This window comes from Vanellus vanellus, assembly GCF_965231255.1.
Source record: "Vanellus vanellus genome assembly, chromosome: 15".
In the NCBI taxonomy this organism is placed as follows: domain Eukaryota; kingdom Metazoa; phylum Chordata; class Aves; order Charadriiformes; family Charadriidae; genus Vanellus; species Vanellus vanellus.
Window position 1 is genome coordinate 17,669,345 of NC_138920.1, and position 288,358 is coordinate 17,957,702.

The 288,358-nt window shown below is 41.5% G+C and overlaps 5 protein-coding genes across 7 annotated transcripts; 2 read left to right on the forward strand and 3 right to left on the reverse strand.

Annotated features, from left to right (window-relative positions):
• Nucleotides 1-19,719: 19,719 nt before the first annotated feature.
• Nucleotides 19,720-34,886, reverse strand: CDH26 (cadherin 26; the record flags this gene model as incomplete). The annotated part of the gene is made up of 15 exons (XM_082490923.1): nt 19,720-21,369; nt 22,087-22,190; nt 23,155-23,275; nt 23,685-23,809; nt 25,009-25,236; nt 25,770-26,003; nt 26,258-26,400; nt 27,006-27,274; nt 27,463-27,648; nt 29,787-29,915; nt 30,084-30,250; nt 30,916-31,063; nt 32,254-32,415; nt 32,853-32,975; nt 34,854-34,886. 15 exons carry the CDS (start codon nt 34,884-34,886, stop codon nt 21,160-21,162), a joined length of 2,382 nt encoding a protein of 793 aa, XP_082347049.1. The 3' UTR covers nt 19,720-21,159.
• Nucleotides 34,887-37,627: 2,741 nt separating this feature from the next.
• Nucleotides 37,628-45,309, reverse strand: FAM217B (family with sequence similarity 217 member B). 3 transcript variants are annotated; one of them, XM_082491116.1, is made up of 5 exons: nt 45,211-45,309; nt 44,025-44,230; nt 42,725-42,836; nt 42,547-42,650; nt 37,628-42,148 (listed from the first exon to the last, which is right to left on the reverse strand). In XM_082491116.1, exons 2-5 carry the CDS (start codon nt 44,117-44,119, stop codon nt 40,957-40,959), a joined length of 1,503 nt encoding a protein of 500 aa, XP_082347242.1. In that variant the 5' UTR covers nt 44,120-44,230; nt 45,211-45,309; the 3' UTR covers nt 37,628-40,956. The 3 variants fall into 3 exon arrangements, with proteins under 3 accessions (XP_082347242.1, XP_082347243.1, XP_082347241.1); XM_082491117.1 differs by lacking the exon at nt 45,211-45,309 and adding an exon at nt 44,385-45,113 and having other exon boundaries at nt 42,547-42,632; XM_082491115.1 differs by lacking the exon at nt 45,211-45,309 and adding an exon at nt 44,385-45,113.
• Nucleotides 45,310-46,263: 954 nt separating this feature from the next.
• PPP1R3D (protein phosphatase 1 regulatory subunit 3D) lies at nt 46,264-48,312 on the forward strand. The gene has a single exon (XM_082491169.1). It carries the CDS (start codon nt 46,287-46,289, stop codon nt 47,208-47,210), a length of 924 nt encoding a protein of 307 aa, XP_082347295.1. The 5' UTR covers nt 46,264-46,286; the 3' UTR covers nt 47,211-48,312.
• A 6,678-nt stretch (nt 48,313-54,990) lies between these two features.
• On the forward strand, nt 54,991-84,403 carry SYCP2 (synaptonemal complex protein 2; the record flags this gene model as incomplete). The annotated part of the gene is made up of 44 exons (XM_082490928.1): nt 54,991-55,014; nt 55,690-55,830; nt 56,071-56,203; nt 56,775-56,875; nt 57,430-57,454; nt 58,356-58,441; nt 59,281-59,369; nt 59,929-59,963; nt 60,591-60,733; nt 60,812-60,864; nt 61,870-61,915; nt 62,580-62,675; nt 63,171-63,231; nt 63,789-63,937; nt 64,551-64,625; nt 65,096-65,251; nt 66,352-66,451; nt 67,671-67,789; nt 68,560-68,655; nt 68,786-68,858; nt 68,963-69,020; nt 69,770-69,906; nt 70,214-70,311; nt 70,828-70,946; nt 71,630-71,660; nt 72,261-72,325; nt 72,431-72,488; nt 73,181-73,236; nt 73,760-73,808; nt 73,935-74,109; nt 74,496-74,563; nt 76,192-76,371; nt 77,166-77,352; nt 77,785-78,035; nt 78,158-78,328; nt 79,054-79,144; nt 79,731-79,892; nt 80,194-80,321; nt 81,003-81,097; nt 81,179-81,278; nt 82,037-82,095; nt 82,408-82,486; nt 82,952-83,008; nt 84,329-84,403. The coding sequence occupies 44 exons, from the start codon at nt 54,991-54,993 to the stop codon at nt 84,401-84,403; spliced, it is 4,350 nt and encodes a 1,449-aa protein (XP_082347054.1).
• A 7,265-nt stretch (nt 84,404-91,668) lies between these two features.
• PHACTR3 (phosphatase and actin regulator 3) lies at nt 91,669-206,972 on the reverse strand (the record flags this gene model as incomplete). The annotated part of the gene is made up of 12 exons (XM_082490929.1): nt 91,669-91,782; nt 93,573-93,713; nt 94,596-94,657; nt 98,893-98,948; nt 119,097-119,250; nt 126,117-126,364; nt 127,353-127,617; nt 131,519-131,722; nt 140,015-140,194; nt 144,401-144,478; nt 145,363-145,524; nt 206,864-206,972. 12 exons carry the CDS (start codon nt 206,970-206,972, stop codon nt 91,669-91,671), a joined length of 1,773 nt encoding a protein of 590 aa, XP_082347055.1.
• Nucleotides 206,973-288,358: the final 81,386 nt, after the last annotated feature.

Here is a 288,358-nt window from a genome sequence, read left to right on the forward strand (position 1 = left end):
CTAGCAGCAAGCATCATTTCAAAGAATGTCATGTGATATTAACCCTGAACAAATGAATCAGTGGACAAAACTTGAGTGATTCTAAATATTTGCTAAGAATCAGCGACTCTCCCTGCGCACAGCAACGCTGCGGGAGCTCAGCACTTCGTTATGTTTAAGATCAACTGCCTTTAATCCAGACCTATTTCTGTTTTCAGTTTTAATAGAATCAGTTACTCTCACAGATGAATGCATTGCATTCTTTTTTCTTTACTATTGTTTCCTATTTTTTCTTCAAAGAAACTTTTTTTTTTAGATTTACAAGAGAGAAACTGAAGTCCTTTGATCTCTACAATGTATGTACTATTTATACCAGAGATGGTGAAATTGCTTTTGTCTAATTATTTTTGACATCTTGCAAATATTTGCAAAATTCTTCATGGGAATTAAAAAGTTCTGCAGAGCTCAATCTCTCTGTGACAAAGAAACAGTGTTCTCAAAAGGCAAAACAGTTGTTTGTTTGTTTTCTCTTAGAAAGATCCTAGACATTTATCTTCCTACATGGCACATTTTAGCTGAGATAGTGAATGAATGCATCCTATTTCTAGAAGAACACTAAGTTTCCATAAACAGAACTGTTCCTTACAAGATCAAAATAAGATAGTGCTAAAAATGGAGTGCATTTGGAAAGCATCGATTCCACCTTTTCAGAATACTTGACTCCAGCTTTGTAGAAACTGTTCGTTGCAGAGGCTTCTGGTTCAGGGCACAATATCTTTGAGCTTCTGTTCAGTTACTTACTAGAACAAAGTTTGTGAGGTCTTCAGTGAAGCGTTCACCTTCATTGGCTTACAGAACATCTATTAATTTACATGTATTTCTTCATTGATGCAAAATTAGTTCCATGTGATTAATTACACTTCCACTTCAAAAGAATAGCCAGGGTTGCCAGCTCTCTCTCTGACTGAGACTCATCGTTTTGTTTCTGACTTTTTTTAATCCCCAGTCCCACGAGTCAGGTGAATGGAGGGGTTTATCAGCTTTCACCAAAAAAAAAATTCCTAGTCTTCACAGTTTCAGAGTGCTGAGAATATGGTCCATTTGGCCAAAAAATTAGAAGTTGAAGTTCATTTTTTAAAGCTCATTATTTTTTGCTTCCTCATGGAATTTGTAACCCTTGGGACAGGCAATAGTAATGAAGTCCACGGAAACCCCCTAAGCCCAGGCGGGAGGCTTGGAAAGCACAGGGGAGCTCTCCGGTGTGTGCTCTCAGCCGGCACACCCTACCAAAGCCGGCACAATCACCAGCGGGTGCTGTCCTGGCTAAGAGTAATTCAACAGATTTGGAGACTTCTGGATACTTTCCCCAGTGAAAACGGGTAATTTCTTCTTTCAGCTGGGCTCTTTTCTCCACTGAATTTTCTGAGAGTTTTTGTCCACTTATACAAGTGTGGGCTGACAGATCATAATAAAATAATAATATAAAGGTGCCCATTATTTGCCAAAATTGTACTTTTTAAACTACTGTACAAAGTGTGGAAAAATTGAGCCATAAGTGGTTTTGCACTGCAGAGTAGGTATTTTGCTACCTTCTTTAAAATGTCCGTATTTTGTACATAGAATTGAGAGAAGCACTATAAAATTAAGATATGTAAGCTCTTTAATAATACAGACATATAGACTTGATTTCCTTAGTAAATCTTTCCAGTTTCTTAGAAAAGTTGTATTTCTTGGACACAACATGAGTCATACAGTATGAGCGCTGCGGTAAATTCTAGGCACTCTGTTAAGAATGTCACACCGTGTTCTTCATTTCATGTCCCTTCCAAGGTGAACAGAAGTGTCATCAGCAAGTGGTTTGTGAAGGTGTCTGTGAGTGTTGGCAGGTAAATAATTTTTTTAAACCAAAGTTAACAGTCCATGTAATCATGTGCATCAATCTGGTTTCTGTGGAGGCAGCTGTTCTGCTTAGTCTGCCCTGGTAAGAAGTCCAAAATGTGGGAGACAAACGGGAACACACGGCTGGCAAAGGAGCAGAGTGAGAGCTCGCAGGGAAGCAGGAAGGGGGTGTTTATAAACCCCAAAAGTCTAAGAGAGAGAGGGGCTACGCTGGATCCGTGCCAAAGGAATGAAAGATGTTAGGGGCCTCACAGATTTGTAGGTGGCTGTTCAGGTAATTCTCCTGTGATTGTTGGAAGAACTATAATGCTCCTTTCAGAGAGCAAAAAATAGCAAAATATGTAAGATGCCAAAACCACATACAAGAAATCTATGTACGATGCAAACACCTTTCAACCTTCTGATGTCTGCATCAGCCCGTTAATCTGAATCTGGATAGGTGTCTGCTCAGTGACAGTTGTGCAGCCAGAGCCGAATCCTGCAGAAGAACCACCTCATCTATTTTGAAGGGTTCCTGTAGGCCCTGACTAACTCCTGTTCGTGTAGGTCATGAAAGGGGAATCTTCCTCAGCAGTATGGGTCTGTTCTGCTGCTTTGAAGGGGCGGGCGTACGCTACACGTGGGACCCTGCGATTCCCGTGACGGTGAGATACTTGGGTACTGTACGTCCGGGCAAACCCTGCCCTTGAAGAGATGAATAAACAAATCCTGTGTCACATCCTTCTAACAAAGACCAGCTTGAAGAAACTTCCCTCACTGCTGTTAGAGGTTCCTTCAGCAAAAAGCCGAGTGCTGAGTGTTACACTCTGTGATCAGAAGGGTCCTAATGGCAGCCTATGGCCGTGGATAAGTTCATTGGATCTTCCAGTGTGTTTTTACAATCAATTGTACTTAAAAAAATACAATTTCATGTCTCCTCCTAAACCCTAATAAATTGTGCTAAAGACCATTCATCTTTAATTGAGGTCCTTTTTTCCCACTTTGAATGCCACCTTTCAGTAGCGTAGTCCTCCTGTCATGAGGCGTACTGGCCAAGAGACCGCTGGCATCTCACGTGCCTTGGCTGGATTTAGGCATCGCCCACACCTTCTAGTGGCAGTCTACATGAAGACTCGAGAATCTGTTCCTTCAAGTGACGTTTTGCTGCGTTGCCTTCAGCAGAACTGCGGTGCTTCAATCTCCTCTTGGGGCCAATGGGAGCTACCGCTCGTGCGGCGTTCGCACGTGAGTGACGGCCCAGTGCTGTCGCTCCGAGGATGTATTACTCGCTCAGGGTATTTACATCTTCAGCTGGACTGACAAGAAGATGAACAGGGGGCTTGGTTGCTTGGCCAGCTTTTGTTTTATAATTTAAAAGAGCCTTTGTATTTATGCATTGCACCCCCGTTGCAGAGTGTCTCTATTTCATCCAGGAGCTGAGAAAATTTATAGCTCCCAGATCTCACGTTGTCTTTAAAATACTGTGTAATAATCACAATCGAGACACTGATAAAGAACAATTTAAAAGATATGTCTTATTAACCATTTGTCCTTTAAAATTATGTATTTCAATAGTAGGATAAACTAAGGGTAGGGAAAATATAAGACAAATTATTTTTGCCACGTTGATTGCAAGCCATCCAGGTCAAATATTCCACATTATGTCGGAACTTAGTAAAATTTTCCACAGATGCTTCCGTTTTCTGCTTGGAAGACAGATACCTAAAACCAGTCTGGATTCCTGCTCTGTGAGATCCCAGAGGACCTACTCTTTGTACCACCTCCCACTTGTAAACCACAAAAAGCCTGGAGATGGTTGAGGCCGCTCTGAATGGCATTAGTTTCATTTTCAGGACAAGCGAAGAAGAGCCCGTACTCAGTCACTGCTCGTGCTGCAGCGGCGCGCCGCGGTTCCGCTGCTGCTCAGCCTCCAGTACGCGGGCTGTGCCGTCAGCGCATGGGAGAACGTGACCCACGCAAAGAAAAGGTTGAAGTAAATAAAATAACAGAACTTTTCCCTTTGTGGTATGTTATATCAGCAGCTCGCACATTTTTGTAAATGTTCCGCCGAAGTCTCCTCGGCACAGGCCGTGCAAACGCAGAGAGCAGCGGACGGCCCCAGCGGGTGTCTGCATGAAATGCTGCTCCTGAGGAGATTTCCAAAAGCAATTGCGCTGCCTTTACCTTTGATAGTTTCCACAACCAAAAGCATGTTGTGTTTTTGTTTTGTTTCATTCCCTCTCTTACTATCTCAGCCTCAGACACAAATGCATTTTCCAGAGTTTCTGCCCCTCATGTTTTTCAGCTACCATGAGGTATTTGAAACCAGACTGGCAAGGCTAAATATCTTATTACATTGTCTATACAACAATTACTTACAGGAATCTTTCATTCTTCAAGTCGTATCGTATCGTTAAATATTAACACAAGACCCCAAACACCTCGTCAACCTCCTGTTACTGAGTAGCAGAGCTAATTTTCATTTAAACCTTAAAAAATTAGGTAGCCATTTGGAATTTAGAAATTTTGTCTCATGAATTGTTATAGATGCTGTCCCGATCATCAGCCGACCAATATCCACATAAAATTATGACTAACGAAAATAAATATCCATTCCTACGTACTGAAAATCTTCAAGTACTTAAATAAAATCGTATGTTACATGGTACGCTTTAGGTGTGCCGTCTGTCCTGCTACCTTGTTACCAAATACAAAGATGCAATATTCTGAAGTGAATAAAGAAATTATGGCGGTAATGTGGAAGGAAAGCGTGTCCACACAGAAGGAAAATTGGTTGTGAGTACTGGAGAATGACAACATTTCTCCTGTGTCACAGAATCCCAGGTCAGAAGGGACCTCAAGGATCATCTGGTCCAACCTTCCCTGGCAAAAGCACGCTGCAGACACGAAGGCCCAGCACCCTGTCCCGCTGAATCTTCAAAGCATCCAATGAAGGGGAATCCACCACTTCCCTGGGGAGATTATTCCAATGGCTGATTGTTCTCATTGTGAAAAATTTTCCTCTTGTGTCCAGTGAAGAGTCCATCTTTTTATTGAAAAAACTGCATTAAGAGGTACCATCTTGGCTGCTTTTAAGCAGCTGCTGTAGTTGCCAGAGGGATCTGAATAGTACCTTCCGAAGAGAAAGTGAAAATATAGTCCATGCAGGGATAAAGAAAGAAATAAGTGGTCCATCAGAAGGTTTTCTAGTAAGAACTGAGCTATGGTATGAAAGATGTGACAGCACCAAGGGTGGAAAAAGGGTGTTCCAGATGACAGGGCATGCAAATAAGTCTCTCATGCTTTTAGGCACCATGGTAATTCTCATTTTTTAATCCAAAAAGAATAGTCACATAATTTCTTTCCATGGCAGAGAGCTGACTTGCTAGCACGAGCTTGTGCTACTGCTCAGGGTTAGAAATTCACGTAGACATTCCCTTCCTCCCTTGGCCGGCCCACGCCTTGCCCTCTCCCCAGCAGCAGGCACTCTGGGTTGCTTTACCAGTCCCTTCACCTTTCCCGAAGGCTGCCCGGCGAGCCGTGGTCTGCTGCCCCCCTTCCACCCAATTAGTGCCTCTCCGCACTGCTCTCCTGTCAGTCATTGTCATGCCAGTGGTGCTGCTCCCAGCAACGCCAGTTCAACAAAGAAGAGACAAACAGTCTAACGGTTGCCAGCAGCTGAAGTGAGGCTGAGGCAGAATAACCGTTTCAAGTATTTTAGGCATTTCTGAAATATTCACATGCACAAGAACAAATCACTATACATGTATGCGAACGGCAAAGTGACACCTGAGTTTCACTCTTTGGTACCAGCTGCAGCTCATTGCTGTTGCCAGCGGCAGGGATGTTCACTAATTGAATGGAAAGCTCCAGGGTTTGCCTATGCATCCTCTCCTCCTTGGAAGCCGGAGTCAGTCAAACACGCTTCCATCACTCTGACTTTCACGGCTCCTCAGGTTCAGCAGGAAGAGGGCTACGTACCAGGAGGTACTGCCAGTCTGGCCCAGAGGCTGCAGGCCCTCATGTCATGGAATCATAGAATCGTAGAATCATAGAATGGTTTGGGTTGGAAGGGACCTCGAAGACCATCCAGTGCCACCCCCTGCCCTGGGCAGGGCCACCCCCCCCAGCCCAGGTTGCCCCCAGCCCCGTCCAACCCGGCCTTGAACACCTCCAGGGATGGGGCAGCCACAGCTTCTCGGGGCACCCTGCGCCAGGGGCTCACCGCCCGCACGGGGACACATTTCTTCCCAATATCTCATCTAAATCTCCCCTCTTCCAGTTTGAAGCCATTCCCCCTCGTCCCATCACTACGTGCCCTTGTAAAAAGTCCCTCCCCGGCTCTCCTGTAGGCACCCTTCAGGTACTGAAAGGGGCTCTAAGGTGTCCCTGGAGCCTTCTCTTCTCCAGACTGAAGAACCCCAACTCTCTCAGCCTGCCACCGTGTCATTAAAAAAGAGGAGCAACAGCTGTTTTCCATTGAAGAGACAGAAATAAATCATTCTTGGAAGGAAAGAAAAAGAAATGAGTCTGAGCAAACCCACCTGCAAACACTACTGAGTGCTTCACACAGGTTCTTGTTCCAAGCAGCCTCTGGGCGTGCGAGATGCCATGAAAGAGACGTTACCTCTCCATTCCCGCATTTCTGCAGCTCTACTGCACTATTAACCTGTCAATTTACAGCTGCAGCACAAACTTTTCATTTAATTTTCTTAGAAGCGTCCAATGAGAAAAAAGCGTCTCCTACCTTATGAAGACTGACTTTGACTCACTAACCTGATATTTAAGGGCTGACACATTCATTTCTTCCTGAATTGTTTAGAATGTCCTGATCATAGACTCCCTAACTAGAACATAAATTCTGAAGATAGGGTGGTGGTGCCATACGTTACGTGCTGTTTAACACGTGCAGTGGCAGATTACAGACAACTGAGTGTGGGAACCTGCCAGCTGGTCCGTTCTCCTCTTCTGATGGTCTGGTATATTTTGACCATTCTTACCAGATGTGTTTTGAATTATTCGAAGAGGACGATTGCCCTGTATCCTTAAGCAACCTGTTCCCATTAGAAAACTGACTCTTTTCATTTTCTCTTAACGAAAGTGAAATACTATACGTCTTGTCTGAGTCTCCATAGACAGGGAGAACAATTCAGTGGCAACGTAGCTGAAAAGTGTTGCCGTCTTCGTCTCTCCTTCGGTCTTCTCTTTCCTTCAGCAAACCAGCCCAGGCGCTTTGTTCACATCTACTGCGGTTTTTGTCCCTTTCCTCTGGCTTCTCTTCATTCTTTCACCAGCATTCCCAAAGCATGAATTTTAGATCCAGAGATAATATACATCAGCTGAAGCATTAGTGCTGTCTGAAAATAAATTATTACTACCTGTTTTTAACAAAATTGTGTTTATTTTATATTTTTCTGTAATAGCATGGTCTTATTGACTGCCACAAAGCTCAGTGTCCACTGTAACTTCCACAAATCTTCTGCATTATGATGCCTGTTATATACTTTTCTGACTGCAATACTCAGCAATTATTTGATTGGATTTCATCTTGTATTTGGGTTGTATCTGACTGGCCAATCGTACATGGAAAATCTCAGCCTCAAGATGAAAAGCTGTATGGCAGGTAATACCTCACATCATCAAGTCAGCTAAGGGGAGGAAATGGGTGCCGCAATGCTGCACCTGACATCAAAGACGTTTAATAATTTCCTATTAGAATAATACTTAGAACAAAGAAAAACTTAAATATTAAACGCTAATAGAAAGTGTTACAACTTATTTGGTGGAATACGGCTCATTGACCTGGTGAGTTTTATATCAGTGTCAATATATGTGGGATTTTTAAGCATCTTTATATACTGTATTCCTGTTGATGCTTCTCTACTTACTGCTGTGGTAATACATTTGGCACAAGGGACATATATAATGCTAATAATTCTACGATACACATACCAAATAAAAGCTTTTTCAATTTCATTATTTTGACAGGCAGATCCCATTAATACATCCACAACAATCACGTTCCTTCAGAATCTAAGAGAAGAGGATTATTAAAAATTACAGACAATACCCCTATACACTTAATCTCTCCAAATTCACCTTACAATTGCTGTCAGCATCAATAATGCCAGACAGTATAATCAGGTTTGTATGAAACATCAGAACTTGGGTATTCTCCAGAGGGGATTTCCTTCCCCACCTAGCAATGGAGGTGGGGGCGGGGGTCAGTCAGAAAAAGCTGCTCCCGAGTTCCCGTGGCGAAGAGGTGCGGTACGATGGCCGGGTTGCAGCTCCTCCCTCTCAGCCCATTCTCCACACTCTACCTTTGGTCCACCTTTCCATTTCAAAAAATACGTCAAAAATAATGAGAGGAATAGGTCTTCCAATACGGCAGAAGCTTTTCTTTAGGAAAGGAGAGAGCTTAGACAATCCATGATCCTTCTTCAGCTGCCATGGGCTGCAGGTAGCCAGAAGCACAAGGCCACTAGCCAGGGGGGAAATCATTTAAGAGTTTGCTGAGGACTCATTTGCTTGCACCACTGGTTTACTCCTCAGTATAAGATGGAAGTTAAAATCATTTCTGTGGTCAAATAATATGGCGAGCAATTTTTTCCTGCTTTTAGTAGGGGTTTTAAAGAATGCTCGCAGCACTGTTATTAGGCTCTGTATTTATGGTGCATGAAAAACATTCCCCTGGCCAACAAGTATGCTGCACGTCCAGCTGCTCGAGTGGCATTCCTCAACACAGTTAAAGCGGGTAGAATTCAGCTCGTACTAATTTTGATACACAGAGCAATTGAATCCCTTTAAAAATCCACATTTTCATTAAGACATTCTGAGGAAAAAAAAAATGTGTTCCCTTCACGTACATTGCTCTTAAATCAACCTATGCCTGTTGATTTAATCTTTATTTTTATTGATACTAGCTTTTCGATATCAGTATCAACTCCCATTCTGACCAACCCTGTGTGCAACACTTATAAAATCGGGTTCTGTCGTGACTTTGCGCAAAACAACTGTGTGCACCCACTTTCATACCAGGCTTATCAGCTAATCTATCAAACAAAATACAATCCAGTTTTGCCATTAGGTTCCTGGAAAGTCAGGCTAAGTGTGAGTTTGTTACTGCTCTCTGATACGTTTTTCCAGCAATACTATGAGTTGTCAGGCGAAGATGGCTAAGGCACGGAGGTATTTGTATCTTAAATCAAAAGTGGTTCAAACTGGGAAGTGGCTGATACACCACCAAATGTTGTCTGTAGAGGTTTCCAACAGCGCGTGGTTAAGTAATGATTGTTTAAGGGCACTCACTTTATATTGAACAAAGGGCTTTTATCCTTTTGTATTCTGGTGTTGCCTAAATTTATTGTGAGAATCTCTGACCGGGAGACATATAACAGGGAATGACTCTATTGTTTGAGCAATAATACATCACGGATAGCATATATATTTGATAAGTTTAACATGAATGACGACCCCTAAATCACAGCAGTCAGAGCTTCAGGCAGATCATCTGATTCCTCTTCTGTTGCCCAGTTTGTAAACGGTGAGATAGATACGTCATATGCATACGGGCATAGATCAGAAGGGTGACTGCACACGTTGACAGGACACTAATTAAATTGATCCACAGTTAGTGATTACCTATTCTGAGCTGTTAATTTTGCAAGTGATAAGATAGGCGGCCGTCTTTTTTCTAATTAGAGAGACACTGATACTGTCTGTCTCCTCAAGACAGCGAGTGCCACCTATTGAACACTCCCTGCTGGGAAGGGCCGGGAGCTCAGAGCTGAACACGGGTACGCCTGAACAAAGAGAATGCGCCGCAGTAATGAGCCCAGGTCTGAGTTCTCACCTACCATACATAAATCATCTCACAGAATAGGTAGAAACCAGACTGAAGTTTCTATGCAAGTCTATGGAGGTTTGGTAAGTAGTGGTTCTTCCATCAGCGGTCCCACGTGGTCATGCCGGTGTGTTAATGGGCGGGGGTGAAGGGCTTCGGGGAACCCAAAGGCAGTGACCACCACACCTCCCAGTGCCAAGGCACCGGGTTTTTTGCTAAAGGCTCCGTAGATATGCTGTGGTCAAACCTCGATTAAGATCAGAAAGTAAAAGTACTGAAGGAGTTGACAGTGATGATATTTAGAATGACAAAACATGGTTATGTTTCTGATAATCATCCCAGGGAGCCAGAGCAAGAAAAAGAGATTATAAGGCACCTGTCAAAAGTTCCTTACCAACAGAGACTTCGTGGGTAGTTCTCAGCAAATGTGCTTTGTGAGGGTTCAGCACGCCCGTAAGTGACTGCGAGGACACATACTAGCAGAATACGGTTAGGAGAAGCTGGATTTAATAATGTATTTAAGATTCTGTAATATGCCAGACAGAGCTATCATTCTGCATCCTTAGAAATAGCGCTGTTGTCTCAGGAATTAATAGAGAGGGTTTCTCGACAAACTGTTACCAAAGAGGTTATGCAAACGCACAGTGCTTTGCACGCGGTGCATTTTTCACAGCAAAGTGGCATCTCTCTGCCAAAAGGAGATAGGCGTGACTTCGCTGATGGATGGGACAGGACAGCGATTCAAATCAAAAGGCAGAAATGCTGAAGTTTGACTAAAATAAAAACAAATTCAAGAAAGGAATTCCAGTCAGTCTGTTGTCCTTTGAATTTCACTCCAGCGGGAGATTAGAAGCTGAAAATGGACTTGAAATGACTACACGGAAAACTCTGGAACTGTTCTACAAGGGATTTGCCTCTAAGCAAAAAGACACAGGTTTACGTACCTTGCTCAGAGTCGGAGCCAATGACCGTAGCATTAACGATGTTATTTTTCTTATTTCAGAGAGCTTTGATTCAGATAGTTGGCAATGAAAAATGAAAAAAGTGAAATTTAGAAGTAAAAACAGTTCAAGGTCAAAAGATTTTACAAGTGATGAGCTAACACAACAGAGCTATGTGTATTTAATACATGTTGACCAGAACCTCATGAACAAAGGATCGAGGATGGATCCATATTTATTGTAAATCTTTCTTTCAATCTAATAGGTTTTTGTGTTCATAGGCCAGATTTGTAATTTAAGGGAAGGATTTACAAGAGGAGCCCAAGGGATGTCCGCACTCAGCTGTTTCTGAAGTCCAATGGCATTTGAGTGTCTGACTCCCTCAGGCTATGAATTCTAACCGTCACTTATTGACAATAGTCTTGCAGATCAGAAAGCACAAAATGGTTACCCTTTACAATTACAGAATATTTGTTTTGTAGCCATAACAATAATCTAGTCTGCCTTCCAGGCACTATTTTGTGGTCAAAATGAGGACAATTGCCACAATTTACCTCGGTGGAAAACTCAGCTTTGAGTACGTGGGAGCGCTGACTTTACTATAAACTTACAATCACAAGTTTCTGCCTGAAAGACGTTGTCGCCAGCTCCAGCTTCTCCATCCGGAAAGCTTTTCCCTCTTGCCTGCTCCCTGACCACATCTCTTCAGCAGAGCTTCCCCCCAGCCCAGAAATGCCTCCTCAGCATCCCCGAGCTGGCCTGATCCAATCCCTCGCAGACTTTATTCCCAGCTCCCTTCCCCCAGGAATCAGTCTGACTCTGGGGAACCCCCCACTCCACCATCTCACTGCTGCCGGCCGGCTCTAGTCATCTAAGTTACGTGTTTGCACATAAAACCAGGAGTTGGGCGTGATGGAGATGGATCTGGGAGCCTTCGGTAAAGATCCAGTTTGTCTTCTGGTCTTTGTAGGGAGATGTTGCAGGAGCAAATTCTAATAAATATCTGCACGTGCACCAAAGGGACTCTCTCTGCAGCTGCGCTGCGCTTGGTGCGAGGTCTGGGCAAAGGAGCAAAGGGGGCTCGGAGGCACATTCTGCGGTCCCGGGAGCGGGGCTGGCCAAAAGCAGGCACGAATGCCTGGGTGAAAATTCTGCGTGTTAGATAAAGGATATTAAACTTTCTAGTCGCCACTGCGCAACGTTCCTTCACTACAGTCTGCTAAAAAGTGCAAAGAGACAGAGGAAATGGAACACCTTCGCAATGGGGCCAAAACAAGGGTGGCGGTAGCTGTTATGGGAACACTTAATACGGTCTCTGAGCCGCTCCAGCAGCTCGACGTGTCCTTTCGACACAATGCCTATAAACGGTGATTACCGCTTGACTGAGGGTGTGCAGAGGGAAATTCTAAGACAAAGTTAATTTACATCTTGAAAGAGTTTCCTCTTAAAAAACCCACCATGGTAACAAAATTTCAGTATTGTAATGATTAATGTCACCACACTGTACTGACTCTACTGCCTCATAATTAAAGAGAAGATATTCAGTTGTGTAGCACTTGAATATGATAATGGTTTATGTATTAACTCATTCACCTTGCAGTTTCTTGACCTATTTTTCATTTTTAGAGGCACATAATGATGGAATGTACACAGTAGTACAGACTCTGAGAGCAGTCTCTGAGCAGCCATGTTAAAACCACCTACATTGAAAGGTTTGGGGATTTTAAATTAGTAGATGTGTGTGTTTGGGGTTTTTGCCTGTTTCTGTCAACGTCTCACTCTGCAATGTTTGCCAAGTGTCTTACACGAACTATTTGAATGCTTAAAGTTAACCATCAAAGTTCAACAAGACACTGAAATAAATCTCCGTTTTTCAGAAGCGCTGAGCTCCCACACTCTCCCCTCGAGTCAAGCACACGGTTGTTTCACCCTCGTTACGGTTTTGTTAGCAAATATCCAGCAACTTCTTAGCAGGGTGTCAGTTTTCCTCCTCCTTTCTGATATAACCAGGTTCTCTACATGAAAGCACGGACTATAAATAATATTGGATCTTTAGCTTAAAAAATAGATATCCTGATGAATATTTTTATTCAGCACATTAAAAATATCGCCCATGCCTTGCTTTCAGTTGGCTCATAAACCTGGATATTGCGAAAAACCTGAAGACAGCACATGGGTATAGCATCAGTTAAAGAAAACTTGTATTTCTGTTTAGGATACTTACACGCTTCCTATTACTGTCCTGTCAAAACCCTTCATAACCTTTAGAAGTATTTCTTTGAGACGGGAAGGACTGTTCCCATTTCACAGCTGGAGAGATGCGGTAGACAGATTTCTGACATTTAATTTCCCCTAATTCCAATGGAGGTAGATTCTGAATACTTTGTTAAAATCTGTCTGCAGATAGCTGTCCCAGGGTGACAGAGGAGTCACAAAGCATGATTTTCAGTGTTGCAGGTCAGCGATCAACCTTTTGGGACACCAGTCTGCCTGATTGTCCCCTCACGCTGAGCGTACGTTATTCGGAGTGCCAGCACGAGGTGTGCACAGCAGGATTAGTTTAGGTTTTCAGCTCAAACTTGAGCCAAAACTTCCCCATTGTCCATCCATAGTGGTAGCTCACTCCCTGGCTCTGGTTTGGACTAAGCCACCCGGATCTTCAAGCAAGAAAACTTAGATTGTGTCTTAATTACGGGCCTTGGCAGAGCTTCCCAGCTCCAGTGCTGGATGCACGCTCCGGTTACCTTTTCTGTTCTGTCCGATCAAGACGCAAACACGAACTGTCTCCTCCACTGGAGGTCCTGATTTGCCTGGGAAGAGACACTGCTGTGACTGGAGAGGGGTTTTGCAGTTTGAGTCCTGTGCCATGTATGGAGTTGCTCTGGAGACACAGCGCCTCTCTGGTGCCGTTGTGCCGAGGTTCGCCCCACAGCCTTCCCGCACAGAGCTCTGCCCCCCAGAGTTTGCCCCACAGCCTTCCCGCACAGAGCTCTGCCCCCCAGAGTTTGCCCCACAGCCTTCCCGCACAGCGCTCTGCCCACCGGCGGCGTTAAGCCTTTTCCTCTTTAGTGTTGAGTCACTCCAGAATTCTTTATTCTTGTTCATTCCAGTTTGGATTTGAGGAGATGATACCATTTTTACTGGGATTTCCAGGACTGTCTGAATAAGAAGTTGCCCAGATTCTGCAGTCTGAGCTTTCTCAACTCCTGACATCATTGGGAAAGTTTAGCTTGTTTTTCCAAATTCCATAAGTTTATCTCCTTTTGAATGTATACTTTCCCAAATATCCTCTCTTCGACCAGACGTATGGTTCCTCCTGTGTGATGCGGGTGTGTGTAAGTAGAATATCCCGATGCTCTGACCGAGAAACATGCGGGACCCCGTCCGCTCTGTTTGCTTCAGGAGATCGCGCTGTCTTTACTCCAGTCCTTCCTGATTTACCCGCGCGTAACAGAAAAGAAGGATCGGGCACTGAAGTGAGAAATTCTTTCCACAATAGGTGGAAATAGGAACTCACTTGTCACTACTGCTTTCAAATTAATTTCTAAATGAAAATACCTGTTACACTGCCAGTAACACACCAGGGAGATGACAGGTTCTGTGGTTTTCCATCGGTTACAGCCTATGTCAGCAGCTTTTCAGGATCTGGAATACACTCCGGTTTCTACACTGAAAGCCATTTCTTTATGTTGACTTTTGCTAGGAACAACTGTGAGTGCTAGGGCCTTGTGATGCATTCGTTATTCTTTTTTTTTTTTCATAGAAAAATCTGTAGTATGTTCTTTGGAAGATTTGTTGTTACAGTTTCCACAATCACTTTTTATTCTTTCCTATATCTATTCTAAATGCAATTCAATTAAATAGTGTGATGGTGTTTGTATTAATCTAAGCAGCATTCTTGGCAACATAACAAGCTGAACAGGACTGAGTTTTTGTGTTTTTATGATAGTCCTGGCCATAGCTAATGTTTCTTAAAATAAATGTTTGAAAACAAAAACATGGGGTTTTTTAAATGTGAGATTCTTATCTCTGGTTACGTAGAAACTATTCTGAGCAGGAGTGAAATATTGCAGGAAAAGAAATACCCCTTCACAGATATCCTGCAAAATACGTTGGGAAAAAATTCAAAAGCACAAATAGTAGTTCTGTGTCTGACTGTGAATACTTTTATTGTGGAAGCATCTAGGAGCCCTAATTAGGGACTAAAATCTCTGTTTCAGGTTCTACCAGGGAACAAAAGGCGACACCGTCCCTGTAGACTAAGGCTCATTGACGTTTGGTGGAGATCAGGGAGGATGGTGAAGTGATGGTCTACAGCGCTGAAAGAAATAGGTAAGTTTAATATTTTTTCTTCTCTTTAATATTAATATGCTCATCTCTTCTAATCCTGGACATTTTGCCTTTATCACTTCCTTGGATTAAATTCAGAACTTGGAAATGTGACACTTGTCTTGCCCGCTGTTTGCAAATCTCCGTACATAACTGAACTATTGCATCTCAGAGCTGATTTGCAGCAGCTCTGCTAACCCAGCTCTTGGCCTTTCAGCAGGGGAGGCTTCAACTGTGACATCCTCTGGCACTTTGCAAATGCTTAGAAAAAAAGATGTGAATGCAGAGTCTACGAGATCACTTTCAGCATCTGTGTAATCAGGATTTGACCCAAGGTCCAAGAAAGGTTACGCTTATTTAATTGCATTTCTCCGTGGCCTCACTTCTGGACAATAACCTTAGTGTGACAGACAGCAGATTTCAAGTTAGCGTATTTCATACTAATCCCAAGTATATTTATATTGTCAAGAACTACAGTCTGACACTGTCAGATGTCTCCCTGAGCCATGATTTAGGCATGTAAAAACACTGAATGGAGGGAAACTGATCTCCCCTAATTTCTGTTTCTTCTTTGAAGTATCAATTACCGCAGTGTCCAGAGCATCGTGTCTGTTCATGGGATTTATAGGTTTAAATACTGAAGAGGTGTGCTGGAACATGTAAATTGCGCGCATGGGAAGTTACATATTGAAGGCCCGTTGCAAGCATAAATCGCCCTTTTGTGCTCGGCAGCGCTCATTTGCTGGTGTACAGGGATTTTCCCATACGCCCTATACTTTTGGAAACTATTTGAATAAAACTGTTTGGAAAAACAAACAGAATGAAACAAGCTACACAGAGTACAATATAGATGCAAAAATACAGAGGTATCTTTCTTATCAGTCACTATTGCTGTCTCTTCATCCAAAGAAGCAGTGGACAAATGGAAAGATTTCTATATAATGTACATAGCCTAATGCAAAAAAAAAAAAAAAAAAAAATCATAAATATCTGCTTAATATTGCCACATTAGCCTCCTCGCATTGCTTTTTCTCAGTACTGGTAGAACTATTAAGCGGTACGTTCCTTGACCCTGATGAGGAAAGGGCTTTGTCTTAAGAAAGAAAACCGCCCTCCGCTGAGCGCGGCGCAGGACCCGCTCTCCTCAGCGGCGCGTTCCGCCCGGGCCGTTGCTGCGCCGCCTTCGCTGCGCTCCCGCGCACCGGCGGGGCCCTCGCTGGGCTGCCTGCGCCATCTCCCGGGCGGTTGCAGAACTGTCTTTACGCAGCAAAAGCCTCTCTCGAGAAGCATTGGTAATTGTCAGTGCCTTGAAATAATTTGCTAATTTAATCCCTGAAGTAATTTTCTTTCTTATTTTGTAGAATTTAGAACAAAGGCAAAACTACTGAATTATTAATAGCATCATATTCAGCTGTTATGAACAATCAGTAGGTTGTACAAAAAAATTGTTTGTAAGCGTGGTCCCAACAACATCGATATAGCTGGTGAAGTTGTGTTTTAAGAAAAAATTCTTTTTTATCCTGATATTTTACTAATGAGAGCCCCGCTTTCTCAAAAGGCTGGGCTTTCATCTCGTGGGCACAAGTAGAAAGAAGGAATAGCCGTTAGTCCTGTTGCACGGTGCGTTACCGGAGGTGACGGTGCTACAGCTGCCCTTTGCCACCGCCACGAGTGCCACAAGGTCTGTTCCCTGCCTGCTCACAGGAAACCTTGAGAAAAGTCCCCACCTTGGCCGATGGGGTTTTTTAAAACACTAATCCAACACTCTGTTACTAAGTGTTTAATTATGAGGACGGTGAAATACACCACCGCCTAAGGCATTAATAGAGGGAACTAATTATAGCCCACTCAGCACATGGTTTACCCTTCACTTATCAAATCTCTTGTCATTCATCTGCCCTTTAAATGACTTCTTGTAATACCTTAATCAGGACAAATGGATCCTTCAGAAGGGAGAAAATGACCCCGAACTGGCACAGAAAGATTTGATTAAAACTTACTCTCCTTCTGTGGCAGCCTAAGGGTCCCGGAGGATCTGCCATCGTTCTCTGAGGGAGGAAAGAGCAGACGGGGAAAACACTTTCTGTCTGAGGCAAAAATATTATATTGCTAACGTTCTGACACCCACTCTCTGCGGGGCCATCCTGTGATCACAGTCTCGTTTCCTTTAAAACTCAGCGTCAGAAGTTTGGTTCCAGTGTGATTAATTTCCCCTTTACTGGTTGTGTGTCATTTACTTTTAAGTAAGATTTTTGTAAATGAGGCAAAACAAAGACAGAGATGAAGATTGTGCGGAGATAAACATTTGTGCTGCTGGGACTCCCACTGACTCGGGCACAGCAGGGGCCAGAAGTAATGGGGATTCGGAGGAACCATGATTAGACCTCTCGCTGAGACCAGGTAATTGAAACACTATAGCCCATCACCAGCATTTACAAAACAGCCGTGAAGGTACTTAGTTTAAAGCAGACCCTGAGCAAACCAGAGCCTTCACACACTCCCTCTGCCATTCTGTACAAGGAACGCGTAAGCTGAGGCCATCGATGCAATACACTCGTGCCTGCATAGACGGCGCTCCTCGGGCGCCAGCCTGGCGCGGGCCCCGAGCGATGGCTGTTTCTGGGCCGTTCTGGGGCGATGCACGAGCTGCCGGCCTAGCGTGGGGGGACCAGGCAGAAGCAGAGGGGCCTTGGGAGCAATATGGCAAGTCGCCTTGGCTGACGGTCCCGTCCCTCAGCCTAGGTTTGCTGCGAAGCACTGGCGGAGAAGGGGTATGTGTCAGGCAGCGGCCTCGCACCGACCTTCGGGTGAACGTTGAAGCTCCCTCGGTGAGTGGGAGGCTGAGGGCTCGCTGTCACCTGCAGCAGAGACAGCGTCACAGCAGTTTTGAGGCCCAAAGCCTGACTGGGATACATCGCAATACTCGGTGTGTTGTGTGGCGTGAGGAAACGCGCTGCCTCCAGACGCTTACCTCCTTGTCCGTCCCCTGACGCGGACGTCAGCCTCCCGTGGGTTAAGAGCCGTTTCCTGACCAGCCTTCTGCAGCAGTGTCTTTAAAAGTGTGAATGATGCAAATGTGTGATGGAGGTGAGAAACGCTCTGATTTATGCCTCATCTTCATTGCTCAGTAATCATCGCGTCTCATGAAAGCCTCTAAATAAACCTTTTTGATTGTAGTAAATTATAGAGGTGGTATACCCCACCAACCTGGGCCTCCTTCCGCCAAACGCCACTGAAAAGTTACTGGTGTCTCAAGGAGGTGTTTCTAGTTTTTAAGACAATGGGAGATGAATAAACTGATTTAAGTTTCCTTCTCTCCCATTTGAGAAGAAATGTCAACTCAGACCTTATGCACAGATGGAAAAAGAGGTAATTGTCCCATGGAGCTGAGACAGGGGCCCAGAACGGCAGCCCGGGGGTCCTCTGTTGAGTTTTGCTGGTGTCCAGACACCCCCAATTGACGCGTGACGGAGTACCCGGCTGTCTGTTGGCAGCAGGGATCACAAGAGCTTTCAGCAGTTTGAGTGGTTATTTAGGTGTTTGCAGCATGCTCCGTCATTCCTACGTAAAAGTACTCGTTCCTATTGGAAGGCACACAGTGATGTTTAAAATATTAGAACAATCATTCAAGTGAACTGAACACCTCGTTACGCACTTACACGGTATATACAGCTCCCATAGTTAGAGAAAAAGATCAACAAACAATGTGATTATTAACAGGAGTTCAAGCGTCACATCACCAGATTTGTGATTGCAAATACTTAGTGAGAAAAAGGAGGAATATTTTTGTCCAGGTGATTGCATAAATGACAGGGCTTGACAGGAATTACAAATACGGTACTTCAACGATTTTTGTGCAAAAAGAGGGTTCTGAGAATCTAACTCCATCCTTTAAGTCTCTTTTTTACTATGGGAACTGATTTATGAATTCTGTGCGGCGGTCCCTTATCTATAAAATGAAGGTTTTATTATTTGTTACTTCCATCACCGTTTGCTCCAAGACCGTCTATACTAAAGGTTTTGTGCTGTTTTGGTATGACCACAGCAGCGTGCGTATTCTTCAGGTCTGGTCAAGAGGAATGGCACACGGAGCTGCTGCGAAGGTCAACATTACTGGTGGCAGAGCAGACCCTCAGAGCACACAGGCCAAGCGCCATTCCTTGGGCTGCTGCAAGTCAACCAAGGAGCACCTTCAGCCTTAATTTCTGCCCTTTAAGAGTAAATACTACATATTTACCTCACAATGATGCTGGGAAGCTGTATTAGCTCACTGTGTATGAGTCTTCTACGTCCTTGAAGACAATGAAATCATAGAATCATAGAATGGTTTGGGTTGGAAGGGACCTTGAAGATCATCGAGTTCCAACCCCCTGCCATAGGCAAGGAATAATGAATATTATATGATATATAAATAATATATATATTTTTATATAAAAATATAAATAATGAATATATATAAATAATATATATATAAGTATATATATAAATAATGAATGTTACTACCTGTAGGGGCAACTGTGTATGCGTGAACATTCTCAGCTGCTATACGATAGCTCTTCACAAAAACAGTTCTGTTTTTTCCATGTAAGAGAGAGAGAACTTTTTCTGGCAGTAGCAGCTGCGAGTCTGATCACATCTGATGGTTCGGTGTTTGTAGCATGGTCTGCTACAGACCCAACGCAAGTTTACAGGAACAATAATCACACAGACTACTTCATTATTATTTTTAATCTTGTGTAATTTTCAGAAGAAATAGCAAAGCAAAGCCCAATTCTAATCTTACCGATATGGTCGTAGTTTGCAATAAGAAAGTCCTCGTGGTTATTGGCAGTGCTGTTGGGTCACTGGCCTGATTTGGAGCCTTCCGTCTGGCATCATAAAGCAAAGACACTTTGTCAGAGTGGGGATTTATTGTGTAAACAGATCCTGCTGCTGGCAGTTCGGAAAACCCAGCTGCCTGCCCCTCAGCCACATTCTTTTATCATACTTGACTGGAGTTTCCAACCTTGAATTATTAGTTAATAACATCCGAGCAAAAGCATAATTTATCGCTTAAGTAAACTTTGAAACAGAAGGGCAGTGCCTAAGCTACCAGACTGAGTGCTCGCCTTAGGCAAAGAGTTTTTCTTTTAGCACAGAATTGTAATAGAACAGAAGTAAAATTGGGGATTAATTCCATCTCTTATTGGCCGCATAACTTACCCAACAGCAGAACGCTCACTCCTGAGCTATTCTTCCCCCATTCATGTACGGCAACACCGAGAGCCATCGCACTATACTGAGCGTGGGTCAACCGCACACATCCAGACACCCACAAACCACAAGATTTAAAAGTAACACATCTGTGGTTTCCGTACAGGGAAACGTGCTGCCACCCCTTCTCTATCGTGTCATCTGTTTTATCAATGGTGCTTGAGGAAATTTCTTCATCACCGTCACTTGTAGCTAATTAGGAGAAGGAAGTTATTTGAATGAAAGGAATAACCATATCTTGTCCTCTGTCGACAACTTCTGAGCATTTACAGTACTTCCAATAGTGCAGTAATACTAACAGCCACCAGATGCCAGCATGAGCAAACAGGCGCTAAATAAGTGCCTCTTCTGCTAAAAAGCAAGTCCGGTGCAGACCTCCCAGGCCATGGTGCGGTCACACTCACCCTACCAGTACCTGCGCACTTCCTCTTACATGTTTCAGAGTCATATGGGAATAAAAGATCATCAAATCAGATCCGCATGGCACTAAAGTGAATCTTGGATTTAAAGAGACCGCTTACTGGAGACAGGACCACCGTGTCGCTGGCCCTGCTGGGAACTGCCTTCTCCGCTCAAAACTGGCTTATTTCCATACGGAACTTTGACTGGAATGTCAAGCCTAGTAGATCTCTTTTTTCCCTTTGCATATTATATTGAGGATCCTTAATCTCAGATCTTCTGTTTGTGTAAATCTGCACAGAATATGCTAAAATCACTCCAGCGTCTCTTCAGAGCAGAGCGGACCTTCCAGGCACGTCATGTCCTTGGCTGCAGGCACGCGACCAGGGTAGGCAGGAGGAATGAAAGGGCAGGTACTCATGGTGCAACCGTACTGCAACGCCTTCTAGCGCAGATGGTTCGTTCTTTCCGAATTCTTCAGTGCTTCTGCCAGAAGCCTTTGCAACACCATAAAGTAGGCACAGCCTTCTGAAATTAATGGAATGACTGAAATCGCTTCTCACAGATTTCTTCCAGAGCAGAGAACTTTGGTCCCAGAGTGTTCAAAAAATCAGCAGGCAAGTCCTCGCTGCCAACGGAGACAGAGCAGAAGGAGCTACTTCGCTCTAGTTCTCCTTCCTCAGCGTATCTGTGAGGTTCATAGAGGGCCCCATAATCTTCCACTGTGTTTTCGTGATACAGTTTCTAAAGAAGGGAAGAAACAACGCAAATCATCGTGGAAGCTCCTATTGCCCTCTCGGAAATTAAAGTCATTTGTGGTATGCAAATTAGGCAGGTAAGCTAGGAGGTTACAGTGAAGCGTATGAGTCGTTCGCTCACAAGGAAAAGTTTCACTGAAACTATCAGCTGCATAAGCAGCAGAGCCCGAACCTCTCCTGGAGTACCAATGAGGCAGAAAGGAGCCGTCGCTGTGCCCTGGAGCAGCCAGCTCGCCCGGGAACCCCACTGCCCGGAGGCACACGCTCTGGCCCGAGGAGGCACGGGGTGGGGGGGGGCAGGCTGGTGCACATGCGGTGGCCAGAGAGGACATGGCAAGAGGACTTCCCTGCTGGCACAGCAGTGAAAGAGCAGGCAACCAAACCTTCACCCCGCACAGAAACAGAAGCACTGCAGCTCCACTCCCCGCCTCGAGGAATGTGCCGGAGGTGACGGAGCCCAGCCCGGCGCTATCTGCTGGGTGACCCCCCAGAGGCAGCGAGGCGTCCAGGAGACACGGCATTTTCAACAAGGAGGAGTCTCCAATGTTTCCCCATCAAATACGTCCCTTGCTTTTGATCGGAGTGCTTCTTAGGTATGGGCTGAGAGCAGCTGAAGCCCTAGCAGCTTTCCAGCTTTGCAAGCCCTGTTTCCCACTCTTACAAGCCAATCTGACAAAGGAGGGGATCAACATTCGCTTCTTACCTGACCCAGTATTTTGTCCACTGTCTGTATGAGGGACTCGAGGTGCCTTACTTGGGAAGTCTGGTAACGAGCGTACAGGCCGTCCTGCAAGACAGACGTAGTATCTCAGGTCTGACCAGCATTAAGCCACTTGCTAATGTTTCTTCCAGATACAAACAAATCCAACTATCGTTCTCTCTGTTACACCCATTTCTCTTGGGCTGTCTTACCAGTTACACTGCAGCTTTTTCTGTTCAAGGACTGTTTCTTCTTAAGAGTACACACTCCACGTGTACCTGGAGTCACCAACCGTAGGCATTCTTCATCATCTCCAGTAATTAAATATGTTTCTTCCTCTAAATTTATTGGATTCCTTTTCATTAACGGCACCAAACATGACCTCAGAACTTTATAAAGTCCACTCACATAGGTAATCCTACCTCCTATGGTCTTCAGGACCGTGGAATTGGGTTCTCACATACATAAAAAAGACTATTTTACATTTTCTTTGCCTGCTGCAAGAGACTGTTCTTAGAGTGTCTTGGTGATCACTATGTACTTATGAACAGAACACATGGCTGTCACCTACTCATGTAGACCAGACTTTCCTTCAGGCATTCTTTACAATAAAAATAGACATCTGTTAGAGAATATAGTACAAAAATCCACAAAACAAACTCAAGAGCCTTCAAACTCCCAGAATTACATGTCACAGTCATAAAAATACTTATAAATCCTGTCCACGCTCTTACACTATGTTAAGTAGAAGATGTTTCCCAGCAGGTTTTTGGTAGAGATCTGAAGAATGATGGTTACATTTCACTTATACCAAGAACTGAAAAAAATCTTGTGCGTATCAATTCAGGTACTGTGATAAGAATTTTGGAAGAAATTACACTTCCAAATATTTAGAACAATAACGAATGAAAAGAAGCGTCAGTCTCAAACTGAAAGCTGTTAGAAAAAAAAAAGTTGGCAACAGTATTTTAAATAGGGGAACCTCCAACAAGTGATACTTATTTTTTAATTGAAATACATTGCATTATTCTTCCCACTATTATCAATACCAAACCTCATTCTTGGGATTACCAATTTCTGTGGTATAAAAAAGGCATGTACATGAGGAAACAGTTACCTCAGCAATCGCTGCTCCTCCAGCCCCCGCAGACACTGGTGGCAGAGCAGCAGGACCTGTGACATGCAGCTTGGCCTGCGTAGAGGGAGAGGGACGGCGTTAGCAAAGCTGAACTAGGCTGGCAAGGATCGCGCTTTTTTGCAGTCTGTTCCCCTTTTCACTTCCATTTATTTCCCTGTTGAAAGCACAGGTACGCACAGTGGGACGAGAGCCCATGTGCCTCCTCTCTGCTGGGTTCACCAGTAGGATGAGGCGCCTGGGAAGGTCCTGCTGATACTGAAAAATGGTGGGAGTGATAATAGGCCGTCACCAGAGCGGCGTTATCCAGTCCGTGCAGAACACCGCTCACCGGATATGCTTAGTGGCAAAAAAGCTTTATTTTGCTCAATTCTAAAACCAGAGGAAACAATAAAAGAGACGACTGACAGCAGATTCAGCCACACAGCACTGGTGGGGTAAGGTGAATATAGGCTTTTGCACTTACTTGAGACAAACACATTCTGCTCTCTTCATTATAGTTGATTAAAGTCTGTTCACCCTCTCCAGGTGCAACAACGGCTCTGCTTTTAGATCGTGGCACGTAAAACTGGCAAAGCAGAATACTGGAAACTGTTGGAACAAGAAAGGGAACGGTGAGACGGGCATTGCAAACAGATCTGGGTGGCTCAATACAGGGGGTTGGTCGGGTCCCCAGCTCCTTCCAGTCCCGCTCACGCGGAAACCCCCAGCACTGTAGCTGGGCAGACGCGACGCTTGCCCGGCAGCGGTTAGCCTGCTGTCGAGAGGAGAGCGGTTATCTCCACTGAGCTCCGCGCTGAGCAGGCACGCTGCATCGCTCACGGGCCGACAGAGGAACCGGGGTCAGATAAGCTATTCCTTTCGCTTCAGATAAAGAATCAGTAGGGTTTTTTTACCTTTCAGCACCTTTCTTAACACTTAACCTTTCAGTTACCTTTCAGCAGTAACCGACAGGAGCTGTTGGAGAGGAAGCAGCTCTCTAACAAGCAGTTACTGAGTAGTGTAACCCCATGGGGCAAATTCATTACTTCCAGTTAGCCCGTATATGGTTAATGTCAAAAAAGTCAAGTGTTCCATTTTATTCAATGTAAATAAGAATGTTTACTTTGTTGTACTAGAGTTCAGCTTCACAACACTTTTACATTTGCCAGTCACCTTCTAGCCACAATATAATCATGATTTTCACAAGTAACAAGCTGAAAAATGCCACCTGTTAACATTGCATTTCTGGGTTTTTTTTAGTATAGGTATTTCCTTTCTTCCTAGGTTATATACCCGTATTTATTGCTGTTCACACAATAGTATTCCATGCATGGATGTTATCTTCCCTTTTTCACTTCTCTATAGTACACAGCCCTCACCTTTTCACACCCCAACCACGAGTGCAGGTTGTTTCACTGATCTTTCCAGCGCCTTTTGCCCTGTGTTGTCAGCCGTGGACACCACCTGCCTCCGCACTACATTGTCTCACAGTGCCAAGTCATTTGAAAGTTTTCTTGGCTATCAAAAAAGATCTTTTTGGTGACTAGATGGAAATGGCAATGTCTTGTGTTGGGCAACTAAGGTCTTCCTGGAATTTGAAGAGAGAACAGGTCATGGACCAGGACACATGGATGAAAGCACCATGAAGAGTGCAGGTATTAATTGCTTGCACCTCGGCTACACTCCAACGCATTCGGGCAAATGGTCTTTCCTGTTAAGGCTAGTAGATTTTAGCACATGTTCATGGGTCACAGGTGCAATGGGCAGATGACAGATAACTTGCACGCCTAAGCTAGGAGGTCACTTACCCAGTAGCAATAAGAAAGCCATCAGTACTATCGCAATGGCGCCACCTCCAAGTCTCACTGCTTCTTGTGGAAGTGGTGAATCTTTACATGTATGTCCATCTGGGCAAAAGCAGAGCCTCACGTGCTGATTCTGCCTCGTAGAAAATCCTTGCCTGTCCTGAATAATGATGGGGACCAAGTAGCTACCTTGTGGGAGGCTTCTTAACATTAGAAGTTCAACTGACTCCCCTAAAAAGAAGACAAACGAATTATTTCAAGACTCACAGAAAGAAGTCTGACATTCTACAGTCCTGTTGATAATCACAGGGAAACTCATTTGCACCCCAATTTCAAAGACTTTTTCCGGCCTTCATGCAGCATAGTAAATAGGGCAAAATGACGTCCCACTCTATCGCCCTGCCGAGCCTTCTGGGCAAACGGACCTCTCCCCGTCTCGCTGCATTCTGCCCCAGCTGCACTGATAACCTCTAGAATTCATTAGGAAGTTAATCAAAAGCAGAAGTGGTCCCTCAGCTGTCTTATTCCCCTTTCTGCAATTTGAGCACATCACTTCTGGTCCTCTTCTCAGCAGAGATGAAGAACAATGTAACTTTTTGTCAAATTGCAGCAACTTTATATTTTGAAAGCTGCTCTTCCATGTCCTTTTCAGTCTCATTGAGACTAATCAGTAACAAACCACAAAGGTAACAGACAGTGAAACAGCCAGAGGGCACGTAAGCGACAATGAACTTCTGATGAAGGATATAAAAGGAAGAACTCACCGAAGTTCCTTCCTAATTTCCAGTTATGCTTCACATCTTCAGAGTCCTCAGCCAGCTCAAATGTAAATGGCCCAGACTGTGAACGGTCGGTAGCAGACTCAGCTTTTATCATGAGAGGTGTCCCTTCTTTTTTGTCACACACATCTAAAGAAGGAGCCACTAATGTTGGCATACGATCATTAATGTCCGACAAGTAAAGCAGGATGGTGCCAGTACCAGTCTGTGGTGGAATACCTAGACAGGAGTAAAAGAAACAGAAAAACACTTGTGATTGGGTATGGACCAAAGCCAGCCCATTGGCAGGATCTCTGCCTGGTTTATCCCACTAGTCACACCTAACACAAGTTTTAAACGTTAGGGTGTTTGTTCTGCATTACCATGCTCCAATGATATCAAGATCCTCAGTCTTGCTATCATTCTATATCTAACACGCACCTCATCTCAAACAGTCCAAATACTGCTTGAATGTGTTCTGACCGGCTACTTACCACGGTCAGTAGCCTGAACGATGATGGTGTACACGCTGTTGTTCACATAAGGAGATTCTTGATCAAATTCTTTTGCCACAGTGAGAACTCCAGAATTCTCATCCACACTCAGCCAACCAGCTGGGTCATGGGCTAGTTCATATCTTAAAAAGAAAAGGTTACAAGTGTCTTATTTTCTTAAATGAATCTTGAAGAATATAAAATTTCCACTGCATCTTTCTTTGTCCTTTTGAGCAATGTAGGTATTTTCACTTGTTAGTGATGTTTACTTTTGTTAACTCTATGACAAGCTGTGTGTTTCAACACAGCCAACAAACAGTTCCCCATACGAGTCCCCATACCTTGCACAGGCCCATCAAAACTGTTCCGAGGGGCTAAGAAAGTATCTAATTCCACGTGATATTACCATTCGTACAGCCAAGCATACCTTAGTCCTTTCTACGGCATCAAAATTTTGTCATCAAAAGTAAAATATATAAATAATGCAACCTGGTTTTAGGCAAAACTATTTTGAAGACAACAGAAACACTGAGGACTGACTGCACCTTTAAATTCCATCTTACAGAACCAGCTACCTCCATCTGCAGTATCAACACTAAATCTGCACCTCTAACGTTTATGTTCGTGTAACGGTAAATATAGATGTGTGTGGATATTCACATACATACATACACCAAATTAAACTCGAAAACCTCTTTATATTCCTAAGCTGTTTCTTATTCTGAGAGTTAGAAGCATCTCCACTTACTTTATCTCATTAGGCACATCATCTGGATACGTGGCCAGATACCTTCTAAATACTCTCCCAGGCTTCATTGAATCTTCTTTTTGGACAATAAGTATAGGAGGCTGAAACCTAGGGGCACGTTGTGACTGTAAGACCTTGATGTTGACAGTTGTATTGGTGGAGTCTAGGCTTGAGATCATCACAATGCCGTTGTTACACAAGAAGAAAGGTTCTTCATTTGCTACAGAAATTACAAGTCTCATCTCAGAGTCGTCTTCATAGCTGAGAGGCTGAAAACCCCAGACAGAAGTTTAATTAGCAGCTATGACCTTTGGTTTGGCCATCATCTCTACATACCTGCAACTCAGAGGTGAGCTGAGCTCACCAAACTCGGCTAAGCCGCTAAGCCATTGGTCTTGCATCAGACTGGCCACGCTACACGCTGCCGTGCTGTAGGCCACCTCTTACTGCTCCTTACCTTGATAATACTCAAAATGCCTTCATTTGTGTCTGGATCTGTCTCAATGGTGAACTGTTCCTTCTCATTGCCTGCCGTTATTCCGTATTTTGCTCTCCAAGCTGGAGTGTTGGGAGAGTCTTCATCTTGCACTTGGAGCCGTAATACAGCCGGGTGTTCCTGACCTGCTGAAACCTGCAGCTGGTACTGGGAGGGGAAAGGAAAGCAATAAGGACTATTTCTGTTCCTCAAGAGGAAGAAGCTTGTTAGCCAGTTCTGAGCCAGGCTTCCACCCCCAGACCGTGTGGAGCCACTTTCTACGCACACTGTTGTTGTCTGCAGGGGCTCATGCGTCCCCACGCAGTGACACAGAACCCTTACGGGAGCGACAGAACTAACCTTCCTCCAGCACATTCCCACTGACTTCATAAAGAACTTATCGCTAAACCTGATCTCCATCCAAAACCAGGACACTACTCATCTCTCCTAATACTGACAATAGCAATAGGCCCACAAATGCCACTGGGGCTTTTCATCCAGGACGGTCTTCTGCCATGTAGAAGGGATCAGTGCGTACGGGCTTAGGCCAGAACTAGTCTGCAGATGTTACATACCTGACCTTGCAGAAAGCAAGAGTGTGTGAGATTTTAGGTCATTTCTTCACAGCGGTTTAAGTTTTTGCCACCAGCTTGCCTAATTAGCAGGCCAAAGGCAGGCTAAGAAATGCCAAGGAAATCACCTGAGGCAGAAACATGCCTTAGAAGATGAGATGGTAATAAACGATGAAGAAAATCAGCACAAATTACGTAAGTCGGTCACTGGCTGCGATCTGAAAATTCAGACTCTTGCCTTCTAATACGTAAACAAGACTGTCCTTGCATCGCAACTTTTACAAATGCTGTAAAGAATAATACAGGTACTCAGACAGAGGGGAGCAACCCCTCCCGTGGGAAGGCTGGGGGTTTCACCAGACGGGAGTTAATCACGATGAAGCACAGATCTCCTGCATAAACCAATTTTGGCAGATTATCTAACCTGATTCCCTCCGTCTCCCAAAGACCCCTCTGCAGGCAGGAGACCTACCAGGGTAACGCACTGGTGTGTTTGCTTTCGTAGCTGACTTCGTACTCACTGTTGCAACCCAGCATCTATTCTTACTGCTCACAACTTCAAACGCGTACACACGCCGGCGCTCGGCATGGCTCCGCGCTCCGCACGCGTGTACTGGTTTGGGCTGGGATAGTTAGTTTTCTTCATGGTAGCTTGTATGGTGCTACGGTTTGGACTTGTGACAAAGGCGGTGCTGATCACAGAGGGATGTCGGAGCCTTTCCCGCTCCCCACCCCGGGCAGGGCAGCCGGCGGGGGGTGCACGGGGGCTGGAGGGGCACAGGCGGGAGAGCTGAGCCCTGCTGACCAGCGGCACGTCCCACACTGTGTGGCGTTGTGCTCCGCAATGAAAGCCGCAGGGGAGGAGGAGGAAGGGGGGGACGTTCGGAGTTAGGGCACTTGTCTCGCCAAGTAACCGTGCTGCGTGATGGGCGCTGCCGTCCTGGGGAGGGCTGAACACCCGCCTGCCCGTGGGAAGTGGGGAAAGAATTCCTTATCTTGCTTCGCTTGCACGCGCAGCTTTTGCTTTACCTATTAAACTGTCTTCATCTCAGCCCACAAGTTTTTGCGCTTTTACCTTTCCGATTGTCCCCCCCACGCACCCCGCTGCAGGGGAGCGAGCGAGGGGCGGGGGGGGCTCAGCTGCATGAAACCCCAGCAGTGCGTCACCACGCAAATCACACACACAGTCTTTATGGCCCCTGAGCTACTAACGGGGCCAGAGCAGAAAGCGGATGGCGCTTATCTGAATTGAAACGCAGCTCTCTACCTGCCCACCGCTCCTAACGCCCCCGAGCCCTCTCCCTGCCCGCCAGCCCGGTCGCTCCCTTCGCCAGCCACGGCCGCCCGCGGAGCCGCCGCCACCCAGCCAGGGCCTTGATGTCTTCCTGGATCGAAACCAGGAGCTTTCGGGAGCAGACTGCAGGGAGCACCTTAGCCGCCCAGGGCTAGACCAGCCTGCTCCGCCAGCACGCGCAGGGCTACGGGAGACAGAAGCCCTCTGGTGCTGAACGCAGAGCGCTAATGCAGTCCACCACTCTCCACAGCCCAGCACTCGCCTCCTGTCTGCACCTCCAACTGATATTTCTTCTAAGGCATAAAGCTCATCTGCATGTGGTTTGGCCTCATTCTGCAGGCGTCTGAGGGTTCCTATGGGCACCGCTGAGCGCATTCAGCAGTTTGGAGGACTGAACTGTATTTAGGAAGTGTCAGTAAAGTAATAATGTTCTTCCTTACGTTATCACTAGTAAATACAGGGCGGTGGTTGTTTGCATCTTCAACGGCCACATTCACCGTGGCAGTAGACGACAGCTGGGGAGTCCCGTGGTCACTGGCTTTAATCAGAAGTTTGAAAGAGTTGGCAGTCTGAAAAACGGAAGAAAGGAACTTTCGAGGTCAGTTCCAAAGCAGTTCCCACATTTTGCCCGTGACAGCTACGAGGCTGGCTGCGGGACCCCCTCCCCTTAACCCGGTTAACATGTAGTGAACAGGGATCATGCATTAAATGACAAGAAGCTGCCATATGTACGTCACCTTACAATCCAGACATCCCGACAGAAGTATAGATCCTGTGGTAGGATCAATATTGAACGTGAATCCATCCAGAGGGGGCATTTGCATAGTTAGAGAATAGGACACCTGAGAATTCACAGTGCCATCTTCATCTTTATCCAAGGCAGTAACTTGGAAAACTGGCTCATCTAGGATGCAGAATTGAGACATTAATAGAAGTGTTTGTTCTTGGCACGGAATTTCTCAGGCCTGGCTGCGGGGTCCAGGACACGCAAGTCCTAAGAACAGCGATATCTTCTCCCGTGGCTGTGGTTATCCCTGCAAAGCCTCCACCTCACCTGGGCAGCAAATCTGCCTAAAGTACCGATAGCCAACAGAAAGAGTCATCCAACTCCTGAATTTACTTTATCGGAAACATTCACTAGTTAGTCATGCCAGCGCTCCGCCAGCTCCCGGGGAGTTGGCAGCGTGGCCACGCGCCTACACATCCCCATCGAGACTTTGCACGTGTAAAACAGTGCGTCCGACCGTCTCCTGTGCAGCAGTGCGCCTGCGCAGGCTCCACACCCGCAGCTCAGCTTAGTCTGCTAAAGTCTCGGCCTGCAGATAAGAAGAAATATCGCAGGCGCTTTTCCAGCATGTCTCCAGCAGTACGGTCATGCACAGCCAGGTCCAGCAGACAAGAAGCCAAGGGGCGGGAAAGAGTCCTTCACAGGATATAGTCCCTAAAGGCGCGAGTGTTTAAGGAAAACCTGGGCAGAACAGATTTAGTAAGAAAAGAAGAAGACAAAGAAATTAAAAAGAGAGCAGTCCTACACAAGCCAGTAGTGCCCCTTGTTTGGGTGGCGCTTACCTTTACTGTGGTTCTCTCTTATTGTAACACTATATTCCTCCTTGGGAAATTCGGGTGCGTTGTCATTAATATCTTTAACCTTTATCTTGAAAAATAAGGGACGGTCCAATGGTTCACCAGTTTTTCTGTACACAATATCGAAACGTATCTAGATGAGCAGCGACACAAATATCAGAATAGAGTGAATGGCATCATTTAGACATCAGAATGGAACAAAAAACTTTCCATTTTGACGCTGCTTCAGCCCTGTTTGGCTAGTGTTTGGCTTTGGGTTGCATCACTAAGTCACTATTTCACCTTCAAAGTTATTAGATTCATAATCGTCATCCTGCACTTTAAGCGATATTTTAAAAAAAGCTGGATCTGGGTTATTTTAAATGACTGCCTAATATAAAATACATAAATATCCTTGGGGCCAGGCGAAAGAATGCTTTCACATGTGCTTCCCAATTCTGAAGCATTTATTTGAGTAGCCCATTCCATTTCCTATGATGTTTTGGCTCCAAATCCATGGATGTGCAGGGGATTCAATTCTGAATACTGAACTCTCTTTTGCTGCACTTATTTCTGCTGTAAAGCCAAGCCCAGAGCCTGCGCCCTGGAACAGCCCTGTGCCCAGGGAGGGGGAATAGAAAGCTCTCCAAAACTTAGCTGTTCATTGTGGAAGGGAAGACCTTGCACAGAAAGCCAGGTGGGTACAGTTAATCCAGAGAGACACAAATAGAAATCATCACCGAATAAACATAAGGAGACCACAACTGCAGATTTTTTGCAAGAGGAAAGCAAACCCACACTCACATATTACATTCATACACTTGTTACCACATTTCTTTCATTACGCTCACTGCTTAGGAACGCTTTTCTGCTTCTTAAGGAGGAACATATGCTTACTCTTCTATAAAGTACAGTAATACAGCTTTGCAGCTCCTCCAGTATTATCTATTTTTGGTAACATGTAACTATTTGCTTCCGGTCTCTTGACCGGGAGTTTTGGGTTTACAGCGCAGCGTTCTGGCCACTGCGGCTGAAACACACTTCGACTTTCAGGATAAACTCTTCTTTTTTCAGATTATGATCACAGGTAATAAAAAAAAAAAAAAAAGATAGAAAAGAAGTGCACAGATATTTGTGGAAGTCCAAACACGCGACAAAGGTTTATAATTGTGAGCGATGTGGAAGTCGGTCTCTGCTGAGACAATCACCTTAGCGTTTATTTAGAGGGTCAAAATAAGAAAAGGAGGTCATAAAAATATGTATCTCATTCTTGTGAAGCATCTAGCCATGAGAAAGCAATTAATCTTTGCAAACAGTTTTAAGTATTTTTTTAAAGTGTGTTACCTGAAAAATTGAGGTCTTTTCTCTGTCGATGGTACGATGCACATACACATGTCCATTTTCATCATCTTCTATAGAAAACAATCCAATCTCTGGAGATTCATCTACCCCGGGTCCACTGATTAAGTATTTTACTGATGTGTTAAATGATTTGTTATTGAACAGCTTTTGAAAAAAGAAGCAGCACAAAGCCGTGTGAGTAGGGAAGACGGGACAGAAATAAAAAGACTTCACACTGATCCTCGTCCTGCCCCCTTCTCCGCAGGCTCTGCTGACTCAGCAGCTCCGCGGCTCTGCACCGCGTGCGCGTACGCAGCTCGGCGCAGCGACCCTCCTACCCCTCCCGCTCCAGAGCCGTCTTCCCCCGCGGCTGCCTGCAGCTCCCCACAGAGAGCAGCAATATACCCCCCACCACACAATTCCACCCAACTCCGGGTAAATAAGACAACTTTGAACAAATAATTTTTTTTTTTAAAAATGGTGCTGTTTGGTGCACAATTCTTGCCCTCTCTGCCTGTGGCATTTTAACATACAGTCTGTGGCGATGAACACCTTACTGAGGTTCAAGAAGAACTCTTACTAACGGGTTGGGTGGGTTGTACCTGTCCAGCATATTTGGGGAATGGTCCTTTGTCCTCCTCTTGAATATCAATGGTGGTGATAACCCAGGTCCTCTTTGTGCGCTGCAGAGGTCGTAGACTGTCTAATTGATAAGAATCTATCCACTGCTGGATAAAGAAGTGTATTTAGTGTCACAGTTTCATATTAACAGTTGGGTATCTGTTGTTAGTATACAATATTGACTACAGACCTGAATATTCTTCTTTTGGATGGCTTGTCTTAAACTGAAATTTTCAGTTTCATGAGAAAAACTGTTGGCAGCAGTAACCTTGTGGGGAAAAAAGGGATTGTGAGAAGCGTGGTTAACTGGAAACCATTGATATGTTGTCTAGGAGGACTTTGGCTCCACAGAAACATATTGATTCAGCTTTGACAGCATTACATTAAATTGTATCTAACCCCGGGAACTCCGCAAGCATCATCCGTCTCATTCCAAGCGAATCAGCGTGAAAGCCCGGATACTAATTTTGCTGCTCAGGTGGTGCCAGTGCCAGAAACACACGACCACTGCGTCTGACAGTCCGCGGTATTATCTCTATGGCTTTTCTCAAACCAACTATCTCCACTTTCTGAAGTACTCAGCTCTGCCTCTCGCTGCCTGGTGCTCCTTTAGAAGTTGTCTGGTTTTGACAGGACATAAACCCACTACTGGAAAAAGGTTCAGTCTGGGCACTATTTCAGGTTGTCAGAGACTCTGTCAGGTGACGCTGTGTCCCAAACACTGCTCATTTACCAGAAGATGAACACTGGACCAGAGTCTCTAATCCACGTGAGTAAAATAAATTGTTGAGAATGGTGACTGCACCCTAATTAGCAGGATTTGCCCTTTCAGAAGCACAAGCTTCCTACGCCGGCGTCACACACTGCTTTTGACTTGAAATCTTTCACCCCACAGGAGTGTGGCAGTGTTCAAATTACACTATTGCCATCAGTCACAGGTAACCTTACACCTTCCCGAGTCCTCACTGCTTTCCCTGGAACGCCTGGCCTTTATGACTCAGTCCATCCAATCTAAAAAGCGAGAGCTCTTCCTGCCCAGGCGAAGGCGAAGGCGAAGGTCAGGCCTTTACCCCGTGACGTTTTTCTGAAGAAACAAAATCGAATTGCCGTGGTTATGTTTGCCGAGCACCGGGGGTTCATCGTTCAGTAACGCCTCGGGGCTGCGCTGGAAAGCTGCTGTGTGACCCGGGGAAACCTCCGCGATGTGCAAACAGCAGCGCTCGCACCGGCTCCGGCACCTGGTATTTACCAGCTCTGTTCCAGGTTCAGCTCTGCGGGAGCCCCTGACCAAGCTGCTTCCCCTTGGTGTACGCGTAGCCACTTTTAATTACATTGGAAGCTTTAATTGTGTATTTTATGGCTTCCCCACTCCTCCCTGTGCACCAGTTGCACAGCAGCGGCTGAGGCTGTTGCGGTACCCGTTCCAGCCACGGGCACTGCTGGAAAGGAACAACCCAGTTCAGGCCCACAAACCCCATCGAAACACTCATGGAAATGCCACTGAGTTACTGCGGCCTTCCAGTGCCTAAGGGGGCTTCGGGAGAGCCGGGGAGGGACTCTTCATCAGGGCGGGGAGCGATGGGACGAGGGGGAATGGTTTGACACTGGAAGAAGGGAGATTTAGGTGAGATATCAGGAAGAAATTCTTGGCTGTGCGGGCGGTGAGCCCCCGGCGCAGGGTGCCCCGAGCAGCTGTGGCTGCCCCATCCCTGGGGGCGTTCAAGGCCGGGTTGGACGGGGCTGGGAGCGACCTGGGCTGGGGGGAGGTGGCCCTGCCCAGGGCAGGGGGTGGACTGGGTGGTCTCAAGGTCCCTTCCCACCCAAACCTCCCAGGGGCTCTCTGCTCCCCACTCCAGCAGAGCCAACACTGTCCCGGGCGGGTCCTGGAAGCCCGCGGGCGGGACCCCGAGCCCGGGACGGGGGACCCCCCACACCCCCTCCGCGGGGGCGGCCGATGGGGGCAGCGCCGCGCCCGCACTGACCTGCAGGAGGAGCAGCGCGGCGAGTCGCTCCATGGCGGCGCGGCGGCGGCGCGCGGTGTTCCGCGGAGCGCGGAGGGCGGCGGCGCGCGGGCGGAGCGGCGTTCCGCGGCGGACAGCGCTCCTCGGCCGCCGCTGCGGAGCGGCGGGTGGTGCCGCCTCCTCGGGCACAGCTCCGGACACACAAACACACCCACACCCCGCGCTGGTTCCGCGCACGCGGGAGCACTCGGAGCGCTGCCGGGGCCGCCCCCGCCGCTCCCGGGCGGTTCGGAGCCGCCGCCGCCGCGCGGGACAAAGGGGCCGCTCCCGCGGGTTCGCGACCTTTGCGCCGCGGGGGGGTGACACGCGGGGGGGTGACTCACGGGGGGGTGACACACGTGGCGGCCGCCGGCGGTGCCTCGGCGGTTCCCGGGAAACGCCGTTTCCCCGTAACATCACCGCTGTTGCGAACCCGCGAAGGCGCCGCTCTCCCTCCGGCGGGCGGCGGCCGAGCGCCGCTCCTGCAGCGGCTCAGACTTTGAACCACCACCACCACCACCACCACCACCACCACCACCACCACCACCACCACCACCACCACCACCGGCCATAAAAGCCTCCCCGAGCCCTCACCCCGCCACCACCCGGGGGCCGCGGCCACCCTGAAGCCGGCAACGAGGAACTGCCGCAGCCGCAGCGGAGCCGCCCGCCCAGCTTGGGAAAAATAAATACAACTACCTAAAGAAGGAGGAAATGAAAAATTGTCTTATAAAACCACATAAAAAGACGACTGAGGGGCGGAGGGTATGGGGAAGGCTTCTATGAAAACAACTTTTAGGGCATTTTCCATTCCCTGTATTGCTTTTACTGGGCACAAGGAGGTTTGTTCCTTTTTAGAACTGGAAAATAATTAATTTAGTGTTTTGGACGTTATGAAAGGAAGACTTAGGGAAGAACTGATCTTCTGTTCATGGGAGAAGAAAAGCAACGGAACATGTCAAATAGGCCACGACGTTTTAAAGACGAGTGAGTGTGGGGAGGGAGGCGGGCGGCTGATCCACCGAGACTCACTGTTAACAGGACAGAAAGTAACAGGCTCCAATACCAGCACAGGACGGGGAGCTTTAGACATCAGGAACACCTCAAATAGCAAGAATGTTCCGATTGTGAAATTCCTGATATCTCACAGCTTTGTAGCACTTAATATGAAGACTACAGGCAATAGGCAATGCCATTTCCCTCCTTTGAATCTCTTTGCCCGTATTTTCCTCTTGATCAGTCTCAGGCGAACACATGAAGACGCAGTATGTGAAATTCGGTTCAACACAGGATCCACGTGCGCTAGCAACGCGGGACCGTGGGGCCCTGCAAGCACCTGCCCACGGCTTTGCTGCTCTTTGGATCATCTTCCCCGTGCCCCGGACACCGCCACGGAGAGTGTGAAACTCAACAATCAGCGCATTAAAAAAAAAAAAAAAAAAAAGTATGACTATGCTGAAGTAGGTTTTCCTGTTATCTGCACCTATGGCGATGCCCGAACGGAGCCGCTCCAGACGCGATGCCCCGCGGAGCTGCGCTAACGCCACCGCGCTCTCTACCCGCGGCCCACGCGGGGACACCGCTCCGCACCGCGCGGAGGAGAGATCCCACAGGAAACACTGAGAGGTGACACCTTGTGGGGGATGGAAAAAATGCAGCTCAGTACCAGTCAGTATCTCACTTTTAATAGAGTAAATGTACAGTAACTTTGAATTACAGGATCACTTTCCCATGAAATCAGTAGCAAAAATATCCACAGAAAGTTCAAATAAATAAGAACCCGTGATGACCAACACCAAAGCTGGGCTGCAAATCCTCAGCTGAGTTCCAGTCTTTCCAAACAGAGTCGTTTCGTTCTTTTTCAGAAGAAAACCCACTAATGCCAATAGGAGCAACAAAGGCCTTTAAAATAAGGTAAAAAATAGTACATTACAGTCAATTTCATACTGTAGAAATTTGAACCATAATATCAGCTCCAAAAAACGTATCACATACTGATTGAAAAAAACTGTCAAAATATTCTCAAACTTCTAACAGGATCCTTTAAACAGCAAATACAAGATAATAGTTACCTCAAACAACAGTAAATGAAACCCAGAAAGCAATAATGGGCTTACGGCATCATGGAGTGGTCTGGGGGCAAACGCAGCAGTTTAGGCTGATGAAATAAGCACAACCATCCCATGCAGCATCGCACCCCTCCGCCGCCCCCCCGGGGCAGGGGCCGCAGGCGGGCGGCAGCATCCTGGGGACAGTGGGGGGGACGAGAGCTCCCTGCTTCAGGTGACCCGTTGGCTCTAAACGCAGCTTTCTCAGAACGAACACTGCTGAGCAATTTTGCCTCTGCGAGAAGCGCTATCACCCCCCCCCCGAATTCGTACCACCAAGTGTAATCTCTCATTTGGAAAGAACAGTGCAGTTTATCAGCCTTAACGAGCGGCCGCCCCGTGGTGCAGGACAGGGAACCAGCAGCAGGGATTGATCTGAGTGTTCCTTGCGCGGCTCTTCCACCTGAGGAGGACACACATCGCATCGCTCACACAACCGTAACCCCTCCGGAGCAGGAGCTCCCAGGGAGTACCTGCAGGAGGCCGAGACCCGCACCGCTGCCAGGACAGGGACCTGCAGCATCGTGCAGAAGTTTCAGAACTGCTGTTGGGAACTGAAAGCGGCCACGCGGTGTAGGGGGCGCGGGGCATGTAAAGCTCTACCTGACCACAGGATTTCACCACAGAGATGCAAGGAGAAAAAAGAAATGCATCAAGAGAAAAACATTGTTTTAAAATTCTTCATGTGATACATTAAAAATACAGTATAGCATTACTAAGGAAAGCAGTTTATACATACTGGAGTAAAATTCTGTTTCTTCACATCTTTTTAACAGGGTAACGTCATTGAAAACAACAGAGTTGTTCCAAGTTCCTACCAGTATAACTGAAGTAGGATCTGGCTATTTATTTAAAATGCAACCTGAGTGTATTTATTTTGCAGGTAGTACTGCAGAACATCAAGCCTTTAAATTATCTAGAAAAAAAAATTAATCACTGTTTAAATCCTTCACATCATAGTAAACATGTTCTTCAAGACGCATCCTCAATGCTAGGCTTAGACACACCAGAACATATGATCATATTGCTAAACATAGTGGAAAAAACATAAATAGCCACACAAACACTGTGCTGTGGAAGTATTTTAATTCCAGACAGAATGTATTTGATGGGATAAACTTTTCTGCTGTATTCAGAAGTGCTTCTGAAGACAATATCCATCAATACAAAATGAACGAAACATAAACCATAGACCTCTTCATCAAAGGAGCTCTTTTTATCTATAGGCCCAGAACACGGTCAAGTTAAAACAGACACCGAAGGGCTGCAGGGTAAAATCCAACCCTTGCGGGTCTGCTCACACCAAGATCTGTTTGTTGAGGGACACAAAGAATTTCTATTTCTCTGTCTAAACAAAGACGACCGTGTAAGGAGTATCAAATCAATGAACAAAAATTAGACTTGTGGGATTATCCTGCCAGACAAACTTACTTGGCCAGACCACAGCCAGAGCTCAATGATGAACAAGTACTCACAGTTATTTTAAGTGGCATCACCATCTCTACCCGCCTAATGTTTTAGTCTCCAACATCAGATTCACGTCCATCAGATCACTAGCACTACATTAAAACGACGCTTTCCTAGGTCCGCGAGAAAAACCTTTTCTCGGTGCCAATCACCTTTGCTCTGGTCAAAGCTGACTGAAACACTATTTATTTATTAAGAAGTGATCGTGCAAAAGGTACCTGTACCTGCATGCCCGCCCTCCTCGTAACCTAGGAAAGCTGCAGCAGAGAGTAACGTTTCAGAGGAAAATTCAGCATACACGAACACTCAGTGCTATATAACATGCTAAATTAATTACTGCATCTAACAGAATTTGTTTAAGAAAACTGCTATTCTGATTATTGACTTGATCCTGCTCACTGTGCTTTTGGTGCTTATAACCGTGCACTACAGCAGCGTGCTAAAATCCTGCACTAAAGTAGCGCTTAGTGGCAAGAGCAGTCCTATTAACTTTCACTACTGTTAATGCAAATCAGGAAAACTGGACTAACGAAGGCTTGTAGAAATTGGCCACAGCTTGAAATTCTAGCACAAGAATCTTTCGTCTGAAAAAAGCTGAAATACATGACGAGTGTGGAACAAAACCAAAGCACGAAATAGCAACAATGGAACGTGCGGGTCTTCTGCAGCTGCTGGTGTTGAATATCGTCCTCTTAAGTTTCACCACACCTCTGACACAGCCAATCTATTTGATCTTTGAGCACGTCAGATTAAGTTTCACTGTAATTGCATAGAGCAGAATGTACATGCAACTACAATTCATTTTAACCGTAACCTCACAAATACTGAATATGGAAATATAATACTGTAGATTACATTTGTTTCCTTAATCACTTTAAAATTTCACATTTGGTCTCCAGTCAACTAGGAAAAAAACACTAGAAATATTTCTTAGACTATTCCTGAGCAATGTTTTAATGTACTGGAAAATACTCTAGTTTATTACTACATTTAATAATATTCTCATGTTTTAAACTACATATAAATCCATGCTTTGAAATGTTACAAAGCTGAAGATGTGGTAGGCACAATGAAAGAACAGAAACAGCTAAGCAGCTTAAAACCAAGATGAGATCAACAAGAGAAGTGCAATTTAACTATATACATAATGTATTCTTTAGTATTTGCTACTTTTTTATTTTCTATCCCAATGTGAAGGATCCACTTGTAAAATCTGGTCCGTCAGCCCTCAGCTCCCCTCTCGCAGACAGGTCACTGGGACTGGTGGCTGCAGATGAAGTTAATGCTGCTCAGTATCTCATTTCGAACTGAAGGTACAAAATACCCTCTCCAATCTCATCTTTAACAAGATCGTGTCCCCGGCTGCTGTGATTGATTTGAAATTGGAACAGATGAACTGACACCAGAATAGGCACTGAACCACCCTTCATGTTCTCTCGTACCTCACAGGCACGAGCGAAAGCAGAGGGTCCCGATTGCTCTCTGTAGGGTATTTCCCCACATCGCTTCACTAAACCTTGAAAGAAGCAGCCAAGCTCACTGAAGTAGACTGGACCATGGGATAAATAATAGTCATCTTGGGTGACTGAAAATAGGTATCTTTTGTATCAAAATAATCTTTACTTCAACTTACATCAGTCTTTCAATTCATCCCCTGAGCCTATTTTTTTATGCTTTGAGCGGCTACCAGCTCTGCACATTAGGCCAGAGTCTCTAGCAATACCCTCGTTTTGCACGAGGCACAAATATCCATGTGCAATTTGAGATTTGGTAATTTCCTCTAAACGACAAAAAGCATCGAGGCTTACAAAATGAACTTCAAGGAAAGATGGGTATAAAAATACGCATTCCATTTTCTTAATCTGTCGTTACTGAAGCTGCCTGCTCCCTAATAAATTTTTGTCTTAAAAAGTCTTTTCTGCATTAAAATATTCCAAAACATTATCTCCATTCTTATTAAAAAAATCTCATTCATCAAAACAATCCAATTACTCATCTTCTGTGAAGAATTAGTTTGACTTTGCATAGATAAGCACACTCCATTATTTTATAAAAACGGTTAAGCTCTTTTCCATCACAAACCACCACCATCAAAGCCGTCTCACAAAACAGCACTTCTGTTCAAGAAAGAGAGCGTGTGTCCCATTCTCCCAAATACACCGAGGTAAGAAACTCCACACACTTCAACGGGCTTCAACTGGTGCAAACAGGAGGACTTGTTATGATTATATATTTCTCTAAACGTTCATACTCTGCTAGTGTTACCTTCATTGAGCAATCGTAAATATTTGAGGAAAGACCAATGGAAGACACTTTGCCTTCAGGGAGAGAAATCTCCTGTGGGCCTGGCTGGCTGAAGATCAAACGTACTGAAATGAACAGTGCTGACTTACAACCATGCATCAAGAACATATTTTCTCAGGATCGTCCTAAGAAGAAAACATGACCCTTCTGCATTGGCCAAAAGCTCTCTAGCAAAGAGGCAACAACATTTACTAACTAATTTTTCTTCATTTAAATTTGCGTGATGTTTGCTTTGTGCCATTTGTTTTTATTTTCCTGTCCCCTGTTGGTTTTTTAGAAGGAACATAATTGTTGGCATTGCCATTTTTCTTTGGATTTGTACACGCGTATGTTTTTAAGCCTTTGATGGGAGGAGCTGAACCATGAAATACTGGGGTCTGCTTAGCGGGTCTGATATTACCAACGCTTTGAATTTTAGAACTGTTCTCGGATGGCGGCACATTGAGAAGCTGCTGCTTTGCAGTTGGGGTTTTTTTCAGTTCATTCCTTACTTCACCAGATTGTCTCTGAGAAGACAGTACACATCCCATTCTCTCAGAAAGTTTCAGGTGACCTCGATGAGAATATAACTGGCGACTTTCTTCACAGTATGAGTCTCCCCTGTGACCTGAATAGCTTCTGGGCAGCTTTGTAACACTTTCTTGGGGAACCGCTTGCTTGTTAGGCAAAGGGCTGAGCAATGCTTTGCCTTTGCCAGGGCTTTTTAGGGTACGCATGGAGCCGGGAGCAGTCTGCGGCCTGGCTTTGGCTGCCTTTCCTTTCTCATTCTGTACAGTCTGCATCTGCAGCCATTCCAGCTGCAAAAGGCGATCAATGTATTTCTCGAGAAATCCAGTTGGCTTTGGTCGAAATTCAGTTTTACCCTCCACGTTAACAAAGACGGCCAGTTGCTTCAAGTCCCATGAGTTGAAAGGGGGTGGGAGGAAATCTGGGTAGTAATATTCCAATTCTTTAAAACCCGTATCCGGAACATGTTCCAAGCAAACTGGATCAATTTCTTCAGCTCTGAGAATGAGTTCTGGTGGTGTGCAGGGAGATGGGGGAATGGGAATCCTTTCTGAATCAGAAAGATCACTGGCACTATCATCTTCAGCATCTTCTTTAATAATTTGTACTGATTCAAAATCAAGAAACATTTCATCTACAGATGCTTCTTGCCATTTAGAAGAGCATGGACCAGCTTCAGCAACATGTTCTTCGTGACTCTTTTCCAACTGTTCTTTTTTACTGCAATAAAAGTGTTGCATTGGGACATCTTTAACCCTACAGAAGCTACCTTGTGCGCTGCCCTTTGTGCTAGGAGGGATCCTGTGCAGAAAATTTTCATTTTGTCTTCTTTCTGGGAGGCTCCTCTTTGGTCCTTGCACTCTGTGCAGTGATGTGCAAACACTCGTGATCCTAAATAAAAGGAAAGATCATATCCCATCAGAATGATTAATGTCTTTGGAACAACAGTTTACAAAGGTCTTGTTACCTCCTTCAAGGACATGGATCTACATGAATGAAGCTAAAATTGGATGGAAACTTAGTATTGAGGTAAAATTAGTATTTGCTGGCAGAGATAACACCACCTACAACTGATTTTTTTTTTTGTTTTATTTTACTCTGGTTTTGCCTGAGAACTCACTAAGTAAGTTTGTATAATGGTAACTTAAATTTGTTATCCTCATAAATGCTGAATTCTGGGACCAGTCAAGTCAAAAGCAAAACAGAGAAACCATGATCTCATCACAAGCATTTCATATACCAGTTTGAAACATCTACGAATTAAACAGACAATCTTAACATAAAATTACCTTTTTGACTGAGTATTGCCATCCAGCTGGTTTCTTCCCTTCTTAAAAATACTTGGTTGGTTACCATATTGCGTGTCATGGGAAGTCTGAAAAGATATGCAAGTCTGTGATGTTATTAGGAAGCTGGCATAAATTAAGTACCCTTTTTCTATAGAGAAAAAAAAAAGGAATGATTTACCTTTTCAGTGGCGCTTGGTACATTTTTGCCTAAACTCCCAGAAGAAGATTTCACGTGAGAAATTGGTTTATTTAGTCCTTTGGTGCTTGGATGGCTTTTTCCATTACTATAACTAACAAGGATTAAACAAAATATCACATATAAATAAGTACATGTATGATCATCAGAATAGAAATACAATAAAAGTTTAGAGTGCAATTCAGTTTAAAGAGTCTTAATTGCAACTATTCTTAGACTTAAAGTTCATGAGAACTATGCCATGGTCACCTTTTATTTTTTATACTACTAGTGCACTACTATATTTTTAATACTACTAATGCAGAAGCAAATAATTCAAATCAGATGACATAGTAATATAACCTAGCCCTTACATAGAATCCTCTATCAGAGGATCCCAAAGTTACTTTGGGGATAATACATAGTAAATAGTAGAGACTACATATTTAACTACTAATTTCTATAGTACGTGGTACATGGTCCTACTGCAATTTAGCAAAATTAATTATGAAGTACAACATGAAGGCTACTGCCAGACAAATCTTGCTTGCCTTTCACATTTGCATACCGTCAACAAAATTTGAAGGATTATTCCTCTGAAGTTAAGGAGTGAAAGTGAGAAGGGAGCGTACAGTCTATTTTGATATTAATACCAACTATTTCACAACAAAGGCACAAACAAAATTCACCATTTCACAATACACTGGGGTTATGGAAATATTAGTAGGAAAAAACCTCACATGCAAGCAAAAGGAATGGCATTACTGATCTGGACAGCTTAAAACTAAAATACACGTTTCCTCAATTAAATCAGATACATTCCTGTGTAAGCACACAGAATCATTACATCAGTGTATTCTGTTAGAATCAGAATGCAATGTTTGTTCTACAAACAAGAAATATTACTGATTTTAAAAAGCAAAGCTTTATAATGTCATTTTAGAACAGGAATAAGCAAATTGTGCCCTCCTGGTCTAACCTAGTTTGACTGCAGTTCAGTTAATTGTGAAGCTGTATGTCTTATTCACAGTTTTTATGTCAGAATAGTCAGATTTTGGTTTAAAAAACACGATTTCACCAATTCAGGAGCTCATAAAAGAATGAAAATAAGTCCTGTGCCTCCAGCATTGACGTAGTCACCTCTGTCACTTTGTGACCTGTGCGATCATACTGCACAATCATTTCTGTTGCTGTGGATCAGTGGAGAGGAGGAGAATCGGAACAGCATAGCCATGCACTTATTAGCTAATCTACAGTATTTAGAGATTTCTGTAACTAGAAAGAGAGAAAACAATTTCCTTACTTTACCATTCCTTTGTGGTTTTCATTGATTTGGCTTTCCTTTTTCTGTGCCTCTCTGTGCAGTAATAAGGGATATTCTTGAATGCCTGGTCCCATTATTACACTTTTTAAAGGGCATCTGCACCTTTATTTTTATATAATCTTCAAACGACTCCAGTCTTTTGGGTCCGTAAGACACAGCGTATCAAATGCAAACATCACCACGTCCTAGAGATGCAGTAAACAAACACCATGCCATTCCTCCCAACGTGATTTATTTTTAAAGCAGCAAGATAAACGTAATCAGCTACTAAACGGCACTAGAAAACACCGTCCCCTCCCCCAGCACTCGCTTAATGGGAACCAGCACCATTCTGCTTACCATTGCCGGTCCATGCCGAGCCGCCATCGCCCGGTACCAAGAGGAGAGCTGGGCAGCGAGGACAGCCCTGCTCCCAGTCCCGGCGGGCCAAGGCCAGTGCCGGGGCGCAGGGGCACAGCCCGGTACCGGGGGAGGCCACCCCACAAACCACCGAGCTCTCGCCGTGAGCTCTACGAGCCCGTCCCTGAAGAAGCGTTGGTGAAATACAGGAAAATATCTGGAGATGCAGCAGCGTTAGAAGAGCTACTTTTCATTGTATAACGCGCTCCTCACCATCCTGTTCCTCCTGCGCAGCGCGGCACGCACCGCCTGGAGCCCAGTACCACAGTCGAACGGTGGTGGGTGTTTCTGCTCTTAATTTAACCAGAACAGATGCTCCGCCACCCGCGTCCTCTGCACGTTGAGTTGTCCTTTTTGTGTCAGAAAAAGCGCTCTTCCTAGATTCATATATGCAAATTTTGTATCAAATACTTTTTTTTTTTCCTTTTTCCAAACCCCATCTCTCAATACTCGTAAGTTCCTACTAAAAACACTGGGGAGCAGAATTTGTAGCATCCTCTTATTTTCCAGGACCCGCGTTCCCGTACCAGGGGCACACGGATACCATTTGCAAAGGGTGACAGAAGACAAGCGCCGAAACACCTCTCCTCGCCCGCCTTTGGTTTTGTTGCAGTGCTATTTACATATTCATATTCACATTCACAGCTGTATCTATTTGCATCTGATCCACTCCTACTCCTTAACCGCCCTCCCTCCCACACCCCCCGAGCCGGCGGAGGTTGCCCGCCCCAGCGCCCCTCGGACCCCACTCCCTCCCGGCACGCACCGGCCGTTCCCGCCTGAGGAGAGGACCGGAGAGCAGCTCGTTCGCTAACAGACCGCCTTCCACACATTTTCGGCCCCGCCAGCGCCCCCCGCCTCAGCCGCCACCGGCAACTACGGGCAGGCCGCGGGCGGTGAGGCCGGGCGGGCACTGCGCAGGCGCGGGGCGGCGGCGCGCACGAGCCGCTCGGCCGGAAGGCGGGAGGAGCTCTGCGCATGTGCCAGCGGTGGGGGGGGGGGGGGGGAGAAGGAGGAAGAGGAGGGGGGGGGCGGGCAGGGGGCGCGCAGCGCGGCCGTGCCGTGCCGGCGGCAGGCGGAGCGCGCGGCCCATGTGGGCCGCGGAGTGCCCAGAGGCGGGTCCCGCCCCCTCCGCGCGCAGGGCCGACCCCGCCCCCGCCCCGTCAGACAGCCTCCGCCGGGACGGGCCCTGCGCCCCCTCCAGCCTCTGCAGCAGCCCCGGCCTCGGCTCCGGCTCCTTCGCGCCCGACAGCCTCGGCGGCCCCGGCGAGTCGCCCAGCGTCCAGTGTGACAGCCTGGAGTGCGCCTGCTGCTGCCCCAGCGTGGGGTCGGCGGCCGCCTTCGAGGACAGCCTGCAGGGCCCCCGCGCCGCCCGGAGCGGCCGAGCGTGCTCCGGGGCGCAGCGCCGCAACCCCCGGGCATCCAGTGACCTCTCCGACAGCCTGGACTCCCCCGGCGCCCCGCACGACAGCCTCCAGTCGGTCTCCAGCCTGCGGGAGAGCTTCGGGTCCTCCAGCGTCAGGGGGGACAGCCTCGAGTCCCTTTCCAGCCTGAGTAGCGGGTCCACCAGCCACCACAGCGGCCTCGAGTCTACCCGCCAGTGAGGCTGCCTTCGTCTCCCACACAGTGCACGCGCCTCTGCTTCGCTTCCAGCTCCTGCCACAGCTCCCAGGTTTCTGCCCTTCGCTCAGCGGGCAACGTCGTTTCAGTTGATTCATGCTGCGTCCAGTGCAATAACCTGAGACACTGCCCGAGGCTGCCATTCCCAAGTTACATCCTTCAGAGCGGCAGCACTCGTTATTGCCTGCAGTGTGAACGCTGATTATTTGTCATCGATCAAGAATGGAGGTACGTGGTCCTCGGAGGAATCCCAGCTACCTCTCTGATCTCTATCAGAACATGTTACGGGCTGGAGAAGCGCTGGGACGAGGGCAGCAGCAGCCCCCGGCAGTCCATACAAGTGGCAGCATGACCCTCTGGAGCAGTACCCCAGCCAAGGGGAGCCCCCAGCCAAAAAAGCCTCAGAGCAGCACTTCCTCCAGCTGTGATCCAGCTTTACGGCCTATCATACGCCGCCGAGCAAGATCTTTGCCTACATCGCCCGAAAGAAGGAAGCGGGCAGCAGTGCAGTGTCAGGTTCCTGGATGCCAGGGTCGCATGAACCGGGTAAGATTTGCTGATGCTTTGGGCTTGGAGCTCACTGAAGTAAAAGTCTTCCAGACTGGGGAGGATCCATCGATCCCCTTGCACGTGCTTTCCAGGCTCTCCATCAACTCAGACCTCTGGCACAGCAGCTCGGACTTGGAGTTTACCATGCAGTGGTTGGTGCCTGACTTCCAGCAGCCCGCAGACTGCATGGATTTCTCCTCCCGACTTCAGGAGCAGCAGGTGTGTCTGGAACGAGTGACCAGCTCAGATCTGGGGCTGAGTGGCACCATCCAGGTTCGCAATGTTGCTTTTGAGAAGCAGGTATCTGTCCGATACACCTTCAACCAGTGGAGAAGCCTCCATGAAGTGTGTGCTCGTTGGCACAGTAGCATCCCTGAGAAAAGCGGGCAGGGTCAGGTTGATGTTTTCACTTTCTTTCTCCCTGTGCCTCCTTTCCTCCTGCAGCTGTGCTCTGTCGTCCAGTTTGCAGCGAGGTACCGAGTCAACGGCTGGGAGTATTGGGATAACAACAGAGGCAAAAACTACACTCTTACCTGCCGGACTCACCCCCTTAAGATGCCCAGAGAGTGCGAGGAGAGCTGGATCCACTTCATCTGACTGAACAAAGTGGGTGCAGAGCATTTGTCAGTAGTCGCGGTAGCATGCTCGTCCTTGGCCAGGCTCTCTGCTCCTATGGCAACAGTCTCCTTTTTGAAACCTGCCAAACCTGGCAAAGTGTTGCAGGGCAGGGGAGTAGCCAATGACCTGTACAAACTGTTCTAAACCTCTCAGAAAGTAAAAAGGGCCAAAATGTGTATTGAGTTACATCCGTTGAAAGGCCGTGTGATTTCTTGTAGTGTGTGAATCAGTGCAGAATGGTTCCAAGGGATGCTGTCAGGCCACCGGAGGGCAAAACAGCACACTTCATGTTGCTATTAATATTCTAGGTTGCACAGAATATTTCTAACTAACTGATGTATTTTATTTTACTATTTTGTACTGTTTTCTAAACGGGCAGTGTGGCTTTACTGGTTTGTTTCTAATTATCTCACCAAGTCTGGGCACTATTCCATCTATGCATAATTTGGATGGCAGACACTGTAGGGAAGTACTTGTATTAATATATTATTAAGACTGTAACCACATTAAATATTTACATTAATATTTAGGTTGGAAATTAAATGTTATTAGGAGCAAAACATACATGAAAATGTCCCATCAGCCCCTATATTTCCCTTAAAAAAAAAAAAAAAAAAAGTTGGCTTTTCTTCTCTCCAGTGTTTGCTGTAGGCAGCAGGGATGATTGTTACCAAAGTTTGTGTGAGGCAGAGCTTGGGACGTTCTCATCTTTTTCAGGGGGTGCACAAGTAGGCTGTTTCTCTAGGTGGTGGTACAGGAATTGTCCCTTCCTTGGCACCTGTTTTTACTAAGGGAAATGAGCACGTGGCAATTACAGTTGAAGATCTCAAAGCACTATATGAACGCTAATGATCTTACACTGTTACCTGAAACGGGTAAATTTATAGATCAAGAGCTGGCTAGAGAAACATATATATATATATATATGTATATATATAAAGACAATACAGGGAGCTGGTTACAGAGCCATGGAGTAGTACACTAGAACCCTACATCCTGGCTCCCCATTCCACAGCATCCCAGTACTACTGCAGTAGTATCTTTGCAACACAAAGTGGGAACTTTGAAGCAAAATTATGATTTTACTGGTAAATCAATACTTACATGGACGCATAAACAGAAATCCTTGTGTAGCAGGGCGAGCACAGTAACACTGTTAGATGCAGTCTTCCCATGCCTCTTGCTCTGCCACTTTCATTCTGTGGTTTCAGCATGGGTTAAGATTGGCGGCAGGCTTAAATCTAGTAACTAAAAGATTGCCCATGATTTTTTTTCATACATATTTATCACTGCATGCAAAGTTTAGCTTTATACATGTAGCATATTCAAAACTGGCTGGCTTGATGTATTAGAAGAGCTGCCTTTTAGAAGGATTATACTATGAAAATCAGATCACTTATTCAGGCATCTTATTCTGGATTGCTGATAATTCATCAAAATCACAAGCTGTTTTTAAAATCACAGTTAGTTGTAAGCAACCCACAGCCAGGTATATATTAGTCCAAAAAGTCTACTGAGCGATTGTGGAAGTGCAGAAACCTGAAGAAAATTCATGTGTCTGGCAACTTCATGTTACTACTTAGTTGTGAGACCCATTTAGGATTTCAAAGGAAGAAGCTGCCCGTTAGTCTTTGGCTTTTCAAAGTCATGAATGACGATTCCATGAGCTGCTGAGCACTTCTTGCAGAGTACTGAGAAAACTGTTGAGAATTGACTGTGTTGTCTGCTTTAACTTTTTATTGGAGCACTGTGAGGTTGAACATTAAGTTGAAATTGTTTTGAAGGAGGAGGTGAGGCTGAGGTGCAATTGCCAACTACAGAGAGGAAAGAGCGCTGCCTGCTTTCGATCCTCCTGTGTTATTTTCTGTACCTGGGTTAGAGAGTGACCACTACCAATCTGGCAGCAACTCCCGTCTCCTAGAAAAATCAATGCAGTGAACTGGAAGTCTAGTCTTCCTCACACGGCACAAAGGTGAGAGCTCTGTAAGAAGGGGCACGATCTAATTGTAAGTTTTTTTGCCTCCTATGGTGGGCTTCATATGACTAAATGACATGATGATATAGGACATAACATCTGAACCAGTCAACCTATGCTCTTCATTGTCAATGGAGATGTTTTCGCTATAGTTAGCAAATTACCTGTGGTGTGACAAACTGCGCCATCTCTGCTGAGTGCAGGAGAATGCTGCAGGCTAGTTCTGCCATACTGCAGTTCTCAGCATTAGTGCAAGGTTGTGCCAAATTGTGCTAGAGTCTGTAGATGTCAAGTTAGATGAGCAGAAATACACCTTCAGCAACTGCAGAAGTCTGTCTTGGCATGAATTGAAATTGCATACCCTTACTTTGGTGAAACTTGCTCTCTCTAAGGAATTCCACTAAAGTTTATCCAGCATTTTTAAAGTCTATAGAAGCAGCATTTTATGTACTTGTCATCAAAGTAAGAGAATGGACACAGACATGCACTGAAGCACTTGTGCTGAATAAAAGGCACTATTTTAAAGTATTGTTCCCTCCTCCCCCCTTTCCCCTTCCCTCCCAAATTTCTGTGTTTCTTCCATCAACAAAAACACTGAATTGCCTCTCAACACACCATTAAAAATCCTTCTCATATGAGACTGGTATTTGACACCAGTTTACAATGCAGTACTTGGCTTACTGGCAGAAGGATGCTGTTGCCCCATCTTCTGAGAGAGACTCATGTGGTAGCAAATGTCAGATCTGAATGTTATTGCAGGCAGGGACAGATGATGTAGGGCTGAGGCTGTCAGTTTAAAGGTTAATGGCATGTATACCACAGTGTCAGAGAGGTGAGAAATGTGAGTTTGGCTGGTACTGTCTTCCTTCCACGACCTCTCAGGGTATTTGCACGTGCAAAATCTTGAACACTGAAGTATTACTCCAAGTTTGCCTTTTCTCTCTTTGCTTGTCTTGCACTGCTGGAGAAGAACTGACAGTAGCTGTTACTAAAGAGTTGTCTGGCGTTGCTGCCTGAGAGCAGAGCAGGCCTACGCTACAGCGGAACTGAGAGTGATCTCTGGGTTAAGCTGTTAAACGTTCAAACATGAGTGCTGGCACCTGCCACCTGAAGATGAAACTTGCACTTACATTCTCCTGTCACATTCAGTAGTGAACATCAAAAGGATTCTAGTGAACAAAAAAGGGATGAAGCCATTGAGTAGTGGTAATACGCACCTGTCGTGAAGGTAAACTTATGTCCACCTTTATAATTCTCAGGACAACCTGACTGCTTGCACTGTGTTCAAGTTGAGCACTTCCCTTCTAATGAAGATTTTGTAAAAGTGAATGCTTCACAAGGGTTATTGCCATATAATGCACTTTGAAAAACCTGTGTTTATTATCATCATACAATAAATTAATGTCTGGTAGTCTACATTTTAAGGTTCTTTCAAGCATGTTTTTTAAAGAAACGTGGAATCCATGTACATGAAAAGGGGTTGTCTTTCCTGATTGAACATCTTGTCCAGAATAAAGTACATTACAAGTATATCAATAAAGCACATTACACAGTATATCAATAAAGCAGATATGCGAGACAAAAGCTCATTTTGTTTTAGTGGATAGTTGTACAATTGCACAGTGCTTAATTCATTTTAAAAAAAACCCCAAACTGTGGCTATTGTAATACAAAACACTGTAATAAAAAGTTCTCACAATTCTGTGTTGCTTTTGTCAATAGTACTCCTGTTAACAGTTAAGAAAATCCGTGAGGCAACTTAGTGCTGAGTTGTCACTTACAGAGCAACACCCTCAGGAAAGTAAGGTGGGTTCCAGTTGCTAAAAAATGAACAGCGCTTGATAAAAATAGTGACTGCTCTACATAGCTGCAAAAATGACCAGGCTGCCGCCTCTTACATGGAATTTGCTGTCATTTCACCTGAGTTCTGTGCATGCAGCACCTGCAGGATTAAGATCTAATGTTGGAAAAAGGCCCGCTGCCAGTTGATTCTAATGTGGTTTCATGGAAAAGAAGAGAAAGGAGTTTTCTTCTAATAGCCCTTTCCAAAGCTGTGCTAGACTGTACTTAGTACGTTAATTTCTGAGTCTCACAGTTGTGTTATTCTTTCTTCCATTTGTTCTTTCAGTTTGCATTCCTGCAGTCTTTCCTCTCAAACCACGTTCTTTTCACTCACAGGTTTCTTGAAAATATATCTACATAGGGCATGTTAAGAGAATGTCCATCTCTATAGTAACTGATTTCTCCTGTATACAAAATGCATCTCCATCAGTGCCAAGTGTTTACTTGATAAAGTTCAAGATTTGAATAATCCATTGCCAGGTTTCTTCTAAAGCAAAATGGAGACATTTAACTAGAAGACATAATTAATAAAGACACGTATTACCAGTTACTTTTAATCAGTGTTAATAACTTCACTGTGTTGTCAAAGTTGCTTGGAGAAAAGATGTCTACTGCAAATCACAGTTTAAATACAGAATGTCAATGTCACTTTTTATCACAAAGTATACAGAATATGTGTTATAAATATATGCATGTAGATGCATAAAGGCGGGTGCTTTTAGAAAGCATGGTATTATATCTTGTCTTTATAACTCTTGGTTTTCCACTTTCCTATATTACTGATCTGAATCAGAACTTTACCCACTGAAATAGAGTATTAAGCATCACCTAGAAATAGACAAGGCAACCACACTGTAGACTAACCAGGAGACCAGCAAAGGATAAAGATAGTGGACTTTGATTTTAAGAAATCATTTGAAAACAATGTGTATTTGTTTTACCCTGGGACATGTGGGGATGTGTGTAAGAGTATTTAAGAGAAGGACTGGCTTTTGCTGTGAACATCCAACCACTAGGTTTATCTTACAGGTAGTTATTTTTAATATAGGTGTTATTTTTACATTTATTTTCAAATTCATAATTTATTTGTATTTATCTTAGCAAAAAAATATCCAACTTGTAGTAATATGCTAACCGTCAATTGTAACTACGGTACTTAGTGTATCATCAGTGCTCAGTAGAATGTTGTATGCACTTCACAGCATTGCCTGGTAAAGACACAGAACGGCGAGTCTAAATGGTTAGTCATTTGTCAGCATGAGCCTAATGTTAGTGCTGACTTCGTTCCTGATTTGGCTTTCTCCTTATGATCTCAGATCTGCAGCTATTTCAGCTGACACTTGGTATTAAAGCTGTTGGCATCAGTGCTTCTGACCCTTCTCAGTTCTACATACAACAGCAGCTGTGCCAAAGATTGGTTATATTGACCAGTATGATGTTTTCCAGTACCTGTAAAGAAGGTAAATATTTCTGTGAGTGCAGTGGAGAAAGGGTCCCTGTACACAGTGCTACCCTACCCTACCCTAAAGACAGCTTTGCTTCCGTTGTCTCTGAAATTTTTACGCATAGTTGCCATATCTATGGCCCAAATAATTTCACTGCTCGTTCCAGACTGTTTAATGGGTAACTCGATGAGAAGACTGCTTTCTGTTGATCTCCCTTCTGCTAACCAAACAAAATGGGCATCAGAGAATGAGAAGTGGGGGTACAGTGGCCTCCCAGCCTCCTCAGCGAGGCCGGCGCAGGGGGGACAGCGCGGGATCCACTTCTCCCATACCTCATGGCTCACTTTTGCTATGGAAGGAGTAAGGCTGTTCCTTCCCAGATCTGAAAATCGGGGGATAGTCTGCGCGTGTGCTCACGTGACTGGTAAGGGAAAGCATCAAATGCAAATTGGCTTTAATTACTTCTGCGTCATACGATGAAAGCGGAATTCAGTTTTTATACAAAACTTCCGATGCTCCAAGTTCCTCACGCAGAGCTGTGTCCCCGGCGGCCTTCCCAGGACAGCTGCGGACCTGCCTCGGCTCCCCGGACCCCCCAGCCCCAGCGGGGGGGAACCAGCGTCCGTCCCCCCCCCACACCCCCCCACACCCAGCCCCATCGGGGGGGGCGGGGAACGGGCCGGCGGCGACACACGGCCCAGCGCCGCTCACCGCCCCCGCCCCCCTGTCGACCCCAGCGGGGGGGCACCCAGCGCCGCTCACCCCCCCCCCATCGCGTTCCTCACTTACAGGCACAGCTGGCGGCATTTTAAATACTTCCTGTACAGCTTTTTTTTCCCCTTTTATAGCATCGTTTTGTCTCTTATTTTAGAAAGTCCGGGGTCTTATTTTATTTACATTTAGGTTTATCTGCTGTGAAAAGCGATTCTCCTCCTGTGTGCTCCGCTACTGCTGCTGCTGCTAATTCTACCTATGCGGGGCGGTGCTTCCCGGTACGCCGCTGGAACCCGCGACACCCGCGGTAATTCCCGCCGCGGTCCCTCAGGCAGGCCGGGCCGGGCCGGGCCGGCGGGCTGCGGCCCCTCGGGCGGGCTGGGGCGCGCGGAAACACCGCCCTGTGCCCGCCCGTCTCCAGCACCGCCTCCTCCGCGCCGGCTGGGCGAGACCGCGTCAGGTGCGGAGGGAGCAGAATGCTCTGGGCGGGGCTGCCTCGCGGAAGCTAATTCCGCCTGCCGCCCCGCTCCTCCTACCGCGATTGGTTCGCGTGGCGCGCTCGCCGGCAGTGATTGGCTGGAGATTACCGGCTCTGGCGGTGATTGGCCGGCGGGAAGGGGCGCTTTTTTTCTGCTCTGGCGGTGAGGTGAGGGGCGCCGGGTTGTGGGGGGTTTTTTGCTGCCTCGCGGCCTGCGGCTCTGCCGGGGGGTCGCGCCGCGCCCCGCGGCTGAAGGAGGCGGGGGGCACTACGGGGCGTATTCCCCTCAGTAACAGAGCTTTTGGGGGAGATGCCAGCGATTACGCGTGTTTCGAGGGCGGAGGTCTCACTCCCTCGTCGACAAGGAGGCACCTGAAAGGGGTTTATATTTTCTTCTCTGGCTTTTCCGACTAGGCAGGAGATGAGAGACCTGTGAGGTGATAGCAAAGGCTTCAATGTAGGCTGTTCCAGTCTTGTATTGGAAAAAAAAAAAATCCCACCCTGTATTTGTTACCTATTATTTAGGAGCACAGAAATGACTAGTGTGTGTTCCCAGTTGCTGGTTCTACAGAAGTCATTCCCTGTTTTTAATGGCTGTTTCCCTGTGCCCAATTCTATGTAATTTCTGTGACGAGGAGACCAAAACAGCATGTTGTAGATTGGTCAATGTAGATTTATTTATACAAAGCATGAAGAAGTTTGTGGGTTTTTTTCCATGTTAACTCTTAAAGCAAGGAAAATATTTATGTCTGCTCTTGGGTATTAAGACAATGTTTTCAGAAAACTCTAATTTGAAGTTCTTGCTTTTTGGTGGTAGTAGTCATCTCTGGGGCCGTCACTGTGCGTATAATTAAGAAGGCTTTTTCCCTGCACGCGTTTATCACACTTTTCTTAAATGATTTAATCTGCCATTTTATAACGAGGCCCTTTTGGAGTTCTGTCAGCTGGCCTTTTCTGAATAACCTGGTGTTGACAGTAGTGTTGGCCATCTTCATGCTCTTCTCTGGGACAAATATTGACAGTCCACTGCAGGACCCTCTGGCTCTCCGTTGCCAAAGTGGCTCCTTCCTTCCACTCTTTTATTTTAAGAATTTTTTATCCATGTAAAGATGTTTCCTTATATGCCCATTTAGTTTAATTTCTTGAATAGTATTTATACTACTGACAAACCTTGGAATTTGTAATGTGTTTTGACTGATTACTGATGTGTTTGCTAAACCTATTGGAGGTCTATGTCAGTAAATTGTGTTTTGGTGAAGTGATGAATATTCCCTTTTTACACAGCTGAATAGATGATTTGCAAAAATGGCAGCCAGGATTGAGATGCAGGTATGTGCTTATAGACTAGAATATGACTATTGATCGTTTCAATTACCAACTTAAAGCACTGCTTCTGGTATTTAATTACAAGTAAAATTGGTAGTGTGGCAAAGAACGTGGTACAAAAAAGTTCCATTGACATAGGTTAGTGCCAAGTAGCTGGGCAGAAAGCAGGAGAAATTGGAAATTGTTATTGATGAAAATAAATCGTATGCATTTGACATACATGAATCAGTTGGGAAGATACTTCAGACCAAAATGTTGAAATCTGGTTATAATTTTTCTAGAAAGAATAGAGTGGCAAAATAGTCGAGGAAGGCAGTAGTCATGGAATGTATTAATATCTTTTAAAATCACCAATAGATAACTTAGAAATGTAAAATATTAAATGTACTAAGGAAGGGGTATTAACACAATGAGCACCTAGCATTTATTTGTAATATGAGGAAAGAAAAAAACATTCGGTTAAGGAAAAATGGCAAATAATTAAAAACTTAGTGAATAAGTCTTTGCATGATTGATGTATTGTACTTTAGGTTTTACATTTAGTGATTTTTATGATTCAGAATATTTGCTTAGAATGCCACAGATGATTGCGTAAAACCTATGTTCAATCTTGTGAAATCAGTGTCCGTGTTAAGCATATTGTAATACCGTTGCTCTGTTTTCTTTTATTGTTGACAGTTTGAAAAGTTAATTGATGAAGCTACAAGAAAAAAAGATTTCCAATTATTAGAACAGTTCCTGGCAACAGAAGACTGTGAAAATGTCTCTCACAAGTGCAGCAAACAGTTTGTCAACAAATTAGACAAGCTTCTGTGTCGGGTAATGTAATTGTTACATCAGAATCGTCAATACTGTCATTGTAATAGTCAAAAAAAAGATTTTTTTCATTTGGCTTGGTTTATACCAGCAGTTAATTTGAAAAACTGAAATAAAAATATAAGAATGAAATCTCTACTTCAAGCTGCAGTTTGCTCTTGAGAACAGAATGTCATCTGGTTCATTAAGTACAGGTTCTTCTAGAACTGTACACTAAAGCTTATGTTATAATTCTGATTTCAGGAACTTGACAAACAAGAAGTCAAAAGCATTTCCACTTTGCTAAATTCTATCCAGAAATGTGGGAAAAAAATCAACATAGCAGGAGAAGATGGGCTCCCAGCAATGATAAAATACGGTCTTATTGGGAAGATAAGTATAACCATAAATCATATGTGAACTAAAAAAAGGGGAAAAAAAAAAAGCATGCCTAAGTATTCAATTTGGTCCTTGGTTGTTACTGAATTAAGAATTTCTTATAACTTTGCAACAAATGTTATTCAGAATTGAATGTTTTTTGACAAGTGGCTACTTTTAAAGAAAACTAACAGCAATGTCAGATGAGTGTTACTTGATTGCCTTCTCAACTGCTTTAAAAAAAAAAGTGTGGTGATAACTTCATGCTTATATTCTTACCTACGACCATGCTTCATTCACACATTGTCCGTTTTCAGCTCTTTTATCTATGATGGCAATTGTAAAAGTAGATCTCTAGTTTTTGTGCTAGAAAGTCAGCTACAGAAATCACTTACATTAGTTTGATATCACCTACATTTGTTTAGTGTGAGTGAAAAATTTCAGTCTGAGGCTGAAGTACCCTCAGCAGACTGGTAACATTGTTGCTGTTGTTTTAATCTTTATATAGTTTGTGTAATTAGACTTAAGTATGGTACAAACTATTGTCCTTTTTCATGCTATTAAAATATATTTATTTTCCCTTTACATGGTTAATTGGTTTGAAAAGGTAAAAGGAATTTTTATTCTCAGAGGGAATGAAAAGAATGAAATGCTCACAAGTCTGGCTGAAGATTTCTTCAACATGTTACTGGTAAAAATACATTGATAATAAAATACATTCTGCGTATTTGTCAAAATAATTATGACTAGTTTAGCAAGAAAAAGACTTTCAAATGTGTTTCTGTTTAATATACTTCTGTTTCAGAAATGATTGTAACATTAACTTTAGATTATAAGTCTTTTTGGATAGTTTGCCTCTATTCATACTCATTTTCTGCTCACAATTAGCATCATGAAATAAAATACAAAAAAACCCAAACAATGTAAGCATTCAATGAACAAAAAAAATTTAATCTTGGTCTAATTTTGATTATATAAATTACCCAGCACCCCCATTTTGAGATATTTGAGTTTTTTTCTGTTCATAAAAACTTTTGTCTCTGGGGAAATAATGTGACTGACATATAATTTTGGGAAACCGCACTTAGTATTAGAAGAAGTCTCTTATATTCTTCATTAAAGATTAAATAATTTTAAAATCTTAAATGCTTTTTGATTACTTGCTTTAGGTACATGTTACCTGATTTTTATGCTGTAATATTTACAGTATCAAAATGCTGTGTTTTGTTTTCTTTTCTATTGTAGGCTATCTGCGATAGCAGACCTGAAGGTGAGCTTAAAAAAAGTGTACACTGGATATGTTAGTTAAAGTGTTCTGAAAGAGACATTTTAAAGTTATCGGTGTTAAAATAACTCTTCCTGCTCGTGGAACCATCTTGAGGCAAGGTAGTTCTGAGAAGAACACATATAATAAGGGTGGTACAAAGATCTGTATGTTTCAGCTAATAAGCTGTAACAGAAAAGGGCTTATCCTGAAGAGGGCTGTTCTGCGCACAAAGGACATTTCTCATTCATGTGAAAAAAGCTTGAATGTCAACTATAACTTTGATTATTCAATTTGAGGTTTCTCTACTGACAGATTTCCTTGTAACTTGCTGATGTCAGTAATAAAAAAGCAGGATAGTCTCCTCAGAGATGGCAACTGAACAGTTTTTCCTAAGAGCAGTGTTGTTTCTAAGCTACTGTCATAGTTCAGCATAGCACAGTAGTCCGTCTTTATTGACCTTGTTATCAGGAATATCACGCCGCTCTTAGCTTTCAGTAAGCAGAAAGTCACTACAGACCATAATGCAGTCATCAAGATGAAAGATTAATTTCCTTGTCCCTGGAAGATAAATTCCAGGGTCTGAATTGTATCTCAGAGAGCTAAGTTACAGAATTGATCTGATTATATTTTAAAAATAATGATCTCGTCCCCAAGGGACTTAGGCAGTGATACACCGAAGTAGAAACATCATAAAGCGCCATATTTACTATAAATTGAAGTAACTGTTCTGTCTTACATTTAACCACGAAGCTTAAGATGTATATTTTTACATATCAATAGTCCTATGTAGAAAGGAAGAGGTAATATATTTTATTTCTAAATGAAAATGAATCTTCCAAATGCCGATGACCACGCTATTATACTCTTGATAACTTTTTAATTTATTTTTTTTCCTGTTCATTAGGTAAAATACAAATACTGGAAAACTTTGTTCTGAGAACATGTACCCTCATTGCTGATGTAAGAATTAGTATTTATGTTCAGCAGGAGGTAAACATTCTTCTTTCTAAGCAATGGTTTTCCAGTTAGTGTTTTAACAGACTTTGTGAAGGTAGTAATTTAACTGTACAGATGCTACAAAAAAGGAGAATATTGTAGTGCTGTAGTATCAGAAGGATGACTTAATGTTTCTCTGAGAATGTTTGTTGTTGTTTATATGTTGGGGATTGGGTTTTTTCAGATTACTGACCTATAATTTTTGTTTTGGACAATAAATTACAAAACAGGGGCATTAAGATTCTGGTGAGAAAGCTGTATAAAAGTGTAGGAAATAATATGCTTTTTTACAACTGCTGTAAATAGGATTAAGATAAATTCTTTGGATACTTGCAGGAAATTTGTATACCTTCTAGTATACTGCAAATTTCTCCTATTGATTTTAGCAAGCTGAGATTGTCAGGTTTTTTTTTCCTCTCTAAAGAAAGGGAGAGTTACAAAAAAAGTCTTCTGTAGAGGCTACCTTCCCCAAAGAAAAGGCTTTTTAATGCAAATTTAAGGTGCACTTTAGGTCAGCAATTGACTGCAGTCAGAACTCTAGCTTTGAAAGTATTTTTTTCTGTATTTAAACCTGCAAATAAGAAACATAATCCTTTAACAACTGATGTTCACATTGAAGCTAATGAATTTATTGAATTTGAGGTAGTTATACTAAGATAAATACCATTTATGGTCAGATAGAACTCATAGTCTTTTCTTGTTTTGCAATTATTTAAGCATGATATTTTCTTCAGTGGTATGAAATATGTTACAAGGGCCCAAAATTAGAATAACTCAAACTTTATCAACTTATTTTATATGTAATCTTACTCCCTTTTTTCCACTTTTCGTAGGTAGTAAGAAAACTTAATTTAATGCTTGACAATACGCCTCGAGATGCCAGGAAAAAGATATTTTCTACAAAGGAAATGTTGCTTGTCGTGTAAATAATCTTCAGTATAGTTTTTATATCATTACATCATTTGCATAGCTGGGAAGGCAATTTTTACTAAGGCTGTTTGTAACACATGCGGATTGGTCCCCGTTTAACTCACTTTTGCATTTGCTGTTGTGTTGCCAGGGGTAGTGGCTGGGGGCAGGTATTCTTATGGGTTATTCTCCATTACGAGCCTACATTTACTTCTTTCCCTGTTTGGGTTAGGCTTCTCATCCCAGTTGTCTTAAAAGAGTTAAACTCGTATTTACAAGAATGTGTGTAAAGCACAGTGAATTAGTCACTGGAAGGACAAGGTTTTCACGTTGGAAATTTTTTTTTACAGTATTTCAAACATCAAATAGAATAAAAATTATATATCAGGTGATTCACTTCCACAGTAGTACTTTCAGCGGTATAGCCTTAGCGTAACAGACTTGCCCCTTTGAAGTCTAGTGATTTAGTGGAATCAGGGTTTTGTCTCATGCATTGAAAGCTTGTCATTAACTAAACTTTTCTTCTATGCTTTGTGTTGTTGTTATATTTTGCTGAAACATTACTTTGGCAGGAGTGACATGGGGAGAAGAATTTTGGATGCTGGAGGTGAGCACGGGACTTAATAAACAATTTAGTATTGAGCTTCTTAAAAATTACATGAAGACTAACTAAAAATCTAGAGAAGACATTTAGACACTGGAGAATGTTGCAATTACAGTCCTCTGAAAAATACAAATACTGCATGAAAACAGTGTGCAATCTGGAATGTTTCAGATGTATGTAGTGTATGCCTACTCTTTGAAATTTTCACTCCTTTTCTTGTCTAGAATATAAGTTTTAAAATAGCAAAAGCTCATAAGGAAGTCAGTCTTAGTGAACTGCTAGCCATGTTTGGTAGTACTCTACCTTCTCTCAGGGAGCGCTTTGGTATCCAACAATTTCCCAGTTCAGACAGGTGAAAGTTGAAAACTTTTTTATCTCTTGCTTCTATGCCTGGTGTTGCTCTGACATTCCTTGAAAGTTTGGTTGCAATTTCATTTTGAAGTGGCAGTTGTTTAGTCATCCTTATTCCCTTAGTCCTTTATCTATATATCTTTTATGTATTTGGATACAATGTGGTATGTCATTTGAAACATTCAACACTGCTTATACCAGTTTCCTACACAATAATATTTTTTTCGCATTGGTAGTATCTTTAAAACTACTGTTCCTGTGAAATGCTTTGTACTGTAGACTATGACCTGCAAGTAGCCATTACGGAAGCGTTATGCAGAATGATATCAGAGAAACAAAGAGGAGAATTGGCGTGCCAATGGTTTTCCATGGAGTTTGTGTCCAATGCATTTAAAGGAATTAAAGATTCTGAGTTTGAAACAGTAAGTCATATGAAAAATATTTCCAGGGAGGTAAACTTCTGTTTTACAATTCTTTAAGAAATTTCTGTGTTTTAATAGGATTGCAGAAAATTTCTTAACCAGGTGAATGGCATGCTTGGAGACAAAAGAAGGTAAAAATGAATTTCTTACAGTTAATATTATTTTCTTTTTTGGATTTTATGACCATTAATCAGGAGTAACATTTGTTTGTTTGGGGAAGCTCTGAATTAAAACAATACAGGCAAATACAAATAAGACTAATATTTCTGTGGTATAAAGTCAAGGAACCACACAGAGTTGAGCTATTTTTAAAATATTAAATAGTGAAGAAATTGAGTAATACCATCTTTTGGTACATTGTTGCTGATATCTTCTCTCTCAAGATGTTAATTTTATGTAATTCCCATATTTGGCAAAAAGACAAACATAATGGATGTTTCAGATTATTAGATAACAGCTTGAAGAAACTGTTCACTAAATAAAGACCATTCATTTGAAAAGATTCTTAAACAATATTAAGCATATGCTACACTTCCTTTAATAAGTGCTGATAAGGAACTGGGTTTTGTATTCTATTTAGTTCTGTTGCAAAACCCTGAGATGCTCATTTATTCAATAAACGTATTATCTAACAATAGCTAGTGATCTGTTGGTATATATTCCTTTATTTATTCATTTGGGATATTTACATTGAGATAATGATCAATGAGAATATTTGCTAGAGAAATAGGACATGAAAAGGAAGAGAAAATACGAGCTTTTTCTTATCTATATGATCACATGCTCTGCATGTTAGTTTTATATGTCATGACAGCAAAGAGGTTGTCTAGTATGTCTTAATATCAGGTGTCTATTCAGTTTGAATACCATTCTTAAAATATCAGCAGATAAGTAGAAGTATGAATATAGTGACAAGAGGTCTGAGACCACTGCTTTAATTGTAAGGATATATAAAATTTCGTGTTATCTCCTTTGGGAAAGAAGTGTAGTCAAGTGACTACTCTTTTGATTGCTGTAATCTCTTAGTCTCTAAAGCACACAGGTTTTGTGCTGAAAACACAATCCAGTTGCTGTGTTCAGATACACAAAATTTATTTGCAGCATTTTAGGATACTTGACAATATCCTTTTTTACAGGGTTTTTACATATCCATGTTTATCAGCAGCTCTTGATAAATATGAGGTAAGTTAGAGGCTTAATCATATATCCGCAGAATTTCATTTGTGCAGTTGAAGAATTTCTTTGCCTTCTAGTTAAGAAAAAATAAGGATCAAGTAAGAATCATAGAGACATTATGGCTGGAACAGACCTTTTAAGATCATCAGGTCCAACCATTATCTAACGCTACCAGGCCCACTTCTAAACCATGTCCCTGAGCACCATATCCAGATGGCTTTTAAATACATCTAAGGATGGTGATGCAACCACTTCCCTGGGTAGTCTGTTCCAGTCTTTGATAACCCTTTCAGTGTAGAAGTTTTTCCCAATGTCTAACCTAAACCTCGCCTGGCCCAACTTGACGCCATTTCCTCTTGTCCTATCGGTTGTAACTTGTGAGAAGAGACCAGTGCCCACCTCTCTACACCCTCCTTTCAGGTAGTTGTAGAGAGCAATACGGTCTCCCCTCAGCCTCCTTTTCTAAGTCCCTCAGCCGCTCCTCATAAGACCTGTTTTCAAGACCCTTCACCAGCTTCGTTGGCTTTCTCTGGACCCTCTCCAGCACCTTCTTTTTTTCAGAAGTATGCAGATGTATTTAAAGTTTGTCAGATTGTAACACAAAGCCTGTTAGCTGGTATAAAGCATTACTCTCAGCTCTTACTCTTTTACCTTATATTGTGTGGTTTAGCTACAGATACCATTGGATGAAAATCTTGAAGAATTTTGGATTGATTTCAATGTTGGTAGCAGAAGCATATCTTTCTATGTGGCAGCAGATGATACCGTGAGCTAATTTTTGTCTGTCGTACTAGATTGTTCTGAGGCAGTAGGTACACACTCTTTCAAGTGTATCGTATTTGTTTCCCCTCATCAACATGTGGAAGTTATGCGTACATCTATAGTGTGAAGGGGGAAAAAAAAGGAAAAAAAGTAATCTACATTTGATGTACATACTTAGGTCAAAGGTTCAAAGTAATGACTTTCTAATACTGTTTGCAAAAACTGTAACATATGCACACATGGACAAGAAGCCATTTACAATATTGCAGCTATAATTTTTGTAGATGAGACTCAACTGTTTGGATTGATGGGTCTACCAAAGTTCTTTGGAAACATTGTTCGCTGTTATAAATGAAGCATGTGTTTATTGTCACTCCTCATAACAGAGGATTTAAAAAATTGAAAACTTGTCCTCACTGAATAACTTTCTGATCACTGCACTTCATTTAATTGTAATATAGTGCTTTTCTATCTTTAAAATATGTGTTTTTCATATAAGGATCATCAGTGGGAAACAGTCATTATACCAGAAGAAGAGGTAGACCTGTACAGCCTTGAAGGTATTGGTACTCAAAAATGTGACCTTTTGTTACATGCTGACTTGGATTTTCATATTGATTGATCCTAAAGTACTGACTCAATTCTCGGCAAAGCAAAAATCCCACTTAAAGTATTATAGGTACCATTTTTACTGGGTAGCGTTGCACCGTGGTGACATTTGAATTTTAGGTGTGCAGGTGTGATTTTATTAAAATAATTTTTAAAAAAATCTCTTGTCGTTATTTCAGTGCCAAATAAGACACAAAACAATGACTTTTAATATTTCTATTAAACTAGTTAGAGTAGTTTTGCAAATATCTGTAATTTGTCTGCAGCTGTAGTAAATAACCTTCAAAGACAATTCTACAAGCTAATATGCAGAATAAGTATTTCTAAAAGATTGAATCTTGAATTGTTTTGCTAATAAAATGGATTGTATGTTAGAATGAATTAAATAAAATATATATCTTAATAGCTGAACTGAAGAATACAAGTAAGTTTTATGTATTTACAAACATTATATAAGAGATGTTGTTAAATTGTAATGAAACTACTCTTCAAATTTTGTTTTGTCCAGAAAAAGATTCCAAGAAACTATTAACAATAGCTCTAAAAAGCCGAATGAATGTGGGTAGTCAAGAAGGAGAGAAATTTTTTTTATATTTTGATTCTATCTTGGAAATCAAAGATGTAACCAGAAAGATTTATGGATTAAGTAAATGTAAGGTAAGATTTAAACACCTTTTCAAATAGTTTTTAATTGATTCAAAATAAATGTCTCATTGCCATATAGATGTTGTTATAGCTGTGATTCTGTGTGTATCTGTTTATACCAAGGGTTTCTGATTAACATCACCATTACAGAAGAGCATTTCTCCCATACTATGTTAAGCTTTAGTAAAGATGTCTAATAAGATTTAAAATTAATTGCAACAAAAATTTAACTGGCTGGAAAGGGATTGCCATAGCTTAAAGTCAAGTTTTGCATGTGTAATTTTCCAGAAATGCGAGAACTGGATGCTTACAAATATTTCAGAAATGATTCATTAGCTATCCCATTTTGCAATACACTTACCACTCTTACAAATTTACTCATTTAGTAAAAAATTTTAGCAAGCCTAAGATTACTCCTTACTGTTTGTAACAAACTACTTTGCCCTGTACTCTCTCTGGCTGAGAAACTCATGAGGAATGGAACTGCTATGAGCTTGTAGAATCTCTTTTCCCCTGTAACCTGATTTCAGACACTTATCATCTCAGAGTTAAATATTTTCTTTCTGTTTCTTGTTTAAAAATGAGCAAAGTGTATATTTTACATAGATGGTTACTCACTTTGCAGGGCTTTAGTAAGAAGCAGTCTGCATCAGTGGCCAAAACAACTGTACATGTCATCTTTGATGAAAGTGGATCACAGGTATTTTACTTCAGTATACTGAGATGATTGTTTTCTTGTGGTGGTTTTTTTTTTTTATGTTTAGTCTGATTATAAGCTAATTTATGATCATTTTAATAGTCCTTGGTTTTATGGTAAATGCCAATAAAGAAAGATAACTCTAAAACCAGTTAAGTGATTTCTAGTACATATATATTGTATATCTGGGGAGAGAATAATATTAATGTCCAAATCATAGAAAACTTCTGACAGATATACACAGGGAAAGTTCTGTGTGAACTGTGATTTGGTCACCCATCCTTGTAAGTGAAAATAACAGTTAGGTTGGATGCTTTTCAAACTAAAACTATATAAGCTCTGAAGTTTATCAAAAGCTACAGTGAGGAATGTGTTAAGGTACAGAAGTCGCTCTGTGTGTGTTTGTATAAATATGAAACATAATAAAATCTAAATATTGTATAAAAAATTTAAAAATCCAAACTATTACATAGGTTCTGGTACCAGAAAGTCAGCTGTCACCATGTTTGGAAGAAAAATCTGAAGAAGAGGAGAAACTCAGTAAGTACAAAACCCAGCAACTTCCTGGAACTTTGAGGACTCTGAATAAAAATAACAATCAACAAAAATGCAGAGATGGTTCCTCCAAGGTAAGTAGGATTATCAAAACAGAAAAGAGTGCATTAGAAGTACATTTAAATATTTATCATATTTTTCTAATATAAACCCCCTGTTATTTTCCAATTCAAATATAATTAATACAGGATTTGATTGATTGTTTTTCTTGTGACTTGACACTAAGCTATATAAATACCTTTTCAAAGAAATTTCTCATTATCATGTATTTTGAAATTATAACAATGTGACAAAAACAAAAAGTAGTTGTTAACGTTCTTTAGACAATTACACTGAGAATTCTCTTTAAAGAGAAATGTTTTTAACATTCTTAGATCTCTTACGATACGCCCAAGTCTAATATAGCCTCTGGAGACTTATTAATGATCAGCAGTAGTAATAGTTGTAATTAGAGGTAAGTCCTACAGGCTTGGCATTGACAGAGACTGCTGAGAACAAAAAAACATGTGGTTGTCAAGATGAATCCTGTATCCCGGTTATTCGAATCACAGTTTCCTGGCACTGCTCCTATGCATGGCTGATTCTCTGGTTTAAACTGAGAGAAGCCCCATTTGTTAAGCCTGGTGTTTCTTTTGCCCCATAGTCACCCTAAAGTTATAAACATATAATAGTTACACTAGGACTAACTACAGGTATGCTAGGGATGGGGGAAAAGATGAAGCAATGTCACCACGTCTTCCTCATGCAACAGAGACGCAGTGCATGTCTTGCTAGCAGTAAGTAGTCTGGTAAACCTGTGCTTGAGGTTCTTCTGCTTAGCTTCTATAGCTTATGTGATAGCTTTTCAGAAACTCCTGGGAATCATCTTGCTTACTTTTAATTGCTAACAAGGGACAGGATTTGTCTATGCTTAATTGAATTAATTTAGAAAGCAACAATCATTGATCTCAGTTTAAAAACATCAGTTTGAAGTAGTATACAAGTCAAGTATTTTGGTGAACTTTCTCTAAAAAGGGAACTGCATAAAAATCACATTATATTGATATGTGCAGCAACAGCCATTGACATTCCAATAATAGAAAGTGTCAAAAGCTCTTGGAAATAGATTTTTTAAAATCTTGTGTTGTCATCCTTAAATCTGTGTGTTATGGTCATGTTTTTTCTGTTCCTCGAGATAACTACATCTTGTAAAAGGAAAGTGTCTGAAGCATCCGTGCTTATTCCTGGAACGACAAGAGTTTCCACAAGGAGTCCACTGGTATTTGCTAGCACATGTATGTTTACAAGTACTTTCAGAGTAAAAATATGTTATAAATCGTCTTTGAAATGCAAGCATGAACTGTGATCCTTTGCGGAGCTGGAAATGACAAGTAGACCTAATAAAATCTCCCTAGCAGGTGCTTTAAACTTGAGATTTTTAATCTAGGCCACTTGTTCCTGGCCCACAGCCCTGATGCAGGATAGTAGCTGCACACGCATTCCAAACAGCTGAAGGCCACCTCTCTTTTTTACTGCTGCTGTCAGTCAGCTGTTTGTGCTGCACAAGCTAAGAAGTCAGCAGTCGATTAGAAGACCTAAAACATAGGTGTGTTTTCATCTCGCTCCTCATGTGCCCTCGCTTAAAGCATTCTCAGCTGTTAGTGCTTTTATAGCAGTTGCAGTGGAAAATCAGCTTCTCCAATGTGTACATCTTTCACTTGCATTTTACTCTTATCTAGAAACTGCAAGTGTTTCTTCAAGGGGCAGTTGATTATACAGCTGAGCAAGGCGGGATCCACTGCGAGTTACACGTTCAGTGCTACAGATACTTATGTCAAAAGTGCTTCTTACAGAGAAAAGGATAAGAAAGGGGCTTTACCACAAATAGGAGTCGTCGCTTTCCTGCTAATAGTCTTAGTGTAACAGATATTTAATACTTTCTACAAGGGAGAGATTTGTAAGACAAAGACCAGTAGACACTGGAGATACAACTAGTGGCAGAACAGCTTGACTAACAAACTTAGTTTTCTTGCTTTAACTGTCTCAAGTGCGTCAGTATCCTTAGTTATGTATATCCAGGTATCACATACCACTTACGAGTAACAGAGGCTACAAAAGAGAGCATCTTCAAGTTAGGATGGAACAAGACAGAGAACTTGTGTAACTCTTTTATTTGGAACTTAACCACACAGTCTATTCCAGCAAAAATATATTACAGTAAAATCTTTAAATAGGTGGCCAACTATTTTCTACTAGAGCCTGGCTGTGAAAAGCATTGCTTGCCTCCAGACATCCACAGTCTATGGGGTCATTTAACACCACATAACTTAGCTGGAATCAATAGAATTATAAAAGGTACATAATGAGTCGATACAAATACTAGCCAACTTTTTTTTAAAGTTTATGGTATAGATGTGATCATGGGCAAAACTCTTCATATTGATGTCACAGACAGCACAGTAATTGTAACAGAAGAAATGGTAGAATTCTAACATGTCTCTCGTTTGTTTTTAGCCACTCCTTGTAAAGGACGATTTAAATTACCTTTGGAAATGATGAGCTCTGCTGAAAGGTCTAACAATAATGCAATAAATGAGACCAGAACAAAGAATTTCTATCAAGAACCTACTGGAGTATGCATGTCATCTGTATCTAAGTCTTTTACTTAGAATAACATTAATTTCTATTCTAATTTGTTTCTAATTCATATTTTAAAGAGCTAAGAGTTTTGCAGTTGGCAACTTGTAGAAGATAATGTGTTTTACTTTATTGCATAACATTTTCTTGTCCTCTGGATTTCAGGTTTAACATGTCTAAAGTCAGACTGAACTCTTACAAAATTAGGCAGAATTTGCATTCTGTCATCAGTTCTGACCCCACAGTTAGCTTGCTTTTACTAGAACCACAATTCTTCCTTTGTGTGTAATATGAGAAGGGTGTATGCAGAGAATCTCAAATTATTATGCAGTGTTGAAATACTCTTAAAAAATATAATACATTCAGTTATAGTTGTGAAATGTTAATGTCTTCAGGTTATAGCATTTATAGAATTGGTTTTAGTGCATTTTTGATTAGGCATTCACTGAAATCAAACGAAACTATGTAGGTGTCACTAAACTGCAGTTTGAGTAGATGTATTTCTGCTTCTGTTCCAGTTGAATAAAGACTTCAAAGTGAGATTTTTATTTTATTTCTGGTTCTAAATGTCTTTCTGGGTCAGATTCAGGTCAAATCCCAGACTATGGGATTCTGAAGCATTTTTTGATGTAGACATTCTTTAGAAAAAGGCTTTAACATATAGAATGTGCAGTTTAGAATATTTCAAGTGTTAATTGCAAGGAGAATTTTACTTCTTTGGCTTTTATGGATTGTAATTGTCAGTAGTAGTTATTGTGCTTTTTAGAGTGAACAGAGATGTGCCCTAGACAATGGATTTTGTGAAACGGAGCAGAAGATCAGGAAGTCAAATATCAGAAATGAGGCAAAACTACCAGAAAAGGTACTGGAATCAGCACTTCTGTGGAATGAAAAACTGATTTCATATTTTATTAGGGAAAATACAAGTTTACAAAGTTATACTGTTTATAGTCCTACGCTAATATTTTCTTTTGGGTGTTATCCCACTGTAGCGAATGTGTGCTGAAGAAGTTTTAGAAATGATACAAGAGGCAGAAATTGAGGCCACACAAAAGCGAACTTTAGGCAAGTAATTTTACAAGTGTTGATGGTCCATAATTTTAAAATTATTTTAATTTTGTCCATTTCTTTTATATTAATAATTGATACCAAAATAATGTCTCATTTAGATGATGCATTAGATATTGTTCCTGATTCTCAGCCAGTAGAGAGAAGCAACAAACCTTTGTAAGTATTGGAAAAGAACACCAAGTCACTGTTGTTGTCACTCACTTTGAAGGGAGTATTTTAAAATATTGTCAGAATTGAAATTTTGTTGCATAGTTTCAGAAAATGCCAGAATTTCATTGTCTTGTCTTCCCTGAGAGTTGCATTAAGAACTGTTGGCTGTGTAAGTCAGGTCACTTTTATTATATCATGGTTTTGTGTTGTTTTTTCTTCTGAACTTCATGGCACCAAACCAGCACTCTTATAGGTATTTGCTAATACTACTTCATGAACAATACTGTTCTGTTGTCTCAGTAAAAGACTTTAAATTGGTGAATCTGTTTATGAAAACAGTACTCATTAACAAGATCCGAGCAGGAGTTTAAGCAAACTTTAGTAGTAACAAGGAGAGTAATTCTTTCAGATGATACCAGAAGGTAAAATAAAATGACATACGGGCTTACATAAGTGAATTGTGCCATATAAAGTAGTAGATTTGACACACCACAGAGTTAATTTAGGTTCAAGGTTTAATGATGGCCATAGGATATTGTTGCCTTTTTGAAGTTGACTTAAAAATATATGTTGTTTCTGAAGGTTTGCCTTTTTACACTGCGTTGGTTAACGGAACAATGGTAGCGGGCTTAGGTACCAATGTAAAATGCATTATCTACAAGGTATCACTATTTTCCTAATTTGTGATACATGTTTATTATAATAAAGACACTTTCTACAATTCACTGATAATAAGATGGTATTGTCTTTGTTAGGTTGTCTGGTCTTTTGGAGAGTTCTTTTGATAAAACCAAAACATGGAAAAAAAGAGCATGCTCTGTTCCTGAAAAGAATATAACAACTGGTGACAAGCAAAAGCTAAATCCATCATTGGCACGTACGCCCCATCCAGGTTATATATCTTAACTGTTAGTGTTAAAAATGTTTTGGATGAATTTTTAATGTGCAGCTGTGCTTTGTTTTCCTGTATTAGTTTCTATTGTTTGTGAAAGAGCTGTGAAGCAAAGTTTTTTATTCAATTTTTTTAATTAAAAAAGAGAAAAAACCCAAGAAAATTAAATTGATAACATGAGAGAAGAAAACTGCAAAATACTTAATGGACAGTCAGAGTATTAATCATTTGAAACAGAAACTGTTAAGTTCAGAAGGGAGAAATATTTAAACTACTACTGAAGCATCATTTGAAACATTTCTTTCAGCTAGAGTGTCTGAAACATTTTTGCGTTCTGATTCTACAAGAGAGGAACCTGATGTTCTCTTCAGGAAAGAGACTGCAAATCCAAAACAATCAAAGATGGTGAGTTTCTTGCCTTCGTTTCTTTGACTTGCAGTTTTTGTCAAATTTTCAGTGTTTCAAAAATTTGTATTTTACTCTTACTTAGTCAAAAACTTTTTTTTAATTGACTTTCCACTAATACCAAGTGAATTAAATTATATCAGCTCCTCTGTTTGCTTTTTTCAGTGTGACCTGTTTAAGATTAGTTTCCTCCAAATGTCTTTATTTTAAAATACAATCTTTTTAAAAAATACTTCTTAAATAAGCACCAACTTGTACTTCTCATGCACTTCTTCATTCCCTTTTGAAAGTTACAGTATGCAAAACCGCAACATTTAAAGTATCTGCTAAACTAATGTTTTACTGCTCCTTGTTTGGGCAATGCAAGGGAAAATGGTTTTCAAAGGAATGTGATTTAGTACCTCTAGAAGACATTTAATGACGTTTAGGTGATTGTTGGGAACCTGTACTTCTGTTTGCAGCTTTGCCCTTCTGTTTAATGGTTTCAAAGTTGAGTCTTAAACTCTGTCTTTATAGAAAACAAAGTCTAAAGAAATGACAGATGCAACAAAATCTCTAATTAGTAAAATCAGTGACAGATATAAAGTAAAGATTGATGAGAAAAGCAAAACAAGAGACTCCTTGGGTTTTAACAGGTATGATGTGAACTATTTACATTTGTGCTTATTCTTTTTGTGCGTGTGGCTTTGTCTGTGATCTACTCCTCTATCAACAGTAATTTCACATCTGGCTTTCTTCTGAATCGTTTGTTCACTTCTGATAAACCCTATTGTACCAAAGAGTAGGAGACTAGTAGTCAAATAGTTCCAGTAGTTGAAATAACTACAAAGGCTGTTAGAAACTCTATTCAGTGGTCTTTCACTCATTCACTTACAACATCTTCCATGGAGCGAAATTAGATGGGATAGTTCATGGGCACTGCACGTGTTGGGTGTCTCCATCCTATCATCATAGTTTGGGGACCAAACTTGGATTCAGTCATCAATTTTCTGATTATGTCAAGTTCCTAGCTCTCTCTTCTTAAGAGAGCTGACTGTTAGAGAGTTTAAATTTAACAAATTCTTTTATTTAGGAAAATTAGTCTTACCTTGCTGGAACTTTACGTATAATTGCATGCTGTCTATGTTTGATTATAACTGGGTGACAAAGGACTGGAGTAGTTAGGCTATGTCAGCTATTAAACCTTTTGGATAGGCACTTGGAAGACATGCAGAACCCGCAGTATAGCTTGCGTTTAATAAGGCTTTTATTTATATAAGCAGTATTCTAATGCATATATTCTAATTGACATTTAACAAAACATGTCCTTGTTTTTTAGGTCATATTTAAATAAATCCTTTGTCTCTAAGGTAACATATTATTGCTTTTTTGGAGATCTTTTTCATGTCAGATATATGTACATATATGGTGGTAGCTAGTAGATGTAAAGCAGAAGTTCACTAACCACTGAATGTTAAATATCTGTAGACAGTAATGTTAATTATGCATCAACTGTATATACTTATAAAACTTTTTATGTATTTACTTATGTGGAATAATATTTTTACAGGCAACTATCAGCCAGTGAAACCCAAATTAATTTCTGTTTACAAACTATATAATTGAATCTGTTTCTTTTCATGTCAATGCTAAATATTTAGAATAAAAATATTACAGTAAATGAGATTATAGAATCCTTAAATGGGATATAGCCAGGAATTAGTCTTAAGGTTTGGGGGAAAAAATTCTGAGGTTTTGTTGATATCCTTAAAGGATAAATTCTAAAAGATTTAGTTTCTCCTAGCTCTTGTCCCCTTTTACCATATTGTACTGTTGCTAGTCAACTGGAAGTCTGAGTAGCTGCTATTTTTTCATATGTTCATGATGAAGAACTTTCTTTTTGAGATGACAGTGTACATGAATGCATAGTCCAAATTTGACATATAAGTTAACTTTTTATTTATTTATAGGAAGAAGCTCAGCATAGAAACCTGAAAAACACTACTTTCCTTAATATAACTGCCAGTCATATGATGTAAGTAGTTAAACCATTTTCAAACAGAATTTCTAATTACCATACCTAACTTTGTGAAATGTTCATTAATTCAGTCACAAAATGATCTGTGTGTCTGTTTGACAGGGATGATGTCTACAACTTTAACATCAGTGGATTTGAAGAGCCTACAATAAAGCTTGGAGTAAGAATATAATTGAAACTGATATGTTATGAATAGAATATAAAGGAGCTCAGTCAACTTAAATTGCCTACTGAAAGTATAGTTAACATTTAAAAATTCAAATTATGTCACTGAACTAAGTGGGGAAAAAAAGTTTGCCATGTAAATACCTCCATCACTTTCAAATGTATAATGCTATATGCTATCCCAAGGTTCTGGTGACTTGAAGATACTATGATGTGTTCTTGAATTAACAATAAAAGAGCTTGTTAGGAGTATCATTATCATTCAATTTATCCTATTATCCTGAAAGCATTATTGCCTTGCTTCCAATCCCCATTGTAAAGACATCTTTGCCCAGATGTTTTAGAAGGAAAATCTAGCTGAGGTAAAAGCGAAAGACAACAAAACATACTTGTGCTGCTTATGGCTCAGAGGAGCCTGCTGAATTGGTGAAGGTAGGGAAGCAAAGTGGATGGAAACTAATGTATTAGTTTGAGATATTGAAAGCTTCAGTCAGTTCCAGTTGGTTTTAATTATCAGCTCTGTTGTTAAATAATTTCTAAGATAGAAATTAATCATCGTAATTTAATTGCTGAGTATAAAAACTAAACAAGAAAGCCCTTAGCTGTTACTGTCCGATGGCCAGTTTAATTTTAAGTTGTATAACAAATGAAAACTTTCATTTGTTTCTCATTTATTTACATTTTTAGATCCCAGAATTGCGTGCTGCTGAACGGAGTGTTCATACAGATCCAAACAAAAAAGGGTAGGGATCTTATGTGTGTCCTACTCTGCTGATAATCAAGAATAGCACTGTCTGCATTCTCCAGCGTTCTATCATGAAAATCCAGGGAATGTGTGCATGACAATAATATCTTGACTATGTTATTTTTTTCAAGCAATAAACATAGCTGCTGTGGTCTCCTAGGCTGTTTCATGATTTTCCTTTGGGAAGCTGGTAAAAAGGAAAGAATGTGTTTTGTGAAGAAAGCAGCATTAGTTCTCTTCATGGAATACTACAGGGATATAAACTGAACAGAAGGGGGTAGATTTTGTCAATGGCAGTCTGCAAAGGGATGTATCGTTACTGTGTGTTCTTACTGATCATTAGCAAATAAGCACATCCTTGAGGTTTTAAGGTAAACAGATATTTCATAAAGGGACGTGAAAACAGAAGTAGGTAAGTTTGTTTGAATCCTTAATCCACATATCACATGAATATTAGAAAGATTCAGAACAAGTATTTTTAAATGTATCATTGAAAGGTGTTTTTTCTTTTTCTAATTAAGGAATGCAGATGACAGTAAAACTAGCACTGAAGTGAAAGGAAGAAAAAAAGTAAGGCTTAGATTTCTGTGGATCAGTATACCTTGTCTTTCTGCCTTTAAATACCAGTTATGTAAGTGAAAGGTATATTAAAAGTAAATCAATAACTTAACAACTTTTGGGGTTTTTTTTTTGTAGACTAGAAACAATCAAAACAAGAAGCATCTCTTTAGTGACACAGACACAGAATACAGAGGTGATGACAGCAAGACAGAAATTAGTTGGCTACAAGAATCAAATAGAAAATCTAAAGCCCAGTTAATTGATTACAGTAGAAATAAAAACTTACAGAAACCAATAATCACAGACAAAAGTAAGAAGCTTTTTTTCATATTTCTTAAGAATGCTGTAATGTTTGTCCATAGATATTAGCTGCACAGCATGTGATGTGCTGTTTTGCAGATACAATATGTTTTTGTTTGTCTTAGTTCCAAGCATAAGGAACTTTCAAATTAGTTCTAATCATTATTATAGAGGTTAATTTCCAAAATGTTTGTATTTTAACATGGGAGATTATTGGAGGATAGGACAGGCAGAGGTTGTTGTCAACAAAAAAACCTTTGGCTTTTTAAAATAGTGTGCTGAAAGCAATTTACTGGATCAGTAAGTTTGCAGGCATAAAAGGAAAAAAAAAACAACCTCTGAATGTCAAACACTTGACTATTTTGCTGATTTTTCTAACTTTATGTATTGTAACAGCAAATAAATTCCCTGAACCTGCTTGCCGCATGGATAAACCTAAAGGCAAAAATGCAAATAAGAAAAAGGTAAATGTAAATTTGCAACTAGTCTTGTAATACATACTCAAAATGTCTTAACTCACTACAGAAATTGTTTTAAAATAACTTTTCATAAATATGTGCCATTTCTCCATGCTTATTTCAAGATAACTTGTTAAATACAGTTTGTTCTTTTCAGGTACTATATTCCTTTTGTGTAGTATTTAGGTAGTATTTCAGGCATAATACTAGCTATGAGTCAGAATGATTATTATATATTGACGCTTTTGTAAGTTTTATTACTTAAAATTATTGATTTTGTCTATTTACAGCTTAATAGCCATCTACTCCTTTCAATATGCCATTAGCTTTTCAGCAAGGGTTTTTCATGTGTCTAATGTGCTTAATTGAATTCCGATACCTTTGAGATTATAATTGCTTTAAATGAATATACTTATCAGTGAAATTGCGAAAACAAAAATGTTATAGATGTTAATAAAGGATAATAATTGCAAAATACTGTAAGCATATTCAAGTGGGAAGTATAATAAAGTATGTTATTATGAACATGTTAGTAGAAGGTACTTGTAGATGTTTGTAAGCCACAGTTTTAAAAACAAACACAAAAAAACCCTAAAACCTGCCCACTGTCCCCTTCAGACTAATCTTTGGTCTCTCAGACTGTACAATAATTATTCAAATCTATTTAATGTTATTAGCTTAAAGCTACATACATGCACTCAATGTAAATCATGCATATGACATTATGATCACTACATGTAGGTATTGATGGTGATGTCTAGTCCAGGTATATCAAAACTGAAGAGGGCTTCAATTGCCCAATGTTAAATCTGTCTTCTTACTAAAAAGCGTCCCTTTTTAGCAGGGCAATTCCTCACATCTACCCAAGCAAGTTCAAAGTGCCTGCTTTGAGGAGGTAGGGTTCCACTACTGCATAGACTCAGATGGAGAGCATCTGAAGCCCAGAAGTTGCTAGTAGACTTGACCCTGGATATGAGGCTAGGAAAGCGTACGTTTTGCATAGAGCACTTATCAAGAGAGAAGGAGGCAGGAATTCTAATCTCTCCTAGTCTGAGAGGCGCTGCACTTGTGTGTTTTACATCCCTTCAAATGTCAGTCCCTGGGGTACTTTCAGTGAGAACATGCTTTGCTCTGTTTCTGAACATTGACTGCTGTGTAGAGAGAGTGGCAGTAGTCATGATGTAGAAGGGGGGAAGATAGAAAGGAAGACTGATTCTAGTCTAGTGGTTAAGGTAATCAGTTCAGAGGTGATAATCAAGGACGCTGGTTCCTGCTCACTATGCAGGCTCTTGGTTTTGTTCTGTTTCAAAACAGTTACTGTCTAATGTAAATGTGCACATATTTCAGAGAGTAAGCTTTGGAAACCCACTTCAGCTTTCATGTAATTCAAAAATGGCATTTTTTTTTGACTCTTACATTCCTGACTGCACTGTGTCCTACAGTGAAAATTATCTTCCCAAAATACTTAGTAGACTGGTGGTTGGACTCTCTGATCTTTGGTAAAGTTAAACTTTTTTAGTTGTTTCAAAATAATGGATTTCAAGTAATTAAACCAAGTTACCTGCCATTTATTCTTATATATTTATTTGTTATTAATTCTGATATGAACTGAAGATGTTTTTACTCTTCCAAAGAGAAATGAATGTAAAAAACAGAATTCGAGAACTGGTGAAACAATAGAGCAAACCACCAGACAAAAACGACCTCGAAAAGCAACATTAGCAAAAAATTACAAAGAGCCTTCCAGTTCAGAGTCAGAGAGTGAAAAGAAGTCTTCAGCATGCAGCCCTAAGGAGGAGAAATCAAAAACACAGGTATAAAGTTGCACTTTGTTCCTAAAAATCCACTTCTGCCATATTTTTCAAAATAAACTCTGGTCTGCTTTGTACTTAGTACTCCTGAATTTTAAGTGCCCAACATGAGCAACTGGAAACGAATTTTCTTTATTATTTCTAGCAGTGCCCTTTTTTAATAATTAGTATTTAGCTGCTAAGAAAATCAGTCCTAAGTAACCTTCTCAGTCATAACAGCATTTCAGTTTCTGTTTATGAAATTTACTCTGCTTCAAAGAACTGCTGTGTCCTTTATTTGAAAAACTTAACAATATTTTGAAAATGTCTAGTAAATGGGAGGTTTTAGTGAGCCAAACTTTGTGATTTTGATAATGCTATGCTTATTCTGTGTACTGTAGAAAATGCTGAGTTGATAGAGGGTATGTCAATACATTTGCTGAATATCCAAGTAGGATTTCTAGTAAATTGAGCAATGCTGTTGGGTGCTAGAACTTTTTCATTCTTTTAGCATACCATTTCAGTGTATATGGTTAGGTCCGTAAAGTTTTTTGATTAAATTGTGAAGCATTGGTAATTGCCTCCAATAGTTAAGAAGTTAACAAGAATAGGAATTTGGGTGCTGAATTAAACAAATTCAATGCATATTGATACAGAACAAATGATATCCTTATGAATTTAAGTACTTCTAATGATGTTCCTTTTTGGACCTTCTGCTTGTTCAAGGGTACATATAGATAATATGCTCTTTACCTGCATATATACACACTTCCTGTATGTTTACAAATAATGTTTATATAAACTTTGTATTTTAATAGAAACATATGAATGGGGAAAAAAAGGATGATAATCAGAAAAAGGAACTTCAGAATATTGTACCTATGGAGCCAAAAAGAGTAGCTAACTATGAACATAAAGCATTTCTTAAACCAAATAATTCTGCAGAAGAAAAGGAAATTGAAATGCCTTCACCTGAGAGTCCTGCATCTCTTGAGACAATGAGATGTATGTATTTTGACTTTAAATTTATAGCAATACTGTATCAAAAGCTGGAGGTTAAATGAGGATTATCACAGTAGTAAAATTTCACATTTATTTCATGCTTTTAAAATAATTGATAGCCCCTAATTTGGTGTGTATCACATAATTTAAGGAAGTATATTAGTATATCACTGACACTTTTATAGGTTGGTGGAGTTATTTGACATCAGCATAATATAGGAGTGCAATACGTAAGTGCTAGAATGAATCTGGTAACCGCTAAAATAGTGTGGAGAGTGCAAGAAGTGCAACTGTGGCAAGCCAACACCTAAAGTAAAATTCCACCCATCTGAGACTTGCAAATACCTGGAGCTGGAACAGTTAGCGATATGAGGCTTTCACTTACCTCTTTTAACTTTCATTCCTCATGCTTACACTTAAGTAACTGTTTTCTAGGTGCTGAAAGAATATCAGAAGGAGATGCTCCTCCAGAGCTTATTTGTAGTGAAATATCACCTGGTCTTCAGGAGTCAACACCAGAAAAAACAGAAGTGTTAAACTTTGAGAAAGGCATCTCTCCCAATAATTTATATCCACAAAAAAATAATATTCAAAGTATATGTCTAAATCAGTCCCCTGAGGTGACTGTTAAAAAGTTAACATTTGGAAATAAAAGTTTCTCACCAGTTTTAACTGAAGCATCTTTGGTAAGAATATTAAAGTTATTCTACAGTTATTTTAACTGAAATCATTCCATGCAGCTGCCAACTGGTCTATGTTTTTGTACATCTCCTTTCAATAATGATTTTTTTTTTTCGTTAATGTGTAGCTCAGCTTAGCGACACATAAAACTGTCAGCGGAAAACATGCAAAGGGATCTGCATCTGAAACACACAATAATAATGAAGATTCAAGTTTCAGACATTGCTTTTCAGACATACTTTCTATTAAAGGAAAACTACAAGATACTGTTAAAACTATCACAAAAAGTAAAGAAGAGGTATGTTACTAAATCCTTCGCTCTTCAGAAGAAAGGTGCAGCCTTATGTCTATTTTGTCTACTTTACAGATTCTGAGGTTTAAGGGAAATGCATCTTTCTTAATGTTAAACACTATATATAATGCTCACTTGTGACCTCCTTGGAAAATCCTACTATTAATTTTTAAATATTTGAGATAAATTAGGGAATTATTTATCACACGGATACAAGGAAAGAATTGTATCCCAACAAGATCAGTTATAATTAACATCTTAACAGGGAGCAAATATTTTTTCTTGACTTTCAATGAAAAATGATTTTTCACAAATTAAAGAATTGTGATATCTGCATGGAAAAACTCTTGAGGTGGAATGTACTACTTAATATAACAGTATTGTAGCATCAGCAAATAACTAAAATCTGCTTTATGCCTTCAATCCACTTATCCTAAGTACTTTTTCTGGTGAAAAAAGCACTAATGACTCCTTTAAGAAACAATTTGGTTTGTGTCCTATTGCAAGAAACGGTTAGACCTCAATGGTCATTTGAATTATTGCTATCATTAATATGGTGGAGAATTTGTTTATTCTGTCATCTAACGAGACCTAGTAGTAATTCATGCAGTGGTTTTTTTGGTTGTGTTCGTCCCTAGTTTAATGAAAAGCAACATAAATGTGCATTTCTGATGAAAACTTCTAAAAATGCTTTAATTTGGAAGCTAATAAATCAGTGACTTTTCTTTTAGGCTTCTGTACCACCATCTCCATTGTCTGTTACCAGTGGAAGTAAAGTACAGTCCTGGAGTGAAGAACCTTGTGGCCCCATACATGAGTCAGGTACAAACATTTAACTTAAAGCAAAAGGCTTTTGATGTGTCTCCATAAAGGTTAAGAAAAATGTTTATTTGGCATAATAATATAGCCCAATTTTTTTAATCTTATTTTCTTTTGTATATCTTCAGTGTTATTCAATTTTTACTTTTTTTGTCATTTTCTCTGCTGTTTTAATTACCCGCAGAAAATTTGAAAATTGGGCTCCAAAATGCAGTTACTATAAAGAATTAGTTGCGCTCTTAAGAAAGAGTTAGAAGCATTCCCACTGATGCTTGCAAAAAAGTGGGGATAACGTATTATCAGAAAAAGAGAGCTTAGGGTGAATCTCTTTAATGAGTGAGTCTTGCATGGGTCAGAGTTCTGTGTTCCACTGAAATCCCGTTGTTCATTAGCATCAAGTTCTCATATCTACTGAACATGCCCTCCATAAATGTAACGCCTATTGATTTTTATATAGTTCTCAAGCTTTAAAGCCAAGACACATACTCCTAGAGTTTGAATCCAAAGGGTCAATAAACTCTTCTTTATCTTCCCATGTCTTTGTTCTAAATAATCCTAAAATTAATCATTGTTTTCATGTTTCTTAAAGGACCGACTATACAGACATTTTTCAAACGAAGCTACCACAGTGATACAGAAAGCAATTCTGATGAAATGGAAACAAGCAAAGAGGAGGAAAAGAAAGGAAAGAGAAGGAGAAAGTTACAGCCTAGAAAATTATTTAAAACGGATGATGCTATTGCTTACAGAGGTTTGTTATGGAGTGAAAGTTGTGCAAAAGTTTAAAATAACGTAACAAATTAAAATTTTAACAGGAAAAGATAGTATCCATAAAAAATAATTTTACATATTTAAAAAAGAAATAAAAAGAAACGTTAACTATTTAGAGACTGTAAAAACTCAGAAAATTGATAGGAAAATAGAAACTGGTCTCAGCCATCTCATTGGTGAAATTAATGTATTTATAACAAAGCTGGTTTTGGCCCTGTTGCAGCTTCAGATAGGACACTTTCTCGTACTGAATTGTGACTTTTTTTTTTACTTCTTGTCAGTGTCTGAAAGCGTATCTACTGTATCTGTAAATGATGTGTCTGTTTTGGATGGGGAAGGCTGGGAACCTGGCTGTTCCACTATCAGCATATGTCAGAAGCTCCAAAAAGAATTTACGAAGAAAATTGAGGCAAGACATTTCATATACAATATTTGTTGTCTGTGTGGGTACATGTGTGTATGAACGATAGCTTGTCTTACACCACAGAATTTGCTTAAAAGGACATGAAAATAGCTATGTGCATAGAACTTCAAGAGATGACAAAATTGGTTTCCTTTTAGGCCTTTTTCAATTCCTTTATGTACCTAACTCTGCAATTATTTTCTTTCCCAGGTATGTTTTATTTTTTATCCTGTCTGTTGTTTCAAAACAAGCTTATGTATCTAAATTAATGAGCATACTGCATTTTGATTTTTTTTTTTTTTCAAATTATCAAACCCATGAATGAAATTTATTTGCAAAAAGGAAAAATTGAGTCTGAATAATGCATTTGTTCATCTAAGACAGCTGTAAGCACACATCATTCATTTCACGTGTACTTTCTTTATTTTGAGGAATTAATTTTTCAAATAATGTACTTCTAATTAAGTTAGGTAGCCTTTTATCAAAAACATAAACCTCTGTTTATTTACACTTCATTAACAGAAAGATTTTCCTTAAAGGAAATAATAAAAAAAGGATAATAAAAAAAAAGGGTTTTTGCTCAGTATGATCTGTGATACAAAGCAATTACAGTACTAAACATACTATAGGTTGCTTTTTTTCCTAAAGTGAAAATAATCTGAATGTAATGTTAAAACATCCTCATAGAGCCGCTCACAGAAAATGGATCATTTTACTAAGCAATCATTAAGAGCTGCCCATGAGCATTTGACAACAATGAGTTACCAGCTTCATGAATGCAGGTCTGTAACGAAAGATTTATTTTAAAACACCCTTAAAATGCAATGAATACTTTCTAAAAGTAACTCATTTTGTTTTGGTAGGATCAGGCAGCTGGACAAATTTCATTTTGCTCTCCTTGAGGAACTTGAGAATTTTGAAAAAGATTCTCAGTCCCTGAAAAACATGGAAAAAGAATTCTCGGTTTGTATTTTAATTGCTTGGTCATGGAGAAAAATGAATTCTAATGGAATCCATAGATTACTCGTATCATCTTTAACTTCAGATCATTAATTCTGTTTTGAGAAGCCTTCATCATTTTGCTTGAAGTTGGGTCAAATTTCAAATAATGAATCTGAAGTGTTAGGATTGGCTAGTGCTATGGTCTTAGAATTTCTAGATCACCACTATATGTTTTTCTTCCTAGAATAAACTACTACTGCTACTTTTAATGGGCTGTTTACCCCACTTCATGAGCCTTTTTTTCAGCTGGCCTGTATTTCCGGAATAGCACGTAGACTTTTGAACCTGATGTGCTGTGTGTTCTACAGTGAGCCAGTTGACATTATGGGGCTGCTACTTGCTGTAATGTAAAAATCTATATACAAATATTCATGTAAACACCAGACATACTCACTTTTTTCTTTTACTCTGAAGGCATGGCTTAAATTATATGGAAAGTCTGAATAAAATGCTATGCATATTCTTTTTCATTGTTTTCAAACTGTTATGCAGAACATATTTTTGGTGAAACTGGTTCCATGAAAATAGAATTCCTGAAGTGCCTCATCCTGCCAGCTACGTTTTGGGATTTTTTTTGAACCTTCTGTGGTGACTGTGTAACTCCTGCCCCTTGTGTGCTGAGTCTGTGGTTGTAGGTTATTTTATTCATATTAGATATTAGTCAGTTCAGAAAATATTGGTTCCTACTGATTATGGTCTATTATTATTTTTCTTTCCAGACCTTTTGGAAAAAACATACACATACTTTTAGTACATACATGAGAAATGAGCAACAGAGGTTAGTAGGCTTCATTAATCCCAGGATGAGATTTGTGTTCTGTTCATTTGAGGTATAAGTTAGGTCAAGTACTCTCTATGCAATTTCTCTCGTCCATAAAATAGAGATAGTAGATGAGAAAATTAGATTAAAAATGTAATTATTCTCCATCTGAATTTCTCTACATACCAGAGGGACTATTCCAGTAGTAACAACGGTAGTAATACTTGTCCATGCTTTTAAGTACAAATAGACTACAAATAATGGGACGTATTCAACCTGTGGAAAGTTCATACGTGGCAAAGCTGTCTGAATAGCCTTTTATTTCTTCAGAATCCAGATTCTTAAAACTTCATTTGAAAAGAACATCTACCATACCGTTGACTATGAAGAACATATTTTTACTTCAGAGGTATGATGAACTTTTGTTTCTTTGTTTTTAATAATTCTTCAATTTTACTAACAGATAATAGTATTGACTTTTTTTCCAAAGAAAGTTTTTTTCCTCAGCATTGTGTTGATGCGAAATAAGTATTTTTGAAGTTTTTCATTGTCATAAAATATCCTTTAATGTACCGACATTCTGTGTTTAAGGCCTAGATTTCACCCGTTAGAAGGTGTGTGCAATTATCTGGAAGATGCTGCAAGATTTGTTATGTATTCTCTGCCTTTGTTTACCAGTGTTAATCACCCAAGAAAGAACAAATTTAAAACACACATCCCTTTCCTTAGGCAGAACACACATCCCTTTCCTTAGGCAGGAAGATGCATGTGTGTCTGTATCTCTCGGTTATAAACCATTTAGGGATGTAATTATTTTCTTGAAAATGGGTTACCAGTTGTAAGCGGAGGAGATGCATTCAGTATCTTTTTGTAGATGCATCTGATGAAAGAAGACATAAAAGGACTCCAAGAGAAACTTCTTAAAGAAATGGTAAATGAAGTTATCTTGTCCTCATTTTTATTTGTTTTTTAAGTATAGCTGTTCGAACACTAAATTACTAAAAATTGTAATTTCTGGTCCCCTATCGAAAATAAAAATTAGTCAGAATCCAGGTATCACTGATGTAGAATTGTAGAATGGTTTGAGTTAGAAGGGATGTTGAAGATCATCCCTTGGTTGGATCATTCCACCCCCCCCGCCCTGGGCAGGGACACCTCCCCCCAGCCCAGGTTGCCCCCAGCCCCGTCCAACCCGGCCTTGAACACCTCCAGGGATGGGGCAGCCACAGCTTCTTGGGGCACCCTGTGCCAGGGGCTCACCGCCCTCACAGGGAAAAATGTCTTCCTAATATCTCATCTAAATCTCCCTTCTTACAGTTTAAAGCCATTCCCCCTCGTCCTATCACTACATGCTTATGTAAAACGTCCCTCCCCAGCTCTCCTGTAGGCCCCCTTTGGATACTGGAAAGCTGCTATAAGGTCTTCCTGGAGCCTTCTCTTCTCCAGGCTGAACACCCTCAACTCTCTCAGCTTGTCTTCATAGCAGAGGTGTTCCAGCCCTCGGAGCATCTTCATCGTGGCCTCCTCTGGCCCCACTCCAACGGGTCCATGTCTTTCCTATGTTGGGGGCTCCAGAGCTGGACGCAGTACTCCAAGTGGGGTCTCACCAGAGCAGATTAGAGGGGCAGAATCTCTCCCTCGCCCTGCTGGCCACAGTTCCGATGCAGCCCAGGATGTGGGTGGCTTTTTGGGCTATGATCACATGTTGCCAGCTCATGTTGAGTTTCTCATGAATCAGCACCCCCAGGTCCTTCTCCTCAGGGCTGCTCTCCAGCCGTTCCCCACCCAGCCTGGATTTGTGCTTGGGTTTGCCCTGACCCAGATGTAGGACCTCGCACTTGGCCTTGCTGAACTGCATAAGGTTGGCTTGGGCCCACCTCTGCAGCCTGTCCAGGTCCCTCTGGATGGCATCCCTCCCCTCCAGCGTGTCTACCTTGCCACACAGCTTGGTGTCATCTGCAAACTCGATCCCACTGTCCATGTTACCGACAAAGATGTTGAACAGTACCAACCCCTGAGGAACAGATGTGTTATACTTTAAACCTTATCTGGGTAATAAAAGCAGCAGGTAGATGTGTATATACTGTTTTAGTTTGGTGTCTTAAGAAGTTGAATGTTGACGTGGAGAAGTATCATATTTGATATGTTAAAAGCAGCATATACTATGCACCAGAATTACGAAACTTAAAAGAAAAAAAAAAAGGGGAGATTTTATTTAAAGTGTGTGATAAATATAATGCTTTTTGCACAGCAAGAAGAGGAACTGTGTAATGTTCGCAGAGGATTGCAGGCATTGTTTCAATTGGAAGACAGAATTCTGAAGTAATATTTTCAAATACCTTCCTGAAATTCAAGGTGAATATAAGCACTCTTTTATAATGTAAAATTTGACAACATTTTTTTTTTGTACAAGCAGAGAAACTATTGTAGTGAAAGCATGTTTTCCTTAATGACATTAAAAATGTTAAAATCTTTGTGGATAGGACTTCTCCTTTCATATGTGAGATTTGGAATTATTTTACTGAATCTGCTAAAATACAATATGTAGATTTTTTTTATTTTTAGCGCATGCTGTTTTTTAAGGTATCTTTTAACAATTTTTATAGGTAATTTAACTGACTTTCAGAGAAATTACTTTGGATTTCACTTTGAATATATGTTTTGGGTCTGTGTGTACATAATACCCCTTTTGTCTGATCCAGGATACAGTCAGAGATTATTTTGGGATCAAATTGCCTGTTTTGATCTCAGTCCTATTTGTCTGTGGTGTTAGAACTCAGTAGGAGTTTTTAAGAGAGAAAAAAACTCTAAACATTTGTAGTTGAACTACATTGCAAATACTTATATTAAATATTTAAAGAAAAATATATATTGTCTGTCTTTTTTTTTTTTTTTCACAAACTGATGTCATTACTACTTTGCTTTAAATCAGTAGTACATATTTGCATGTCTGTCAGATAAAACTTACTGCTGTGCAAGTATTTCGTGAAAGACGGATAGAGGGTCTGCTATCTGTAGCTCAGAAATGTATCCTACATGCTAATACGATCTATTCCATGTATGTAAATTTCAGAAGTTTTCCGAAGAAAATGACCAGTGAGTCATAATTTATGCTTCTCCTTTGTTCCCCTGTATCAACTAGGTTTCTTCTAAATATTATGTGCAACTTCTAAGCTAATATTTCCCTTAATTTGCTTTAAATTAAACAAAAAACTACCTTGCATTTCATAGTTCCTTACAACCTTTTAATCTTTTTTAACTTGCAATCCCGCATGTATATACTGTAAACTTTTTAGGCTCAGAACAATACCTTTAATATTTTTCATGTAAGTTCTCTTAAAAAAGGGGGATTAAAAACTTCCAGCTGATCCAGAAGTAACAGATGTAGAGAGTAACTCGCAGAAGTGTGTGTCCAGGAGCTCGTCTGCGTTCGCTCCTGCAGAGCTGCCCCCGTACCGCGGGACTGGCTCCAGCTGAGCCCCCCCAGCGCGTCGGGGGCCCGAGCTCACTCCGCCCCGCGCTGGCGCGCCTTCACAGCCGCTGGAGCGGGGCTGAAGAGGGGATGTATGGACCACAGAGGTCTCAAAGGAATGTATTAGCCAATTGTGGGGGAACAGCTCCTCACAACTTAATTGCTTTATAGCCCTTATTTTGCATACCATTATGCATCTTATTTTGTCCTTTGGTTGTCTTTAACATCATACACACATCTCTGTCACTCCTTCCATTATCCCCTTTACCCTCTGAACTCTTCTCTTTTTCCTAGTTTCTACATTCCTAATTCTGCTTTTATTACAACACCGACCGTTACTTACAGTAGTGTCCTTTATTCTAGTTTTTTTCTCATATGTTACTGAAACCGCTGTCTGTATCTCTCAAACTCTTATTTTCATTCCAGCTAATTCTGAATGCAGCTATTTTGCTATATTGCTATCATAATTGTCTAATATTAAAAAAAAAGTCTAATAGACTGGCTTTCATCATTTTAAGTTGTTGGCTGTCACTTAGGTCTCATGTAGATTTGGCTTCCCTCAAACCTGCCTGCCATTTTTTCAAAATATGTATCCATTGGGTTTCCCGGCTGAACCTCACCACTATCTGATCTGCATCTTTGGAGATACTTAACCGGTTTCCTTTTGTGACCTCTTTGTTGGCGTGCCCGTGCAGTCTCTCTGTCCTGCACGTACTTCATGTATCTCTGATTTATCCTTCACTATTTCTGAGAGTAACCTTTTTCTAAAGTTTATTTTCAGAGAGAAAAATAGCAGGATTTAAAATTGAACTTTAAGGTAGAAAACTTTGACGGAGGTCCTAAAAGAAAATAGGAAAACCTATTGATTTCTAAATTACTTCTGTATCTTTATATTAATATTGTCTTTAAAATAAAGACAAAAGGAAAGTCCATACTCAGGCTGTGGCCTGAACTCGGCAATCACTGAGCCACCTGCTGTAATTTCAAAGTAATTTCAAAATTTCAAAGTTCTCTGAGAGTCGAATGCAGAGTAACTGGTGTTTACTTAAACTTCATTGATGAGAAATGGTTTATTGTAAACAGAAATAGTTCTAAATGAAATATATTTATATGAATTAATTTTAAAAAGACAAGCTGTGTTGTCTCTGGAAATTATTATACTGAAATTGTCAGTAAATAATTTGGTCCACTCGTCCCCTCTACGTAAGTGTACTTAATGCTTTTCTAATTCTTTTTGAGCTTCTGATTTTTGGTTTTTGGGTTAAGGGTGGGTTGTTTTTTTGGGTTTTTTTTGAGCCTTTGTTCACTGTCCTCTCCACTAGATGGACCTCATGAGATGTTAAACTTTTTATTTTATATGCATATGAAACAGTATTTTTCTCTTAACTGTACAAGGTTTTAAAAAGTGCACTGCAAGGCCCAAATTCTTGCAGTGATTGCATACTGGAAAAATACCACACCTGCTGGTTTTAGTGAGGACTCGTGATAAAATAAAGCGTGACATTTTACTCTCCACCTATCAGTCTTTACTCCACCGCGTTAACGTCTAAAGATGTTGAGCAGGTACAGTCAAATGTAACAAATGTAAAAAGTGAAGCGTATCACAAGGGACTATTCCCAAAGGCAAAGTTCAGCACAAGGGGATTGCTTTTTTTTTTTTTTTCCCTTTCTTAGTTTGTGGCTGAGAAACCCCAGGGGTCATTCCAAGCAGATCCCTGAATGAGGCAGTGGAATTGTGCACTGTGGGCCTGTTTGGTTTCCCTGTTGGGGAGAGGCGGCAGAAGGAACGTAGCCTCCCTGAGCCTCCAGCGTGCCTTTGCTGGCTGCTGTCCCGCAGTATGCAAGCACCGTCCGTGCCCAGCACGCGGGTGGCTCCGGCCGACTGGGTGGGCTCGGCCCCGGTACGCTGATGGCTGTTGGCTGGCAGGGACCACTGTGGCTCCGGAGTGCTGGCAACTTTGTCTCTGCCAGAGGGAAGCAGAAGAAGGGCTGGGGTGCTTGTGGTGAAGGGCGGCTGAGAACAGGGGGGAGAAGCGAAGCAGAGTGCCGCATAGCTACGAGGTGGTTGAGTTGCGTTAGTAATAGAGCTCAGAGGCATTGCTTGAAATTTAAAAAGCTGCTCTAAGTTACCCTTAAAATAGTCATCTGTTTATTATATTTTTCAACATCGTTTTGAGGTATTTTATAGGATATTTTTATTACCAGTGGAAGCATGCGTTGCTGCTAAACAGGAGTGTTGCCGTCATGGATTATTAGCCAAGTTTGTAGTTAACAGTGGGTCATCTACTGTTCTGAAACTAAAAATGGTTCTTCTGCTGAAGAAACTTTTCTCTCCTTCCTGTTTACCCTTTTGGTATATTACACCTGAACTATCATTATATTGGTGTTTAGAATTAATTGATTGATAAATATAATTAACAGTATGTTAAAAGGCTAGTTCTAATGTTACACATTTCTGTGAAAACCCAGCAAATTTTAAAGTTACAATAAATGGAAAAAAAAATCTTTCGATCAAATAATTGGGTAATTCAAGTCTCAAACTGATAGTCGCTTAAGTCAAACATTAAAAAGTTGTACAAAAGTACAGCTAGCTACAACGAAACTAGCAAGCTGTGTTGATTCTGGGCACCACATCTCCCGGGATTCATCCGTTTCTTCTGGCGGTGCCCCCACTGATGTACCTTTGAAGTGTTGCACTGCGTGTTCTTACCTTCCAGTCGCAACCGTTAGTTCAGCCGAAGAGCAGCACTGTGTTTGTTGTTTCATGCCCACACGGAGCAGCGGAAGAGAACTGAACGTTCGTCCATCCACTGTTTGCACCGCTTCTAGTCACCACCGTGCAGCAATTTGGTAGCAGTCTATACAATCAAGTTTTACATACCTTATTTTCTTTCTTGTTTTCACGCTTGATGGAGATCATCTCAACAAAGCTACGAGACCAGCAGACTCTCTTTCAAATTTTTAACATTCAACAACTTCTTTGAAAGGTGGCATTTTAGACCCTTGCAGAGAAATTTTTCTCATGTGTGTTTGTGCCATCGTGTCACTGTCTTGCCAAGCATGCTTTCCAGTGAGCAGTGTATTTTTTTCCTGAGTTTTTTCCTTTTAGTAGTATTTTGAGTAGAATTCTCAGATGCTTCTAGATGTCGAGCATTATTAGAATGTCTGGCTTTACATTTTTCTACACCAGTTCTGTTTGCTTTGTTACTAGTATTTAGTAACATTTTTCCTCTTACTGACAGGAAAGCATTCAGAGCATTTGTTTGCTAACCATCAAAGTACATTGTTACATTTTTATCTACAGTTGTCCAATTTAGTAATTTTTGAATGAGAGTAACAGTGAACTTAATTGTCATTCTTTAGAGAGCCGGAACCTCGGCCAGTGTAGAATGACAATCATGTTATGCTGATTGGGATCTGGTCCAAAACACCGATATGCCACAAGATGGAAAACCGTAATTAAGATCATCCTTTTGAGGACTCCATGTTGATAAAGAAGCGATACGATCTGGTTCATAATAACTGTAATCTCTTCCCTTCCCAACTGTCCCTGGGAAAAAAAGAGCTTTAGGAAACGTGTTCATTTCCTGCAATAAGTAGTCATTTAATTAAAGAACAAAAGTAACAGGAATCAAAAATGCTTGCAGCTGTGATTCTGTTAGACAATATATAAAAAAGAATGAAATTATAATACATTAAATTAGTTTTTAGAACATGAACTTAAGTGTTTTACAAACTAATTGTGGTAAGTTCAAAATGTCTCGTCAACATAATACTGAATGACAGTGTCATGTCCGCTTATGCCAGAGGCCTTGGAATGGCAGAGCCTGTACATGCACGACGTCTCCTCTCCCCACATTGACTGCAGAACAGTTTAAAACACGTGTTAAAGGAGAGCAGTAGGTTCTTTCAAGGAGCTTTACTTCAGTCTTTTTCAGCAGATGGTCCCACTCCAGCGGCCATCGCTCTTCTGACTTCAGAGCGAAGTGTACTACATCTCTGGTGTCTCTCTGTACGTAAGTGCTGCAGAGCCGTCGTCTGCGGAGTCCTTCTTTCACATAAACATCAAGTTATCCTGGACTGAACCGTAGGGAAAGACTGAGATATTCCCTGATGTGTGTTCAGCAGCAATATCAAAAAGTAAAGACAGATTCTTCTCAGAAGAAAATTTCTATGGCCTGTGAAATCTAGGAGAAATAAGAGACATTTTTCAAACCACTTTGAAACAAACAAAAAAAATGTATATAATTTTTAAACGTTCTATGTTGGATTAATAAAACAATTAAAAAAAAAACAACCCTATGCATTCTGTTTAAAGGTATGGTAACGGTATTGAAGAATATTAGCGACTTTACATCTTAATTTTCACCAACTCATTTCTGCATGTGTGCCATGTAACGACCATGGCTGTAGTGCCGTTCCAGTCCTTGGGGCCCAGTCTGACCCATGTACAGTTATTTGGGAGCGCAAATGCAAATATAGGTGTGGGGTTGATTTTGTTTTTTTCTTTTAGGAATTAGGCCACGGTTTGTCATTGGAGGAAATATTCTTTATTGTGCAGTGATGTTGTTTTGTGTGCGTTAAGCAATGTTGAGCTGATGCTTCAGAAAATATGAGCACGTGTTGGTTTACTGTACGATGGTCTTAGAGTCCGTCTGGCATAAACACACTCTTGCTCTGGAGGCTTGTTCTTTGGGCTGAGATATGTAATTAAAGTCCCAATCATTTGTAATGTCTTAGCGCTAATTGTAAATTGTAAGCCTGTTTACTCCTAATATCCTGAACAAATTTTGAAATATATCACTCTAATCTGGTTAAAGTCCCCAGGTACCTTCAATTAGACAGGGCAGAGCTCACTTGCAGACTTAGACTGCAGCCGTCCCATTGGTTTTTCTTATAGTTCATTCTGTCAGTGCAGTGATGTCTCACCATAAACATTGAGTCTGAGCCCTGGACCGTTGAAAGGGCTCTAACAATTGCATGAACAGTTTAGAATGGTATAAATACAGCATTTAGATCAATGGACATTGCGTTTACAACTCAAGTGTATTTGCCGAGACCATCTTGTCATTGAACATCCAAAGGTCGGTTATGCTGGAATTCATTCCGGGTTGAGAAGCGAGCATGGAAACATGGGCACAGGCACTGCCGCAGCGAGCGCTCCCGAATGCGAGACGGCACACCAGGTTCCTTAGGACAGCATTATTTTAGCAGCACGTACACCTGAGAACGCTCACAGCTGTGGCAAGAGTACGCTGTGCTCCCAAGCAACTCCTAAAATTGTGTTTGCAGAGCAATTGGACTTGCTCAAGAGACCTAATAGAAATTGTAGGAAACAACTAATTGCTATTGCAGGTTTTCTCTAACAAACGATGTAACAATGGCTGTGGAATCAGCCTCTCACATTTTTCCCCACTTAGAAAAGGGAAATGACTGTTGTCACGCGCATGTGGACTCTGTAGCTGTCCCCGGGCTGGCCCGCGCAGCAGGCACTGCAGCGAGGAGGCGCCCAGCGGCCCGGCCGCGGGGGGAGCGGCGGGAGGGCAAAGCGGTTCTGTCTGCGGCCTCTCCGCTGGATGGCCGCTCCGTGTGCCTGGGGCCGCTCCTGCCTGGGGCAGCTGGACCCACAGCGAGCCACACTGAACGCTACAGGCCCAATCCGTTGGAACAGAGGCATCACTTACGGGCAGCGTGTGTGTCTTGTTATGTAGAATTTCATATTTCCTAGCAGGGAAGTTGCAATGTTTGTGATAAGGTTGCACACTCAAGTACATTTAATTCTAAAACCTTTATATAGCGTACTAAGTTGGTTTTCTACTTCAAAAAAAATTTTTTTTCTATGTTATACCCTATATTTAATTTTTTTGTCATAGCTTTTGAATCTTCAGTGCAAAGAATGCAAGCAGAGTGATGTTCGGGAGGTGGTCTGGGGGTTTCTCAGTCCATGCTAGTCAAAGCAAAAATAATAATAAAAATAATAATAATAAAAAAGCCAAGTTCTGAACAGGAAAAGAAATACTTCCATTTTCTTTTAAAATAAAGCTTCTTTTGCATATCCTTCTCCCCCAGTCAGCATTTAAGAGCAGAATCTCTGGGTTCAGGACTCCAGCAGGCTGGTTTTAGCGGGCAATGGAAATTAACAGCTGGAAAACTGACCTTGTCAAATGTTTGCTTGATGCGTGTACCTCCATCTCATTACTTTTGTATTCATTTAGCTCTTTCCGAATTGCTGCCTAGGAATTGAAAATAGAAGGTGGTTACAAAATAATTTTGTATTTATAAGCATTGTACATAATTTACAAGCATTGTACGATACTGGACTTGCAGAGCAGAACAGGAGTTTTCAAAAGTAGGAATAACGGGTAGTGGGCACAGCAACGCGTGCTGCGCCCGCACAGACACGGGTATCTACGTGATACCGATTGGTGATATACTTCTTATCCTTTGTTACTGATTGCTGACAGGGTCACTTCTGCCTAGAAGCAATTCTGAGAGGAGAATAAAATCACAGTGCTTATTGTCTCACATTAAATAAGATTCCAGTTAAAATTTATTAAAGACTAAGAGAAGTTGCCGAGAAATTGGTCAGCAGGTCAGCTGAGTTCTATGGAATTTCAATGTGTGTCATTTTTTTTAATAAAAATCAGACTGTTTGCCTTATCACAACTTGCAAATACCAGTCCAGACTGTGTTATCACCTGTATCCATGGGATTGCACAGTCAGAAGTGAAGAAAAATGTAATATAATGAAATTCAAGACTAAAAGTGAGAGCATTCTTTTGTTTAAATGGCAGCTGCAAGTGAATTGGAACCTACTGGTGCTTTCACAGATTCTTATATACTTGGTACTCCTTGGTTAAGCTACCTAAAATTATGAGGCTTATACCCGTGTTCATGTTTTATATAAGAGATTTGTCTTATTAAAAGAAAAATGAGGAAAAATTAATGCATTTGTCCATTCTGAAAGAAAAGTTTTTCAGTCAGAAATGCAATGGTCAAACTCCTGACCCTGAATTCCTGACATACGGACCAGTACATGCAGTCAAACTCTGTCACTTTCTTTTTAGCTTATAAACCTGCCTAGTTTGCCATATAAAACCAGTAAAACTAGGAAAAGCCTAATTTTAATACATACCCAGCACATACAAGGAAAATACAAAATCATTACTCCATTGATTAATATATCATAGCTTATTCACCGTTTTAGTGAGCTCAGGAGAGAGAGCTGCCGTAGTAGGAATACGTTGAGCCTTTGCTGTGAGTCCTCTGAAACATTTATTTATTACAATTTTTACTGGGGAGACACTGGAATGGAGGATGAAGCGTTTGAGCTCTCCATCTCCAAGCAAAGCTGTAAGTAACTGTCTGGTATTTGTGGCTGTGCCCGGAGTTATCTCGGCATCCCGACTCGTTCCACTTGCTGCGGCCCTGAAACTCCACAACTTATTCAGCAACTTTTCTACCTGGAATCATGCGCAACTAGTCTTTTTACTATTCAAACACCTAAATGCAGAAGCTAAATTAGGGTGTCGGTCAGCTATGTGATGTGATGGAACAGAAACGAGTGTTTGTTTATGCTCATGAAAATATGGGATGAAGTGACTCCATGAGCATTCACAGGAAACGGGAAAGGAACTGTTTGGCATGTTTAGAAACAGTAGACGGTATTTGCATATTTGGGACAAAAATTCCAGTCTGAGGATAAATGTTAATACTGCATTGGCTGGAAATGATTTTGAGTTGCAGCCCTGAAGCATTAAGAAAGATTGGATCCACCTTTTTTTTTTTTCCTCTCTCTGTTGCTGGGCTGGGTAGAAGCCTTTATAGTACTAAATAGGCATTTTTATAAATAGCACTTTTTATTGACACTCTGCATTGGTCAGTGTTGTTTCAGCATAAAAAATAATGGTAACATTTACAGAGATTAATGTCCCAGAGGTTAAATGCCTTTGCAGAATCTGATGTATCATTACAGACAAAGCAAGTAGAAAGCAGTAATATGTCATTTTAATTACGTCAGTACCTTATCTGCTGCTGATAGTCTTGTCCACGGTTTATCCGCTCGCCTGTCGTAGTCCTGTGCTTTCGCCACTTCCACATAATCACTGAATCGAATCAGGATTTTTCTGTCTCTTAGTTCATCAACTGTAGGTCTCTGGTTAAGCTGTATTAAAGAGTTGTAAAACAAAACCAGTGTTAATAAAAAACATATCAATAAAATGTGCAACGTTTTCTGTTTCCCATCTTAGCTTAGTGTGCTTTTATGTATATGGGAAAAAAACCAAACCCTTGGAAATTCCAGGGAAACATTCAGTCCTTCAGAGGATTGTGTGGGGAGTAATGGCGTTTAAATGGAGTGGTGGGCTACAGCACAGCGTCTTCACAATGGGCAAAAGGAGAAAACATTTAACCTGAATATTGATAAAATGCATTTACAATAGGTGATGGAGGTGATGGATCACAATGAATTTATGATGATCAATGTATAATATCATATGCTGTCGGGGTTTTCTACTACAGTCAGCGGCAGATTGTTTGTGTGAGGTTTTCAGGACCAGACCTATGGTAAGAATTTCAGTTTGGCTTTAGCGAGTTATGGGCATGTTTGGCTTATAACTCCGGTAGGGATTCCCAGGAACAGAACGGTAACGAGAGCTAGTTCTGATTCTGAGAATGCCTTAAACGCAAAGAGAAATTCATTGTGGGAGCACACCTGGTGCTCAGCAGGGAGTCAGCGCCGCTACTGATTGCTACAAAGAATGAAGGAGTTCTTTTCTAGCGATGCAGCTGCAAAATACACAGTGTACAAGCAAATACCCGTTTTCTGATTTAGGGTTTATATGTAAATATGCTACTAAGTCTCATGTAGCTGAGATGAGGTAGATATTTTTATAGTTCATACTAGCAGATACCACTATCTCAGACACTGCTGGGGAGGCTGTATAGAAAGGGAGGGTTTGGGTAATAATGACCCTTATGACTGGCTGACATTACATGAGCTTTGCTAAATTTCTAAAGACCAATAGAAGGTATTGCAAGACTTTACCTTTCTGGTCAGTCTCTGTTTGATTTCCCTTCTTTCTTCCTGTTCTGTTTGATCATTTCGTTCTGCAGAGAATATAAAAAAAAAGATGACTTTCCTCATGAGGAGGATCGGTGGTTTCTAAAGTTCCAGGCAATAAAAATTAGAGCACAGAAAAATCAGTAGCTGGTTCTCAGGTGTGTGTTTTGTTAGTTCAGTACATCTCATGGCTCTCCATTGGAACACAGAGTTACCTCTCTGTAAGGACAACGCACTGGCGCCAATGTCAGCTTTTCCTGTGCTCTAAACTCCACTTCCAAGGAGGTTTAATAACACAACAGCAGCCACACCGAATCTCCAATGGTGTAAGCTTTAGAAGGAAAATCAAAACATTCCATAGTTTTTATTCTCCATTCATTGCTGTAGATGCTGAAAAGACTTACTGCAGCAGCTCCGGGGAAACTGTTCTGTCCTGTACAACCTTATTCTCCGGCTACACCCGGTGATGGTCACACTGCCCCAACAGTGATCTGTGGCTCACATGCTTTTTCCCTCTGCGATTCAGGAGATGCCACTGGCATTAGAACCTCTTTATCCTCACGGGTTTTCTTTTGTAGCGTTCCATTCTAACCTAAGCCAGCTTCCTTTTGTGTGTTGTGCCTATTAACATTCAAGCCGTGATAACTCCTACACACTGGGTCTAAAAATAGACTAGAGTGCTGTGACACTGTGTGAAATGTATCCTTTGCCTGGGGAAACAAGTTAATGGCGTTTCTATTTCTAGTACTGTCTGTTACTAAATTAAGGCATGAGCCCATGACCTGAACAAAGCTGAAGACCTAGAGAAAAACGTTGAGCTGTTCTGGGAGTCTGTAGGTACTACTGTGAAGTTTATTATGCCACTTGCATTAGGTATTTCCAGTGGTAAAGCACACACGTGATTTTTAATGTGCCTTGAAAAAACTGTAGCACTGCAGATGAGCTTCCAAAATGATATTTTTAGTAGTGAAGCATTCCTCTCCCTTATTTTTACACACATTAAATTACAGTGAAATGCAATCATAAGTATCTATTCAAAATAACATAGTAGTGTGCAGCCACAACTGGCTATAGTAGAAATGTAAATCAAATGAATCTAAAATGGTATAATGTGCTATATTACAATACGGTGGCAAGGCTCACAAATTTAAAAGAGAATAGGACAACTAAAAGTAGTGTTCTGTCAGGGATGAGCAGCTATTTACATCTGGAATGTTTAAAAACAGAACAGGTTTTAAAAAGTGTATTCTGAGATGTAGAGACACCTGCAAGAAGTTACTAATATGCTTCATTCTGTTTTAATTCACCCCTTTGAGAGTAGATATCCCTATCTATATGTTTTTATTAAGAGAAGAGAATTTTCTGTGGCATAGTGCCTTTTAAGACAGGAGTGTGATATGCACTGAGAGAATTCCTAAAGAAAAACACAAATACGCATCTCTGATCAGAAAATGCTTTTCCAAATATACTAAACATGTATAGCGGCCCATTTCTATGGGACATCCACTCAGGTTCAGTGCTTATTCCCAGCTTCAAGAAATACTAGAAATAGCTCTTTTAGAAAAAATAAGATTTGATAAAAATGCTAGCAAGGGCATTACACAGCTCAGGCGTTCATTAGAGAGAGAAACCAGAGAGGTTTCCCCATCAGCATCACTCTGCCCACACTTCGATCCATTCATTAGTGAGGGCTGGTTTTATAAATCTCAGTAGAGCGACACTCCCAATTACGCTGTGGCATGTGCGGTACTGTAATTCACTTTGCTGCTCTGCGAGTTATTCAGAGGACTCTCAGCTGTGCGTGACACTGAAACCATTCCTCGTGTTAAGAAGGAACTGGGGATTGCACAGTGTGATTTAAGAGATGCTGCCCTCTTGAATGGGAACGTCAGCTTTCTGTTGAACACAGGAAGAACACGTGTGAACACCTGGGTGGGGATTTCAGTTCCCAGGCTTGGCAGGCGCTGCGGTAAACCAGCAGTGTTTTATAGTTGAAGGACTGAGAAGATCAGCAAAACTGTAAGAAAGAGTTGGCTAAAAGTTTGCTTTTTAAGTATTACTTTTATGTCAGAAACATCTCCCAAAGGGAGGTAAGAAGTCACTTTTTAAAATCTTACTGAGATTTGTTTTAAAATAACATAGTAGTTGCACTTAGGCACTTGCAATATGCTTCTCATTTTGACAGAGTTATACAAATGTGAATTATTAGTCCTTAAAACAGCTTTGGGGGCAGCACTGCTTCCGTTAGCAGTACGCGTTATGAATATCAAAGATGTTGGGAGACTTAGAACACAACTGTACAAACCCTTCAACCTGGAGGAGGTTGTAGGGATTTCACTGAAGGGCATTCGTACTGCTACGGCGTTGCGTGTCAGACCCAGTCCAGGTGCTTTTGAAGTCCCTAACAAGAATGTCGGGATCCCGGTTAATAAAAGGAGACTTTACTAATTTCCAGATTCACTCAAAACTGAGAACAGAGTTGCTGCATCTGTCCATCCTTTTAAGATTACAGCTGGCACAGCTCAGTGATGACCTTAGCTCTTTACAAGATACCTAGCTTTTTACATAATGGAAGAGGTAAATAAAATAGAAGTGGTTCTGATCTCAGCTGAACCTGCACAAAGCCTGAGCAACTGAACTGGAGTCAATACATTTGCTCCATGCTGGGAGCTCTTTAAATGAGATGCAAATCTAGACCAGTATGTTTAGCTGGCATTCAGGAAATATCTTTAATTCTGCTTTATCTGCTTGCTGCTTTATCTCTCTCTAAGCTCATTATATGAATGTATTCAAACTTTTTTATTATTAAAGCTGGTCAGTTTAACCCAGATTAAGGATGTAACCAGCACACTTCAAAAAGTAAACATAAAGGAACAGATTTTTTTCAGTAGAGATCAGCTCTTCCTTAGCCCAGAAAAAAAAAAACCAAAGAAACAGTTTTTCAGAGATCTTAGCTACTGACTCTTGAAAATCTGGCCCCGCATGTTTCAGTGTCTTGGGTTAATGCTTTTTCTTGTCTCTTGTGGTAGATGACAGGTGAAGTCAGGCCGAGTTCATCCATTCACATTTGCAAGGAATATATCCTGTTTCTCATTTAGCTATGCACGTGTTAGAGACATCTAATTTCACCAGGAGCGATGCATGCACTGGAACAGTACTGAAAATGCCTATCAGTGTAAGTTGGCTATGGAATTCCTATGGATTAAAACTGAAATGAAATCCCCAATAACTTCAATGGCAAGAGCATAATGTTTTTTCTATGAACTCCTAAGAAAGTTCTGAGACATTAAATTTTAGGTAATAAAATGTAGGTAATTTTTTCCCTAGTGAATTACAACCGCATTAATAATTAAATATGAATTAAATAGCATAGGCAGCATTGCTTTTGTCACATAAACTTAGGTGGCTTTATGCTTTATGCTTGTTTAATGAGAAACAAACTATTGCTCACATCATTCTGATTTTTGTCTTTCAACGCTAAACAGACCATGTAAATAACAGAAGCAGGATTCTTGTCCTTCAAGCAGATGGCCTCTCCCTTTCTCCTGTCTGAGGCTCCTAATGGAGACAATTTCAAAGCTCTCTCTCACTTTGCCCTCACTTAGAGGATTCCCAGCACTTGTACCGAAAGGGATTCTGTTCATCCCTTGTTTGCTCCCCAGCTCAGAACACCAATCTTTAGGAAAGGAGTCGCAAGTTTATGCCTTGTGTTTATTTGAGAGATGCTGAGACCACTCCCCTGTGGCAGCATCTGTAACAGGCCTGGAACTGTCCCTCTAATAACACCAATATCTCAGAATGGTCTTTCTTTGACTTGTCTTTGGGAAGGTCTCTAATGATAGGAACAACGGTACTTGCTAGGAGAAGCACACCTCTGCAAGGATGCTTTCTCCATCCCACTTCAGCCCTGGTGGTATTTGGGGTATGGTTTGCCATGACAGATCACATCTTGAAAAATGACAGTCCCATGCTCATCGGACTGTGACACTGAGATTGTATTCCCTGCTTAGACATCTGTAACAGTGCAATCAGAATGAAAATTATTTGAAAGCCTAAATTTGAACAAGTCATTCTTTTCTGTACTAAATTGTATGCCTTTATCAAAGTGTAAATTCTGATTCCTGCGTTATTTGAAACCCAGGACATGTGAAAAATTAAAAGTCTTCGGTACAGAAAATAATCCCACTGAATGAATTTGCCTGTTTAAAAATAATATGTTCTCGAAATGCAATTGCTGGTTTCAACAAATTCACATAAAATACTTTAGAAAAAAAATACTCACGTTTAAGTATATTTCTTCTTTCTAGCTCCTCAACAGCAGGTCTTTGGCTGAGTCGCCTGCGGAAAAACACCAAAATCACATTTTGTACCATGCCTGTTCTTTGGAAAGTCTGCAGTACTCTGAGTTCTGGTTGGTGTTTTCCTCCGGGAGGGGGCTACAAAATCCCTCTCCAGGACTCAGGAAGAAAAAAAACCAGAAGACTCCTGGCACCAGAATGCTTTCTTATATTATTGTTCCCAAACGGCAGCAATGCAGGTAGAAGTTCTCCTCTAGTTTGCTCTGCTGTCAGTGAAACGCTTCCTCAGAACATGCATCCTTTTCACCATACTTGCCGGACAGTCACTTGGAACCAGTGCTCTCCAACACTTAAATTCACTCTTGAAGGGGCATTTAAGGTGGTTATCAAATGAGTTTCACAGTGATCTTCTGTAGCTATCACTGCCTCTACCTTTTAATCTCACGTAGCAGCGGGCTTCCTTTTGTCTAGTAACACCAGTGGTGCATCCTGACAAAATGCAGACTTGCCAGAAATAAAGCTTTCCTGTGGTCTCCCGACTACACATCTAACAGACCACTCCAGCAGCTCGCCTCCTGCCTGCTGAACAGCATTCGTCTGCTGCTCACAGCCTCGCGCTGTCTGAACGGAGTGTCTCTCGCAGTTTCACCTCCCCTTTTCAGTAGTGCTGCTTCAGGATTGAGTCTTCAAATCATATGATCAGTGCCATAGCGATTTTATTCTGCATACTAAATGAGACTTCCCCACGAGACACTGCTAATATCTGCAGAGAATCTCAGGTAATTGAACCCCTCCCCTAGGCAGACACACACACGCGTGGCATTTGCTAGCTTTCAAGTAATAATCCAGCAAGCAGATCGGAAAGAGTTTATGATGCTTTCTGGCCTGCATTCTGCCAACGTTAAGGATTCTCATCGTCTCCTCTCCAGCAGATGTTGCCAAGCCAGAGATAAAGTTACAGAGACAAAGAAATACTCAGAGCAGGGACCATCCTGCAAACCACTGCTGCAGTAGTTATCCCGCTACTGTGCATAGGAAATAAAGGAATAATTATAAAGTGATGCTGTTACAAGATCTACATGTTATCAAATACACAAGAGATGAAAAAATGAAGTAACCTTTAACAGACTGTAAAAGAACCAGTAAAAGTACCCAATTCTAATTTCTCCTGTTTTTAAGCCTTACCAAATATACCTTCAAAATCAGCTCTGTATTCATATGTTATGACACCAACAGCACAAAATGTGGATGCAAGTCCTTATCCTTTTTTAATTAATTTCCCTGAGATCACTGGGAAAGCTCTCATCTTTGGCAACAGGAAGGCATCACAACTACCATACCAGACTCACACCAACAGAAAAATTAGATGATGAGCTCTTGTGCTTAGAAACACCTATACCCTGACTCTTGTTCTTCCTACCAATGTTTCATGCCACCTGTCATGGTTTTTCTCCCAGTCTCTGGATTTCTCTTTGGAGTTGTAAGTTGGATACTGAAACAGGAATGATGCTGAAATGAACTACTAAAGGCTTCAAACATTTATTTTGAATTCCTATTACCCTGGGACTCCTCCATCCTCACTCATTTCCCTGTACATCTCAGAAATTATACAACTTGGCTAGGTTTTGTTTGGAAGATATTAATGTGCATTTTATAATATAAATCAGGGAAGAATGACTTACTCGGAGAGCTGATCTGCCAAGGAAAGGTCCACCCGACCTGCTGCTCACGTGCCTCTCTCTCAAGCCATTCTTAATTACAGCCCCTCCAATGTGAGATTTATAGATTCTCCCAGAATCCGTACATTAGATTTCAGAAGCCCCTTTTAAACTGGGGGATTAAAAGCCTGACAGAAATGATTAAAGCAGTATGAGAATGTATATGTATATGTATATGAATGCTCTGTATGTTTTTATATTGATAGTTACAATATCTATGATGGTTAATTATTCAAAATCCATTTTCCCTTTTGGCTTTGATAAATACATGGTAGGTGCCCGTAGACAACATCATGTTTCTGTGCACACCCTCAGCTTTACCCACAACAGCAGGAAGAGGCACAGGCATACACAGGCACATATAGGCACAGGAGGGCATTGCAATTTTTTTTCCCCTGAGTTTTTCAGAGATACAGGCCACACTTCCAAGCATTTTGTCATATACCAATGAAACTAGACGTGGGCTTTTCTTCCGAACAAAATTCTAACAGTTTGCTTTCCCCGCTGCGAGAGCTGTGTGGCGTGGTGGCTGGGCTCTGGGCGAGGGGGAAGCTGGGCGAGTTGGTGAAGGTGAAGGACTCCAGATGCCGATGGTAACGAGGGGAAGTGACGGTGAGCACTGAGCTGCCCGGAGCGAACTGGGATGCGAGAGGCGCTTTCCTGCGTCTGGAGAGGAGCGTGCCTGCGGGCAGAGCACGTCGTCTGCCATAGCAAGAAACTAGTTGCTGCTGCAGGTATTTACTGTGGGAGCAGAGCCTGTCCTGCCCGAGCTGCTTGGCTGCTTTATGAGGAGGGAGGAGGGTGCTTCATCCCCGCCGGGGTCTCAGCAGCCTCAGCCACACGTTGTTTCCCCAGAAGGGGACACGCAGTCCCTCTTGATGACTTCCCTCAAAACTTGCCCGCACTGGGCTTGGGGCGAGATAAGAACAAACATATCTCTGAGGGCTCCCGCCAGGGCCGGGGCTCAGCATGGCAAAGGGGAAGCTGCGGGTTACCTCTGTCGAAAACACATGTCCCTCCTGAAGGCAGCTTTTAAGTAAGAACCCGTTTCAGATGAGTTTGTGCCTCTGCTTGGGTGAGCTGTTCCCTGGGTACCGCAGGATTCCACATGCTCTCCTGAGCAACAAGTGCTCTACCTCAGACGTTTATTTCATATTTTTCTCTGAAGCAGTTAAAACATGAAATCCTGCCACTGACAGAACCAGAAAACGTCCCCAGTGGGTTGAGCTCAGTGCGTTCCCTCAGCCAGGGCCATCCGGCCCTGTGGAGAGGCAGCGCCTCAGGGAGACAGGGCCTGGGGAAATGGCGGCCACCGCTCCCCACAGCGCTGCCGGGGAGTGCAGGGAGGAAGCGGGCGCTGAGGGACTAAGGCTCTAGAGAGGGGATGCTCAAATCTCCTGTTTAAAGGACACAAACTCCAGCTGAATAACGATTATGAGCAGACCGCACTGCAGCAGGGCAGCCGGTGTGTGATCCCGGAGGATGAAGCAGGCGCCTGCCATGAAGGCTAAAAACCGAACCCTCAGTGGACTGTGGATGATCTCCCCAAGCTTTGCACAGAGAGGATTTTGCATTACAGAGCCACAGCCTGTTCTGAAGCAGAGTCCTGGCTCGTTTCCTACAGGTTCGGCAAGGTTCCTGCACCTGAGTGTGGGTGGCCACAGGGCTCCACACCGGGGCTGGCCTGCGCCCTCTGGGGAGCCACACTGCTCTGCAGCTGCGGTTGTAGGAACCATTTGAAGGTCTGAGGTGGACATGAGACTCCAGCACTGCTGCAATGTGGACGTGGAGACGTGAGTTCTGTGCTTTTTGTTTCTGTTGTTTGTTCATGTGGGGACTCACAGCCCCACATGGGACTCACCTCAGTGAGGTGACTGTGAGGTCCACTGGGAGCGCTAATGAAGTGCACCACTTCCATTGTGCCGCAGTAAGGTTTCTTTTCAGTTGATTTAAATTTAGATAGCTATTTCTTGCTTTGGGGAAAATGCTGTTGTGTTCTTGGGCAATATTAAAATCTAGGTTTGTGTATTTCTGCACTGCTTGCTGAGGCAGGAGTGCTCCCTCCGAGCACCTCTGCAGGGCCACCCATTCTTAGAAGGGTCTTGAAAGCTTCCTGAAAACTCTCAAGTAACTTGCAGGTAAGTCCTATCTCTGCCCAGATCCCCATGGTGTAAATGCATGGACTGTCACTGATATTGCCACAGTCTCACGTTAAGAGTATCCACTCCAGGAATTTGCTTCCCCATTAGCTTAAACCAAAGGATGCCAAGAGCAGAAGCAAGCGGAGCCAAACCCACAGCACCTCAGTCGAGGTGACTGCAGCTGCCTTGGGGAAACTAAGCAGAACTGGAGCCACCAATATGTTGCTTCCCTGTAAATTATGTTTGGAAACAGTTCAGACAGAATTTGCTATACATGTGGTGGTGATGGTCCAAGTTTGGATAGAGACCAAAATCTGAATATTTTCTCATAATGTCAGAACAGTCACCATAAGCCGGGGGGGGGGGGGGGTAGGGGGGTAGGGACAGTGACGGGATGGGACAGGGACACACAACACTACACAGACAGCTATTTCTTAAGTTTGGAAAAACAGCAAAGTTTTTGTGTTATCGTTGTTCTGCGCAAAGCGAGCATAAACCTTCAAGCACCAGGTGTTCTTGAGCTGTTTCAAGTTCGGGGAGTGTTCGGGGGTACCTTCAGGTTACCTTTAGAATGTTTTCTCCAGTAATTTGGGCTCACAAAGATAACTGGATAAATTTATATATTGCCTTCTCTCAGAAGCCAAAGACTTTGCCTGGTCCCGTGTCCTCTGCAGTGTTACTCCTGGGTGAGAGGATCAGGTTAGCTCAGTGCCCTGGGGTTCACCTGAGAACACCCTGCAGGTACAGCCATGTGCACTCTTGGTCTCGGAGTACCGTGGGTGCTGAGAGTCTGCACGTGGCCTCAAGGTATTTGTTTTCTCCATGCAATGTGCTCACGGGAATCCTGTGACGTTCATGAGCGCTCCATGCTGGCTCCGAGATGGCTGTTTCCCTTGAGGTACATGTGCAGTGTCTAATTGTAGCAAAGCAGGCTGCCCAGCGAGATAACCAGTACTGCCCCTACCAGCCCCGTGGGTGGGGAAGTCTCTCTGGGCTGGGCTGGTGGAGTGGGCTGCAGCCCATTGCCTCAAGAGTCTGGTTTGAGGTCCTGCTAACTAACATGTTTGACGTGCACAAGTGCAGACGCTGGAGTCGGCTTCAAGGGGAAAACCACTAATTGCTTGTCCCCTCTGGAGCAAGATCACATGTTCATGAGCCCAATGACTCTCGCATGTGTCTGTGACTACTGATCAATAGATCAATATTTACTTCACACAGTCAGATTGTCTCTTCACATTCAAGGGAATTAATGTCTTGGGACCAGCATTATGCCAAGGTTGATGGTATTGGACTATTACTGGTGACTCTGAATCCTCAGCAGTCTGAGGATTTGCGTGACACTAGGACCCCCAGGGTCTGCTATCAGGTGGACAATGCATCAATATGTCCTACAAGCAGGAGACGCTGCCAAGTTCTCTGTCCTTATGATTAACCTTAGCAGTGTCTGCTTTGTCCATTGCGGGGACTGCATCTCAGCCAAGCCACAGCAAACTGTGGGCCTGCAGATGTGGGCACAGAATAGCTGGTGAGAGACAAATTTGGAACAGGTACAGCTCACCTGTAAGCGTATGGGGCTATGCTGACTTCCCACACCTCAGACGGTCCTCCTCCTACTAGTCCGCAGTCTCAGCTGCCTGGCAGACCCTAGCAAGCGTTCAGCAGAATCCAGTGCAAAAAAGCTCATGTTCTTGGCTTGTGGGGTTTCTTACCTGTCCCCAAAATGTGTTCCTTTGCTTCCCAAATATATTTTGGATAGTGTCTGTTGCACAGTATCTGTATGTATGATTGTCATAAAACTGGATTTCTTTCGGATTTGTAGCTGAAGCTAAAAGACTTACTTTGGAATCCTGTTTCTGCTCTTAGTTAGATCCATGTGATTCTAATAATCTTCTGCAAAGGGAGGGGTAGGCTGGGTAGACGTGGACACGTGCATGTGCCTGTGGACTCCAGACTGACAAGTGAGCAATCAATCCAGCCTTCAGTAGGCGAGCTGTAGCCAGCAGCAATTGCATTGATTGTCTCTTGTGACAGGTAGTTTTGCAGATAGAGTTGGGAAGGAGGGTGGCGGGGAGGATCCCTCTCACAGGAGAGCTCCAGTCCAAGCAAAGGGAGGAGAAACAGGAGTGCCCTGTGCTTGCTCCTCATAAAGCAGTTTGTGTCTGCTGCCCGTCGGGAGGCAAAGGCTCTGCCTCTGAAATTGGCATCTCTATTACCAGAACATCATGTTCAATCTGACAAGAAGTTTATTTTCATCCTTCCTATAAGTAGCTGTGAAGAGGATGTGTGCCAGGGCTTTGAGTCACCCACGCGCTGCACTGTGGCAGTGAGGTACTGCTTGCAATGTACAATTATGGGTAGTAGTAAATCCTTGGTAGGAGGGACTTGCCTTTTACAGTCTGTACAAAATTAGAAGGCAGACACTGAGACACAATCTTGGTTTTACCCCAAGGTAATTCTGGAGCATGTAAAAAGTGGTAGCTGAGTGATGTGCCAGCATTTCCCATAACAGGGTAAGAGTAATTGCTGCCATTCTCTGATAGTAGGAGGCTAAAGAGCAGTATGAAAAGGGTGAGTTGGTACGGTAGATTCTGCGAGTTGCACGCAAAAACATTACAACTTTAAAATCGCCCAGTATTTGTGTCTATGTTTCTTCATAAACTATTTCTTGCATCCAAATAAGAAACCTGCCTTTGGATGTCCAGTAGGACATACTGGATAAATGCAGAGGCCATATATGTTGCCTTAATTACACATCTTATTCATTTGTTTTGGCCTTTAGCGCTGTCTGGATTTTCAAGGCTGCAAATCAGCAAAAGTCCAGTTAATTATGTTGTCATTCATCTCCCAGGCAATTACAGTTGTCCATCATTATAATTTCTGTGATATAAGCCCTGCAATGAGGAGTTCAGATTTCAGTTGGAATAATAACTACCTGCTTGCCCAGCGTGACCCTTGTATCATAACCCACTGTCCCTGAACGACCTACATCCTTGTGACAGGTTTGCTATTGCATAGTGTTACTTAGTGATAAGCACTGTGTGGGCTGAAACACACCAACAGAGCCAGTATCTAATTATGTGAGGGGATTCAGATGGAGAAGGCTTCATGGTAATCACTGTTTTCACCACCTGTGAAAGCCCTGCTGCATTTGACCTTTGGTTTCTGAGTTTTCTCTGTGTGTGAGGAAGGAAGGCCAGGCAGCTGGAGAGCAGAGCCTGCGTCTCAGTTCAAAGGCCTGCAGCAAGGCTCAGGGAAGATGCTGAGCATCCTTCCATCACCTTCAGGAGGCTTTTGCTTTCATACCTCTCTCAACATGTAGCTAAGGACTCTTGGATGATGCTGTGGCACATTCTAGGACTGAGATAACATAAAGGTTTTTATTTTCAGTTGAGCTATTCGTTACTATACAAGAAGTAATGCGCCTACATTAGGGTGTAAATGTAATAGCTTCTTAGTTCAGAACAAGAGCTTTCTCCTCTCCCTTCCATCTGCTCCCCCACTCTGTGGTTCAACAGAGCTGCTTGATAGCGGATCTGTCCTGTTTGTAATAGAATTACAATATTTCGTCATTAGTGTGACAAAAGTACAACTGATTTTTCAGCCAAAGACATGCTCTAAGTCTGCAGTTTGATGAGTGTTTCTTTCGGTAGCAATGTCAGCATGAGCAGCACTACCGCTTGCTCTTGCTTCTGCTTCGCCTTGCAGCTGGGCAAAGAACTGGTTCAGGGAATACATTCAAGCTAAAAATAGCTCAGCATGAAAAACTGCTGAAAGAACATGCTCTTCAAATAACAGTGCGAGTGGTGCAGACTCCCAGTGCAACTCCTCTGCTGAAGGCTGATGAGGGCTCAAGGCTATGTATTAAAATGTATGTTGAAGGGACTTCCAACTAAAGCAGGTGCTGGTTATGATCTGGGTCACACTGTGCAGGTCACTGAAAATGGTGAATAAAGTTTCATTGCAAAGCAATAGATTTTTTTATCTCTTTTTTTTTTTTTTAATTTTTTTTTCTGTGAATCAGGACTAAAACTCTGGAGCCCTGTGTTCCCACAGAAAAAAAAGAAAAAAACCAACAGTGTTTCCCACACCACAAAACCCCAGTGTTATGTAGCTCAAATTTGGGCAAATTGAGAACATTGTGGGTTTGATGCTTTAGGACAGGCAAACAAAAGGAATCATATAAATCCCAGGGTTTTACTTCTATGCCATTATTTATGTATTACCATTATACTATTTTAAATAAAGACATCTGCCACTGCTGAAGTGATACTAAAAATCAGCTCTGATAAGGACTGCTTGAGCAACAGTAGTGAGTCTACAAGTCAAATACTAGTAGACCAGAGGCAAATCTTAGCTCAGTGGTGGGGACTGCCCCTGTACTGAGACTTTTCAATACTCCTAGTGAAAGAGTTGCACGCTCCTGGATGCTTGCTGGGTAATGATATGTACAAAAAGAAAAGGGAAAAAAAAAGTTAAGTTTTAACTTCACTGTCTACATGATGCCTAATACAATGCTTGTGCTTGATCTCCTCCAGGGAGACTGAGGCTGGGTCACCAGCCACCCTTGAGCCCTGGACGAGATGAAGGGTCTGTAGGCTCATGACTCCGCTTCCTGGGCAGCCAGGAATGCAATTTCAGCCACCACAGTCAGAGGGAACAGGGACAGGAGGACAGAAAGACGTCAGTTTGGACTGTAGCGCTAGCTACATTTCAGAGTTTATCAAACAGAGATACTGTACGTGGATGGAAGTGTCCCAGAATGTCCCAACTTCAGCTAGGATGCTCCCTGTTGCACAGCTAGCATTAAGATCCTGCAAAACTGTGCACTTAACCTATAAGCAGTTTCCCCTGTCAACAGATGCCACTGCCCTGTACAACTGTGGGATCTGGGTCACTGGAAGAAATCACAGCTGGATTTGCAGAGAGCAGACAAAGAAATATTGGTATGCATAGCCTGTCAGCCTGCCTCTGCTGACTATATGTAAATTCTCCACCCCCTCATTTAATGCAAAATGATTTGAGAATGGGCATTCTTGCCATGGATACAAGCTACTGAGAATCTCCTCGTGCAATGTGAGCTCTGGAGCATATACTTCCCTATTCGTGGTAAACTGTATTTGTATATAAAGGACCCTTTGGCAATCTGCAAAGTCTGTGAAGTGACAAATAAACATCTGCAGGCATATTTGCCATTGCAAGGCGTTGCATAAAGCAACAGCAAGGGTCTACCCCAGAGCTGGTGGCATCAAGCTGTGTGAGCCTTCTAACTCAGCAGCTCCAAACCCTGACAGGAGCGGGCACGCCATTGCACTTCCCACACCGCTTGTAACCTCCGGCTTTACACCGAGGGATAGCTTGCTTAATCACTGAAGTAAATCAAGGAAAATGCAGCGCTCTCTTGGCTTTGTGTAATCCCTAAAGAAAACTAAACGATAGTGATCCCTAAAGTTGCAAATGCTTCTGGTATGACAGTCCCTGCTGGGAGCGTATGTGTGACTGCACACCCGCTGCCCCATTGCAGGGATCTCTCTGGGAACACTCTCCCTGGCAACACAAGTACTTTCTAGTTCTCTCTTGTCACTCACCCACACAGCATCTCCAAAAGGATGGGATATCCCTGCCTTCAGATAGCATATCACCATCTGTTGTACTATTTTCTGTTTCCCTCGTGCACGCTACTGTTGGCCCAGCATTTTTCAGTACAGAGCTAGACCAACAGCTTGCCCTCGTGCTGTCATTAGCCAAAGCTGGCCAGGGCCACACAGCCTTTGCCCACAGCATGCTCTGAATCCTGCTTCTTTACTGCATCACCATTTATTGTATTTTAATCTTTTGCTTTTTTCAAAATTTCTCTTGAGATTATCTATTGATTTTCAATGCAGAGTGAAGCGAGAAATTCCATTGAGAACTCAAAGATGTGGCCCAAGCACTCTGTAGGAGCGTGAGTCCCCTGGTCACGAAGACAGGAATAATCATCTATTTTGTAGTTATTTAACCAGCAGATCTCACGGTGCCCTGCAAAGCCAGTCTGTATGGTTATTCCTATTGTGCAGAATAGGAGAATGTGGCAAAGTGTCTTGTCTGGAAAACCAGACCTGCAGACCCTCCAGGGATTTATTCACTCCCCACTACAAATAGTATTTAATTGACTCTGTTTTTCTTTGGTTTTAAATCGGTCTGTGTGAAGAGTATGACTTGTCGGTTGATGCCACAAAGCGTGACACTGAGCGCTACAGACAGGCTAACTTACAGGAAAATGCAGACAGGATTTGAAATTAAAAACAGCATCCTCGTATTCTGCATGCTCTTCCCCAAAGCTTTTTGGACCCTCTTTAGTTCCATTTAGGATCCTGTGTTCAGTTACGGTGGTGTAAATCCAAATAGAGGTTGCCGGCAAATTTCAGTCAGGACAGAAAATTCTGTGCTTTTGAAATCTGGGATCCTCAATTGAATAAAATGTAAAAAATTAATTAGGTAACATTTCTTACTGACCCGAGCATTTAGTTTTGACATTACTGCTATGAGTTGTTGTGGTACAACATACACTGTTGCTGTCAGAGTGCAAGGCTGTGACAGAAAACCTTTGTGAAGTCTCCATGTTCTTGGGAAAGGATTCAATATTACCACCTCTGTGTCTCCTCAGAGTTGCTTTCTGTCTGCTGTCTGACTGCTGGGACGGGGGGAGCTAAGCAGAGCAATGTAAGGTGGCAGTGGCTTCATCAAAGCTAGAAAAGGTCTTGTCTCTCCGCAGATGACCTCTGTCGTCCGCTGGGTTTCTAGGCTTTGGCAGCATGTGTTTTTTCATTGCAGCGGATGCACAGCAAGTCACAGGTAATGCTGCATTCGAGTGCTGGGCCTCTAGTCCACTAGAAAGCCCTTGCTAAGCCTGCGCTTCCTGCTCCCATCATCCGTGTGGACCTAAGCTTGGCACTTCCACACACCTATCATTCTCTGTTAACTTTTCCTTTATGTTGTAAACAGGCTGTAAAAATATTTTTTTAAACTTAATTGCATGATGTCTATAAATATAACTTTGCTTACCACATTAGTGCTGGTTTGTTTAACTTTTTCTTGAGAAGGAGGATTTCTCCCCTGTTGGGTGGTATTTGGAAGCAGTGTAGCGACTCCCTGTGATAATTAGAGTAATAAGGCTGCAGCGTAGCCTGGGCAGAATATGGCTTTTGCAGACACCCTCAAATTAGCCCAATCTCTTTGCAACAGACCAGCTGCTATCTGGAGAGACTGTTGTGAGATCCTGGCTTTTTATTTTTTTAACATGATTTCTGAAAAACTAATGAAGTATTAATTCAGTCAGAATTTAATTTGCTTAATGAATATGCTCATCTCAAGCAAATGACAATGGCTGTTCATCTGTGAGCCATGTAGCCTCGATTTTGAGGGCTTTTTTTCAACAGTGAGGCACTCATGTTTTGGTTCTGGTTTTTGTCTCTTGGCCGAGTAAGATTTTGTATAGTTTTAAGAAAGAAAAATACCAACTGTCACATCTTTGTACAACAAGGGACTGACTGGCTAGAAGCAACCTGTTTCTAAGGCGATTTAAGACTCAGATTTTCCCAACATGCTGTTTCTTTAAGCAGGGGTGTTTCCTAGTTGCCTCGATACAGTCCTCTGCGTAAGTGGACTTTCAACAGAACGCGGTGCTCAACATCCAAAGGTGTTGTCGGTTTCTTTTTCATTTCACTGGATAAATCCTTGACCATGGATTGATATATCTGGGAGTCCTGTTTTGTCTTTTGGTGTGTTACATGCAACAGCTAAAGAAAAAGATAAAAAATGAGAGCGCTTTCCAGGGGAAAAAATGTCTCTCTAGTTTCTGGAGCAGTCAAGGAAGTGTGCTGGCCACTTGGATGAGTTAATTATCCTGAAAATCAAATACTGAAGGAAACTTGCATGCTCTGTTTGACCCGAGTAGCTCCCAAGCTACACAAATAAACAGGAAAAACCCCACAAGACCCGATTATACAGCTGCAGCTTGCCAGGTGGGCACAGGCAATGGAATCAAAAAGATTCAGCTAGAACTACATTTTAATAATTGATACGACTGTACAATATTTATTAAGCAGTGTTTGATTAGAAACAATGACCTTCTGTTCTGACCTGTTTTCTCTCCTTCCCCCCCTCCCTATTTTCTAAATATTTATTTCCTTCATTTTTCACCCCCGTCGCCTCGTCTAAGCTTACTTCAGAAAGGGGGAAACTGTGCTAGACTGACCCAGTTTTTCTACGTGAAAGCAGCAAGCCCAAGGCTTGGATTCCTGGGAGGAATTAAGATCTTGAATGAACCAGGCTACAGAAGTTGTGCTTGGAGCCGCAGGAGGAGGAAACTGTAGTAACTCTAACAGTATTTGGAGGGCCAGCAACTGCGCTGTATTAATTGCAGTTTCCTTGGATCACATGTGGTGAGCCAGTTCTTGGAAGAGTCCAAAAACATGCTTGAGTTCTTCACGGAAAGGTGCAGATGACTCATCTGACAACACGGGGCCATAAATCAGTGATAACATACTGCTGTGGTCGTAGCCATATGCCCTCCAGGTATGGTGTGTGCAAATGTGACACCGCACAGTAAGAAAGCTTTGTCTCTTCCCTTCCCCAATCTAAAAGCCATACTACAAATTCTGCGGAAGCGAATTCTATCCCCTTTGGTACTCTGCAGGCAATTCAGCAGCAGTTATGGTGAAATTCATTTATATCCAGTCTGTATGTAAAGTTGGCTAGGCTTAAAAGGGGAGGGGGGGGGGCAGTGTGGGAGAACCAACACAACCCCAAAACTACCCCTCCCCTCTCCCTCTCTTGTTCTTATATGCTTCCAAGCAGCAAGTCTGAAATTGAGTACATTAAAACTGGAAAACATGCAGCCAAACCCCCTTCTGGCTGAGATTCTGCTTAGACCAGTTCATAGTCTTTCAGATACACACTGTCCATCCCATCTTACTTCTTTTTCAACTACCATTAAGTGCTTGGCACTAAAAGTGCTTAAAACATTTTTCCTGAATTTCACGAACAGGTTTAAAACAAAAAAACTACTCCTAAGTAATCTCTGCAACACAGTGACCGTACCCACAAATGGTGAGGGCTGCCGCCATGAATGCCTGAATCCCTGCTCAACCCTTGGGGTATCAGTAGCTCACAACTGCTACAGCACATTGTCCTGGTCAGGTTTTTGTCATAAAACAGCACAAATGGCTGTGACAACCAGAGCAGCTTACTTTGGTCCCTATCGATTAAGCTCTGCAAATTAAATTAAATGTCTCTCTGTAATTACTTGTGCTGCAGATCCAAACTAACTTAAGGACCTGAATCATAATCCAGTGTAAGGTGAAGCATTACAGAGCATTATTGGCTTTCTGCAGATTTCCGTTTTGTTTTATGACTCTTGTCACTTTACAGGGTGAGGGCCCAGATGTGTAGATGCCTATTTTCTGAGATCTGAGCCAGAACAGATGCTGCTATTTGTAGGCATTTTGGCAGGGCAAAAGAAGTGCACTGTTTTCTTCCCTAAAATGTTTTCCTTACTTAATTACACTTGCTTTAGCAGTTTTCCTGCAAGTTTATTTACATAATTATGCTCCCTTGTGATACATTACAGCTTTCTGAACCCTGTTTTTTTTTATTTCTGGTTTCACATACACCACTTTTGCTAGAAGACCTATTCGAGGAATTGACTCTGTGCCCCAGAAAAGGCCCTGGATATTCCTCTCTGCGTTTACACCTCCTGCTCTGCTCTTCCCTTCCCCGCTGTGCATTGACCTGCTGCCCTTGCCTTCCCTGTGCCATGGAAAACATGTTTGATTATGAATTCCCGGCACTGGAGCCAGTGAAGTAGAACAGAGCAGTGCAAGGAGTTAGTGTCTTCCCAGAAGACAATCTCTCGGCAGCTCTGCCTCAGACGTGTGAAAGTTTTTCTTGTCCCCAGGCAGAAGTAACTGCCCTCTGCAATGACACTTTCCCGTGTTAGCACAAACTAAATACCCAACATATTCAACAGGAGGCAAATACTGAATCCTTAGCGATACGAACCTGCACTGACAGCAGCTTTGAGTGGTGTGCATATTGTTCAAATCAAAAACTAATGCACAGGACTAAGTCCTTTCTGTTGCAGCCCTTTATAAGTGAATTAGCGTGCTCAAAAATTCTTGCCAAACATGCTGTGGGCTGGTCTGAGACAGCAAATTGCTCTTTCTGGTTCATCTGCAGATCACGGCTCCTGCCCAGAGCTGATAGGGTGCTCCATAATTAATTGTGCACGCACTGTGCTTCATTACTGAAGCAAGCAAGCACCTCTGGTTAAAGAGCTTCTGTCCAGAGGGTCCGTTATGATCACACACTCATGGTGGTTAGGTTTCTTTCTTACTTGCTGACCAGGGATTCACATTAGTGAAGCTGATTCTATTTTTGCAAGTGTAACACAAGAAAGGGAACAAATGCTGCTTTTTCCAAGAGCTGTTCAGTCCGTAAGAGAAAGGGACAGGGTAGTCAAGGTATGGCATGTACAGATGTACACGAACCTCTTCTAATACACGTATCTGAGCTGCATCGCAGCTCCCTTGGACCTGAAAAGCCCCGTAAAAGAAGGCTAAACTGACTCATTGCTTGGAGACGTTAACAAAACTTGAGCTTTCTCCCTTTCCTCCTGATTGTTATCCTTGAAGACTGTCTCAGAGTAACTCTGGCAGCAGACACTAAACCTCAGCCCCCTTGACTCTAAGGCTGGTGCTTTCTGTCACTGGGCACATAACAGGGTTTCCAACTGTGTGTCACTGTCTGACACCAAGGAAAGGCATGGGGAATATTAATGCCTATGGGACCCTTACATCTAAATCCTGGAGGCAGCTCCAAAAAATCTCCACGATTACTTACACCTCCCCCATTTTTCCAATCCTTTCCCCTCACCCCACACAATATTTTTATTTTCTGTAGCCTGAAAAGCTGAGCCCATAATAGAAAAGGGAGAAAAGATGAAAAACAATCCCAAATCCTCACACAGCACCAGGTTTAAAGAGCATTCGGGCACTGTGCAAACCGTTAATAAAATACTGCATCCACATGCAAATCTCCAACAGCAACCCCCCAGCTGGTCCCGCTGCCAGCATCTCGTCCTGCTGTCTAGTGCAGAGCAAGGAGAACAGGAGACTCCCTCGGCTTACACACACGCCCACAGAATTAAATTGTAGCTCTATATATAGCTCCCGTCTCATGCGAGGAGCTGAGGCTTTCACAGACGCCCACGCTGCGCTCGCTGGGGTTATTTTTAGCATCAGTGACAAGGTTACCTGGATGATTCCTGCCAAATAAGAACGAAATGCATTAAATTGTACACACCTAATTAGTGGTGACAGCTGATCTTTTCTTTGTGCCTGCCCCTGCCTTTCTGCCTCTGGAATAAATCTGTGTCATGTCTTCCCCGCCTTCTGAAACCAGGGCAGTTCCCCGATTTCTAGTTCAGCAAGTGGGAGTTTGAGCACAGTCGGAGCTTCATCAAAAAACCTCGATAATCTCCAGGTGAATTTAGGCTAGTCTCTAAACTGGGCTCCATTCAGTATCTACGTAATTACAGCGCTGGGGCCACTCGTAGGTTGTATCTCCCCCCCCTTTTTGGTCAAAATCAAATAAAATGTTCCCCAAAGTTCTGTAGATTCAGCCCAGTTTCCCCTCCCAAATCTCTTGGTCTGGAGGGCTGATGCCTTTTCAGCGAGCAAAGCTGCACTAAGATGTTTCTGTGAGGGAGTGGCATGGGACATGCCGTTCTTGGGAAGTGGGTCACAGCTTTTTTTTCATCAATAGGTAAAATTTGCCTTTATCATTGCTCTGTGTTGAACTGTCATGCTTTATGCTTTTAGGCTGCAAATCCGAGGTGCGGTTTGCTTGGTATTGTTCTGTCTCCAGCAGCACTGTGAACTTCACGCTCTGCTACATGAGGCTGAGGTACAAACCAGTGTCTAATCTGGGTGTGCATTTAGCTACGTCTGCAGTTTCTGGGCACGTCAAATCAAAAACGCCTTTCCAAGAACCTCAGGGCAGCACTAGAACTACAGATTTCCAGATGTGGTGAAGCACTCTATAAAGATGCCTCCTTTTTCACTTTACGTTGCCAAGAAACCTTGCCCCAGCATGATCCGCTTACCCATGCCAAGATTTTCAATGTGGTAAAGATCAATTTTAGGTGCTCAAGTTTTGGTTCCGCTGTGTCCACAAAACCATCATTCTTCCTGTCTGACTCCTTTGATGCCCACATTTCAGTATCTGAATTCCTGTCTCCACGATCTTTTAAGTGCCGCTTAATGCATCGTGTCTACTTATGCAAATATCCAAGGAGGTGAAACAGAACATGAAGTGAAAATTACAAGTATAATCTTTTCCGGGAATTCATGTTTTCATTGAAACATTAAGTAATAATGGAGTGTCTTTAACTGTGGTTATCCAAGGCATACTTGAGAAGTACCAGCCACCCAGGCAGTTCAAACGTTAACTTTCTAAACAGTCAGATATCAAATTCAATTAAACAACCTTTTCCTGCATCACTCTTCAGCCTAGCGACTATTTTACTCCTCCAGTTTCAGCATAAACCGCTTCTAGAACAAAGTGAGACTGTAAGGCAGAAAGCAGTTATTGCAAATAATCGTACTTGCAAATGTCTCTTCTGCCTCTTGACACAAAGAGCTCTCAATTCACTGATTTCCACTGAGGGCTTATTATCTGCATGCCGAACACATGATAATGGGAACCAGGACCTGTTGGGAGCCCTGTTGCCTAATGCACAGTAGAATGTTGCAAGTGCGCACCATGGCCCGGGACACTGGGGATGCATGAATTGGTAAGAGAAAACACTACGGGAAAGGGAAATCAGGGGAAAATGGAATACTGCCATTTTGGATGGAGGAGGAGGAAGGAGAAGTGCATGTTTCCACGGCAACAAGTGGTAGACTAAATTGGCTGGGAGCGCGAAATATGGGAAATACACTTTTCAAAAACAGCAATGCACATAAATGAATACTTGAATCGGTACTCATGCCGCTGTCAGTCAATAAGAAATCTGAAGTCAGAGGACTTGCACGGCTGTTAAAGTAGAATCTGGCCCAAAAGATCTAACAGAATTCCTCGATCTCTCTTCTGAGATGCAATGAGTGGGAAAGGGAAGAAAAATAGGGATTTTAGCTTTGACTGCATAAACACCCATCAGCACGATAGCAGAGAGTTGGTTTTCTCAACAGGTTCACAACTACTGTTGAAATGTATTACAACCACAACCATTTAAAAATACAGCATTTTTGAGAAAAAGTTATTCTTTTGTGTCCCCGTTTTTGAAGTTAGATAGACACTATTATTCGGTATATTTTGCACATTATATACGTCAGCATAGCTTTCCCTCTGGAGTACAGAGCCAGGCTGTGTTAGCTGTGGGACTGAGGCAATTTGCTAGACAGCTCTAGACTTTCAAATCCCTACAAATGTGCTAAAAAATATTGATCTTGAAAACAACTGCCTGTTTTCTTGCCATTCTTATGCAGACAGCCATATAACTACTGACTAATCTGCCCATACATTATTTTGTGCTAAAGTACAGCTCTGTAGCCTGATGGTACACGTGGTACATAGCTGAGCCGGCAAGTCCTGTTGCTGCTATCAAAGCGTTACTGGTACAGCAGCAGCAGCAACCTGCTCTTATCAGCACAGGTAGTGGCAAAATCATACAGAGACCAGACATTTCTATGGTATCCCATTTCCTGGTCAGTGCTTCTCACCTGAACGCTTAGCAAGTTGTCACAAAGACAGAAGGAGAGACTATCCTGCCACATATACCAGTACAATGAATGGGTTTAAAGAGGCAAGATTTTCACTCTGCCCAGTGCGGTTACACTTCCATGCCACTGTGGGTTATGCTGGGGTAGTCTGGGTTTTGTGGGGTGAGACCTAGTCAGTCCTAATCAGAAATTCCAGAGGGATATCTCTAGGGCTTTGACTCTTTGGCCTTTACCCCTACCCATTTTTACTTCTTTTGTTGTTGTTGTTTGGGACATGTACTTTCTTTTCCCAGTGTAAATATTTTCCTGCATGTGTCCACCACCTGAGCTTGTTTGCATGGTCATGTTCTATTCTGGTGGATGAGTTAAAAGCTAAGCAGAGCTCTGCCAGTGCACATATGTGCTGGAAGTTGTGTGGGAGATTGCTTCCAATCTGTTTTGCCATTCCTGGCTATTCCAGCAATCTCTGCACCGTCTGTTCCCTGAGCTGTGCCGAATCTTCCACGTTCCAGGAGGAAGGAACTAAGTGAAAGCCTGTCTTCCAGCACTTGGAACAAAGATGGCTTTTAGCCATCCTCTAGACATCACCAATGAGACGAATAGCCTGCACCACAGATTGCTCCATGAGCCCACAGCAGACGGTATGGAGGCTTCCTTCACTGCGCTTACCTACGGACAATACACTTCCCAGCTTCTAGTAATGACCAGCCCTCTTCTTCACCAGCAGAGCAGTTTCCTTTCTAAGTCCTTGTACTGACACTGGACTTTAGGTGTGCCTCCTTTAAAATAATTCTTTAGGCTCATTATTAAGCAAGCTAAATGGTAAATGAAAAGAAAGGGATAAAGCCCACAGCTATACCACCTGAAACTGCAATTCATTAGACCTTTCACACTGGGAGAAGTCAGGCTGTGTTGAAAAGAGATGTGACCTTCCAGGCCTTTCAGCAATATGAGGTGTGGCTGGAATGAGATAATCTTCTCACACAGTGAATACTCTGTTATGGTCCAACTTGATTTTAGGGATGCAGTGGGGTGGAAACCAGTTTTGTTTATTTTAGAGCCATAAAATTAGGCTCCTGACCTGTGAAGACATTTAACGAGCAATTGACTGGCCAAAATACTGGAATTAACAATATCAGAGTGCAGCTTGAAATATTTCCCTGATGTGAATACACAAGGCTTGCAAGGTCAAGATGATCAAGGCCATGGTCAAGGTCCATCGCACTTTCCTTTCTAAGACAACGAGTATTAATGTGGCATATCTATGAATTTCTCTGCCTGTAACTCTTGGAACTTAATGTAAATTGTAATGTGGTATTTTCTAGTTATATGGGATGTACCTGGTTTGTGTGACGGGGACTGTCATCTGCTCTGTCTTGTGCAGTCACTGGCATAATGCACTGTTCTCCTTTGGGTGTAAGGTGCTACCATGCTACAAAGAATGAACAGCAATCACTGAGACTGGAGGAAGGTGATTATTCCATCTCCAACATTGCAGGGGCACCATGAGGTGCACCCCGAATCTCATCTGTTCATTCAGCAGCTCATTTCTCAGCTGAGGACAAGTGTGGTAAACTCTGGTCCATTAGGACTTGTGCTCTGATCCACATGCGTGCTCATTCCCTGTCCCCTGAGGTAAAGTTTAATCAAATGCACACACATGAATGAGCTAGCCTAAATATCAATAAATGTTTCTTTCAGGAGAGGCTTGAGATATTTAATATTTAATAAGCCTTGAAAATGAACTTCTGTTCATGTTTCTTAATTTGATTCCAAGCATTTTGGCGGCAAGCAGTGCTCACTGTCCCAGTGTGGGCAGGCACAGCACAGATTATTTAACAATCCACTTTGTCTCATCTAAAATATTCATGTTGCAGATATCCAAATGTAGCTCTCAAAAAACACACACAAAAACCAAATGGTGCAGTCTGAGCCTCACAGTTACCTTAAATCATTGCTTTAGGCTACACGCCACAGTAATGATGTTTCTCTCACAGCTCTACCCTGTTGCCCTGGTTACTGATCAAAACCAAAGCATCCCTGCCATCCTTACAGCTGGACCAGCACAAACACCTTACCCACGTGAAGGCAATGGCACTGAAGTTGCTTCTTCCTTTAAGCAGAAGTACAGCCACCAATGCATACAGCAGCTTTCCTTTGTTCAAGTAAATATGCAACTACAACAATTGCCATTATCCTCAAATTCAGCTAGTGCTGACAAAGCAAAATCAAGTTAATACGTAATTGTATTATTATTTTTGTTAAAGCAATAGCCTTTCTGGAGGACCTCAAAATCTTGGTTACGTCAGTGGAGCTGCAGGTAGATTTGGAAGAATTTTGTCTCCCACATTGACTTCTGTCCTGTTTTCTATTGAAAACAAGGGAATCCTGACTGAAAAGGGAGTTATGATTTTTTTCAGGTGACTGATTGACAGCTGAAAATGTGCTATTTGTGTATGATTCACTGCAGGAAATGGACTTGGGGGTGGGTGACAGTGTCTCATCTGACAATACTCAGAGGACGCTCCATTGTGAAGGAAGGTTCCTCCCTGTTCTTAGATAGACTTACTTTGAGAGTTTCATCTCAATTTGCTGCCGGATTTCCTGTCTTTCCTCATCTGTCCTCCTTGGGAAAATATTCCTGTCTTCCAGCTCCTGCTTACTTGGTCTGTTTCGTAGTTTTACTGCCAGCAGTTCTTTCTTGCATTTCCTTGGCAAAGTACCTGGGACATGCATTGAAAAGAAAGTTAGTAGAAAGACAGGTCCTAGAGATGAAACATGAACATATGAAGAGGGGGAAACCTACAGAGCGACAGTGATGTGTATGGTGGTGTGCAATGAGCAGTTCTACACGTTAATATAAGTAAGTAGCACTATAATTGTGCGGGGCTCAGACACAAAACTGCTTACAAATGCAGAAGGATCATATTCCTCTGTTATCTTTGTTATCCATTATAAGCAAGCAGTGCTCTCAGGTGAAAATTATTTGCAGCTGAGACGTGATTCACGTCACTAGTTTAGAAGGCAGAGGCTGTGCATCTTGCCTCAGTCCTCTGAGCATCCCTCAAGGCCAGAGCAATCCCTATTCCTGAACCGTTCAGTAGTTCCTTTGCAGAAGGACTGGATTGCTGAGGGACAGCAGTGGCCGGGACAGGCACACCTTCCTCTCTGGATCCCCAGGCGTAACCAGGAACAGATAATGGTAATTGAAGCAATCAAACTTGTTGCTTGGCATGTATGTATATATGCACACACAGATATATATAAAAATATATGTCTATTTATATATGCACACACACACATATAAATATATATATATATTAAATCTTATTCTGGTTTTCTGGCATTAGAAATTAGAAAATCAGAATTGCAAGCAGACACCGTGTGTAACTCCTAACACTAAATGTAAGCCATTACGTATGTCTACATCCTGTTCAGTGTGTGTCACAACAGAATATCATTTAGCAATCAATACTAGACTGTTGAAATTAGTCCTTTCCCTCTGAAGAGAGGAGGGGCAAATATTCCAAGGAATGAAAGAAAAGGTCAGGTTTTACGATGATTTGCAGAATGCTGGCAACTTCATTGGGCATGCGGGCAATAAGAGACACAAATACTTACTGTGATTGCATGACCTGTTGTGCTTATTGTAAAAATATGATACCACATGTTTTCCATCAAACCAGGCAACCTGAAAAATTGCCGTTACAAAAGAACTATTCATAGGAGACCACTGCAGCAACTGTAGAAGGCTACTGCTCTTGAGTGTGCTGGATGTTGAGTCCTTGATACTGCCCCTCTGATGACATTAGAAACATCCCTTTACTCTTACTGGAGGGAACTGTATTTGAGCTCAGGTATTTCTGTATCTCTGGTGTAACTGTTTAGACTTCAGCAAGCTAAACAAATGAAAATTGGACTCCTGAGCTTATAAAACCATTTTGCCATGTGTTTGGAAAATGGCTGTAAAGTAGAAAGCCATCTTTATTTTCAAATGCAGACTGAAAGTCTGAGGTGCTGTCCATATTTGATGAGGGGTAGCTTGCTTATGATGGGGGGAAAAGAAGAGGGAAGCGGTATTAAAACCAGTGAGCTGCTGAGTCGTACTGGTAGGACTACAGTCTTCCAGCAATCATGTTACAGGTAGGTTGTAAGCAAGTAAATTTACGCCAGATCCCTGCATACCTCTACTGTGCTGTACTGGCTTTTGTGGTGTCCAGTCCAGGACTTCAGCAAAGTCTGAAAATTATCATTGCAGAGTAGCACCAGCCAGATGGGGTTTGGAGCATTGTCAGGGTATGCAGGAACTACACTTAAATCTTTGCATTTGCTTCATCTTGGGAGCGCGGTGTGTAATAGGAGGTTATTTTGTTTTGGTTCTTTTTTACTTTAAAGGAGTTTGGAGGTTTTTTATTTAATGCTTTACCTTTTCTAGAAAAGGTCATCTAATTTTTAAAGAAAATGACATTTAATTGGTATTTTTGTTTGGCATTTGAGATAGGATTAAAGTCTATTTTTTAAAGGATGCTCGGAGCTTGGCAAGATACTAAATCCTAAACAGATTCTCATTCCCAAATATTGGAGCTTTGTTTGCTATGATTCTGTGGGCCTACATTATTATTATCACTATTGATTTCGAATTTCCTTATGCAGAGGGGAGGAGTCTACACCACATCCACGCGTACATGTTGGGAAGACGAGCAGACAGTAGTTACGGCCTCCCTGCGTGAGCAGGGACAAGTCTCCTGATAGTTGCAATGGTCTAAAATTAAACTTTTTAGAAACCATAATCAGCTCAAAACCTTGCTTAGAGTCTAAAAGCTGTGCCCTTGTTTAACACCTTCCTCCTAATGCTTTCAAAGTCTATTGCAAACATTAATTAAATTAAACCACACAGCCCTCTGAAGTAGTAGGTATGCATTTAACAGATGGGTAAAGAAGTTAAATGATTTGGCTGATGCCATGCAGAGCCTTCTGCTAACTGAATATACGGCTCCATCAGAAACATTTGGCTCACGAAGCCTGGGCTTGGGACTCTGTCAAGGTTTTTCAAGCCTCCACCTCACCGGGAGTGGGTGCAGAGTGGGTGTTTGCAATGCTCGATCCGTACAGCACAGGAACCAACAGAATTCCTTCTGGAAACAATCTGAAGCATGTTTGGGGCTAGCAAACTCCCAGGTATCCCTGAACATGTTCTCATTTTCACCTGGAAATTTTAAACAGGCGGTAAGAGGAATTTGGTCATGTCAGGAGATTGCTGCAGAGAGACTGCACGTGCACATTAAGCCCAATGTCTCCAGAACACGACAGACGTACCGCCCATGTGCTGGCCATCTGCGCAGCGCGTTTGCAGGCAGTTCAGTGCATCCTGGGTACGCTGAAAGCAATGTATGTATACACTATACAGCGCACACATACATCTCTGTCCAGAACTGCTTAGAAGGAAACAAGGGAGCTCTATACATGTGTAGTCAACACTTTTTTTAGTTTGTTTAGAGAATAAACGGTTATTCTCCCATTCATCGGTGACAGCAAAGGCATGAGCATGCAGAACTATCCCTACTCCCTTCAGGCCATTATAAAACCACTTGCCATACCATACGACACCTGATCTTTGAATTGTGGGAGGACAAGCACTAAAATCACATTGATTATTTGCTCGGATGAGGTCAGGGCTCATTTTCTGCTGTCCCTCCTCTCATGGACAGCCAGCTGACACCCATGCTCTGCAGGCAAGACTGGACCTTTTTGCAAGAAGTCAGGTTTTGAAGCTGATGTGGAGACATTGGCCTAAGCTAGCTCAGTGTATGCCCTAGAGGCTTGTATTTCAAAGTGGGACTGAACAATGCAATATTTTGCTTGAAACAAAGTAAAATGAAGCAGCTCTACAAGGTCTTGACTACTCCCAGGCTGCTCGGCTGCATACTTAGAAAGAGTCTACTACTTTGTGAAATTAAAAACACAAATTACATCTGAAAAATCTCAACTTTAACCCAAATCCTGCTGTTGTATTAGAGGAGTGGAGAGCATATAACCCACTCAGGATAAGCTGTGCTCACTTCGTCCAGATGTCTGGATTTCTAAAAGGCTTATGCTATAGCCACTCCCATGGTCCATATGCACTGTGCACTGATTAATCTTTAGGGTATTTCACCAAATAAAAATGCAAGAGATCTGGATTAAGCTGATCTGCTAGTCTAAGGAGCTGTTCCCCATGCCTGCCCAATTGGGTTAATTCCTGAAAAATAATACCTGCCCAACAAAGTGAAAAGGGGGAGATGATATTACCCCCTTCAGGGAGACACGCCAGGAAACACTGTGTAGTTCATCTGTTTTCATCTTGACCGGCCGACTGATGGGCAGTTCTGTTATTCCACCTGCTGCAGGAACCCATATCTGATGTTTCAGAATTAATAAACAAATGAATAAAACCTAAGAACAAAGAAGAAATAAAGCCCCAAACTAGTTTTCCCCACATCCATCTTCAGCACCCTGAGGCAGATTCCTTCCTGATCGCTATCTCAGTGGAAACTGAACCTGCAAATACCCTTATTCAAGTATTTTCTTCCTTAGGGTTGTTTTTCCTGGTCAATAAGGCATGTTCAGTGCCGATCTGTCCCACGGCCAAGCTATCTCAGGCAGGATCTTGGCTGTGGCTTTTTTTCAAGATTTATAGCAGCTCAGCTAGGTCAACAATAAATGCTTTGAAAATTCACACCCTTTTCATGCTTGGTCTGCAGGTTCCTGAGAAAAGTTCCTGGTTTAATTCAGTTGAATCATGACATTTAATTTCCTGTATGTTTACTGTTCTTTCTATCAAGCAAAAGGCAAAGCCTAATGCTGCATGCTGATGGAGAGACCTTGCTTGCGCGAGTTATCAGTTGGGGGCTACATGCTAGTTATGTTATTTTTTTAAACTCGTGCACAAGGCTACTGTCTTGCCTTGTGTTTTTAGAGGTTTCAAAGAATGATTTATGGAGTAGGGTGCTAATGGAAAGCCAAGGTACAATTCCTCACTTTTTCCAGACTTATCTGTAACCTGTACCAATCTCCCTGTAACCTTAGGGCTGTTGCACAGATGCACTGTTCTGCATCACAATGGCAATGGCAAAGTTGGTGATGTGCTAAGGCAGTACAGTAATTGTAAAGCAGCTTTGGATTTATGGATAGTTTTATCCCCTGACTTGCAAACCAGCCCGGATTCTTTAAACTAGAAAGAGTCTGGCGCTTTTCAGGGAATTATTTTGGTGCTATCCCTGTCACTCCTGCAGCTCTCATTCCTCTGTGAAATGCAAATGGAAGCATTTGAATGAATGGTGGCACAAGCAGTGCCACCCAGTGTCAAGACCAGAAATGCCTTCTTATGTCCCAGCTTGCACTGAGTAAATGGGCAGCGGTCACATCCCCAAATCTGTTGTCTTCTCCGTGGCTGAGGTTATACCACCCCGCACCACGACTTCTGTGGTTTAAGCGACCCTGTTGCCCAGCTTGCCATGTACCCATCCGTGGCAGCTGAAACTTTGTGTGGCCTGGGTTTTTGCCGTGCCCTTAAAATGTGCCCAAACCAGCAGAGCAAGCACCAGGCTTGTCCAAGAAATTAGATCTTTTGCAAAACTGCAGATTTACAACCTGCAAGGACAAGGCAATCCACAATGATCTTCGGCCATCTTAAAGAAAATGACCTTATGCATGAAGCTCAAGTCTTATGATGATTTGGATCAGTTTTAGCGGTGTATGGGATGGGCCTATTGATGCAGAGAATTGAATGCCAAACAGTGAGATAAACTGATTACAAGGAAGAAGTGTGTGTAGCTACAAACAAAGAAATGAGAGAAAATTATTGCTAAAAACTATTTTTGTTGAAGTTGGAAAGTATTTTACATGGAAAAAGGGATTGTATTCATATCTGGAGCCTCTTTATCAAATGCTAAACCATCTTCGTTTGCTCTTTTTGCCCTCAGCGTACAAGTGCATGTAAATACTAATCTGTATATAATCACTGCACTACCTAATTTCATAACAAACCTTTTAGTTTTCAGCTTTTCAGATAAGGCATCTAACTGTCTGTCTACATATCTACATGTGCACTTCTATTACTAGCACACCATCACGAGAACTGGGGAAGCAGGTCTGTATGTGGTCCTGGCCCCTAACATTTTAAATTTGGGCCATTAATCTTATCACTAAAACATTCAAGAATGTATCAGCCTCATCTCATTACATTCACCAATTAGTCCTATAGGCTTTTCCATCCAACTTTTACATCAGTTAGTCTATAACGCTGCATTTAAACCATTCTTAAACCATCATCAATACAGCAACACTGTTGCTCAACTGTAGTAAACAGAAATATTTCAGAATTTTAACACTTATTGTGGAAAGCCAAGAGCTGCTTCTAGATATCACTGAAATTTGTACAATAACCAATGTCCTTCTATCATCATAATTTCTGTGTTCACAGACAGTGAATAATTATTTTGTTAAATACATAGAGTATTCATCTCCCACAGTAAAATATTCAGATTTATTTTTACTAGTAGGGGATAACATATTTTTTGCCTGGCTGATTCTAGCTTTTACAATTTATACCAAAGGAGACCACTTTTATGATCAGAAACAGCACATAGTCAGAAAAAAAGAAAGATAGAACTTAAAAGGTGATTTTTAAGTTATCCTTACATGCACAGCAAATATGCAATGGATTCTCTTTTGTTTTGCCTTTTCTCAGTTGTCTATTCTGTTGCTAGGTGTCTTAAGACACAGTAGCAGAACTCATGATTCCTGTGTGCTGGCTTATACTTCCTAATAGGAATTTTAAAATTCATCCTTTATCTGTTAGAACAATTATTTTCTTTTTTGATGAATTTTTCTCTTCCTGCCTCCTCTTAACGCATTGATGAAGACATTGAAGGATCCATTTCAGGCTGAATCTTTGTCCTGATAACACAGAGAATATTAAAAGCTTGAATGAAAATCGAATTTTCTAATGACAAATTATTATTGTGCCAAAGCCCACTTAAATAATTGCTCAGGATTATACAATGCATTCCCCATATGTCTCAAAAAGGGGGTAAAATGGATCAAATGGAGATGCAACTTTCTTCTTTAAGATATTTTCCCTGCATGTTAGTCCTTCCTAGATTCATTGGTCTCTTCCACTTTTCACTGTACCATCACTGCTCTGGGATAATAGTCCTAAAATGGGACGCTTCCAAAACATCCACAGCACGGCACCGGGGATACAGAAAGCTTTGCCTGCCAACAGTGAGGGGTGTCTGCAAGTGCTGCCGTTCTTAGACAGTAGTACAAAGGGTACATAAGTAACTGAAAGGGTACAGAATACAAATACAAATACTTATCAGCATAAGTCTAAACTTCATCTTAGTGTGCAGTATCTAGCAAGACAAACAGATCACAAATAACTATGAATCGAATCTAACTTTAGCTTTTCACCAAGATTCCTTGAAAAAGTTGATGTGACAACAGAGGAATTTATACTGCTCAGTATTTTCTGTTGCATGCTGCCTTGTTTAGAGCATTCCGTTAGGCTACAATAGTATATCTTCATAATATAAGTGACTTTCCTTACCAGAAATAATGGAGTCATTCAAAACTTCCTCATCCTGATAAAAAACAGAGTCTTCCTTGAGTTCTGAGTTCATGATCATGTTTTCTTTGTTCTCATCCGACTCTTTAACTGAGTTCCACTTATTTTCTGAATCACTGCTGTAACTCAGTGAGTTCTCCTTTTCTTTGTTGCGCTCAATGCTAGATGTTCTGGTTGGACGGACATCCACTCTTTTTTTTGGAGAGCCTTTGCTTTCTCTTCCATGGAAGCTGTGGGTGGAAGGTGCACAGCCCAGTTTTTACAAAAGACTGTTTTATTGCCACAGGAGGAACTTATCATTATATGAGAATGAGCAGGATGTCCTGTAGCTCATAAAGCCCAGGGCAGAGAGTTCAACATGGGACGACACGGGATGGCGTTCTCAAGACTGTGTTGAGAATGGCTAACGTAGACCTGCTTTCCTATCTCTGTCATAAAAATAAGGTACGGAAGGGTAGTGACTCATGTATTTCTTTGATATATAGCCACATGCTATACTATACTGATTAAAAAAAACCCACACAGCACGTCCTTCTAATATAAAACATACATGGCATGAAATATTACCATTCTGATATTTTATGACCATGACAAAGGTTTAACAGGGCCTGGAAATAATATTGTATGAATCCATTCCCCATGACAATAGCTGTTACGGAATTGAGAAATGTTACCAACTTAACTCCAAAGCTCTGTGATGGAAAAGGTTATCTCTGTCCTCCTCTAATACACAGGAGGCCTTATAATGAAAACCAGACAAAGTATCCAATGTACTTCCACACAAGTATTTGTATTAAAAATGGGTACCGTATATGCTCATGTATAAGCCAAGAGACATACACTGAAATAGTAGCATTTCTCATCTGTAGAGTACTGATATTTAGAGCAGGATTTGCCTTAGCTACTCTAACTTGGTATCTTGTGGGGAGATTTTCTTTTGCAATAGGTCAAGGATTATCAAATGATTCTACCTGCTTGAAAACATACTTCCATGTCACAGTAGCCTCCTTATAAAGGAAGAACATACTCTGAAGTAACTGCCAAATTAAGCACTTGAACCAGGGATGGATGTTCAAAGTAATGACACCAAGAGGAAGGCAAACCCAAGCTGTAGGAGTAGATAAAATTCTGATAACAGGTTAGGGGCATTTACCAAGAAAAATGATTTAGTGGAATGACTGTCCTCATGCACCCATAGAGCCAAGAGGCTGTAGGTACCTGTCCTGCCGGTGTTTGGTGGCCAGAGCCCTGTGAAGTTCTTCAATGACTCTGCTGGGAGGTAAAGGCAGGTGGACGGCAGCGAGGTGAGGAGAACCGGTTGGCGTTGTTACCTGTCCTCTGACATGGGGATCTGAACTTTTCTGGCCAGAGGGATGGAAGAGGGCAGCTTGTCCTGAGATTTGGGAGGAACCAACAATAACATAATTCTTCAGGATGGTGGAAGGAGGAGATTTCATGGCTGGGTCATCTATTTCGCTTCCTGCTGTGAAAACACAAGGGGGTAAGAGGTTGTGCAACGTTTGTTTTGTTTTGTTTTGTTTTTTTCCACACAGAGGCTGTGCTGAAGTTAATTTGTTGTGTTGAACAGAGGAAAATGGTGATGTTTTGTTCTTGCTAGAAGGTAACTGGTTAAGCTGAGTAACTAACTGAATTCAAACAACTCATACTACGCAGATCCAGATCTTTCATCTAGAAAACGAGATGCCTCCCCCATTTCCCCTCTTTCCCACAGTATCAGATTCTCCTTTTTCCCAGCCCACCAACGTATTCTTGATTGCCAGTATGTTCCTCCTAACCACCGATGCCTTGTACTGCGGTGGCTTTCCAATCTAGCACTTTCTCTGCTGGACTCTGGCAGACTGTATTAAAATTTATGCACTGTGGTTCTCAGTCAGGACAGAATGTACCAGCATCATTATCTGCTCCTCTGTGATTGCTGCACAGCTTAGACCTCTGTCTTTAATATACCAGCTGAGGAAATGCCAAAATCATTATAATATGAGGGTAATGTTCGCATAAGAAAACTTGTCAAATGAAATCCAAATGAAAGATGAGCACTAAGAAGAGAAAGGAAGGGTGGGACAATCTAATCGTTTTTTACCCCCAGATGCAGATATTTTTTATGCCATGCAAGCATTTTCTTGGAAAATAGCCTTTGATTTCCCTAGCACCTGAGTCTAAAACACAGTGGGCATTTCCCTGGTGGTAAATTTTATAGGTTCAGACTCTTAAGACAACTGAACATCTGGCCTGAAAAAAGATGCTGATTAGTTTTTCTGCTCTGCAGTTCTCTTCCGCTTTCCGCTTTCCCTTATATCTCCATCCTAAGCCTCTGGCATATGGCGTTGTTTACACCAATAGCTCAGTCCGGTTGTAAAAAGGCAATCCAAGCTCTTCATACAGACGAGTATTTCTTTTCTCTTGTTGCCACCTAGTGTTTTAAACAGGAATTTAAACTGACACAGTTTGTACAGCTTTCATACAAACTTGTTTTCACAGATCATTTTTACTTTTTTCACTTCCTTTTGAGATAAATACTTCAGTTCATAGCAGAGAAAAACTCGGCTCAGGCCAGGAGCATCCTGGAATACCCATGTGAAAAGGACCCGGTTCCTATTAGCACGGTAACTTACTAGAAAACTGGAGAGGGTGAAAATAGGTTTGCTTATCAGCTTCGGTTATTAAATATTTCCTCTCAGACCCATCATCCTGCATGATGGTTACCAACTACACTGGTACATGCCTTTTCTTAAGTTCACCGCTGGAAATCTGGTACAGTTCCGTAAGGGTGGTGCTGAAAACAGAGCTGGGCATCTGGAGAGCAGAATTTCTGAGAGCATCGCAAAAGCACAAGTGGGAAGGAGAGCTCCTGTAGCCATAGCCAAAATCATACATGGAAATTTTTTTTGAGTGGCAACATTAAGCCTGGTCTCATTTTCACATTTCTCCTTCAGTGAGGAGAGTTACATCCATATGACAATCTTCTCTGTCATTCCAAGAAAGATCTAATTTATTATTTTCTTAATTTTTGGAAGGTATTTTTTCACATTTCTCTCCAATGAAACCCAGAACCATAACTGGCAGAGCTTCATTCATCTCTCTATGCATCCAGGTGACAGGGGTCAAGATAATCCGAAAGTTACACTATTTAAAATCTGAAAATGTCTGAAAGCATTAGGGCATTTCTTCAAGTGTCTAGGTGCCCAGTGAGCAATGTCTTGGCAATGAGACACCCTCCCACCCTGGAGCTCCTCCTGCGCTGATCAGGATGGTTGCTGTGGCCAGAAGACAGCCAACCCCTGCTAAGCAAATATGTCTTTTTGGCACTCAAGGGGATTTTGATTATGTGCTCCTCCGAAGACGCACAGAGGACATTTATGATTGATCATTTCCCATTAAATTATGGCCTGAGGGGATGAAAAAAACAACTCTTGAGCCACTTTATACTGCTGCACTGTGAGAGAGGGTGTCCGTGTTTTCTCAGAGGAAGATCCCTGCGTTCAGTTCAACCCTAAAGCAGGAAGGGAGGAGACTGTTATCTTTATACCAGCTTGTTCCTGGAACAGGTCAAAGGCCAATTCTGTCCTCATTGCAGCTTGGACCAATATTGGGAGTTTCCTTAGATCACACCTTATTTGTCCTAATGACAGCTGTTCTGTGAATAATCTTGCAAAGTGATGTCTTGGAACCTTGCCCTGTTCCCCCTCTCTTTGTGATTAATTGGTGCTTGGCTGATTCCTCATTCCTCTGCTAACAGCATCTCTAACATTGTTAAGGGGGAAAAATGAAGTACAAAAGAGCTTTTCAACCTCTTCATCTTCCTTTTCTTTCATAATTGCTCTTTGTTTCTCTCTCCCTGTACATTTGTATTCCCTTTCACTCATTGACAGTATTTGTTTAGTCTTAACTTCCCACTGCCTCCATGTCCACACAAAAATAAACAAATCAATCACTATTGATAAAGGGTCTATAGTTATTGGAGTAATTGAGAAAACTAAGAGTTGTTCTTTGTGGAAACTTTAGGTGAGAATGAAATAACAAACTCAAAGTATCTTGGATGTTAGGAAAACGCTTTGGTTAAGCAGCAAAATATCTAGACTCAAAAAGCTGTGAAGTACCTGGTGGAGCTGTAATCTTGTTCCCCTCTATGGGTCAGGTTTTCCAAATAGCCTATAGGTCACGCAGCGCATGGCCTGCTCATCAGTTGAGCAAAGTCAAAGGGGTGTCCTGGTTGTGTCTGTTCGTGCTGCACGGTGGAAGGGGCAGGCTAGAGCCGACTCCTTGCAGAGAATGTTGACGCAATCTGAACAGCAGCTCCCAAGAAGCATTATGATACCATTTTGAAGCCAGCTCCCACTTAAACTCTTCCAGCTCTTATGCATGGGCAAAATATGGACGTTTTCCAGGGAAAACAAATACTGGTAATTTTACTCAAAAAGACTGAAAACACCAATATTTTCTATGACCCCCAGTGGTCAGATCACAATGCCCCTCTGATATTTTGCTTCCTGGTGATTTTGAAAACCCTATTCTTTGCGCCAGTAGATGAGTGTGGATACAAATCAAGGCTGAGATAACGGCTGTCATTTAAAAGTCTAAATATCCAACTGGTCTGACATTTAGATGTCAGGACTTGATTCTAATTTGCAATAAGGCCCTTTTAACTGCTTTTACCATATGTAGGGGCCCTAAAATCAGAACAAATTAAAATCATATTCGCTTTAACACCCTTTCTGCAGTGCCAGAGTGTTGGAAAATGTAACAACATTGGCAATACATTAGAAAATCAGGCCCAGGGGAATTGCTCTTGAAACATTGAAGGAAGTCTGGCATGGAGGATTGCTTTGTCGGAGCCAGGTGTGTCACTTACGTGTGTTCTGTGTAACTACACCAGATTTCGTAGCTCTCGTTTAGACTTACCCTAGAGAGCAAACCCTTCAGATAGAAACCTCTACAGAATTTATGGACCTGAACCTGGTTTGGGCTGTTGTACTGTTATCCAGCAGAAGTCGAGGTAATGAAAACATTTAATTCTTCCTTGTGTTTTATGACAGATCAATATGAGCACCTGATTCAGCAGGTGTTTGCAGTTGGTTTGGTTTGTTTGACATGTGTTTAGTGCAATAGACTGGCAACAAATAATCCCCGGAGAGATTCAGATAAATATGTGAAGTACAAAGATCATTGCATTGTTATCGTGCAACCGGACCACTCAGTTTATGGAAATCATTAGCATTCTGTTCACTCAATATAACTAGCCTGATTCACAGAGGTTTGCAGCAACAGGCTTCAAAAGGGACGTAAGAAAAAAATTATATACAGTGCTGTGTAGGCGAACAACACATAAAGGATGGGAAAGCCTTTACTGACCAGTAATGACTGACCTGTTACGCTCTTTGTGATTTTGGAGATTGCCTTAGGTGGTGGAGCTGGGAGCAACGGAGGGCTGGGAAGCTGTGCTGGGTTTCTTTCCGTCTGTTTCTGGGGGGAATCTGTGGATTCAGATACAAGTAAGGCTTGTGGACTGTCTTCAGATGCTGGCAGGCTGGCATCTTCTAATTCTTCCGTGGGTGCTGAAGGTTTCTTGGCTAGTAGGAAGATGAGTAAAATTAATGGAACATGAATTTAATAATGATAGGCTAGGGGACAATGCCAGGAACATTCAGAAAAACAGAACACATGGCACACAGCTAGAAGCACTTCTTTTCCATAGTGAAAATAATTATTGTGTGAAATAGCCAACCAGCCAAGGCTGGTGAAGAATAAAATGTTTGAGGATATTGAAGAAATGTTAGTTTTGGTGTTCCTGAGAAAACTGCTGAATTCCCTTCCCTAAAGCCTTTTTCTGTTTTCTTTTTTTTTTTTTTTTTTTAATAAGGAAGACAGCAAAGCAAAGCAACTTTTGAGAATTGCAATGAATTTTCTTATAGCATGCAGCTGCAGCGGCACAGTTACTGAGTACTCGTCTGTGCTAGGAACACACAGCCAAAGGGCAAAGCGTATCAAACCCATAATATTACACGAAAGCTGACTTTCCAATTGTTTGTTGTACACATTTATTTTCACAATTTAATTTTTATCTTATTCAATACATGACTTCAAATTGCATGCCAAGTCTTCTCTTAGTGCACCTGACTCCAGAACTGCTGAGTCTTTCCAGAGGTTAAAGTTGATAGCCAAGAAAAGCCTGCCATAAAAAAGATTTGCCAGCGGACCTCAGAAACTAGTGTGGAACAGAGAATGGGTGAAGTATTTAAGAAAACCTTCAGTCACCAAAGCCTTAATTTGCGATGGTGCAGCAGTGCTCATTTCAGGATTGTCTCCTGAAAGATGGCAAAAGCACTTAGCTCTTAAAGTTATTGCAGGCTGAGTCACTGAGCAGTTCTTCAAATTGACCTGGCTGTGATGAGGGCACAGGGGAATAGATCCAGAAAGGCATGAAGCTGAGGCAGGACATAGGAGGAATTTCAGTGACGAAGTCTAAAATTAACATCCTTGAATACTGCCCAGATACCAGCTGACTCTAGCAGTGCTTAAACTCACACAGTGCCTTACTGTTTTTCACACTCTGTCACATGTCCTGATCTCTGCCTTGGCATACGTGGGGACCCACAGGGAGGCTTGAGCCTGACCCTGATCCAGGATGCCAGCCACAGCTAGGCTCTCTCCAAGCTGCATTTCCAGCCACTGCGGGCTCAGTAGTAGCCATGAGGGTTATTTTTCTATCCCTAGCAGGTGAAGCAGTCATCCAAATGGGGAGATCAGTGTTTCAGTATCTCCTCACCATGAGAGAAGTCCAAACTGCTTGGGCTGGATAAGTGGCAAATCCCACTCTTTTTAGCATTCTGGATTGTCTAAACAAAGTACCTTTCGCTCCAAACCATTCTAGGGCATCTCCTGAAAGCTCACACCAGTGAGCACCCACAGCTGCCACGTCACAAATCTTTTCTTGCCTTGGTTTTTTGTCTTGTTCAGAATACAAGTTCTCTGTATTAATAAACATTCAGCATCCTCGTGTTCCGAGTGCATGGGGAGGCACCAGAGCACTTAAGCAGTTGGAAACAATAGCATTGGCAAGATAACAGCATTCAATTTGTTGACAAACAGATTAATGAGTATGCCTAGAAGAGGAGGAATGAGTATTTATCATTCAAAAAAGACAGGAAAGTAGAATAAATATGCATCCCCAACAGGAATCCTTGTGAAATTTGGCTTGATAGGAAAGCCGTGGTATGTGATAGTTGCCTGAATTATATAAGGAAATAATTTTCTTTTAAATATACATCTAGGGAAATGCTTTGTTCCAGGCTGACATCACTTGGTATTTTTCTGCCTACTGCATAGAAGACAAAATGTTGAATACAGGAAGAGAAACTTTAAGTCACTAATGGGTTACATTACAGAAAGATCAAGAGCTTCAGTAAGTGTTAGTAGCTCGATAGGAAAATTAGTTAGATTTCAGTGCATTCTCCTGGGTATAGCAATACTTTCTTCTGGCAGTAACTTTACTGAAATCAGTAGACCTCCCCATGACATGAAGTGCTGTTTGGCATGCACGCAGAGTAGTAGCTGTAGTGGGACCTTTCCTATAAGAAGGTGGATCCAAAACACACTCATCCTCAAACACATCTTTTTGTTTCTGAACTCCATCTTGTTCAGAGGGTGGTATCACAAAAACAAACTGGCGTTGTGCGCTGCTATCTAAAGAATGTCCGTTTTACATTCCCTGCAAAAAACAGTTTGCGTCTTTTTTTTTCTGGTTGTTTCTGGTAACAACAGCACATGTCAGTCTCACCTCTGTGCCCGGCAAGATCATGGAGCAGATCCTCCTGGGAACTCTGCTAAAGCACATGGAAAATAAGGAGGTGGTTGGTGGCTGCCAGCATGGCTTCACTAAGGGCAAATCATGACTTGGTGGCCTTCTACAATGGTGTTACAGTGTTGGTGGATAAGGGGAGAGCAACGGACGTCATCTACCTGGACTTGTGCAAAGTAGTTGACACTGTTCTGCACAACATCCTTGTCTTTAAATTGGAGAGTCAGGGATTTCACCGATGGACCACTCAGTGGATAAGGAACTGGCTGTACGCTCGCACTCAAAGAGTTGCAGTCAATGGCTCCATGTCCAAGTGGCGAGCAGTGACAAGGGGTGTTCCTCAGGGGTCAGTACTGGGACCAGCGCTGTTCAACATCTGTGTTGGTGACATGGATGGTGGGATTCAGTGCACCCTCAGCAAGTTTGCCAATGACACCAAGCTGTGTGGAGCAGTCGACACGCTGGAGGTGAGTGATTCCATCCAGAGGCACCAGGACAAGCTCAAGAAGTGGGCCCATGTGAACCTCATGAGGTTCAACAAGGCCAAGTGCAAGGTCCTGCATGTAGGCCGGGCAATCCCAAGCACAAATCCAGGCTAGGCAAGGCATGGATTGAGAACAGCCCTGAGGAGAAGGACTTGGGGGTGTTGGCTGATGAAAAGCTCAACGTGAGCCGGCAATGTGCGCTTACAGCCCAGAAGGCCAACCACATCCTGGGCTGCATCAAAAGAAGTGTGGCCAGCAGGGCAAGGGAGGGGGTTCTGCCCCTCTATTCTGCTCTTGTGAGACCCCACCTGGAATATTGCATCCAGCTCTGGAGCCCCCAACATAGGTAAGACACAGACCTGTTGGAGCAGGTCCAGAGGAGGGCCACGAAGGTGATCAGAGGGCTGGAACACCTCTCCTGTGAAGACAGACTGAGAAAGTTGGGGTTGTTCAGCCTGAAGAAGAGAAGGTTCCGGGGAGACCTTATAGCAGCCTTCCAGTATCTGAAGAGCACCTACAGGAAAGCTGGAGAGGGACCTTTTACAATGGCATGTAGTGACAGGACAAGGGGGAATGGGTTCAAACTGGAAGAGGGGAGATTTATATTAGATATTAGGAAGAATTTTTTCACTCTGAGGGTGGTGAGACACTGGAACAAGTTGCCCAGGGAAGTTGTGGAGGCCCCATCCCTGGAGGTGTTCAAGGCCAGGTTGGACAGGGCTTTGAGCAACCTGGTCTATTGGGAGGTGTCACTGCCCATGGCAGGGGTTTGGAACTATATGATCTTCAAGGTCCTTTCCAACCCAAACCATTCTATGATTCTATGTTTGACTTGGTCTGAAGGCAGACCTGAGTTTTGAGTACACAAACCTATTAACACATTTCATACTGCAGAGTGAATATTATCCTGCTGAAAATATTCCAAGTGCTCAGCACTAGACTCCTTGCCAGAGTAGATAATTATTCATGGAGTGCCACTTGTCAAAATGCCATCTTGCTACTAGGTAGAAATCCTCCCCTTGGGACCACCCCCAAGCCCATTGGCTAGGTTAGGTGGGAAAAACTGCCCTCTTTCTGCCTAGGCTGTTCTTTTGCTGTGTATTAACCAAACATGAAGTCTACAAATATTTCCTTTTGTTTCCTCCTCTTCCCCTCCCTTGCCTTCATCCCACATCCTCAGGATAAAATATGACATTGGGTATAAAGCAAATATATTCATTTTGTTTCTAGCTGGTCAAATATTCATATGACTTTGTGGAAAGACACCTACTGCACTGGGCCCGATTAAGCCCAAGGACAAATGTTATAATAATCTCAACATTATAATAAACTTAGCAATACACACGGACAATTTTGAAGAGCTTTCCCACCCAATGAATTTGTTAAGGCAGACTCACTAGAGACAGGAATTCTAAAATGCAGAGATGAGGATAAATTAGCATGGAAAGACTAGATCGACAGTAATTATTTTAAAAGACAGAGGCCACTGATGAAGGAGGTAGCAAGATTTCCAACAAATACAAGTGGAGTCTTGGTAGACCAGGGAAACAAGAGAAGGTAATCCCACTGTTATGTTTTGGAACCTGGAAAAAATGACACCTCAAAAAATGGAGGAAAAGAAATACAGAAAAGAGGAAAGGTTGTGCCAGGCGAGACAATAAAACAAACTAGGATTAGAGCGAGAAACATAAGAAATTGGGATGATTTTGAAAGCCCCAATACGCAATTTTGAATGCAGTGTAAGGTACATTTTAAATCATGGTACTAGGTTTTGCAAAGCCGTAAGGTTAAATACATGATACGTTATTAGTGCCATCTTTCTAGGATAGCCTGTCCCAATGACAAGAATTAGAAGTTCACAGAGAAATTTCCTTAGCGATATGGAACGAAACGCTCTAGAAAAGAGTATTATTGCTAATAATAGCAATGCCTGAAGGATTGCCATTACTGAAACTTGGTGGGACAAATCCTATGACGGGAGTGTGGCTATCAATGGCTACAGGCTCTTCAGAAGGGACAGGCAAGGAAGGAGGGGCAGAGGCGTTGCCCATCAAGAAATGGACAGAGTATGAAGAGTTGTCTCGGAAGAATAGCCGTGAGCAGGCTGAAAGCTTATGGGTGAGAATGAGAGACGGAGGCAACGAAGGCAGCCTTGTGGTTGGTGTCTACTGCAGGCCACCTGATCAAGCAGAGCCTAGTGATGAAGCCTTCTTACTCCAGCTACAGGAGGCATCGCGCTCACAGGCTTTTGTCCTGCTGGGGAACTATAACCACCCCAACATGTGCTGGAAAAGTAGCATGGCAAGCTGTAGCCAATCCAGGAGATTCCTGGAATGCATTGAGGGTAACTTCCTAAGCCAAATAATAGACAGCCCTACCAGAGGGGGTGCAATACTGGACCTGTTGGTCACCAACACAAGGGCGCTAATCAGTGACATCAAGATTGGAGGCAGCCTGGGCTGCAGTGATCATGCACTGGTGGAGTTTGCAGTCCTGAGGGATAGGGGCAGGTGAAGAGTAAAGTCAGGACTCTGAATTTTAGGAAAGCAAAATTCCAGCTCTTCAACGAGTCTGTCAATAGGACTCCCTGGGAAACTGCCCTCAGGGACAAGGGAGCAGAACAGAGCTGGCAGATCTTTTAGGACACTTTCCATAGAGCGCAAGAGCTCTCAGTCCCCAGGAGTAACAAATCAGGAAAGGAAGGCAAGAGACTGGCATGGTTGAGTCGAGAGCTGCTGGTCAAACTAAAGGGCAAGAAGGAAATGCACAAGCAGTGGAAGCAGGGACAGGTATCCTGGGAAGAGTATAGGGACACTGCCCGCGTGTGTAGGGATGGGGTTAGGAAGGCCAAGGCACAGCTGGAGCTGAACTTGGCAAGTGATGCAAAGAATAATAATAAGGGCTTCTACAGGTATGTCAGCTGGAAAAGGAAGGTCAAATAAAAAGTACTACCTCTGATGAGCACGACCGGCAAATTGGTAACAACAGACGAGGAGAAGACTGAGGGACTGAGCAACTTTTTCGCCTCAGTCTTCACTGGCAACTTCTCTCCTCACACCTCTCCAGTGGATGGACAGCAAGGCAGGGACTGGTGGAGCAAAGTCCCTCCCACAGTAAGGGAAGATCAGGTTCGTGACCACCTGAGGAACTTGAAGATATGTAAATCTATGGGACCTGACGAGATGCACCCCAGAGTCCTGAGGGAATTGGCTGATGTAGTTGCCAAGTGACTCTCCCTGATATTTGAAGTCATGGCAGTCCCTGGTGAATGGAAAAAGGGAAACATTGCACCCATTTTTAAAAAGGGTAAAAAGGAGGACCCCAAGAACTACTGACCTGTCAGCCTCACCTCTGTGCCTGGGAAGATCATGGAACAGATCCTCCTAGAAGCTATGCTAAGGCACATGGAGGACAGGGAGACGATTCAAGACAGCCAGCATGGCTTCACCATGGTCCTGCCTGACCAGCCTCGTGGCCTTCTATGATGGAGTGACTTTATCAGTGGACAAGGGAAGAGCTACGGATGTCATCTATCTGGATTTTTCTAAGGTCTTTGACACAGTCCCCCACAACTTCTTTCTTACTAAATTGCAGAGATATGGATTTGATGGGTGAATTGTTTGGTGGATGAGGAATTGGTTGGATGGTCACATTCAGAGGGTAGCGGTCAACAGCTCAATGTCCAGATGGAGATCAGTGACAAGTGGTGTCCCTTAGAGGTTTGTACTGTGACCAGTACTGTTTAATAGCTTCATCAATGACATAGACAGTGGGATTGACTGCACCCTCAGCAACTTTGCAGATGACACGAAGCTGAGTGGTGCAGTTGACATGTCTGAGGGATGGGATACCACCCAGAGGGACCTGGACAAGCTCAAGTGGGCCTGTGTGAACCTCATGAGGCTCAACAAGCCTGAATGCAGGGGTTTGCACCTGGGTCAGGGCAACCCCCAGTATCAATACAGGCTGGAGGATGAAGGGATTGAGAGCAGCCCTGAGGAGAAAGACTTGGGGGTACTGGTGGATGAAAAGCTGGATGTCAGCTGACAATGTATGCTTGCAGCCCAGAAAGCCAACCGCATCCTGGGCTGCATCAAAAGAAGCATGGCCAGCAGGGCAAGGGAGGGGATTCTGCCCCTCTATTACACTCTCATGAGACCCCACCTGGAGTACTGCATCCAGCTCTGGGGCCCTCAGCACAGGAAAGACATGGACCTGTTGGAGCTTGTCCAGAGGAGGTCACGAAGATGATCAGAGGGCTGGAGCAGCTCTCCTATGAGGACAGGCTGGGAGAGTTGGGGTTGTTCAGGCTGGAGATGAGAAGGCTCCAGGGAGACCTTACTGCGGCCTTCCAGTACTTAAAGGGAAAGATGGGGACAAACTTTTTATCCGGGCCTGTTACGATAGGACAAGGGGTAATGGCTTTAAATTAAACGAGGGGAGTTTTTTGGACTACATATAAGGATGAAATGTTTTACGCTGAGGGTGGTGAGACACTGGCCCAGGTTGCCCAGAGAGGCGGTGGGTGTCCCATCCCTGGAAATGTTCAAGGCCAGGTTGGACGGGGCTCTGAGCAACCTGATCTAGTTGAAGATGTCCCTGCCCATGGCAGGGGGGTTGAACTAGATGGCCTTTAAAGGTCTCTTCCAACCCAAATGATTCTATGATTTTGGTCAAGATTTTACTCTGGTTGTTCTAAGAACAAGGAGATGAATGGTTTTTGCCTCAATTAATTTTTAGGGTGATACAAAAACAAACACAGATATAAATGATAGAGTTTGAAGGGAAGAAAACAGCATTAACGGTTGTATTAATAGAAGCTGTCTCTGTCCAATTGTCTATTTTGTCTCTATTTTAAGAGAGGCAAAATCTTTAGAAGTCCCCCTACAATCCTTTGGGATATTTTGTGATGGAATAACACATGTAGTTGAAATGAAGAAGGTGATCGAAAGGTGTTGCTAAGCTTACAAAAAAATCCTTGTGATAAGCAAACATGACAAGAGGTACTTTTTGGGAGACAGAAGAGTTCCTGTCGTCAAAGCAATTAAGAGTGGAGAGGAGCTAGAAATGGGCCAGATGAGCAGTATTATATAAAAGCAAAACAGAGAAAGGGAACAAAATTGCATGAGTCATGGGAATGGAAAGGACAGGAGGAAAAGGAAGTGGGAAAGGCTAAAGCAAAGAAATGGAAAACCCTTCAGAGAATGATTTCCATTCTGAAGTCCTGAAGCAGGGTGAGGGCAGAAACAGGCAGCACTGCTCAGCAAACCGCAGCAGGCAGGGGTGGGCTCGGTGAGAGTGGCTGGGATTGGGACCCCAGAGAAAGCAGAGCACGAAGGTGTGGGATGGAGAGCAGAAGGCAACCAGGGCAGCCAAGCCAAGCTTTGTGTAGTCCCTCAGTTTGGTAGCAGTCTCAAAAATCATTTTTTAAGTACTGATTGCTAACCTAGTATGGGCTGAGCTGAACAAGGTGCTCTGACCCTTTAATGCACAGACATATTTGACACCTTATAAAACAGCTCAGCAGAAATATTTTTTTAACATTTTGTAATTTTTTGAAAACATTTTATATCCCATACCTGCATCTTCTTTCAGCTCATTCAAATGCAGCTCCTCACCAAGCGAGGTCACATTCATTGTGGCTATGGTACTCTCTTGCTGCACCTCTTCTGAGGCAAGTGCCTGGCACACAGGAGCTGGAGGGTCACTCTGCATTGCTCTCGTGGCATCGTCACCAGTGCAGGCTTTGCCTTCGATATCTGAAAAACCAAATCATTTAATCTTAACTAAACCGCGAACGGTGAGAGCTGAAACTCCCTGCCATCCTCTTGAGAAGTCTCGAGGCTGCTAGCGCTCAGGGGACTGAGATTTTTCTTAGAGCAGCACCTGATTTCTAACAGTGCTGAGCATCCGCAATGCAAAACTTGTGGAGACCAGCCCGTCTGGATACTAATATCCCCTGTATTCTCAACGAGGCCCCTTTTTCTGTGGGCATCCAGCAGCCTGGGCACACGGCCGTTGTGCAGGTACAGGACGGCCACTGCACGCTGGAAGCACCTGCTCTGTGGGTGATGAGCACAACCATGGGAGATCGGAGGTCTCTGGGAGGAGGCAATTCCTTGCACGAGCAGAGCCCATAGTGCAGCATGTGCACAGGTTGGTCTGACATGTCTGAGCTGTGTCCAGCTCCGTGCAGGACACGCTGCCGGCCGGCCGCCCCAGCAGCGATGCCAGAGCCTTACCGAAGACAAGGCTGCTAATATTCCCTACCAAGCTGTAGGTTTTCAGCATAGTCTTAGTTACTCAGCTTTGAAAAGTGTAGCCTGTATGACTGAGCTGATCAGAAATTCAAATCCCTCTTCATGCAGACCCAGAAACTGCTCCCTTTGCTTACTCTGAAGGATTTTTGTGCAGTGATCCCTGCAGCTGTACGCATCTCGATGACTGAAGCTTTTCTAGTATTCTCCTATTCAGGCAAGAGTCCTCAGAATACAAACTATCCTTTTACATCATGACTCTCAGAATTTACAAGATCTACACCACTGCTGCAAACTAATGCAATTACTTCCCGCTCTAGCCAGCGCTCCGTGCTGACGGACATGTCTGCTTCCACCCTTACCTCCTGACTTGTATTTCTTGGCCCTAGACACTCCTTCCTGGAAGCTCCCGACAGGGCTGGGTCTTCTTGCAATGATATCACGACAAGTTTCTTGAGCATTGATTTTAAAATAGCTAGCATTCACAGCTACTCCTTTTTAATACTATTTGGACAATCTGCAGAGTAATTTATTGTGCTTTTGGGTAAGGGTATCAGATTTTGGCCCAGAGATGCTGCGGAAGGGATGCAGTATTTTTGTACGCTGAGCTCACTCAGTCTGCCTCATAATCACGTTTGGTGAAAAGTTACTGTTCTTAAAATAGCCCCTGCAGTAGCACAGTTGCTATGATACAGGGAAGGGGAGGGGGAAAAAGTTCATTGCCTACATTTCAGCTCATTGTGAAGGCAGCCTATACATAATCATCAGTGTATTACCAGCTGCCTGCATTGTTTGACAGGCAGCCCTTATCTCTCAGGGCTGTACGTACAGCTACATCTGATCAGTGTTGTGCTCACAATGGGGAGAAATAGCGGGGGAAGCTCCCTAAGTGTTTTCAGGGTAACTCTGCTTCGCACATTCCTCACACCCTTCGGAAGGGAAAGCTGCAGAATAGCTGTGCCACAACGGAACTGCAGTCAGAGACGTGAGTCCCTTCAGATCCCGGACGCTGGAAAGTGTAATGACTAATGAAGTCATGACGAGCAGAAGAGAGCCCTGTTGAAGAATTTCTGTTGAGGAGCGTCTGAGAGTCACAACAGTGATGTTCCTGGTCGGAAACGATCAGCTCGTGCTTAGATCAAAGTGGATGTGCTGCTTTGATTGGTACTGGGTCCCAACACCTTATTTCAGAGATAGTTTGGGGACAGGAGAAAGCACAGACCTTAGATCCACTGGGAAGGAAAGCAGCAGAGAGTGCTGGGCATTGCAAAGTAATCAGAAGAAGCAGAGCTGTAGCTTAGTTGGGAATGGGTCCCACGGTATGCCAGACCCTGCCAGACCCCGTAACCCCTTACGGGGTGCACGGTGGCTCCCTGGAGTGAAGCTGCATTTCAGGTTTGGGAGTTTTCAAGGGGCAGGTCTGCATTTGCCCTGTGCAAGCAGAGCTGGGGAGGAGAGGAGGGAGGACAGACGGGGCCCAGGCGGTGCAACTGCGCAGCGTGTTGGGCCAGCTGGGTTTTGGGGTTGTGTGAGGAGACAGGGTGACATAACCTGTTAGGATGACTCATCACCAAAGCAAGGACGCTGCAGTGTCACCCTGGGCTGCTCACAGATTGATGCAGACTCTGCGCTAGCTTTGTGGGTTGCTCTGAGCCAGCCTAGTTCAGAATGCCGCTCGACAGACCCTGTGCTACGGAACCCGAGTGTGACACAGCTATTGTAAATGCATGAAGCAGAGCTGGAGATTTCTCAGACTAGAGCTTCATCCCAGTTTGGGCTATTTATGAAAGTGAGTAGGAATCAGGTCCGTGGAAGTGGAGAAGAGCCTGATGAAATAGAGGGATTTTAGGATTTACTGTAGTCCTTTAGCATAGTATTGCTGCTTTGGCAATCGCAACTTGCTGCATAAACGGGGACTCAGCCTTGAAACTGCTGCCGCTTCAGCTCAGTCCAAGTAGAGCACTAATCAGTTACTGAGAATTATTTGGGTCAATTTTTTATTCCAGTTAATAAGCTGCTTCTCCTAATAATATACTAAAATAACCCTGGAGATTCACAACACTCTGGAAAGAAAAATAACTTGCAGGTGGCTGCGGTGTCCTTCAACTGACTCTTAGCCATTCTCTCCTTTCTGGGCCACAGGGTGGTACTGAAAACTTGTTTGATGTGTACAGGAGCTGTATGCAACTTTATTCCAGATGGGTAAGCAGTCTGTTTGCAGCTGCCTTTTTGAGAGCACAGCTTGTCATGCCTTCTTACTGGACTATATGTATTTGTTTAAACTATTTTAATTTTGTTAAAATGATCTTGCAACTTAGCATCACCTGTTTCGCTCCCAGCCAGTTCTTTCTGCATTCAAGAGGTTTATTGATTCATTATTATTACCTTTTAATGTGCTCTACACAAGTTTTATTTTACTGTGCTTTGGCAAAGCTCTAGATACCCATATCTTCAAATTCATAGCTTATGGGAAACTTCCATACTCCTAATAGAAATGGGGTGTGTTTTTTTATCCCATAGTGTTAACAGGGCAACCAATTATCTAGAATTATGAGAGACACAAAGACTTCAATGGACAGAATTAAAAATGAGCTCTCTAAAAACTTCCATTTTAGAATAAACTGACAGTTTGATAGGGTTTTTTTTTAACTTGAACATAAATCTCATATTAAAAGATATCCAATAAAATAATATGAATATAGCTTTACTGCAATGACAAAAAAAAATCTGTTTAAAATGCTCTTTTTCTGACTCTTCAGTTGCTCGGTTACACTCCAGCATAGCATCACTGAGTATTGTCCCACAGGCTATTTATAGGCATGGCATTTGTTTTATACAAAGAAACTCAATTATTAGTTTCAAAGAACATAATTTCTATCTATCAGATTGGTCAAACTCAAAAGGCCGATCTTTCTTCATGACAGTACTTTCTGCTGTAAAGTTTTCAAAGTAAAGATGGATTTATTTTTTTTATCTCTGTTTAGGTGGAAATGGCAGTTGGGATGTTGTCCATAACATTGGGAGTTCACTGGATCTTGCAGAATAGTCACCCAGATGTCTGTCTTCCTTGAGCATCTGTCAGGGCTTTTACAGAACCAGTCCTTTGTGCATGTTTCCGACACTTTATCATCTTTCATTCAATGAATTCTGCTGAACCTGGTTTGTACTCAGAAAAGCTTTAAAATGACACTACCGAATGCTTCCCTTTTCCATGTGAATGAAAAACAGGCAGAATGGTAATATGTTTTGTCACAAACTTGGTTTACCAGCAAGCCAGCTGAAAACATCAGATTAGTATCATTTTATGAGATTTGGATTCATGGGTTGTACATGCTAGCTGAACGCATCTGTATGTTTAAGTTTATATTTATCCCAGCTTTAGCGGACTTTCTTGGCAGTAGGATTTAGCTTGATTTAAAGCAATTGCATAAAACATACGTACCAGCTTAGACTTGTACCATGTATAAATCAAGTGAAGGTGGAGTTGCATTCAAGATGGTAAAACATCAAAAATTAAACTGCATGGATTGATTGCAGCAGGGAAGAATTTGAAGACAGATGTGCTTAGTGCAGATACTGGATTTTCCTCTCTGTTTGGATTAAAGGTTTTCCTTTTTATTAATTTGATTGTTAGGTTTCTTCTTTTGCAATTGTTTCCTCGTGTCCTGAAAAAGACTCTGAGAAAAAGGATGCAGAACTTTTACTTACCTTGTTCCATCATCTCCAGAAGGCCTTTCTTAATGAGCTCATCCCGACCTTGTCGTGCTGTCATCTTCTTTTCCAGCACTGCATGAAGTAGTAACATAACACAGCACCAGTTAACAACAGAACATTCATATAATGGAGTGAGAAAGATGCAATGTGGAAAATCCCCACTAGTCTCAACTGCTATGTGCTTGGAAAGAACTGCAAGGATGTTGTTCTGGGGAGCATGGACTGGTCAGCCTGTTTCCGTGTTTTCCTTTGTTAAAAGAGCTGTAAAATCACCCGCATGTAGAGTCAAGATTTATGATCCAACCTACTGTCTGATCTCACTGAGTGCAGAGTAACGGGGATATTGGAGCCTTCATGTTGTTTAATATGGCGCGTTAGAGCTGCCTCAGGAAGCGGTGTCCTTTACTGTGACACTCCACAGGATATCAGGGCAAGTGCAGGGAATCGCTCCATCCTATCTTAGGAAAAGGCGAGTGAGTTTGTCTCCTTATTGATCTCCTGGGACATCCCTGGAGACTAGCGAGAGCGTGCAGTGCTGTGTGCTGGGCTCCTTTCCCGCAGAGACAGCTGCTTCAGGGAAAGCATTTTACATGCTGGAGCTCCCTCCTGTCACTTTTCATAATGTTGCTGTGACCTACATAATCTTCACCCCAAATAAAAGGGTTGATGATAAATGTAGGCTGTTTTGGAGACGGGACAGACCATGAAAAGCAGTCTGTGTCGAGGTTTGTCTTCACTCTTGTATTTTGACCTTTGCTTCTAAATATACTATATGGTATTATATAGGAAGTCAGCCTATATGGGCTCTTTCTAGCCTTAAACATTATTAATCTGTAACAAGCTGAAACCTCTGAACTAGGTTTCGATCAGGTCGCCATTAACATTTCCTATGTAAGCAAATTTGGCCCAAGCCAAGCTTTGCTCTGTGCAGCATCAATCTCGTGTTCTCATCCTACCTGCAGATGTCTGCTTTAGCTTCTCGTTTTTCTTTTTCCGCCACTTCCATGGTTTGAAGATCCTGCCCAGTGTCGCCAGTTTGCTGTTCCTCCTCACTGGCGGAGTTCGAATCCCTGAGACCAAGTAGTCAGAACGCATTGCAGGGGACTGCTCCATCTCATCTGAGAGGGGAAGAGAGAGGAAAGCCAGCTGTTAGCCAAAACGCCTCAGCATAGACTTAAAAGGGGAGGCAAATGGAGGCTGACCAGCTAACACGCATTCCGTCCAGTCACCGAGATAAGCAAGGTTTCTTTTTGAAAGAAAGCCCCTGCATTGCTGGAGCCGGCGGCCAGGCGGAGGGATGCCAGTCAGAGGGCGTACAACCTCCCTGTGCCAGCCCGGTGCTCCTACCAGCGGCTCTCCTGACTCCGGTCTTGCACAGTACCTGTTTGGATGCCAAATATTTCAGTATCTGCACTGCTGCCGTGCCTCACGGATTAATCAGGGCTATTAGGCCCATAGAGGGGAGGATGTGCTGAATTTGTACACCCTATGCTTATTCCATCGCTTTCCTACCTTTGTCCGTGCCTGGGACTCACCAAGGTAATGGTGTTACTCTCCCTCCCAAGGGCTGTGTGTAACTGCATTACAGCCTTCTGAAACGCAGAGAGCTGAGAGCTCCCGATAGCTTTCATAGGAGCAGTAGAAATTTAACACATCTGTAAATTGTAAATCAGGCCCATGCGGCGTCCAGTTAATCACGTAAATGTAATGTTCATTTAGAAAAATTTAGACCTTTATGAAAAGCTGAGAGGAAGTGTGAGAAAGCTCAGGTCCCTTGTGAATTCCCAGCTTCCAGTCCTGTTCTCAGGCCACGGGATATTGCTGCCTTTTAAATGAACTCTTTTCACATAAGCTAACACAGAACACACTGACTTGTGTGAGCTAATACAAATCTTTTATATAAGAATAATTCGTTTGATATGTGCTATGTAAGTAAAATCTTAGAACTATCGTGCAAATTTATTCCTTGGAGCTAAGGGGAAAATTCTTTCCCTTTTGTCCAGCCAAGCCACAGGAATTCAGAGATAATGCTTCAGCTGGAAAAGCAATTTAGGTATTTTTAATATTTTGTCTTGAAAATACGCTATAAGTTTTGCTTATAGACAAGTCTTGCACAAAACAATACATACTGGCTATTCACAGTCCTGTGCTAGCCAGTACCACGGAAGAAAGTAGCACAGTTCCATAAATGGGGTTATTGATGTCTTCACTGAGATTTGTATTTGAGCACCAACACAGTGATTGTTAAAAGAAAGCTGCCATCAGTCGTCAGACATGTTACATGAATAAAAACTGAATGGCAAGTTGTATTTTTTTTCAACAATCAGTTATGATTTAAATGAGCAATGTGGAGCTATGAACATATGTATGTTTCCAAGTAATTTTTCTCTGGAACAACATTTATCATAAATTGCTTTATGACTGCAAGATAAAAACTAAACAGCATCTTCTAGGCTTTGTTTTTAAGTTAACAGGGTGAAAATGCTTAAATCACAGCATGGAGGTGGGGATTTCCAAGTAAACAGGAAACAATTTTTGGAAGATTATTAAACACAGCAGGGGAATGAACACATTCCTCCTCTTCCATTTAATTTTGAAAATACTGGTAATAGAGATGAATCATTCAGTGAAGACAAACTAAAAGCTTGGCCATGTGAACTATCAGAACAGAGAAAAGGCTGTAACGATTCCCGCCCCCCCCCGCATCGTGTATGCCCAGTGAATTTCTCTTTCTATGTACTGAATTTAGAGCACCTTTTGTCTCATTCCACGGAGTTTATCTTGGTGTTTAACTTAGAAGAGATTTAAATTGTATGTAAAAATATATTTTTGCCTTTGAAAGAATGGTGTCTACCCAAGGTGATATTTACCATTTACAGTTTGGAGGTCAGTATTGAGTGGAGAGCAGCAACTAGCAAGGAGCCTAGCGCAGAAGGAGGGCAGTAGCCTGCAGACCACAGCTGGAGTGCCCAGATCATGCTCCTTTCCTAACTGCGCATTCAAAAATGAGAAGTATCGCAGAAATAAGTTTTGAAGAAGTAGAGCTGCTCTTGATTACAGAGATGGCAATGAGAATGGAAAATGGCAGAGTAGGCCTGCTATTAATTTGCTGTTGCGATTACTTTAAAGCTGCAATAGAAGCCTCAGGAAATACCATTTGGCCATTTCTTGTGACATCCTGCAAGTGGGAATGGAAACGTTCACAAAATTAGCTCATCTCAAAAGAGCTGTAGATCAGACCGTTGTCCCTAGAAGCTCCAGTGGAGTAGGACAGCCTCAGCTCAGCCGCCCCTGGTCCTTGCTTGTGAGACTGCGCTGCTGCTCAAGCACTTCCGACCATTCCAGGAATTGCCAAAGCATGTAAGTGAAGATTAAATAAAGAGCCGATTTAAAGCGTTACCTTGGCAAGTTCCTGATCCTACTGCATTTCATTCAGGATATAGGTGTCTGCAAAGTGGTTTAGGCATCATCCACGTTTTGTTTATCAATGGTAGCATGAGATGATTTTACCTTTTTTGCCTGATAGCAGGGGATGTAGACAGAACCGGGAAGTCATTCAAACCCACACCTGTGTGTCTCTAGCAATGCTTATTGTCCCAGATATTCCTCTAAGAAAGGGAATGGGGAGATATTGCAAAGGCACTAAGAATTCCCTAAGTGCCCGGTAGCGATCAGTGCTGCTGCAGTTCCTACCAGCCCTGTCAACTGGGTTTCTTCCAGCCCCTTCTGCCCTCTTGGGTGTGGAAATGTAAGGATTTTATGCCTTAGACTTTGGTTACAGATTAAATACAGCTAGAAATCAAATGTCAAAGGAGGAATAGTAGCTAAAACAAATGTTTTCGTGGGCTTTTTAACTTTATTAATGTTTCTCATATGGTACAGACAGTTCTTAAGCAAATGGTTTTATCACCTGGTACATTCTCAGCATATGCAGTTCCTACACTGTGCATTTGGAGAGATGGACACAAATAAAAATAGATAGAGACACAGTAAGACAGATGTCCTGAAGTCATAAATAACAAGGAAATGGTCTCACTGGCAGTAAGAATCCCAAGAAAGCCCTTGGAGCTCCCGATTTCCAGTCAGTTCATTTTTTTCTTGGTTGTGGGTTGGCTGCTTGGGAGAGAAGAAGTTGACAGCACAAAAAGCAGTTCCCACATACGGCAATGAGTACTGAAGGAGAAGGCACGCCTAAAGAGCAGCCAGCTCCTGCAGCCAACAAGCATCCAGCACTTGCCAACCCTCCAACCACTCTGTGAAATATTCAGCACATTTTTTTAATCTGCAGTCAATATTTTAATTATGCTAACTGTTCTGTGGAATAATGCAGTTATTTCTCCCAGAGCCTCGTAGCCTGGGGCCAGGCCATGCAATTACATAGAGGATGTCTGCAGAATGTAAACAGCCAAAAGCCAAATCAAGGCTCTCCAAATCAGCAGGGAGAATAGAGCAGCTGAGCAACAGCTTAACCAGCTGTGTAACGTAGAAGGATGAGGGACAGTGGTTATATGGGGTCAAGCAAGCACCAGCTTAACCCACAGCACGGCAGCCTGACCCTACCCGACACAGGGAGGCCAGGCTCTGCTTGGCCACTGCTGCTGAGACAGACCAACTGGTCCCACGCTGTCCCACAAGGAGACAGTCGTCAGCCCTGTGGGGCCAGAAGATATTGCTCTGACCGAAGCTTGTTGACTGTTTATATTGAAATTACTTTCAAGTCCCCGCTGTACCCTATTGCCGGCAAAGGCTTCTGTGCTGGTGCTCCAGATCCAAACCAAACTCCTCATATATCACACAGTTGTCATCTGCTCTGCGTGTGTCAAATGGGTGGAGATGAATGTGGCTGTGCTGCTGCTGCTGCTGCTGGGGACGTGCTGCTTACGGTGCTAGCCGGGGTAACTTCTAGAGCTCCCAGTGGTGGTCGAGAGTATGAATGGTTCCATGTCTGAGACGTCTCAAATCAGATGAGGGGAGAGGTTCTGAACAGACGGGTGTTACTCTGCGGTACTGCTCTGGGCTGCAGAATAAACCAGGCAACAGAGAGGAAGGAAACAAACCATAATATTCATTACATTTGGCTGCAGGGTCTGACCCCTCAGAAAGTCTGAGCACCTGCAGCTTCTGTTTACATCAGCAGCAGTCGTGGTTGATCAGCGTTTCTGCAAAATGCCCCACTGCTTTCTTCTTTAAAATATTGTGGCGACTACTTTTCCCATTAGTCCCTTCTCTATAGGAATTGTGCACGGATCGCACAGTTTGGCTGTACACTGAAGCCTTCCCATTTGCAGATGTCAAGCCCTGACTCTATCCCATCCAGCCTCCCACAGAAGCGGGGCAGATTTGCTGGGAGTACGGTGAAGTTTGTGTCCTGGATGTGTGACGGAAGAGTGCCTTACGCCTCCCCATAGCCTTCACTTACACAGCACGTGTTTGGTGCCGAGGCAGTCATGTCTGGGTGATAATGGTGTTGCGAGACCGAGCATTGGGTTGGGTCTATCTTCTCGCGGTTTCCATGATAAGCCAAAGAGTCTGTAGCTTGGTGCCTGGGTTGCTGATGATAGCAACTGCAGGCTGCGCTCCGCAGGCTGCTGTGTGGCACTCGGGAACATCAGGAACGCAGAGCCGAGTTACACTGACCTTGCCATGGAGAGAAGCTGTGAGAGACATGGGATGCTCTCTCGTGAATATGCAAACTGCAGCAAGAAGTTTATGGGAGGATGAAGGATGCTGAATTTTAATGTGCTGGGAGTTTTGGTAACTTAAATTCATGGTAATGGAAGTTGTGCCTTGCTAAATCCTCTGTGTACACTGTGAGGAGAAGGACCACTGAAAAATCTGCAACCTGCAGGCAGTTTAAAAATAACACAGCAGACAAGAGCTGCAGGCAAATCTGTAAGGCAGGCGTGCTCTGTTTTCTGATGAATTGGTTTGTAATGCAGCTCTGCATGCTCTCCCCTTTATTGTCATTGCATCTGTCTCTGCAACTCAGATACAGAGTTAAAAAAGGAAAAAAGGCTCCCTTTGGCCCACTCCAGAGGGTAGAGATGGTGAGTGGAATCAAAATTACCTTTTCGGCTTTTGGTAGAGAGGTGCCTTTACCACTACTAACTTTCAGTGCTGCCTAGAATTAGTGTCAGGAGGATGTCACAGGGAGAGCTGAACTTTTAAAGGGTTCATGGCTACTACTGCTCAGTCCCGAATCACGCAAGCCAGACATGTGCGAGGTCAGTCAAGAGATGGCACTTCTCTGCAAAGGCTCTATACAGAGGGTACTTTTTATCTAGTGAGAGAAACCTGCAGGGGAAAGCAGGCGGAAAGGTTGTCTTGGGTTTAGGGTAAGGACTATCCTGAGCTTTAGGAAAGAGAATCAGCAGCAGGAACAAACCCCTTTTCCCTTAGTTTAGCATCCTAAAGGAGGAAGAACTGATCACAATGATTGAATCTGCAGGACAGGGGCAAATTGTTTGTGTCTGGGAGCCTTTGAACACTTCTGTTATGTTCCAGAGAAGCATAATTCAAACTGAAGAGCTTTTTTATTGTACTGGTTAGAGGTTTCCTGTGATGGAGCTCTTCCTTCTTCTAAAAATGTTTTCTGTCACCTGCATTTCTGCAGACGTGCTCTCTTTCTTGACTGTCTTTGAAAGAAAACTGCAGTGGAATGTTCCAGTTTGAAGTTTCTGTTTCAGTTTTTGAACATATAGTATTTTGATTTTTCCAATTTTGAATGACTGTGAGAAACTAAAATTAGAAATGAGAAAAAAAGCTTTTTATTAACCTGAAATTTATTTAATTTTTGAAGGACTTTTTATTTGAAGCTGTGAATGTTTCAATATTGTTTTGGGTTGGTTTGGAAAAATTTACGCAGAATCCTTTGTAAAACAAAAAACCTAGTTCCTAACAGTTTACTTATTTAGAAAAGGCAAAGTACCTGTAGTGCATTATTGAATGTAATCATTAGCTAATTTTGGCTGTACAGCTGCTGATGTGACACAGGTTGTTGCTCTGACATATCATATTGGTTACACCAGAAAAATACTGAAACAAAGTAAGGAAAATTATAGGACTGAGGCGCACATTCGGTCATTTACCTATCCAAATTTTAAGGTTTCATATGGTCAACAGTGTAGGTAAAAATGGCTTGAATTCTTATCTGTTCGCAAAATTGTAATCCTTTACCTTCATGATTTCCCGCCGTAGATTCCGTCTCACCCAATAGTTTAATCTCACAAGGAAGCAGATGGATAGTGGGCCAGGTTCATCACGTGATAACTACATCAGTCATGGAATTACCTTGGGGGGAAAATCTGGCACAGTAAATTTGTGCAGACTTCAGACTCATTGAGATACATGAAGGCAGGGTGAAAATAATAAGACAAATGGGAGAATGACAAAGAGGAACGGAGTCCTTTGTGAGCACCTATCCAAACCAGCTCTGGGTTCAGCTTCCACTGAGTACAGGCTGTTCTTGGGCAGTAGCACCTTTCTTTTAGCCAGGTGGTGTGAATCCTGATTAGGTTTTTATACTTCCCTGCACGAAAACGCAGGTTATTGTGCTTTCCTTTCTACCTTTCGTGTGGTCTCCAGAGTATGAGCTTCCATTTTCGCTTCACGCTCAAATGTTCGTCATGTATCCTTGTTCTATAATTTCCACTGCTCTTTAGTACGTTAAATTACGATTTAACATCTTTCTTTAATTGAAGGAGGAAAAAAACCCCAAAGCATAATTTGTGGGTGGTAGGAGGGGGCTGTGCTTGCCAGGGAAGTTTATTTCCATTCTGTCATGCTGAGCCTCCCTTCAAAGTATTTGGATTTTAAAACCTGCTTTAGCTGAAATGAACAGGGAAACAGATTATACTTATCAAAGGAAAGAGAGCAGGAAAGTGGCAACTCCAGCTAAATCTCTTAGATAAAAATACGCCTTATATGCTTGAGATTTGTGATTTCTTCCAGAAAATGTTCCTTTGGGAAGCTGACATATCACCTAACAGCATTACCGCCATATGAGCCAAGGCGCAAAGAAATTAATCAGGAACCTTTCACGCTTTTGGATGATTGTGTCAAGTCCCAATAGCACTTCCCGTGATTTACAATGCGCTGTGTGACATTAGCAATTCATTAACAAAATAAGTTTTTCAGTGTTTGCGTAAAGGCACCCACAACATTCTTTACCTGGATAAGGAAGAACTAAATAACAGTAAGAAAATGAGACTAATGAAGGACTGCTGTGTAATCAGTTAATTCAGTTACCCGAGCCTGTGCAGTATCTGCTTGGAGGGGGGAAGCTTGACATTTGCATGCCTCTCACCCGGCGAGAGCTTGCTCAGGCAGCAGACAGAGCAGCATCTCCCGAGATTCACAAAAAATCTATTCAAATAAAGTCAAATGAGCACTGCCTCTGCAGAGGGCCGAGAGCCAGACTGCACCAAGCCTTGTCCATCCTGCCTCTGCAAAGCGTTTTGTACCACCCCCGTTACAAATTCCCAGGACTGGGCAGTTTCCCCGAGCCTCGTGGAGAGATGCTCTTCTGCAGGACGAGGGAGGCTGAGCCCAGGAAGTACAGGAACGGCTTGAACTAGCCTTGCCAGGCACTGGTAGTAGTAAAGCTTTTACCTGCACTGCAGGACCAGTGTTTCATCACCTGCAGTTGTTTAATTAGCTGTAGCCTTGCTGCAGACCTGTTGAAAGGATGTTTTTTATAGCTTCCTCAGGGAGTCTGCAGACTGAAACACACCCTGTGCCGTCTCCAAGAGGCACCTTCAAATCCATTTCACTGCAGCTTATGCCTGATAGCAGTCACATTTAGAGGGACGGGGAACGCCCAGGGAAGTCATTGGTGCAAGAGCACCCCACTACCTAACAGGAACTATGCATTGCTTTTTTTCTGGGATTCATGCCCCAGAACTGACCTGCTTAGAGTTTCTTCTGTTTATGGGAGTCTATGTCTCAGACATACAATCAGCTCTCACTTTATATCTATCGAAAATTTGTATATTAGAGAAATAATCAAATCCTCATGTCCTATGAACTTTTATGCTCTTGTAATTTAATGCATAATTTCCTTCTTCCCTCGAACGCACCACGGCTCTCTGTTGGTTCTCTGTCACTGTTCAATGCCACTACTGCAGATAGAAAACATTCTGCTTTGTGAAACGCAAGAGCATCTGCCTTTTTTTTCTTTTTTCCTTCATCACTCCTGCTGCTTTGCACTTTCACTTTCCACACAGCCATTGGCAACAAATACGCATTAGTCAACTCTCTCTGGTGCATACTCCAGGCCTGCTATACAGAAGAGGACAGAGGTTTGGAAGAAGAAATACTTAGGCAACAAAAACGTGACATAAACCAGAACAGCTAGAGAGAAAGGTAGATAGAAAACAGTCACAGTGACTGAATTCAACTTTTGTCTAAAGATTATGCATCCAATTTGGCCCCTTGTAAAACTGTTATAAAGCTGCCAGTGATTCCTACATTTGGTCGGTAAGTAAATTGTGATGAAACCCTTCTTAGGAGGTCATATCACCTGAATGACTGGGTAAATACTTTCTAGAGATGGCTTGGTCTGCTTCACATAGCATTCTGTAAATATGAGACACACATAGGAAATACTCTGAGGGGAGCATTATTTTTAAAGATCCATTTATCCCACTGTCTACTGGTATTTTCCAAAAAGGCAATTATATTAAATACTCAACTGTCTTCAAAAGACAGCAAGGTACCACAAACGCTCTGTTGTCCTCGGCACCCTTGAAAACACATGCATAAGTGCATACACAGAGAGCAGAGTCAGCCAGTACGGAGTTCCCGTGGGCAATTATACTTCTCACCTGTTAAATCTTGTGTTAAAGTTAACATTATCTGCTCCTTACCGTGGCACTATGTCAAGGCTCAGATAAGGGCTTTAAAGCACTCATCTAACAAAACTGCAACATGCTTAACTGTAGAGATCTGAGTATCTTTAAAAATTAATGAGTTCCTGGGAGGTCCATACTTTAAAAATTAAGATTCTGCTTCCAAATTGATGGGCTCTGGTTAACAATCTTTAAAGTGCTAATAAAGCGATATGCTTTCTAAAATGAAATGCTTTACTGGTCAAGGGCCAAGAGAAATAATTGCTTATCAAATTTACTGTAGTGATTACCACTGTTTGTCTGAAACAAGACCACAATCTATTCCTAGTGGGAATGGTAGGATCTTCAGGGCAAGGAACGAACATGGAAATTACTCAAAATATATAAAGCTGTCTCCTCCGCAGCTCTTGGAATGACTGCATTCCAGGTTGTTTTCTTCTTGTATTATAGGAGCTAGGAAAAATAAACTACTGAGTTGTAATCCTTGCCCTGCATAATAAATTTAAGAATAGAGAGACAGTGTCCCACATGGCAGGAGAATTTGACAGGAAAACAAAATGAGAATTTGGCAGGAAAACAGCGATCTCTGTCCATTAACTCTCCACGTCACCCAGCAGCCAAGCAGAGAGAACAACTATGAAAGTAACTGCTTTTCCTTTTGCTAATGTAATATATTGGCTGTGTCTACATCAGCAAGTAATGCAGCCCATTAGAAGTGGGTCTGCGAACAGCTGGTGCTGAGGACTCAACATCTTTTGGCGTGCACTTGTTAAGTAGTGTGATCTTGTGACTCTAACTTGACAGAGAACGAGCTCTTTCCTTACAAAGTGCACAGGAAACAAGATTCTTCTTTAAAACAAAAATGCCAACCAAACTAAACAACCATCCTTCCAAAAATGAACTAAGATTTTCCCTATTTTCTTTCCAGAGGATGGATAAAGATCATTATTTCTCTTACTAAATTCCGAGATTCAAAAGCCCCTCAACACACATGGAAATTCCTATGAGTTGTCGGTACCAAAACTTTCATCAAGACTTTGGCTTTTACACATCTGATAAAGTAAAAATTCCCTTGTGTTGTGTTTTAGCCCATACTACAGCTTATCTGAATTGTCCATATACTACACTTGTCTGTTACAGATCCCTCCATCCAGAATGGCATGTATCTTCCTAGAGCCCTTCAGCAAGACATTTTAGCGTCAATGAAATTGCTGTGCATAAATTAACAAAATAGATATAATGACAACTTCAAACTTGCTAGAATGATGCTATGGTTGTGACAAAAAAAAGCAAATTTACTTTAATGCACAGATGGATGAGTTTCTTTTAGTTTGTTCTTTTCTAAGGTTTATAGCGCACTGAATTTAGTGGAGAAAGGGCTTTGCATTTAACCAGAGTTCTACTGATCTAATGAATTCAAGTGAGTTTTTATGCAGTTCAGTGCAAGAACTGAGTTTTGCATTAATTTTTGACATCATAAAATGTGTGCAGATGGTTACGATCTCTAGGAATATTAGGCAGTACTATGTACAAACGTGATGTTTAATGACTGCACCGTGCTTACGCCATCTTGGGAAGAACTACCTTAAACTGCAATAAACAGAGGAAGGAGGTAGCATACAAACATATTCCAAGCAGGTACAAAGAATGCCATGAGCTAAACTAAAATGTAAATGATAACTGCTGAGAAATGGGTTTTTTGATATTTTAAAAGTCTACTAGCAGCGTTAGCATTTAAAATTCCATAGCAGCATTGGTAAAGGTTCCCCACATCTGCCTTTAAGTGCCTGGAAGGTCTCCCTAAGCGTCACCGCGTGGCTAACGCGCCAGGCATTGTCCTGCTCACCCTAGATCGGCCTGCAGATGAAACAGGAGAGGCTGCAGCAACTCTTGAGTTGCACAAGATTTTCCTACTAACAACTTCCCCAAGGCTCTGTCAAGGCAACTTAGTGGTCGGGGCCGGCATGGCGGACGCGGAGTTAAATCTGCCTTGCTGAAACAAACCCTCCCTGCGCTGTGTTTCACATACATACAGAAATTGCTGATCCAAATCCTGTTCTGCGCATTTTGTCTGAACAGGTAAGATTGCCCCAGTTCTGCATTTAAAGACTTAATTTATAATGTAATGGTGAAAAAAAAAAAAAAAAGGATGAGATTCTACAATATTGACAAGTGTCTAGGGAGCACACGATTACACTTCTGTTCTGCTGGTCAGTGCTTATGAAAAAGACCAAAAAATAACTATCGTTTTCAAAATTAAAAGCATGACAGGAGGCTGTGTCTTTGTACAGAGAAGCTTTGATACTTTTACTGGCAACGGGGTTTAAATTCACGTTTTTTAAAGACTAACAATCCCAGGTATTTGTTTGGTCTCCAGCTCTTGATTTTCATTTGGGTTATGTTTTTCAGAAGCAGCCATCTAATGAATGTTTTTCTAACATTACCCTTTCATCAGCAAGAATATTTGGACATTTTCCTCTTGTTTCCTTCTATTTTTTTCCTAATTTTTATTTTATTACTTTTATACACAAAAGGGATAACCAGACCTGTGACAAAACTTTCATTTTAAAACCACCACAGAATATGAACTGAATTTCTATTGCAATGCATGAGGGTTTTATTAAACAACTAAATAATAGTCTTGTTCACTTCAACCGGATCCTGAGCCTGTTTTTATAAGTCTCACAAAGCCCAAATAGCATGGAAGGAAAAACAGCATGGAATATTTTTACCCTGTCTGACCTAAATTTATGTATTTTTTAGTTCTTCCAAGAGAAAGAGAAGTGGAATAACTACTCCCTCTTCTCAGCTTCTTTTCAGCTTTCGTATTTTAACTGTGTTCTCAGCTGCTCGCATGAGTCATGGAGAGCTGGAAACAAGACCCCCCCCCCCCCCAGTATTATAATAAGTGCTTCCTTAGGAGGAAGCCTGTGTGTGTTTTAGGGTATACCACTAAAAAGCCACAAAAATCTCCTGAAAGCTTCTTTGTGCCAGAAACCTACATGGGAACTAATAGAGAAAGCGACAATATCTTAGCTGCAAAAACTGATTACTTATGAGTGTAATGAGAATTAAGATGCTTAAAGATTTCCATATCGTTCTGTCTTGAAATTTGTGCCATTGTTCTTCGGCATTTGCAGAGATTTTAGACTGCTGTTGACTTTGTGGATCGTTTTGTGTAATGATGGTATTGAATTTCACTGGTCTAGGCACAGTTTGGATTTGATCCTGTGATGTTCCAAGAAACTCTGAAATCCACAGGCTTTTATGAGAACTGGAAGGGTGTTCAGTGCTTACCACGCTGATCCACGTCCAAACTAACATGTTCATCACTGCCTGTTCCTTCCCATACAATGTAAGTTATATCCAAACTAAATCTCTGTATGAAGCTACCTATAACATTACATTTAGAAATGACAGGGTAAGCTCGTGGCAGAAAACCATTCTTCATTCTGAAATCCCACAACTTTGTTTCGAATAAGCCAGACCCCTCATAGTTTGGCTCGTGTCTAGACTGAGCAGATCATATCACAGCAGGTCAAGGATCTTGTGCAGTAAGAGAGGAAAAAGAAAGAAAGGTCCGCTTACTCAAGCATAAGCCAAATTCATTGGCAGGTCAAATGCATCAATACAGAAACATAACACTAAAAAAATGTTCTGAAACATATTAACAGAGGATGTTAGCATCAAATGTGCCTGTCAGCTCTACTGCATTTATAGGCATGTTGTGTTATGCCTTATACTGCCCTGTTTCAGTCACGTTAGCTTGAGCTTATCTGCCTCTCGCATGGAGCTTCAGTCCTAAATTCCTGAACAGAAGGTCAGACGAGGAGTTTGTCACACTGAAACGACATCTCTCCATCAGAGACGATTCCTTTTCTCACTGGGCTGCCCTTCCTCTTCTCTACACACTCTGCTTCTACACCCAGCGCTGGGGTTTGCTATCCATTCGTACAGATCGGACTCCTCATCCTGCAGGCAGCCTTCTCTTCCTGCTCGGTACCGTCTACTGATCCTCTGGACAATAACAGTCTGACTCTAATCAAGACTAGGCAGGAAAAGCCTTTCTTCTCAGAGAAAGCTTTTAGACGTTACAAGCATTCAGGATTCATTTACCACATTGGGTAATGAAGCAGAGCTAAAAATACCGTATGTTCCTTTGACATTGCCCATTCATTACAATAAATGACTGAATTTCTGTGACTGTAGAACAAAACATGTTTTATGTTTTTGCTTTTAAGTGAAGCTGTGTATAAAGCTCTTTGCCACTTGGAATATCCTCTTAGTGTTTTACATAAGAGGATAACAAAGTTTATTTGGAAAAGGCAGAGAAGCCTACGGCTTGTTTTTCTCTCACTTTCTTAAATGAACGAGGAGACATTTTAGAATGTGAGATCACGGAAGTGTAACTGGCCAAATTTTCTCTGTTACAAGAAAATATAGTGAGGAAATTTGTTGAGAGTGCCCTTCAGAACATCACCTCTTATTGGCAATTCACGGCACTGGGTAAGCAGAAGTCCTTTCAATCATCTTCAAGCCTCCTATGCAATCTGTGTAAGTCTGTTTCAACAACTGAGATGAGATTATCAAAGCATGAGAAAGAACTGACACATAGGACCAGATTGTTTGAAGATGTTTATTTTAAGTCATTTCACATAGTCTCATTCACTATTTTTGTTTTTTGAACTCAGAGAAAGAGAATTTTTTTTTCTTCAGTAATTAAAACTCTGAAGGCGGACGCTCTTGCCTGCACAGTAAAAAGCTTACAATATTTTAAAAAGTATATAAAAAAAACCACATTAAAAACTCAACTAATTTCTTCCTTTCAAGTGCTGAAATGATCTAATGCTATTAATAGAAGAATCTTTCTCTGTGGCAAATGTATTCTATTTAAGGCTACTGGGGAAAAGCTTGAAAGAACAAAAAATTATGATTCTGACATCTGGCTATCAGTATAGCCTTTGGAGGATGAGTTCAGATAGCGGCTCTAAAATAAATACATTTATTTGGAAATGAGGCAGAATGATCGACAAGACATCCCATCCCCACACAGTCGCATGCGGTGGCTGCGTACTTGCCAGAAGCCCACCCAGCTCGTCCCTTAGTGCTGAGGGAAGCAAATTTGAGGGTACAAGCACTGACAAGCACGGATTTTCCGCCATGCCCAGAAGCATGCCCAGCGAGCAGCGCCGCGTGCCGGCCCCGCGCTGCCGCCCAGCCGAGCCGGCCCTGGCCAGCCTGGCGCGCCGTCCGCAGAGCAGGGGTCAGTCTGTCCCCGTGACCCTCCCGCAGAGGTATGAAACTGATACTCGCTGCGATGACATTTTGCGTGGGCACAGGACTACGAGTTCCTGTCACAATAAATCAGCAAACAGAATACCTCCCCGGGAGTTTAAAGAGGGCCTTTTATACCGAACAGCTCATCTCCTGCTTCCAGGCACCTGCTCCGTTAGCCTGTACTTCTCTGACACACGCTGCCGCACACCGCCCAGGTGCCGGTCCAGCAGTTTACTCCGGAGTTATGAGAGTTACGTGTCTCGTGCATTCCTAGTGGGATCACTCGGAGATCATATTTGCGAAAACACATGGGTATGTTACCCAAAACACGCGATCCACAAGAAAACCACCAAAACCAGAACAGAATGCTTCAAGCTGAAAATAAAGCACACCCTATGATTTTGTTCTTTCTTTTGTTTAATAAGGAAATGGAAACAAGAGATATTTGTAAAATGTAGAGTGAAGCATTGTGCTCAGGATCTCTGAGTGGCGCAAACAAGCCAGGGTGCTTAAAGACCACAGCGGCACTGTGCAGCTATGAGCTCTAAAACGGAGAGCGGAGAAGCACCGTCAGTCAGCAGGGTGCTCGGTGGGAGGAGTTCTATATTTCCAGGATCTACGCACGGCATTGAGTTAGATACAGCAGCTCAGCTTCCCTAACACAACCCTTCTTCCACAAGGTAGATAAACCCTTAGAAGATATGGCCGCGACCAAGCAGGCACTGGTTTGCAAAGTCTTGGGCTGGTATCCAATACATCTAGTTTTCGGGTGTTTAGTATCACATCAAAACTATCATGCTTTGCAGCTCCAGTAGAAATTCATTCTGCCATCTCAAATGTGTTCAAAAAATGCTTTTCGGTCAACCTGCAACTTTCTGTGGAATCAGGTATCCTTTGTCTGCGCCACTTGCACTTTATGCCATATCAAGCATTGTCTGTCTTCCCACAGTTGGCATCAATCTGGCATAAACGCACAGAGCTGGCATAAACTCTATCACAGCTCTGGCTGATTTGACAGAAATATGATCATTTGCCCATCCCCGATCTGGATGAAACCTGTACTGCTGTTAAAAACAATCGTGCACAGATCTGGTGTTAACAGCAGCCTCTCGTACGACGGCAGAGCCTGTTGGTGCCAGAAGCTGATGTGAAACTAAGGGAACGTCTCTGCCTGCCGCCCCCGCACAGAGATCTGGGGGGCAAGAAGCAAAATGAGACATCACAGGGTGGCTTTAGCCGCTGTACACATCAACTCTGCTCAGTGACCTCAACTTTCAACAGCAGCTACATGCTACACAAGCAGCACGGGGAGCGTTTTCGCAGGGCGTGAGCCTGTGCTGTGCGGCTGCATGCAGCGAGGCAGCGGGGTGATGCACAACAGCTCCATTTTCAGAGCAAAACGGACCCCACCCTTCCTCCTCTTTGCTTTTCTTTGGTTTTGGCTTTGGGCTTTTTGCTTATGCATGCGTGCTCTGTGCTCCCCTAATTCAGTAGATAATCTATAGTGTGTCTCTCTGCATAGTATATCTATACAGTATATATGCACACAATATTATACCTTATATTACTTAATTACCTATTTAAAAATCTTTAAAAACTTCAAGGAGTCTGCTGGCAATATGGATTTGATTATAAAATAACTACTTCTCATGTAGTCAGGGTTAGAGAGGGTTTGGGAGCTTGACTGTAGCATCAGCGATGTTGTAAATCCAGCTAAGCTACCCGGGCGATGTGCCCCAGCGGACCCCAGTGCCAAGTCTGACTAACTCAGCCACACTGTTTCTAACCCGTTCTCAATAACGCACCTAATTCATCCTACTAGCATGTAGGATGACTTTCAAATACAAGATAAGGCACAAGCTAGAAGTTAAATTTGGGCATCTATTACAGTGCTGTCTCGAATGTTCATATTTATACTGCTTAAGTGCCGAAATGCACAGTGAAAGGACTGTGAACAGAGTTGAACTGCAGTTCCCATTAAAATGTTCTTTAGCTCTCCTCACCTCTCCTGCTATTTTTTTCCTTGATTTTTTTCCTGGTTTTTGTGTTTCCTCTTTTTTTTCCTCTTTTATTCCCCCCCCCTAGGGTTGGCAAAAGGGCAAGGGGAGAAGGGCAGTGCTGCTTAGCATTTAGTCAACACTAAAAGTGAAAAGCTTAGACAGTTAAGCACGCCCCAAGCTCAGCAAACCCAGCTGAAAAAACCCAAATGTTCGTTTCAAACTGCAAACTTTTCTTAATTGTTGAAAGTGTTCCCGGGTGGCTGCAGGGTACACCGAGCCTGCCTAAAGGCAGGTTTACGTTATGTTTTAGCCATTTAAGAAGGAGAAAAACACTCTTCCTCCATGATGCACTTTGGCAATCAGCAAACAAATCTTACTGTGGCAACGGTAAAGTCACTTGAGACATACAAACTCTTCAGTAAAGTGCTCCCCGGCATCTTGTTCTACAAACCAACCTGGATTCTCTATGGCCGTGGTCATTAAAAATGATAAAAAGCCCACATGAAATAGCTTAGTATCATGCTTTAGTATCATGTTTTCCAATTGTTATGCTAATATAACAGCTGAGTCTTACATAATACTTTTTTGTAAGTATATACCCAAGTGCTTTACAAAGAAGGAAAGCTAAAACACGGTGTGTAGTGTGACCTGTCTCAGGCTGAACCAGTGCTGGAAGAGAACCTTCACCTCTGAGTACTGGTCCAGCACTCGGCCTTTTAGCTGCCTTAGGGAAGTCCCGCAGCCCAGCGAATTCTCACTGCGCTTACAGGCGGAGGAAGTTCCACGGAGTTGCCTGGTGGCATGCTGTATCTTATCTTGCCGTGAACAGGAAAGAATTCAGAAGCTGCGAGGTCGGCACTCTCCGGAGTGAGCGCAAGCTGAAGGTGCACAAACGGGTAACGCACCCGGGTTTCTTCAAACGGACCTGAGCGGTGTGTGGAATGGCTGCACTTACAGTCACAGACAAATATTTCCAGTGATTGTAGTGTGCAGCTGTACATGAAGTATCTGCATACTCAGACCTAATTTGATATATAGTTGCCACAGCTGTAGGTAGGAATCATTTAATGGCTGTATGCTGAGCCCGTTCTGACTACGTACATGTAACCAGGCAGTTACACAAGCAAAACCAAGGCCTGCCAATAATATGCCTTTCTGCAGACTCATTTAATCATCTCTCTCTGACATTGTGGCCTTAGATTCAGTGCAAACAGAAGGACAACTTCACAGTTCTCACAATTTGGAGAATGAGACCTTGCTATACAAGCATAATTTCTTGCCATGATTCTTCTCAAAATAGATTAATCTTCGTAGAAAATGAGAGCAGAGGCTAATGAGGGTTGAGGCGCAGATGGGATGGCACCAGTAGCTACTTCATACAAATACAGCAAAGTAATAGTTTCTAGCATGACATTTAATAAAATCAAGCCCTACTAGGATGCACAGCTACAGGGGAATTTATTTTGGAGTCAAATATGATGCTGCCTGGCTGTCTGCAGTAGAAATACATGACACATGTTCTATCTCATCTCGCCTTCTCCAACTTAATCACACTTTTAATGATTAGAAACGTAAAAAGTAAACAGTTCCTTTCTCCTCTACAATACTAATTTTCTTTCTACACTCTTTACTTTGAATAGCCAGAGTTCATTTTTAGACCCCTGTTCAATATTTCTTTCAAAAAGAACTTCACAAGCATCTTCCAAATGCTATTTTGAAGCTTCAGCAATGTTCACTTGTGTACTGACAAGCAATGCAAATTTCCTGGGATTTTCTCCCCTCTCAAACAGGGCTCCATCTTTCAGGGCAGGGGGAAGGTTTGCTTATGAATCCAGCACCATTCCCAATTGAGAGAAAAGTGAGAGCTACGTCGTCCAGACTGCGCTTGCACTGTGGGCAACTGATCCTTGGGCAACCTGGTCTAGTGAGAGGTGTCCCTGCCTATGGCACGGGGGTTGGAACTCGATGATCTTCAAGGTCCTTTCCAACTTAAACCATTCTATGATTCTATGACATATTAGCCCCTCATTTACAGACGGTCCCTAAAATCAAAATGTTACTCAGGGATGTGTTGCCTTCCATTATGAATTCTGAATACTGAATAATGAACTACTCAGAAAAACAGTAGCCCAGTGGGAACAGTATCAAACTGTGTTTTAGTAGTTATGGAATGACAGGTATATGTTAGTTGCCGTGCTATTGTGTGCTTGGAAGAAAATAATACGGTGTGTCTTTTGGCATAACTGTGGGGGCGGTGAGCCCCCGGCGCAGGGTGCCCCGAGCAGCTGTGGCTGCCCCATCCCTGGGGGTGTTCAAGGCCGGGTTGGACGGGGCTGGGAGCAACCTGGGCTGGGGGGGGGTGTCCCTGCCCAGGGCAGGGGGTGGCACTGGATGATCTTCAAGGTGCCTTCCCACCCAAACCCTTCTATGATTCTATAAATTGCCAAATAATCACAGAAGTGCATATCCACAGCAAACATATGTACGAAGGAAGGCCAAACCCAGTTTCTTTGCCTCAAACTATTTAAAATCATGAGTCAGAGATCCACAAGACCGCTTGATTGATGGATTGACTTTGGATTTTATTTTGTCTCCAAGGTCTCTCTAGCCTGATGGCTGCCTCCTCATTTCTTGTCTGCAGCCAGGAAGATTAAAAAAATGCTCAGCTTTTTACATGAAAACTGAACATTCTTTGCAACTTGCTGAATCCAGAATTTTATAATCCCAAATTCTGAATGTGATCTCACTACAAAATTACACTAGTTGAGCTCTGCAGATCCAAAGGCTTTTTACCTATGTCATAAGTTCAGTGGAGACAGCAAAAGCTAGAGCTGGAGAAAATATTCTGCATAAAACTCTTCAGTGACACCTTTGAGTTGAAGAGTCTCCTTACCCTCCACCACAAAAAAAAAACGGATCATTATTTTTGTTATGAAACTATTTGCTTCAACTTTCTTCAATTTATCAAAGTGTGAAATGATGAACACTTCCTTCAAATGGAAGAAGTCCAATTTATCGGGCACTAAAAACAAGGGAGAAGACTTTTGGCTTGCTGACACAGGGAGACAGAGAGTCCTGGATTATTATTGCTAGGTGTCTGATTTTTAACACTGTCTTAAAAATCACATTCTCCACCGACTCCTCCCCTTTTTTTTTCCAGCGGGAGAGGGGCAAGGGAAAGGGAGAAAATGTTGGTATCTCCCTGGCTGTCTGTTTTTTGAACCATTAGGGTGCATATGGATCAGATTTTCAAAGCTTAGTCTCCAAAAGTGAAAATCAGAAATTTGCATTCTTAAAGTTTCTGGTACTTGAACATACTTGTTCATCTTCCACAGTGCTGCCCTGGCAGTAGGGTGCCTGGTGATCGTGCCTGGATAATCTTCCAATAGACAGAGATCTTCTTTTAGAGAAAAATACAGTGCTGCAAAAATAACATTAGGACCTGATAGTTCAGTTTTCTGTGAGTGACAGAGCTTATTTCTTCTTGAAGAACATTAATAGATTTTACAAATAGACAACAAATTAATGAATTTTCTGGCCCACATGGTTATTCAGAAGAGCTTGGTAAAGCGAGTCGTGAAGGCTCTGTAACCCATGGTTTAATCCAAGTTACCTGACTTCTAAGAAAATCTCAAGATTTTCTGGGGAGGGAGATGAACTTTCTGTAGAAAGAATTAAAGACCAGGGAAGGACTGGGGAAGTAAATCTGAAGGCCTTTGGTGCAGAAAATCCGGAGAAAGCTGGCACGAGCAGCCTCCAGGGAAGACGGGACGGCAGTGACCCATGCTTCATATTTGAATCCTGTCCTTTGTTTTAGTTTTAAAGTAATGCTTGGCAGCGAAGTTATAAATAAGTAGATTAACCAGAAGCAGAAGGTTGCGAGGGGGGCGGCTGCATTAAATATTACAAGTAACTGTCAGATTAGTCACATGTGGCATTTTCCTCTTCAACCACTGTGCGATACGACTCGTGGGATATTTAAACAAATCCGGACTTTCATCAGGTCAAGTTTCTACCACTTCATTACATTACCTTTGTAATTGACTCTGATTTTATATTGTAGGCCTATATATTCCCTGAAATACGTTCCTCTGTGTATGTGGAGCATGAAAAATTAATTCCATTAACAGGTATTCTTTAACTAGGTCTCTGGAGTTCTGTGAGCCTGAATTATGCTGCGTTTTCCAGTATCTTTTTAATTTTGCATGTTCTAGATAAAAAACAGTTTCCTTTAAAAATCATTGCCCTCTTCTCTGTAATGGTGACAAGAGGGGAAGAGGATATTGAAAAGTTCCTCATCAGCATAAATAAATTAAAATCCCCACTTCATAGAAGCCAAGAGAAATGAAGCCGCTATTAAATGTTTTAAGAGGAAGCTGGAGGCAGAGATGACCAAAATGAAGCTCCCCAGTCTAAATATATTACCTACTCCCTCCACACTTGTATTTTAAAATGTCAGATAATCTATTAGAACGGAAACATCTTTGAAGGTAGTGTGGCTGGAGAAGGGATGGCGACACAATGCATTTAAATAATGGGAGATCACCTTCGCAGTTCTTCTATAGAAGCAGGTTAAAAATTCAGCTTTCTGTTAATAAGGCCAGCCTCGTATTTCTATCACAACTGTCTCTGCTCAGGTTCCTCCTCTCTTTGTCAGCTCTTTCTACACTTGCCTGATGATGCCTCATTTGGGGATTTCAAAGGTTTGCAAGAATTTCACAACAGTAGTCCTGTGTCACCCAGCAAGGGAGATCTATGTACGCTATTTATAAACTTGCACAGTTCTACTGGCGGCATAATAGCAAATTCATGTTTAATTAGATATTTTTGTTTTTTCATTATCCAGCCTGCATGCATAATTGTCTTAACTGTGCCCATGGGGTAGACTCGCAGCTGTATAGACAAACTGGACCGAGGCATCTGCTTGCACAGCTTCTCTGTATATCTGGAGCTGGAGATCTAAGAGCAAGTACATTGCAGGCAGCCTTGATAGGTATAATAAAGCATCACGTGCACCCACACTGCAGAATGGACAGCAAGAATTCCTCTGCTCTGGCCCCATAAGGAGCTGAGTGACCCCGAGTAGAAGGCCAGGGAGAGCCCGGGGCAAAAGCAAAGAGGCGCTTCCAGCAGCTGCTGTGGCACGAGGTACACGAGTCCCCTATCTCAGAGCTTAGTGGTTTTGCGTTGCAGAAGAGGCAGAAAGGATGTGGTAAAACTGCCCCTGAGCTTTCATCCTAGGAAATGCCAGCAGTACAGCTCCCCCGGCCTGCGTGGCGGAGCGGTGGCCGGTGGGAAATAGCTGCTCAGGGAGGGGAATGGCTGCGGTGAAGTCTTCACCAGCAATGCCCTCCCCCAAGCAGCGCGGCTGCCCAGCGGGCCGTGCCGCAAGCCAGAGAGATCATGTGGGAAGACAAATGTGTACCGCAGGCGGCTGAAGTGGTAAGGGTGTGCAGGGACCTGCGCAGCCCGTGCTGCCCTGCCCGCTCGCCCCGCTGGGTCACGAGCGGCGGGCTGTTCTCCGCTGATGTGCAGAGCCCCGCTCGGGCTTTCAGTCTACTAACAGCGATGGTTCATGATTCTATTAGGGAATGAACAGGTTTTCCTTTGCTGGACACTGTTACACTATCAGGTTTGTACTGTTCCTTTGCCTTTCGATAAGTGAACGCTCTCTGACAAAGTTAATCACCTTTCCCGCACGTTCTGGGCTGGGAGCTGCTCTGTTAGTGACGGTCCCCGATGACAGCTTGCGGCACCTCGCCCAGCTTGGGGCGCCTGCCGACCAGGTGAAGTGATTCTAACATCTCCTCATTCACACCTCCCTTACTTGTCACTTCAAAGATGCCTTATTTATTTGTGATGACGTGGCAACACAGTTGCTAAATGCTTAGCAAAAATAATTATGGCGTTGCTGTGACTGAGAGCGGCTCACAGCAGAACTGGCTTTGGCGGATATATCAGGAAAAAATGCTGCCATAGGGCACCTCACTTTCCTTATCGGAAAAGACTAATGATTCTTCTAACACACGCAGTGTTGCCAGCTCAGGATTCTACCCCAGGTTTTACGGTATTTGCACTTTGGGTGGGTGTGGGGGTGTGTGCGTGTCAGACAATTATGCATAAATTGGACACGATTTACTTTTCTTGCCTCACTTTTCATAAAGACCGTCTGTGTGCATGGGCCAAGATATCCCAGACATGGGAGTACTGTTGATTTTTTTTTATTGCAGTCCTGCCACTCACCAGTCTGGTGGCCTTGAGCAACCTGTCTATTCCCTCTGGGCTTCATTTCTCCTCTTTCGGTATAAGGGATAAAAGTAATTTAATTTACTGTGAAAGGTATGACTACCACTTGCAATGGCCATTGGGTTCCTAAGATAATGGATGGATGGCTGTTCAGGAGAGAGGACATTCCTGGCAGTGGCTTTGGCAGGAGGATGCCTTCCCTGTGACAGACATTCAGTGCCATTTTAGGCAAAGAGAAATCTGGTGGCTTCAGAGTCGTGCAGTGCTAGCGAGGGGGACATGAGAAAGATGCAGGGAGTTTCTAAGATGAGTCTCTTCTCCTCATTTGGGCAAACTGTACTTTTGAATGCCAACCTTTTCCCTACAGTATCTCCTTAACTTTCCCATTGCCATTCATGGTATTTTAAGACATCTTTATCCTGAGTTATGGGCATATATATCACCTAGGTTTCAAACACAGTAGGTTTTAATCAACTTAAAGGCATCTTGTAGGCATCTTGCTTTTGGACTGTCTATTTTAGGCTTTCCTCTTTTACCTAATCACCTCATTTTTATGTATTCCCTTTTCTAGAAGTTAAGTTTCTGTATGCTGGATGCACTGGGCCTCCTATCCCCCCACAATTGTATTTTGGCTGTTACCCACTTAAATCCTTTTGAACTGAGTCCTGAGCACCACTCAAGATGAAATCCAGAACAGTATCTTTTCTTGTGGGTTCTGTGATTAGCTGTTTGATGAAGCAGTCATTTACTGTGTCCAAAATTATTTATCCCTATGTCTTCTCCTGAAGAGACAGTGATCCAGGATATATGAGGGGAGTTAAAATATTCTGCTATTGATACTTGTCTGTAATTCACAGCTTTTCCTTAAAATTTCAGCTCCTGAAGTCTTGCAAGTTTTTTCATTGAAAACTGCAATTTCGAGAGTCACATTTAAGTCTATTTTAATCACTCGACATATTTTTTCACTGAGATGGTTATGCAAATATTAACAACCTCTGTAAACAAGAACAAACCACACAGGAGAAATGCCTCCTTAACCTGGTCCCTGAAGAGCCGTTTGGAACAACTGGCTGTGTGCATAATACAGTTTTTTCTAATTAGCATCTCTGGCAATAAGCCACTTGGGTATATTTGATATGCTTTTATCTTAAGATTAAATTTACATTTGCTGCTAGGTAGCACTGACATCTTCATTCTTGTTTTAGATCTCTGTCATAACATGATTATTGTGTGATCACTGCTCGCAGCAAACCAGCCCCTATTTGTACGTGGCTCAGGCTTATCCACAGTGATGGGCTCCACAATCATACCCAATAAGGAGGGGCTTTTTGCAACTTGCCTCTTAGAATTCAAAAATTGTTGTAAAACTTGCAGGGCAGGTTGGGGGTTTTTTTTGAGCCATATAACAACGCCAAGATATAAGCTGTAAAAACAACCAAGAAAATAATTGATAAATATGAGTGTCTTTCTGAAGAAATTGCCATTTAAATATTCAAAAAAAAGGGTTAGTCAAACTTTACAGAACAGACTGAGGCATAGTTTTTCATGATTTTTCCAAAGTTCTGAAGAACTGGATATAAAACAGATCCTTTCCTTAGTCCAGTATTCTAACCACAAAACTTCTTCCTACCACAGAGAACTAAGCACTTTCAAAAATAATTTTTCATGGGTAGATTCAGTAAGTAAAAAAATATACATCAAATGAAAGTGAAATAGATAGTAACAGGATTTCTTGTGCCATGAAAAAATCCATAATTTTCAAAATTTTTATGTTAAAACAGAACCTTTTCTTTTAAATTCTTGGAAACAATGAGAAAATTTTCCCAGGTCACAGTAGGAACTGTTGTCTAAATCAGATTAGTCATTCATCTAATCCAGTTAAAGCATTCTCACTATTAGGTTCCTTACCAGCTGCTTTAGTGAAAACGGAGTATTCTGAAACGCAAAAAAGGATGGAAAATGTCATACCAATGCAAAGTTACCTCTCATAGACATCGCTTTTGGAGATTAGAAATAGAAAAAGCGAACCGCAATAATAAAGTAAAGTGAGCGCTACAAATCAAACAGCAATCTAATTCAGCTCACCACATGGCCCTGAGGGATCTTCACGCCTTACGTGCCTAATCAGATTCCAGATGATGTCCATTCATTAAGAAAAACGTTTCTATTTCCCCAGGTTAGCACATTTCGTCCTCCAAACAGCTTTGTACTCCATTCTCTCTCTTTACCACAAGAGCCTGTTAAGTGTTTAGGTCAAAACCACAGAACAGGAAAATACTAATACAAAATTGGAAATCTTTTACCCACTCTCAGTTGAGATTTGTTCACCTCCAACACCACAAGGAGAGTGAGGAAAAGTGTTCTAGTCACGCAAGTCTGAAGCTGTATTGGGCAGCTGAACTGTGACAAGCCCCTGCTGAAGTAAATACCATGACGCTACCCATGTGAGGTCTACTACAAATCAACTCCTTTTCAACCCTCCAAGAACTACATAAATTACATCCTGTTAACTCAGGCTTGCTTCAGAATTGCAGAACAGTGCCAAGTTTCCAGCAGAAAGAAGGGGTTGGTGGTGGACAAAATACTTCCACATATCTGAGATCCATAAATTAATAATTTATCAACTCATAATATTAATAATAATAATATAGCGTTCATAGTATGCTCTTGTGTATAACATTTACAACATGCTTACAACACAGCCACTATAGATTAATACAGGTATGAGGATTGATGCTACTAGGAATTACACATTTTAGATTCAATCTATTGACTAACACTACAAATGCAATGGCAAAAGCCATATTGTGGATTTAAAGGGAGATTAAAATATTTTATCTAGGTTTACTTAAAAAAGATGTTATCGTCTCCTTAACCCAATGTGTATAATTTAACTTCTTTTTTAAAGGGCGCTCTTAACCTGGGTTGTTTCACAACATTGCCTCAGAAACCATTCTGTGGGCAAAAATGAAGGACAAACAGTGGAGTGCAGTATAATGAACTACATTTGGGAATGGAAACAAATAGCTAAAGGCAGAATAACTTCTTAATTGGCTTTGCCTTCAAAGCACACGTGCTAAAACTCTGTCCCAGGCTTAGATTTAAGAGAAGAAAAATTGCGCCTAGGAATGGTAAAGTGTAGGACTAGAGATACAAAAGAGAGAAAGACCCAGAGCCAAAATTTCAGTAGAGACAAAACTCAGCTGGAGAGACTTAAGGGTAAAGAAAAAAGTTAAACTCAAAGCACACTGTCGTACAGAACCTCAAATGGAATCCAAGACTTTGTCCCACTGCTTCTCTTACTGGAAAATACCTGACGGGCGCTGGTAAAGGTTTCACCTTCGTTCCTATCTGCTGGTTCAGTTCAGTTACCCTGTTATTCCCTGCAGTACATCTGAAATACTGGCTGAAAAGCAAATCTACTGGCTGATGAAACAGTGATGTTAATCTGTGTGGCAGAAGGTCTGGGGCTGTTTTAATTTATATTCTGAAGTCTTTACTGGAACTCATCCATGCACGCTGTCGGCTACATAAACTTAATGCAATATTCTATAGCCATTCACTGAGAAATTGTACGATGGCTTTGCTGCAAACGTTGTGAATGGGTCAGGGAACTGTGGGAAAAGGTAGACGGAGAAGGCCTTGGAGAACTGGGTTCTCTCTCCTACCCCTGCCAGACCGCTCCTGGGCGAAGGGAGTAAGTCATTTAAACAGGGCGCTTATCCTGAAACTGCAGCTGACGTGCACATCTTCAGGCAGGTAAGAATCCACAACAGAATTTAATAGATATTGTTCTCAAAGTATATAAAATGCTGCCTCATCTAATGGTTCTGCAAAATCATAGTACATACATCTCAAGTGAGGCAGTCAAAATTAGTATTTTTAAATCTCTCTCTGATGCTCTGCGCACTCTTCAACCAAGAAAGGTGGACACATCAGCCCCACACTACTTGGGGCTTTTGTGGAGCAGGTACTGCAGTGATAGGCACTACAAAAAAACTTCTGAATATATTAATACTTCTGCCTTCATAGATTACTGGAGAAAAATGCGTGTGATCATGCACTTAAAGGCTGCATCATTGCTGTGGTTTGGGCCGAACCGGCCACCGGGCAGAATGACAGCTGCTCCCCCCTACCTCTTCAAAGAGAGAGGCAGGAGAGAGAGAGAGAGAGAGACTTATGAGTTTAGAAGGAACCAAACTACTTTAATGAAATATTAATAATAAAATAAAAAGCAAATAATGAAATATAAACAAAACCGTATCAAGCTCCCAGGATTACAGTCACGTCACCAGTTGGCACTGGGGAAGTCCCAGAATGGACTTGGTGACAGATGGGAACCGGATTCCGGATCTGGATTCAGGATCGGGATCAAAGGCAGCTGAACAGACAGAGTCCTCCTCGGACGTCGGCCATTGAAGACAGCGGGCTGACCCTTTGATCCCTCAGCTTTTATACTGAGCATGAGGCAGATGGGATGGAATACCCTGATGGTCAGTTTGGGGTCACCTGTCCTGTCCGCTCCTCCCCGCAGGTGGGACCCCACTGCGCTTTTCCTCTTCCGACCCTCCAACGGGGCAAGGAACAGAGGGAGCTGCCCTCGGGGCTTAGAGCAGTAAGTATAAGCAGGAGCCTCTCTGCATGCCGTGCCTGGGCATCAGCTATGGGCATAGGTCTGATCACTCTGAGAGTGAACAGTGTCTGTACAATATGCTTTTAATTGCAGCAGTTAGAAGAGGCCCAGCTAAGAAGTAAAGTTACTGAACAAAATCGGTCCTGTTTTACCTCAAGCCGGGACAATCATCATGCGTATGCACAAGGATCCAAATGGAGTTTGCATAGGCAACCACAGTTCCCGCATTTCTGTAGTGCTTGCCTTTAAAATCTTAATAATGTGCTCTTAATATAGTGGCTTTCTGGTATATAACATGTAATTATTTGAAACTACGTATGAGATGTTTCCTCAGTATCTAGAGAACATTTTGTTTTGTGCTTTAAAAGGATCCTGAAGAATAATCGTTATTTAACTAAAACATCTTTGGCTTTCTTTTCACTTTGCTTTTGTGTGGAAGCCACAGAACAGCTTTTCGCGTACCAGATGAATAATGTGTAGGAAGAGTGAGAGAGGAGGGGAACTGATGACTTTTTTCTAAAGGATGTGGATTTAATTTCACCAGGCACTCTATTTTAATCATAATGCACATCCAAATTTATTTTTAAAAAAGTATCTCCTTCTGAATGCTTCAATATGTTGCTTTATACATCATTGAAAAAGTTCTTATTTTACAAAATAATATATTTCTTTTCAACTGATTTTTATAAATTTTAGGTTGAAAATGAATATACATCAATGTCTTAAGTACTAGGTAGCATAAAAACATTCTGCATCTTCAAACTACACAGCAAGATGCAATCATAAGCATGCCGGACAACTGTTAGATTGCCTGGACAGAGGTAAAGGGTTCATAGACATAAACTTTCTTACACCATAGGATTTTTTAGGGAAACTTTTTCTCATCAGTGCCAGGAGGAAAGAGACCAGCTATCCAATACACATCTACACTAAAAAGCATTGTGACACTTGCAGTGGGACAATAATAGACAGTTATGCAATTGATCTGCCAGCACCACCACTGATTCCTAGTTTTGGAGGACTACTTTCATTGTTATGAAATGTATGATTTTCAGAGCACAAAGTATGAAAGAAAAATCCTACTTTCTCAGCTAAAAGACAGCCAATGGAATTTTTTTTCTATATTCCTAACAATCACAGAGAAAACACATCCTTGCATACTGCAGCACAAGCAAAATATCCTAATTTCTTAATGCTAAAAGCTAGCTGCATGCCCTCAATACAGAACCTCAGAAATATTTCAAAAATGCCCAAAGCTTTAGGGTACCTAATGTCCACTCACCTCAGTTGAAACTCCAAGTAAATATGATAGATCGGTTTAACAAAATAAGGCATCAGTAGCAGGAAGGAAGTATTTATCCATTTTTCTATTCATTTCTTCTACTCCTTGCGACTTACCTCTGAGTGCTGCTGTTGCTCGGAGCACACAGAATGCAGCAGCTCAAGCCGAGGAAGAAGACGGTTATTTCCTTTCACCCTCTGTTACCGTTCTCCCTTGAAACTCCTTCGCTTTTTTCTTTTCAAGTTGCATAGGAACACAGGGATGGAGCCTTCGGGCTCTATCCAGGTCTGTTTATATTATGTAAAACAGCTGAATGCATTTCCTATTTTAACCGTGAAAATCATGCCTTCGCTGACAGGCGCCTGGATCATTAATAGGATACTGTATGCTACTGTGAAAACCCACGTAATGCTCAGAATCGGGCTCAGTTTTCTAAATGAAGAACCAGATGAAAATCTGCAAATCAACTTCTCTTTGTGGCAAAAGTTTCTCCTTTCTCTCCTGCAGAAGCAGCTGGAAGTCACTCTTTAGCCAATACGGATTTTTCCTTGGAAATGCTGGAGGAGACCTCTAGACTTGGTTTAACAGCAGAAACAGTCACACTGGAGATGTTTTGGTCATTAGAGTGCCTCTAACCCCGCCGTAACTTCCGGTCAGCTGCCACTTCAAACCTGCCATTCCCTTCTCCCGAGGCAATTTTGTCTTATAGCACTGTCAGCAAACTGCTGCGGCACTGTTTGAAAAGATTCCAGCTTAAATTACAGTAGTGAAAGCCTGTTCTGGGCTTTTCCCTTACTATTTTCTCTAGAATATTTAAATTTCGTATTATTCCCCACCCAGTCTTAACCATACTTCCCAGAAGGCAGGAAAAGTCTTTCCTTCCTGCAGTCCTAAATGCCTTCATTAGGGAGACTTAACATTGAAGTGTTTTGGAAAGGCAGATGCTCTAGATTTAAAAGAAACAAGAGAGGACTCTCAGTGAACAGCTGCATTGCTCTCAACTTCAAGCCATGTCTCAGAACGGTTTTGTACATTATTTTGTCACTGGGAACATATTATTACCATCTAAATTTAAAAACACTGGCTTTCTTGCATGAGGGCAAAAGTAGACTTAAAGCCACAATGACTGTTCTGTTCAAGTCTTCTGTGCCAATGATGCAGAAAACATCAAAGGGAAAACCAGTTCTTGTTTGAGAAGACCTTTGCTTGCGAGGTGTCTGCACAGAACCGGCCGAAAACACAGGTAAAGGAATTCCTGTACACTTTCGCACATAATCACCATTCACAGTTCTTTGTTGAAATCTCATTTTGCAGCTGCTTCAGCTCTTTGTTGACTGCTCAGAGATATCTCGTCCCTACTATCGAGCAGCATTATTTTACATCTGTTAGTAGATTGAAATGTTGGACATTAAGCCCATGTTCCAAAGTTATAATTTTTCAGTTCTAAAGGAAAATACTTTTAAAATAAACCGAGCACTGTCTGTTTCTGTAGATATTAGGTCATGTAATTCTCGAAATAGTGTTCTGGTAAACAGTTCCACTTCCGAGCACTTGGCATACCTCTTGCTCTTAAAATGGCTAGTGAACTTCCAAAATCCAGGGAGAAAATCTGAACAATTTTTTAAAAAAATCTTATGAATTTAAACTAAAGCACAGTCTTTTTTTGCCCCATGAAATATATATTAATAGTGTGTTCTCTTATTGAGTCTTCTTATGCATCTTCTACAACCGCCCACATTTATTTTCCAGAATAGTTTAGTCACTGACTGAACGATCCATTGCAACTCATGTAAAATGCTTGTTCTGAAAAAACTGCACTAACTATATGCATAATATGATTAATTCATTTTAATGCAATGAACCTATGTAAAACAGAGGCACAGACTTTCAGTCATAAACAAGACTTCAGCCCGTTACTTCTTCCCTGAGGGATACTTTAAGGAACGAGTTGAATGAAGTACAGGTTCAATGACTATTAACATCATTGGCAGTCTTTTAATTAATGTCAATGGCATAAATTAGGTCAAAAATTTTGTATACATGTATATAAAATATATGTATGTTCTAGCTAAGTACTTCCTTACATGTTCTGAGAAACTTTTTTGCATTTCAGAAGTATCTGATTCTCTCTAGAGGGAGAGCCAGCCCAGAAATTTGGGAACTTGGCTTTTTGATAAACCTGGGTTTCCTGATTGTTCTTGTGTATTACATCTGTAATGTGACAAGAGATTAAATATCTCAGAGAATTAAATACAATGACAAGTTGATAAAAAAAAAAATCCCAATTTTTCTTTTAGTATTTAGTAGAAGTTTGCTAGTGAGCATTCATCAGTCAGATCTGGCCCTTAATCTAATTGTTATTCAGTAAGTTCTTCCTATTATAATCTCTCAGGCACGTGCTACAAAGTCTAATGATCTTCCTGTGTTGTATCATAAGAGAAAGAAGGATGTTGAGTCATCTTGTAAGTCTCTTCACCTTCTTGCTGGCAAGACGAGCCTTTTCCCAGTGATTCCCGAATGGAGGAATGGGAAAACTGGGCAGGTAAACAAGACTCTGATCAGAATACTGGACAGCCGGGTAAAATAGGGAAACGGGTAAGACAAAGTTGAACAAGGAGAAGGACAAACATCCTCGTATCTAAAAGCATGCTCCCTTGCTTGTATTGAAGTCCTTAGCGGATTAAAAAAAAAAGACAATGACTGTCTCACCATTCTGCGTACAGAAGTCGTCCCTTAAACTTTACTGAAGTTCTGGAAAAAGCTATGACAACCAAAGGCCTAATTTTCAAATGTAAATAAAAAATATTAAACTAATTCTCTATTAAAAATTAAAGACTCTGACCCAGCGAAGTTCCCAAACACGTGCTTATATTTAAGTACGTAGTCTTAACAAGGTTAATAGGATTCCTCTGTCAGTGAGATGCCTTATGCGCAAACATGCTGCTTTGCGTTTTAAAACCACATTTGCTAAGCTTCTAAATACTTGAAATTTAGGCACCCAAGTTTGAAAATCTGGCAAAAGCTTTTCAAATGTTTTGTTGAAAAATATAACAGATCTTTTCTGGTTTCGAAGTTTATATGACTCATTACTCTTTAGGCCAACAGAACGGGTTGTTAACCAATGGAGGGCTTCTGAGCCTGACTGCAGCGACCAAGGCAAGTCGAAACTTTTGATACGGGACTGAGCTAACAAATGAAGGAACACGTGGAGAAAGCTGATGTTTTGTACTCTTGCTGATGGGAAAAATTCTCCGCAAGCTTGGAGTGGCTTAACTTTAGATTTAGCTTTTCCATTGCCATAAATAAAATAAAACTTTTCCTCCTTAACAGAACCAGGACTTCAATCTTGCCTTTTTGCATGAGACTCAGACTCTCATTTCTACACTTCTATATACGAAGCACCTCCAGCAACTTACACTGCAGGAATAAATAAACACTACAGTGAATTCATGCCTTTTTTAAATATCTCTTTAAGAATCTGAACTCCCTTCATACACTTTCATGTTCTGCACATACTGGAAAACTACGTTTTTTGTTCAGCTTTTTGTAGCAAACATACTTCAAGTATGTGAATTTGTAAAGCATCCGAAATGTGGTAATAGTTTCGGACATAATATTCTACATTTCAGCTGTCAGTGTATTTCTGTGTTAGAAGACATTCATTTATCATATATTTGTAGATCATAGATATTCTTTGGGTTACAGCTAAAATTTAAGATATTCCTGGCTGGTACCAAATGGCGACCCCTTTCATTAAAGCTGGGCAACACTCCATCTTCCAGTGTTTTATTGTGCAGTTTGTTTAAACGTCTTCCAATGAAAAGACATTAAATTATCAAAGGTACCAGGTAATGACTTGAGCAATTGACATAGCACAAACTTGGCATTAAAACCCTACTTGGCATTAAAACGGCTACTGAAGAGGTTGTTTCCCCATTGGGGAAGGGGGGTAGGGGCAAATTGGCTAGGTTACCTCTTGAAAATCCAAGGTGGTTTGCTTCTGATTCCTGTTTTTTCCTGCTTTTCAAGAAAAAATGATTGTGTGAAAATTTGTCTGTGTATCAGAATGCTGAGTGCTAATTTTAGACCTCTTCAAATAGAATCAGTAGACAAATTGCCATTTGAGGAATCCTTCTTAAACAGGTTTTAAATTAGGTGAAATTAGGACTATAACTTATTCAGTATTTCTTAAATACACATAAATTGTGTTTGGACTCAATTTCGAGACTTTCTTCTACCAGATTTAATGAATACCTATAGAAGAGGCACAATCATAAAAACTGGAAACAACCACTCTTTAAACCAGAAGCTGGGATTAGACTGTAGAACAAAACATTTGTTCTATTGTCATGAACCTGAAGAAATTTCTCTTATTTTAAAGTCTTTTTCATTTGAATACGCTTAACATGCTTGGAGAACTTTGTTACTACTTCAATAATTAACATTTGTGACCTTTTCTGATTTGGAATTAATGTTATAGTTAGTAGAAAATGAGAGACCAGATATTCCAATATATTCCCAGAGGTATCTTTAAAATGTCCTAAAAAGTATTTTCAAAAGCTACAAAATTCGTATACCACTATCCCCGAGTCTCTTGAGCAGCCTTAATTAGGATATTTTTGGGTTTTAACTGTGGCAATAAGTTCCTTTTGTTTTCCCAATACGGCCTTTTGTAATTTTTTATTTTTATCATCTGTCATAAAAATTTGTTGTGTGTGTAAGCAATTTAATGGTTCACTGAAAGGTTGTTATGCAACTGAATTGTATAAAATCCTGTCCAAGTCCAGAAATTACTGTAAGGGGGAAACAGCAAAATGGTGAAAGGCAGAGAATTTAAATATGTTCTCTCTTTGTATTTATATCTTTTATATGTGATTTTGAACAGCTACTCTGTTACCCTGTGAGTGTAAGAGGGAAGAGAGGATTGTCCCAACCACGACAAAGATCAGGTACCTCACATTGCGAGGTCAGCAATAGGTAACTGCTGCATATTCCCAGCACAGTCAAGACTTTAGAGTCATAATTTGACCCATGGGGAACATGTAGTACCACATCTGTTTTACATAGGTCTGAAATGATTATTTCAACCGTATACCATTGCCAGCCCCATTTCATGGTTAGTTTTGCAAATAGAAGCCACGCAGCGTAATGCTGCGCTATTATTAAAATCTTTAAGCCTGGTCTTAACAGCGTGGGTGAAGAATGATAAATGCAGTATTCCACGTGCACTGGTGTCAGAGCTCAAGGGCTTTCTATCAATACTCATTATCATCCTCTAAATGAATACAGTGGATGGGAAATATCAATGGGTAAAGCTGTCATTGATACAGCTCATTAGCTACTGTGACAGCAGATATAGCTATTCCGAGTGTGAGGATGAGAGTGCAAAGGGCACTCTGCCAGTATTACTCACTCACGTCACTAAATCATACATATTTCTCTTGACCACTGTTGTGATTATATACACAGCAAAGCATTAATCTGTGAATGAAAGCTGAATAATTTGACTCTGAACTGATTATGCAGAAGTACTACTCCAAAAGAAGTGAAAGACCTAACATTGCATTTTTTTTTCACTGGCACTGATTTCCACAGGAATATGAGCTCATCTTAAGGTATCAGACAGAATAAAGAAATGTAATCATGCCATGCACTTGTTTCTACAATCACAAGATATAACTTCATAATTCAGTTTATTTTCCTAAAGTGGCATCCTCTGAGAAACTAGAAACTCTTCCTTGCAAAGAACCTTTATATTAGACTAAATGATCTTTTGTGATGCCTTCCAACCTGAATCACCCTATGATCCTGCGATCTGTTTATGTAACCCTTACAAATGAAAACCATGTCCACATCCATCAATTATTTACCTGTATTTTTACAGACGTCCCAAATGCATGTTTTTGACCTTCAGGCAGAAACACTGAAGCACAATAGAAAATTCCACTTGACCAAAGTTGGAAAAGCTTAGAAGCCCATAAATCATCCACTATTCTAGATTGCTAGAGTAACTTTTGTAAAACAAGAAATAGTAAGTCAGGTTCATTTTGGCTCAGTACGAAGAATACAACCAGCAGAAGTGGAATAATTGTTGATAACCAACAGCTGGTATTGTTTAACTTCTGGGATGAATTTTTGTATTTGCAATTGAACTTGCTAGTTTGAGCTCCAAATAAATTTTTTACAGACACTTTACAGATATTACCTAGTATCAAACACAATACGTATTTCTCTTCTCACCTGTTAAAATAAGATCCTTGTAACTTCTAACGTTCATCACCACAGAGCATACCACTTGAAACATGGATGGCCATTTTTCACCAGCCAACATAAAAGAAAGTGAAAAGAGCGATGTCAAAAAGTAGTAACACTGAACAGTAATTCCTGTTAAAATTTTCTCTCTCTCTTCTCACGTTATACGAGCCTTACTTCACAATCTCTCTTGCCTTTCCATTTGAAATCCTGATGATATTTCAAGACAATAGTCAATAAGAAGGCAATTTGCATACTGAGTAGAAGTATGTATTTTGTTTGCAGTCAGTTCAGAAAACATGGACTTCTGTGCTCCCTATACAGGATAAATCATTACATAACTGAATATAAGCATACTGCACATTGCCCAGGCCATCGCCTTGAAACCATATTTTCATTGCTCAGAGGACTAAAACTGGCTAATATTTTTATACTTATACATAGATCCAAATCAGCGTGTCATGAATTGCTGGATTTTTGTCTAATAATGCTTTCACGGACTGCTGGTTTGGCCTCTCTTCATCAGCCTCCCTCAAAAATTGCTATAAGAATGTGAGACTGGCTCTACGCTAATCAGCTAATATGAGTACGATATGCCAACGTGCTATATAACCTCACAAGCATGCATCTATCCCTAGCACTGGGAGTACCAGTGAGACATTCGTCTCTACCACAGCAGACCAGTCCCATGGTCAGCACCACGGTCAGCTCAGGACTCAGAACAACCTATGGATTCATTAAAAAGTCAAAAACCCCATAAAAAATACAGAGCAATCTTGAATTAATGAAACACTTGCTGGAAATAAGCAATCCTGATAGAGAAGATTTTATTAAAAAACAAATCTAAGCCTTAAGTTTTAGTTAACTATATTCCTTATAACTTAGTAACTATATTCCTTATAGAACATTCTGAGTGGAATATAATGCAAAATGGCTAGATGTGAGATACAGTTTGTAACATTATTTACTCTTAGTAATGCACAATGCAGCTACCTGTATGTGTGGTGGGAGAAAAGCCAGATGAATTGTGCACTGCACTTGCATGTATTTTTCTTTGAATTGCCTATGTACAAAATATGGGCTAAATCGCGCCTTTAGGCAGTCTTGAACAAAGAATATAAATTGCACAATCTCAGAAGACATGATATTGTAGCACAGCTCCCTCTTTGCTTCATGATAGGCCAGCCACAAATTAACTTTTTCAGAAGCAGTCTACAGCACATCTGCCGTGTCTCACATGCACTCACTAACCAGGGCACTGCATCGTTACAACAGAAGTCTTTCTCTTTCCACTTCGCCTTGTCTGCTCCTCAACTTCATCCTCCAGAGAAGAAAGGTATCACAGGTAACAGATTGCATGTATGCCCCCTGGTATGCCCACTGACACAGACAGGTATTTTCACTCCCTTAAACAGATGTATATAGTCTTTCACAAGCTTAAGATTCTTTTTGTGTAGGTTTAGCTGACTTATATTTTCTTTCAGTGTGGGATTGAAACACGAAGATGCATTGGGTAGATTCAGATCAATCTGTTCCTGACCTTAAAATGATCTAGACACATGTGAAATGCGAACTCAGAAGGCCCCTAATATTTTATATGCATAAAAAGGCAAATGAGGTCCCACCGGATTTATTACGTATCACGCCAAAGAGTGCTTTAATTTTTAGAGAACCAATTCTCATAGGTTCCGAACAAGACTTTGGCAATCCACCAGTGACAACAAAGCTACACTGAGAGTATAAAACTTATAAAACTTCAAAGTGGTTGTGCAGATTATTGTGTTGTGGTAGTAGACAATTCTGGTGCATAGTTCAAAAAAACAAAACTGCAGTAAAGTTAGAAAATGTCCCCAGTGCAGTAGCCTGGAATACGTAGTATCACTAGAGAATATGGCAATAATGCATATGGGAAATCCCCAAACAAACAGAAAAGTCAATCACTGTACATTTACTTAAGTAACCAGACTGATGCAGTATTACAAAGACATTTCAGCCTAACAATTGTACTTTACATGAATCTAAGGTCTCTTTTACATGGCAATGCTTACAAAATCTAATCCAAATTACCTAACGGTATGTGCTTGGAGTGGCTTAATTAAACCACCCTAAATTTGCATGAATACTCTCTCTTAGAATTAAAGTAATCTTAATTCAATTTAGGTTCATTTACTTTGGAAAAGAATAAAGCTAAATTAAATTGAGCTCACTTTAATTCTTGACATGAGTGTCCACATAGATTTTAATAGTTAATTAATCCACTGTACTTTCATAAATTAAACTGCATGAATTTTCATCGTCTGTGTATATGTAAACACACTCTTATGTTATTTCAAGACTGTTCTATTTTCTATTACACTCCATATGGGCTAATTTAGCAGTCACTAGGAGGAGCCAAGTATTAGCAGATCGTTCTTAACTGAGACTGTATTTTCCATCACGGTATATAAAAGACAATTTTTAAAATATTCTCTGAATTGCAGTCCTTAATGTAGCCCTTTAGGCCTTAAAGCCTACTGATGAGGAACAAAAGAAGCTAGACAAGATTCTTTAGAAAAAATAGTATTTATTTAAATTCTAAGTCTAAAAATGATATGCTTAAAGATGTTCCTTAGCAAAATAGCTTATAGCATAAGAATTGGATTTTCTAGATAACAGATGGGATAAAACCACAATTTAAAACAAGTTTTGGACTGTGTCCCAGCACAAATCAATCTTACAGATTCTGAAAATGCTAAGACAGATCTTGAAATGGTAATTAATCTGATATCATGATTTTGATGTCGAAGAAGAAACACTGATTTATAGCTGTTAAGGCTCTAACTCAACAATTATAAACAACGGTTTTTGAAGTTTCACTGTTCCCAAACTTGTTGGGTCCCCTCATTAGTTTCAAATTTTAAAATGTTCTCGTGTTCATGGGGTGAGGAACTATCGTTGGCTGCAACTCTGTTCAAATCACAGCTTGTTAGGCATGGTTCGCGTTAACTGTGATTTCAGCTGGCAGGGCACTAGATTAGCTGTTGACATCAAGCCAACATTTAATTTTGTTTTCTTGAGTCATCTGTTGCCAGTTCCCATGACAACTGATCTTCTAGCCTTCAATTTTACTAGAGAGAACCATTAAAATGGCCAGGAGTACATACAGAGATTCTGTGAAGTAGATGGAAGTTCAACTGTTTTCTTCAATGGAAACGAAAAGATCTTTTCAGCTTTTACTTTAGCAACACGTGACTTCTGCTCATGAAAACACAGATGTTCTTGTATTAGAAAAATAGAGTAAACGGTAGTTGTTAACAAGAAATCTGTTTTAGCATCTTTCTACTACATCTACAGAATGAAGGTCTTTGTGTCTAAAATCACGTAATGAAGAGGACAGGCAAAAATATTTTTCTATTCTCACTTGTACAGCAGTAATGAAAGATGAAATTTAAGATATGGATTCTTTTGATCTTCACTAGAGTCCCTGTACACTTCAATTTCTTGTTTCACAAATGTGTGACTTAGATAAAGGAAGTCTCTCAGGAAGGCATCGTTAGTGCACTAAGGCAATCCAGAGGTTGTAACAGATCAGAGGAAATGGCCAATCAGAATGCTACGGGAGCTTCCTGAAGCAAAAATACCTTTGGCTAAAAATAGCAGTCAGTGTATATAAAATATTGTCCTGGTTTGAGGTAAAACAGAACCAATTTTGTTCAGTAACTTCTCTTCTTAGCGGGGCCTCTTCTAACTACTGAAATTAACGGCATATTGTGCAGACAGTGTTCGCTCTCTCAGAGTGATAAGACCTGTGTTTACAGCCGATGCCCAGGCGTGGGATGCAGAGAGGCTCTGCTTATACTCATTGCTATAACCCCCACGGCCAACCGACTTTGTTATTTGCCCCGTTGGAGGGTCGGAAGCGGAAAAGCATAGTGGGGTCCCACCTGCAGGGTGGAGCGGACAGGACAGGTGACCCAAAACTGACCAACGGGGTATTCCATCCCATCTGCCTCATGCTCAGTATAAAAGCTGAGGGATCAAAGGGTCACTCTCTCTTCCTTCAATGGCCGACGTCTGAGGAGGACTCTGTTCGTCTGCCTGTGATCCCCATCCTGAATCCAGATCCGGAATCCAGTTCCCGTCCGTCACTGAGTCCAGCCTGGGACTGCCCCAGTGCCAGCCGGTGACGTGATTGTCATCTCGGGAGCTTGATATGGTTTTGTATATATTTCATTATTTCTTTTTATTTTATTATTAATATTTTATTAAAGTAGTTTAGTTCCTTCTAAACTCATAAGTCTCTTTTTCCTCCTCTGCCTCTCTCTTTGAAGAGGGGTAGAGGGGAGCATCTGTCTGTCCCGTCTGGGGTCCCTCGGGTCCCCAGGGGTGGATTTGGCCTAAACCACGACAAATATGTACAACCCATATACCCACAGGTTATGAGCATGGAAAAAAATTAAATAGCATATTGGATCACAAGAGTCCTTCTAGTAGACTGTTAATAGGTAGCGGTCATTTCTAAGACCGTCTCCCATTGAGTTTCACAGGACTCTGTGCAGGAGTGGTTTCCAAAGCCTGAATTCCACATTCCTCTTACGTACTGTGTTTGAAACATTGCGAAGCACTAAGCGCCCCCAAATCCCTTTGAAATAAATAGAAGCTCGAATACAATGGAAAAAGGTGAACAGCTGGTTCAAATACTGTTAGAGACTTCAGAAAAAAACCCAGGCTGTCTCTACCTCTTCATTAGGTAAACATTTGCCTCTAGTAGATGGGAAGAAAACAAGCAGCTAGAGAACGCTGTCGTTTGATGAGGGTATTCCCCACTGCCCAGGAGCTGCTGTACTAACAGCCTGTAACTAACTCCACCGCAAGCGCAGCAGGCGTTGGGGTGCTCGCAAACGCCGCTGTGGGCACAATACTCGTGACTGTTCCAGAATGAATGGCCCTCTGCACAGGCAATAGACTGGAGGTTTCTCTGCACCCCATTCAGTTTGCCTTGCATTACGCATATTTGGATGACTTTTCCAGGCTGGTGCTTCAACAGCAATTCAAGATTGTCCCCTAAATGTGAGGGTACACAGGCCCATCACCTCAGTTAAAGCCGAGAATGAGGCAGTTACTCTGACAAGAAGCTACCTTGCTTCTCTTCTCCTCCTCTGCCCAGCAGAAGCGATTAAACCGTTTGAAAGATGACGGGGGTGTACGTGGGAGAAAGTGAAAGATAAGAAAAGAGAACACACCAGTTCCTCAGCTTGAGTTAACTATCCCGATCCCACTGAAGACAGCCATTGCCACCAGCTGAAAATCCATCCAGCCTGTGAGAGATCACGGGGGCCCAGTACCACCCTACGCCGGTACCAGCCGCGCCGCACGGAACCGAGTGGCTTCCCCTTTACAACAACTTGCCCCCATTGAGTATGAAGCCACCCTTTGCTGGTGTGACTGGTAAAAACTGGTGTAAACTAATGACAAAAGGAAGCAGTGTGGCCGGGATGTATGATTGCCATCTTTCAGTACTACAATGGAAATTAAACAACTGCATACATTAAATCCGGCAGGTTGTGCTGTGATGGTTCAGGCTGTGAATTCAGGCTCTGTGTGACTGTTTTAGAATGCAGTTGGCTCATGAATGTCATTGATGCAGACGCTGGCATACATTCAGAATGCTGTGTTTCATGTTTTGCTTTTATCTTTAAATATATTTGAGTAGGTTTTTCTCTCTTCTAAAGCAGCTCACATAATAGGTAGAACTAAAAATGATCTAATAGCTTCAATGCCTTCGAGCTACTGCCATGCACGAAATTCAAACTGGGACTAAAAAAAGAAGTAAGGAGGCCTTTCTCTCTAATTCTCATTTTTAGCTATTTCTGTATTTTTTGAGAAGGGTAGAACTCGTTCATCTTTCAAGTCAGCATCAGTTCAATAAAATGCAATCTGAAGTTTATTACAGGTCATCTAGGCAAAAGTTTAGGAAGATTAGTAGTTACTAATGAATGTTATAGAGCGACCCAAATTTGGTTTTACAGACCTTACTGTTTTAGTTAGATGCAATGATATCATTATAGCTGAGCAAATCATTCCAATGAGTAATATATTCGCACCTTCTTATTTTCTACCTGCATATTCCTTTTGATTGCATTACAGTTTTCCTGACTCTATCATCAACTTGTACTTGCTAGATTATTTCTGCAGTGTTCAGAAGGCGCATTGTATGAGTTCAGCAGCCAAATACAGGTGGCATTGCTCAGTTCTAGTCCAGTACTTTATGTCAGTTCACTCCATGAGTGAGTGCAACTCTTAATTAAGTTTATTTGCATGTGTGCAAAACATACGCTTGGTTATTCAAACCTTGTTTTGTACAGATGTTGCCTAATTTAGTTAAACGGGAGAGACCACTCTAACTTTTAGGAGCGATTAGCCAAACCATTTGAGTGTGTTCTCAGACTAACATGACCATTTGGTATGTCGCTTGTGAGAATTTAAATGTTTTATCTATTTGCAAATGCTCTGCAGTTAGAATTCGTGATTTTAGTAAACATGGATTGTTATTGGGTTTTACCACATGCTTCGTTCCAGCACAGGCTGACTCAGGGTGTTCCGAGACATATGTATACTGAGACACTCCTGCAGATTGATTTCAGGTTGAGCCATAACCATTACGGCTCTGGACGAGAGCACTGAGGATGCACACTGTGGGTAGCTGCTCTGCCCGCTTCAGCGTGCCTTTATCATGTCGGCAGAGCCTTGGGTCGTACTGCAAAGAGGCAGACTATGTTGTGTCCTCTAATCCTGTTCTAACGATTCAGGCATTTAAGCAGAGACTGATATATTTATTATGAATAAAAGGAACAAGAGGATACTAAGAATTTCTTCAGAGAGGCTTAATTGATAGTGCATCACGTAATGAACGACTAATTAATAAAATGAGAGCAAAATATAATGGATTTGTACTTTGTTTGTACACAAAAGGCATCATTAGACCTCTTCAACCATCATTAGCTCTGTCTCTTCTGCAGCGAGTCATTCTGCTCCCTGAAAAAAGCCTAGCTGCGTTATAAAACTGCCAAACCATACAACCGATACAGCTAAAACTTTCTGGATTGTCCTCCTATGTAAGCTGGGTCTCTGAATTTAGGGGATTCTTTCCCGTTTCTTTTTTTTTCCATTTCATGGTGAAATAGGTTATGCAGCTACCTCAAGGCTAATCCCAGCAGAATTTTCCAGAAGTGACGATATAAAGAGAAAATCCCTTACCCTACCAAACAGTCACATCAGCTATGGTCTCCTGGAGGACTCCACCCGGCTCGCTCTGGAGAGGAACTGCCACGTCTTAGGTGTGGAGAAACCAGCAGTAAGCGAAAGCAGATAAGCTTAATGTCAGCTCCTGCGTTGCTGGTTCATTCAGGCAACCTGGGTGCCACTCAGACTAAAATTTTGCCCTTTGTAAATGGGAATGAGAAGGCTTTGTTTTCTGCTGCTTCGGAGGAGACGATCACAGCTAGAGATACGCAGCTCCAGAATAAGCACTCCCTGTCTTAACCAACGCACAATGCCCTGTCGTTACCACTTCAGAATCCGCGTGTTTGCCACGCTTAAAACCGCTGTGGCAAGATTAAATAAAGTGACCGCTGACAAACTGAAAACAGAACTTAAAGATCAGGGATGGGGTAATTATTTAGTAGCATGACTTAATCAGTCTTAAAGAAAAAAATAAAATAAAAAAGGAACATTGAAGTAATGAAGCAAAACCAAAGAAAAGCAGTCTGGCAAATACTGGCCTCTGTGCTGTCAACTCTTTAGTAAGGAGGTTCTTCCACAGGCACATACTCAAGACAGGTCCCACAGAAACATAAAGGGATTTTTCAAAGTTCAGCTACAAAACCATGCTTCTAAACTGCGTGTATTTCTAGTAAATAAGACAGTCCGTGATCTACCAGAAAAGTAGACAAACACTTAAGAATCAGTCTTGGATTAAAAAAAAAAAAAAAAGCATTATTTATCCAATCTGGTTAAGCAGTCAGTCAATTACAATCACCTGGTTGGAATCTAGTGATAATTGTGTGCTTAAATGCTTTGAACGTTTAGAATAATATATTATGTAAAATGAAATAGGCATGGCAACAACATATAAAAGAGTTCTTTTACATACAATGAAGAAAATTTGTAAAATCAGATGCCAAAATATACAAATCATTTGTATGCACAAAAATCCCATGAGTGCATATGCAAACCACTTAATTATGCCTGTTAGTTACTGTAATTGCCATTAACATGGGCAATTACTTGCTCTGCATCACAATTCCAGGTGAATGGTTAAATCAGCTACAAAATTATGAATAGCTGACAAATTCTGTTTCAGTCCCCAAGCCATTTCACTAAATCTCTTATCGTATAGTAAACAAAGTGCACATCATGAACTAACAAATTGCAAACTATGTTTTTTCTTGAAGCGACTGCAGTATTCCCAGGAGAACGGAGGTTCTGTTGTTTACAGAACAAGTGTTCCACACGCAATAGCAGCGCAATTGTCCTTCCGGTCCTTCCCATCAAAACTTAGCCACATCATGAGGATGGGTTACTTGGACCCCTTTAAACCTTGGGTGTTCTGTTAGGGCTGTTATATACTTTTTTCTATGCTGTCTGTGATCCCAGTATTTGAGCACTTTCTGCAGAAAACCATTAGCAATAACTTAGCTACTGACAGCCATAATTGCCTGGCTCTTCTCTTTTTTGAGGGGCCAAACTTCGGTTAGGGTTGGGTTCTCTGGAGTCTTTTTCAGGGAGGGGAGGATAAGAATAGTCTGGAAATAGAACGGGTGTTACAAGTGTAAATGTAATTTCTGGTGGAAAAAATTGGAAAATGAGGATGGTTATGTAATATTTCTTAAGGACTATCAGACTAGATTTGCCAAAGCACTTCTACAAGACCGTTCCACAGTTAAATCCTCTTGAATCTAAAAGCTTTGTTCTCGTCTCTTATGATGGCCAAATGGCTTCATCCTTGGCTCTGCATTCTAAACCGTTTTAGAGAAACAGCTCTTTAGTAGTACTTCATCAGCTGAAATTCAGTCCTAAATACAGCCGAAGTTTGAGCAACTTCCTATATATATGGACTTTAGGGCCAAAGTTGGTGCTCTCAGTTGGCCTCTCCTGAGGTCAGTCAGAGCCAGTTTGCAGATGTGGCTGCAGGCTTGATGGCTTTATAGTGACATGAGCCATGGAGAAAGGAAATGTGGGAAATCCAGACTACCCTTTGGGTTGTGCTTTTCACCCAAAATGTTAACAGAAGAACACACCAAAATATAAAGGTAAACAGATGACAGCTCCCATCCCCTCCTTACCTCTCCTTTTCCTACCTCCCCTCACCAAAAAAGGCTGCAATTATTATTTTTTTCACCAACAATGCTAAAAACTGAAATATTAATAAAACCTGATGGCTACCCTCCCTTATCCTAGAGCTCATCCTAGAGCTTGACCATAGCTGCAGTGCAGAAAAATCTAGCTACATACTTTAAAAATTCAGCTTCAAGCAACAACATCAACAACAACAAAACCCCAAGCCCAAATCCCTTCCTTTCCCATCAGGACCGTGACCACATGTGGACTGTAATTACCAGAATTATTGCTGAGGAGAGACCATATAGAATGCAATTATGCTATTAGGACAGGCTAATAAGAATAGTTTGCTTATTAGAGAAAAGCATACACTTGTCCTACGCTATTATTTTCACTTATATAAAATAGCCTTCTTAGGAGATACTACAATTAAACAGTGATTATGCATATCAAATCAATTTTCAATGGATATGGTTTATATGACATCACAAGACATGAGAGAGAATCACAGTTTAGCGTCCATGCATTTAAATAGTGCAAACAGTTTGGCAGTGACGCACTGGTTCAGATGTGCAACTGTGAGTTTCCAGCATCCTCAGTCAAACAAACTGGTGGACAGTGGTATCAAACACAGACATGAAATGCCCATTAAAAACGTATAGTTAGAACTGTTAAATTTCAAACAAAACTCTAAAAAGAAGAATAAAATTCCTATTCATCAAACACCACTGGTATTGGAATCTGATGATGGAGCCACTTCGAATTCACTGATTTGCAAGTAAATGCTAAGACTAAACGAATACACTGCGATACCTGTGATCCCACAGCTGCCGACAATTTATGAAAATGATGCTGTGTACATCTTTGGGAAACAATTGCTGTAAACAACCCATCCGTCATGAGTAATAATCCTAAACAACAAGGTTGTCACCTCAAGTAGACTTAGATGTTTGTGGAATAGATGAAGCCTTCTTCACATCTCAGAAGGCAGAGTGTGTTACAGGCAGAACAACAATGAAATAAAGCAGCTACTTAAAACCACTCCAGACACCCTATTTTGGAGCAGTTGCTTTGAAGTCATACCTTCTGAAAGCTACCCAAATGGGAAGATGAGACCAGGAGCACTGGGTCAGTCAGACTTGCTGCAACGGTGAAATGCTGAGAAAGGAACCTCAGTGCTATTTCTGGAGGACGCAAAACATCCAAATTATCAGTGATTTTCTTTTGGGCACAAATGTACGTTACATGAAAAATGAGGGAACAAAAATTGAGTTTGAGACGGTGTAATTAAAAACTTCACAATAACAGCCATGATTTTCAAGCTTGGGACGCAACTTGGATGTTTAATGAAGTGGTAGGACTCCAGCATTTCCGTGGCCCCTCTGCAGATGGGATTACTGGTTTGTGGTATCAAGCGACCGTAAGATCTGACTTGGAAGCTGTAAGCCAGGAAACAAACACACTACTGCCATTAGCAAGACATACAGGACAAATTCTACAGAACTCAGCACGACATATTTGTTAGTCTTAGGGGAATCTTCTAGAACCAGTTTTTGACCTCTTCTGCACAGCTTCCTTCCGCTGCACGATCTGAGCGTGTTTGAACTCCGGCCCTCCAGCACGGGCCCCCGCTCTCAGCCCCTCAGCGCCGGCAGACTCCGGCTCTGACCCCAGGGGACACGAGCCAAGCAGCGCTTACCCAGCCTTTGCACCAGCACCTGTAGAGCTGATCCGGGCTCCCTGGGAAAGTCTTTGAGGGTTGTATAATAGAAGAGCAGGATTTACGTGGCAAAACAGCTTCGAAAAAGTTGCCAACCGCAGCAGTGTGGAGAAAAAAAGCAGCCGCTTACTATAGCTATATAGACCTTGCCTAGTAGCTGTTCCTTCAACAACTCATACATGCAATTACACATCTATTCACCATCATCGCAGGTGCGAGCTGAGCAACAGCGCGTGTATAAATGTGTGTGGGTGTGCAAATGCTTCATTACGGTGATTTGTCAGCACAGTGCGCGAAGCTTTGTGTCCAATGAATGTGTAAATGAGGTGCTTAGCTTTCTCCAGTGAAACCAGTTCACTTTGCCTCCTCAGCCCACCCGTCTCAGCAGACAGCGGAAAAGAAAGCAGTTAGATAGTTTCACTCCCCGTCAAAGTAGCAGCTTCCGTCTAACACATAATTCTGCTTTCTTGTGCCGTCCCCAGGTTTCTAACAACGAAGAGAAGTGAATCTTGAGGAATTAGTCGTGCTGAATGACATCTTAATCATATGCATGATATGCTCTTATGTAGCATTAGAATAAGAGGTGTCACGTCTTGTGTTGTCATTTCTGGGACAGAAAACTGGGACTGTTAGCTAGCTTTAAATCATTTCTGGCATTAACGAGATTCTGACCAGAGGCTCTCTTTCATGTTCAGGATATGCACTGCATTATTTCCTATTATATCACAATACGTTGCAAAAGAACAGCTAAGTTACCAAGACTAATCCTTTAAGTCTTTCTTTCTTCGTATCGTCAGACAAAATAAGACTATGCCATATTTCCGTAATCACTCTTGTATTATGAGAATATTATGATCTGTAACAACAACAAAATCCCTAAACCGCACGCATTCCCGTCGGCTCTCATATGCTTAGACTTGTCTCTTTCTGTCAGAAAATATATTTAAGTCTGTATGATTTCATTTTAACAGACACTATCGGGCTAAAAATCAGACCATTGACATAAAGCAGGAAAAAAAGTTTTCTGGTGTTTAAAAAAAAAAAAAAAAAATTATAAAAAGGTGTATACTCCTTCTGAGAGATCTGACCTTTTCGATAGAGTGAAAACGTCATCCCATACACACCTATTTAAAAACCTAGGATGTATTTCTCTGCTGATAATTTCATGCTGTCTAAGCTGCTAACAGCATATTCCGTCACTTAACTCTTTGAAAATCACTGTCACTTAACTGTTTGAAAATCACTTCATTAGAGCAGTCAAACAGACCACGACCTCAAAATGCATAAGCTCCTGGCAGTGTGCTTTTTGTTTGGGTTGAGGGGGTGTTGTTGGGCTTTTTCTGTTGTGTTTTGTTTGGGTTTTTTTTAATAAGTTACTGCAAAATATGTCTAAAATGCTTAACAAGCAAAGAAATAGAGGAACAGAGAAATACTAAATTCCAGGATGGGAAGTGGAATGAATCCTCTGCAGGTGCAAGACACAAAGAGCGGATTATATAAAACATCATCTCCCAGCTAAGATAGACGAGTAATGCCCCAGGTCACAGCACAGGGGTTTTTAAGAGGTTGGTAGAACTGGTTGGTAGAACTAGAGACCTTTGATGTGTTGGAATAAAGCCTAAACACATCCTAGAAGTAGTGTTATGAGAGCAAGAGTGAGGAACATATGAATGGAACAGCAAGTTACTGAAAAGAGCTTCTGCTATTTTTTGCTCCCAGCTTCTTCTTTCAGAAACAAGGGTTATTTAATCACTTTCCATCTCACGTCGCCCACAATCACTTTGCAGCTGGCAACTTTTAACAAAGGATATAGTTCATGAAAGAAGACGCCAGTGCCCCTGTTGATTATCACCTGTAGGAAAAGCCTCAGTGTGAGGTCAGTTTTGCGTACGCACCAAAGCACCCACCCAGGAGAGACGCGCTGAGTGCCCGAAGGGAATAGTTTTCAGTCAGACTGGCACTTCTAATGAAGTGGCAACGGAGGATCCAATCTTAAATCACAAGTCATAAATGAGATTTTTGACAGTTTAAGATCGAATTGAGGACTGAAAATGCCGAAACGATGGGAAAGCAGCTTTGTTGGCTTCTCTGTTGTTACAGGAGTAACACCCATTCTATTTCCAGAAGGAGAGCTGGGGAGAAAGGCATCTGGAGCAGGGCGCTCCCGCACTTGCTAAGGCGGAAGCAAAGGGCTAGCTGACAGATTGAACTCGGACTACACAGCAGAAAAAAAAAAGTGAAAAAACTGTAGAGAAAACAGGCTGAAAAGTATAAAAAAATGTTGCAACAAGCTCTGCTCTTTCACAAGAGAACAAGAGAATGTAGGAAAGCACCGACAGCGAGACGGGAGGAACGCCAGTTTTCTAGATCAGCCTGTGTTGTCTTCAAAGATACTTTCTTGGACTAAAGAAGAGAGATACAGGATACATTTCTATTACGAGTTAGGCCCCTTTCTTAAAACGTTTTCACTCGTGCACGATATTCCAGACTTTTGAAGGATGCTTCTTTGCAGTTTCCCTTGTTAAAATGAGCTCTTTTACTTGGCTTCCTTTCAGTTTATTCTTCTGGTTGAATTACAGCAGGAAATGTACACCGCGACACTAGGAAGTCTATTTGCTATCTATGTTGACAGCCGTTGTTCATATACCCTATGTTTGCCTTAAGAAAATACGCATCTGATCATGTCATCTGTTAAGTTAACCATTACTGCGAGGGTTCAAGTAAAACAGCCTCAGGCAGTGGCTGATCCTCGCTCCTATTCCAGATCTCGCAGAGTCACGGGTTTAGGGAGCATGCCATTTTTTTGTATCGCGCCATTCAATTCTGAATTAGTATTGGGAGTTGACAGTAAAATAGTGTGTTCTTCAGGACCTCTGCTATGTTCCTAAACGCAGGGCATTCCCAGATGACAGTAGGTGCACTCATGCTCCTCACCTGCAGGAAGCAGCGTCACAGGCTGCTGGCTTCTCTAGAGTTAAGTATCTCGTACGTGAAATCTAGAGTGAAATATAGTTTATTTGGGTTCTGATTTTTCCATTAATTTTCTTCAGTTAAACAAGAAACTAGGCATTTAAAACTCATGGTGAATGAGGAGAATGCCCCTCAGCACTGGTGAGGCCACACCTTGAGTATTGTGTCCAGTTTGGGGCACCTCAATACAAGAGAGATATGGAGGTGCTGGAGCGAGTGCAGAGGAGGGCAACGAAGCTGGTGAAGGGCCTCGCAGGCAAATCCTATGAAGAGCAGTTGAAGGAGCTGGGACTGTTTAGTTTGAGGAGGAGGAGGCTGAGGGGAGACCTCATCACTCTCTACAACTAGAGCACTGTAGAGAGGTTGGTGCTGGTCTCTTCTCACAGGTAATTAATGACAGAACAAGAGGGAATGGCTTCAGACTGAACATTAGGAAAGAATTTTTCACAGAAGGAGTGGTCGGGCATTGGAATAGACTGCCCAGGGAGGTGGTTGAGTCACCATCCCTGGATGTGTTTAAGAGACGTTTAGATGTGGTGTTGGGGAATATGGTGTAGGGAGGAACTTTGTAGAGTAGGGTAGGTGGTTGGACTCGATGATCCCAAGGGTCTCTTCCAACCTAGACAATTCTATGATTCTATGAATGTGCATGAGTGAAAGACTGGACTCCATTTTCTTTTTTCCAGAGCTTTCTCTGCATAGTTAGTATTCTAATATGAGTACTTATTCTCTGCTTCTCAGCGTTGTAACATAGAGCAAAGTCAAATGAGCAACTGTTATGGAAGTAAACTTTTTAGCTGAAGTTAAGCTGAACTGCTGTATCTGAAAATAGGATGCTTTTGTCCTTGAAACCTCTGTAATCCCACAAAGCTGCTACCCAGTTTGCATAGCTGCTATAATTAAAACAAAAAAAAAATTATTCTATCAAACGCAGAGCTTAAAAAATTATAGAAGTCCCATCTGCAAAGCATAAACTTCAGAGAAACCCAATTAAGCCAGTGTTACATACACTATCATGCATTGTGAGCAACCCAAAAGGGGCTGAGGATTTAGGTGGCTGGAGAGAAGGCAAGCATACGAACCCAGTGTCTCAAACGATCTCAACAAGTGTGATTTCCAAGGCCTGCCGGTGAAAGTCTGTACAGCTTTGCCCCTTTCTTCTGCACTAGTCCGTGAAATCCCCCTTTGCTCTGAGCCACCATTAGAGGTGACTGGCACACTGGTGAGCGAGTGTGTTTTTCCCTTGTACTGTCATTTTCTCTTTGCCGCTCAAACAATTTGGGATGGTCAAGATTTAAGTTCTCCACCCACCTGTCTCACTCCGCCGTGCTCCTTCAAACGGCAGGGAACCAGTCATGGCCATGCGGACAGTAATTCAGTGGCCCCTCCCGTGGATGTTCAGCAGTGGCCATTCCATAGCTGACCTTAACATGTGCTGGTTGAGAAGAAATCTTTTAACTACTTCCTTTCTCCGCTCCCTCACCACAGTTCTCCAGTCCAGCTGAAATAATGTTGTGACACTAAGCGTGGCGTGGGAAACTTTCCAGGCTCCAGTCCTAAACTTGCTGTCATCTTCCCCAGCTCTGCCCACCGTACATAACCGAAAGCACTCTAACTCCGGAGGCTGAGCTATCCTGGCTTAGACAAGGACTTCTTGCAGAGCAATCTCATCGCATTTTTTACATGGCAAGACCTGGAAATAGGGAGAAGTGTATAAATCTTTTGTAGAATATTAGTAGCTAACCTTTCCGTGGAAAATGTTTGCTCTAGCTAAATATTCCACACAGATTCACACCATTCATGATGAAAGAATTAAAAAATTACTTGCAGGAGCCAAGAAAGTCTCTCGGAGACTGATTTCCACTAATGGTTTGTCCGAGTTCCCCCAAGCAAGCAGGGCTGGCCCTAGATGCTGAGCAAACTTGCCCAAAGCATCAACACTTGGGTGTGTTATTTGAAGTCAGACACAGAAGATTGACCCTGAATATTTCAGTCGGTGCTCACGCGTGTTCGCTCAGCCGCCCTTCGCTTTGCCTTCAGCCTGTCTCAAGCTTCAAGGCTCGGCAAGTACGCTCTCCCTAAACAGCCCCTTTTACTGGCCCCGTCAAGAGCACTGGCCTAGACTGGATGGACCGCAGTTCTGACCCAGTAGAGCATTTCTTATGTTCTTACAAGGAAAAAACCCAAACTTCGGTGCAGGCTGTTTACTTAAGAGGTAAGACGCAGACTTCTGTGAGCGACTGGATGAAACGCGACAGACATTCCCAAAGGATCGATATGGGCAAGGCACAGGGAAGACTGCGTGGGCTGAGGGAGGCAGCGGCCTGCAAAAAAGGTTGAAGGTTTCACTGGTTTGATGTAATGCAGTGATCTATGTCCAGTTGCTGGTTATGCAGCAACAGAACCGTTTGAGGATGTTTAAAAAAAAACAAAACGAACATACCTAGAATAAGGAAATTAACACATGAACTGTCTCTTCATTATATGCGACAGTCATGAAGTGCATTATGCAGAAGGACATGGCTTTCTTTAGTAATAATCACGGGTCCGCATGCGTGAACCATGTGTGATTACAGGATATTACTGTACTACGGAGAGCAAGAGAAGATACTCTGAGGAAGATCATCTTACTGAAATATTTATATAGACTTGAGCATGAAGCTATTGACCTGCATCAAGTAGTTATATGATGTGCCCTCTAGGGCACATATAAATTGTGTATACATTAGACCATAAATCAACTTGAATTTCAAACAAAAGCATGGGATTTAATGGGCACAGAGAATCCGTTGCATTAGCATACGAACTCCAGCCACGTTTAGAAGCAAAATGAAGGTATCATATTTAGCTTTACTTACTCTTCCTTATTTATAGATCTGACCTGCTTAGCGAAGCCAGGGTAATTAATTCTACGTATTAAATTTTTAAAATGCAAGGCCACAAATTTGGTTTTAAAATGCCATAATGTTATAAATAAATAAATGGTGTAGCCCGCTTATTAAAGCACAAATTGGGCAGTCTCGAAACAGAGTTCCAAAACTAAAGACTGTGAAGGACTAATTCTGTTAATTAACTACTCACTGAAATAAACAGTTAAGTTTCCATATAAATGTCACTCCAAGCATTATATAACTCATTACATTCTCACAGTGTCGCGCACACATTAATTGACTGACTTGACTTAAACCATCTTCATTCATAGCTTAAGTGTGAAGTTTGTTTATTATTTGACAGAGATACGAGCTTACCTTATTTGCACAGAGAAGGAACTAATTGTGTGCACAAATTATTATGTGTGCAAATTCTGAGTACTTGTACTTAATACAATTGAATTTGGAGTTTACCTTTGCTTTAAACTAAAGCCTGTAACATTAAAGAGAGAAAGCTGAGGCAGGGTTTCGGTGCCCCGCAGACTAGGTGAGGGACCGAACCACTTCCATTCTGTTCAAGGGCCCATTCTGCCTACCTTAGGAGAGGCATGCTTGTTTACTGAGCTCTTCTTTCTTTTTTTTTTTTTTTTTTTCCTCTTTTTTTCTTTACATTCTGTCCTTACTGAAACTGGTGTACATATGCCTGCCCAAAGCTGGGTGGGAAATTGTGGACAAATACATATTTTCTGATTTAACTTTTATCTGTCAAGTTCCCAACTACCTCTACTTCGTATCAAAACAGGTCATTAGAAGGTAAATTAATTGTGAAGAGGAAGAATTACTAAAAGGTAATTAGAAATCCCTGTCCATCTTTCATCAAAAAGCCTGTGGTTTCACTTTTTTTCCTGTTAGATGAAACTATCCAGCACAAAACCTGAATCTCTAAAGACTTTGAACAAATAAAAATCTTAAATCTTCAAGTGAGACACCAGACCTGCCTGTGATTTTAAATAAACTGTCTCAGTGTAACATTATGCAAAAAGCAGTTTCAGATTTTTTTTTTTCCTTAATTCACCAAATTCCCAAGATGTACTTGCCTAAACTGTTTTCTCCATTACTAGTAATATCAAGCACTGGAAGCCATAGAACAAGAAACTGCAGCTACGTTTAAATAAATAAATTGATCAAAGTTCTCTAACCTTACAATGACAACAGATCTCCTTTTCCATAGAAAATACTTTTTCTTCTCGCTTCCAACGTGCTCCATGAGTTGACTAGCAGGCTGGGAAACACCTGGGTCCATGAGCAGCGTGCATCCCAACAGCCGTACTGCTGGCTGTGAGTTCTGTGCTTAAGATACGGGACTGAGCATTACCAAATCCAGAGTCAACTTCCAGTTGTGCCACTGACTTCCTACAGAAACTCAGAGAAGGCAATTAATTATGGCTCAGTTCCCCATATGTAAAATATAAGAAACACTTGGCTTTTTTCACTGTTTTCTGTCTTTTTCAAATTAGACTGCAAACTACTGCAAGCGGAAACAATTTCTCTTTCTGTGCTGCACAGCAACTGGCACAATCGTGCATTATTTCAGATATAGCCCATAGGTATTTCTCAGAGTAGACATCTGTGTTCGGAGAATCTGAGCCTGCATCTCTTTTGTAATCTGTGATAGTTCTTTTATGATGCATGAAAACATCTGAAGAGTTAAGAAGGGGAAACATAAATGCCCTTTGTAGCGAGTATACAAGAGACCTGTAATACTTCTCTGTGTGATGTAGTCCATACCGCGCCTCCAAAAAAGCCCTTTTTCACTCATACAGCTTGCTTTGATGGTTGTATGCTTCAGACCTAAAATATTCTTCAATAAGATTCAAATGCATTTAGATATCAATATAAAAAAAAAAAAAAAATCTCAATCCTGCATTGTTTGTACAGTGTGCAGTGTCATCCCTGCTGCTTTTAATGCCAGAGTAGAGTTGCTGCAACCAAACAGAAGTGTGACGACAGAACTTGTGTGCACATAACTAGGTTCCTTCTGGTGCATGAGAAGGCATTCCCAGGAACTAGGGGAGATATAATACTTAAGACATTCTAGAACTAGTAAATTAATTCCGATTCAACATGAGATAATAGAAACTGTCAGATCAGATAACTAGTGAAAAAGCTTTTTGCTGACATGTGATAGACTACCTACTCGAACTCTGATACTTAAGTTTAGACCCAATCCTTTACGCATCCCAAGGGTTTTGCTAGTGGCACTGAGAATAAGAGAACCAACAAGCATCTGGAATATCAGAACAGCAGTGCCCTGGGTCTCCGTAACATGGGAGCAGAGAGCGCGTTTGCACTGGGTGACGGTCCCTTCGGCTTCTGCATTTCAAAGTGGGATTCTGCCCAATCTTTCTGCTCAACGATTGTAAACCTAGGAGGATAACAGGACCCTCAGTTACTACTCAATGATGCAGAAGTAACTATAGATGCAAAAAAAGGTTCAGAAAGCAACACCAGGTATTTCTGATATGATGACCTCACTCTCCTAAGTCCAGTCTAGGTTATGATGGTGTATAATCAGTATTTCCACTTCTTGGATAAAGAGGTTTAAATGGTTCAAGTATCTTTTCAGCAACATTCAAGCTACCTGCCAACTTGGGGTTTAGGGGAAAAGAGAACTGTAAAATACCTCCCCCCCATCATTAAAGGTCTCTATTTCATTTCCAGAACTCTAATATTAGGCTAAATACAAGTGTCCGAACACTGGGAACAGTCAAACCTTGGAAAAGCCTAAAAACAACCCTAGACATGAACAGCATACTTATTAACTGATCTCATTTAACTGCTGCAAAAGTAGCATTAAAACATAACTTCACCAAGCTCTCTCCTGAATCCCCAAACCGAACCGCAGAAGTTGGTTTCAGTAAGCGGAACACCCAGGCAACCAGCACAAAGCCGTTTGTGTTAAGCATGCATCGTGTTGAGTAATATGCATCATAACGATACCACACCACTGTCACAAATCTGCAGTACCAAAATCAGACATACGCAGCAACAGAATCTACACCTCCTAAGTCCCACCTATGCAGCATGCCCAAGTGCACCGTCCCCATTCTCCTCTCCAGACACGGAGAGATGACTCTCCCCTCCTGGAAAATGCTGGAGAAGAGCTGCCACGCAGATGAGATGAGTCACGCAGGGAGGAGGGCTGCCGGGGCAGGAGGCGATCACTGCAGGACAGAGGGGGAAAAAGGAGTTCGGTGCTTCCAGTGAAGTTTCTCTGCATCACAGGGACTTGGGGTCCAGTTAGATCAGCCAGTAAGGGATTGGGGATTTGATGAGAAAGAAAAAGACCTTCCCAAAAGCACAATGGCCCATTTGTTAAGGGATAACTAGCATTGCAGTACTTAGTAATACAGCGATGATTTTTCTGGGCTATGTGACAAAACACTTGAACTGCACCTTCCCACAAATAACAAATGTTTTGCGGAGCCTTATAGGGCTGAAATTTGGGTTTCACTGTAAAAGGAAATGGGATATCAAGTTGGAATGTAAATTAATATCCTGCACGTTTCTAGTCCTTACCGAGTATTCCTGCGTATGCTCCCCACGGTATCACACCAGGAACTACATACATGTGGAACAGTAAGTTTCTGCTGGGAGCCCTTCGGTTGGATTAGAACGGAAACATTCTGACTGAGCGAGAGAACTTAAAATATCACAAAGCTCCATGTATATGAAAAATAGGGTTAAGTCATAAACTGGAGCAAAAGCACTGACTGGCTTATTTAATTTTGGTCATGAAATAATAGCGTTGGGAAAGGATGTAGGAGACCTGGTACATGTCTTGTTTCAGAAGAAATTCCATGCGGGGCAAACAAACTCTGTTAACAGAACAGACTTGTTGAGAGAGGAAAATGAAGTGGAAACCAAAATCCTTCTGGTGACAAAACCCCCATGCAACAGGTGGCCTGGCTCAAGTGTTGGTACTCAATTTGAAAATTTATGCAACAACTAAAGACACCACAGATAAGCCTACAAGTCCCTGATTTAAGTTGCACTGATGTCAACGCCTGGAGAAGGATGAGAGCACCGGCCGACTGACGGGCCGGGCACCAACAGCATCTTTTTCCGTCCTGGCACTCACTCTGCTATCGCTTTCCCTGCATCTTAAGCACATGTTCTCTGTTACGCACACAGTTACAAGATTTTCTGAATTATGGGCCTGGAATGAATGATTTGCAGCAGAAATGACTAGAGCAGGTTCAGAAAGCTGCACCAGTCTGTGTGCACTCCAGGCGTACCCCTCTTTCTCTCTGCCTTCCCTTTGCTCCTCACAAACGTCTGCAGCCCAAACCTACTACACTTTACTTTTAATATGCTTCTGAGTTTTCAGACCTCCCCCGCCAGTAGCTTCCAACATGATGCAGTTTACCAGTGTAGGGTCCCGGTGGCTAAGGAGGAAAAGCACAGCTCGCCAGTTGCTAACCAGCCCCCCAACACTATGCTCTAGACTCGAGCTGAGCAAACTTGTTGAAGGAACAAATATGTCAGCAACAAGTGTTAATCAAAATCTTTAGCAGCATAAATCAACCCTAAAAAGTGACAAGAAATCAATGGTAGGCATATGAAGGGGTGGTGGCACAGCCTATTCAGGCTAGGTTACAGCTTTGAAAAAGAAAACAAAAAAACATAGCATAAAGTATTCTCTACTTGATGTTTTATTGCATTATGGCTTTCCCTAGTAATTACTTCGAAGGCTGATGTCCCTACGCTGCCTGCGAGGCTCTGCTGGTTACCGGTCATCCTTCGGCCCAAAGACAGGCGAGGTGAAAGGAATATAACATTTCAATTCCCTTCTTAGCATCCGAGAAGAACGCTTCCAAGAATGTTTCCTGTTACAACACTTTTGAATTATGATAACTAGGAACAGTGATGAAGGACCTTGAAGTTTCAGGCAGTTGTTCTCTCCTCGGGTTAATTCAGTGCACAGTGCTGCTGATTACACATGGTATCAATAGAAATAAAAAGGGAATTAGTGTCTGGCAGCGACATAGTTGGACATCTCCGAACAGCTATGCTGAAGTAGCTTTAGCTTGTCAGATCTCAAAGCACAGCAGAGTGCAGAGGCTGAGAAGCCCCCTTCATCAGTGTTCCTCAACGAGAATGCTAAGAAATCACGCTAATAGTGCTGTTAACAACATCTAACGCTACTGCTTGTGCTGCAGCAGCTCCTTCCCTTGGTATAGATGCTACGCTGGAGGAGAAGGAAGACGTGGTGGACCACTGGCCAGGTCCACTGAAGAGCTCAGTAGTGCCAATCCCGAAAAAGCATCCTGTCGTTGCATGGTGCCAGGGAGGAAAGGTAGCAGCATAGACAGCAAAACGTCACGGCACCAATGCATATTTATACAAATTAAAATGGATTATCCCAAAATTGAGGGGGGTGTGACATTTTCACACATTGTCATAGTTGTCTATATCTCCTCAAGTAATACAGAGTTTTGACATGGTGCGTGCGTCTGCAGCCAGCGGAGCCCCATCTTTTATGACTACAAATCAAATGAGATTGTCAATCTTTTCTATGTCCTGTGACTGCTGGAAGGATACAATGAGAGCAATATTTTGGTTTCCTGCAACTGCCTCTCAGATAGATGGCGATATTGAAATCTGTTCTAACCCCCTTTAGACTCTCCTTTCTCTCATGAACTTTACTTGGGAAGATGGAGGAGGGGAAAGAGGAAGGGCAAAGGAAAAACCTATGATCGCTGGAACTAATGAAATTTCTCTTTGCATTATGTTTCTTCAAGTGATTGCCATCTTTTGCCATCTAAATCAACTTTGATCTCCTTTTATTTTTTTAATTACAATTTAACTAGTATTTTATCATATTTCAACTTTCTTAACTGCCTCAAAAAAATTCCCCTTCATGTTATGGCAGGACGTGATATTTTCTAGAGCAGTTCTTCAGCTCAGAGCTAACCCCAGATCTACAATCAAGTAAGTTGTGACTTTATAAACAAGATCTGATACAACTGGATATTCTGGCCTTCTCCCGAACTCCGTGAAAACAATGGGACTTGGAACAGCCGTCTCAATGGCAGCCGGGAAGGATGCTACCAGTTTTAGAACTCTTTCCTATGAGGATTTCCAAATGAAAGTTGTGTTAATTGTGATTCTTCTCCTCTGAATCTGGCGTTAAGTCATGGCACAATAAGAAAAATGAAATTCACTTTCTTAATGACAGCACGGTCTAGAGACAGTCTATAGTTAAGCAAAGCATAAGTATTTTGATGTGTGTTCCTCAAATTCAGGACATATTCCTTCTTAAGGCTTGCTCACGCAGCGTGACAGCGTGCTTAAAGAAGGATGGAAATATGAAGTCCAGTGTTCACTGTACTATACTAATTCTCATAAAATACTGCTCAGTGGCCATAAAATAGTTCACTTAGATCACAGGCTGAAAGGAGAAAATAACTGATTCAGTTAAAACAAAGAAACATTCATTCCTTCTTATCTTTCTTATACTACTTCCAGTATTCCCTACGCTAAGAATAGGAACTACATGCACCATTTAAATGCCGGAGGAAATTAGCTATTTGTCAGTAGAGCCTACACAGATAACTGAACTCCATATTTTCTTCTCAGACCATGACCGTGGTGTCATACTTGTCACTGTGAGGAGCTGCTGTTTAATTAAATTTGCATGTGAAGAACTGAAATCAGTGAATTTGCATCTCTGTTTTAAAATAAATAGGTATTAACTGCCTCTAGTCGAGTTTACGGAATACCTCGTTGAGCTTATTTACTACAGGAACATTTAATAAGACCATAGTGGCATGTGTTAACTTTTAAAGTTTTTCACATGTGATAAAATTCACTGTAGTCTGTAAAGATTACATCTGTTCTAGTAAATGAGGGTTATAAAATAGCTTTTCATTTCTAAAGCGAATGCTTTGTGAAGAGAAGCACGCTAGATAAGAAGCTTTATCGTGAAGCCCTGATTGTTCAAGCTCGGAGTAACTGCAGCTTCTGCTGGCACCAGTCAGGATCGCATGTGTCCAGAACTTCCCAAAACCCAACATCTCAGGCTGTCCGAACCAGCCTGTTACCGAGTTATTTTGTGCTCTTGCTGGAAGGGGAGAGAGTCCTCTTTAAAAACAAACAAACAAACAAGCAAAACCCCCCAAACCAAACTTCAGCTTTGTTCTCACATGGGAAACTCCCTCTGAGATTTGACTTCACACAATAGTTCACCAAAAATATTGCAAATGAAAGCAATGGGAAGGTGAACTAACACCTGCCACTTGCAGCCTGTTCAGCCTGAGTCCCTTGAATCTGATGTTTACATTACTCAGTATCAGCTAAAAGGAGATTATATGGTCCAGTGATAGAAGATTCTGAACTTGCGCGAGACAACCAGCAAGTCTTGTAACCATGCTGTGTGCAGTCAATGCCACTGTTAACCTGGCGCTTCAAGAGAGAAAGGAAAATGAAGCATTGCATCAAAGAATTTTCTTAGGTAAATACATGACAAGCTATATGCTGCCACCACTACTTTCTCAACTATGCCACCAAAATTTCCTGTATAAAGCTCAGCTGCAAAAAAAAAAAAAAAAAAAAATTGTAATTGTATAGGTCAAGAAGAGGAACACAAATTATGTCTTTAAACAAACCCACATGAATACCAGAAAAATCTTTAGAATATAGGCGGGCTTCATTTATTACCAGATTTTCTACCTCGATACACTTTCCTGCAGTAGACATAGGCAAATGAATTGGTGTAGAATAACCCTTGAAGACATCACACATTTAAGAAAATGTTGCGAAACAAGAGTGCGGCTCCAGTAGGAATATCGTATCATTCAAAAGCCACATGAAAGTAGGAACGTTTTTGTAGTGATCCTTCAGTTATATCCATATTTCATTACTGGCTTATTTGTCTGTATAATTTAAATGCATGACTTAAATGTTAATGAAAATTAATTGAGGTTTTAAATTAACAAAGAATCCTACATGTTCAAACTTACTTCTCTACGTGGTTTGTCTGCAAGCGGGCTTGGGATGTAAACACAAACTTTGTATGTATCATTTAGTGCTCCTAAGGCTTTCTTTTGACTTAGAGTCATAGATGATTATGTTGGTATTATAGTGATAATGATAAAATTATTTTCCAGAATAATAAAATAAAATGGATTACAATTATGTCATCCAGCATACATAATTCTTGCAATAGTATAAATGGTACTTCAGATTTGAGTAGCCGACTGTATGAAATTGCTCATAGTAAGGGATTACTTACAACACTGCAGGGTCAAATACTATTGAAATTAAGTCATTTATGTTCATTTTATTATCATTTTGAAACATACAGATGTTCAATACTATTTGATAAACAAAGTTTAAACCTGAAAAGCTTACCAAGAGCGCTAATTCTACTACTAACTATTTACACCTACTTGGATGAAAACCATAAGGTATTTATCACCTTTTGTTTCTCTCCACCTATTTATGTATAACACAAAACCATAAAAGACATCTTTTCTTGCATATTAGTATAGCTCCTGCCATGCAGTGGGGCACTGTCTTATCTGATGGAGTCTGTATTAGGGAAAAATAAAGCTACTTAGTATTGATAGTTCTTTCTCCTTACAAAATGCATAACAATGTTTATATCTTTGTCTGTATGTCAGACATGTTGTGTACTTTCTTTGTTGTATATTTCACAAAGGTCAAAATAATTGATTAGCAGAAAATAATATAGAGGAATTAAGAATGAGATTGCATATGCCTTCCGTTCATTAGTCACTTCTGCTTCCAGAAATGAAACGGCAGAAACATACATTCCTCTTTCAGTCAGGATTGCCCCTTTGGGAGTGAGTCGAGCAGTTCATGTTAGAAGAGTCCTTTGTTCCCTTCACTTACGGTATCGGAGCAGTTGGGCATCAGAGATAAATCATCTACTGTTTGCTTCAATTTAATTCGTATTTCACTGCAGAGCAAGGTGCTCAGAATTGCTTGATCAGACAAATAAATAGAAAAACTTAAAATAGTTACAAATATTAATATCCTCATTGGCTCAGAAGGAAGCAGTACAGCAGGTGTATGATAAGAGCCTGGAATATTTTATTTACTCAGTAACCTGAAAACGGCTGGAACGAAAGTTCAATCCAAAATTGCATTCAGGGACTGTCTCTTCCAGGCTGACAGTGCCGGACCCAAACCCATTTCTAGGTTTGGAATTCAGTGTAGTGGGCAGTGATGATCAACACCCCATGCATTGTCTTACGCTGTTTTGATTACTCCTTTTCTCATAAAGGAACCGACCAGTTCTGCTATGACCATCTATTCAGACAAACTGAGTGCACTGGCTCTTAGCCCTTCCTTCCAGCTTGTTGTTGTGCCTTTCCTTGTAATCGCATCACATCAAAGCAATGTAATTATTTCTTCTCTTTTTTTGTTTCTAAAGGGGTCATCATTGCTTAGATTCCGACAATTTGCAATTACTGAGTCACCATCAACAAACGCTTAGAATTATTCCTCAAAGTGAAGTTAAGCTGAGAGCATCATTAGCCATTGTTAAAGGAAAAAAAAAATCTAATCACAACATTCTATTTATATACAGGCGATTGGGCTGCGTCCCCCAGCACCCCCCTCCGCGCCCACACTTCATAAGCAGATTACGCGTCTCCCTGTGAAGTGAAAATTACCTTCTCGCGGGGAGAAAGCGTTTAATTACGACTCTGCTTCCCCTCGTCTCCATGGCGATCCCTGCGCGCAGCCTGCGCCGCGACACCCCCTCGCCCCCCGCCCCGCCGAGGAACCGCCGCGCTCGGGAAGAACCGCCGCCCCCGCGCACCCCGGGACCCGCGGCCGCCCCCCGCGGCGGCCGAGCGGCGGGCAGCGCTGCGCCCCGCGCCCCTTTGGAGCGGGGCCGCGGCACCGTTCCAGCGCGGACCGCGGACGATCCGGCGGGTCCCGGCGCGGGGTGCCACGGGCGGGCGGTCCCGGCCCGCCCCTGCCCGCCCGCCCGAGCGGGGCCGTTACCTGGGTGCTGCCCGGCGGCGGGGCCCGCGGGCTCGGTGAGGATGCTGGGGTCACTCTGCGACCTGCCTCGCGGGAGAAAGCAGCCGGTCCCTTCTTCCGATGCAGCCATGAGGCGCAGGGCGGGAAGCTCAGAGGCGCGGGGCGGAGGAGGCGCTCATGGAGCCGGGGGGCGGCCGGGGGACGACGGGGACGGGGCGGGGGGCGGCGGCGGGGCGTCAGCCGGGCAGGACCAGCCGCGGCAGCATCTTCCCCGGCGCCGTGGGCAGGCTGCGGCGGGGCGCTCCGCCGGCGCCGGGCGCTCAGGGGGCGGCCGCGGGCGCCTCAGCGGGGTGGGCCATGCCGGCTGCGGGCTGGGGAAGAGCCGGGGCGCGGGCCGCCGGCCCGGCCCCCCGCCACCGCCCCGTCCCGGGCCGCCCCCCCGAGCGTCGCTCCCGGAGCCGCCTCAAGCCACCGCGCTGCTGAGCGCATCCGTCGGAAAGCATCGGGATTCTCCCATGGTGCCCCGCGAGCGGGCCCGTGACGTCACGGCGGGGGGCGGGCCCTGCACCTGCCCTGCACAAAGGCGGGGAGCGCCGCAGGTGCGCGCGGTCTTGGGGTTCCGCCCTGGCCCGCGGCACGTGACCGGGGCGCGGGGAGGAGCCGCCGTCGCGCCCTCTGGATGGGGCTCGGCCCCTCCCCTCCCTTCCCCTCAGCCGCCGCCTCCGCCGCCGGCCCCGCCCGGGGCTGAAGGAGGGGGTCCCGGCGGGGGGGCGGGAGCCTCCGGTCTGTGGCCGTGGCGGGGCAGCGCCGGGCCGGGCCGGGCCCGCGGGGCGCCCCGTGCGCTGACTCGGCGGAGCGGCTCCAGGCGCAGCCGGCGGAGTTCCCGCCACGGGACAGGTATAAATTTGCCAGATTTTAGGGATGAAATTTTGTGTCGGGACGTCTGCTGTGACCGCAGTCGTTGGTTCATGTACGTATTTGCTTTGACAGAAGTATATGGAAAACGTTTTGCGATTTGTACATAAAGCAAATGCGGTTTGGCCGTTTCTGAAGCAGCGGCAAAGCAATGCAGTTCTGTGGGTTTCTGTCTTTGTTGCGTTTTGGTGGATTTTAACCCCAAATTCATCACGTTTATCACGTCAAGAGGTGTATTTGCCTTTTTCCTTGAAGTAGGAGTTTCACAGTTAACCACCCGCACTCATCGCCCTTCTGAGTCGCCTTTGGGCTACGTATTCCCGCAGGTTTGGTCAATGTAGTGACCTTTTTTCAAAAGAAGTCCGTGGGGCTGTGTCTCACACAGGGCTTGGGAAGAAAATTGTTCGAAGACCGCATTTGAACGGGGCCGAGTGTGGCGGTTCGGTCAGGCTGCCCACGGCCGGGGCAACCTCCCGCCCCTGCCTGCGCGGCTGAGCACTGGCACCAGAACAGGAATTGAACAAAGGGTTTAAAGCAAAATATCAGTTCCTCACTCGATGAGTGCTCTCCCCTCCTGCTGTGTAAGGTGGGTCCTATGGAAAAAGTAGCATGTGAAGTGTCATCTAAGCTGTACCATAATGCAATGGAATAAATTAAGGTAGCAAAGGCATGCTGTAAGCTGGGGGTTTTGGGTGCTTAACATTGCTATCTTGACACGTTTTCAGTGTCAGGTTTTGTCATTTCCTCTAAGCCTTGCCAGTCAAACAGCTCACCGTAATTCCAGAAAGACAGTTAAATGAACCATTTTTATCATGCTGTAAAACCTTTCCAGGGAAACAAACAAATAAATCCAAAACACTTGTTCAAGGCATGCTTGAAAGAAGTCAGGATGTAGTTATACTCTGTTCCCCCTCAAGCGAAGCTTTGGAGTTGCCGTGACTCAGCTTTGGAAGGGAGTCACGAACTCTAATCATTATGTAGCGTTTTTTTCCGTGCATGCAGGTAGCACCATCTGACATAGGTACTGGGCCCAGTTTTCAAGTAGGAAATCTCCCCTTTATAGTGAAATAAAAATCTGGTTTTAGTCCTAAAAACAGAAGAAGTAGCAAGTTTTAAATAGTCTTTCTCTATTGCTTTTAGGTCATGGTAGAAAATGCTGACGGTTCCTTGCGAATTCATGAAAGTCTGTTTGTACTAATTGGTACAGCTGCCTGCTGCCGTGGAAGGTGATACAGATTTCTTGTATAAAACATATAGTTGAAAAGTTCCATATCAGATTTAAGCATTTGTACGAGATTGAACATATTAAAATATTTTCAACCCAAGAAAATATCTCCAAGGCAGCTTTAGTACCCTATAGAAGCACACGAGATGAGACTGATGTATTTTTAACCAACTCACGCACTGATTGCCTCCACAGAGGACACTTTACAGGGTTCCATTAAATAACGTCTCTCGTGTAAAAAGTATGCCTGTGTGCATGTCTTCTACTTTCAAGTTTCATATATAATGAAGATGATGTATTTATTTGCACTTTTCACTTCCTTACCGTAAAGCAGGCGCTGCGTTCCTTCTGGGGGCAAAGCTTTTGACAGGAAAAATGATTGTGAGGAGAGTCTTTTGTTTGTGTTGAAGGCCCAGTGCCAAAAGGAACGGAGCATTTTCACAGGAGTGAATAGAAGTTGATGGAGGTCTGCACTAACCGATGTATTGTAAATATATTGATTTGTAAATCCCTCCGAAACTGAGGCTGATTCCCGCTGTGGGTACTAAGCACCTGAAAAATTGTCCTTGAGTTTCCTTTTACTACTTGATATAATTCTATAAATGTCACAAACAAAAAGATTTTCAGCATCGAAATGACTATTAGTAGAAACGTGATTGTCCTTTTATTTGGCTTATTTTCTCAATACAGCACTCTTGTGGTAAACAATTTTGCAACGTTTTCCCAGGAAGTGCAATGATGTGATATGTTTTATTTGTCTCTCAGAGGATTTCTAGCCTTTGATATCTCTGATGAAAAGTTATGATGAGATTTTTCTAGCTTAGTGGCAGATATTTCTGCCGTTGGCATCCATTCAGTTGCAGAAAAATATTTCTTAAAATGAAATATCCACATAAGGAACACAAAAGAGAAAATAAAATTTATTTAGCTTGATGCATATTCCACAACCAAACCGACGCGTGGCCATTTGATGTGCTCTTCCCTTCATAAAAATTCTTAAAATGCTTTTATATAAATGGTATGCAGGATTTGATGAATTTGCTTTCTGTTTGACAGATCGCTGAACTCCTGTTTCATGATCTGGTTATATAAAGAGAAATCCCAACTCGTGTTAGAAAGGAATGATTCTCTGAGGAGGAAGAAAAGAGGTGAGTCATGTCGGTGCTGGTTTTCTCGAATCAGCAGAATATTGAACAACCTCATTTCCATGAATCTGAAGCCTACATGTGATCTCTGAGCATAACTCTGATCTCTTTTTCTGTGCTGTTATTTAGAAAAATGAGTTCAGGATACCTTTGGATTGACAATATCAGCTTTCATGTTACAATTGTTTCGATGACCAAGGGACAAATAGCCTCGCGCAGAGCAGTTTTCTTAGATGCAGCAATGGAAAGTGTTTGTTCTGGTGCTTGTGAGACTTAACCTAGTTTTCAAGATTTTATGCCAACTTGTTGTAGTTCAGTGTGCGTACAGGAACAATCAAGTTGAGCATTCCCATGCTCAAAAGGCTCTTCTCTGGGTTTACTTTGTGTTTGAGGGTTTTTTTCCCCCTCAGATTCCCGTCCTCTTTCTTGGTAAAGAGGACGTGGGGACTATTTTGAGCCTTTATTTGTCAAGAAGATAAACGCACGTCACTGAGAAGAGGTACAAGTATCACCCAGCAGTCACAACTTGGTAAGTACAAAGACTTGAAGGATATCTTCTCCAAAGCATGATGGTGTAGTTGCTACTATGGAAGGCAAATGAAAAATGGGTAAGCATCAGGGACTTGTTTATTGGTGGCTTCATGTACACATTCACATTTAACATCTCTCGTACTCGAGAGCTCTTCTAGGAATCACCCATCTGATTTTCATGTTTGCTTTCTCTCCCAGCTCTAGTGCTCGCTCTATCATTTTATAAGTGAAGGACAGGAAAGGAAGAGGCAGGGAAAAATGCAAAGGGAGGCAGTGAGCTGAGCTGCCCCCTTGACCGACAGCTCTGCTCACACAAGTCCCTCTCGGTAGCAGTGCGATGACAATGAGAAGGGGAACATCTGCTCTTAAGTCAGTTATTCCAAATGATGCAGCTTATATTAGTAACAGCAACATATCAGCTTATGGGAGGGAACTCCTATCTGTGACATGCCGAGGCCAACGGAGGGTTACGGGGATGTGATCACTGTGCATAATGATTGTGTGCAAGAAGCACGGGACAGGCAGCTGTGTGTGGAAGACAGCGGAGGACTCCCGTGGTGCTGTCAAAGCCAGCAGGGCTGGAGGTGATGTGCCGTGTAGGTATTGTTTGTGCCAATTTGAACTCTGAAGGGATGAATCTGATTTTCCTCTCCATTTTTTGTTCCCCTTAGACATCAGTATGTCTGAGGAAAAGGGGCGTACATACAACTTCCATGGCAGCTCTAAATCCTCCTCCTTCCTGCATTGCCTTTTGGGGAATGAATATTCTTGTATACAGATCATTCTCTTTTTTACAGGCACGGTGTTCTTAAGAAGCCATATGGCTGGAAGGTCCTTACTATTCTCACTTTGATCTTTAAACTATTCCGTGGTCTCAGATATCCAAAACTATGAAAAACTGCAGACGTGGGAGGTCTGAAAACTATGTCCAGTATAACTGAAACCCTGCAAGCTCTACTAATTAGTATGGGAAAACCCAGTGAAGTTTTTCTTGTTCCATTTGTAACATAAGTGGTACAGGGTTTAGACTTCAGGATAATAGAAATAGCTTAAAGAAATTGGTGTTTGTTGTAAATACAAAAAATGCAACATAAGCTCACAGACAAAGTTTACCATTGGAGTTAGGAAATTCCACTTAGAATCCTTAAGTTGTCCTTTGACATATTTAAGGGTGAGAAAATACCTGATCATGCCTGATCTGCATTTTAATGGGTGTAATCTGGCCTGAATCTCTGGGCCTCGAGGTGTTCCTCGGAGGTGAGATCCCGGCTCGCCTGAGAGGGAAATCTTCCGCCGACTTCATTGTGCCACTTTTCCCGTGGGGTCCTTTTCCCTACATGTGTAATTTCCCCATTGAAACGCCTTTCGCCTGAGGAAGGGCCGCGGTTCCCAGCAGGGCAGGAGGCCCCCTGCCCACACAGCACCCGTGGAGACGCCACGGCCGTTGGCACGTGAGGAGCGGTCTCTCCTCGCAGCCGCAGTGCCCTCACGCCTGTGCCGGAGCGCAGGACGTTTGGTGTGGGGAGGAGGGGCTCCTTCAGAGACGCGCACCCTACGGGCGGGATTTCTGCCCTGCTTTCCCTGTAAGCTTTTACCAGATTTAACACAACCTGCTCAAGGGCTGGCGCTGTCGGTGGGGTTTGCCACACACATCCCGTCGGGTGGAGGCTGAGGAAAGCGTCTACGCGAGAATCCCAGTCCCGCCCCGAGTGTAAAACCTCACACGTTTCACCAGCCTTCATCTCAGCTTGGCAGGTACTTGATCCTGGTACTTGATCCTACTTTAGCTCCATAGTAGCAGGAACCTCATTTTATGAAAACATTTTAGGCCCATGTAGCACTGTATAAATATTGTTAGTTAATAGTTCGATCATGTCAACTGTTTAAAGACGTGCTTTTCCCTCCTGATGTAACAAGGGGAGGAGGGAAGGCTGCTTTCCCAATGATTTCCAAGCAGCTGGAAACAGTGTTTTCATTTATATTTAGACCTTTGCTTGCTAACAATCCACAGGTGAATATGTGATTTCTGTCTAACAGAATTTTGTAAAAATGTAGGGCTTTTCTTCATATTAAAAATAGCCAATGCTTGCTAGTGAAGGGTTTTAACTTGCCCGAGTGCTCTGAAGTCCGGGCTGGGCAGTACTGGTGAAATGAGTGCCGGGAAGGCATTGGGGACTGCGCAGGTCACCTTCCACCCTTTGCATCCAGCACAGAAGAATTAGGGGAGGAATGATTTGCATCCAATCGAGCCTTCATTAGGAAATCCACTGTGCCCCATTTCGTGCTTCTAGGGCTGTGATCCTGAAACTGTTACAGGCATTGATGGGCGCTGTGGCAGATTTGCTGCTCTCCGGCCGTTCTGTTTAACTCCTTTCCTCAGTCTGGCTGGTTGCAGTAGGTTCAGAAGCTTTTTCCTTCACCAGTTCTCATCATGGATGCCATACCCGAAGTACCTGAGCTCTTCACTAACACAAACCATTCAATGATCAATTAAGTCTGTCGGCTTTTCTTATATCTATTATTTTCTTTCCATTCTTTATATTTCAAAATCACTTGGATGTATTCAAGAAGCGAAAACATGATGGAAGCTATTTGGCTTAGTATACAAGTGGGGGAAGTTCACAAATGGCTAAAACTTAGCATCTGCTACTAATTGATTTTGGGATTATAAAAAAAAAATCCGACTGCTTGCCGCTTGCTTTTTTTTTTTTTTTTTTTTTTTTTTATCAGTATGTTTCACTAAGATCAACATATGCAGTATCACTAGAACACATACAGTGTGCAGGTTTGCTGCAGCTCCTGTGCTTTCCATCTCTCTCACTCCCGTCACGGGATCTCGGGTTCCATCTCGGAGGGTAAGTGATACGGAGCACAGTGCGAGGGAGACAAGTATATTGAAATTACTGTAGTGATGTTTGCTTTCCCCTCGCAAGTGGTAAATTGCTTAGAAAATAGGTAGAGTTTTTTAATAACTATTTTGAGCACTTAAATTCCATTAGGAAATAAAATATATGTGAAAAAGAAAAGCCTTTGCTTTGCCTATGCTTTGCTGTTGGAAGTGTTTGTATTTTAGAAGCAACACAGCTCATTTTTTCAGGGATAAGTTTGGGTAATTTGTACTCTTACCAGAGATGTCCTTTCTTTTCACTATGTATTGTATTCAGACAGTACGTTCTGATTCACATCTCATCTTGCTGTTACCAAATGTGGAATAACTTTGATTTATAACTTTTTCAAATTAATTCAAACAGCAAAGATCATTCAGTTGTCAGCAGAAGCGGAAAGAAAAAATTGATGTTCTGTGCTAATTGGATGAGAGCTGAGGAATCTCTGACACAGAGTTGCAGGACAAAATTCTGATTCTGCTCATGTTAGTATAAGTTTCGACATTTACTTCAATGGCATTTTGATGCCATCTGTATATCATTTTCATTTCTTGTGTAATGCAGGACTTTGGCTGGTATTTCACACACTGACCACAATACACAAGAAATTTGGCACTTAAAGAGTTAAAATACTTTGGGGCCAGGGATACGCAAAACTAGTGACAGAGCTTCCTTCAGTAGACGATGGTTTGCAGTTCTTGGGGACCTGAAATCTAGCAAAGACCATAATCAGGGTTTACGAGCATCTCATAGGAGACACAACCTGATATAATCGGGAGCTAACTCGGGCTTGTCTTCATGGGAGGAAGTACAGGAACCCTACAGCGGATCAGCAGCTCAAGATAAGAGAATGAAAGATCAAACCGATTAGAACTCATAATAAGCAAGGTCTGAGTTAGCAGCACAGTATCTGTTTTGAGATTGAAGTTGTGCGTTGCATGACTCCCCAGAAGTCACAGCCACGGGTTCCAGTTCTCACACTCGGGTGCTACGTTGTCTAACAGAAGAGTCGGTGGAGCTGCACTGTGCAGAACTGATTTGAGAGAATTACGTTTGCTGTTTGAGCTTCCCCGGGGAGGAATGCAGTGGTCTCTCTATGGTACATGTTCTTCTCCGAGCACTTCTGTGTGTTACCCATTTTTATATGTGTCTGGGATAGAGTAGACCTTGAGATGGTTCCATCCAGGCAATGTCCTGCTCACCAATTCCTGAAGCAAGACTCGAGAAGGGATGCAGAACAGCTACATATAAATTCCAGGAATTGTTAGTTTAATTTTAAGGAAAGGTAGAACTGAAGCCTATTCCTACATAGTAAAGTTACTGTTTTCTAAGAGATGAATAAGGATTTATGTAATGTTTTGCATCCTCGTTAAGGCAAAATGTGGATGTGCAGTAAGATTATTGCTGCGGAGGTTGAGTTTCTGCTCTTGTGCAGATGTAGTAAGTCTTTTTGAGGAATCATTCTTCAGCAAAAAGTGAGCTAATTTTTTTGGTTTACTTTTTAAGTATCTTTTTTTCTTTGACAGCTGTGTATGTTGCCATGACAGCAAGCAATCTTAAAACAATCTGATCATCTACCCTATTGCAGTTTAGTATGCTGTTTCTTAATGGTGCAGTTGCCACCTTGCTGCAGAGTTTGGAAGGACAGGCTGCTTCGCAATTTGAAGACAACTGATTTGATGGACAGAGATAGTGGCTGTTTTTCTAGGATCAGTTCTAATAGTAAATTTTTAACCTGAAAAGTCAGCCCAAGACAGAATTAGACACATCTTCTGTTCTTTGACTTCAAAGCTGGAGACTATGATGTTATCATAATCAAAGTCAGAACAATTTAATCATGGAAATTTCTGTACTGCAGTTCTAGTGTAAAATCCACTTTGTCGGCATGGCTTCCAAGCAGCAATAGACTGTAATCAGGTGAATGCTTTCAGACTATGCAGCTTTGATCTCATCTGTTTTGGAAAAAAAACCCTTTAACATATTTATCCAACAAGTAAAATGCAGATCTTGCCTGTCGTGCTCTTCCAGTGAGGTGAAAATTCAGGTGGTTGTTACAAAGCCCCTTTCTAGGCCAAGTACCACATTGGTATAAAAGTGCAAGTAGGATTTTACACGGCTATTTCCAATAAACTTATTCTAGAGCCAAATTCTGAACCAGAATTTATGAGCATGTACTATTTAGTTAATTAGTATTTAAAAGGCAGGAGTCTTTCGTCACTAGGATGACCATGTCTGTTAAAACAGAAAGAGTCTGAGAGTATAGTTACACGACACGTTGACCTCAATAGTAATTTGGTTTCAGAAGTTCTTCTTTGACCTGCTTGTTCTGTGCGTTGTAGTTTGCTGTCTCCATCAGTTGTGCCAATATAGTTGTGGGACTGCCGTATAAACTGAATCAATGAAAAGATGAAAGTTAAAAACCAATATCTCCTTTCTTTAGTGCTGCTTCCAACCTGGCTTCTGTCAGTGATCAGATTTTCTGTGTGGTCAAACGAAGAGTTGCAGCAGCACAACTGATGGTGGCAAATTATGAGCTCAGTAGGGTCTGTTGTGTAACAATGATTTATGGGGATTTTGTTGGCAAAGTCCTCTTTTTGTATAATTACACCAAAAGTGACATTCTAACAAAGCAGTCTCATCACTCACCAATGAATTTGGGAAACGTGCTGAAATACTGCGGTGAGGAGTGGACTTAAGGAAGTATTTCCAGTGTGTTTGAAGGACATTGGATGCAGCTCTGACCTTGTAGACTGCAAGGCCAACAGCCCCGGCTGCTTCCAGTGTTTCAAAGCCATTGGCATAATCTAATGTGAAGCCACAGCAATAAGGAAGATCCCCGTTCTGTCTCACACTTGCCTGACAGTCATGTGTTTGTAAACATTGGAAGGTTTTAGTCATTTGGGTTGTATACTGCACGCGTGAATACTCTGCGACTGCACAGCACTGTTAGGTAAATGGGAAAGCATGAAATTTATACTGGAAACACCACCGGGAATAGTACTAAAAACAGAGACATGGGCAAACTGGAGTATGGAATGGGCTTTAGAGCTCGATGCAAAGCCCTTTGAAGTCAGTAGAAAGAGTCTCATTGTTTTCACTTGGAGGTTGTCCCTAATATGTGCCTCCCATTCACAGAATCATTTAGGTTGGAAAAGACCTTTAAGATCATTGAGTCCAACTGTTAACTTGGGACTGCCAAGTCCACCGCCAAACCCCGTTCCTCAGCACCACATCGACCCATCTTTTAAATACCTCCGGGGATGGTGACTCAACCACTTCCCTGGGCAGCCTGTTCCAGTGCTCCACAACCCTTTCCATGAAGAATTTTTTTCTAATATCCAATCTAAACTTCCCCTGGCACAACTGAAGGCCATTCATCATTGTTATACAAATGTATACTTCTAGGGCTAGATATAAACAAATTGCACTGGAAACGAATTCCCAACATCAGTTTAATGTTGTCTGTGAATCATACAGATATTTTAGACCTCTTTCCTACAAATTACTTCTGCGAAGCCGTGTCCTTCAAGTTTTAAGGTCCAGTTGCAGAACTTGATTTTTTATTATTAACGTGTAGTCTAAAAATATTTTATTCTAGCCCAGTTTGAAATACAAAGACCTGGAACACAAATTTTTGCTAAATATGCAAGTAATTATGTACAGGTATGGCTTCTTAGAAATCTTGCTTGTCATGTGTAGGCGTGTATTGGAGGTACGTGTCCATACAGCTGGACACGATTTTATGGCCATGACCCATAGGAGTTATAATTAGGTAATTATACCCGTGCTTAGTGAACTAGCAAACGGGGGGGGGGGGGGGGGGGGGGGGGTGTTGATGGTGGTGTTTGTTTTTTTCCCCTAGAAAGAATAAAGTAGAAATAAGTCTAATTAAATCAGTGAGGGAAGATGGCAGTAGGTTTGCTGCTTCAAAAATCATTCAGAAGTCACAAATTATTTTAACATTTTGTGTTCTTTCTCCCTTGGCTTTGTGGCTGTTACAAAAATTCTGTTTATTAATTCATTATGAACCAAAGCTGTCAAAATGAATCTTTCTCTCCATTTGTAAGGATGTTATATATGTGCATCTGAATGATACAGTATGTACTTCTTAAATTTTCATGTGGGCCTCCTACTGGATTTCCTGAATAGAAGACGAGATGACAACCAAAGAATGTCACAGTTTGTGTATTCTGCCCAATGCAAATGTCATATAAGTATTGTTTACAGAGATATTTCTGTAAAACAGTTACTAGGACCAGGTCTGGGTCCATTTTATATTACTCTTGGGTTTTAACCTGCATTTTCCTATCCAGTGCAATGAGGAGCTCTGCTTGAGGCCATAGGGAGCTCTATTTAATTATAATTGGCAGTCTGCAATCCTTTGTGCTGTCAAGGAAATCATGGAGCTAATGGATGATACTGCAAGCACTCGGTAGTGGTTTTATGCTCAGTGTTTTGTGCTTTATTTGGCTGAATAAATATCTGATGCAGCTGAGAGAATACACTGACGAAACATCATTGTATAGAGGAAATGCTTGGTGTGCCCACCAGGGAGCCATAGGAATTACGTGATTATTGTAAAGGGCAGTTTTGCCATCTAGCCTTTATTTATGCATCTGGAGTAACAAATATCAAAGTATAATTTATCTTTAGCAAGACGTTTTACAGCAGCAGTGTTAACAGGCCAATGGTAGGGAAATGTGTCGGTTACTATGGGCAGAGGGTAACAGTCTCCTCTCAGACGGGGTAAACCAGGACTTCAGAGGTCGTGAGAGTCATCTGTGACAGAGGCGATTCTCTGTTGCACTGGTATCCAGGAATTTCCCAAACGTCTATGGGGTTATGTTACTGTGATGACGGAGGTTGAGAAATACTGGCAGACTTAACCAAATTTTTACTTTATCTAGGTTTCTAAAGACTAATATCCCACATCTATTCATATTGGATTCTTCACATCTTTTAATTATGTTACAAATCTTACAATGTGGTAGAAAAGTAGAAATAAAGCGTAGTTAAAAAAGCTGCAGAGAAAAGCTTTCTGAAAGGTTAAGAAAATAAAGTTCTATGTATTAGAAATAAATCACACTGGAGTGCTCCTTGATTTTATTTTATTCTTGGTCACAAGGTTAAGTTCAACACTGGTAGCAGCAGAAGTCCTGTGCTTTTATGTTTTAGTGTTGTGCTACTCTAAAAATAATTCAGGGTATTCCACTCTGACTTGGTGCTGAAATGGAATGTGGGTTAGTTGTCTGGGACACTGATCCACCGAGCGGTCCATCTATCGAATCCGCGTCTCTCCAATTTAGAGACCAGGATGTACTGAAATGTATTTTTTCAAAGGAATCTCTACATAAAATAAAAATTCAAGCAAGCAATTTAAACAGTTACTTTTTGTCTTTTTTTTTTTTTTTTTTGGCAGGGAGGGGTGTGTGCGGGTGCAGGCAGCTGCGGTCGCTGGCTGTGTGCTGAGCTGAGCTCCCTCAAGAGGGTCAGCCCAGGAACCAGCGCTCTCCGAGGCAGCATCTCTGCCTTCAGCCTCCCAGAGCCCCCGACCTTCCCCGGGCTCTGCAGCGCCCGCACACGGAGCTCCTGGGCGGAAGGCTCGGGGCGAGGGAGGCTGATGGCCCCCGGCCTGTTCTGGGGCTTGTGGTTTAAGCACAGTAAGTTAGTACGGTTTTAACAGCCCAAGATAGGCACCTGTTTTGCAATGTGGCCACCTCAGCTGGAAAGCCTAGATGGAGCAGAAGGGAATGGTTTTCCCCTCACACGTCTGTTTGTAGTATGAGGAAGAAATCTGGCACAACTGGAGTTTGTCAGAGTCAAAAGGTCCCCTGTTCCGATACCGGCCGGTGAGACACCTGGTATACTGACGCATCATCAAATGTCTTACGTTTGTTCTGTATAATTCCAGACACATCAATATTTGCACTTTTGTTATGGAATTCAACCCTTAAGAACGAACAAGTCTTGGACGTGTAAGGCTGAAGCAAACACAGGTGCCTTTTCTCTCCCAAGATTTGATTATTTCTTAACAGATAACTTCTGACCCCACCTGTCTCCATGCCCACTGACCAGCTCCTGCATCCGGACAAGGTGATAAAGTGTGTTGTTGAAACAGCTTCACAACAATTTATGAAACATGCAGGAACGTGATCACACTCAGCAAGGGAAGAGCAGGAATGTAGCTGTTCCTCTCCTTTTTCTCCGCATCCTGTGTTACCTGAGTCTCTGCCTTAAGTCACCATCTACTCCGCAGTGACCTGTTAAAGATGTAAGGTCAGCAAGTCTGGAGACATACTAAAATGCTGAATTTATTCTCATTTAAACAGAATTTTTATAGTTTTTTTTTACTTTCTGATTCACATTTAAAATGTCAGCTCTGCTTCATTGTACCTAAAGGTGTTTCCAGCCCGTTTCTAGAGGCTGTCGCCAACGGCTGGGGCGCGTCCGAGCGTGACCCTCTGCCAGCAGCGCGGCCCCCTCCGTGAGCGCTGCCTCACCACAGCCCGGCTGAATATGGTGATTATTTTGCGTGGTTTTCAAGCTGCGCTGCAGCCCGCGGAGGGTTTTGACCGAGAGCCACTAGAGAGCACTGTGGGATTGCGGCTCTCCCAAGGTGGGCAGTGGCTGGCAGAAACACCAGGTGAAGTTAAGTATGAAAGGGTTTTTCACGACATTTCTGAAGAATCCTCTTCAGGGGGATTTTGCTGTGCACAAACCAGAATATATTAAGATAAGATTTTAGCACGTCTGGCATTTCGTTTTACACAATTATTACTTTTGGTGAGGTCTTCTTACATCAACATTTGCCTCTGGCTCAGCGCAGCCTCACCGGGGTCTGTAATGTAGCCGGGAAAAGTCCACTACTGTCATTAATGTATGAGCTGTTTTTACCGTAAGACTGAATGGTGATGCTTTGATGTATGCTGCATAGGTAACCTTTGGTGAATCTAGTTCCGTTTTAGCTTAGTTATTAGAAAAACTTTTACTTCAAATCCTTATGATTCAGCAAGCCATGAATGAGGTGGATCTATGTAAATACATAAGAAACTCTTAGAAGTGGTGATTTAAAGGGAAAATGCTCCATGAATGAATCTTCTCCTTTCTTCCTGATCTTAGTATTTGATGTTTCCTTATCTGATCGACACTGCATTTTTGTAGATCTCATATGGCCAATTTCCCATATTTCCCAGGAAAGGAAAATTGCATTATTCTTTTCTTTTGAAGTACCTGTGCCTTGAGGTGTTTTTTTTTCTCTCTTTTCATACTGCCTTCTGAAATCAGCTGTCGGAGACCTTGGTATGTTTATGCATTGTCCTTTTAAAGCTCTTCTGTGCTTTTCGGGGAGACTTTCCCATTGAAGTCATTGGTATCTTTCAGCTTATTGTAGGAGCGGAAGGTGGAAGGGCCGTAGCATAAGACTTGGCAGTGATTGCAGAAGAAAGCATATTCTCGGAAGATAAGGAGCAGCCCAGAAGTCCAAAGTTTTCATCAGCTGGTCTGCGGTTCTGTTTACGGCCAGTGATTAGTGCAGCTGTGCTCAGCAAAGGGATCATTGCAGGATGGTGTTTCTTTACTTAATAAATTGGTGCTGAGAGGCAGAGCCACTTCTTATACTGAAGTGAAATTTTCATACTTCTGTCAGCATTATGGAGTCAGAGCAGCTGTAGGGGAGTAAACTGGATTCTGAAGAGATTAAATGTCAGGGCCAGCTGTGTAAATGCAACACGTGGCGATGGGGAGGACCATACCCATGACAATGGTATCCATCACCCAAATAGACCAGACTGAAAAACCCCTACCCGCCCTGAGTTGCAGATGCCCAACAGTTTGCCGGCCTCTTTGTGCCGGCGTTAAAAGTGAAAACTGAACTAGCAGGTTTGGTTTGAAGTACTTGGTGACAAACCCCACATTCCTTCTTTGACAGTTGAACCAAACTATTAAAAAAATCACAGGTGTCACTGTATATTCGTTTGTTCTTTTTTGTAGTTGTTCTTCAACAGTTAACGAAGAAACTTCATAAGAAAGACTACATTTCTATTTACTTTTACAGTACCAGAATGGTCAGCTGGGAAGCCATTTGGCCATATGGAAAGTGTTACTGGCTTTAAATCAAGTGATGAAATGTAAAAAGTACTCAAACAATTTGTTTAAGCAACTTAGAATAAACAGTATTCAGGTTACCGTCTAAATGACTGAAGAAGTCTGAACGGTTTACTAAAATCCATGACCTCTCATAGCAATTAATAAATCTGAAAGATTTGAGGGTCACACCTTCAGAAGGGAGCTTTTATATATTCCCTAGTGATTGGAGTGTATGCTTAGGTGATTGATTTGTACATTTACATTGATTTGCATACAAATGAACTAGTTTTTATTTAACTCTTCATTCTTTTGCTAGCTTCAGTAGGAAAAAGTCAGCGCCCATACGCTTCCCGTTATTGCTTTTTGGCTGAACCATTTTTATGTTCAGAAGTAGCTGAAAGTACTGAAATTGTGATCTGCTTCAGAATTTATAATTAATGAATCTTTATGACTTAAATACAGAGGTGAAATTAATGGAGCTTTTTATGCTTTAAGGTGTGCAGACAAATATGTGAAAATTCATTAATATAGAAAGACTTTTAAAAAATTAAAATCTGGCCCTTATTTCCCAAGGAAGTGGCTATCCAAATGATGTCTAATGGCTTTTGTAGGTGATGCTCTGTCACTCACAGAACCAGGAAAAGAAACAGTTTCCCATCCTCTGAAAATTGCTGAGAACTCCAGAGGTTTCTTTGATCAAGCTGAATTATCTCCAAATCTTTGAAATGTTTGGGGTGCGGGGTTAGGGGAAGAAATTATGGTCAACTGAAATATTTTTTATTGCATTTAGATTACTTTCTATAAAATTTCCCACCTGCTTTCTAGGACTTAACACAGGTACTTTCTAGGAATTTTCCTGACAGCTTTCTGAGAATTTTCCATGATGCTTTTTGGGAACTTCTCTAATGTGTTTTAAAAATGCCCCCAAGTGCCTTCTAGCAATTCCTCCGGGGAAGTTACCAGGCATTTCCACGAAGCTTTCTAGGATTTTTTTGGGTGCTCTCTGGGACTGTCGTGATGCTCTCTAGGAATCTTTCCACGTGCTTTCTAAGAATTTCCCCTGTACTCTTTTGAAATGTCTTAAGGAATTCTAGAGTTTTATGGGAAATCCCTGGGGCATTCCAGGAACTCCAGTGTTTAATGTATTTCTAGGAATTCCTGCAACTGCCCTACTGTATGTAGAACATTCCTGTGAATCCCTGTCACTTAGTGGACTTCTCCAGGACATTCTAGGAATTTGGAGGAAGCACTTTCTTGGAATTAATTGATCTAGATCTTTTCTAGGAGTTTCCCTGGCCCTTCTAGGTATTCCTGAACATATAACCTTTCTAAGAATTCTGGACTGAGACTTTTTCTAGGGTTTACTGGAACTACAACCTTTCTTGGAATTTTCTCACTTTTTTGTGGGGATCCCTGGTTCTAGAACTTGAGGTACTTCCTGTGCTGTTCTAGAATTTCCCTTCCTAGGTTTAGAACCTTCCTAGGAATTTTCCCAAGTTTTCTAGGAAATCTTGGATCTAGATTCTTTCTAGGAATTGCCTGCAAAAATTCTTACAGGAACTGCAGTAGTTCCTCATGTCCCATATGCCCTGATTTTTCTTCAAGGCCTAGAAATAGGTTTCACCATTTTTCTTCTATCAGATAAGCATCTGTCGTAAGCTTAATTGAGTAGCTGTAGGCATTCTGGAAAAAAAAAAAAAACAAACACCAAACCTGTTCTGTTCAAAGTGCTTGAATTCCTGTTTTAAAATCAATTACCACAAAAGTGATTTTTTTTTTCTCTCCCTTAAAATTCACTACATTATACATTGCTCCCAGGAGTGATAATAAAGCAGCTTCCCAAGTGCAATCTGCATTCCTTCCTTTCCCTGACTCTGTGTCCCTCTCACAAAGCCTTCTTCCCTACAGCCTCTTCAGAGCAGCATTTTTAATAGAATTTGGAAAGCAGTTGATGTAGCTGGCACCCCTTTAACTCACATACTGTTAGCATTCCCCTCTCCTCCATAAATGAGCACATCGATCTGTTCTCTGAAAAATATTTCATTCTCCTGGGACCTTCCTTGCCTCCTTGAACCACAAAGGAGTGTGACTAGATAAGCAAAAGCCCAATGTACCTGACTGTAAACCCTGCGGCATCACCTTCTTCCACCAAACAGCCACCCCGTCCACTGCAGAACGAGCCATTCCTGCGTGAGGGACATCTGTAATAATACAGAGCGCCTTTCATCAGTGAAGGCATAAGGCATTAGTAAAGGTGTTGTGCCGATTCGTTGGGTGCAGCAGGACAGGGTTTTCATCTGGGCCGCGGTCTGAAGGGCTGGAACTTTCTCAGAAGGGACAAAAGCAAACAAGGACAGAAGGACAGGAGACAATTTCAGAGTGCCATTCCTGTTGTACAGAGAACCGCAGGAGAAGTTCTGAGAAATGAAAAGCACTGCTAATTTAGGCTGCCCCAGGTCTTGAATCTGTTGAGAGTGATCTAGATACACAGGGATTTCCAGAGCTACCACTGATGCAAGGTGAAAAGGCATCGCGTAAGGGACTGCAGGTTTCCACTGACTTCAGTGACCGTTAGCACTCTGTGCACTAACAGAAATACTGCGCTTGCTGCAACGCAGTCACACCTGAGGAGGAGTACAGCAGTTAGACTGTACACAGTGACGTGACAGACAATGACTTTAGGACCTTGCAAGTCTGTCCTTCTGCCAGTGAGATAAAGTTTTGCCACTGAGAAAAGAGGAGCAGGTATTTCAAGTTAACTGACAGGAAGAAGAATATAACACTCTTAAGTGTTAATGCATAGTAATACAGCATGTAATATTTGAAGTCAAGTGTCAGGATTAGGAAAGTATCAGCATGCCAAACTTATGGACTAGAAAATTACTCCTATGGACCTCATTAGTTAATATATGAACTCCTTTGCATAGCATAATACATGCAAAGGCAAGTTGTAAAATGTTTACTTTTGTCCTTCTGCCAAACATTGGAGCCAAAACCTTAATTGGACTTAAAAAATATGTGCATGTATTTCACTTTAGGGCACTGGAGTTTTAAACTGGTGTAAGATGTATGGCTATTCTCCTCAATACTGAGTTAACTTTTGTGGTCTAAGTTCACATTGAGAGGAAGTCCAGTCTTCCCAGAGTGTTCTGTTGCAGAAGTGATTATATTTTTCTGAGAAGGAGAATGAGGCTCAAGACATAGGACCCATAGGGACACTATGGTGGTGTCTGATCAATGGAATATGTCAGAGTACCTGAAAATTTCTAATCTTACTAGCTTTCTTTTAGCACCAAAAAAAAAAGTAAAAATAAAAAAGGAAAATGAGTTTGTCCATGTAATTCATAAATACGGGCATACTTTTGCAGAGGTCTCTTACTAAGCAAGGTGTAATCTAGAGATACATGTGTTTTGCACCAGGAGGTGCTGGTTCCTTATGATCCCAGTAAGAAAAGCACTCAGCTGCTGTATCACTTAAAATGCTATTTATTAGAGCCAACACTATAAGGAAAGAGTAGTACAGATGTCCCTTTAGATGCTAAGAACCCCGAGTGGTGTAGCATCTGCATGCTGTGCAGAACCCATCCCTAGAAGCTCTCCCATCTTGGTCACTCAAGCTATTACAGCATTTTCTTAGAAGAAAAGAGCTCTATTCATCATTTCTACTGTCAAACCGAAAGGGTGTTTGCATGAGAACTTCTTGCTGCACTTCTAGATAAGGCAGGGCCGTGCAGGTGGTGTAATCACCGGTGCTAAGTGGGAGCTGCCTGCGCTGCAGGCTCTGCTGTTGGCATCAGCTGGCCAAGTTTATCCTGCAGCCAAGGAAATTGTGCAGCACAGCACATGCCTGAAAGCCACGCTGGCCATGCAGCGCAGCGCAGCACAGGCCTGGCCCTACTGAGGCTAACTCTGCTGGGGATTTCTAGTTCCTCCAAGTGCAATTGTCTTCCAGTCAGGATCACTGCGTATGCATCCTTCCTACGGCTCAGTGGAAAACGGAGATATGAACTGGGGTTTGAAACTATCAAAAAGGCTCCCACATCCATGCTTCAGAAATGCTAAAGCACTTAAATGTCTCATATTCCTAAAGGAATGAGACTGTTGGCTTTTAGCTTTGCACTTTGTACCTACTAACTAAAATTATCAGCAGATGATCATCAGTTGAGATAAAGATACCTTTTCTCCTATTGCACAGAGCAGACCAAAGGCTAGCCCCAACCTACATCACTTTCCAGTCTTTGCAGGAAAAAAGCGATACGCATGGCACACCATGCTGACCAGAGTAATGGCATGACCTGTCTTTGGGACTGGGTAACACCAGCTGGCTGTGTTCAACACACTGGATCTTTCCCAAAGCCACTGTGTAAGTCAGTCTCGGGAAGAAATGTGAGATGTCTCATGCTGTATAACTGCAAGTAAAGTAACTAGCATGAACTGCTACAGAGAGTTAAAATGGAACTGCAAGATAAAATGCTATAAAAAGTACTCAGTAAAGGAAGAATTAGATAATTTAGTAGGTCTGAAGCTTTGAACATATGGGATTCAGTAACAAAATTAGGTTATAGTTTCTTTATTTCCTTCCTTCCTTCCTTTTCACACCACTTTATGTTTCACGTAAGTTTAAGACTAGCCAAAGCACCCATTGCTGTACCGTCGCTCAAAATAAGCAGGTGTGGAACCATTTGTTATTTTGTGACTCTTGGAATAGAACTGACTTTTGAAAGTGCTATCAGAGAGAACAGTCTGCGTGAGCCAGTTGGTAAAGCTTCATAGTGCTGTGAGTTCAATTTAAGACTCATGCATCTTTGGTTCATAGTGTTGTGTTGATCTGACTTACCTTACTTCCCACTAATGAGTCATTCTTCTTGATTAATTCTGATAATAAAATGATGTATTAGAAGCACTATAGGAGGAGAAATAATCACCAAGGCACTGTGGGAATGCGGGAGTCACCTTAACTGCTCGTGTAGCATACCCTTTAGGAACTACGAAATGCCTCTTGCATGCTCATTACACAATATTAGTAGCCAACGAGCAGCATTTGAGAAGAGCTGGAACTGCAAAACTGGCGGGAGAAGTTAGAGAAAGACACCCTTGTGCTTCCTGTTGTAATGCTTCTCTGAATGGGTGTTACGTCCAGGGAATGATTACAATCATAAACATGAAGGATTTAAAATTAAGAACTAAATGATAGTGGCTTTATAATGCTTGTAAATAATGTTACTCAAACTGGCTGGCTTTCATAAAAACTGTAGTTCATTTGGTCAAATTACCAACACATTTCTTTTTGCAGCTTGTTTTGAGCCAGCTCCAATTATAACCTTAAAATAACATATTTATTGGCAGAAAAAACAAACCTTCAGACAAGACGTAAAAGTGATCCGTTTCCTGTAGCTCTGATATCTTATTTAATTTTTTATAATTTTTTTTTTTTCACCAGAAGAGCACATTTGCTGAAGTAGATGTTTCAAACAGGTACTTCATCTCACTGAACTTTTTGCAACTTATTTGGGTAGGTTAAGATCTATAAGTTACAGTATAAAAAAAAAAAAAAAAGAGTTCTTTTTCTCTTTTGCTTGCTGCAATCAGGCAATATCTAGCAGCCAACTGGAACGTCTAGAATTCTCGTTCATTGCTTTATATGAGCTGGTTGGACGTGTCCTGAAATAAACAAGTTACACTAAAAGGCCAAGCAAAACCTCTGCAAGAAAGCATACAGAAAAACATCTGCCCTCATATTATAAAGGTGGGAAGTACAAACTTGCATAGTCCTCTACCCTTTTTGATGTGGAATTTTTAACAGAACACTAATGGTGCTGGGAATTTCATATTGCAGTTAACATGCTGCTGCTCAGCCCAGCTGTTACACTCAGCTCTGTAGTATCTGTTCTAAAATCATTTTCCTTTAAGTGTTGAATGCTTTTCATCCTCAAAGCTAACATAGATGACTTTCATAGCGCACTTGGGACAATACTCTTTAGGATGGAGCTTGTCACTGATGGGTGACTAGTGGCTAAATTGACATTTGCCCCGTACCTGGAATGAGGGGGTTGTGCTGTCAGCTGGACAGTGGCATCTGTGCACAGAGGGAACTGCATGAGGTGGTCACAAACACAGAGGGGATAAAAACTGGGCTTAGGACTTCATGGCTCAATAGTTTCATACCTCGACTGCAGTCAGTCTCTTGAGAATCACCTGCTAGTTTCTTCTGTCTGAAACTGAAGAGAGAATTTTGGAGTGAGTATTCTCATCATCTCCCTGCAGCTGACTACATCATACTCTTTCAAAATGCATCTGAAAACTGCAGAGTGCCGTTCTGCAGGTATTGGACTAAAGGCCGGTTACTGCCTGGAGCGCGATTGCAGTATTTATTAGTCTTTGAATTCATGACACCGAGTACAATGTTTAGTCAGAAATGAGAAAAGTTACACACAGTTAAGAAGTCAAATGATAGCAAATTTTGTATCTTTAAAAAGATTTTCATTGAAAAGGAGGGAAATTACATTTTTAAAGCTGTGCAACGTGGTAGTGAAAAATCTTGTTGATAGAACCTTCAATTGTTTCTTCTGTACAGTAGCCAAACAGAACATTTTCTAGAAAAGAACTCTAGATGTCCTGTAAGTATGCCAAAACTTATCCCAAGATATGAAATGAGTGATTTGGAAACTGCATCATGATTTTTGTGTCAGAGAAATATTTAGATGACTGATGTAAGGAAACACTTGGTTTATCATGGATTAAAAATATGTGATCCTCTCATTCTTTTCTTTTTAGTGCTGAGAAAGGCTGGTTTATGCCCATCTTGGTGGTGTGAATACAGAATTTCTTATTCTTTCTCATCATATAGCACACACCTGATAAAAGTTAAAAGATGCAGTCTTCAAGATTTATTTTTTTAATTCACAAATTGATAAACTTGAAAATATTTGGATAACCCAATGTAAATTGTCCTACTATTGCTATGGTTTGGAGTGAATCGATGGCACTACCTGAGCTCACAGCTTCTCTCCTAAGAAGGCAAAAGTCCAGAGCCCCAGCATGAATAAGCTGGATTAGTTCCCGCTTGCTTGGATTTCCCTTTGGATGCACTGAAGCAATTTGTAAGCATTTAATACAGTTCCTGCTTGAGAGCTGGTTTGTTCACAGTTTTTAGCGTGCAGAGTGTGTGGACTGTGTGACGTTTGGAGCTGGCAAGGTTTTATGGTGGTTTTACTGCAATGAGGAAGGAACCAAAGAGCATTTTCCAGGAAGGGTTTAAAGGGCCTCATCTTGTGCTGAACTGAAGCTGCCAGAATATACGATGGTGTCTGTACAAGCATAAGGGACATACACAAAAGAGGGGTTATAATGACACTGAAAAAATCAAGTTTAAATACAAAACTGAGCAGAAACTTTATTTCTTTTTTAATACTAGTATATGATGTGATTGCTGCAGTAAAAGGTGACAAACTTTATGACTAGGTCTTTTCCAGTCCTCTCCGGAGTAAGATGTAAACCATGGAGGTTTAAACAGCTTGTGAAAAAAAATTCCAAACCAACAGGTAGCTGTGACTTCAGTATTGAGCTTTGTTTCCAGTATGGTAGCCAGGGCCTAAACTCTGGAGCAGAAGTTTTTGCCTTGTGAGGCAAAATATATTAAAGTTCACACTTTTCTCATGACCTAAGACAACTTATCATGACTCTGGGCCAAAATAGTCTATATTACTTAGCTGTAGGATAAGTGCTAGTATAGACAGTTACTCGCTTGGCCTTTTTTAAGACTTGATGATGAAGCAATTTAATTTAAATGTACTTTTCGCAAAGCTAAATTGTTTACTTTAATACTCATCACCCTCATTTTCTGTATTTCCTTTTTCTTTTCTCCATCCAACTGTTGAAGCGATTGGAAAAGAGATCAAATATCTCAAGAGCAGAAGTTTTTATATCATCTGTATTGTTTCCTTTATATAAGAACCCTATTTAAAAATCTTTTTTGGCAGGAAGAAAATACTTGAGAAAGTATACTTGAGGAAGTATCTGATAGCAACCAAACTCAAGGCCTACAAAAATTTTCTATCCATAACAAATGCTAAGTGAGGCAGATGCTACATTAACTGCACATCCGTGCTGCTGGTCTGTCCCATAAAGTATCTTTGGCATTTCAGTTTGTAGGTTTATATGCAAAATGTAATTTTTTTAATTATGTATTAATTACGAATTTCAATTAAGCATAATCAGGCATCTTCTAAAAATAATTATTTTTGATTGCGTTAAGATTTAGATCACAAAAATTCTCAGTCATGTGTATGAACTATATTGACTAAGACTAAAGTGATGGAAGTTTTACAGCCTCTTGGGAACATTGCAGCGTGCATAAAGGAAGAGCTACATCTGTTAATGAAGCTGTAACAATGCCCCTAGATAATGCCATAGCAAAATGGTCTCCAGTGGGATGATGAGAATTCTTGAAATGTACTGAATTGAGTTTATAAAATTTCTTAAAAGCAAATTGAAAATAATCGGTGTTAGTTACATTATTTTTAAGGAAAGCTGTTAAAAAATAAATTGCCAGGTGATACTGATGAACTGCGTAAAATGCTTTTAAAACTGAAATATTTGGCCTAATGTAGTGAAGAAATATTCCATTAGCTGCAGGGCACAGGGCACATGCACCATTCTGTCTTGGCTTTGTCACTGACCTTGACCAAGTCTCTTTGATTAGGGACATGTAAACAAGTTATTTCAGGGCAAACTGCTGTATGAACTAGAAATACATCGGCTTCTCAGCAGCATTGCCAAACAGACATTCTTACCCCAGGACAAGAAGATAATCCACTACTTGTTTACCTCTTGAGGTAAGACAATTTATGCCCTTTTGAAATCATTGCTTTTTAGGATAAGGATGTGCATGTATCTATTTCTCATGGAACAACTGGAGCTTTTCAAGTTTATACCCTTGCTTGCCCTACAGAAACTCCTTTCTGTACTCCTCTCTTCTGCATCTTTGTGTGCATAAAAAAGAAATAATGTTTTTAATAGTTCTGTTAGAGTGGTATACCATCTCCAGATAAAAGTGGAATAGGTGTTATAATTCCCTTTTTACATATAAGATATAAATGATATGACAATGGATGGGGAATCAGACAGCGTACTATGTTGTCTTGTTTCTAGCTGTGGTTTGTTATAACTAAAGCTGTGGGAGTAACTTTTTTTTCTGGTTCACCAGTTGAATGGAAAGACTAGAAATTAAAAGTACCTTGTTTCCAGTTTGCTCAAATTAAAGGCCCTTGCATTTTTTCCCATAAATTGCTATACTAATTAACTTCTAAAGGTAATTTAAAAAAAAAATAATTTCAATAGCACTTTTAAAAATATTTTTTCACTTACATAATTTCCTCAAATGAATGCAGATTCTTCAGTAATTCAGTGAACCTAACTTTATTTCATTTCATTCTATGCTATCTCATTTTGTGAGTGTGCATGAGAAAAAATGTTTTGGATGAAAAATTTCACCCTAAAAATGGTTGCACTTCAGCTTTTATGATAAAGTTAAGCCATTTTAATAACCAGCAACCACTGATGTGATCCTGATTCTGCTCTTGCCCTTTCCCTTGTACAAGTGAAGGTGTTAGTTTGTATGCTGAGCCAGTTCAGGGAATTCAACTGAAAGCAGTGGGTTTTGCAGGGTTATTTTTCTGGCTTAGCTCCCTATGCTGTCTTGCTGTAGTATAAGTTAAAGAGTCTTACCCCATGCAAGAGACACAGCTGGAGTGCAGCTGGCATGAAGGTGAAGATTAGTTCTTTTGGCTGAAACCAGGTGTTCGGTTGACATAGCAGTATCATGAAACTGCACCTTCGGTTTCTCAGTTTTTGAGAGAAAAAAACGCATTATTTAAAATCTGAGATTCCTTTCATGATGCCGATTTGTAGACTAAATACTTTTTGCACATTTTAACCAAAGCATAGACATTGTTTACACATAAGAGTGTAGAGATGTAAACTATGACCTAAGCATTTGGGGTTCTAATTCTGTATGAAAGCTGAATATTAAAGGCTTTGTACATAATTTGGAGCCTAGTTCTTCAACTGCTAAAATGCCAGGCTGCTTCAAAACTCTAGATGCAAAACATCGTGGTGCAGGCAATTAGTATAGCCACATACATCCAACTAGCTAGCTCTTTCTGTGTCTTTATTGATATTTGCTTTATTTATGTTCTCCAAGAGCCTTTGTTGGTTTGGTGCTGCCGTTTGGCTGAGTTGCTACAGAAAATTTTAATGAAAGATACTAGAAGAAGTCATCCCTTTTCTATCGAGGGGTAAGAACAGCTAGAACTCGTTGCCTGTCAGTGTCACTACCCTCGGACCCGGCGTAACTCTACAGCCTTTAGGTGTGAGTGTTGATACACAGCAGGACCAGTCACGTGTCCAATCCATGGAAATGTCTTTTGAGCACAAATTCTATCCCTGGCACTTTCAAATTTTACTGCTGCATTAAAATAGCCTTCTATGCTGAGTACACATTTTGCATATATGTAAATGTAAGATAAAATATGAAGTAAAATAACTTGGTAATGTTTGGATACCACTGAAATTTATGGGCCGCATAGTCCCACCAGAAGCACGTTGCCTATTTCCCCCTGGGTGAAATAAGGTGTTTGAGCTTCTAGCTAGTCATTTTTAATCCTTTCAGAGTCTGCATTGTCAGAGAGGAAAACATGTTTTCAGTGGGGTAGAGCTCAGATTTCATGTTCCACCTGACCACTGGTGGCTCTGCCAAAGGGGCGGACATAGCACGTCTCGGCCTGCTGGGCCTGTTCCCCACCTTGGCCAGGGAGGAGCAGGTGACGTTCCTGAGGAGACCAGCAGAAGAGCCTGGACAGTATTGTGCACTGGCCTTCACTGGGTATTTTGCACAAAAGAGAGAAGCCACAAAGCAGAAAGTCAATGGAAACTTCTAAAACAGTGCTAAAAGCATTAATTTTCCTTGATTGCTTTTCAAGAACTCTAAATTTTCAGTGGCGTAGACTGATGGCGCTTACCCAGGGATCTGACAAGAAAACCTAGTTCCTAAAGATTCTTTTCTCTCCCGGTTTTTTCAATCCCATCCTATGCCTGGAGTAGATTTAGAAATGTCCTGCCAGAGCTTTATGGACAAACTGTGGCTTTGCTGTTTGTGCTCCTTCTAGTGTAGTGGCGGGAAAACAACTCCCGCTGTGCAGGCCGAAGTGAAGGTTGCAATCCAAAGCCTGAGAGCACAACTAATTACAGCTGGAGGGCGGGGCTGGCTTGGGTAGCTGAGTCAGTTGTGCTGCTGGAAGAAAATCGGAAAAAAAAAAAAAAAAAGGGGCTACTTCTCTTTCTCCCTCCCTCTGGTCCCCAGCCACCGCCACCCAGCATGACCCGACCCCTTCATCGGGGACAAAAGGTGCCGTCCAGGGTCGCAGGAATCCGGTGGGATGCAGTGCGACAATGGCCCCTTCCAAAGCCCGTTCTGCCACCAGCAGGCCGCTCTCAGATGTTGTTCCCATCCTGACATCCATTCCTGGCATTCCTATCCTGACAGCCGCTCTGCCAAGAGGGTTGTACGTACGTCGTAAAGGGTGAGGAGCTGGCAAGGCTATGGCAGGGAAAGAAGCTGGCAGGGAGAGGTTTTGCTTGAGCCTGCCATGGCAAGGCAGGGAGGGGAGAATGAGCAGTTTCTTAATAATACAGTCTTACAGCAGGGATTCCACCCCAAGCTGGAAATCGTTTTCACAATATGAAGGGATTGAGGTGACTTTTGTGAAAAGAGAAGTATGAATGCCATAATTTCATCCAAACGCTTCACCAAATGATAAAAAATTTGAAATCTTACGTTTAAGGCAGGGTTGAAATTATTTGTCTGTGTGATTTAAAATGGGGATCCCACTGGTTTTTAACTCCATTGTGAATATGACCAGTTGTATTTCTGCCTGTAAGCAGCTGGTTTGGTTCAAGTGGCACCTGGATCCAGCAATGAAGCCTTCACACCGTGCCCCTGGGCATACGTTCCATGTGTAAAGACAAAGCAGGAGGAGGAAGTGAAAAGCGTCCTGCAAAGTGGAGTTGAAAATATGTTGAAAAGGACCTCTGGACAGAGCTAGGGAGAAGCATGAGGCAAGCACAGCCGGCGGGGCAGCGCCATGGCTCTGCTGCCTACCTGGCGCGGGGCTCCCCCCTGCGTGCCTCCCTCCAGGGCTCTTCCTCACCGCTCGGCTTCGGGGCGAGTTGATGCGACAGCCAACAGAGCTGCATGCAAAGCCTGGAAAAGAATTTGAGGTATGGTAATTTTTTTCAATATATTTTGATTTTGTTGTGGTGGATGTTTTTGCTCTCGTCTTTCGATTATGCGCATGATTAAGTGTCTAAATGCTTGCTGTCTTTGTGGGTTTTTTGTTCCATTTTAGTTTATTTCATGTTTGTTTGGGTTTGGTTTCTCTTTGGATCAAATGAAAATTAATAATTATATGCTTGTAAATAACTCGGTTAAGATAGAAAACCGAAAAAGGAGTGGTTTTCCTTTTGTTTCTCTGTAACCAGCTCCTTTGAGAAACCGTATTTTCATATTATAAATTCTCAGCACTTTCTCGTAATCTGGAAGATTTGATATGGTAAAGGTGACTGCCCAGAGATGAACCTACCTACACAGAAGCACAACTTGGCAGAATCAGTCTTTTCCAGTTATTGTTAAGTGTGAAACTGTGGTAACTTCTGTTAAATTTAAAAGGAAAATGGAATGAAGTGTGTAGTTTGATTGTTTTAATCCAGCCTTATATTTGTACCTGTCTACATTTTGATGTCTTCATTGCTCTGACTGAAAGAGTAAAGGCAGAAGAAATCATGCCTAAATCAGATTGTCTTTCTAGGGTAGCTAATAATCAAATCTAATGGATATTCTTAAAGTGACGGGTTGAAACTAAACCCTGTTGTCAGTTTAGAATTATTTAAACCAAACTGTTCTGTTCTTGATTCTTCCGGTATTCATCCTCACAGAAGTAGAGGTCACTCTGTTTAGCTGGACTTTCTTATGAGTAATATGAAAGGCTGTTTAAAACTTGTAGGATTATGTTTCTGGTTTTCAAAGCATATTTTTAATATTACCTATTAAATATTAAAGAACAGGCAAGAAATGTTTGAGTTTTAATCAAATCTGAAGATTATTTACGTGTTTATTTTATTTTAATTTTTTTATATTTGACACCTTTCAAGAGAAGTTTCATGGAAGTGGCTGGTTTGGAACTATTACTGTTTTTCTGGGAGACTGAAAAAGTGGCCATTTGCATGGTTCACGCACGCCACGATTGCTTGCTTTCTGTAAGCATGCCACAAGGTGAGCCTGCTCCCTGATCTAATGAAAGGGGCAGGACCTGGGATGGAGGGGGTGGTGATCAGTGGTACTAGAAAACAGGTTAGACAGTAGAGTTTTAGGACTAAAATAAGGAAAACCTGAGAGTTTAACCTAGGACCTGGAGGATGAATTTTCTGGATTTCAGAAATAGTTGTGCTTATTTGTACCTAGAGACCCAGAATAAGTCCATGACTGCATCAGGTGTATTTGCATGTATAGTCTTGAAAAATGCAAGCTTTTGTGCAGTTGAGTTACTACTGACCATTAGTCTTTCTTACTCTGTGTTTCAGATTGGGAGTCTTAAAAGAATAAATTTGTCACTTTTATCTAGCCTTTCTATTTACAGATATTTTAAAATATGGTCTGTTAGTGTCTGAAGTTAAGCTATTTCTTTTTTTTCCTTTTTTTTTTTTAAATAATATATTGTTTTGACCTGTTTGTTGTGGGAGGGCCTGTGACATGAAATACAGAATTTGAATGTCCACTTGATGGCAGTGAAAATTGAATTTACTTCAACTGCATTAAACAAGTGCCCATATTCTACTTAGCTGCTTGTTGACTAGGAAAGGCTGGTGAAACCCAGTGATAGGTCCTTCAGAGTTTTTTTATTTGGAGGCTTTTATATGAAGATGACCCAATAATGGCATGTAAGAACTCCCTAAGGCCTTGGTTTATTTTGGTGAAGAGACGGTTCTTAGTAAATGGCTAGCAGAAGCAAAATAGAAAAAATACATGTTATAGCTCAGTATTTCAAAATAATTATGCATGGAGCTAGGTTTCTCAGACCATCTTTAGGCAACTAAATAAGTGGCCTGGTTTTCAAATACTCTGAACACTGTAAACACCATACAGAAATTTAATCCTTTAAAAATAATTTCTGGGAATAATTTTTGAGTTTACACAGAATCTTAGAATAATTAAGGTTAGGAGGAACCTCTGGAGGTCATCTGGTCCAAACTCCTGCTCAAAGCTGTTTGGAAGTCAGGTTCAACTTCAGATTTAGCTTAGGTACCTCAGGGCATTGTCCTGTTACATAGTCTTATCAAAGCTGGTTTTATTTTGACACTTGTGTGAGCTTCCTGAATACTTGTTTTGTAGGCAGCTGCATATAGCAATTGCTGAGATCAAAAAGGGATTTAAAAGATTACTGTAATATGCTGGAAATTGGATATTGCTTAGGGATCTATTGGTTTAAGGAATGTTACAAGCTGTCCATTATAGGCTGACTTCTAAAAGTTGTTTATTTCGTCAGCAAGTGCTATTAATGGTTTTGCAAATGAGAATAGCATCTTATGGAGACTTAATGTCCACATGTTAATTTAATTATTTTTTTTTTAATTTTGTGCTGATTGTTTTTCAGAACTTGGCTTTCCTGCTTCTTGCATGCTGAATGATGCTAGTACAGCCTCAGCATTTTGCGCTATCTATAGAATTTCACATTTTTTGTTCCCTTCTGCTTTACAGTCAAGAGATTTGGATTAGAGTGTCAACCTGACTGCAAAGGAAGGCGTTTCACTCAGAATTGTTCAGAGAAATTCCGAGACAGTAACATAATTTCTTATTTGTGTCCTTTGTGGACAACTTCACTGTTTGGGGGTGGGGAGTTGGTATGCTGTCAGAGAATTACATTGCATCCTGTGCTGTTCACAGGCATCGGATGTAATTATTAGGTTTGAAAGAAATACACTAATTTGTTAAGTGTTTGAAAATGTCTCAAATATAACTGAGAGATAAACCAGCAAGACAATATTGTTGTAGTTAACATAGCCATGGCATTTTGGTTTGTTTCACAAACTCTTTAGATTACTGTCTGAGGAAGGCTACTGTTGATCATTTTTTACTTCGATTTTACCATAAAACAAAACTGGCATTTTAGATTGTGTTTTGTAAATTGCTATGGGCAAGGTTATGAACTTGGTTACCACCCTTACCTTAAGTAGAAATATTTTTAGAAGAAATGTTATCAATGTTCTTCCTTCCCTTGGTGTCTGTAACTGATTCCGTCCTCCGATACATGTGGAATTTTTCCCTCTCTGTATTTTTTCCTTAATTCATGTCTTCTGGCATGTTCCATAAGATTTCCTTACTCGACTGGTGGTCTACTTGTTTGCAGTTCTCATCTGTCTGTATCTGTTCTCCTTAAAACAAAATTCTCACTGTGAAAAATTTTCTATTTGAAGTGGGATGGCAGCATTCCTTCATAATGTCTGTTCTCTCTGTCCTAACATGGCTTGCCTCTGGCTGGAGTTCTTACATTCTCCAAGGATATTACTAATCCACTTTGGAAGAGAATGGAAATTCTGTTTTACAAAGGTTTTAAGTCTTTTAAACTGATTTAGTTACAAAATGAGTCCACCCCTTCCAAATTTAAGTTCTTGTCTTGAAAGAAAATATATTTGGTTTTCACTCTTATAGGAAAAAAAGATACAAATAAAAATCCATATCAAGATTAACAGTGAAGTTCATAATTATTTTTGAATGAAACAAGATTTTTTGCATAGTATTGGAATTAGTGATAGGATTATTTTTTCCCCACTTGGAAAAGGGAGATGAGAAAAGTCAGTAATTTTTTGTCTAGTACTGTAAATTTAGCATAGTTACAGCAAGGACTAAAGAATTAATCCACGTGGGTTATTTAACCTTGGTCTGGTTACCTAATCTTTTTTTTTTTCCATTTATTATCTAGTTATATACTTGCAATGTTATTCTGCTTCCTTCCAACCCAGTCTAAGCCTACTCTATTGCATCTTTTTTCAAAGCATACAATTTTTTGTGTGTTCCAGTATAACTAAAACTTCTAGCCTTTTTCTCTTTGGTTGAGAAACATCTTCTCTTTTTTTGGCTACGAAATCCTTACAGATTTGATCTTAACCCTGAAGGAAGATATTCCAGATACTTCCACCCAGGTATGCCTGCCACTGGTTCATCTGCTTTACCTTAGAAATCAATGCCTTGGAGGATAAAAAATGCATCAAAATAATTCTTCAGTTGTGAAACTACAGTAATCTGTATTGGCTAATTATCTGTTTCTGAATGTGTTGTATGAATCTGCCCTTTTCCTTTCAACCTTGGAATATTAAACTCACTTTATTTTGGGGGCAATTGATGCATTTTATTCTTACTTAAATGCACATATATGTCAGTGCACTGACAAGTATTTCTTTTTCATAATATCAGTACTTAATTTTTCCATTTTCTGTTTTTCCATTTCATTTTCCATTTTTCCCTCTTCACCTTTAAGTAGAGATAGAGATCTCTTTATTTACATTAACTCTATTGATTGGTCTTAATTACTTTTTGAAATTATTCTCATGAATCACTCAGGTCTAGATTTTGGCAAAGACTAGCCCAGCAGGCTCTTCACAGAGCAGATGCGTTCAGACTGTTTGTGCTTTCTTATTCCTTCCGCTGAACAGACAAGTCGGGGATTGGGAATGTTGCATGCACAAGTTCTTGGGTTTTCTTCCCTATAGTAACTATAGGCATTCCCATGATTTGGTATGATGCTGGAGTGAATCCAACTTCCATTATCTCCTCTACATGAATGAGGCGGAAGACTGAGCTGCTGAAAACAGAGCACTGAAATCCTGACCCTGCTGGAGTCAATACCTAAAGTTCATCCTGCTCTCAGTATGGCAAGGATTTCACCATGTCTTAAGGGAACACCTTGCACGTTACGTACTGGTACATGTTCTGCAATGTTCTTTCTTTGTAGCTGAGCCTGGATGTGTTGACTGCTCCTAATTAAAGTAATCTAGGAAATCTAAGCAGATAAGCTTAAAAGTTAGCCTTGAATGTGTATACTGCATACATATAATAAATGTATTGTAATACTTAAACACTTACATATTTGCCAAGAGTGGTGCTGGCTGAAATTGTTTGAAGAATATACTCTTCTCTTAAGACCATGGACTTTCTTTTCTTCCTTTTTTTTTTTTTTTTTTAAGAAATGGAAACTATTTCACATACTCTTCCTTGAAGTAAACCTTATCTTTTATCATTTCATTATCAGCTCTCAAGGGGAGTGACATAAGATTGCAATCACTCTAAAAAGAATGACCAGCATGTGAGATAAAGAAAAATAACTGTTGCTTATCTTTTAGGAGAGAAAAACTACTTTTCTCTTTGTGAGACATGGAGGGGCATTTTGGAGGCACATGATAAATAGGAATAGTTCTGTCCTTTTGCCTTGAGTAGCAGAAGGTGATGGTGAAAATGGAGCAGGGTCCTAATAATAATGGAAGAGGTAAGGAGGGCTTTGAGTAACGTGTGTTTTTTCAGGAGAAACACACAGACAAATCTTCCTTCTTCTTTATATTCATTACCATGAAAATGGTGGCTTTGCAATGAACATGCGTAGACTTCGTTCAGTTTTTAAGGAGGAGATTAACTTCCATCTATTTGGAAAAAAAGAATGTATTTTATCATGTTAGTGTAGTTTCCAAGCAAGGTACAGCCAACAACATGAAGGTTGTTAACTGAGGTGATGGGTTCATTTGATCTCAGAAGACCAAGACTTATCCTCCATTCAGTCCTACTAACTGAATCAATAACTTTCAGTAGGAGACAAAAGTCTGAACACTAGATATCTGCTGCTAAAAAGATGGCTGAAGCTTATCTTAGCAAATTTCAGCCCAAGAGAATATAGAAAACGTGGCAAAGAACTGACGCTAAATGTTTTGCTAGCTTAGTAATAGTGTGGAAAATATCTAAAATCTTTGGTTTAAAAAAAAAAAAGACATTATAAAGACAGTAACAGCATTATTTTTTTCCACTCTTGAATGTATTACATTCTATAATACAGAAAGCAGTTAATATTTCATAACCACGTGAAATTGTATCATGCAGGTGTCATCAAATGCAATAATTAAACCTCAGCAAAGTAGTTTAAACATGCTGTTACTGGTGTGACTAGTTAGTGCTGTGAATGATGGGGAGGAGAGTCTGATTAGGGAGCCCGTAGGCAACTGGGGATAAAAGACCAATGTCAGCAGCATCCTAACTAGCTGAGAAAACCCTTTGTGCCCAACATGCTGCTGCTTGTGCTTTAATAGTCATCACCTGATACTGTTCCTTTTGACAACCAAGTGTGTATAAAGGTGATAAAAATGTGAACTGTGACCAACATACTTCAGCCACAATTTGCGAGGTTTCTTCCTCCTGTTTTAAGAGGCTGTTTATACAATATAGCTAAATCATGTGAGTTACAGAGGAATAGTACGGACCCCTATTGCAAAAATGTTGGTTTTATAAGAAATAGTTTGAGACACATTCCCCTCTTGTAGTGAGTATCTAAAAATTTATTCTAAAACTTATTCTAAAAAGCCAGGCAACCAACTCAAACGATTAAAAACCCAAAGAGGACAGAGCCACGTTGTCAGAATGTGTCTTATCTTAAAATCAGTGGCACCCAAATCTGTATGAAGAGAACGTGTGTGAATGCTGCGGCATGATTGTGGACTTTTGATACAGGAGACAGGCAAAGGTAATATTTGAACACTTTAAGATTCAAATTGATACTGGATGTCAGGGACTCAGCTTAAGAATTTCTCAACCATCAGTCCTAGATGTGAAGGACTGAACTCTACTTTTTAAAGACTTACTTAATTTTATTTTTTTTATACACAGTCTTCCAGAATGACCTTTTAAATCAAGTTTTCATTTATTAATTTGGCTAGAGAGCAGGAAAATAAAAATGAAGAAACACCCTCAAAAGAAAATATCTCAAAATAAAGTGGCTGCTTGGTAGAGGATGGTAAACCAAAAATTGATTGCTTCTCGACTGGCAAGGGAATTTATATGTTATGCCAGGTATAAGTATCTTCTCTCATGAGATGAGTTAAGATTAGGAGAGTAGAAGATGAGAGAGCCCTTAGGATGGACTGAAATATGGAGAGCAAGGCAGCTGGGAATTTCAGAGGATTTCTATTCCAGGTGGAATGTGCTGTATCTAAAATGCAAGTGAAGACTCACTGATGAGGGAGGTAGCAAACATCTGGCGGAGCACAGCACTCTAAATGTGCAAAATTAGGAAATGGGTTCACTGGGCAGCTCCTAAATCTGCAGAATTGCTGGTTTTTTTTGTGAGAAGATGCCATCATCTGTTTTGTGACACTAGGAGAAAATCTTTTCTGCATGTAACATCTGGATTTAGATTTGTAACATGTGAATGTATCAGTGCTGTTTGTATGGAAAATACCTTGGCCAGTTGAATTCTCAGTGGAAATATAGTGTAGTGAGAGCTGACATGAAACTGCAAAATTATTTCTGTGGAAGAGCTGGAAATAAAGATACTTGTGATACAACAAAATTGTTATTCTGAGTAGGTAGCTTGGAAATTTTTAAATCAAATAGGTGGGTTTTTAATTGAAAAATACTGGCTTGGCGAACAAAAAATGTACCCATTTCAACACGCTTCCACTAACAACCAGTCATGTATCTGTCAGAAACTTGCCTGGTTATCTCGAAGGGTGCTAAAAATCATAGATTTTCAGTATTTGTGGCTTGTTGGCCAGAATACTGTAAATATTCCCTAATTCTGTTTTCAAAGCTGGAATGCAAGTGCAAATAGCCCCATCATAAGTGAAGGCTCATGAGACCTGCTGGTTCCCTGCCATGCATTTCAAGCACTGATAAGTTTGATAGGCCCGGCACCTTTGGGTTGAAGTGGGGATGTTGGGATTTTATGCTCCCTGATAGCGCTTGCCCTAACTTTAAGAGGACTTTGTAGAATGCCCTTACCTTTTCTGGAGCAGCTGAGGCTATTCTCAGAATTAGGAGCAGCACGTGTCGTTGCTTGGAGTTAGGGCCATTGGCTGCCTAGTTTTATTTTGAAAAAAAAAAAAAAAAAGCTATTTAAAATATTTGGATTTTTTGGAAACTATTTCTCATGCTGGATTTTTTGACTTGAAAGTGTGTGTATGTGTGTCTGTCCTGTTCTGTCTCAGAGAGAGATTATGCTGCTGATTCAGATTTCCTTGATCATGGAAGTTACAAACTTAACCAGCATTCCTGGCTACTGCGATAGTATTGTGCATCTAAAGCTGATAGGATTTCCTCAAGGCACCAACCAACCAATGCTGCCTTCTAGTGCTTCTTATTCTCAAGACAAAATAAGAGACAAAACATTGATACTCTGTAATAACGTAAGGACGAGTGCAAAAACATTGCTAAATATATCCTAGGGGGACTTGCTAAATATATCCTAGGGGGACTTGCTTTGTTTGACATTATGGTAGTAACCTAGTACGCTATTTGTGATTACGAATGCTTCACAAGAACAGTGTGTGCTCTTACCTATTTTATTAATTATGTTGTTTTCCAGCTGCTGCTTTTGACTTGTTTAAAATATCTCTTCAATCATCTGCAACACTGCTCCTTTTTATAAAATAACAAAACACTGTGAGCTATTCTTTTGATTAAATTTAGTTGTGTTATATGCATATCTGACAGGCTAATATCTCCTCCTCTGATACTTAAATAAACATTTTTTCCTCCCATCAGTTTCTCATAAATCCTATACTTATTTTGTGTATCCACAGGAGTCCTTTTGAACTTTGCATTTGTTATTTTGGAATGTAAGTGCATGTTTTATTGGGGACAACGATATCTTGGTAAATAATGTTGCCTTAATTGATTTCATGCAACAGTCACGGGATCTAAATATGCAAACAGACAAATTTTCTGGGTTCGAGTCCCATAGAACTGAAATACAGGAGGGCAAACTTTAGATCATGAAATTGAGCAACTGTTTTCTATTTTTGTTGTTGCATACAACTGAATTACAGGTTGTTGATTCAATGGCCTCTGGAAAAATGACAGTACAGAAGTCTTTTGGTTTGTGAATCGCAATGCAAATGTAATTATGTAGGTGTAATGTGTTGTGGGTTTTTTTCTAGGTCTTTAAATGACTATTAGTCTGTGTGATACTTTAGGCTATGTTGCTGGCTTTCTATTTGGTTGGTTCACTCTTTATTTCCTGTAAAATAATATGTAATTCAGTATTTATTAAGGTTTTATGTATTATGGCATCTTCCCACAGCCCAAACTTCATTTGTGATAGTTAAGGATAAAATACAATTGTACAATCAACTAATTGTGATTTGATACAGAAATGCTGCTAGGAAAAAAAAATGCAAACATCTACTGACCCCTGCAATCTCTTTTCTCTTTTAAGACTACTTATGACATGAGGAGATCAAAAAGCCAAATTGTCCTCATGCCAGTTGCCGTACAAGTTGACAAAATATTTAGACAGCTTGTTCCTAAGCAAATACATATGCTAGACAATCAGATGAACGTTTTGATGGATCTGATAATGAATACAAATTAAGACCACAAATCGCAGAAGGCAGCCAAACAGCTGTCCTGCCAGATGAGTTGCAGCACAATTGGAGACCGTGGATTGAAGTTGCCTGGCATCCCTTTCCCCAACACACCTTGCGACAGTTCAGGCTGGATGGGGCCACTTGTCCATTCCCTATAAATCAAAGTTTTCTGTGTGTATTTCCTGCTGTTATCATGCATGGCAAAGGAGCTCTTCTTGATTCTACCTTAATATTGCTTTGCCTTTTAGAGCTTTTACAGTTGTCTTGGAAACTGTAAGTGAAGGATGGCAAACTCACTAATTGTAGTTATCTAATTATACCTAGTATGAGAGCAAGCTACTAGGTGTAGCAGCTGAAGTCCTGATTTGTACAGTTTTTAACTGAACACATTTAAGTGTTTTAGTTTTGTGTGAATGCATTGATGACAGAGCTACTTCTGATTTATCTCAACCCAATGGAGAGAAGAATCCCTCCCATGGCTGCTTTGCAGCAGCACAATTGCACAATTCCTTCTGGAATGCCAAATAGCATGCTGGGTTGTGGATGCAAAGGGAAGCATCCTTCTGGGTCTGTTTCTTGTATTTTTTCAGTGCAGCCTCTTGGAAGTCTGTTTATTATCCTGTCAATTAAGTTTTCAATTATATTCTTTTTTTTTTTTTGATGGAAGCATTTGTTGTTTTAGTTGAAAATCTGTAAAATTTCAGTAATAGAAACTTTCACAACTAGAAATTCTCAAACTTTAGATCCCCTCACCGTAATTTTATTTTCCCTTTTGAAATATTCATCCTTCTGTTTGGGTAAAATATCAATGTTCAAAAAGAATGCGTTTTGCTATGTAATGTGACTTTCTTTTGTACATGTTTAAAACATGACACACAAATATCTCTGCTCTTTAGTCAGAGGGATTGTGGAGGCGGAAAAGTTATAAAATCTGTCAGTTACATGTGTTGTCATAGTGGTATATTTACCATGTTACAAGTTTCAGGAGTTCTGTACTATAAGCATGGAATAGGATTTTGTGATGCCTTTTGTTTCCATTAAATGCTTAATCTCCGGGTTTTTTAATCGTAGTATTTTCTACTTTTTCAGGAACCTTTCTAAAGGATCCAGAAGCCTGTTTAGTATTAGTATAATTAATAAAATGGTCTTTGCTTGCCACAAATTCCTTGTTCAGTCCAGCCAAAACACTTAAGTTCCTTCCACAAATTCATAGAATCACAGAATGGTTTGGGTTGGAAGGGACCTTAAACATCATCCAGTCCCCCCCCTGCCCTGGGCAGGGACACCTCCCCCCAGCCCAGGTTGCTCCAGCCCCATCCAACCTGGCCTTGAACACCTCCAGGGATGGGACTTCCACAAATTCCCTGGGCAACCTGTTCCAGTGCCTCACCACCCTCACAGTGAAAAACTGCTTCCTGATATCTAACCTAAATCTCCCCTCTTCCAGATTGAAACCATTCCCCTCATCCTATCACTACATGCCCTTGTAAAATGTCCCTCCCCAGCTTTCTGGTAGGTGCCCTTTCAGGTACTGGAAGGGGCTCTAAGGTCTCACCGGATCCTTCTCTTCTCCAGGCTGAACAACCCCAACTCTCTCAGCCTGTCCTCCCAGCAGAGGGGCTCCAGCCCTCGGATCATTTTTATGGCCCTCCTCTGTACCCACTCCACCAGGTCCATGTCCTGCTTATGTTGAGGGCTCCAGAGCTGGAGGCAGCTCTGCAGGTGGGGTCTCACCAGAGCAGAACAGAGGGGCAGAATCCCCTCCCTCACCCTGCTGGCCACACTTCCTTTTATGCAGCCCAGGATATGGTTGGCCTTCTGTATTTGTGCTTGGGATTGCCCCGACCCAGGTGCGGAGCCTCGCACTTGGCCTTGCTGAACTTCATGAGGTTGGCATGGGCCCACCTCTCCAGCCTGTCAGGGTCCCTCTGGATGGCCTCCCTCCTCTCCAGCATGTCGACCGCACCACACAGTTTCTACCTCTTCTTCTTTAGACACTTGAGCAAAACTCATTATACTTGTTTTCTGCTCAGCATCACATACTTCTTTCCTGGAAGACACTAACTTTTCTTTTGTTCAAGGATATTAGTGGTTATTGCAGTTTTTAGAGTAATGCATAACTTTCCAACCTGCAAGACAGGTGTATTCTTGTTAGAATTTTTAAGATGCTTACTAATCAAGATAGATATTATATGTGTTTCTTGTAAATTAAATTAGTTCTGATGCTTCTTCAAACATAATGAGTTACAACTTTGGTAACTAAATGGTTTTAATTTTTAGGTTTTCTTGCCCTGTGTTTCTTTTTGTTTTGAATTTTCATTTTCTGCTCCAGTTGTGTAACCTTCCAACCTATGTACCCACTCAGTTGTTCACTTCTTCCTTTCAGAAGAATGTTGCTAATGTTTAGCAACTTCTGTGTTAATAGACACAATGCAGCTTGTGGCTTTTGCTGTGATAATCTTGTTTGTTGTCTCGTCCAACATAGAGTGCGGCTTAGACTACATAAGAGTTTGATGCTTTCTGTGTACACAAATCTACCAATTTTCTTTAATTTGTAACCTAACCTTAAAAATACTTGGGCATTGAAGATCCTAAGTCAAGAGACTGATGCTGTACAACATGTAATTCATATAATTAAATTATAGATCTATAATGATACAACTGAAAGTGAGATTTTCTCCAAGTTTCTCATGGTTCAACTAAATCACATTTATTTCTGTATTTTATGAATCTTGCTGAAATGCGCTGCACTAAGAAGCACAGAAATCTTACAGAGCTCTTCCATCCAGTTGACAGGACTCAGAATAAATCAGAAACTTCCAGCTTAGTTATTGTGACACATAATTCTTCTAAATGAGATGATATTTTCTCTTTTCACAGGTTATGAGCTAGACTCCTTCAAAGACCTCACTGTCCTCTTTACATATATGAAAGCAATAATTAATTTCAATGGAAGACCTGAAGTGGCAGAAACATTCTCTGTCACTTGTAGGGTGGCTCTTACAGCCTCAGTTTACAGTGGAAGTGATACTCTTCAGTCCCTCAGCGGTTTGTTCCCTTTCATCTTCTGCAGTTTGGGGTTTTGTTCATCATATCAGCAGCTTCATTTTGTTGTATATTGCTGCAGGATGGTTTCAGAGTGATTGCTGCCAGTTTTAGTCTCATAGTCCTGTGATTTACAGAGATACTTGCAGATTATTGCCCCATCCCCCACCCCCCACCCTGTTTTTTTAAAAGCTAGTTCCTAAATTCATTTAAATCAAGAAATTTTGCTGGCAATTTCAATGTGGACAAGATGTGACCTATGCCATTTAACAATTTATTTTTTTTTTAAGAGTGGGAAAATTACTTTCATTTCTAAGATTTAAAATTTATTTATGCTTGGGCATAAAGAAGAAAGTGTCTTCAAGACATATTTTTTCTTTCTAAAAACTTAAGTTTGTATGTAACTGACATTGGCTGGAAAAGTCATTTTACTTTCTTTCTGCCAGCATAGCATCTTCAGGTTTTCATTGTGCCCTTTCTGTTCCTTCCTGCCTATCATTGATACTTCACACTCAGGAAGTTGAGAAAATAGTGTAACATCAGCTGTGCACTTGGAAGTACAATAGATACCTTTACAAGGTAAATTCATTTTCTCTTTCTGCTCTGAGATAAGCTGTCTGATAAAGCTAAAGGGAGTTGTGTCTTTCAGTCCTAAAAAGGAGACCACCCTAAGCTTTAAGATCTGGGATCAAACACTTTAGCATTTAACTTCAGTCTAATTGGACATGGAATGCTGTATTTATAAAGCACAGTAACTGGCGTTCAGTCAAAAATGCTTCTTGCTTGTGACGTTCACCTTCATGGTTTGGAGTCCATAACCAAAACTGTTTCTGCTTCTGGATTCTGGTTGTCTGATGTAGTGTGAGAACTGTTAGTGGCATTTTGGAAACATCTTACATCATGGCTGATTCTCAAATCTTGAAATATTTAGTCTAATCTTGATTCAGATCTGAAGTTAATTGGGGTTGTATTTTTAGTGTGTCAAAGTGTGAGAAGGGCTGTATTAAACTGAAGAAAATGAACAAGCTGTCTCTAAAAGCAAGTGTTGCTTCGCTTCTAGGTCTCTCCTAGATGTTCCTTTTTCTGTCTGTTCATTAGTGGGATACTCAGACTAGCTGAGCTCAGCTGTTCTTTGTCACTTTAATTACTGTAATCAAATGGCTGAAGTGCTTGTGTGTTTGAGAAGAGGAAAAGTTTTAATATCCTGTTTAACCTTTCACTGGTTTTAATATTTCCATGAATGGAAGTTAAGTGAAGGCATCTGGCATGTTTAGTCTTGGTAAATAATGGAACTTCTCTCTGACATATTAATTATACTGAAATAATGACTACTATAAAACTTAAACAAACTTCAGACCTGATCTTGGGAACTCAGGTGTGCACAAATAATGTTTCAGTCATTTGGAAATAAAACTTCACTTGTGGATTTTAGTTTATCTGCTGAGCCAAAAGAGGGAAATAGAAGCAACTCCTGCAGCAGTAGGGTGGGTTTTTTGCTTCTACAAACACCAGTTAGCATCAGAGTGGGTTGCACCATGCTAAACTCGACTTATGAATCCAATAAGACGTGTGCAACAAAGAGCTCTGTCATTCTTCTGAGGTCCTGAAATCAAAACCTAGTGGCTTGCCTTGTGACTTCAGCAAATTGCCTAGAACGTGCATTACCTTGGAGAGGGCAGTGCCATGGTAGGACTATGGTAGCCCACTCTAAGGAAGTTAGTTATGGTGTGTAGCACGTTGCTAATGGGCCTACACTGGGTATGGAGCTAGTTTTCCTCACCTAGCTCAAGCATCTCTGAATGTATTGCTATTTAACTGCTCTCAAGGCATAGTCTTCCCTGCAATCTATGTTTTCACATGCAATGAACCAGTCTTCTAGAAGTCTAAGATTGCTCACTGCCTAAGCAGAAGTTTTGGGCATATATAGACAAATGGACTAAAGCGGGACTGCAAAAAAGCAGGCATGAAGATCAGTCTCCAAGCAAATATCCTGAGCTCAGGTTTTGCTATGTCTGATGTAGGTGTTTTCACTGCCAAGCTTAAAAACAGTAACGTATTCTGAAAGCACATAAGATCAAGACGACTGGGTTGCATAAATCCACTCTTGAGTTTGCAGTTTCTATTACATTAAAGACAGTCTTTGTGTCTTAACCCCTGATCTGCAGAATAGATGCAATGGCAAATCTCTCCCAAACTGATCAGAGCCTAAATATTTTTACAGCTATGAGATGCTCAGAGAAAGCAGTTATAAACACCACAGATGTATCTCTATGAGAAAAGAGATAACCAGGGAAACTAAGGGGGATTGCATCTATTCATTAGCACCATTAAGCATAGGATGTACTTGCCGCATATCCATGAAAATAAAAATACTATGATGTCCTTTACCTGTCTAAAGGAGTTGCTTCCTGGCAGTCCTTATTTTTGCTGCTTCCTCTTCAGCATTGGAAGGTTTCCAGGGAGTCACCTTAATTTGCTAAACTTTCCAAACTTCATACCAACAGCAATATCCTTATGAGACTTGACATATCCTTGACACTTCTCTCTTTTTATGAGGTAGGTGCTTCAAATAGTTTTTACTTTTATTTTTTAATTTATGTTTTTAGGTTGATTTTGTTTGAATACAATTTTATTGAAAAAGTAATATCTTGCATTTATAACCTAAGAGTTTATCATAGCATGGTTTGGGTTGGAAGGGAGCTTAAAGCTCATCAAGGTCCAACCCCCCTGCCCTGGGCAGGGACACCTCCCCCCAGCCCAGGTTGCTCCGAGCCCCGTCCAACCTGGCCTTGAACACCTCCAGGGATGGGACTTCCACAAATTCCCTGGGCAGCCTGTTCCAGTGCCTCACCACCCTCACAGTGAAAAACTGCTTCCCGTGGGTGCTACCTGCCCTTGTAAAAAATCCCTCCCCAGCTTTCCTGTAGGTGCCCTTTCAGGTACTGGAAGGGGCTATAATCCCCAGAGCCTTCTCTTCTCCTGGCTGAACAACCCCAACTCTCTCAGCCTGTCCTCCCAGCAGAGGGGCTCCAGCCCTCAGAGTATCTTCGTGGCCCTCCTCTGTACCCACTCCACCAGGTCCATGTCCTGCTTATGTTGGGGACTCCAGAGCTGGACGCAGTACTCCAGGTAGGGTTTCACGAGAGCAGAATAGAGGGGCAGAATCCCCTCCCTCGCCCTGCTGACCACACTTCTGATGTAGTCCAGGATCCGGTTGGCCTTCTGGGCTGTGATCGCACATTGCCAGCTCATGTTGAGCTTCTCATCAATCAGCACCCCCAGGTCCTTCTCCTCAGGGCTGCTCTCCAGCCATTCCCTGCCCAGCCTGGATTTGTGCTTGGGATTGCCCCGACCCGGGTGCACAGCCTTGCTTTTGGCCTTGTTGAACTTCATGAGGTTGGCGTGGGCCCCCCTCTCCAGCCTGTCCAGGTCCCTCTGGGTGGCAGAGACATATAGAGACAATAGCATGTACATGCGCTATTAATGGGACGATCAGTGCGAGCTAGGTTCAGTGTAAGTCTAAGTCATGTACTTACTAGCCACTAGACATTGCACTTTAAAATAGAACGATTACATGTGACAGCTTCTACCTTGATTATAACTTCAACATCAGGGTGATGTAAAATTTAAAATGACGCTAAAATTAACTGAAATTTTCTAAACCACAAAAGTTTTTAATGAAGGAGAACAAATGCAGCGATACATGTAGAGTAGTTGTACTAGGCTCAGTGCACTGGTTCCTTACTTGCACATTTGTAATGAGGCTGAATCCATTGGTATGAAGTTTAACCTTGATTGATCTTTGCCAAGTCACTTGAATCCTCTTGAAAATTTAATTCAAACAATCCCTGTCTCTAACATCTCCTGGAGTAGGAAACTAGCTATATCAAGGCATACATGATTCCTAGTTCAAAGGGTACAGTCCTGTGAACACTTGTATTCTTTCCTTCTCCTGAGAGCTGATGCGGGTGTGTACAAGTGTGTGCAGGGTACGGCCCCAGCGGGAGTGAGGATACTAGGAGCAAAATGTAAAAGAGTGTTAAGTTTGCAACACTGTCAGAACCTTAATCTTTTCTTCAGTTTAAATGTTACTGTTCAAATTTTTCCAGAATGCTACCGAGCTGAGAGCCAAATCTTGGTTTGTTGCGTACGTTACATTTCCTACATTTGTAGGTATGTTACAATATTAAAGATTCATATGGATATTTACAGTCTTGCAGCACTGACCAAAGACAATTATCTCTTCTATCCATAATAAACAGAAGAAGGAAATATCTGAAGGGGCCTTTGTTGCTGTAAATTAGTATGAAATCAGAAGGAGGTCCATTGTTAGTAACTGTAACACTTTAAAGTGTTTTACGGTTTTATTCCACCAAAATTCCAGAGAATTCTGTAATTTAGATTAAACAGTATTTTGCTCAAGAAATATGGTGTTTGTATAGCTCTGGTGTTGACATAGCTGTCAGAAGTGAAATTTGGATGTACAGTTGGAATATCTATTATGTATCTAGAAGATATGGTCATTCTTCATTGGTATTGGCTTATAAAATGCTTGTGTTTACTGCTACAGAAGATTATTGGTGCAGGCAGTTCTGGTGACACTAGATAAGAACTTGTGAAAAGAGTATTGGGGATTTTGACATGCATAAGTAACATCTGGATCAGTCCCTGAGTTGCAAGTAGTTGAGAGCTGGACTTGGGAGAGGAGGAATCGGTGTTCTTATTCTTCCATATGTGTCCATATCTGGTCACTGCTAGAAATTAGTCTATTCGGAACCAATATGACCATTCTTATGTTCTCAAAAGAAAAACCTCTCCTTAAAAGGAAACCTTCTTCTTAAAAAAAAAATTTACTGAAAATTTACAATTTAGAGAATAAAAATAAGTTGGCCCTGACATAAAAGACAAATGTAAGTGACTCTTCTGGGGAGTCTGAAACTTTTAAAGGAAAAAAGTTTCAAAACTACTTTGTATAATAACTGAAATTGCTGTATTGTTTGAACAAGGTGAACGTATTAACTGAAGAACTTGCATAGTAATTATCAAGGCAGGCATTTGGGTAAACTATCAAAGATATGCATTTGAGAACATGCTCCATATGCTTTATTTCGCAAATTTGAGGAAAACAGTTGATTTATTGTCCTAGAGATTGCATTATGAATCCCATAAGTTTGGCTTTATTTACACAGGAAAACTTGGAATCTAGAAGAAATGGTCTCAAAGTATTTTATATGGCCAAAAGGTAGTAAATAATGTTTCTTACCTGCAAACTGCGAATTCAGTACTTTATGAAATTGAGTCAGTATCATCCAAGATTTCCACTGCAATGAATCAAGAAACAAGCTCAGTCATATGCAATCACTTAATAAAAAACAGTGCTATAATATGGTGAAGTCTTAAAATAGTCACTTGTCACAGTTTTGTCATTTCTCAGAATTACTAGTATCTCGAGCAGCTTGAAAATATTTTGAAAGATTATGTATAAGACCAATTTACCCAACCCTGAGGCAGTGCCAGGAGTCCTTGTGGTCATTTGATGCCATCAAAAGAGTTTTTGATGACAGCTGCCTACTTCTAAACAGGAAATGCCAGCTTTGGTAAGTTGACTTAGGCTACAAATGAGGAAACGAGGAAGCTCCCTCATGCCAGCTGCATTCTCCCATCTCCTTTGTGACGTGATTTTTTTTCTTCCTATGCACTGAGAAATGAAGCAAGCAAGTAACCAGCTTGAGAAAGGAAGTTTGTCTATGTTGAATCTTATTCCATTGTTCTCGTTACCATCAATGTAATGTAAGAATTTCTAGCTAAGCCTGTTTCCTTCACTGTAAAATGCAATTCAGTGTTCCTTGGGGAAACAAAAAAGAATGATAGAAGTGAATCAGAGGAGGTAGAGATGAGAAATAGGATCAAAGCAATAATGCAAGGGGGAATGCATTGCTAGAATTATCTTGGGCTTAACGCTGTGAGTCAGTCATAAAATGTGAGTTGGCTGATGCTCTCCCTCTACAGCTGAGGACAGACCCCCTGCATCTACAGGGAAAAGCCCAGAGGGGCTGCAGAGTATTACCAAGGTGAATCCTCTAGGGAGTAATGAAATTGGAATTGCTTTAGCCACAGTTTAAAGGTTAATGTTCTTGTGATGAATGATATGACAGCATATAAATTACACCCTGCTCAGTTCTCAGTGTTGGGCTTTTTATTGTCTAAATTGGCTAACCAGGACTCTTTTTTTTTTCTTTTTAATTTATTTACTGACATGATGAAATGCAGAACTGTCTGGATCTCTATGTTGTCAATGCCTAGGCCAGATTGTAGTGTGTGTTTTTAAAAACAAAAAACAACCACCCAAACGAAACCAAACAAAACCCCAGAAATTACAAAACTGTCTAATAAAAGCAGGAAAATACTAATGTCTTGTATAAATTTGCAAGGGGAAGGTTTAATTTATTGGGCTATGCATGGGGTAAACTATGTGTTAAAGGTAGTAAGCTTGCTATGTAAAACTCGGAATTTATTTGCTAAAGTTGCGTTCTAAGGCGATCTGGAGGGCCTTCTTATCAGTCAGTGATCTTAATTTCTCTAGCAGATATCCAGTTCTGTGTAGTAGACCTCCTGCCAGCAGAATTAATTTTCCTTGTTCTGTTGACACCCAATTTGCAGTCCAAATCACACTAGGGTGAACACGAGCAGGGAATTGCTCTGAAAACAGTGGAATTGCTACAGCCTAATTTCTTGTAGAGTTTTACTCTGTTCATTGCCGTACTAACTGTATTAATGGCATTACCCAGCTCCCTGGCCTCCCATTATCAAATGCTTTTCACTTCAGTGATCAAACCCCCTCCTGTTTTCTATACTTACCCGCAAAATATCCCCTCTCTATCCACAACTCCCTCTTGGGTTCCTGAACTAGCAATGGGCAACAAGCACTTACTGCTCTGGTTCACTCCACACTCAATATTCTGACTGACCTACAGATAACTGAAGTGTTCCCCTTCATACAGAGACAGTGCTAATTTCTGGCACTTATGACCAAAATTGGTTTCCACAAACCGTTAAAAACAATTAAAGTGAAAAAAAAGAAACCTCTACTACTTTATTAATTTTATTTAAGTTGGCTAGAAAAATCAAAGGTTGTTTGTGGGTGATAACCATGCTGTCCATATATAGGTACACCTTTCTTTTTTCCTTTTTTAGTTTTAGGTTGGAAATATAAAGATGTAAAGATACATGTTTAAAGTCTTAAAGAGGACACTGTGTTTTGTAAGGTATTTGCTTTAAAATTAGATTTTAGAATAATAAATATTAAGTTTTGTCTTAAGTGTGTATTTTCTTCCTGCAGTTCCAATGATAGAAATTTAGGTCATATCTGTCAGTACTGCAGTGTTAAAAACCAAATAACTTTTTTTTTTAAATCTTACTCAACTGAGCCTGTTGAAGAGTAGCCTCAAGTTTATTTCATTCTTTCAAACTTAGATGTTACAATAGTGGCTGGCAATGAGTTCCCTTTAATAAAGAATTTTATAATTGTTATGGTTTTTTGAGTTAACAACACAATGTTTTATCGTTTGCCTTCCCAGTCCCCCACCTTCTAGCTCTGGCGTTCCCTGCTGTGTTCTCTATTAGTATGTTTAACCCCCTCTCGACCCTCGTCATGGAATATCCCCAATTTGCGTGGCCTGCCAGGAGGCTTGTGCTAACTGATGGTGCATCAGTGGCGCCGTGAAATGCATTTCACTGTTACTTTACATTCTGTTCATTGTTTCCATCTGTGAAGTAAGAATGGGGTCCCAGGAATAAACTGATACAAATACTAACTTTTAGCATAAGTAACTCTCTCAAAGCATGGGACTTCTAGCTGTAAGTGTTTACATGTCCTGCAGAAGAGTAATCTGGAATCGTTTATCTACAAAAGACTAAAAGACTCCTACAGGTGTTTTTGTTTTGCTTTAGTCTTTTGGTTATCACAAATATGGAAAGTTTCCAATAATATGTATGTGCTACACCATACTGTTAAATTACTGCGTTACAAATGTTTCTTCATTCTGGGATGTGAAAGTATTAGCAGTGATTTTAAGCACATAACTATCCAAATCTTACTAATTTCCTGTGTTACATACCAGCAACAACCCTTTCGGTTCTGATTACCTAATCGCAGATCCTTACTTCATGCAGAGAAAATACTGTTAGCTTAGGAACCAAAGTGTAACAAAAATAAACCTGTTAAACTAATGAGTTTTCTGTATATCAGTCTCATCAAGTCATTGACCTGATGAATGTAAACATTTTAAGTGGACCAATGATAAAGAGTTTGGTTTTTAGACAAAGTAAGAATTTATGTAGAAAACAGCAGCACATTAGCATGTTAATAAAAAAAAAATCCTCTAGATTTGCTAGCAGAAAGTGAACTTGAGTAACTTTTAATTATGAAGAAACTTAACATTCTAATGCTTTCATGTAGCATTTTTCTCTACTCATACATTGTGTTCTTTTGCCCTGAAAACTCATAGGAAAGGGTAAACAGCAGAAATCAATGCTCTGCAGGTTTTCAATATGTAATTTTAATCAAATTGTTCCATCGTCAGTGCAAAAGAGAAGTGGCAGAGTGAATCCACAATACAATTTCCATCCCTGCTGTATGCAATAGCTTTATCATGGTGGCTATAAGAAATGGAATATACTATTCTCTCCATGCCTAGATTGGAGAACAGCCCGCATATGGCCAAGAGCCTCTGTGTTTGTCCATCCTGGAGAATCTGTTGTGCTGAAACAATGTTCTTACCTGTATATGGAACTGCAAGAACATCCTCCTTCTCTCAAAAGACATTAAGCCAGTGCTTGTAAAAAAATTGTTAGCATCAGTTATATAAAGGAAAGGTTAAGAGGACAGTAGTTCCTGTCCCTTGGAATCATAAGTGGGATGCTTTCACTCCCTGTTTTGTGACAGGGGAATTCCCAGTCAGCATTCCACCCAGCTGAGGTTTACTTCTGGTCCTGGTGTAACACTGCTGAAGGTGACCCACTGAATTCCAGGGTCCTAGGGAGTAAGGCAGCCGATTGCCAAGCAAGTTCTTAACTGAATGTCATGACAGTTCTCCGTATTGAGTGTGTCCTGTTCTAGTTTTAGCTCATTTAGTCCTCAGAAGCTTTTCTCCTTTGTAAATTTTAGGCTATCAACAGGGTCTACTGGGGTGTTTCCCCAGGAAGAGACAGAATGAAGGCCTAGAAGAAAGGTGCTCTATCCTTGCTTATTCTTAAAATAGTTGAATACACTGTGTTCTGCAAGAATTTCAGTGATTATTTACCTATGAAGAAGTATGCTTGGTCATTCTAAGTTCACATACAGTGAAGGGCTGTATGTTTTAATTGGCTCTTATTAGTTTTCTGAAATGTAAAAGCAGCAACGTTATGATTGCATTTCAAGGAACTCTTGTATATATATTTTTATTTAAATCTAATCCCTCTTTAGAAATCACAAAACCCTAAAAACATTTAGGCTGGAGGGGATTTGTGGAGGTTATCCAGGCCTTTAGATTCCTGCTCAAAGCAGGGCCATTTTGTAAGTTAAATCAGGTTCCTCAGGACCGTGTCCAGTCATGTTTTGAAAATCTCTGAGGATGGAGATTCCGGTCTCTCCGAGCAACTTTTTCCAGTGCTTAATCAGTTTCATTCTGAACTTTTTCCATATATCCAATCAAAATTTTCCTTACTGCAACCTGTGATCATTGTACCTTGTCCTTTCACCACACACGTTTAAAAAAAGAGTTTAGCTCCAGCTTCTGTGTATCCCACCCACTTTTGGCAGTGAAGACTGCAGGTTGCTCCTTAGCTGCCTGTTCACCAGGCTGACCAAAGCCACTTCCATCAGCCTCCGTACGTCATGTGCTCCCATCCCCTAACTCTGTGAGACTGCGGTTTGTTCATCTCAGTCTTGTAATGAGCGTTCCGGGACTGGACCCAGTGTTCCAGATGCAGGTGCAGCCTCACATGTGCCAAGTAGAGGGGAACAATCATTTCTCTTGACTTACTGGCTATGGGTTTACTTACGCGGTTCGCCTTTGCCACTGCAGGGGCGCACTGCTGACTCCTGTTCAGCTTGTCTTGCACCAGGACCCAAAAATCCCTCTCTGCAGAGCTGCTTCTTAGCCCGTTAGATCCCAGCCTGTTCCAAACTTGTTCTTGTAGTTGACACCTTGTTCCAAACTCCCTTCTCAGTTCCTTCTCAATACTATTGCCTCTTACTTAAATCAGTTTTGTAGTAGTGCTAGTCAACTCTTTGAAAAAGGCTGCTCGAAAAAGATACTGCCTGTATGTTAATTAGGGCCAAATATTCAGTAAGCGTATTGTCATTGGTGGCAAAGAAGCTAAATCAGCGTGCATCATATACAGATTTAGTCTGGTTTGTGTCTTGCTCAGCTAGTGGATTTGGGCTTACATTACAGTCTGTCTCAGCACTTGCACATTTTCTTGGTGTAGCTTTTTTAATTTCAAGTCTCCAATTAATCAAAGTCATCTTTAAAAAGTTATGCCTTTTCTCAAATGTGAGCAAAGAAGCTGTTTCTGATTTCATGTGGGGTTTGGGGATGGGGGTTTAGGGCAAAAGACACATGAATTAGTATGAGTTTAGTTTTCTTATGTGCTATACTATGACTAGAAAAGCAACAGTAATAATAGTAATAATAGTAAAATAAAAGCAAATGTTATTAATATCCTTTTAGCTTTAACAGATGAAACCATAATCTTTTTACTAACAGATGGAGTCCAGATTCTGTGTATTAAGTATTTTAGAAGTAGTTTGACATTTGAACAGCAAGCGGATCAAGTGGATCACTTAAAAAAAATACACAAAAGAAATGAGGGCTTCAAGAATAATACTCTTCCTGTGATAAATAGCTTTTCAGTCTGATACGCAACTTCAGTCCGTTAATAAATAAAAGTACCCACCGATTAGGAGATATCTGTCCCACGTAGGTCTCAAAGCATTTTACTGTGTTGTCGTATCAGCATCCCCATTTTTGCTGGCATAACTGTGGTCCAGCGGTGCGAAGTCCCCTTCCCGAGGCTGTGCAGCAGGCTTTATTGCCACAGAGCTGGACAATGTAGAGTTTGAGCTTCTGCAGTACAATTAAATACTTACTCTGAAATGTGTAGTGTTGTAACGTAGTTGATGCTAACTAGATAAAATTGCTAAGTGTTGATTACATTCACCCTTCATCTATTTAGAAATGAACATAAACAAATGTATCATCTGAAGCAATTAGTATCCGGATGTAAGAACTCTCAAAATACCATGAAAAAATATTGATTTTGAAATATACGCCAGCAGAATATTTATAGGGGCTGAAAAGTGGATGAAACCCTTTGTCCACGTTTGTTTGGTGGTTTGTTTTGTTTTGTTTTGTTTTAAAAAAGCCAAAAACCACAAAACAAACCCGCTCACTTTTTTCCATTTACTCCCAAAACGCAGATCCATTTTTTTTTCTGGTATGAAGTTCAGTCTTCAGCAAAAATCCTCTGCTGATTTTGGACTGAGTTTATTTATATTTGTTTTATACATGTTTATCCTTGGGGTGAGCCCATCAGTGATGAGAATTCCAGGCTTTGTGGAACAAAATGCAAAGGAAGCATTTCATAACTGGAGAAAACAGAGCCGGGAAGAGAAGGCGCCTACTTACATGCAATTTTAAGCACCCCAGTCCACAGGCGTTCAAAGCCCTCGTGATCTTTAATGTATCTTTAGTGTTGAGCCCTCCATTCTGAAGCCATAAAGATGTGTATAACTGAAATGAGTACATTGAGTTATTTGGGAGACTTTACCAATATGGGCTTACTCCTAAAAGGAGAAGTGAGGTGGTGTGTTCGTTAGCCAGTGTGAAATCCTTTCACTACAATAATTTTTGTAAACTTCGTGTACATTTTATGCAATTGTCACTGGTAGCTGTCACCTTTAGAATAGAAGATAACAATGAGAATGAGTGAATAGACTTTATTTGTATATGTAAATTACTATGTACTTAGGAGTGCCAGGAATGCTGTGTTGCACAACCCCTACACCACTCAGCCCATAAGCCATTCAGTTACCACGTTTAGCGAAGTAGCAATCTATTTGGAAAAAAGAGGATGGTATTAATTTTTTGGAGATTACAAATTAATTTGTATTATTTCAAATGTTTAATAACTCCACATGCATCTTGCATAATATGTTTGCATTTTGAAGCATTCTGGAAAGTCTACAGCCATTATTTTTGTTTGAATCGTGAGTAGCAGCTCTGCTTTTGCAGCCTGTAGGCATATGTGGTGTTAACAATTCAGTTCTGTTTTCAGTCTTCAGTGTAGCCAAACCGTCCGATGAGCATTGCACACAGAAAGATTTAGACCGAAGACGTTGTTTTTTCAGTGCCATTTGTGTAATTAGGACTTTTAAAAAAATAAGTATCCATTTAGAAATGGGGTTAGCAACACTGTAATAAGGAAGAAAGCTCCTAATTTGTCAATTGCTACTGTGAATACATTGTTGGAGATTGAAGAGGCTAGCTGAGTTTCTGGATTTTCTTCCCCATTTTTTCCAGTCTCTAGAGCAGAGTTAAGATGAGTCCAGAGCCATTTGGTCAAACGCAAATGTTGGTTGGGTTTACGTGTTTTATTTTCTTTGTATTTTCTGTTAGCTGTTGCAGTGGCTGCCTTCCCATTCCTGCCGATCGGTGCCAGTGCCAGGAGGTGGCTGTGGGGTGGCGCGGAGGGGGCGCTGCCAGGCGCAGGTCCCTGCGGGGGGGCACAGGAGGGTTCTGGGGGTGCCCAGGGCTGGCCGTGCCCGCCAGTAGCAGCGTCAGAACCAGCATCAGCGACCACCGCGCATTGGGACGGTGGGTGGCAGATGAATAACCAGACCTAGAGGTTCCCCAGTAAATGCCAATCTAAGAATGGGTTCCAACGGGTGGTGTAGAGGGTGAAGGACTGCACTCAGAGGAGCATTGTGGGGGAAAAAAAAAGCCTGCTTGATTACATGTTTTAACTTCCTTTTGGTCTTAAAGACTGTGAATAAATGGAAGCTCATTAGCACACGTTCTTGTCTGTAACATTCAGCTTTGCCTCAAGCTTTCAGAAGGCTTTAGTGTGTTAATATGTATTTCCAGGAATGCTGAAAAATAAGGATCAGTGGTGGCCTTACAGTGGAAAAGTCAGCAATTAGAGTCTGTAAAGCTGACTGAGTAAAAAGCAAGTCTAAGCCAAAGAAGGTCTATCATTACATATTATTATTGGCTCTCAGTTGTTGCAGGCTTAACTGAGAATGCTCAAAGTACTTTTTGGTCCAGTATGTTGCCAAACTAATCCAAAGATTTGTAATCAAGGTAATGGCTAGGAGAGTGATTTTCTTTTTACAATCTCACGAATATTTCATATTAAAACTTACTTAGAGCTGAAAAACTTTAAATATCAAGCAAGGTGTTCTGCTGCTTTTTAAAGTTTGGAATTGAAAATGAAGCACTGAGAGAGAGCTGAGAATTCAGAAAAGGGGCTTAGAGCTCCAAAGCATTAATGTATATACATTATACCATTGTCAGTTAGATTTTATAATTTTCTGTTTCCCGTTTGGTTTATGTTGGCTAAATTTGGGGAAGCTCACAAAGCTCCCTTTTCTCTGTCCATTCTGCCTCGGTGCAGTAATGAAAAACCAACTGGGGGCCAAATGAGACAACTGAAAATCTTCCTGCATTTATTAGGAGAACCCAACAAGAATGGACGTGCCTGTACTGTTAAAGCAACGGACTGTGTCCCAGAGGCCTTGGTTTAGTTTCCAGTTTAGGCTCCAAGCAAGTAGATCGCGCTCTGTGCCACAGTTTTATACATGTAAAATGAATACTTACTTTTATTGCCTGTCTCTAGACTGTAAAAGGCAAAACAGGTCTTTTCACGTATTTATAGTACTTCCTGAAATGCAGCTTCAATCTCATCTGTGGTAGCTGAGCAGTGATGGCATAAGGTAACCATCGTGTGAATGGTTAGTTATGTGGCCCACATATCGTGGATTTGCAGGGGAACAGCAATGGGCTTTCAGTATCTGATGCCGAGTTTAATATTGTTTCTTGTCTGCGTACCTGCTGGGGGCCGCAGCGTGGGCCTGATGTGGAGGTGCTGTGCTGAAGTTCACCGTATGACCTAACACAGACAGCCAGAGACATGGCTTCGCTTTCCTACTGTTATGCTTGGTCCGCTGTTGAGACTATCTAATTCAAACAATTGCTTACTAGATTTAATTACCCTAGAAAAACAAAGAAAGGCAGGCCAGTGAAAGTAAAAGTTGGGAAATGGCATTTATTTTTTGTTATGAGAATCTGTCTCATCCATGGCTGATTGTCATTGTGTCCTTCTAAAATTGAGATTATAATTATGAAGATACATAGTGCATGTCTAATCAAATGTCAAACCTGTATGGCATTAGTATAGCACAGTGCCTTCAGAAGGTAGAATGATGTATGAATAAGTTGCAGGAACCCAATCTTTACAAAGCAACAAGTTATTGAGTACAATGGTCTCTTGTTACTGTCTGTCGATAGGTTTTTCCCCCCCACAGTATCAGGGTAAAAATGTGACTTGAAGTAGCTTTTTTTTCTTGCAGAAGGAAAGAGTAAGTGACCTCGCATTACTGCAGAGCTGCTGATACGCAATGGAATGCTTTTTGTGTTAGACTACATGATAAATTTGTCATTTTGTATTAGAATTTTACTATGCCAAAAATACAGCCTAGTCAGAAAGCTGCGTGTTTCAAATCTGGCTTTGTAATCTTATTTACATTAACTTGTACTCATGAGTATTCTCCCTGAAGTCAGTGCTATGAATCCAGTCTTAATGAAATTACTCGTTGTTTATTTTTACTCATCTGGTAATTATACTTTGCTATCTGATTCTTCTCTGACCCTTCAAGCAAAAGAATCAAGAACAGAAATAAAATCTGCTTTGCTTCTGCACAGGAGCCAGTTCTAAAGAAATGAAGAGTTCTTGTATCCTGTTTAAAAGCATCATGCAATCTGGCAAGGAGCATTCATATGCTGTTATGAAGGTTGCTTTTATATTTCAGATTTTTAAATATAGATGGGACTGTGCATTAAAGCTATTTTTGATGAAAGACAGTGATCTAATACTGTAACTAGTTGCGTCTGCCAGTAAGCCTAAAAGAATCTGTGATAAATTGAGTTATCACACACACAAGTACAAGATTGATAGAAAAACCAGTAAGCTGGGATTAAAGTCTCGAAATAAAGCATAATAACATTTATATATGGTAAATACACAATATAAATATAATAAATAGTATTTATAATATATTTTACTCTTTCTACTCAAAAGCAATAAAACAACTTTAAAAGAGTTTAATCAACAGAAACATATTCAGGAGGACTGCAAAAATTGCAAATTTTGAAGCATAGGTGTCCTTTTTCCAAAATCGCTGCTTTGTATTTTGTATAAAGTTCACAAAGGATTTAGATTAAATTTACTTTCTAAGGCACAAGAATTGCTCTGCCCTCTCCCCTGTCCTACTGATATTACTGCAAGTTTTACACCATTTTCTGTTCTTTTGTGGAGGTGATCAGAAAACTTCCATTCATTTTTCAGACTCTGACTACTCAAACTTATTTGTACGAAGTATTTTCTCAAGATATTTCAAAAACTACGGTCCAAACTTTCTTTAAACAACTTCATAATATTAAATAATTATTTGTACAGTCACTTTTCTGGGTGGTGTGTTCATCCTGTTTAATATAAAATGCTTGTTGCTGATTAAAGCTTAAATTAGGAGAGGGAAAGAAAACCAGGAACATCCGAACAGATTTTTTTTTTCCCCGTGGGGTTGGGTCAGTGATGTTAGCAGAGTTCTGGGCTACAGCTTTTGTTGGTTTCGTTTGTTTTTTTTTTTTAATCTTTGCTGTGGAAGAATTATGAGAGGTTGGGTCAGCTCTTGTCTCCCAGACAAAGTAGTACCTATTGTTTGTGCTGTTAATCTGTGGCATTTGGAGTAGTTTATTTTTAAATGGTCTTAAACTGTGCGGTAGCACAGTCTACTTACATCTACTTTACTGCAGCCAATAAAGAGAATTTAGAGTGTTTTTCACTAGAGTACGTTATATCAAAGGTCCAGAATTCTAAATTCTAATAAAATGTAATAGGTTTAAAATAAAGCAAGAGAAAAATAATATTTTTTTTTCTTAAAAAATGTAAAAAAGCTGCGTGCAGAGAAAAAGGTGCATGCAGGTAATTCCCTTACAATTAAGATGTGACGCGTACCTCTTCCTGTTCCTTTCTCAGTAGGGTGAGACCGACAGCTTTATCACATTGGGGTTAGTCACGCAGGTCCAAAGACCTTTGAGAATCCCAAAGTGGAAATGTTCATTTATTGAATAGAAGCCTTTTGTTAAATGTTCCAGTTTTGGTCATTTGTCACAAACTGAACCAAATATCAAGTCAAATAGATGTTTACAACCAATGCAGGCTGACACTGTAACATTTTTCCCACTGAAAAATTGATTTTAAGGCATGTAAAAGGTCTTATTTGAAGACTCTAACTTTCTTTAAAGGATTGATTTTTCTTTCCTGGTGGAAAACTATTACAAATGAAAACACAATCAGATTTTGACTCATATTTAAGTTTTTGAGTTGTAAATCTAGTTTTTGAAGAAGACGAGTAGAAAACCTTTGAACTGCACCAGTGGTTTCTCTGACTTGGACTTTAGATGGATATTTACATTTTTATATGAACTGTAGAATTAGGCTAACAAAACAGTATGCAGGCTATAGCTTTCCTTCTGAGCTTAAATATTTTATGCATGACATATAATGGAGTTTACAGATTAAATGCCTATCTCATACAATAGACGTCACTTGCCTTGTTTGTTTCTATGATTACATAAGTCATCTTAGTTTAAAAATCTATGTCTATCTTCAGAAAAGGAGGGGAAGATGAAGTCAAAGGACTGACATTCTGTTTAGTGTGCTCCAAAATTAAATGAGTAGGAACCCTGGATAGATTTAAAGAGTATTAATGGAGGCGTTTTTATCAACCCATTTAAGATCTATCTAATCGACTGGGAATTAGTCTCAAAGGCACTTCATTGACAGTGACCATGTGCAAAATAGTTGCTGTAAGGAATTTAGTGCAGACTATTTCCGTAAGTATTGTTGGCTCAAAAACAGCTGTGGTAAAGTATAAAGGACATGTACTTCAGGGAGAAAATTCTAGTTTCTGCTCTCACTTCAGATTATCTCAGCCTTCAGTATATGTAGGGTCCCACATGGTGTAATTGTTCCACCCTCTTGAAGCTTAGAACTAGGGATCTTTTCCAGATTTGGTGCTCTTCTCTCATTTTCGTTTCTTAAGCTGAAATAGTTATTGTGCTCCTTAGGGGAACAGGCTGGGTAAAAGAAGTGTATGTACACATGATGAGGTTCTAGTGGAAATCTAGTAAAAGTATAGAGGTAAAAGTAGTTTTGGTAACCACAGCCATCTCGGCCATCTCGGAGATGACTTCACTGATTTTTATTTTTTTTTTCTTTTTCTTTTAACAGCTCATTTCTTGTACAGTGATTCCAGTGGAGGAAATGGAGCTCAAATGGTTTGGTTCTGAGAATTTTTTCTTCCTTTGGAAATTTTCTAGTACATAGAACACACGCACTTTTATTCCCGTTGTTACACAATAAAAAGGAAACGATTACTGATTTCCTGGTTTGCTACCAGTAGTAGTGTTTTGTGCAGAAGCATAGACAATTAATTATGTATACTGTTGGTAGGGATTAATTTTTCTTGTACAGAAGGCTTAAATTCTTTTCCTTCCCTGCTCATGAGGTTTGTAGGACTTCTTTTAGGTAAAGTGTGCAGCAGATCCCCAAGTAATTAATCTTTAACCTGTACTGGGATGAACCTCCTTACTCTAGTGGTATTCGAGAGTTCTTTCTTGGCTTTTTTTTACAGAAAACTTTGTTTTTTTCTTTTAGCCTTACTTTTGCCTTTACTTCAGCTAACGGGGCCATGTGTTACGCCAAGGCCGGTGCAACCTTCACGGGATTCTGAAGATGCGGGCGTGTGATCAAGGTGCAGCGCGCCGTCCTCTGACCTGTTTCTAGAGCTCCACACGGCTTCGGTGGGCATGGCGTGCTCGTATCTGAAGCAAAACCGAGTTTTCCTTTACGCAGCGTACCCGTCCCCCGCCGCCTGGCTGCCCGCCCTGCCGCCCCCGCCCGCGGCAGCGAAGGCGGCGGTCGGCCGGGCCCCCTCGGCCGCGGGCGGGCAGTCCCCCGGGCCGCTAGGTGGCAGTGTTGGGCAGGCGGTGGCCGCGGGGCGGGACGCAGCAAATGTTGGGAACGGAGTTAAGAGTTTGTGCGGGTTAGTTGTCTTGCTTAAATAGAGTTTTCTTTAATAAGTACATTATGATTGTGTAACTCCATTACTGACAGCTTTCCATGTTTCCTTGAGAGGCAGCTTGCTTTCACTAGGCCTGCTGAATTACCCCATAGGTTTTGATTAGTTGCGTCCAGAAGAGCTGCCGTGTCGTTTGACATCGTGTCATTTAAGAATTTAAAGCAGTAATGTTGTTAGGCAGTGATTTCTCTATATTAAAATAAACGTTAAAGCCTCTTAAGAAGAAAATAAGGAGTACCACAGATCGCTCCCTACAGCTCCCTGAAAGGGGGTTGGAGCACGGGGGGGTCGGTCTCTTCTCCCAAGGAAGAGGCGAGAGGACAAGAGGGAATGGCCTCAAGTTGCACCAGGGGAGGCTTAGATTGGATATTAGGACCAATTTCTTCACTGAAAGGGTTATCAAGCGTTGGAACAGGCTGCCCAGGGCAGTGGTGGAGTCACCATCCCTGGAGGTATTTAAAAGACGGATAGACGTGGTGCTGAGGGACGTGGGTTAGAGGTGGACTTGGCAGTTAACGGTTGGAGTCTGTGATCTTAAAGGTCTTTTCCAACCCAAACGGTTTCATGATAGTCATATGTCTAATTTTCATCTCGTGTTCTCCTTAAAGTCTAAATAGCACCAATTATATTTATACACTGATAACACATACATTCATATATATACAACCCTTCACGTTCCAGGTGCAGATCTCTGCAGCATTAGGCCTCGCCAGCGTGGCAGTTCACATGAAGTTCCTTTAGGGAACATTGTATGAAAACCAAAGAATATGTAAATCACAGGACAAGAGTACAAATGGCTAAAATTATGCTGCTATTAAATCTCTTATTTGTTTGTATGTGAAGAATTAGTAACAGCCGTATGAATTGTTGTGTTTAACAAAATACAAAATGTGATTTATGAATTGGAATCACGTGGATTGTTAGGACAACACAGAGAGACATAGAGTACGAAGAAATATCTTTCAGTGCTAGTGTTGAAAATGGGAGAAAAGCTTCACATCTCTGACAGGAACTTTCAGTTCAGGATGCCTACTTGGGGGACGGGGGGAACAGGAGCACGGAGGAATTGGGACTTAAGGAAGCAGTTCAGTTTGTGCGAGGTGTTAGATTTTGAGCTTCCCAGTTCACGAAATAGAGAAACAATGGTGCTTTTTGGTTGTAGAGACTACAAAAACATCTTGAGACACAGCAAGACTCCTATATAATCTTTCTGATATTTCTGTGGTTGAAATTCAGCCATATACAGCAGATTAGCAGGAAGCTATCTGGGGTCAATTATTTACTTCACAACCCTCTACTAGCGGATCTAGATCATGAGTAAAGCTTGTAAAGTTTAAGCTGTGCCTCAGTTCAAACACTGATTTCACTGTCTGTAAATTACATGATATAACCACTCTATAGATATATTGATTTCTTTAGAATTCGTTCTAGGTTTGAAGGTCTTAAAATATGATTTAGCCATATGTAATTATTAACATATAATCAGGAATGTGTTTGGTAGAACTTGCATCTGTCACAGTTTGCCTTTATTACCTCTGGATCTCCCTTTGAACCCCAAAAGCTTTTCTAGAAGTTTTCCTTGTAAGCAGGCCCACTGCATTGTCAAGAATTTGTATTTCTGTAGGGTTATCTCTGATTTAATTTAAACCAACCGATTCTGCAAATTGCTGCTTGTCCTCAAATCTCTTTCAGATGGGTAAAAGATGTCATTCTTGTTGACTTGTCTACTACTCAAACTAGAACAGTCTCAGGTTTAACAAAAAATGAGTCGCTAAGTTACGTAGAAGTGCCTGAATGGTTTCCTGAGCTTCCTCCTGCACTGTCCATGACTGACCCTGGTAGGTGGTCTGTCAGCGGCTGAAGTTGGTCATGAAGAATTAGACAAAGCAGTGCGAGAGTTCACATTGCATCGTGGCTGCACTGCTCTTTAGTATGTACGACATTACACAGTATACAAGCTGCTTACGGTATCTTTTCATTCCTTTCTAGCTGTGTAGCCTAGCACGACTTCCAGATCAGCAAGGTCACCTTAGATGTTTGCTATAGATGGTGGAACTTCTCCTGTGAAAGCTAAACTTAAACTTTTAAAAGCTGTCCTGAATTGGACATTAAATCCAGGCCTAAACTCTTGTGAAGTCACACATTGATTTAATTGGGTTTGGGCTAGTTCCTTTATCTTGTGGCAGCTGTTAGGGTGCATGTTTAAAAAACAAAACAAAACACAAACAAACCAGAAAACTCTTGAAAATTTGTCTTTATCTCACTTTACCACCCCTGGACATTTCCAGGGCTCGCCTCCCATAAATTTTTGCATACTAAAATATAGAGTTGTTTCAGCACGTTCTCTCAGAAAACTCTGTTTCCATTTTGCATCTCTTAAGAGGTTCTCCTTTTCTTTTAATACATCAACTTTGAGCAATATCAACGATGATAATAAAACCGAGAGAACCGTCGCTGCAGGCGCGTTTATATGTTCAGTCACACTTGACTCCCGCCTCCGTGCACCTGCTTGGCAAGCCGAGCTCATTTGCAAGACGCTGATGGCTTGTACTACCGCGTTCTTCCCAGGGCACAGAGCAGCAGTCGAAGACCGCTTTGTTTCAGAGCACCGGAGGTAATTGCTTGGTGACAGGCAGAGCTTAATGTGTTTGAACTGCCTAAAGGGATGAGCTAACTCTAAAGAACTGCAAAAATTACAAAACTCGGTAAGCAAACAGGGCCTGGCCCCAAGCTTCCATTTCAAAGAGGCTGTGACCTGTCAGCTAGTGCTAGGATGCAGCACGGGAATTCCTATATTATGCAAAGGGACAAAATTAGGAACGCGCTTTTGCATCCAGTGAGGATACCCAGAGGGCACAGGCATATTACAGAAAGCATACGTAACGTGTCATGCAAACATGGAAGAAACCCAAGTGGCTGCTTTCCTGGATGCCTGGCAGCCAGGTATTCAGAAAGGTGGGCGCTCCTCTCATGAATCGTGTATTATTCTCTGCGTGTTTAAAAGTGCTACGCACACCCCATGCATTTGGTCACCCCCTACGCTGGTTGCATACGTGCAGTGTCTGTCCAGAGGGACACAATGCATGTGAGGGTGATGCAAAGTCCCTCGCCGCTTGCAGGGTTTATTTGTATTTGCTGGGTGCCACAGAGGCGGCTGCTCAGTACTTCAGGGCATCCAGACTTTGTGAAGTGGCCCCGTCCAGTCATTGTAGAAGTCCATCAGAGTGAGAAGAATAATATTTCGGGAAGGAATTGGGCCTGAAGAAAGTAAGCAAGAGGGGGTGTCATTAAAATTAAGGGAGGCAGATTTAAAAATTATGATGTTCTGGAAATGCATTTCCCAGAGCAACAAGCTTTGTGGGCCAGCTTATACAAGCCCCTGCCCCCAGCTACTCCTTCTGGGGTGCATGCCCGGTCTCCTCTAGGCAGAATTCTTACAGCTACGGATTGCCAAAGGTATAACAGCGGGAATATTCCCAGCACTGGCATAACTTAGAGAATTTACTTTCAAAAAAAGTATTTTATTCAGGTGTCAGAAATCTCCTGATCTGTGGGGGTGTGGAGAAAAGGCGGGGGGGGGGGGGGTGTCAGGCTAATAAACTGTGAATATTTCCTTAATGATGAAGCATTTTTCTTGAGAGGACTTTTTTTAAAGAAAAAAGTGAGGAAAAATAGGAATCAAAATGGGAACAAAGATGATGCAATTAACATGCTTGGCCAAAAGAAGGATGATTTAAAGATCTTAAGCATGTAGAAAATCCCTTTTCCAGACATGCTCCACCACAAAAAAAAAAGAGAAAGTTTCTCTAAAAGCCAGGTATGAGGCCCAAGGATGGAGGAGCAACTGTTAGGACTTGGTTGGAATGATAGTTCAGTTTTTTTAATTTTATAATTGCTATCCTCACAAAAGATTGAAGCAAAGATTAAAAAAAAAAAAAACGTTGATTTAAGCTAAACACAACTAAACCAACTGGTTTTCTTCCTCCTCTCTACCACTAAATCCTACTGGAGGATTGTTTGGGCAATGCACTTTGTCCAGTTTCTTATCCTCAAAACTAAAGCATTTTGTGGATTCTCCAATTCTTGATCATGGTCCAGATGTTATAGAAAATTCTGATGAATGTTGTATAGACATTACTACATTTCTGGTTAAGGTGAGATGGGTCTGTGCCAAGGCTTCTCAGAGATATCGATGAACTAATTGAATTGTCTAGCGCTGATTCTGACTTTTAACAGAGAAATATGATTAAGACCGTGAAGTTCTTTCCCCTTGACTTGGTATGCCAAGTATTAGCCTGCATTGTGTCCATCATTCATAAATATTCCCACAGCATGAAGCAAACCTGTTTTGTTTAAATGCAAATAAGTCATTGGATTTCAGTACATAACAAATTTTGCCTTAGGTTATGTGTAGTCTTTGAAAGTGACTGTAATGTAGTCCAAGCTTTTAATATTCCTGTCTAGTGTTTCTTTTTATTATTATACTCTTTTTTGTTTGTCTGAAGTGGAAGAGATTATCTGTACTCTAACATAAGCCTTCAGAATATCCCGCCATACGAAGGTTATGGGACTGAGCCCTATTTTTTTTCCACAGAATAAATAACTGTTGAACAAAAGGCTTCACTATGTTGTCAGTCAGATTCCCTTACTTTCCTTGCACTGCTGTGAAGCTGAAATGGATAACATTACCTTCAGTAGTCAGAGAGAAGAAGGCAGGTTGAGATGTAGCCAAAAATATCAGAATTAAGAAAATAAGATGTGTGCAGTTAGCCAAGGAAATTATTTTCTTGTAGCAGTGGGAACATCAGCTAGTCCCAAACCTTTGGCAAAATCAGGATTCTGAAAGCAGTTACTGAGCAGTTTCCAACAGCAATGTGACTCAGGATTCCTGTAAGAAGGGAAGGTCTGTTTAAATATGGCAGCCTGATAAAAGGACTTTTGGGGCTTGATCTTCCAGTAAATTTAGTGATAAACTCCTTGAGTGTTGGTTTAGGTCCATCTGTAAAAAATAACTTAATTGGGATGAAGTCTACATTGCAGCATTCTTTTTTTCTTGTTCTGTTGTAATTTTCTGACCGTAATTTCCTGCCTCGTTGTGTGGTTTGAATTGGACCAGTTAATGAGAAAAGTCTTCCTCATAAGGCATAAATTCTGTGTGGGGGAGAATTCTTTGTAGATATTTGTTCTGTGAATTGGAATAATAAACTATTATAATACTACTCTGGATTTGAAAGCTACATTGGCCAGTGGCAGCAAGTCTGAAACTTATTTCATTATTATTCATTTTTCAGTTAATCCCCCTGTGCTATTTGAGATAATCTATTTGCTCTGTTTTTTTCCTTTGGCAAAAATGCAAAACCCTTCTTGTCCACCAAATGCACGCACATACCATGGACTTGTGTTACTGACACATCTGTACTTTAATTGAAGTTCTGAATGAATCTTTTTGGAGAACACGCCATAGATGTTTTTCAGAGTATTTCATAAATGTATTTAGAAATTATGATGCAGATTATTCTCAGTCTTGAATCAGTGATGTGAAGTGCATTGTGTTCTTCATGTGAAAGACTTGGTGGTACTGAATCCAATACAGCTATTCCTTGGTTCCATCCGTGCAGGCTATCACTGATATTGTTGGCTGTAGATGATAATATTCTGTAGCATTTTATTCTGAGAGCTTGTATTTACTTTTGATTTTTTTCTTTTCTTATCAGGTCAGAGAGTTTGATGTTTCTAGCACAAGATCATGTTCTTTCCAAACCCAAAATTTTGATTTTGTTTACATTTATGATAAACTTTCTGAAATCCTTTGCAGGATTTTTGAAAAGTTTTTCGGTTTGCAGCTTTGTTAAGGTTATGACTAAACAACATAATTTAATCACCTTAAATTGTCTTTGAATGCTGATTTGAATCTCTTGTACACAAATCAGTAGTAATTGTGTTGGGCAATATAGGTCCACATTTTTTTGACACTCCCAATTAAATAAGATGTCTTTATTCAGTGAAGAGATGATACTGTATATATTCTATATACAGTACATATTTTATATACAGTATATACAGAACTCTAACTGCAGCTGCTTTTGTGACACAGCGGGTTTTTAAGGCTCCCTTCAAAGCTGCTGCTGAGGAACTTCTAGACACTGCCTTGTTTATGATGTTAATGTTGTGGTAACATTGGCTTCAGGGGAGCGACTTTTCAAAGCTTGTAGCTGCGTAACAGCACAAGGAATTTGTGCTCCCAAGTCCTTTAGCTGCTTTTGAAAATCACATCACATGTATGACCCTAACTGTAAGGATAGGTACTTGCTTGGACCAGCATTTGGATTAAATGGACCCCTTTAGTGCAAAAGAGGACAAAAATACAGAAAACGTCTGGAATTAAAATAAAATCATTGTCTAAGATCTGCAAATACACGTGGCTATCTCCACAGCAACATCTTTGTGGATCTGGGTGAAGACTGCGCATCAAAATAACTAAAAATAGTTACTACACTATGAACACTAGAACAAAATAACTCCATTTTCAGGTTTTGATCTAAAGCCTACTGAAATAAAAGGAACTTTGACTTTGCAGATTATAATGCTTGGGGGAGTTTTTGAGAGTCTTTCTTTCACTGAACAGTAGAAGGAGTCTCAATGAAGTCTGTAAGATTAGTCATTTAGTGCCTCTAGGGATACAGTAGTGATTAACAGTGAAAAACATCATGATAAAGTAAACTAAATAAAGTAATAATTTTATCTTGAATGATTAATAGTGAATGGTTGGATTTAATCCTCTGGAGCAAATTTTCTAAAACATTGACTGTCTGTTCCTGCAAAATTAGTCATAGCCAGTCAAAACATTTCAGTACTGAGTACCGGAAAATATACTTTATTTTCCATTCATCCACACAAAGATAGCTTTTCTCATGTGCTCATGCTTGTTAGTGATTCTCAGTAGACTAATCTGAAATCAGATCATAAGTATGAAGGAGCAAGACCTTGCATTTTGCATATTGTACAACAGCAGGCATTGGGAAAATAACAAAACACTTTTCAGCAGACTTGTTAGATTGTTATATAAATCAGTACTTTTTCATCATCACACTATTATAGCTAATCTTCTGTAAGTGTTCGTGCTTATTGCTTTTTTAATGAATGCATTTCTCAGTTCTGAGTTATGGCTAGTCTTATAGGAGGGGCAGGTATTGTTACAAACACAGATGGGTTTGGTTCCTTTGCAAAGGAAAACTGATTAACTAAGTGTTGGCAGCTGCATCTCACATTTTATGTATATTTAAATCTATTTTATGGTAAGAGCTGTATGTTCTAGGTATAAGGGTGGGAAGTGCACCTATACCCTGTAACCTAATCAACCTTTCAGAGTTCACAGTGGTAATTGAGCCCCGGAAGGAACATTTTGATGAGAACAAAGTGGTTAAGGAATTCTCCTGGGTCCTGTTAGAATGATGGCGTGGAATTGATATAATGCCAACACTTGTCACAAGTCCGTAAAAGTCAAAAGTAGTCTTACTGATTTTGGTTATAGTGCTTCGTGGATTTTCCATAAAACTGCTTTTTGTGGGCCATATAGGCAGGCCATGCCGGGCAGTCTCCTGTCCTGCCCTTGCACTGACAGCGTGCTGATCACAAGGCAGAAGAGTGTTCAGAAGTGTTGTTACACTTTAGAGACTTTGAATTGCCAAACTAGTGGCAAGCCTACCCTACCCCTGACAAGCATTGGTCAATAGGGTGACAATTCCTAAATAAATTGCCTCACTGACCCTGCTTATGGTCTCCTTCAGGGCACCCCATTTAAGCCTCCAGCCATCACCTTTCTCGGTATAGAGTTCCACAGCGCACTCATTCCAACCTGAGGCCTCAGGCTCTAAACCTCTGTTGTTCATTGCGATCTCCTTCAACAGGTCAGGTCAACACCTGCAGTGCCATTCTCTGCAGCATTATAGTGCACATCTTGTTTCTGAAAAGCAATATGTTACTTGAAACACTTCAGAGAAAGCAATTTTTAAAAGAGCAATCAGTCTGACATGTCTCCACGTCCACCTTTCTCCAGTCGGTGTTCTCCCTCTGTAAATGTAAAGCCTTGTGCTATGTCGGGTGTTTTAACAAAGTGAAATCACTCCTTCAGCTCTCCTGATTGGAGGTGAAATACTGAAAGACTTGTCTCCTCTTTTATTGTTATCACCATGCTTTAAGTATCTAAACTTCATTTCCTGAAGGATTCTTTCTTTAACTATTTGGAAAACAAATACAAATACAATACATGTTGTTGCAACGTTCTCAGAAACTTCTTGTCCCTGAGGGGAGGGATGTGGCTTTAAGGTCTTCCTATACCCTCAAATTTCATTTCATTTTATGCAGCTATCAGGAGGGTACTTCTTCTTTATTCAAGATGCTAATACCCTTGTATGTTTAAAAAAAAAAAAAAATTAAAAAAGAAAGAATTTAATAGCAAAAAATCAGTAGACTGGGTCACTAATTTCTTTGAAGTGGTATGGGTTTTATCACTCTTAGTCACAAATTTTGAATGAATGCCTTCCAATATGTAGAAATCAGCAGACAATATGACCTGATGATTGGGTCTAAAATTGTCTTGGCAAATTGCAATCTCATAAATATTTTCTGTTTATCTTGGAGCTCACTCTGAACACTGCTACTTCTGCTAGCCATTCTTAAAAGCTTGCATTTATTTTTTTGTGAAATGATTCTTTGCTTTATAATAAAGACATGTTACAGAACCGTTTGTAACTGTCCTCTTTTATGCCTTTAAAAATTGACAAGAATGCTGTTGTGAATTAATATATTTGATGATTCCTCCTAATTATAAAAATAAAAAAAAAAGTCCCTATCTGACATGAAAGTCTGTAATGTTTGGAAGGTCCTGTGTTGTTATGATGTAGAATGCCAGGGAAAAACCCATAAAGTGCAATTGCATGGCAGAATTGGAGACAGTTTCTTTGGGGGAAAGGGGGAGTTCCCCCACATATGGAGAGATACAGCTTTTGAAGAGCTTAACTCTACATTTTTGTTGGTATAAAATTCATCTCAAACTTTCAACAGTTGGTTTTGCAGATGTAGTCTTAGATGAATGGTCACATGACTATGAAACAGAGTGTAGAGATGACCAAATTAGTTTTAAATCCATCACTTGGTACCAGCAGTTTTTAGACACCATAGTGTGTAACACCGTGGAAGCTAATTCACTCTCCAAAAACGTAATTTTATTTGTCTGCGTGTGTATGCAAGGTAAACTGGCTGACATGGTGTTGCTGTGGCTAAACCACTTTCAGTACTTGAGTTAGTTAACTTTAAATTAAAGTTAATTCATCTATCCTTAGGCTGAAGAGCAGACAGTGCTATAAGCAAACTGTAAGTACAGAACTCAAAGAAAACCAGAGATAAAATACTGGATAATTAAATGTCTGCTTGCCAAGTAAAGAGAGTCTGCCCCACTGCTGGGTATTGAAAGCGATCATTACCGCACATCAGCCATCTGGAGCTGGGGTCGTTTCCGGATTTTATTTGTGTGTTCACTTCTCTTGTTTGAGTTTCTGAAACAATTTATTTTATTTCCATAAAATTATTTGTGGTGATCCTTGGCCTTGCTCATAAATATGCTGTGGTAGCTCCTTGCTGCACTCGAGCCCTCCATGCGTGCTTAGGAGATGCTGTGATGTTCTCCTGGGAGAGTTCTGCAGGCAGAACAAAGAGATGGCATGAGGCTTTCTCGGGTCCTTCCCTCACTTCCAGCTGTCTCTAACTGTGGAATATTCTGCAGAGCCAGAGGTGATGAGAGCCCTTCCAGATGGATGACTGGCTCAGGTTCCAGTGCAGGTAATATGTGTTTAATTTTCAATAAAACTTGGCAACAGAAAAAGAGGCTGCATGGTATAAGAACAAATTGCCATCACTGTAACTGGAGTAAACTGTTCTTTAAACAACTTTTGAAGTGCCTGTCACTTAAAGGTCTTCATGTACAGTTTCTTTTTTTTTTCTCAAAAGGTATATGATGATGCTTCTGAAAATAAGCAACCTTCCAGTGGCTTTAGAACAAAAAAAAAAAAAGATTTACAAACATCTCCTTCAGCAGATTACATTTATCGGTTTTCCAATCTCTGTTCAAGATGAAAGGTGAAACAGTCTGACTTGAAACAAAGAAATGAACCCTATCTTGTCTTTGAACTGTTTGCCAGGGAAGTAATGGGCTTATGGGGTTTACATGTGCAGTGCTGAATTTGCTGAGAACAGCAGCTCTTAATGCAGCATACAAAAAAAAATTGAAATTTAAATATGTTTTGGTATTGGGAGGGGAAAAAGGATTTTTGTCTGAACAAACTGTAATTCTGCAATGCTTCTAAGTATTCACCTAATTCTATTAATATCCCAGAGCTGTTTTCTATATATCTGTGTACCTTTATGTGCTTCAGTTTCAGCTGAGCCTTGTATTCTAGAAGTCATTACTTATATTTTGAAAATTAAAATAATTGTAATAGCCCTAAAATATGGCTTTAATTTGTTCAGAGAGGCCATACATTGATTTTAACTTCTTGCTTCTGGGCAACTTGAATCCTTCAGCTTTCATTTTCCAAGTACACAGACTAGTGCATAACTTCATACGGGAAACTATTCCTATTGATTTCAACAGGACTATTCATATGAAGAATGTATATGGATGTTTGTAGGATCAAAGCACTATTAAAAACAAAACAGGAAGATAAATGTCATTACAACCAAGATCACCCAGCAGTTCTGTGCTGATGTATTTCTAGAAAATAGAAAGAAGATTTACTAAAAATATATATTCAGAAAAAGCCAGGAGCTGTCCCAGAAAACTCGAAAGCAGCATATACGAAAGCGTCATATAACAGGGACTCATAATAATGAAGCCAGATTATTTTGCTGTGGAGCCTTCAGCCGTACAGTAGACCAATACCTTCCTCTACTGAATACATATAATAAACAGCCATGGAAGGACAAAACGTCAGATTAGATAGACAAACTGGGAGCACGAGTAGACCATAAAGATTATGAGAAGCACAAAAGTCAACGTTCTTACCAGGGAAGCTTCCTAAGCAGTGAAAAATTCTGCTAGGTCTCATACTGAAGGAGAAACATAGGGAAGTATTTAGACTACTAATACCAGGACAGACATTCGTGTAGCCAGGATTCATAACGTGAAGTTTCATACCTAAGAATTATGAAAAGAGAGCTTCCTTGTCCCCCTCCCTTTTTCCTTCTCTCTTCCTATCGCTATTCCAAAAGTAGTATTTAAAAACACATGGTACTTAACTTTTAAAAAACATCTATACATACTGTAGCAAACTGCACATGTCCATCATACAGAAAGCCCTCAGTAGTTACTTTTTGGGTTCTGCTGTGCTTAAAAAATCAGATGACCAAAGAGCATGCAGAATTAACATGACACAGCCCGAAACCTATGTGTGCTCTACCAAAGAAGGCTCTTTTAAGGGAAACAATGAGCCTCCGCATATGGCATTTGGGATACTTCAACCATACCGAAAGCTGCTGTCTCCTGCTCTTCACTGAGGTACTGTCCTTTATTCCTGCAGATGTTCTGCAAACATCATTCTAACACATAGCAGATACTGACCCGTTATTTCAGGTGTTCCATTAGGCGCCCTGTTTCTCATTTCAGTCCCCTACAGTCACACTTGTGTCACCTGCAGCTGATGTGAACCAGAAGTCTAGACAAAGGCTTTTTTAATAATGGCAGTTTTCTAATTAGTTCTTCAGTTTACAATCAAATCTGCTTATAACAGGTACTTTTAGTACTGTATGGCTCATTGCTAAGCCACCTTTCTTTTTTGATGGAAGACTACTGAGATTTCTTTAAAATGTTAGTATTGTAAATGTTCCTAGACAAAGCTGCTTTGTGATTAACAAACCTACTGCGATTAGCCAAAGTCTGAAATCTTTATTCCCTTTCCGTTTATGAATTCACAGGCTTCATGCAAGAGGGAAGCACAACGATACGGATTTCTTTGGTTTCCCAACCATTTCTTGGGTTTCTTTGGTTCAGAAATCTTGTGAATGACAAACTGTTTGTAATCTCATCGGGTGTGACAAGCGTTATAACATATGGTGGCCACATTAGTTTTTCAGACCCCGAAGCAGCACAGTGCAGAGTGAAGCTGTACCAAAAAGAGCAGGTCTTAAAGCAGCATTGTGATTCTGTTGTCTTCGTCCTCCTAAGACTCATCTTTCCTGCTCGCTTGCTTCTTGGCATCCAGGTTCATGAGAAGAGAGAAGCCTCAAAATAATATTTGACAGGAATAACATTTGTTGTCGTTTAAGACCGTTCTGGTGGCCAACATGGAAAACAATTCCTGCCTTTCTTTTTGCAGTAGCTTAAACATAGCTGAGGACTGTTTCTGTGCATGTCCTCCCCTGATTGTCTGTTCTTTGCAACAAACCAGCTTTTCTCTGCCTGCGGACAGTTTGTGAATTAATTGTGTAGACAGTAATTTTTATACCAGGTATGCACATATTCATATGCAGGCAAAGCAAAGAGGAACTTACAGTATTAATTATAGTTAAATTAATTTAAGGTTAGTCTAATTTTTATTTGATGCAAAATGGAGACTAGTATGGGAACATTGCACAATGAATCCAAGAAATTCTGCATAAGGATTGGCTGATTCTTGGACTAGAAAACATGGAAAAGTGCGGGCAGAACACCCCCAATTTTTCTTTCTGCTCTCACAAACATGTTTGCAAAGGTGTTTGACCATCTTTGTTGTTCTTCTGGGCTCTTTCTGTACTTGCTGAGCGCTCTTTTTAGACGCAGCATTACAGAAGAGGAAGAAGGATTACTTCATGCATCTTTGAAGCAATACTAGTATCCAAACCTGTCAGCACTATTGTTTTGGTGCAAGTGTGACGTTGTCTGTCCCGGGTTCGGTTTGCGACCAGGTACAGTCCCAGACTGTTCTTTGTAGGATGCCAACACGCCCAATCATTTCCCACCTTCTGAGGTGGCAGCAGCACAAAGAACTGTAGAAATCCCTTCTGTCCCTTCTGCAGTGCTTTCATGTCCCTAGGGAAAAATCCACCTCCTTCTGGGGAAATAGGATTTGTGGTAAAGTGAAGACCGATGGTTCATTTTGACACGTTTTGATCAAAGCAGTTATAAAGTACTTTTTTGCTTTGATGTATCTTGTTCTGAGTTAAATGCGTTCATGCAGATAAGCCCTAGGGCATGAAGGATTTGGCCCTAGTGAGGATTTGAATGAACACTGAGTAAAGTCAGGAAAGATTCTGTTACTTTTCAATAAGTTTTGAATTAAGTCTCAGTGGTAACTTATGTTCTAGGCATCACTACACATCTGAATTTTACTGCTCCTTCATTTCTGTCAATGCGGCTGAAGGCCGTCTGCCTGCAGAAAGCTGCCAGAGGGCCAAAGAAGTGGCTGTTCCCTTGTCTTCACTGCTTGCGAGATCACGTTTGGGGACTTGAGTGGGATCCCAAGCTCAAGGACACTGATGAACTCCTACAGAGTCCTACAGTCCACCTACTGCTTGGGGACCCGAAGTACTTAACATAGCAGCAGAGCCTGAGAAAGCTGGGTTGTTCAGCCTGGAGCTGAGGCTGCAGGGGCCGTCTTAGGGACCTCGTGGGTGGCGATGCAGAAAACAGACTAGGGTTCTTTTTGGAGGCACACTGACGACCGGCAACAGACTCAGGTTACAGCAAGGAAAATTCTGACTAGATAGAAGGAGAAAATTCTTCCAAGTGAGGGTGTCACTGGAATAGAGCCTGAGAGAAGTTGTGGAAGATTGGAGATTTTCAAAATTCAGCTGGACGAGGCCCTGAACAACCTGATTTAAACTTGAGATTTTCTCTGACTTTGAAGTTAGCCATGAAATTGGACTAGATGTTCTTCAGAGTTTTCCTCTAAAATATATATTATTTTCTAATTCTAATGTGAGCAATGCATGATAAAGCATCTTTAGAAAGATTTTCCTTCTACCAGTCTGGTTCACTATGTGGTCCCACAAATGGCTGCATAAGCACAGCTGTATGGACGGTAAACTGTGACATAAAAAAAAGAAGGTCAGGATGGAAAGGGAGAAAAGTAGTAGTCAGAGGAAGCCTCCTAGAGAGGCTGCCGTGCTGAACACATTGAAAGCAGGAGTGTGTCACCAGGCTCTCCTGGCATTTGTCCTTGACTTTTGCTTTATGCCAAGAGCACCACTACACGTCTAACAGCTCAGCTTGTGGATCACTTTCTAATGGACACCATATGGGAACAAAAGATCAGACAAAGATCACCCTGTGCACTACTAATTGCTTAAATCTGGATAGCGTGTAGGGACTGAGAGCTCTACATGGAAAGTCAAGAATGGTACAATAGATCAGTGCCACGTACAAAGGCCAGGTTGATCAGCATCAAATGTCTGTGTCCAGCTTTGGTACAAAAAAAAAAAAAATAATCTTAATCTTGGCTTCTGATAAATTTTTCCTTGTCATGATTCTGTCAATCTCATCAGTACCTCCATATTAATTAAAAGTGCAGCAATATGTAATCCTATAGCTCTGTGTATTAGAAAGACAGACAGAAAGAGGAAAAAATACTGCAATAATCACATCTGAGGAGGGAAGAAAGCACATATGGAATGCACATGTAGGTAAGTATGTGGGGAGGCTTATTGAGAATCTTGCAGAAATAAGGAAGTAACTGAAAAAAATGTTGTAACTACTAAAAGCTAAAAATTCCAAATATGAATCTTAATTTTTTTTTTAAAGTAATAAATCAAAGAGTGTCTGTTAAACCTTTAGGTCATTCTTGGACTTTAATAAGCTAGGGTTCAATGCAGGACGTGTGGAGTCTTCTTGTAAGTAATAATAGGACTCACTAAAATCCTACATGGTGACTCAAAGTCATAATTTCTAAACTATTATATTCCAGATGTCTTTACTGGTGTGCCCATGAACACAGACTACGGTAAACTGATGCGGGGATGTTGTCTGTTACGGTAACAAATGTTTGCATCTGGACAGAAGTCTGCTCTACTGCTGTACCTCATGGAGGAAAGCAGAATTTCTCCTGGTTTGTGGCCTGACTTGGGAGAACTTACTTGAGATGAATACAAAAGTAGTCACATTGATATCAGATTCTCATGGAGATGAAACGCTAAAAGTTTGGAAAGTTGTTGCAACTAAATGCAGTGAGGTGAAAGCCATCTCCAGGAGTTCATTTCATGGCTATCTTTTCTTAGTGTAGAAGTGCGTTCATTTTAACAATTTGCACAAATGCAAGCTCAAAACCATAGTTTTGATCACGTTTACTTTTAAATAAAATCATCACAGAAAAGAGAAGGTCTCAGTGGTTTTTCAAGTGCAATGCTATTAAAATCTGTGGAGTTATTTTAACGTTACAGCAAAATAAATTAAAAGCAGAATACAATTTCCAGCATCATGCCGTGACTTTCTATTTTAGGTGAGATTCAGTAGGAGACTTGAATTGCTGGGATAACTAAAAGCTCTGTTGCAAAGTTCCTGGGATTGATCGGAAAACAAACAAACAAACAAAAAAAAAAACAAAAAAAAAAAGGAAAAATTTTATGTCAGCCTTATTTTAAAAAATAATTTATTCCTTAATTGAAACAGTTTATAATAATTCTTAACTGTACGATTAACTGTTTTTTCATCCTTTTCCCCATTTTTCTCATCCCTCTCTCATCTTTACAGTTAAAGAAAGGCCAAAAAAAGTCTCAGAAGAGCAGATAAAGCAGCCATTCTCTGAGGGGCGGTTTGGGTTTTCGGTGTTGTGTTTTGTTTTTTCAAAAACACCTCTGCAGAATACTGGCAGCGGCAGGCCTGGGAGCATTACACTTTGGAGCGGAATAGCTACTTTATTGTGCTAGAATACGAAGGTAAAACCGCTGTGGAGTTGGTGGCTCTTCTGTCATCTGTGATTTTGGGGTTTGATGCTGTCCCTAAAATTAGCACTACAAAGAGTGATGCTCCAGCCTTAGCAGAAGCATAGCTGAAAAATGCAATTAAATGGTTATTTTTACCCCCGGGTGCTAGCAAAGGTAGATAACTTCTTATTCTTCCCCCAGACCAGGCTGGAAGGGAACGAGTAGGTAGAACCAGGAATGACAGAAAGTCACAGTACAATGAGTACATGTCCTCCTCTGTTACCGCTTCTGCTTGTAGTCTTTCATACCTGCCCGGTGCAGTCCTGGGGTAGTGCAGTAACTGTCCACAGGCAACGAGCCTAAAATAACTGCGACTGTTAAGAGAGGTTTTCAAAGGTACAAATGAAGGTTGCTTGGCTGAAAGAGAAGGTAATGTCACTAGTAAGTTATAGGATCCAAATACAACTTTGCTTTCGGCTTTAGTAGTTTTGTTTCCAGTAGTTGGTGCTGCGGACTATTTGGTTAGGCTCATCCCTCTGATGTGCATCTACATATCTTTCCTGCTACTCTGTCTTGTTTATTAGATAGTAAATACCAAAGGGTTTCTCAGAAGGGGGGCGGGGGGTGGGGACACACAGCCTGAATGCTCTTGTAAGCATAATTCCCCTTTTCCCCTTTCACATTTCCAAAGCCATCACTTTTTTTTTTAACATAAAACCAGACTAGAAATGCTGCCTTCCTTTCACATTACTAAAAAAACTTGTGAAAAAAATACTCTATAAAAACAAATTTTGTAGAGGAAGAGGAGAAAACTGAAGAATCTATATTTTGGGAAATGCACAATTTCCAGATCTTGAGAGGTTATGTTTTGTTTTTTTTTTTCCTAATTTTATTTGGATTCCTATTTTGGCTAGTAATTCCCAAGTCTGGACTGAACCTGAACATAAATTTTGGTACGGAATGTGTAAGGGGTGTAAGCAATTTCAGCTACTTCATTTTAGAAGAATTCTTGCAGAAGGGCCATTTCACTCCTACTGAATGAGAGATATGTATTTGTTTGGGCAAGAGGCTGAGGAGGAAAACGAATTCTGGCCTCATGAAGCAGAGGTCCAGCCATTCCATCGCTTCGCTTCTCTCACGTTTCTGAAGGGAGAAATGTACCTCCTGCAATTCATACTTACCTTTTTGTGACAGCAGCACAACGCAAGGGTTATAGATGATCTGTTCAAGTTTAGTGCAACTTTGGAATTTCAGAGCCAAGCTCCAGTGACTAAAGATTGTTCAGAATAAATGAAAAGCATTTAGGAAATCAGAAAAGGACTTAAAAAACTGACCTTAAATCTGAATTGCAAAGTCCTTAACTACTGTGTCAAAGATTTCATTGCAGCTGTGAAATTATCTTCAACTTCACAGCCCTCCAAACGGCACAACAGGAGTCTGTGCTACTGGGAGAGTTGAGTGGGACAGTATAATTAACTCTTGGTTACGTTTCTAAACATCTTTTGCAATTTAATGTGAAACAGAGCTCCCTTTCTGTTTACTATCAAGTTTTCCTTCTAAAGCTCATGCCCAGGAGTGATTATGGTTTCGCTAATGTTTGCTCTTTCTTCTGAGCCCCTCTGTAATGCCAGTCCATGTGGAAGTGCTGGAGGTGCAGTGCCGCACGAGGCGCGTGGCTGAGCAACATCTGTAGGCGTAATGTTCTGCTCTGGAAGCTAACAAAACCATTCAGGACAGCTACCTCCCTTTGCCTTTGTCTACTGTTTTTGCAGATGAGTAATTACATGCTAGTGTTTATGCTTCTGAAAATGCACTTCTCAAGAGCAGCATTTTTCCCATGCTTTTGTTGTATTTGTGGAGCATGCCCTCTTCTAGCTGTGTTCAAGAAAAGCTGTATAAATACAGACGTATTTGCAAAGCACACTTGAATTCTGCAAGATAGTACGGAATCGAAAAACAGAAAGATGGATGTGATCCCTACAACACTGGGATAGCCTCGCAGAGTGAGAGGTGAACGGTTTTAGGGGGAAAGGGTTTTATTTCTGGTTGCTGAATTTGGGAAAGGCATTGCTTGTTTTACAGCCTCAGTTCGTTGTTGGTGAAACAGAAATGACAAATTGCTTTGAAAGCTGTGGATAAATCATGGCATGTAAGAATGGCATGGTACTGTTCTCCTAGCCTGTACAGCAGAATCTCTGCAGTCCGCAAGGAAGCTGAATGGGGTCACTTCTAGCAACGTTTCAAAAGTAAACAGCCATTTCTGCTTTCCTCTGTGTATATTTGTCTGCTAGAAAGGATATTTAACACTAAGTACTGGAGTAGTGTCACTGTTTCCCATGGATGTTGTGATTAATAGAAAGTATTTTTGAGGGTAAGGTATGCTACAAAAATTAATGAGCAAAGCCTTAAGGATTGGATAGACTATACAATCGTAATTGAAGATAATTGCCCTTAACAGAAAAATGGAATACACTCATCATCTGTGTTCTAGAGACTAATCTCAAATGGACCAAAAACTGTATGTCGACAAAACCATTTTAATTAAATATTGTTCATAAAGGTAATTTTAGTACTTAACATCCCCTTCCTGCTCTTCAAATTTGCATTTAAATCATCAAGAATTACTGCAAAAGCTAGATTTTCAAAAGAAAGGTCACAAATTTTCAATTAATTTCCTTAGATGAAAAATACATAAATGTGGAAGGCAATGCAGTTAGTAACTTTGGCGTTCCAAAACTTCGTTATATAAAATCAAGGCTTAAAAGTACTGAGAAGCTGTTACTACCAGAAAGCTACAGACCATGACCTGAGTAGCTCAGGTGTTATAGTCTTAAATCTAACTGATTTTTTATTATCTTCAGTGCTTTTTCTTTTCTTTTTTTTTAATGCAAAAAATGTAGCAGAATGTGTGAAGTGGTAGGTAACAATATGTGCAAGTAACTCGCACAAGCACTTGGACAGTTGTGCAGATACTCTTGGACTAATCTCTGAATCAATTAAGTCCAGATCAGATCATTCATGACCACAAATCATTCCCATATGAGGACTTCTCCATGAGTACGATAAATAAATCCCCATAATCAAAACCAGGACTGCCACTAGCCTGCAGTGGTGGTGTCGGAGGAAAGGGACGATGGAGTACAGAAATTCATATATATGTATTTATATGTATATGTTTATTTAATAGAATTTTTCATAGAATGGTTTAGGTTGGAAAGGACCTTGAAGATCATCGGGTTCCAACCCCCCTGCCACGGGCAGGGACACCTCCCACCAGCCCAGGTTGCCCAAGGCCACCTCCAGCCTGGCCTCGAACACCTCCAGGGATGGGGCCTCAACAGCCTCTCTGGGCAACGAAATGTTCTTTCAAATGAAACGCACTGGAACAGCAACGTTGCTGCTGTTGCTGCCACACAGAGGAATTTTTGCTGTCAATGAGGCCTCTCTCACAGGAGCTTCATTTCGCAGTGCTGGGGGACTTTGCCTGTCTCGCAGTAAGGAAAATGCCGGAGTGCGGGTGCTTTACCTGTAGGAAGGTGTCGAGTGCGAATGCCGAGACCCAGGTGGTCAAACACTGAGAGTGGCGTGTCATATCCATGGGCAGTTACGAGAGTGAAGTCTCTGGGTAACAGCTGCTTCAATAGCATTACAGAAAAAACATCCGTCTTGGGCTTTTTTTGACAGTGTCTCTCGACCATAAACTTCCTCCTGGATGTTGATTGAGCTGCTATTTTTCATGACATTTTAACTGAAATAAAAAATTATTCTGTCATAGTTTTCAGATGCACTTACTATTATTAGGAGGAAATGACTGTGTAAAAATCTATTTAGTTAGGTAATATGTTATACTTTTACATATACTTAATTTGGCACAGTTCTGAAATTCCAAGCGTATTAGCTTCCTTCCTATAGAAAGCAAACTTCTGCCTTTTAGGTAAATGCTGTGAGTGTTTGAACCTTTCAGACTTTCTGCTGCTTACAACCACTTCTGACAGGTAGCTGGATGAGTTAATAATCTTAGATATACTTAAATGACTAGAAGTTCACTATAAGTAGGGTGTCAGCCAACAGAAAGTTCATGCAAAAATTTGTCCTTAATGACCCATCCACCAATGTTTATAATCGTTCAAAGCAGCTTGCCCATTTCTACCAAAATCCTCTGAAGAACCAAGGTTTTGTAGGGGGCGGACGGACAGAGCTGTATACATATGTGAGGAATTAACAGAAATATTGTGTATGATTAAATTTAATAAGTTTATTTTTTAAAATGCAAATCTGTAAGATGTCAGACTTCTGTGGATCTGTTTTCATAGAATTAATGGTGTAGTATTCATATGGCTGTAATACATAAACTTTGAGTGATCTCACTTCGGATTTCCTCCCCACCTTAATTATACGTAAGGCATTTTTTAGTGATGTTTAGCCTGTATTTAACAAGGCCTCTCTTTGCCCACATAGAAGTGGCCATGACACAGCAGAGGGCAGTTAGCAGAACTGGTTTTGTCTGTATAGTTTTGTATTTGAGAAACTGGAACAATAACTGGTTTACAATACCATTCATGTGGTGCTGGTAACAGGAAACACGAAGAAATAATGTGAACAGTGTCTTTCTAATGGGTCTACGTCTATAACAGTTCGTTATTTAAAAGTACATTTCAAGTGCTAGCAACATATCAAGTGAGGTTTCTCAGTAAGGTAATTGTTTAATCGGAGGGACTGAGCTCATACGCATGCTGCATGAAATAGGAAGCGGTGTGAGGAGGGTGGTAAGGGTCTTTGAGGTAGAAACAAGATTTTTAAGAAGAGCCTTTGGTGGATGCATGCGGATTAGTAAATATGCACGTTTGACAGAGAAATGAAAAATGTCCAGAGGAATTTTTCAAGAAAGTGATGTTGTAATGTTTTGTCCAACATACAATGTTCCTATGGCTTTTAAATGAAAGCCAAGCTTGATAAACATCTTAAGGCTGTTTTCCATAAATGAAATCTGCAAACAGTGGAATCTGCAGTAGGAGAAACAGATGTAGCACAAAAAGTAATGTGAGAACTATTTTTGTGTACAAACAGAAGAAGAGAAGAACACTTGAAAAAATAAAAGTTGACTAACTTAGGAACTTTCTGGATGGCTCATGTTCCCATTCGTACTGTTGGACAACCCCACTATAAATGTGCTATTAAAGAGACTCTTTAAAAAATACAAATAAAAAAAAAAGAAGTCATACCTTATTGGGCCAGATAAGAAAAAACATGCTTATCAAAAATGTTGGCAGTTGTGCCAAAAAAAAAGAAAGTTGTTGAAAGATTGTACTGAACTTACTGGTGCTGCAGCAGAGGCAACAGATGCTGGAGGCGTCTCTGTTCCAGACACTGCCGCTGTGCCATGTTCTTTCTTTACCAGCATTGCTTGAAAGTTAGGAAAGGGGAGTTTGGAACTTACGTTTCTTCCAATAGACAGTGTTTGTTTTGAAACGGGTGTTTTTCAGACAGTGAGGCAGGCACGGGGAGGAGCAGTTTGGAAACAGGCACTGCCTTTTGTAAAAAAATACTGATAGTGCTGCATGTGTGGAAATAAAGGCTTTGAGAACTGTTGAGGAAGACAATGCGTGTGACTGGCAAAACACGTTTACTCAGGTTGCTCTGTGATATTTGGGAGAACACATTTGCAACATCAATGAAATAAATAACCGTTGCGTTGGTAAAATGCCGTTGGGTGGCATAGTTCCGTGTATCAAGACAGAGGGCCCAGTGCCCACGTTGTCATCTTCTCCAGTAAGCGCGTGGGGGACCAGCTTGCCTGCTACATCGCATGCTGCCCTTCAGAATATCTGCACGATCATGTAAAAGGTGTACCTCAGGGGTTGGACGCAGGCAACTGGGATGTGCATTTTAATATTACTGGTACTGGTAACAGATGTTACAATGCTGAGACATTTCTGAATTTCTGAGCACGTTGGCACAGTGAATGCTATGTGCGTTAGTTTACTGCTTTTCCCCAGGGTTCTTGCATGGAATTTACGTTGCCAGTGAGCTGCTAATCAAATACCTCATGCCCCTTGTGTAGTTTCTTTAGGCTTCTACCTAATACTACAGTTCTTCAGTTTAGATAATGGTGACAACATGTCAGCTTTCCTTTAAAAATGTTTCTAACCCTTCTAGTTGAAAGCGTGCGGCGGGACTGGAACTGAGCAGCCAAAGCGATGCCAACGTTGTTTCAGGACAACCTGAACACACAGGCAGCCGTAGCCAAAGGAAACAGCTATTCAGACCTTCTATGTGCCTTAGTTCTGCTCTGAATCACCACCAGAACCAAACACTCCATTTCATCTGTGCGTGCTACTCTGGGTACAGTGTGGTAGTCGTTCGCAGACTCCCTTTGACTCCTTTTGTCTTTCTTCTGGTATGCAACAGGTGACCAATTCCTTGAAAATGTTCAAAGAGGTACAGTGACAGTTCCACCAAAAGATATTGATCCTTCACATATTCTCCAAGATGACCAAAGCGCTTAAAAGAAACATGGCTTAGGGCTGGGCCTATAGAAGTCTTAACATGGACCGTGCCTTCGGTCTTGCTCTTGTGTTAGTGTATGCAATAGGAGCCTAAGTAATTTGCCCGAGATCCCATAATGAGATAGTAGCAGAATCAGAATTATGATTTGGTGGTTATTGAACTGTAATGCATTATTTCCTCTCCTTGAGCTTTCTTTTCTTCTGTGCTCCTCCAAAGACAGAGTTAAATTATCCAATCTCTTTGGAACTCTGCTCAAAGAAAGAATGTTAATCAGAGACAAACCTCAGGATTCGGCACAGGTGTTTTGAGTGTTTTAATTCATGATCAGATTTGTATAAAGAAAGGTTTTACACTTAAGAATCCAAATGCTTACGTTCAATCTGATTCTTAATTGTAGTGTCTTAAAAACACTGAAAACATGACCCTTAGCTGACCCATGACTATCCAAATTGACACCAGAAGGAGCTGTAAACTGGCTTCACTGTGAAATTAATGGAATTCTCTTCTGTGATAGATACAGGGAAACAAAGTACAGGTTTAAAAAAACATGTTTGGGGAACCGCGTCTTAATGGTATCGGAACTGCATGAATGCACACATAGCTCCAGGAATCTTCTAAAAGAGCCTCTGGGCTGTGATTTTTACATCTGCTTTACTCTGGTTATGTAGTTCACCTAATCCACTAGCCATCCAATATATATTTTATATTGCTACAATAATATGCACATTTGTTTTTTAATCACAAAAGGCTCCAACCCTCTTCACATCGGCACTGAAAGCATTTGCACAGCTAAGGGCCTGCACTGGTAAGCGAAGGCAGCTCGACTCTTGAGCAATATCGACTGCCAGGCCTGGAACACCAAAGAGAAACGTAGTGAGACACTGAAGCATTTCCAAATCGTTTAGTCAGTTATTGGGGGAGTAATTATAAAAATAAGCAAAATATAAATGAACTATGAAAATAAAAATGAAAATTATTTAACTGATTGCAATAGGACAAATAATTCCTGGGCAGGTATGGCAAAATTATGGTTCATGAAATGCATGAACACTCACGAACTTGAGGGAGAGCTGGTTCACATGCTGAGAAACAGCTCCAGCAGAAATGATTAGTTAATAAATGTGATTTGTTGTCTAACGGAATATCCATAACCAGTAACAAGGAAACGCTTATCTTTAAGATTATTTCATTGTTTAACATACTGGCCCTTCA

Excerpts from the sequence above, each read along its gene's own strand:
- PPP1R3D (XM_082491169.1), top strand. The coding sequence starts at position 46,287 with ATGGAGGTACGTGGTCCTCGGAGGAATCCCAGCTACCTCTCTGATCTC.
- FAM217B (XM_082491116.1), bottom strand. The coding sequence starts at position 44,119 with ATGGGACCAGGCATTCAAGAATATCCCTTATTACTGCACAGAGAGGCA. Across the intron at positions 42,837-44,024 it reads AACCACAAAGGAATGGTAAA|TTATAGTAATGGAAAAAGCC; the intron begins GTAAGGAAATTG and ends AATCCTTGTTAG. Across the intron at positions 42,651-42,724 it reads TACCAAGCGCCACTGAAAAG|ACTTGCATATCTTTTCAGAC; the intron begins GTAAATCATTCC and ends ATAACATCACAG.